At 33.8% G+C, this 229,551-nt stretch overlaps 21 protein-coding genes, 2 non-coding genes and 1 pseudogene across 35 annotated transcripts; 13 read left to right on the forward strand and 11 right to left on the reverse strand.

Moving 5' to 3' along the window:
• Nucleotides 1-6,800: 6,800 nt before the first annotated feature.
• On the reverse strand, nucleotides 6,801-7,389 carry LOC105176384 (protein SKIP34). Its single transcript, XM_011099169.3, has one exon. The coding sequence runs from the start codon at nucleotides 7,270-7,272 to the stop codon at nucleotides 6,973-6,975; it is 300 nt and encodes a 99-aa protein (XP_011097471.1). The 5' UTR covers nucleotides 7,273-7,389; the 3' UTR covers nucleotides 6,801-6,972.
• Nucleotides 7,390-7,968: 579 nt separating this feature from the next.
• Nucleotides 7,969-12,617, forward strand: LOC105176385 (suppressor-like protein). The gene is made up of 5 exons (XM_011099170.3): nucleotides 7,969-9,213; nucleotides 9,336-9,674; nucleotides 11,240-11,373; nucleotides 11,870-12,057; nucleotides 12,282-12,617. The coding sequence occupies exons 1-5, from the start codon at nucleotides 7,985-7,987 to the stop codon at nucleotides 12,459-12,461; spliced, it is 2,070 nt and encodes a 689-aa protein (XP_011097472.3). The 5' UTR covers nucleotides 7,969-7,984; the 3' UTR covers nucleotides 12,462-12,617.
• A 1,480-nt stretch (nucleotides 12,618-14,097) lies between these two features.
• Nucleotides 14,098-16,407, forward strand: NIC1 (nicotinamidase 1). The gene is made up of 5 exons (XM_011099171.3): nucleotides 14,098-14,478; nucleotides 14,846-15,029; nucleotides 15,110-15,243; nucleotides 15,370-15,555; nucleotides 16,099-16,407. The coding sequence occupies exons 1-5, from the start codon at nucleotides 14,344-14,346 to the stop codon at nucleotides 16,177-16,179; spliced, it is 720 nt and encodes a 239-aa protein (XP_011097473.1). The 5' UTR covers nucleotides 14,098-14,343; the 3' UTR covers nucleotides 16,180-16,407.
• An 890-nt stretch (nucleotides 16,408-17,297) lies between these two features.
• LOC105176388 (kinase-interacting protein 1) lies at nucleotides 17,298-21,677 on the reverse strand. Its single transcript, XM_011099172.3, has 2 exons — nucleotides 21,293-21,677; nucleotides 17,298-20,134 (listed from the first exon to the last, which is right to left on the reverse strand). Exons 1-2 carry the CDS (start codon nucleotides 21,384-21,386, stop codon nucleotides 17,298-17,300), a joined length of 2,931 nt encoding a protein of 976 aa, XP_011097474.1. The 5' UTR covers nucleotides 21,387-21,677.
• Nucleotides 21,678-26,054: 4,377 nt separating this feature from the next.
• Nucleotides 26,055-28,935, reverse strand: LOC105176389 (uncharacterized). Its single transcript, XM_011099173.3, has 2 exons — nucleotides 27,566-28,935; nucleotides 26,055-26,548 (listed from the first exon to the last, which is right to left on the reverse strand). The coding sequence occupies exons 1-2, from the start codon at nucleotides 28,068-28,070 to the stop codon at nucleotides 26,499-26,501; spliced, it is 555 nt and encodes a 184-aa protein (XP_011097475.1). The 5' UTR covers nucleotides 28,071-28,935; the 3' UTR covers nucleotides 26,055-26,498.
• An 11,283-nt stretch (nucleotides 28,936-40,218) lies between these two features.
• On the forward strand, nucleotides 40,219-44,327 carry LOC105176390 (basic helix loop helix (bHLH) DNA-binding superfamily protein). 2 transcript variants are annotated; one of them, XM_088876962.1, is made up of 2 exons: nucleotides 40,219-40,514; nucleotides 41,419-44,327. In XM_088876962.1, the coding sequence occupies exon 2, from the start codon at nucleotides 41,454-41,456 to the stop codon at nucleotides 44,115-44,117; it is 2,664 nt and encodes an 887-aa protein (XP_088733088.1). In that variant the 5' UTR covers nucleotides 40,219-40,514; nucleotides 41,419-41,453; the 3' UTR covers nucleotides 44,118-44,327. The 2 variants fall into 2 exon arrangements, with proteins under 2 accessions (XP_088733088.1, XP_011097476.1); XM_011099174.3 differs by having other exon boundaries at nucleotides 40,219-40,439.
• Nucleotides 44,328-47,333: 3,006 nt separating this feature from the next.
• LOC105176392 (mechanosensitive ion channel protein 2, chloroplastic) lies at nucleotides 47,334-55,496 on the forward strand. Of its 2 annotated transcripts, none has more exons than XM_011099175.3 (13): nucleotides 47,334-47,506; nucleotides 47,594-47,653; nucleotides 47,967-48,124; nucleotides 49,014-49,137; nucleotides 49,283-49,380; nucleotides 49,453-49,566; nucleotides 50,393-50,453; nucleotides 50,993-51,142; nucleotides 51,245-51,355; nucleotides 51,710-51,877; nucleotides 51,992-52,105; nucleotides 52,603-52,659; nucleotides 54,518-55,496. In XM_011099175.3, the coding sequence occupies exons 1-13, from the start codon at nucleotides 47,426-47,428 to the stop codon at nucleotides 55,304-55,306; spliced, it is 2,085 nt and encodes a 694-aa protein (XP_011097477.1). In that variant the 5' UTR covers nucleotides 47,334-47,425; the 3' UTR covers nucleotides 55,307-55,496. The 2 variants fall into 2 exon arrangements, with proteins under 2 accessions (XP_011097477.1, XP_088733203.1); XM_088877077.1 differs by having other exon boundaries at nucleotides 51,005-51,142.
• Nucleotides 55,497-56,417: 921 nt separating this feature from the next.
• LOC105176393 (O-fucosyltransferase 31) lies at nucleotides 56,418-62,020 on the reverse strand. 2 transcript variants are annotated; one of them, XM_088877342.1, is made up of 11 exons: nucleotides 61,566-62,020; nucleotides 61,272-61,448; nucleotides 60,103-60,165; nucleotides 59,915-59,996; nucleotides 59,709-59,779; nucleotides 59,529-59,617; nucleotides 59,203-59,406; nucleotides 58,512-58,782; nucleotides 57,802-58,029; nucleotides 57,502-57,699; nucleotides 56,418-56,914 (listed from the first exon to the last, which is right to left on the reverse strand). In XM_088877342.1, the coding sequence occupies exons 2-11, from the start codon at nucleotides 61,404-61,406 to the stop codon at nucleotides 56,705-56,707; spliced, it is 1,551 nt and encodes a 516-aa protein (XP_088733468.1). In that variant the 5' UTR covers nucleotides 61,407-61,448; nucleotides 61,566-62,020; the 3' UTR covers nucleotides 56,418-56,704. The 2 variants fall into 2 exon arrangements, with proteins under 2 accessions (XP_088733468.1, XP_011097478.1); XM_011099176.3 differs by having other exon boundaries at nucleotides 61,272-62,020.
• A 5,435-nt stretch (nucleotides 62,021-67,455) lies between these two features.
• Nucleotides 67,456-74,643, reverse strand: SVP (K-box region and MADS-box transcription factor family protein). The gene is made up of 8 exons (XM_011099177.3): nucleotides 73,909-74,643; nucleotides 70,561-70,639; nucleotides 70,391-70,455; nucleotides 69,944-70,043; nucleotides 69,527-69,568; nucleotides 68,592-68,633; nucleotides 68,107-68,261; nucleotides 67,456-67,775 (listed from the first exon to the last, which is right to left on the reverse strand). Exons 1-8 carry the CDS (start codon nucleotides 74,088-74,090, stop codon nucleotides 67,757-67,759), a joined length of 684 nt encoding a protein of 227 aa, XP_011097479.2. The 5' UTR covers nucleotides 74,091-74,643; the 3' UTR covers nucleotides 67,456-67,756.
• Nucleotides 74,644-79,443: 4,800 nt separating this feature from the next.
• On the reverse strand, nucleotides 79,444-82,989 carry LOC105176395 (GPI mannosyltransferase 1-like; annotated as a pseudogene). Its single transcript, XR_016063518.1, has 6 exons — nucleotides 82,852-82,989; nucleotides 82,592-82,749; nucleotides 81,886-82,333; nucleotides 80,979-81,159; nucleotides 79,949-80,480; nucleotides 79,444-79,854 (listed from the first exon to the last, which is right to left on the reverse strand). The product of XR_016063518.1 is annotated as a GPI mannosyltransferase 1-like (transcript).
• Nucleotides 82,990-85,645: 2,656 nt separating this feature from the next.
• On the forward strand, nucleotides 85,646-103,910 carry KAC2 (kinesin like protein for actin based chloroplast movement 2). The gene is made up of 23 exons (XM_011099178.3): nucleotides 85,646-86,174; nucleotides 88,685-88,808; nucleotides 89,229-89,315; nucleotides 89,449-89,619; nucleotides 89,696-89,802; nucleotides 90,091-90,222; nucleotides 90,337-90,515; nucleotides 92,416-92,577; nucleotides 93,060-93,151; nucleotides 94,320-94,471; nucleotides 94,815-94,988; nucleotides 96,054-96,200; nucleotides 97,239-97,427; nucleotides 97,672-97,743; nucleotides 97,887-97,939; nucleotides 98,053-98,275; nucleotides 99,031-99,222; nucleotides 99,355-99,570; nucleotides 100,716-101,063; nucleotides 101,320-101,418; nucleotides 102,337-102,477; nucleotides 102,577-102,735; nucleotides 103,156-103,910. The coding sequence occupies exons 1-23, from the start codon at nucleotides 85,965-85,967 to the stop codon at nucleotides 103,609-103,611; spliced, it is 3,885 nt and encodes a 1,294-aa protein (XP_011097480.1). The 5' UTR covers nucleotides 85,646-85,964; the 3' UTR covers nucleotides 103,612-103,910.
• A 2,068-nt stretch (nucleotides 103,911-105,978) lies between these two features.
• On the forward strand, nucleotides 105,979-117,414 carry LOC105176397 (Alkaline-phosphatase-like family protein). 9 transcript variants are annotated; one of them, XR_002288233.2, is made up of 18 exons: nucleotides 105,979-106,288; nucleotides 106,403-106,499; nucleotides 106,769-106,813; nucleotides 106,917-107,084; nucleotides 107,185-107,269; nucleotides 107,364-107,470; nucleotides 109,425-109,505; nucleotides 110,151-110,203; nucleotides 110,278-110,380; nucleotides 111,759-111,893; nucleotides 114,293-114,389; nucleotides 114,773-114,971; nucleotides 115,071-115,164; nucleotides 115,268-116,257; nucleotides 116,549-116,641; nucleotides 116,737-116,789; nucleotides 116,872-117,020; nucleotides 117,135-117,278. XR_002288233.2 is itself a non-coding variant. In XM_020698677.2 (17 exons), exons 1-17 carry the CDS (start codon nucleotides 106,143-106,145, stop codon nucleotides 116,877-116,879), a joined length of 2,532 nt encoding a protein of 843 aa, XP_020554336.1. In that variant the 5' UTR covers nucleotides 105,979-106,142; the 3' UTR covers nucleotides 116,880-117,006. The 9 variants fall into 9 exon arrangements, 8 of the variants coding, with proteins under 8 accessions (XP_020554336.1, XP_020554335.1, XP_088733407.1 ...); XM_020698677.2 differs by lacking the exon at nucleotides 117,135-117,278 and having other exon boundaries at nucleotides 116,737-116,767; nucleotides 116,872-117,006; XM_020698676.2 differs by having other exon boundaries at nucleotides 105,980-106,288; nucleotides 106,386-106,499; nucleotides 116,737-117,020; nucleotides 117,135-117,414.
• A 2,026-nt stretch (nucleotides 117,415-119,440) lies between these two features.
• Nucleotides 119,441-120,936, forward strand: LOC105176398 (uncharacterized). Its single transcript, XM_011099183.3, has one exon. The coding sequence runs from the start codon at nucleotides 119,526-119,528 to the stop codon at nucleotides 120,705-120,707; it is 1,182 nt and encodes a 393-aa protein (XP_011097485.1). The 5' UTR covers nucleotides 119,441-119,525; the 3' UTR covers nucleotides 120,708-120,936.
• A 6,551-nt stretch (nucleotides 120,937-127,487) lies between these two features.
• On the forward strand, nucleotides 127,488-129,196 carry LOC105176399 (transcription factor bHLH30-like). The gene is made up of 2 exons (XM_011099184.3): nucleotides 127,488-128,131; nucleotides 128,541-129,196. Exons 1-2 carry the CDS (start codon nucleotides 127,847-127,849, stop codon nucleotides 128,976-128,978), a joined length of 723 nt encoding a protein of 240 aa, XP_011097486.2. The 5' UTR covers nucleotides 127,488-127,846; the 3' UTR covers nucleotides 128,979-129,196.
• A 5,567-nt stretch (nucleotides 129,197-134,763) lies between these two features.
• On the reverse strand, nucleotides 134,764-137,823 carry LOC105176401 (ribosomal protein S5 domain protein). Its single transcript, XM_011099185.3, has 6 exons — nucleotides 137,403-137,823; nucleotides 137,194-137,235; nucleotides 136,697-136,812; nucleotides 136,431-136,536; nucleotides 136,276-136,329; nucleotides 134,764-135,244 (listed from the first exon to the last, which is right to left on the reverse strand). The coding sequence occupies exons 1-6, from the start codon at nucleotides 137,694-137,696 to the stop codon at nucleotides 135,086-135,088; spliced, it is 771 nt and encodes a 256-aa protein (XP_011097487.1). The 5' UTR covers nucleotides 137,697-137,823; the 3' UTR covers nucleotides 134,764-135,085.
• Nucleotides 137,824-138,763: 940 nt separating this feature from the next.
• Nucleotides 138,764-147,136, reverse strand: LOC105176402 (ubiquitin carboxyl-terminal hydrolase 17). The gene is made up of 12 exons (XM_011099186.3): nucleotides 146,572-147,136; nucleotides 143,434-144,445; nucleotides 143,253-143,341; nucleotides 142,261-142,346; nucleotides 142,003-142,165; nucleotides 141,812-141,926; nucleotides 141,533-141,690; nucleotides 140,655-140,739; nucleotides 140,360-140,572; nucleotides 139,757-139,818; nucleotides 139,273-139,677; nucleotides 138,764-139,182 (listed from the first exon to the last, which is right to left on the reverse strand). Exons 1-12 carry the CDS (start codon nucleotides 146,856-146,858, stop codon nucleotides 139,179-139,181), a joined length of 2,679 nt encoding a protein of 892 aa, XP_011097488.1. The 5' UTR covers nucleotides 146,859-147,136; the 3' UTR covers nucleotides 138,764-139,178.
• Nucleotides 147,137-157,296: 10,160 nt separating this feature from the next.
• TRNAS-GCU (transfer RNA serine (anticodon GCU)) lies at nucleotides 157,297-157,378 on the forward strand. The gene has a single exon. It is a non-coding gene; the product is annotated as a tRNA-Ser (tRNA).
• A 3,059-nt stretch (nucleotides 157,379-160,437) lies between these two features.
• On the forward strand, nucleotides 160,438-161,777 carry LOC105176403 (mitochondrial uncoupling protein 5). The gene has a single exon (XM_011099188.3). It carries the CDS (start codon nucleotides 160,678-160,680, stop codon nucleotides 161,632-161,634), a length of 957 nt encoding a protein of 318 aa, XP_011097490.1. The 5' UTR covers nucleotides 160,438-160,677; the 3' UTR covers nucleotides 161,635-161,777.
• Nucleotides 161,778-166,808: 5,031 nt separating this feature from the next.
• On the reverse strand, nucleotides 166,809-178,236 carry LOC105176404 (uncharacterized). Its single transcript, XM_088877119.1, has 22 exons — nucleotides 177,711-178,236; nucleotides 176,688-177,221; nucleotides 176,337-176,569; nucleotides 176,174-176,230; nucleotides 175,876-176,010; nucleotides 175,212-175,330; nucleotides 174,808-175,119; nucleotides 174,054-174,141; nucleotides 173,867-173,972; nucleotides 173,656-173,766; nucleotides 172,897-173,060; nucleotides 172,678-172,798; nucleotides 171,702-171,926; nucleotides 171,433-171,623; nucleotides 170,606-170,773; nucleotides 170,427-170,532; nucleotides 169,292-169,429; nucleotides 168,847-169,008; nucleotides 168,553-168,753; nucleotides 168,268-168,462; nucleotides 168,126-168,197; nucleotides 166,809-167,326 (listed from the first exon to the last, which is right to left on the reverse strand). Exons 2-22 carry the CDS (start codon nucleotides 177,198-177,200, stop codon nucleotides 167,174-167,176), a joined length of 3,570 nt encoding a protein of 1,189 aa, XP_088733245.1. The 5' UTR covers nucleotides 177,201-177,221; nucleotides 177,711-178,236; the 3' UTR covers nucleotides 166,809-167,173.
• A 2,260-nt stretch (nucleotides 178,237-180,496) lies between these two features.
• Nucleotides 180,497-183,133, reverse strand: LOC105176405 (CURVATURE THYLAKOID 1D-like protein). Its single transcript, XM_011099190.3, has 5 exons — nucleotides 182,894-183,133; nucleotides 182,202-182,434; nucleotides 181,010-181,114; nucleotides 180,846-180,917; nucleotides 180,497-180,772 (listed from the first exon to the last, which is right to left on the reverse strand). Exons 1-5 carry the CDS (start codon nucleotides 183,045-183,047, stop codon nucleotides 180,701-180,703), a joined length of 636 nt encoding a protein of 211 aa, XP_011097492.1. The 5' UTR covers nucleotides 183,048-183,133; the 3' UTR covers nucleotides 180,497-180,700.
• LOC148784580 (small nucleolar RNA snoR128) lies at nucleotides 181,471-181,563 on the reverse strand. Its single transcript, XR_016063881.1, has one exon. It is a non-coding gene; the product is annotated as a small nucleolar RNA snoR128 (small nucleolar RNA).
• Nucleotides 183,134-186,516: 3,383 nt separating the features above from the next.
• LOC105176406 (14-3-3 protein 1) lies at nucleotides 186,517-191,009 on the forward strand. Its single transcript, XM_011099191.3, has 4 exons — nucleotides 186,517-187,118; nucleotides 187,812-187,934; nucleotides 189,070-189,186; nucleotides 190,835-191,009. The coding sequence occupies exons 1-4, from the start codon at nucleotides 186,642-186,644 to the stop codon at nucleotides 190,853-190,855; spliced, it is 738 nt and encodes a 245-aa protein (XP_011097493.1). The 5' UTR covers nucleotides 186,517-186,641; the 3' UTR covers nucleotides 190,856-191,009.
• A 4,188-nt stretch (nucleotides 191,010-195,197) lies between these two features.
• LOC105176407 (sister chromatid cohesion 1 protein 3) lies at nucleotides 195,198-201,079 on the forward strand. The gene is made up of 15 exons (XM_011099192.3): nucleotides 195,198-195,415; nucleotides 195,546-196,152; nucleotides 197,279-197,537; nucleotides 197,614-197,660; nucleotides 197,776-197,825; nucleotides 197,907-197,974; nucleotides 198,056-198,399; nucleotides 198,477-198,588; nucleotides 198,673-198,815; nucleotides 198,900-199,330; nucleotides 199,592-199,631; nucleotides 199,759-199,840; nucleotides 200,123-200,267; nucleotides 200,363-200,496; nucleotides 200,767-201,079. Exons 2-14 carry the CDS (start codon nucleotides 196,029-196,031, stop codon nucleotides 200,465-200,467), a joined length of 1,950 nt encoding a protein of 649 aa, XP_011097494.1. The 5' UTR covers nucleotides 195,198-195,415; nucleotides 195,546-196,028; the 3' UTR covers nucleotides 200,468-200,496; nucleotides 200,767-201,079.
• A 13,700-nt stretch (nucleotides 201,080-214,779) lies between these two features.
• On the forward strand, nucleotides 214,780-217,510 carry LOC105176409 (cyclin-D4-1). The gene is made up of 6 exons (XM_011099198.3): nucleotides 214,780-215,362; nucleotides 215,849-215,935; nucleotides 216,046-216,144; nucleotides 216,230-216,431; nucleotides 216,527-216,648; nucleotides 216,816-217,510. Exons 1-6 carry the CDS (start codon nucleotides 215,036-215,038, stop codon nucleotides 217,068-217,070), a joined length of 1,092 nt encoding a protein of 363 aa, XP_011097500.1. The 5' UTR covers nucleotides 214,780-215,035; the 3' UTR covers nucleotides 217,071-217,510.
• Nucleotides 217,511-229,551: the final 12,041 nt, after the last annotated feature.

Here is a 229,551-nt window from a genome sequence, read left to right on the forward strand (position 1 = left end):
GGAGGAGATGTTGCATATGCGCTGTACAAAAATAAAATTAAATTATCTACACCCAAATAAATCGATAAAATTTCGTTTAAACTTGAATTATTTTATAAATTTTTATTTTTGATTTAAGATAATTAGTGCAAAATAATAAAATTTATTTAAAAATATTAAATTACTCAATTTAAATTCATATGTGATTCAATAAAACTCATTTGAACTCAATTAAATTGATAATTAAACTAAATTCAAATACAATTTTTAAATTTCAATAAATAATTAAACAATAATGTATTTTACTCGACTTGAATAATTGACAGCTCTACGCATCCTCTCCTCTACAAAAGTTTACTTAGGTTTGAAGCTGCTCTTGCAGTAATTTAGCATTATTATTATTGTTTGATCATTGCAAAGGTTGTAATGGACCACCACGACCGAGTTGACTCAGTTGTTGGCTGAGTGCTTTTCACTTTTGCATACCTGGAATTTTTATTAGGTGGTGATGGAATCAAATTTATCCTTCCAATTTAGTGTTAATGCTGCCAACTCCAATATTTTGTAAGGGTGCTCACGGCTAGGGGTGGGCATTCGGGTCGGGTAATTGATATTATTGATGGAAAAATTTAAAGAGATGGTTATTTTGTGTAAAATTAAATTTGTTCAATGGTATTTTAGTCAATATACAGTATACCAATCAAATGTGATTACCCAATCCCACTCGTACTTAAGTAGTACATAGAATAAATTGTATTAACACTTTTTGAAGTTAGATCTAATTGCATAAACACTTCATGTCTTTTACAAAATTACAAGAATAACCTCTATTCAATGGTAAATTTTACACAAAACAATCCTTAAGAAACATTATGTTGGAATAGGTGGCCAAAAAGCCAATTGGATGGTCGACTTTTTAAAACTATTCAAGTGATCTTTATTTAAGTAATATTTGTCCTGATGAATATAGTAATTATTCGTCTTTGGTAAATGTGTTTGTTGTGCATATCAATTACGTTACCTCTGCTTTAATGTCACAACAAATGCTCACAGATCATTTAGATAACTCATGTAGTTGGACTCGTATTGAATGGCGGCTATGAAACCAACTTCTGAGAGTTGGTCCGAAACATTCCAAGTCAAGGACCTCGAAACTGGGCATCGCAAGTCCTATAGAGACTTAACTGCGTATTGCATTTATTGAATGAGTATCATGTTTCATCGCAACAGACGTTGGACGTCTATGCAATTTCAGTGGATTAGTTGACAAGGTGGTTAGCTGCCTGAACTGACTCATGGGGATCGTTATATGGAAGCCTTGGGGGCTTGATCGATATGACTTGAGTCTCCGGCTATGATAGTACAGAAGCAGTCCTCAAACTTGAGGAATCATGACAGTTACGTACATACGATTACATAATACACAACACACAAAAAATCTCTCCCTTTCCCTCACTCCCACCCCCTCCCCCCATTTGGTGAGAGTTTGGTTTTGATCCCTTTACTATCCCTTCTAGTAAAGGGATCAAGCCTCGTCCATTTCGATGTGGTATGGATCATCTTTGGAGGATTCATGTATTGAAATCTTAGATGAACAATTCAACACTATTGGTCAGTTGGAAAGTTTGGATCTTTCAAGAGGTATTCTCGTTTTTAAATTTATACCTCTCATCTCGACTTTATAACCATACCCTCATATGAATATTTATATTCTCCTTTTCATACTATATCAAACACCTGAAAACACCAAGGATATACCCCTTGATTCGAATGATTTATATCTTTTTTTACACTATTTTATTATTTTCGTCCCTCGCTTTTGCTAGCACGTTTTCGGGCCAATCCGCTTGTCTTTTTATATTACACTAAAATATTTTCAGAAAGTTTACCTATTTGTGTAATTAAATATAATATTAAAGATGTCAATGTAGTTTTTTCTAAATATATATATATATATGTATATATATATATGAGGAAAGGTAAACTTTATCATCGATTACAGCAAAGAAACTTAGAAAAGCTTAATCAAATGGGTGCATCCACTTTACGACTTTTAAGGAATTATTATTGGAGTTGTAATTATAATAAGTAGACATCTTAATCCATAATTAATAAATGTCTTGAAACTTCAAAGAAAAGATAAGGTTCGGGACATTACAATGATGTTGTTATTCTACACTTATATCCTCTCTCAAAATGCTAAATTACATTTCCCCCCCAAAAAAATTTGTAATTACAATTACACTCTCTCCAAAAATACTTAATTTACAACTGACATCTCTTCCAATAGAATTTGGACGAAAAATACTGGCAAAAGGAAAGAAAACATAAATTTCATTTAATATATATATATATATATTTATATTAATAAAGGAATAAATTGTAATATGTATATATATAGAATGAGGTTAATATCATTATTTTTTTTTTCTTCGTAAGCACAAAATTATTACATAACAACATTAAATGAAGAGTAAATTAAAAATTTATGCAATTTTTTGCTGATGTCAACATTTTTTTGTCCAAATTCTAACAAAAAGAGGGTCAAGTGTAAATAGTAAATTTTCGATAGGAATGTAAATATAATTTAAAAAATTCTTTAGGAGAAATTGTAATTTTATATTTTCAGACAGGTATACGTATAATTAACCCTTATTATTATAATTTAAAAGCCAATTTTGTTTGTTTTCTCCATTGTAATTATTTATGGTTTAGTTTGGATAGCCATTTAAGTTAATTAAAGTGTGATTATATTAGAATAATAATTAAATAATATACTGATAGAAACTTGGGAGGACTTGAATTATAACTTCATTAATCAAAAGATTAATTAATGTAAACATTAATAAGTGATGTAAAGTTTCTAAAACCTTACTATGATGTGATTAATAATGGATGTCGGCAGAGCCAAAGTGCCTGTCCCAGAGCAAAAATTAGGGCACGAAATTTAAATTAAAATATTCGATATAAGTCTAAAATTGAGAATTTCAATTGAAAGTTGGAAGCAAAAATTTTGTATCGTTTCCGTTGAACGCGTACTTGAGAAATCGTGAAGGTAAATGTAATTTGATAGGATAGTATTTAGAAGGGTAAAATACGCTTTGCACCCTCTTAAATTGACAAATAATACTTGTCCTCTTAGTTACACAAAAGTATTCCTTATTTTTTGAACAATTATATTATTTTTAATATAATTTAATATTTTGCACATTAAATTATGATCAAATTTTTTTTTGATTATTTTTTTTAATAAGTGAAGAATTTAAAGTAAAAACAGAGTATAAATTAATATATATAGTAGATACACAATAAATATAATATAATGAACAACTCATATATTCTTTTTAAAAGAAATTGACAAATTAACAAAAAGTTATATATTTTTTTAAAAAATGAATAAATATATTTTATCATATTTTTTTAAAAAAAATATATTAAAAAAATCAATATGTAATTACTCATTTTTATCTAAAAAAACTAGTTAATAACTTTATAACCAAATTAATAAAAACTTTTCATGAACTTTTTTTTCTTTGTGTATTTATTGTACTCATTCATTGCTTAACTTTGATTCTGTAAAATATACTAAATTTAACTCACTAATTATATTTTACTTTATTATAATAAAAGATATTTTTTCCAATTACAAAAATTTTAATTATACTTAAAATGCAAAATTGTGAAAAAAAAAATTCTTTGAACTATATAAATATATATAATATACGGGCAGTATTGTCCAAAAATTTAATATTAGGTGGTAAATGTTACATTTGTTATTTTAAGGGGGTAAATGTAATATGAAGAATAGTTCAAGGAGGGTTAAGGGGGTAAATGTTACATTAAGAATAGTTCAAGGGGAAAAAAGTGTATTTTACCCTATTTAGAAAGATAATAAATTAATAATAAATTACAACGAGTTCCCCTAAAATTTGAAACAATTACGAATATCCTCTCATTGTTTAAAAAATTATGAATACCTTATAACATTTGATGAAATTATGTAATCTTTGAATGAATGTTTGAAATTGTCAACTTTGCACCCTGTTGTATTTTTTTTCTTTTATAAAATAAAACATGAAAAATTATAAAAACGAGGTGGATCGAAATTTTTTAAAAAAATTACAAAAAAAATTGTCCACTTAATTTATAAAAACTTTCAAAAACTACGTAAAATTATAATTTATAGTTCACAAGGAAATTTTAGTCAATTTACGACGATAAATAAATGAAAACTTGACCAAGACTAACAAATTGAACTAATTGTCAGACAACCATTAAAATCAAGAGGGAATTAATGATTTTCCAAACAACGAGTGGATATTTGTTATTATGCAAAATCTCATAGCAGCTCGGTGTTATTTACCCTAAGATTAAAACAAAGACAAGACATTATAGAAGATGGGAAGTTGGCAAGATGAGGATGTTTAGCTCTACCAATTAGCAGCTCACTATTCACTAGGCAGCAATAATAGCATCACTCCCCCGCTAATCTTAATCTTAATTGAGATGCGTTTGGTACAAACGTGAAATACATTCACCACACATGTATTTAGATTTAGATTTCGTTATTTCAGTTTCTCCTTGTAAGGTCAAGATAATCTATCAACTTGGAATGCTATGCCAGTATGGAAGCCAAGTCCCACTTGGACTGGCTTTGCACGCTCTTAGCCCCGAGTGAACAATGCAGTACCAGGGCACCATCCACTGGTATTGGATGCTAGTTCTACCTACCCTGGGCAAACACTGCAATATCGGTGTCACCACCTGCACCACACGAGTGCAACTGGAAGGAGCAATAGATGGCTCTCTGAAATCAATTGATATGGCCTTAGAAGCACCTACCTCAAAAGCTAGCCACTCAAGTGGGAGAGGCCAAGGCCATATAAACCCCACATTAGTATCCCATGATACTGATGTGGGATCCAAGTCCGGTACCTTACAACTAGGATAATAAGAACTACATTCAAATTCTCACTACCCCACCGGATTCATTTCAGGGAACTTCTCTCTGAAGGTAAATACTACCTGAAACAAGTTATTGCCGTGTCATGGCATCCAAGATACACTTAAGCAGCTTTCTTATCTCAGGGTTTAGGCAAAAGTGGCCACAACAACAATGCCACAACAGTGGTATGAGAAGAAATTCATATTCATTTCTTCTAACAGACAAATAGACTAACGGAAACAGATTGATGATGCAAGAAACCAAACGAATAAGCATATAACTATAAGCAATTCATTTTTGTTCGACCTGAAATACGAATCTACTAACCTACTGCTAATTGATATAGGTATTTTATCCTTTTTATATCATCTTTTTACCCAGAGAAATATGGTACTTTGTAAATTCACTAAATCAATGAGTCATGTTTGACAATACCAACAAACTGCTTGGGTTCAGGACTCTCTTGGCAACTTAACTCTCAGTCCTATCTAGAAGCCAAGGAAGCATAAACTGAAGGAAGAGGATATAGTAGCTTTAGATTGGAAAGTTTCCTACATAGTATATATATTATGTGCGGGAAAATACAATTTTAGTCCTGTAGCTATAGAGGTAACAATTTTGGTCCTGTAATTTACATAACTCCAGCCAATTTCGCCAGAATCCCTAATTTAGTTAGGTCATATGCAAGTTGCATGCAATTTTCCGAACAAATCCTCAAATCGTGAATTTCTAAAAGTTATAAAACTAAATTGCAAAAGTCAAGTAGTGTAGGACCAAAAATGTCACCCCCTACATTACAGGATAAAAACTGCATTTTTCCGTATTATGTACTTATTAGAAAGAAAGCCTACTTTAAGTCTTGAATAACCCTGCTTAGCTATTTCATTTGTATTCAGTATGTCTTGGTTATGGCATACTAAAACATATTCAGTTTCAATGTAGACCACAGACGTCTCTCTCACATGAATAAAGAATTAGTCTATAGGATTGTGAAAACAAGCTTGACTGGTAGAGTACTGATTTCTGAAGAAAAACTTATAAATGAGTCAGATGATGTTTTGCCTGAATCTGAGGACATAGTCAAGATCCATGCATTCAGCTAAACAGTGCAGCCTAATTGGAAAAGACCTCCTAAATCCCAATGTACTGGTGGCGTCACAGAAAGTGTGGAACAACAAAGTCCACATTGAAGGCAGCTGATAAAGGACTCCCAGCTCGTGCAGGATCTTATGCCTTCATTCAATCATGAATCAGAGACACCAGTCTGTCTAAAATGTAAAAGGCCTGGTTCCTCTGAGAAAATTTCATTTGTATCTCTACAAGTTTACAACCAGCACACAAGTTCTGAAGACATAGTCAAGATCTTGCTCCATGCACTCAGCTAAACAATGCCGCCTAATTGGAAGACCTCCTAAATCACAATGAGCTCAAAGTGTCAAGAAGTAAGTGGGAACACCAAAGTCACATTGAAGGCAGCTGATAAAGACTCTCAGTTCGTGCTGGAACCTATGCCTTCATACAATCATAAATCAGAGACATAAGTCTCATTCCAAAATGTAAAAAGCCTGGTTCCTATTAGAAAAATCGAATTTCTATCCCTTACAAGTCAACCAGCACACAAGTTTATAACAAAAGTCATCACCAAGATCACCTTCGCATTGTCAAATTCACCAACTCTGGCAGGTGGTTATAATCCAAAGCATACAGGAATTCCCCCTTTCCACCCAATCCCATCCAATCCGCGATCACAAAAGACTGCTTCTAAGATAGTATTTGTATTTGTCACTCGATCACAAAAGACTGCTTCTAAGATAGCACAAAACAAACATACAAATTCATCGATTTTCCATCTCGTAGGATTGTTAAAATGCATCAATTTTGAGGAAAATGGATTCACATAGCAAAAAAGCATCACCAGTATATGCTTAATAATTTATACAGACACTGGGGCTATTGCAACACTTTACTGCACAAATTCAGACAGTAATACCACAAGTAACCATGCCTTTTTCTCCCCTAGAAAGCCAAGAGAACAAACAAAATCAATGCTATTTGGATGGTACCGAAACCGAAGACGGAGAAGAGTAAAGCTGAACGAGGTGATCTTGCTGCTCCCTGTACCGGCGCCTGAGGTAGGTTTCCAGGATCTCCATCACGAGCACGAACTTCTTCATCTCCTCCAGACGGCGGCTCAGCTCGGCTTCCCTTGCCCTGGCTCGCTCCAGCCGCGCCTCAGTCTCGGCTAGCCTGTCTCTGAGATTCTCCACCACCACCGTGTTCTCGTTCTGCACTGGCCGGATTTCGACGATGTCGTCTTTGGACGGTAATCGCTCGCTGCCGTAGCACATGGCTCGATTGCTGGCTTGTTTGAGTTGAGCTTCCTGTTTCGGAAGTTATACCTTGTTTTGTCGCAGGGAGAAGAGAACTGGTGGTGGATTATATGAGTTGCGCTCAATTACACTTTACCCCTTCAACTATTCCTTAAATAAGATCTGTTGCCCCTTCCCTTATCAAATTTTCACTCAACTCATAATTATTTCTTAGATATACGGATGAAAAATTAATCATCGACAAAATTATACTTTTAGTCTCACATTAGTCTTATATTTTACAAATTCTAATAGTTTTAAAATTGAGAAAACTCGATACATTTAATCTCATAAATTCCATAAAGTAAAAGACTATAAAGTAGAGTATTAAATATATCAAGTTTTCTCAATTTTGAAATAATTTTTAAAAAACCTCATAAAATTTTTAGTTTACAACTGATATACATGATTGATGTAAAATTTAGAAAAATGGATCAATTACATAGCAAGTGTGATCTGTAATTGGTTTGATTCGATCAAAACTTTTCCAAGCTAGAATTTCTACTTGGGTAAGTGTAACACGTGATTGGATGACGGGCTCTCTATTTCATCTCTCACAAAATAATTTGTACATTTTAACTTACCATATAAATTTATAATACATGAAATGAAATATAAAATTAGGGATTTTGTTGTATTTCTTTTTCCCCATACAGTAACAGTGTATTATTAATTATGTTTAAGGCCATGAATGATGAACCTTCCAGTTCCAGTTCCACACTCCCCACATCAGCTGACCGCCAAGCCGCTGTTTGTAACAAACCCTCCTCAAATCTTCTCGAAACCCACACACACCATGGCTGCACCTGAGTCCTCTTCCTCTTCATCACTCTTCGCCCTCAAGAATTCCCGGCCCCCCGACGACACCGTTTTCTACTCCATCTTCCCTGATTCCTCCCTCACCTCCGCCGGTTCCGCCGCCTCCGCCCAACTCCAGTTCCTCCATCTCCGAATACTCCACCACGTTTCTCCAATTACTGCCCCGTATATTTGGCAACACCAGCCTTTCTCTCTTTCCATAACCCTCTCGCCCGTCCCCCACCTCTCCGGCCACCTCCGCTTCGGGTACAATCTTGAGGATGAGTGGTTCGTTGTTTACCTCCTCTTCGAAATCTCGAAAACCTTCCCTAATCTTTCCATCCGCGTTTGGGACTCTGACGGGGAGTTTTTGTTGATCGAGTCCGCTTTCCACCTCCCTAAATGGCTGAATCCGGAAACATCCGTCAATCGCGTCTTCATTCGCCGAGGCCTCCTTCACATCATTCCGCAGTCAAGCTTCCCGAAAATGCCAAAGTTGGAGGATTCTCTGCGATTCTTGGCGAGCAGAGATGATGATTCCTCGCTCGCACCGGGTGCTGTTCAGTTGCATTTGAGGAAAAAAATTGGTGAGTATCCAGAGCGTGCTTATAGGAATGTGCATAGAGTGAGGGTTAGAGTGCCAGTTTCGGTGGCATGGGTGTTGAAGCATGAGCCGTGTTTAATATCTTTGGCAGTTGAGGGGTTTTATGATAGGGATATCGATAGTATGAAGTATGCCGCTAGAATGGAGAGGTTTCTACCCAGGGGGAAGGGGGAGGAAATGGTGGAGGTGGTGATAAGTATGTCAAGGGCAATGTATGCACAGTTGGTGCAGCAGAAGTTTCAGGCTCCTGGTTGCTTTCCGATGCTGGAGAGGAGCAATGTGGGAAAATATATGGAGGCAGAACTCGGGATGAAAATCACTTGTGGGTTTGAGATGATGTACCAGTTGAGAAAGAAGCAGGGGGATGAAGGGAAGGGGAGCACGTGGGAAGCTTTTAGACAGAGCTTGGAGAGCAGCGGTTATTTTGAGGGATTGTTGCCAGGTTCAAAAGAATACAAGAGGTTGATGGAGAATGCTGAGGGATATTATCGAAATAGTTCGTTGCATGTTAGAGCCAGGTATGTAGTGTCGATATATTTTGTTAATTTTTTGAAGTGCTTGGTTAATATATATATTTTACTCCTTGGTCATATTAAAAGTACAAACTAGCACTGCTGTTGACATTTTGCTATTACTGCAGTGAAGTCTTGAGTGCACCTGTGAAACGCATAGATGAAATTCTTGCACTTCCGCATTCAGCGGGTGAATTCAAGAACCAGGAGCTTCCTCCATCTGATGATGATTCATGGTTATATGGTGGGGAAGATGAATTGAATGCTGCACTTCAGGAGAGGCAAAATGAAATGGAACTTTACAATTTGAAACATAAGAAGAAACAAAAGTCAAAAGAGCAGCAGGATGGCGGTTCAGCATCTGGCGAAGATCTTGATGACTATGATCTTGGGGGGATTGCTAAGTCTATGCAGGCATTTGTTGAGAAAATTTCAAGTTATGAAGGTGCTGAGGTTCCAGAGGACAGGTTCATCCTTCCCTTTCTCTTGCGTTTCAACTTAGTGAAATTTCATTTCATTTTCTCAAGTGAAAATTATAACCCACTTTCAGTTTATTCAGTGAGACATTGAGGCTTGTTGATTTATGAATGTTATATTCCTTTATAAATTGGTGCCATTGAGTGAGGTGCATGACTGAACTTTTTGTTTTTATTTAATTTGAGTTCAGAATTCAGATAGATGCATGGCTGACTTGTTGCTCTATGCCACAAAGTATTAGGTTTTCAGTACTTTTTTTATGATCTAACTTGAGCTTTTGCCTGCTTTTCCACCGTTCATATATGGTATGGAGCAGCAACTTGATGTGAGTAATGAGCGTGTCAGTGTTGCTTTCTCTTAATTTGTGTTTATAACAACTTATTCATGTATAAATAAACTATTTTGCTGCTGCATTTATAGATTATATACTGCAATTAGCTAACATAAATATGGAAATTATAAAAGGACATTGGATTTTTAGTTATCCATGATGAGTCATTATGTAGGGGTGTTTGAGTCACTGTTGATAATATAAATCAGCCTTTTTTTTAATTATATAGTGGTAATTTGTCTTGAGAGACAGAATATTAAATAAGTGGAATGAAACAAAAAACCATACTTATTTCCTTATTTTCGGCAAGTATTATTATTTGATGAATTGTTTAGTTTCTAATTAAGTCAACTGTTATTGATTTTTTATTCTTAGAATTACAAATTGGGGTTTCACTAAGGAATGTATTAAAATTATTTTATTTCAGGTGACTGTACTGAGTCATCTTCTACCTTTTGCAATTAGGTGCAGTTATCCAAATTAGGAAAGTTTTTGCCATGCAACATGCTCACATAGAAGGGGTTTGCCTTTATTCTCTAGGCACATTCAACCCCAATAACTGAAGCATGTTGGGTGGTGTTATGTTTTTCATGGTTTTATATGAGATGCATGTTTGAAGACGTATTCATGCACAAACCAACAGAGAGTGGTGCTGCTGCTGGTTGTGTTAATGGAGTTTTGGTGTTATTGACATACGTAATATCACTTTACTGCACAACTGTGATCAGGACAACCTGGTAACACTCATGCAACAAGATTTCGACTCTATCTAGTGGTTTTGTCTGTTGTGCTGAAAAGCAAATACACATCGTCTGTGTTCTTGTAATGGAGAGTGATAAAACAAACAGTTATGCTGCTAACGTGAGATTCCTGGCATGATCTAACTAATAGTATAGCTCAAGGAAAATAAATTGTGATAAGGAAATATATGAAGAGTTGATTAAGCATAAGCTGCCAGTTAACAGGATGAAAGTCTTGCTCATCCCTTTATTCAGTGAATTATTGTAAACTATCAGAATAGTACTCTTTTTACTTATAATTCATGTCACTTTCTGTTAGGCAATTTAATGTTAATCGAGCAGCTGAAAGAATATCTGCTATTACTGTCATATCATATGACTGAGTTTGAGTTTTCCATGTTCTTTAGCAGCTTGTGGGTTCTTCAATAACTATAGTTAAAATCTCACAGGATTATATATGTGGATTCTATTCTTCTATTTTCAGGGACTTTAAAGATGTAGATTTTGATGTCGATCAATTTATGAAAGACATGGAAACAGTAATGGGAAACCGTGGTTCTAAAGATAATGGCAGTGATTTTGATCTTGAAGAAGGATCGTCATCAGACCTTGATTTTGGTAATCTTGCAACTACTTCTAATGTATTGATTCTTAATGTTACTTCATAATCTCTGTTGATCTGGGAAATTGTCTGCTTTTGATTTCTTCCCCTTTGATTGAGGTGGGGGATTCTCCTGCTTTCCTCCACTGTTTGTTGCATTTGTGAGCTGTTTTATCCTGTAATTTTGTTAGGGATTGCTGCTGTTCCAGAGTAAAACTTTGGAACATGATTCTCAGAACTTGAGCATTGTTTTTATCGAAAAAGTAATACAAATATAAGTAAAGATCTAATGTTTGTGTAACTAAATATTGTACTTCCATACTAGGATTTTGAGTCAAGTAGATGTGTTGGAATAAAATTATAATTGAGGCTCTACTTCGATGCCTAACCTTTTATGTTGGGCAGCTCAGTATTGTGTGAGTCTGAAAAATTCCCCTAGCTGTCTAATTCTTAGATTGTGCTTCTGGGCATGCTGATAGATCACATGATCTAATATAGTACAAGAACTTGCAGATGACTATGAGGAGGATAGTGAGCATTCAGAGGACATTGAAGAGGGAGGGGATCAGTTCATGCGTTCCTATTCGGATGCTCTGAACAAGGAATTGAAGGCTACCACACTGAGTAAAACCTTTGTTCACGCACATGATCAAGCCTCTAGAAAGAACAATGAGGAAGAATCCTCTAGAAAGAACGACGAGGTATGAAAACTTTAAATCTATCAGGACTAAAGTGATGGTTAACAACAAAGTTTGCTTTACTTTGTTGAAGTCTTGCTAACTTAAACTGCGAGATTTGAATTTATTTTACCCCTCAGATCCACTTACCGCAATCATGACTAAGCATGTTTGAGAATGACAATGAACGTGCTAGCTTTCTTCATAATACATACTCAACTATATGGATCAAATATATATATATGCAGGGAACATCCAATGCTAATGACGAGATGGATGATGAGCTCACCCCTGTGGATGTGGATATCAACCTGGTAAAGAATTTCCTCGATTCGTATACTTCTCAAGAAGGTCTGTCGGGCCCTGCTTCCAATCTGCTAGGACTTATGGGTTTAAGGTTGCCAGATGATGCTGGCAAAGGCAAATGATTTTGAGCTGACTGCTATCAGTCGCCTCACTATTTATCTTATTTCTCACATACAGCATGCAGCATTTACTGCTTCAATGACCGACTTGCTTTTCAGCATTGTAGATATACACATGTTCTTTCTCGATCAATTGTAGACAGTAATTTACCCTTTCAACTTTGCCAAATTTCTGTGTGGTGTGCCATTCATGAATTTTCCTCATTAATCATGTTGGAATCCATAGGTGGGTTGCGTATATGATGATGTGTAATTCTACGGGTTTTTTCACATGAAAATTTTCAATTAATATTTGATTAGATATCAATATCCGTTCCACACACTCAATAAAGCTTAAAGTTATTGAACAAAAATTGTTATTTTTTCAGCTTACTTTATTTATCTTTTACTTTACTTGATAATTGGTGTCGAGTATTTTTGTTTAAATGGTATCTGCATGCTAACATAAAATAAAATTGAGATTAAAAAAAAAAGTATATCAAATAATACAAAATTATTACAGACCACTTCCAGAACAATAATAAGATGCCAAACGGCAACGGTATCGATACTAGACTACTAGTATAAAAAACTCAAAGAAGTTTGGTTTTGAAGCTATTAAAATACAACAGAAACTGTACCCTGTCTGACTTTCAACTTGTATTTTTCAAAATAAATAGTGTTAACACTCAATGAAAATGAAGTGGACTTGTAATATTAACGGTCAAGTCAGTACTACCCATTTGGACATCATGATATGAGTTTGAACTTTACTGAGATGTAGAACTGTCATTTATGTAGATGTATTATGAGATGGAGTTGGCCCTCTTATAATACTTAATTTAATGAGGTGTGTTGTTTTAGTTTCCAGGATTGATCCAAATTCGTTACAAACCAACCTAGAAAGGATCAATCTATTTCTATTCATCGTGGGTTGTGACTCGAACCAGGCCCTATTTTACGCCAATGTGGTGGGCCGGTGACCACCCTTTTCTGTGAGTTTTATAGTATTTGTGGTGGAAGTAAGATTCTGAGTAGCTTTCTAAAGTATCTCAAGCCAATCAAATCTCGGATTTTGGCTATTGCCAACAACTCATTGCTCAAATCCCACTTGCTCATTAATTTATTTATTACACAAGTGCCCCTTAATTTCCCGGATTTTACGTTGTAGGGACACATAAATATACGGTCTGAATATGAACAAATGTAATATATAATATGAATTTTAGTTTGTTAAGTTTAACAGACCCTTTTCTTTGTGTTTAGAAATATTATATAAAATATATTATTTTGTTAATTCGTAATAGATTAATATGATTCGATATATGTAAGACATTTTTTTAAAAATAAAATCGTAAAAATATATAAAATCGGAGAAGACAATACATTGTTTAATGAACTATCGATTGTGCCACTTGTGATATTATTATATTTTTAAAAAAGGTAAATTATAAAAAAATTATTTTTTTATTATTTAAAAAATTATAAAAATTTGTTTAAAATTAACAATTGTCTAACAAATACTTCTACAATACAATAAAAAAGTAATTTCTAATTGATCCTTAAAAAAATTAGATCACTATAAGAAAAACATTAGAATAACGGAGAGTTAGTAATAAACAACCTCCACAAGATTAATTAAATTTTGTTTTTGAGGCCCAAGAAAATGACATGAGATGAGTAGCCAGCGTTCTTGAAAGTTTGAGAGTATCTATCAGCGTATCCAAAGGGGTAGTTGGAATCCAGCCAGCCACAACAAAATTAGAGCAGAAAATGGTGTCATTTCATCAATTAAAGTGCCAACAAAAAGTGAACAAGTCTTCCATATTGCGTACTTGACCCGGCCAACCAGCCAAACTGCAATCGTAAATACCTGGAAGAAAATCAAGAATCTGGGAGCCCGCTCATGGTTTCTATGGAGGTGTTGAGGAATGAGCTTCCAGTTGAGCAGGAAATTCTTCATCTTTCCGGTGAAGTTAAGATCGGTTTGGTGCTTGTTGATATCGTTAATGGCTTCTGCACCGTTGGTTCTGGAAATCTCGTGAGCCCTTTTCGTTTCTTATGTTGTGCGCTATATGTACTTAGCATTTCAGTCATGCCAATGTAACCATTCCTTCTATTTTGCTATTCTTTTTGTGTAGTTTCTTTGCCTATGCTTATTTGTTGATGATGGGAATGTTGCTTTTTGGTTGGTGTGGGAGTTGTCTGATTTCTTTGTATTTGGAGTAGTAATGTTTGTGGGTCTATTGATCTCAGTTTGCTTTGATTGGTATGAAATTGTCTATGAGCTTTTGAATTCATGTTAGTTTTTATCATAGGTGAGCTTGTGTTGATCTAATTTGGTTACTGATATTATCATATAAGTTCTTGATGATATCAAATTCATGTTAATATCAATCTCCAAACAGGCCCCACAAGCACCTGATAAGCAAATTGCTGGAATGGTGGATGAATCTGTGAAACTTGCAAAAGAGTTCTGTAAAAGGAATTGGCCTATATATGCTTTGCTTGACTCTCATCATCCAGATGTTCCGGAGCCCCCTTATCCTCCTCACTGTATAGCCGGAACCGATGAGTCAAAGCTGGTTCCTGGTACTAATTCCTCAAGTACTTTCATGATGCATTTATGTTTTTGCCTTCTTTCATGTTTTTTCTTTTTTTTTTTAATGCAGCTTTGCAGTGGCTGGAAAATGAACCGAATGTTACACTTCGGTGCAAGGATTGCATCGATGGATTTCTTGGTTCACTGGAAAAGGATGGCTCCAACGTCTTCATCAATTGGGTCAAAGCCAACAAGATAAAATCTGTGAGTGCTTTTACAACATAAGACTGTGATGAGTTTTTCTTTGGTTCTACTAACTTGGGAGTAGGTATTTTTGTACATGTTCTGTGATTCCAAATGTTTTTCTGACCAGTACTTTCTTTTCTTAAGATATTGGTTGTAGGGATTTGCACAGACATATGTGTCCTGGATTTTATCTGTTCGGCACTGTCTGCTAGAAACCGTGGACTACTTTCTCCTTTGGAGGATGTCGTTGTGTATTCCCATGGTTGTGCTACTTTCGATCTTCCGCTACATGTTGCTAGAAATATCAAAGGTGCTCTAGCTCATCCTCAGGTTAGACATTCTCAATAAATCTATTTTCCATGTAATCATGTCAGCCCTGCTTGTTTTCTTGACACTGATTATTTTTCCATTCTACCGAACAAAAGTAGGATATGTTTGTTTTTCTGATGATCTAATATTTGATGTTTAATTAACCTCTCTATCCAAATACACGGGGTCATTGAATAAAGATTATAATGTCAGGATGGATATATGAAAATTTTACCTTTGAGCATCTTGATTTTCTCACATTCTCTTCAAAAGTGTAATTTGGACTAGCATGAAGGCAAGACTTGAAAGTTGAAGAGAGGTCAAGCTTAATCGTTTGTTCAAGCTTGAATACACTTTTCCTAAGACTATGATCCTCCATTACTTTGCATTGTAGACAAACCCTTGTTACATGAGTGGTCTGCAAGTACTTTGTTACGTGAGATATAATAGATACACTTGAGCAAATTGTCCAAATCTAAACTTAAACGGCCTGTTTTTTCCGAAATGCTGATGACGTTATTCCTACCTGCTTGTTTCTTATTGTTCTTGTGTTGCCTGGTACAGGACCTAATGCATCACATAGGACTTTACATGGCCAAAGGCAGAGGAGCAAAGGTGGTTTCAGAAGTTTCATTTGATATATAGCAATATCATCTGCTCGTTCTCTATTACTATGTATATAGAACCTTGCTGTTGCCAGTTTTCATTTTAGCCACTTCAGAAACAACTTTTTACCAATTCTTATCGATCTTGTGTTTCTGAACTGCCTTTGCAGCATAATCAACTATATTGTCCAGTTTTTGTCTATGCAAGACATAGTTAAGACAAACAAAGTGTTCATTCGCCACTTCTAATTAGCTCAACTGTTCTGAATCTGGTTTGCATCCTCTGTCATCAGCTTTTTACATTCATCAACGGATAGAAGGTATCGTATTGCAATATAGAGGCAGGTAATAAGGATTGGCATGAGTTGAATCACACTGTTATTTCATGGTAAAAAAATGGTTACAGAAGCTACAACTAAGTTTTGGCAAAGTTGTTTGAACAGAAATTGATGACGAGTTTCTTGAGGGCATTATACTACTATGGAACATGCAAACATAACCAAATACTTGGGTGACTAACAATCATATAGATCATTTTTTTCTCGTTTCGATGAGGAATAACGGAACAACAGAGGGTTTAACTGCCTTGGGAGAAACCTGAAATATCGATGGAGGGTTTGTGAAATCAACGAATGTGTTGCATTATCACAGTAATTTAGTTCAATCTCCACTTCTTTTGAACGTTTTTTACTTGCCAGTGCCCCCATTTGGTTTCCATTTTCAAGTAAACAGAGAAGGCTTAGAAGGTAGAAGACTGAATGAAGTATCCTGAGAATCATGCAAAAATAGGAGGATATTGAAGCTTATGCATCACCTAAAAGCATCTATTGTGCATAGAGAAACAAAATTGTGAAAACAAAAAAATTTCCACCAGCAACTTGCAACTGCAGAGTCTGCCATGCAAGAACTAAATATAAATAAACCACAAAGCATAAAAACTGACAAGAAAAGCAAAGTCTGCTGCCTACACACTATAGGAATCTGAGAGTTTTTACAACTCAAAGCAATCTTGCTTCAGAAACCAAAGGGACTAAAACAAAAAGAAAAAAACAAAAAGAGAAGAAGGAAAAGTTTTGTCATCTATCTCTACATATGAATGCCTAAATACAAGAAGGCGTTTTGAAATGAATAACTGAAGCAAAACAAGATCAAGAATTACTAAATAGTCAGGGCAAAACCGGTTCTCACCACTTGGAATTTCCTATTGGGATGCATAAAGGAGAAGATAGACTTCTGCTTCTTTGGTTTCCCTCCAAAGATGAATGCCCGTAAAGGGACTCGAGACTTGCTCATAGTGTGCTGCAACTGCGGTTGATCGCTAGTAATGCCAAACTCTTCATTCAACTGTTTTAGCGTCTTCTCGATTTCAAGTTGAAGTACACTTATATGATCTAGACCTGTCTGGAGTTCTTCTCTAACCTTATTGTTCTCTTGTTTCATGTTCAAAACCTCACCTTGTAATTTTGCAGCTTGGTGACTGTTGAATTGGATTTCTTCCTCCTCGACGCCTTCCTTCAGAGCTCTCGTGATGTCCTCCTGTATGCTGCACAATGATGCAGACCTGCACTTCAGTTCGTCTTTCAGGGTGGCACTTTGCTCCAACCACATGGTCAGTTCTGTCTGTATCTCTCTGAAGTGCTTGTAAATGGGCCTGGCCTCTGATTTTATCTGTGTTGAAGCATTTCCTTCCGATTTCTTTTTCTCTTTGAGTTTCGATGTTTCATCCTGTAGATCCTGAACTTCACTCTTGAATTTCTGGACCTGATGATATGTTGTGCTGAATCTTAACCAGAAATCCAAGTTCTCATCCAGTATTGCATCAATAGCCAACCGGAGCTTCTCTTCGACAGGTGAGATGGTGGGAGGTTTGTCAACAAAAACCAACTTGATTACATCTACTCTCTCTATTGAGGCAGGGGCACTAACATCTTCTACCACTTCCACATCCACACTTTCCGATTCAGGTTTAACACTTCTATCTTCAGGCGCATCAGGTGGTACGCCTTTCTCTTCTGCTGCATCCTTATTGCTTTGCAGCTGGTTTAACTTTTGACGAAGTTGTTGAATTTCTTGATCCCTCTTGAGAATAGCTTCTTTTAGTTCTCTCATTTGCACTGTCATATCAAATTGCATATCCCTCTCTCTCTTCTCCACATCAATCAACTTCTTTTTGATATCTTTGTAATTCCTGAGAACCGTTGTATATTCTTTAAGCAGGACTTTCTCTCGATCATCGGTCCCACTCAAGAGTAAGTTCAGCTCATCTCCCTTCAACAAGTCCTCTAGTGCTTCATCTTTGATGGAATTGTCCAAGAACGCAACTGATTTCTTACTTGGTATTTGAGCTTCTTCTTGTTTAGAAACAGATGGCTCAGAACTCTGAACATTTACATCTACTTCTTTCACATCCTCGTTCTCGTCTGTTTTGGAAGCACGGATGAGCTTGCCACTGATACCTGGATTCAAAACAGGAACCTTTTTAGCTTTGATCTCCTCCTGCAACTTGTTTTCAGTGGAGGAAGTCTTTCCCATCGAAACCTTTTGATCTTTGATCTCCTCCCGTGACTTGTGTCCTGAAGACGACGACTTCCCAGCAGAAACCTTTTGATCTTTGATCTTCTCCTGCAACTTGTTTTCAGAAGAAGACGGTTTGGCCTCTTTTTGTGATGAATCACTTTCGTCTCCATCCTCATCTGGCTTTACATTACTTAGCTTCTCCGACAGTTGACCAAGACTTGAACGAGCTTCAGCAAAGTTCGACTGGAGATTGCTGTTCTGTCTCTCCACGTTCTTGTTTAGAGCCTCAAGCCTGTTCAGTTTTTCCTCCATTTCTTTCACCCTGGTGCTCAGATTACGCTTATTACCAATCAGACTCTCCTTTTCATTCTCCAATTTCTTTATCTGTGCATGGAGATCATCCGCTTCCATCCTCAATGAGTTAATAAGAACTGTCTGAGATGAAACTGAAGTTTCCAAGCTGATCACCTTATTGACAAGCTCGTCTATCTTCTCTGCCAGTTCAGTCACTGTCATAGCCTCCATCGAGCTCAAATCCAAAGGCGTTATACTCTTCTCATCTACTGGATCAATTTCTGTCGACAGTTCCACCAAATCACTCACATCTTTAAGTGCGCACTCTGATTCACCTCCAGCTTTATCATCTTTACTCGTGTATTGCTCATCCGTCTCTTCTTTAAGACACTCGCGTCTGAGTGACTTGAGAAGCTCACGAGCAGACTCAATCTTCTTGAACTCCTCTTCGGCTTCTCTCGTTGACTGTTCTTGTTTCTCCTCCAACGCAGTCAGAGTTTCTTGGCACGATTTCAGGGCTGCCTCGGCCATCAATGTGCGAGCCTCATTATCCTCAATGACTATCTCTACATCAAACTCATCCTGCATCCTGCACACCTTGTTCTGCATCTCCACGATCTGGTTCTCAATTTCCCAGTACTTTGCCAGCCCGCTTTCGTACGAACTCTTCACAAACTCCTTAACTGTTTGCAGTGTTAGAGTTTCTTTGTGAAGCTTTTCAATCTCCACCAGAGCTTCCTCCCTGCTCATACCGGACTTGATGCCAGCTTTTTTCTTCTTCTTCTGGCCTTTCGATGATTTCTTGACTTGGAATGGCTTCGTAGCTGTGCTTAAGAGGCCTTTAAGGTTTTCCATTGGTGCCTTGGGGACTTTTGGCACATTGGCCATGTTCCCTAATGGGATCTGTGAACTTTTTGGCATCTTGGGGGTCGGACAGTATTCATCTTCGTCCATTGCAAACTGAACCTGTTCCGGGAATACAGTTGCAATTGTGTGATTAGCATTTTGCAGTTCTTTGGACAACATGTCGTATCGATCAGCCAAGGCTTTGAACGCGCGGTAAGATTCTTCAACAGAGTTTATGATCTCTGGCCTTCTCTTGTAGTACATTTCAGCCCTCTTGGCAAAGGAGTCTCCATCTTCTTCAATGAGCTTAAGCATATTCTGCACTTTCTCCTCCATGTCTACAGTGTAATAAATCTTACTATTAAGAGTTCATTTACGTATAAATACGGTGTGTATACGGATCTAAGACATTGTATAATATATGCTGAATCAAATCTATCTTGAGGTCTTACAATCTGGGATTCACAGAAGGAATTTCCCAGGAAAAAGACATGCAGAATATGCCTAAAAACATGGAGGAAAATAGTTTCAGACTCAATGTCAATGAACTTGAGTACAAGAATCCTCTGGGATCATCAATCTTTTGATCATGTCCATTTCTCAGTTCTCATCTTGAAAGAACACTATGGATCTTTGAAAATCTAAACTAAAAGCATAAATCAAATACAAACTACTGATAACAAACAAACAAGAACGTCTTCGTTTCCTCGTACTTGGTATGAGATCTAACTACAGAAACTCAGAAATCAAATCATCTGAAAACGAAACAAGAAAGATATGACATAGCCTATTGATGTTGCACAAGACAATTAAGAACTCCAATCATGTAAAGCAATCAAACAAAGAAACTGAAAGCCATGCATCAAGACAGGATCTATCAGCCTCATTCTTCTTTCCTTGAAAAATTAGGTTGTCTGGAAAAAAAAGAGATACAGACATTTGGACCTCAACCAAAGGATAGCCTGGAAGTCAAAATGACTGATCTACCCCTGAAAATCGGACAACGACCCCACAATCATAGAAATCAAATAGGGACTAAATTGCAATCTCTCATTCATCACCTTAAGCATGTGCAGCCATGTATGTAAATACTCGAAAGAAGAGTAATAGTAGAAGAGGACTACTCTTGCTTCAGACTGTTCAAGCTAAACCCCGTTAACAAGTATGTGTCCTATCAAGACTACATCTTTTGTTAAAACGAAATGCACGTAGATCGACGGACATTTCAACGATATTAATCCAACACGTAAACATCGAACATGTCAGATTCTTGAATCCAATGGATACAAAAACCATGTCACCATTTCCAGCATCAAGATCAATCTCAAAAACAACACATACGAAAGATCAGCCCAGGAATAAAGAAACACTATAATGCATCGAATCCCAACAAAACTTGTACATTGATCTTGCATGAAAACCAAAAACACATCGAACCCTTTTCTTCTGTCAATGCAGTAATAGAAAAGACAAAGGGGGGCGTGTGCACAACGTACCCATCATGCTCTGCTCGAGCCATTTCGACTGCTTTGTCCGGATGTGGCTAGCCCACCACCACGAACATGCATTGCTCGCAGCTCTCTGCAACATTTTGCTTCAACCAAAAAGCAAAAATCCGATCTTTATTGCTAAAACTGTTGATACTAATCAGAATCAGAAACTCTTTCTCTCCTCTCAGACAATTCCTTCACATGGCATTGATGAAGAACGAGGAAGAGAAAGAGTTTCAGCTTGAAAAGCGGAGGGGAAAAGGGGCGAATTATACAGCTCAGGATCAATGTTTTCGTTGGGACAAGAACAGGAGACGCAGCAACAAATCATTGTTTAAGACAACGTTGTGGGATCATTTGGTTTATGAGGTTTTTTAGCTCCAAAAGTGGCGTTCGGCCCTCCACAAAGTAGCCAACCATTCACTGCGAACGTGGAGTCCACTGCCATCAAACACCACGGCATATTCCCTCTAATGCAACACTAATAAATTAATTAATTAACAAAAACAATAATAGTAATTCAAGGAAAAAAAATAACGGGAGAAATTGCAGTTTTAGTCCCGTACGTATTGATTTCGATAATTTTGTCTTGTAGTTTTAAAATTCTCATAAATTGAGTACAAAAATGACACAAAATTTGCTAAATGTCAGAAAAGCACCAGTTAGGTGCACTTTTCTTAATCATTTGAACAAATTTTAGTTATTTTTATTGTAAATGTGTAAAAATTCTAAAATTACTGGATATGACTAAAATTGCCATCATATACTTACAGAACTAAAAATGTAATTTTTTTCAAAAAAGAAAGTGAAGGAGAAAAAGGTGCAACACTTTTTTCGTCCGTTTTTTAGCAATTCCAGGTCTATTTTTGTTGTTAATTTGTGAATTTTTTTTTAAAATTACAAGACTTAAATTGCTAAAATGAATTCATATAGGACTAAAATTATCACCCTCATAGTTATATATAACTTAAAGATGTTATCTGTAACTAATGAAGAATTTTCTATCATACTTTCATGTCATACATTAACATCATATCCACTCATATATTACATACATCCCACCATATGTGAATCAATGATTTTCTTTTTTAAAAAAATAAATCGATTACAACTATTCTTATTGAATATTAATATTTAATAAGAACCATTAAATTGAATAAATTGAATCCGACGAACACCTATTATTACAGTAGAAACAACACTTACTATGTATTAGAAACAACTTACTATGCATATTGCGTGATTTGGACCCAGAACCTCTAATTACGTCATGAAACTTCAATTTCACAAATTGAACCACGTCTTATGAATTGATAAATTAATAGTGCGACATCAATGTACACCTGAAAATGTAATAGAATATACCACCACCTTTAGCTACCTTTCAAGAACAATTTAATAATTTGAAAAATTGTAATAATTATTTAATTCAGATGAATTTTAATATAAGGCTTCTTTAATTATAGATACAACTCTAAAGTTTGAGCTAGTATTAAAAAAATATCTCTTTAAGTTTCAATTTAATAATTTTTTTAGTATTTTTTTTTAATTACAAATCGTGGTTGATATGAATATCGTCTATATAGCTGTAAAAAGATGAAGAATTATTTTATTTCCCCACTTTTTTATGAAATATGTGGTTTGACGCAAATTGTTCTTAGGGTTATTTGTAATGTTTTTATTAAATATTTGGTGTAATTACTACAAAATTTTATTAAAATTTTGAGTACTTTTTTTTATGTCGTACATATACACTTATATTATATAATATAGTGAATTTATTTTTTATTGGAATAACATACGTATCTATACCTTATATGGGGGGGGGGGAACTCTTTTTGGTATTTTCATGTCTATCATTTTTTAAAATTGCTTTTATTTAATCTTTATTTTCTCTCAATATTTTTTTAATAATTAACTTTTTATAATATATTTATTTATGGAAATTCATTGTTTTTTATATGGGCCTGATGAATAATCTGGATATCCCACCAAACATTCTGGCCCAGATCCGTAACCCAACAGCTGGCCTAATTAATCATTGGGGCTGCAGAGTATAATGGGCTAGGGAAAAATCAACATGAATATTGGACCTATCTATTTCATTCCGGGCTTACAACTGGGCCCGTAAAGTATAAAAATAATAGAAAAATATTAAATTATAAAATTAGATTTTTAAAATTATATTTTTGATCTTATAACTTTAGGTCACTACCACTTTTGGTCCTATAACGTATTTTATTTAGACATATAATCTTTTTTTTTTTTTTTGACAAATTTAGTTCTGAACACTTCACATTTGATCATTTTTTTCGCAAATTTAGTCCTATATTGACAAATTTGATCCTAATGACTCATAGTTACAAGATAAAAAATAGAAGCTATTCACTGTAAAGGGCACCAAAATTGTCAACACGGGACTAAATTTATAAAAAAAATGATAATATGAAATATTCAGGACTAAGTTCGTAAAAAAAAGAACTAAATGTATAAATAAAATAAATTACAAGATAAAAAATGCTAACGATTTAAAATTATAGGACTAAATATATAATTTTGCCAATTACATTAATACTCATGTTAGTGTAGAATTTATTGTACATATTGAGAATTGTTTAATAAAACTCCTTTGAAAAGAGGAAAGCCACATTTTACATAATAAACCAAGTTGTATTTATTAGTTGAACATGATTTGAAGTTCGGCTCAAACTCGATTAAAATATATATATATATATATATAATATAAACAAGAAAATCGAATTATTTGTGCTCGACTTTTGTTCAGCATAGTTAATGTTCATAGGAATTTGACTCGACTAAAAAGGTATTTTGGCTGAACTTATAAGCTCATTAAAGTATTTTATTAGATGTTTTAAAAATTTAGAAAAGATTACAGAGTGTTTGATAATTTTTTGGATAAATTATTTAATATTTCTTGAGGTTAAGTTTAATTACACGCATCCGCAACTCTTAGCAAAATTACAAGTACATTTTTAACATTGTAGATTTAATTATAAATATACCCCTTATTCAGTGTCAAAATTTTACCCACACCCCTTTACGGAATGTACCTGTAAAATTGCAAAAAAATATATTTGGGTAATTAGGCCTAACATTAAGGCTTGTCTATATAATTATCCTGAATTTTTGGGTAATAAAGCTTTTTTTTTTTTAATAAAAAAACTTATAAAATCCAGAAATAAAATGTTGAGAGCTTATAAATTACGGTAGAAAAGGTACGACAATCTTAACTTTTTTTTAAAAAAATATTAAAAACCTCTTTAATATTGTTTATATCAATCACAAACCTATTATGTTAACATCTTATAAATTTTATCATTTTATTTTATCCAAACACTTCTATATCTTATTTTTAGAATAAAATCAAATATCTTATGAACTTCAAAAATGTTTTACAAATATGTATGGAATTATAACATTTTTTTAATACAATTTTAACTAAACATCCTCTAAAGAACCAATCAAGTCCAAACACAAAATTAGGCTTGTTTGGTTTTGTTTTCTCAATTCCAATTTTTAATATTTTCAAGTGAGTTGCTGTTTTTTATATTGGTGGTTTTGTGTGAAAAAATACAATATGTTTGGATTAATATATTTTTTGATGAATTTTTTTATGAAAAAACGTGATAGAATAAAAATATGTTTGACTTAAAATGTTTATAATTTTTTGTTGACAAAAGACGTGATAAAATAAAAATGTATTTGAATTAGGATATTTTGTGATAATTTTTGTATGAAAAGACGTGGTAGAATAAAAATAAATTTAAATTATGATATTTTGTGATAATTTTTTATACGAAAATACGTGGTAGAACGAAAATATATTTTGGGATTATGATATTTTATAGGTCTTTTTTTATGAAAAACATGATATTCTGTTATTTTTTTTTATAAAAAAATGATGGAATGAATCTCAAAGAATTTATGGTCAAATCCCCCTCCCCCCCCCCCCCTCCCCACCAAAAAAAAAGAAATCATAATTTTGAAAAGCAAAATCCAAATTTCAGCCACAATTTGCTCCAAGCAGCAAGCCCCAATAATGAAACATTGAACAATCATCATAAATGAAAACAAAGGGAATGGGGCCAACCCTTTTCAGATTTGAAACCTATTTTTCTATGAACACAATAACTGCTAGGCCAATCACACAGTCATCATCATCATCACCACCACCACCAATCAGCACAGAGCATACAACAGCCACAAACAAATAACAGGAGGCAATGAGGGTCTTGGAGCTATTACCAATTGACCTGAAAAAACACAAGTGTCTTGTGTTGTGAAGCCCACTAGACAGCAACATAACCACACTTTTTCTCCACAAATAACAAATGGTCACATGCCCCTGCCAGTTTGGCATCATGTCAAGCCCACAAAAGACCTTCTTCAACATGGAATGGGAAGTTCTTCACCAGTATTGCATTTCTGCTCGATATTTGATTTGAAATGGATCGTTAAAAACTCATTTCACGTGTATTTGTAAAGTAACAAACAAAAACTTGAGCCCAACTCTTGGTTTCGACAAGAATTTGAAGCTCTGCTTGTGTACTACTCGATTAGTCGAATGATGCAAAGAAAATATAGGTAAAAGGGTCAGCTCAAGCTCGTTTTATGTTAAACTCAATAACGCTTGTTTCGACATAACGTTTGATGCTTGATAAAAAAGCAACCATGTTTGAATAGTAACAGACTGAATCCATTTATGGCCCTCCATAGTGTGATTTTTGATGGATGGTATACCGAAGGAGCAAAAGATTAATAACGAATAATAATCCCAAACACGAAGTAGTTTTGCATCTTGCATTATTCAAAAGATAGTCACTGAAAGAACAGCAGAACGTCTTCCAAAAGAGTGAAAATTCAGCAAGTGAAACCGATATGTACAGTGAGCATTAGCAGCTTAGATCCATCAGACGAGCGACAATTTATTTACATCCAGAGAGTTCAAAGTCTTAAACATTTCAAACATAGTCTCGATGGTGGTATTTACACTAACCAAAGCAGCAAAATATGTCGAGAGTTTCCTCCAGCCACGGTCGACATAAGCCTAACACTGATAACCTGAAGAACACCGTCTCCTCAGATTTCCAGCAACTTCTTCAACTTAGGACATATACTCTGTAGAAGTTGATGGTTCTAAAATGACAACAAAATGTAGTAGTAATCAGCACAGCCAAGCATTGCAGCAGCTTCAAAAATTGTGGAGTGAGGAAAGCCAACGCTCCATGTACTCCCTACCCCCTGCAAAAGCAAAATGAAATAATGCGACGAGTACTCAGTTTCTAGAAGCATGAATCCCCTTAGGATGATGCAGAATATTAGATTTCCTCAATAGGAGTGTAGGAACGTGAACACAACGAAGTTAATGCATGATGATGATGTGGAGCAGGCATATTGTCGGTCCTCAAGTGTGCATGATTGGGACCGCTTAACGACATTCAAGAAATAGAGCAACATAAAATTTAACTTCTGCATGTTGCTTGAGGTTGGAACAAATAAGGCACTGAGAGAGCATACCGTCGCCAGTAATAGGTAAAAGTTGGTTCAAGAAATTCTTCCTAAACCCCTTAAGGATCTTAGAGTGGAATCATCACAGACAGTAATTGTGTCCACATGCTCCAAATAACTTAAGTTCAATGAAAAGATAGAAAGTACTTTTTTTTCCTAACCCAATGCACACAAGATTCTGCACTATCTGCTATTTCCATGCATGAATTTTGTCCATTTTAAAGTTGTTATGCATGAACGAATACTATCCCTCCACAAAGCTACGTGTGGTTCAGTCAAGCAGCACAGTCGACGAAAAGCCATATCCTAACAATGAGGTAAAATAAAATTGCAACCGTGTAAACCAGTAAAACTATTCTCCTTATAATAGAGTACAGCCACGTATATAAGCTAGAACATGGTTTGAAAATGATTCAGCAGCCAACAAGGCTTCCCCCTCCCCCAAACACAAACTAGCCTGGGACCTATTAACTTCTGTAAAAATGACATCATGGAGATAAAACAAGCCGAATCTAAAAGATGTGGGCAGTTGGCAGTGGAAATAGTTTCTCATCCTATTCTTTGATGTCCAGCAGGCACAAGATAGAGCGTTTGACGAATCACACATAGAACAATATAGACCAAATCACCAATTCATATATGGATTATATCATGTTATCACGGTTAAATAACAAACGCAATCCATAAGATCGCGAACGAGCAAAAGCATCCAAACATGTTCGATGTTTCCATATACGGCCTAGGCCTTACCAGCAGAATAATCATTTGGAAGTTTCTTAACAGCACTCAAGAACTGAATACTAGGCTCCTCGCCCTTCTCCTCTACTTCTTGGAAGTTATGCCTATAGCAAGGCACCAACACAGCAAAACTATCATCAACCTCATCATCACCCAGGAAACCAGGGGCATGATTCTCCACCCACCCGATGGACCAGTCCGAGTCATCAGATTCTGATCCTGATAAACAAACACCGTCCGATGGCACCAATACAATATCATACTCTTTGTCAATCCTCCTGCTCCTCTCTTCCCTACTCTTCCATTTCCTCTTTGCTTTCCTACTCGAGCTCGACGAGGGCACCCTTCTATCACCCCCTTTCATTGAGTAAAACTTCAGATTTTCAGCCTCTCCTCTCAATCCTAAGCCCCATTCACCGAAAGGATTTATGGAGTTTATCAATGATCCATTTGAGACTTGCTCTTTATCTTTCCCACCCAACCACAACCATGAAAATCTAGTGAAGGAAAGCGCCATTTTTCCTCTTTTTCCTCTCCAGACAGCACAAGAACAGTGTTTATATATTTGGAGATAATAGAATCAAGAAATTGGAGTTGTCAAGAATCCGAGCTCAATTAATATCAATAAATTTCAAATCAATTCAATCCAAGGCTCCAAGCCCACGAAGGAATATCTATCAGCAAGTGTTTCCAACTCTAGGAACTCCAGATACAGAATGCTAAAATAGAAGCAAGTGATCGACCAATAGTCCCTTCAAAGAGTTATTGTACCAAAATTTGAAGAGTCAAAGAATTTTTATCAGTACAAAATTCTAAATTTAAGTTCAAGAAACATGCCACCATGTCGACAGCCGTACAACTCAGACTCAAAGACCAGTCTTGATTGAGGAAAATTATCAAACACCCACCTCCCAATAACCCACAAGAACACTTCAGTTTAAGAGTCGTAAACAAACAGAGAACCCAATTATGGGGGGGGAAAAAATCCTATTTAGTAAAATTCAAGAAAATGAATATTAAAGGGAAAAAAAAGACCCTTTTGCTCATCTCATCACCCATATAAAGATTGGACTTTGTGAAAGTGTCAGCATAAAATCAAACTGCAAAATCACCGTAAAATCCGAAACCGTATCTGGGACTGAAGAAACAAAAGGAGATATCACCGAAAAATGCGAGATTTCTCAAAAGAAAATGAGAAACCCAGAAACGATAACAAGAAGAGTTTGAAACCCAAAGGGAGTGGAAGACTTCTAATAACTATTTCTCAAAGAATTCCATTTCGTTAAACAATTTAAGGATGACCCTTATCTGACTTTCTCTCTCTTCTATGGCTTTTATCTCTCACACACCAACACAGTTTCTACAACAGAAAGTGTGGTGGGGTGCGGCCAACGTATATGTACATATTTATATAGGTGTAATGATTATTTTCTTGTCTCCACTTATTTTGAAAAAATATCAAATTGGCCCCCCATATTTTCTTATTTAGACAATTGGACCTTTAGTTTGGAAAAATTCTGCTTGGGTTATCTTTTCTCTTTCTTTACTTGCACACTACTCCTTCCATGTCAAGTCAAATTTTTTTAATTAGAGGTCCATGAAAGAACATAAATTCACATTTTCCCTCAAAATTTTAATGTTTTTTCTTTTTTACGTTTTTCATTCTTATTTAGTACATGTAAAAGGGAGTTAAATTCTCCCCAAAGTCCTTCTATTACACGATAATACAAAAATATGACAAGATTCGCATATTATCAGTACTCGAGATGTGAATAATTATTAATGATCGAACACGTGGCAATAGAGGGAGAAAATCATGCAATTCTTTTTCTAAAAAAACTCTAATCAAAATTGAGTGTTATTATATTTGAACAATCAGATTACAAGTGTATATTTTCTATATGATTGATCATTCTTCCTAAACTGTACACCAATACATGCAGACCTAATTTAAATAAGAGATTTTCTTGCCATATGTACTATTGAACCAATTAATAAAACACTATTTTTGAAAGTCAAATAGAACACACATTTTGACAATATCTTTATTTTTGTCTCAACCGTCTATACTAATTTGACAGTCAAACGATTTTTACAAAATCGGACCCCTGCGACCTTGACCCCTTTCTTTGGTTTTCAAGATAGTAGATTGGGACCATATGCTTGTTGATATAGAGACGGGAGGGATTTCGACTAATCTCCCATCAGACTTGATGTTTCTATTAAAATAAAAAAGTTACAATCTCAATCAAATTCAAATCTACAATATAAACAGAACGATCAGAATCATTATTAGTTATATCAAATTTTTGTTCTTGTAAATTTACATTTCCATCCCTCAAAAGACACCATCTGCAAACTTGTGGAAAAGGAGCATCATGCATTATATTTTCCATGGTTGTTGATTCCCCAGTTGTCAAAGTTGATATTTGGAAGTTGTCACACAAGACTCACATCTTCTTTGAAATTTATCTTGCTTTTGAAAGGTACATATGTATGGTAAGCATCTCAAATTGGGAATATTGATTAGAAATTGATTGAATGTGAAGGAGATAGAATTACAACATCATATAGTTTGGGATAAATTTCATTCACATTCTCTCAAATTAAATTAAATTATACAAATACACTCTGTATTTTATAAAATTACAGCGACATTCCCTAAGGGGTGTTAGTGTAATGTTTTTTAGAGAGTATTTTGTGTAAGTTTTGCATGTGAATAGGAGGTGTAACTATAATTTTATAAAAAGTAAAGGGTACTCGTGTATTTTGGGCTAATCTCAAAAAGATACCAATGTAATTAACCCTATAATATAATCATAATAAAGAAAATTTGTGAGCATAGCTCAAGATGGGAAATAAAAGAGAACAAGAAATCCGCAGTTCTCATTATACTGTTTACATCTCGAATTCATCGTAAATATATATTTTTTTAAAACAACGTGTATGATGTTGGATAATCTCCTGAAGGTGAGCTCATGCCCTAGCTCTATTTCAAATTACGGATGGATCAACAAAAAAATTATATAATTTTTTTTAAAATGGTGCCCCTCATTTAATATTTTTATGTATGTTTTTGTACTTATAAGAAAATAAATATAATATATACATATGGAGTGATATTAACATTATTATATTTTTTTTCTTATAAATATAAAATTATTACATGAGAATGTTAAATGAGGGGTAAAATTGAAGATTTATATAATTTCTCTGCGTTAGCATTTTCCGTCCGAACCATAACAAAATGGGGTCAGGTGTAAACGATGAATTCTCATAAAGGTGTAAGTGTATTTGTGGAATTTTTTTGGGGAAAAGTTTAATTTTGTATTTTTATATGAAGTTTAAATGTAATTAACCCTACTATTTTCTTTTTAAATTTACCTGTATGATGTAGGGTAATCTCCTAAAAGTCATATATAGACCTAATAATTTAGCTCAATTTTAAATTATAGAGTATGGACAGGCCAAGATCCTTGCCTTTTTTATTTAGATAGTTTCGAGTCGACTCTTGCTCGATCCAAATTCAAGTATATATGGGCTCATGCTCATCATTTCCAAACCTATAGTTCATTGTACAACAAGAAAAACTTATAAATATGAATCTCCATGCCTCAAATACAATTTTTTCTACCGTAATACTTCGTACCATTTTAAATATTTCTCCTCCATGATTTATCTAACTTGGACATCATAGAACTATAACTAAACATATCCGTGACCTATTAAATTATTTTATTAAACACTCTGACTTTAGCTTTTCTCCACTTTTTACTTTTATTTTCGAAACCCTCTACAGCTAAATTTACAACTTATATTTACCGCAAAAACAAAAATTATACAAACACCCATCGAAGCTTGTTCGACCCACTAAAATTTCAAAGAATCAATTATTTCGAAATAAAATTTCACACAAAACTATTACAATAAAAATATTTATATTGCAATTAATTTTCATATAATCAATTACTCAAAAATTGAGATCAACTAACCCTACATGTCTTTATCACTACAAAGAAAATTAAGTGGGGGGTATAGATTCTCAAATGTTGAATAGGCACATAGGTGCACTCATACTACCTTTGCTTTCTGCATAGAAATTACTTAGAATTTGCCACAGCTTCCACCCCAAACAACAAGAAAATGACTTTACTGGGGGGGTGTTCAAATTCCAAAAGGAATGTAAAAGAATAAGTATACTTCTCAAAATATCAAAAAGGAAGAAAGATGACACAAATGCATTTCCAAATTTGTGGATAAGATGGGATCTATGTGGGGTTGTGACCACAAGACCATGTACAAATATCCAAAACATTTGGCTCTATCTTCGCAACTGAGTAAATCGATTATAATTACGTTATGTAATTTATTCCTTATAATATGTAAAATGAGCAAATATCTCTTCATAAAAAATAAATTAGCAAATTATCTCCTCATGTTTTAAAAAATAAGCAAATTATCCCCCTATCAATTGATAGAGGGGGTAATTTGCTATTTTATCTTTCGCAGGCATTTTTTGCTCATTTCTCATATCACATGGGGGTGAATTGCATCTTTTCCTAATTTTAATCAACTGCATTTGTAATGATTAATAGGATAAATTACAACAAGCTTTCTAAAAATTTAACATAATTATGCATACTCTATTATTGTTTGAAAAATTACAAATACCCTTTGATATTTAATGAAATTATGCGATCCTTGGATAAAGGCCCGAAACTATCAACTTTACCTTTGTCGTTTTTAATTTCTTTGTTCAAATTTGAAAAATTGTAAAAAAAAAAAAAAAAATTGACGAGGTAAATTTTCTTCTTGCCCTTCTAGTCCATAAAAAAAATTGAGAAATTTGATCAGTTTACCTCAATAAAATGGATAAAACTTTAAAGAGACTAATAAAATAGGTTAGTTGTTGGACAAACATTAAAATTAGGAGGAGTATTGATAATTTTTCAAACAATAAAAAAGTATTTGTAATGATGTAAATCTCAATAGAGCCGTCGTAATTTACCTGAAAAACTATATATGAATTATTAATATCAAATATTTACAATTCATCAATAACTACAATTAAAATAAAATAATAACTCACATTAATAGAATTCATATAAATAACTGATGGGATCTAAATTTTGCTAATTGAACTAAACCCCGATAACAACTCTATCATCATCATTCAGGTTCTTCACACTTATGCATATACTAACATCAAATCACCGACTTCTGTCGAAATTTGACCTAATCGATAATTTATTAACTCTTTTTTTCTAGGAAAAAGAAAATTGTTAATAAGTAGGAAAGTTTTGGAGAAAATTAGAATTAGACGACGTTATGCTCACCCCTCACAGGATGGTTCTAATCTTCGATTAACTAGCCGTCGTCGCATATCATCTTTTTATCTATCCACCCCATCAATTTTTTTTATTTTTTTTTTAAAAAATATAATAAAATCAAAGTTGATAATACCAAACTTTCATCCAAGAATTATATAATTTTATCAGATATTAAGGGCTAATGATAATTTTAAATCAATAAGAGGCATTCGTAATATGCCAAATTTTAATTTGTTGTAATTTATCTTTTTAAGTAATTAAATAAAAACATGACCTTATAATTTTAATTAAAAAAATTGACACTATTGATTTGGAGAATAATTAAATTTAAAGTTTATAAACAATTATGGAAAGCATGATAATCCCTTGAGTATCAAGCTATCTCTCCCTTTTTCCTGACTTTCCAATTTGTGGTGGCCCTTGTTTGACAATTATAAATGGTACTGGTAATTTAATTTCATCCAAAGATCAATAGCAGTTAAAATCTAGGGTAAATTACATCTGCACCCCTTAAAATTTAGTATAATTATAAATATATCTTTATTAAATAGAAAATTATATTTACCCTTCTTGAGATTTGTAAAACACTACAATGCGTTCATTTATCTGGCAAAAAATAAATAAATTTTGAAAAAGACTAAAACCTCCTTAAACAAAATTTCATTAGGAAGGTAAATGTAATTTCCAATCTAACAAGGATGTATTTATAATTATATTAAATCTCAAGGGATGTGAATGTAATTCAATCTAATGTATAAGAATAGCACCGGAAGTTGTCGTTGGCCTCATCCTTCTAGCTTTATTCTTCTAGTACTACCTCCTGCGTGAGAGGCAAGAACGGGTGGTCCGGCGGCTCAAAGTATTTGTTTTTGTAATATTGTCTTAGATCAATGGTTAAGTTTGAGATCTTATAAATAAGTTTAAATCTCACTGGATATGTGAGTATTTCTCCCACTGTAAGTGAGTTTATTATAATTTATTTCATGATCGACCTGATAATTATCTGAAATTATTGAGATATTTATGTAATTATATAATCACCATTTAAAAAAATAAAAGCAATATTTATCGAGTCAAGTAACACTTTTTTAACTTAACTAATGATATCTTAGATCAATGGTTAAATTTGAGTCTTATCAAATATGTGTGGATATTTCTCTCACTTACTCTGAGATTATTATAATTTATTTCATAATTAACCATTAATTAATTATGTAATCACCTTTTTGTTTTAAGGAAAAAACGTAACACTTCTTTTCAGGCCAATAAACCGATACTAAAGTTGCTTTTGCAACTGCAAGAAAGGATCTCGGAAATGCCATAGAACCAAAACTCAATATTAAACTTAATTTATGTCAAGCACATGTTTGAAAAAATAAATTAAGCTTGTATTAATACAAGAGAATGAAATCTAGCTAACAACCTGCTAACTAACCAAATCTAAAAATAACACAAAATCCTAACAAACAGATTAATAATATAGAAAAGGACAAAAGTACAAAACTGTACAGAAAAGACAAAAAGGAGGTCACTAGCGACCTATATGACTGAGCTCGTAAGCGACTTGGAGGTCAGCGATGCGACCTCGAGGACAACCACGCTACCTCGCGGACTTGCACATTGTTCACATATATAATTTATAATGAATTTTTGTTAAACTTATTATTTTAAAAAAAATCTGAAAGATAATTTTTGCGCTTGTAAAATATTAGTAATGATAAATTTATAATTGAAGAGATTAAAATTAAATGGGGTTCGTTGAAATATGAAAAATTCAGTTAGAAATACCTTTATTTTCTCCAAGTTATTTTATAAACTTATTTTTCAGAAATTCTCTCAACATTTTGTAATATCTTACAAGCTCTTTAAAACTTTTAATCTTATGCAAACACTTTGTAATTAACATTATTAAATAAAAATAAATAAATTACAACGAGTTCATATAAGATTTGACATAATTATGAATACATCCTCATTTGAAAAATTATCAATACTCCGTGCATTTTAATGGCTATACAACAAGTTTCATGTGCTATACTGATTAAATGTTCTCGTGGATTATAAATTAAAATTTACTTATTTTAATAAAATATATGAATTTTTTTATGGATCAAGTGGATAATTTTTACGATCCACTCCATCTGATTTATTTATAAAATTTTATTGTAACAAAAAAAATAAAAAATATATAATTATCCGATGTAATAAATGTAATATTGATAGAACTATTGTAGACGTGTGCTTTATGTAATGTAATGGAATAATATCTTGTAAAAGAAAAAAGAAAAAAAAAAGATGGGGTAGAAAGCAAATATGGTTTGTACATCTTTTTGACTTTTACAAAAATTGACCACATCCTTATCTTTTTTACCTTTTGTTGCTACACTTTGAACATTTCCACGTGCATCACCCCCACCAAAACCTATTATAACGATTGGATTTATTTTTTGAGTGTTTTGTTTTATTTTATTTTTTGAAGATTGAAAGATAAATAAAGATAAATATGTATGTGTTGAAAAATATTATGTACATTTGAATTTATTTTTAGAGATGATTTAAAATAATTTAAAATAAGTGTTCTATGTTTGATGTTATGTTTCGGAAAATGAACGTTATTATTCATTGTCAAATTATTATCAAATCACGTTTCTTATATATATATATATATATATATAAATGTTGTATGTTTAATATTGTATTTTTTGAAGACAAAATCACGATTCATTGTCACATCATATTTTTTTTATATTATATTTATACATGTGTTATATATATATATATATATATATATATTATAAAAAGTTCAAAATAAAAAATTCACATAAATAAGGTGTAAAATAAAGCAGGCAAACATTGAATGTCTTTTTTGGCCCATCTCGAAAATCCCCAAAAATGAAACCAAACAATTTCCCAATTTCGTATTTTAATTCTCCAAAATAAAGTTTTTTATTTTTATTTTTTTTGGAAGACTTGATTTTTTATTTTCAAAAATGATTTTTAATATTTAAAATAGTAATTTGACACAATAATTTTTCAAATACTAATATTAAGCATAATTTGTGTTTTCATTTTCAGTTTTCGAATTTTGAAATAATAATTAAAGTGAAAAATATGTTTATTTATACGTAATCTTATTAAAAATATATTGATTTGACACGACAGTTCAATATAAAATATAATCTCATTAAGTTTACAGATTTACCCTTTGGCTCCGAAATCAAGAGATGTACAGATTTACCCTTCAATCAGTGAAAGATTATCTATCATGCAACACTAGGAAACAAATTATTATTGCCTACACTTTAATAGATATGGCCTAAATATTATGATAAATAATGATTAAATAAAATTAAAAATAAAAATTTAGCTTATTTACAATAATAAAACTTATTTTATATGATTGACAGTCAATAATCGTTGTGTGCCCGTAATTAATGACTATTTGTTTTTAACCCACTACAAGAAAATACGTCAATAACTACGAAAAAATTTGATGCTAAAGTTAGCGTCTAGCTAATTAGCAAGTAAAATTTTCGTTGCTAATCTACACTATTTAATATACATTGTAAATAATTTGTTGCTAAATTCGTTAGCAAATGCATTTTCATTACTAATATTAGCAAGTAAAGTCTTGTATTAAATAAGGTGATTTAGAATCACGAGAATTTTACTTGCTAATTACCTCGACGTTAATTTTTTTCTGTTGCTATCAAACTATTTTGTTTCTGTGACCTTAGTCATAATTAAATATTATATTTATTATGGTGGCCGTACCTAGAGTCAACCCCTCCTCACTAAATAAGCACATATATATTTGCTGACTATTTTTAGTAATTTATATATAAATTTATTTACTCGGACCAAATACTTAATAACTTAAATTTAAATTATGAAATTAAGAAATAATTTTATATTAAATATTTGTTATGCTCATTTATTACTTAGTAACTGGAACACTTTCTAGACCAATCTTCTCAAAACATCCAAGGACAAGGGTCTTCCTCTGTTTTGATTCACCTCCTAAATACCTGATTTGATCCGAAATAGGGCTCAGATGTCTTTATCTGGTGTGGAGCCATCATCACATCGGTCGATATAGAACTCCCTCCGTAAAAGCTAGGAGCTAGAGTATCCCATTGGCAGAAGGCCACGATTTTTAAGTCACACCTTCCATTTAGCAACCATAGCCGTCTTGTTCTTACAAAAATTTACGATAGTTTTTCTATTATTATTATTAAAAAGAATTGAACTAACCCACACAATATCTTCTAACGCTCTTTTACAAGATCTTCACGGTCACCTATGAGGAGTGATTACGAAAACAAAAATATCAAAAAAGAAGATGTTAATCATAATCATGAAGGGATGTACAAATCTCATCATAATCTCCATCAAGATTCCAAGTAGTGAAGCATATGATACCCAAATCTATTCTGATTTGGACAAGACACTTTTAACTATTGCAATGACCAACTGACACTTATAAATCAGGAATATCATTTAAATTTCATGTCTGACTGAGTGTATGTGGCCCAGATGTAATACAAGTGGTGGCCTAAGTGATTTACAACTTTTATTATTGGACTTGATTAATTAGTTGCTTGGGAGTACAGATGTGGCACAAGAAGAATGGACATTGTAAGCTATAGAGATGGCCTATGTTTTGATGTACAGTATCTCTCTTTTTGGTATAGATATATGGGTATTTATTTAATTTACATGAACTGATTAATTTTTTAATTTTTGTAATTTGATTATTGTTGAGAACGTAACGATATATTGATCAATTTATCTGAATATTAAGATAATATCTTTTCCACTATTATTAATTTCATGACAACAGACTTTTGATGTATCTTTGTCGCTTTTTTTATTTTCTTTTATTCGCTTAGATTTGTTTGGTTAGGATGAAAAGTGGACGTATAAAATAAGTGAAAATAAAAAGTGAAGTATAACAATAAATTTGATATTTAGGTAGAGAGAATAGATGGAGACGATCAGTTCAATCGGGAACGGCCATGTGTTTGATTCGGGTCAAGGCCATAAAACCGATGCCTATCAACCCAGTGTGGATCGGTCAAAAATTGGTCCGTCCGGTACCCAATCCAATCGATTTTAATAATTTTTTTTAAATTTAATAATAAAATAAAATATATATTTCACTAATAAATATACTGAAATATACAAAATCAGAAGCAAATAAATACCAAAGAAAATATATAGGCAAGTGATTCATGGAGAATTATTCAAATAAACTATCATATTTGTAATGTAATATAGCTATTTATAGTGTAAATATAGCTTAAGGTTGCTTCATGTTTTTCCAATGTGGAACAAATGAGAAAGTACACAATCTTTGTTTATACTTTTTCAATGTGGGACAATGAAAAAGTAACTAAATTTGGCTTAGAATTTTTCAAATGTAGGATAATGAGTACTATTAATAGTCAATAGAGTTTTTTCTTCTCTTCATAATCTATTTATTTCTCTTTTTTTGAATTTTTTTAAATAAATTATATAAAGGCAACGGTTGCTAAAATATTATTACAAATTGTATTTATTTAATCAATTCATATATAATGTATTTGGGGACTTGTCAGTTTTAAATTTTTGTTAGTTTGAATTTTAATTTAATTTGCTCCCTCCAAGAGGTTTGTGGCTTTTTACTGTTAAATTATTATAAATTGTACTATTTTATAAAATATTATCATAAATTATATTATGTAATCTATTGGTATATGACGTATTATATGCTACATATATATGCATATAATGATGTTTGTGCCAATCGATTTTTTTAATTTGATCCGATTAGTTAGGCCAGTGACCCAGTAACTTAATCGGTTCGATCCCCTGTCCAATTCTGAAAATACTGCAGTTGATGAAAAAGTCAATGTATAAAGCTAGAAAAGATAAAAATGTACATATTTTATTTTTATTTACTGTTACCAGTATACATAATTTACTCTAATCCTTTTTTCCATTTTTGCTGATAATACCAGGTACATAATTTGTTAAAATGATAACTACATGACCAACAAAAGTGTTGATGGCTAAATTTAATTTCTTTATTTGAGAGTATTCATACTAATTTTTATTTTATTTAAATTAAATAGTTTAGAATAAATGAATAATTTGATGAATTTTTTTATTAATAAAAAATATTTTTGTTCTTATTTGATGAATACAATAAAAGTTATTTTATTATAAGATTAACTTGTTTATTTTCTAATACAAAATAAAGAGAAAGGGCTAATCGATAAAATTACAAAAATTCATCTTTTCTTCCCAATCTATTTTTCTCGTATCAAACAAGGATAAATATTTGAGATTTACTCATCTTTTACTTATACCAAACAATTTTGAAAGAAAACTATTATTCTTTCATTCTCCCTCCCCTTTCACTTCTTATTTCCTGCCACTTGCACTAAACAAACCTTTGGTTGAATGGCTTTTGGGCGATTACGTACTTACCTCAAGTGGTCAAGTGTTAGGCAAAGGTTGTATCTTAACTTGACGATGTGCAGTGGGTTGGGTTGGTCCTGGACCAGTTCTAGGTATTGGCCCAATAGCCAAGGATCGCTTGGTTCTGGGCTTGGCTAGTGGATTGTTTCAATTGGGTCAACGTTTTCTATAATAATGTGTAACATAATTTTTATAAGATGCCTAGAATCGACCATGAATAGTAGTGGATCCCAACTCATTTACTGTGCATGTAGCATTTACGTAGCTCGTATTTTACCTACTATATCTTTTACTTTATATATTATTTATCTCTACCCATATGAAGTACTTTTTTAAACATCAAATGACATAATATATATATATATATAAAACCAATTAGTTTAGTCGAGTGGTAAGTGAGTCGAATTCCAAAATTAATTTTTGCCAATGATCAAGAATTCGAAACTTCAAAGTTATATTTGCTACGAGAGATTAACATTTTTGCTCCTACTTTGAACAGATTTTTTTCATTTTCAATATGAAATGAGAACATCTGCGACCAACGAAAAAAATCCACATAAGTTCCACAGAGTGTTTTCATAAAATAAAAAAATAGTTTGATGAATTATATAGTTAATAAATTAATTTTATCTAATGATAATAATCAATGTGCCCTTTATAATGCAATAATTCTTATTCCCCACAACCATAATTTTTCCCCCAAAAATTAGGGCCAAGTTTGAATTGAATTAGATTGTCACAATCTTCTCAAAGGCCCAACCCAACTTCAACTGTCACCATTAATAATAGGCCTCATCTGACTCTAACGGCTAGTATCCGTTAATTTATACGGAGATCAGAATCCGACGCCGCTAAAACAACAAACGACCAGTCTACCTCGGATAAATTCAAAACCCCAACGGCTATCTTTCTCAAAGAACCAACTGCATTTCACTTTTCTCCTTTGCTCCACTTTAACCCTTCAAACTCCTCCTTTACCACGCATGTTTTCACGAAAGAATCATTAAACCAAGAAGGAAAGACAGCCCACAAGAAAATCAGGTTTCAGACCTCTAATGCGAGCCCCAGTTCTTGAATTTGTGCAAGAACAGGTACCCATTTCTTTCCGTTGTGTTCTTCATTGAATTTCTCCAAGAGTTTGTTCGTTTGAGCAATCCCATTTTCAGGTAGCTTTAATGTTGTTGATTCAGTTTTTATGGTGGTGTGAAGTCTTGGGCTTGCTCTGTTTTCTCAGCTTGATATGTTGTTCTTCAGTTGAACAGACAATTTCAAGGCTTCTTTTTTCTTTTGTTTTTACCCTTGAAATTAGCATAAATATGGAGTTGGCGTGTGTTTCATGTTTATTACTTTGATCTTTATCTTGAAAATGTGCTCATTTCCTCGAATTTGCTAACTAGTTTTACGACATGGAGAAAGTCCCAGGCGAGCTATGACTCCTGGACATGGAGGCGAAATTGATGTTTTAACTTGACAAGTTATCGGATTTAGATTTTAGACATTTGTCATGTGTTCTTATTACACGAAAGTTTCAGATTTTTTGCCTGTCCATAGTTTTGGTTTAAATGTATTCCAGGATTTTACAACCAACTGGTAGGCTTAGAGATTTTATTGCAACTGTAGTTTTGCATATTTCAAATATCAGGCTGGTGTAAAACTTTTGAGGTAGATGGATATGTTATTTGAGTGAATATGCAACTTTTGCAATTTTATGCTCGTCTTCTTGGGAACATGGAGCCAGGTATTTGTCTGAATTTACTTGCACAAGATATAATGCCTGCAAAGTTGAATGAGGTGTTTGATTCTTCTGAGTTGCTTATGTCTTGCACTTTTCGAATTAGTGCATTGCAATTGGTGAGCTCATGCAGATATGATATTTAAGCATATTTTTGCAATTCTATGGGTAAATATTCTTTTGCCCAACTCTGGAACTTCATTGATTTCTTTTGGTGGTTCTATCTTGTCCTTATTTAACTTACTTTTTGGACAAAGGATGATGATCTTACCGCAATTTCTCTTGTAATAGTTAGTAAACTAGTAGAACTAATCTTTTATTTGACATTACAAAACCAGGTTTGTCTGCATATATTGTTGTGAAGTGAGGAAAAATGGATGGTGTGTATGAAGAGCTGGATGAGGCTAGAGCCGAGATTGAAAAGCTCCGGGAAGAATATCGAGCTAAAGCAGCATTAGCAGAAACTTTAAAGAGAGCCCACAATGAGCAACTGAGCAAGAGCAAGGAGGCAAGTTCCAAGTTAGAGAAGCTAGCTCAGGAACTTAGTGAGAAAGACTATGAAATCTCTACAGCGAGGGGAATGTGTGAGGAGCTGAAGTCTAGTTTGACAGAGCAAGAATCCATAATCAAGAATCTCTCGTCTGCACATGATAGACTTCGTGTTGACTGTAATGAGAAGCTTCGTAGGTGTGAAGAAGAGAACAAAGCACTGGGATCGGCTTTGGATGATGCCAATGCCAAAAATATGGATCAAGAACGGCTAATTTCTGCACTCAAACAAGAGGTTGAAGGAGTTAAGAGACTTTTAAGCTTTTCACAGAAGAAGTGTTTAGAAACTGAGAATAGAACTAATGTTTCCAAGGAGTTGGGACAGAGGGAAGAAGTGTTCGTCAAATTGGAGGAGGAGAATAGGAAGTTTGAAGATCAGCTGAAATGGAAGAAGGAACAGTTTGGGCATTTGGAAGAAGCCCATAAAAAGCTTCGAAATGAGGTTAGGATGAAGGAAAAGGAGTGGGAGAAGGAGAAAGCTGAACTTCTTGATGGGATCTCGTCTCTAGAGACGAAGTTGGAATCTCAAACTAGAATTTCACAAGATCTACAACAGCGGCTTGAGATGTGCAACCAGGCTTTGGCTCACTCTGAGAGCAAGAGAAAGCTTTTGGAAGTTCAACTTTTGGAATCAAGAACGAGCTTTGACAGCGTTTGTGCTGAATATGAGGATGCCAAGTTAAATTTTGAGAACTTGACTGCTCAGAGGGATCAAGAAATCGCATCTCTGAGGAGCTCGTTGGGAACAAAGGAGATACTTTACAGAGAAATGGAGTATCAGTTCAAGAAGCTGGAGCAAGAGAAGCAAGAGTTGCTGGTTTCCGTGAAAGAACTCCAAGAAGCTCAAATTCGTGTAGCTGGAACGTCCTCATCTTCTAAGCTTCAGAACAAGCTCAAATCTTTAGAACAGGTACACAAGGGCTGTTCAACAAATCTCAAAACGAGAGAATCTGAATGGCGATCCCAGATGGAGAAATTATCGGAAGAACTAAATTGCTGTAGGTCGGCATTAAAGAGCAGGGATACGTCTTTGAATGAGCTCAACCGAGAACTTGAAGCTTGTGATTCTCTGATACTAAAGTTGGAGTTACTGAATCAGGAGACTTCGCTTGTTTTGTTGGTTTTGAAATCTGAATTTCGAGAAGCCCAACTCAGGCTTGCCAATAATCATTCTTGCATGGATCTGAAGAGCATACAAATGCAGGAAAATGTAAATGAGCTACTGGAACAGTTGGAGAATAAGAAGGCTGCTCTGACCAGTGTTCAACAAGATCTCGAGGAGGAAAGAGAGAAAGTCGTTACTTTGTCGAAAAAGGTTCAAACTCTTGAAGAATTGCACTTTCCTCTGCAGAAAGAGCTGGAGAGGCTCAAAGAAATGCTCAAGGAATCAAAAACATGTCAACTACAATCAGAGGAGCAAGTGCTGCAAATACAAAGTGACTTGGAAAAGGTGCATGATGCTCTCGACAGAGCGAATGGCGAGCTGTATGAGAAATTCTGTGAAGCAAATCAAATTGAATTTGAATTGCAGATATGGAAATCTATCGCCGAACAGCTGGAAGAAAACCTCAAACAAAACCACCAGATGCGTAAGGAAGTAGAAGCTTCTCTTCTTGCACAGACGGAGGTCGAGCTGAATCTTAAGCAAGAGAAAGAAAATCTCAGCCATCAACTTGAAGAAAAAGAGAAACAAATCGACGATCTTCAGCAACAGCATCTCGAAATAAATGAGAGCATGAAGGTGGCCGAAAATGCCAGTGCAGAAACAGAAACATCATTTGCAAATGCAGAAGGGAGGAGACAGATAGAGAAGCACGAGGCAGAAAATCTTCACCAGCTTGTCGAAGAGAAAGACCAGAGAATATATGATCTGCAGCAGCTTGTTGCATCATTGGAGCAGGAGTTTGACAGCTCAACCGCCTCCTTTTCATCCCGACTGTCGCAGATGCAGACAGAGATGATCGGGCTCCACAAATCATGGGAACAGATCAAGGCAGCCGAGGTCTTCAAAGAGATGGAAATTCAAGAGAAAAACATGATGATCATAGAACTAGAAACCGATCTGGGCAGTTCTAAAACGAAAATACAAGAAATCGAAGTTCAACTAGAGAAGAAAGAGCTAGAACTACGCAGATTGGTACGTGAACTTGAAGCCAAAATTAGTACATCAGACGAAACAATCAAGAAGCTCACAGAGAACAACACGAATCTGTCATCAGAAAACAAGAAATTGGTGAATTCCATGGACTCACTATCTGAAAGAGTGGAACGGTTAACTGCTGAAGACATGCAGCTGATGGAGAGTTTGGGAAAGATCGTCCAGGCCATCGACGTTTCCAGGCCGTCTCAGCCTGGATTTAACAGTGATGACGAAGACGACGACCCTGTAAAGGAGAACATGAGCATTATTGTGTCATCTCCCTTGATGAAGAGAGTTGAAGCCATTCATGATAATGAAAGGTCACCATTGAGAGCTATCAACACTTAACAGCTAACTGTTGGGAAAAATTCAAATAACTTCAATCAGTTCTTTCACTTCTTGGCCAACTGTTATGTATATGATTCAAGTCTTATGCTTATTGGAGTATAATTTATTGCCAGTCTTGTTTTAAATAATTTAACATAACACTTCTCCATTTATTGCAAATTAACAATAGCCAAGGTTCAAGCTTTCTTCCATACCCCATGGTTTGAAAAATTACATTTAGCACCACTAAAATTTGCTACCGTCTAACAAATAAGTCCCTCCGTTAGTCAAAATTCACCGAATTTATTGATATTAACAAAAAAGTTGGAAAAAAAAATCTATATATGCCCCCAATTGACTTATTACTGATTTATTATAGGTTAAATAAATATTTTTATATCCAAATTACCCTCATACGTCTTCACACATTAATGCATATGAAGAGGAACGTTTTCACCGTTATAAGAGTAATTTAGTCGGAAAAAAATATTTAACCTACAATAAGTAAATAATAAGTCAATCGAGGGTAAATATAAATTTTCATTCAGTTTTTTTGTTAATATTAATAAATTCAATGAATTTTGACTAACGAATGGATCTATTTGTAAGACGGAAGCAAACCTTAGAGGTACTAAATGTAATTTTTTCAAACCACATAAATCTAAGTGTAATTACACCAAATCTCAGAGGATGAGAGTGTAATTATTCCTATTAAATATTGTGATGCACAACTATTTCTTTTTTTTACTAGATTTTTTTTATTTCAAGCCCTATTGCATTTTTTTTTTCCAGTTAATATATACATGGCACGTATACAAAAATTGCATCATTTATTTTATTTAATAAAAGATTTTGTTTCTTTTATAGATATATATATATTAAATAGAAGGGTTAACTACAGTTAGATCTCCTGTAAAAATATGAAATTATAATTTCTCCAAAAAAGTTTCAAAATACCCTTACACTCCCCTCCAAAAATTTATTATTACACCCGATTGTCTTTATTAGAGTTTGGATTAAAAATGTTGTTATTAGCAAAAAATTTATATAAATTTTTAACTATACTCCTTATTTGACATTCTCATGTAATAATTTTGTACTTATATAGAAAAAAATGTAATGATGTTAACATCACTTTATGTAACAAATAGATCCTTTTTCATTAGTTAAAATTCACCAAATTATTTATTCATATTAGCAAAAAAATTGAAAAAAATACAGATTTATCCACCGATTGACTTATTATAAGTTAAACAAAAAAAATTCTGATCAAACTACTCCTGTAAAAGTGAAGATACCTCCTCACATCTAGTAGAGTATGAAGACGTATAAGAATAAAGATACATCCTCACACGTATCAGCGTGTGATGATGTATAAGGGCGAAGATATCTCCTCCCATGTATTAGCTTCTGAAGATATATATAAGGGTAGTTTGGTCAAAAAAGTAAAGATTTGTTTGACCTTTAATAAGTCATTAATAAATCAATAAGGGGTAAACATGGATTTTCATTCAATGTTTTACTAATATCAGCAAATTCAGTCAGTGAATTTTGACTAATATATATTTTCTTGGGGTGGTTAACATTGATATGAAATTTTGATTAACCATTGTTTTAATTTAATAAAGATATTCATTTTTGAGAAAATATTTTTTTAATATTACTAGTATATCCAATAATATATTTGAGAATTAATGGTTCGGAAGAGCTCGATGAAAAATTTTGGTCCTCTCTTATAAAAATATTTAAAATTTTAATCTATTTAAATATATATTTTAATATTTAAGGATATTTTGGTAATTATTAGAATTATACATTAGAACTTTTTTGAATCGGACAAACAAGTTATTTGGCCAAACATACATACGTAAATTTCGTAATGTACGAAGAAGAAAGAAATGCACAATGCAGTGGTACCCACCGAAGTCATTGTTGTACCACGTGGGATACTCAGCCGACAGTACCTACGTCATTATGAGGTAATATTATAAGTTTTTTTTCTTTAATAAAAAATATTATAGTGTAATAATAATAATGTCTTGTTTGGTTTTACTTTTTGTTTTTCAAATTTAATTTTTACTTATAGTGTAATATAAATATTAAATACCAATTTAGGATAATCAAATATATGACACGTAGGGTTTTATTTTGTATATTTCTATATAATATAAAATAATAAATAATAAATATATATAAATAATTAAATATATAATATGAGGAAAAAAATTTCCCTAACATATTGATTAAATCGAAATATTTCGAGTTTTACCAAATTAAAGTGGAAAATTTGGTATTCAATAAGTCAACATGGACGGACCAAAATTTATGTAGGGTTGGATTGGATAAAATCGAATGCACCCCCATAATGATGATAGATTTTTGCCTTCAACCCCTTTAATTAGAGTGAAATGCACTTTTCACCCCCTAAGAGAAAAAAAATTAGCACTCTTCACTCCCAGAAAATAAGAAACCAATCTAAAATTCCAAGCAAAGGGAGAGTTGGAGTTTAAACAATATTAATTTATTTTGTCAAAATCTATTTATAAGGTTGGTCAGCAACTTACTCTGATAGAAAAGATTAGAGGTTCTTTGATTTTACGAGCATCGACATTTTGTTGCATTTATATATTGAGAACAAAGGTATATAAATTGATGGGATTCAGCTTGTGATTTGCGGAGGTGTTCTGAGTGTGTTGGGCTTATTTCTCGACATTTGTTCCCGTCCCATCATTTGTTTTGTAATGTCTATGGGAATGAAGTCATGTGCTCAACTCGAATCTCTTATTTGAGGATCCAAGCGTCTTATTTGAGGAACAAATTCTAGATGTGGAGTTTGAGCGGTTTATAAACTAAAAGTCTCATCTCCCTAGTGAAACATCATTACCATGATAAAATCATGAGACCCATAGAAAATCATAATAAATAATAACTTGTATAACAGAACACCATCGAGTCACAAACCACGTCAATACTCAAGAGTTCTTATTTGTCATTCCTTTTTTTTTTATATAAGAAAAAAAGCCAATGGAACGAGTTTGAATGGAAAAAAAAATTGTGGCAAACCTGACGCGCTGGAATATTTGTGTAGGGCGATATATGCCAACCTAAGGATTTCTGAGGGGCCAAATTGTTGGTTTTGATTTGTTAAGGGTGCAAATTGAAATTCTCACATATCTTCTTATCCTTTATTAATTTAAAATATAATATAAAAAGAGATATATATGTCTACATAGAGAGAGAGAGAGAGAGGAGGAGGAGAGGGGGAGAGAGAGAGAGAGAGAGAGAGAGCCACGTATACATATAATGGAGAAATACATGGTTTCTATCCAATGATGGCTATCTCTAGTTCTTTGCAACCATCTCTTGAGTTTGGAATTTGTAGTAACCATGGAAGCAAGAGAAGATTTCTGGTGCAAAATGATTCCTGTTTTTTATTTTTTGTTTAATCTCTTGAAGTTGGTTTGTTTCTGCTAACTTGTATCAATTTCAAGCTGCAGAGTTCGAAAATAAGAGGCAAATTATCTTCACTGGGAGCTAATCTCTCATCAGTTTCAACGGTAGTTTTTCGTGCTTTGTCGAATTTCAATGTTTTAGTCTTATTTATGTAAATGTAACTGCACAAACGGGAAAGAATTTTGATCCTTTTCTTCATTATGAACAAATGGAAGTGTAATTGGTTCTGATAGAATTACTGTCTTCTCGAAGATAGGGAAAGGTTCTTTTTCAATACTCTTGTTTATTTCACGCACTCCATGCAAAGGTTTATCGTGTTTTCTTTTCTTTTTCACTCATCTAATTCTGGATTTTTGCGGTCTTTGTAGCTTGTTCTAAGTGAAGCATGACATTTTTTTTCTTGATTTTCATTTCCAGCAACAATATTCTTGGAGTACAATTCTTTCGAAGAGGATACACAGACGAGTATGCACCATCCCTTGTAGAAATCATCAGTTTAAATGCTGTTGCTTTCTAAATGCAGGCCCCACTTTAGATGCTACGTCTGTAAAGAATTTCACTTTAGCTTTAGCAAGGTAATTAGTCCTTTAGACCAACTTGTTTTAGATTAATCAAGTGAGATCTTCCTCGATTTTGAACAGTTGTTTTGCATTTTATATGGTACAATAGTGCTCGGTTATATGCGTTAGAATTGATGAATGTAGTGATGAAACTATAGTCAAATAATCTAAAACAAAAAGGTTGACCAAGTATCGGGAAAAAGGATGTTAAATATACTATGTTTTTACTTGTCGAAGGTTGTGTTTTGCTGCTTCCATTTCCCCTGCTGTGAATTTTCACCACAACTGTTATAGTTGCATAGACCTTAGGTCTACTTCAAAATTCTGTTCAACGGTGACTTACATCTGTGTTATACAGCAGAAGTCTGATGAAAGAAGAATGAGATTAAACTTCAGTTGCTTAAATGGTTGCACACTGTAAGGGCTGTATCAAAAGCATGAATGATACATTTCCTTCAATTTACCACACAATGCACAAGTATAAGACATTACAGATGTGATGTCTGCTCGTTTGTTCGGTATATTGGAGAAGAAACAAAAATGAATTTAATGTACTTCTAGGAAGAGCAAATTCCTGGAAGTGGACACGCATTTGAAGGAGGATGTATTCTGGGTTATGAACTGTGTTGAAGCATAAGTAGTTTGGTAATAGGTTTTAGCCAATGAAGTCGATCTTTTTGTCTCTCGGCTATACAGCTGTTCCATTATTACGCCCTATTAAATTTTATATGATAAAAAATTAGGTTAAAACAAAGTTAGATATGCATGGATAATAAATCCAAAAATGTATAATAGTTGGCTACAGTAACATTTTGGCACTATATAGAGTTTAAGTGAGCATCTCTGGGTAGGGCTTTGGTTTCACTCCCTGTTTACCGTAACTGAAATTTTTCGGTTTTTGTAGATCATTTAATCGTCTACAAGGAAGTCCTATCATTATCAAATTGGCTTCAGCCATGGGTATAGTTGTTTTTGCAATATGGGGACTTGGACCACTTGTGCAACAAATCAGAAACATATTTCTGAAGGTATGCCTGTGCAAATTCAGTTCCATGCTTCTGGTCCTGAAATTCTTTCTTTATGCTTGTTAATATGGAAAGAGGCTTTGGGAAACTGAGTTGAGTTTTTTGTTCATCCACTAAGTTGAAGCACCCTACATTATATGTAATGCAGAAGGGTGATAGCAGTTGGCAGAGAAGTGGCACATATCATGTCACAAGCTCGTATATTCAACCATTACTGCTGTGGACAGGAGCAATCTTCTTCTGCAAGTTAGTTAACTTTGATTGAAAGAATAGAAAATCTAGTTAGATCACAAACTGAATAATGTGAATTTCTTACAGAGAATTGGATCTGATGATTCTTCCCTCAGAAGGTGGTCAAATTGTTAAACAGCGAGTGCTGAATTTTGTCAGATCATTGTCAACAGTGCTGGCCTTTGCACATTGTTTGTCGAGGTTAGTGTCATTATCTGTTGATCAAATTTAATGGCCCAGATCTTCCTCTGCATTCTGTAAGTGCTATCTTCCAGTTTGCTTCAAGTTTGAGATTAGTGTGAGATATTTCACATCATTGTTGTAGGGATGGCTCTTGGCACCTCCAGTCTAGCACAGATAGTTCATTTTATCAATTTATTGATGTTCTCTCTTCATATTTTTCTTGTATGGACCTTATAGTATCCACCATAACTTCATAATCACGTCCATGCATGTCTCTGTAAGTCCTCCTGATTGATTACTATTTCTACTAGCTGTAATGGTAGAGATATATGCATGTATGCATGAACACTTGCAAACAGTTAGCGCAGATATATACACGGCAAAGTGTCTATTATATAAATGCATTACAAACCAGAATCAGTACCTACACTGCTATACATAGTTTGTTTAACACATATAAGGGGAGAAGAGGTGCATAAAATTGATGTAGGATGTCGAGTGTTATATCAATTAATTAGTATTTGTTCCCTATTTGGGGAATGGTAACCTGACTATGTTACCTAAAAGACTTAACTGGGAGATGGATGAAGGTAAACCATGATCAGCTGTATATTTGTACAACTGTTCATAAATAAGGTTTGGTTCTTTTAATATTTTCTGTCTTAACATTACAAGAAATAACTTTTTCCTGTTATCTCTAGTATAAATCTAATCAACACGCAGCTTTTCTTCTTCTGAATCGTATGTATAGTCATACTTTCAGTCTCTAAAATAGTTTACATTTTATCTACATGATACAACTACTTCAGGAAGGACTAAGCCCACTTCGGATCACTTTATGCAGTGTAATTCAACAAGCACAGAAATTCTTCATGGAGACAAATGACCCTACCGACACTAGAAATGTATGTTCCATCTCTTTGTCTCATGCGGGTTTTAAATCTGAGATCTTGATGCACTTGAAGTATTTTTTACTATCAGCAAAATTGTCTTTACCTAATAATGCCTGCAATTACGCTGAGTAGAACCACCACTTTGTGTGATAATAACGTTGTTTGCCAATGAAAATAGGTTAAAAGTTCTAAAGGTAGGAAAGTGAGACTGCACAGATTATGTTAGAAGCATATCACTGCTTTACAAACTTCCTCGTGATTAGTTAGAGACCCGGATACAGACTGGTTCATAGATAAACCAAATCATAGTTATGCAACTCATATGATGCTCCTACCAAATTCCAAGATCAGAACCACACAGTAAGCTTACTTCACCTGAGCCGTAGATGGCGTACTATATTGAACATCTTGAACATGTAACTTAGGAGGCACAAATCTTGAAGCATGTGCTTTTAATCTCAGAAAAAGTGCTTTAATGTTTTCAAGCATATGGAACCATTTCCTTAGATTTAAGGTACTTCCAGTTACAAATACAAAGTGCTTCTTGGCAGATGGGCTTCCAGTTTGCTGGCAGAGCTGTGTACACAGCTGTATCGGTTGCAGCTGTATCATTGTTCATGGAGTTGTTAGGTTTCTCGACCCAAAAATGGATCACAGCAGGAGGGCTTGGGACGGTTTTGCTCACTCTTGCTGGACGTGAGGTGTGAATAAGCTTCAACTTCCCTGCTTGAATATTTCTGTGTATTTTTCTTATCTCTCCTGTTTTAAGTGCCTCTCAAAAGCATATTTTGTTGTAATCTCAGATTCTCACGAATTTCCTTTCAAGTGTAATGATTCATGCAACCCGGCCATTTATCCTGAATGAATGGATTCAAACCAAGATTTCAGGCTATGAAGTTTCTGGGACAGTTGAGGTTTGTATCAGGTCTCTTTTCAACATCTGGTAATAGACTTGGTAGATGAAAGTACTAGGTAACCAGGAGTTTTAACTTGCAGAGTTGAAGTCCATACTTGCCCAGTTTAGTGTCTGTGCATATCATTTCCAATCTGTCATTCATAGGTCAATTGTCATCAATTTTTCTGGTCACAACCACCAAGGTCACTATGTGGGTTGAGGTGTAGACTACTAAACTATAGCTCGAGTTTCAAATACAGCATATAGATAAACAAGTACTGCTCCCTTACGAAAAATAGAATCATCTAAAGCCATGAAAGTTCCACTTATCAAGTCTAATGAATCCATTACTTTTTGCATTTTCATTTTGCAGCATGTGGGATGGTGGTCACCAACAATTGTAAGAGGTGATGACCGTGAAGCTGTTCACATTCCCAACCACAAGTTTACTGTAAATATTGTGAGAAATCTCAGTCAAAAAACTCACTGGCGTATTAAAACCCACCTGGCCATCAGTCACTTGGATGTTGGCAAAGTTAATGTGAGAATCATTATTTTTTTCTTCTTTTATGTCTAATAATTTCTGGTGCAAAGATTGAGTCAGTTCTCTTGCGATTGATCCTTGACAAATTGCCCACCACGCCCTTCTCTGCAGAACATTGTAGCTGATATGCGCAAGGTTCTAGCAAAGAATCCTCAGGTTGAACAACAGAAATTGCATAGAAGGGTATTCTTGGATAATATTGATCCTGAAAATCAGGCCCTCTTGGTTAGTTTTGATTTTTGAACATACTCATACTGTCATTCTATAATTTATGTCAGTTTAATCTTCATTATTATAATAAACTACTGAAAAAATAATCATTAAAAGAAATTGGTGTAGGGACAGTTATCAATGGTTTAACCAACGAAAGAAAGAAACTCCAACTCCTTGTTCCTATCAGCTGTAGAAGTCTGTATAACCTGTTCTTGTGCTCCTTTATATTGGTTAAATTTCTTTATGGTTGCAGTTGTTCGCATTGACCATTTTGAATGATTTAATTTGTAACAGAAATCTTAAGCCTACTGGGCATTAAAATTTGCATTGTCTGCCTATTTATGAGGGGATCTTTTTTAATCCAGAAAATACCAAGTTTTTATATTATTGTTCTGTACTCTTTATATCTGCAGTATCTTAACAGAAAGAATATTACAAGTTCAGCTGAATATATTTTCTGATACTCAATACACCTCAAGTGCTGTGACCTCATTAATTTTACATTACAGATATTAGTTTCCTGCTTTGTGAAGACCTCACGTTTTGAAGAATATTTGTGTGTCAAGGTAAGGATACCGTTCTTTGCTGTTTTACTCCCTCTGCACTAAGACATGGTCTGCATGATCAATGTATTAATGCATTATGCAAGTCCAACTCCAGTCGTGCAAATCATATCTGTAGATTAAGTTAAGACATGTCTGCTTGATCAAGAGATTGATGTAGGGTGCAAATATCACAGTCAATGGGATAGATTAAGGTTATGCGATCCATAACTACACATTCTGCAGGCATAACTCCATTCAGGCAATTCATATCGCAATGAAACGACCGAACTAATGAATCTCATAATTCAGTACTAAAAACAGATTCGTGCTTTTCTACCTTTCTTCTAATTTTAGATTGTCTTCCCTTGTGGTTTTATTTTGGTCTCCATTTGGGGTTCAACGGGTGGGAGAGAAACGGAGTTCATGGGAAAACTGAGCTTGAATAAATATTCTTTAGAACCATGCAAACGGAAAAAGAGTCTCATTTCTTTGGCTTGTCACTTGCATATGGTTAGTAGAAGAAATTTTGTTAACAACCATAGCCACTTGTCATTATCTCATTGCTTTGTCACTTTGTGGCCTTATTTCGTCTCTGTACTTCTATATGTCTTTCCATGAATGTATTAGACTGTAATTGACATGGTTTAAGGTAGTCGAAACAGCAGTTCCTCGTGACGCTGAATGATAAACTTTACAGTTTGAATTTACCAAAGCATGCACTTGGAGTAGGAGTAGGAGCAGGAGTGACTGAGATAGATCTTTAAGACCCTAATTGAGAGAATATTATAGCATGACTGATGCAAAATATTGAAATATTTGATTTAGGAGCATCAATTTTAATTGAGTAATAGGTGGAGTATAGATGCTGACCATGCATGTATTAAGACCTATAAATCAATACACCAATTGCAATCAACAGTGAAATGAAGTTGTCAACAACTGTTGAAAAGGTTTTACCACAGGATAACAATTTCGGAGTGCTCCTAAATTATTCTAAACTGTACATAGTAGCATAGTTGTTAGTGGCACGCCATTCTGCGCCATTTGTCCTCATAGTGCGCCTCTCTTAAGCCCCAGCCCTTTTGTGCTGGGGCTCAAACACTGGGTGAAATAAAAAGCCCAGCCTTTGACTAAGTTATTTTTTAAAAAAACCAATAAAAAATTTTAAAAAGTAGGGGCTGAAAAATTTAAACATAAACTAAAGGAGAGAAGATTTGCTTTTGTTTTATATTTGATTTTGTTTTATAATGATTATGTAGGATTTGTTTAATCATGTTGCATGTTTTGAACTCTTTCTTTTTACCTAAGACTTGTTATTTTGCAAATTTCTTTTATGGTATGATGATTAAAATAATTTCTAATGTTTATATTTGATTGTTTTGCATATTGATGTGAATATATATATTGATGTATAAAATATATAATTTATTTCTATACATGTGTGCTGTGCTTTAAAGTGGCGCGCTCCGTGCCGTGTGCCATGGCTCAAGGTGACCCTTGCGCCATGGTGCGCCGTGTAACAACTATGCATAATAGTGAGAAAGGTATCCTCTAATGTGAGTTGATCTTGAGTGTTCCTCAGTCATCCTTATTTGTGATTTCTTAAAGAAGTGGGAAAAGATTGGGAAAATCTTGTGCGAGTACGTACGTATCCTCAAGTTTCTCTGCACTCGACAATAAGTCACTGACAAGCCAAAGTTTCGGCCTATGTCAGAACTGAGGATTCGAGATTTAAGTTTGTATTTCACCTCCATCTTGCTGTGTTCCCTGGACTTGTATTAAGTTTTGTAGTTTGATTTTGTCCACTCCCTACTATTCATTTCAATTCTTTATATTAGCTCCAGCTGATCTTCTTTGTCATTTTGGTGGAGAAAACCAGGAAGCTATTCTGCTTGACCTTCTCAGAGTCATTACGCACCATCGTGCTCGATTAGCCACTCCCATCCGTACAGTACAGAAAGTATTTACTGATGCAGACTTGGATGGTATCCCATTTTCAGATTCTGTATTTACTCGGGGAGCTCCATTAGACCGCCCGTTACTATTGATTGAGCCATCCTATAAAATCAGTGGAGATGATAAGATTAAAACTCAAGCTCGAGCAGCACGTGCAAATGGGGATGAAGAGAACAAGGCACCAGCAAAACCAATGCCTTATAGTAAAGTGGATGCTGAAGGTGAACCGACTTTGAGCATTGATACTAAATCTCAAGAATCAGAGCTTACCGACAATAATACAAAAGAGACAGCGACTCCAGATGCCAAACCTGGTGAGGAGTTTGGACAAAAACTCCATACTGGGACCAAGGACATAATATCGACATCTGATCCCAAGCTCAGTAATAGCACAGCAAAGTCCCGACCCCAAGAGGGTGGCTCTTCTTCTCCACAGCTAAAACAAGACGTAAGGCAACCAGTACCACAGGCTCCAGCAACCAAACCGTCTCTGGAAGAGAATATAGTTCTTGGTGTTGCTCTGGAGGGTTCTAAGAGGACGCTGCCCATAGAGGAAGATATGCCAGCCCCATCAAACCCAGAAGAGACAAAGGAATTGGCGGCATTGCTCAGCAGCAACGGTCCTGCAGTAGCTGAGAAGGAAAAAAGTGACGCTAAGCGAACGAACATGCCTAGTTCTCCACCCAGTGATCCCTCAGATCAGCAAGAGTAGCGGCATCTGGGTTGGCTCTGCATATGCACATTGGAATCACAACTGGTAAAGCCCGAATCTGCAGGGTGTACAGAACGCTGTAAATATTCGTTCACAGTCGTGTGGAAGATTGTTTCCAGACCTCTTGTTGTAAGGATGTTTTTCGTCAAATTGATCATACGTCAATGAAAAAGCTTCTGCCATGTTGAAATTAGCTGCGTTGATTTCATATTCATGGAATTCTGTGGGCTTCAAGGCGATGAACTGTACCTCAGTCGCATTTGTGCTTGTGGAATTACTTGCAAATGCATTTAGGCATCTATACAAGTGCAATATCATATTGTCCATGTTAACAACATTAAGAAACATACTAACTGACTCCTCTAAATAAACAGACAACTCTTAAAAACTAATACTACATTTATATATGAATGCCTGCTTTGTATTTCTTATATCGGTTCATAATTTCGATTCAAAATACTTTTTTTAGTTGTTAGATTTAATATTTAGTATCACTCTACTGAAGAATATTTTCTCAAAAAATCCACAACACATATTTTACTAATTTTTCAAAAGGGTTAATTACATTAGATCCCCTTCAAAAAATGCAAAATTACAGTTCTCAAAAAAAAATTTAAATTACTCTTGCATCCCCTATATAATTTATTGTTTACATTGATCCCTTTAGTTAGGATTCAAATGAAAAATATTGATATTAGTAAAAATATTATATAAATTTTTAATTTTACACCTCATTTAATATTTTTCATGCAGTAATTTGAAAAATGTAATGATGTTTACCTTTATTTTACATTTATCTCTTTATAAAACAAAACTAAAAATTGATATATATACGTTTGTTAATGTATATTCATGTGTTCCCTAATAAAAAAGAGTGTACGAAAGAATATCCAATGAGGATGTAACATAATTTCAATACTTTTTTGAAAAACAAATACAATTTCACATTTTTAAAAAGTATGCAAGTGTAATTAACCCTTTCTCGAAATGGTCAATTTTGATTTCTTAGTCCTAATCAAAGGGACAGAGGTTGCAGCTTTCAAGTCTGTGGATTAATCGTTAGAAATCTGTACTCTCCTTAATACTTTACAGATGACTTATAAACGAGACATAAAGAGCAAAGCAAGGTGGGATAAACAAAATAATCATAGGGATCCCAGTAACACATATTACACCAATAACCTAACTGCTGCTGTTCATCAATTTGTACTTCAAACCACAAGACCAACGATTCCGACCCGGATGAATGCCTCGTACGATCACGAGGGACTATACCTGAACATGAAAGGAGGGGTCATAACTTATTCTAAATAAATAGTACAAGCAAGAAACGGTAGCTGCTGCTGCTGCAATTTGTAGGAGATCGGCACCGTGAACTGTAGTAACAAAGAGACGATCTCAAGCATTGCACATGCAATCTGGAGCAGGATATGTGTATATGGACTGCTGTGGTTTACGCAGCCGGAGCTGCCCTTGCCTGTTCTTGTGCCCTTCCACCACGGCGTCTTGGAACTCTGGCCAAGTCAGGTTCTTGTTCAAGAACAGCTGCCCTAATAATGTCATGCTAGGTCTTATGGTCTTCTTGTTCTCGTACGTCCGATGGCCAACCTGTTGTTCAAAATGAACTTAGAAACTTGTCAGAACGAGATTTAGAAGGAAAAATCTGAGGTCTGGCTGTAAGAGTGAATTCAGCAACACATAAACCTCAAAACTGTAAATACTGACACCTCTTGCAAGCATGTTCTATATAAAAGAGTATCAGAATTTTGAAAATAATGTTCGCACACAACCTACGGTCTTTTTCCATGTTACAAGTTTCCTTCTGGCCATCGGCTCTTATGGTATCTGTAATGTAAAATATGACTATAGCGGCTAAAATGTAGTTTTTCAAAACTGAGAATAGTTGTTGTGTGCCTAAACCTCAGAGGTACCAGTGTAATTATCCCAAATGACCAAGACAATTTAGTACACCCATTGTTGGGACAAGATATAGAGCAAGTAGTAGTGACTGCACATAAGACCCTTCTCTAGTCCTATAGTTGTTTTAAGTGCATCACACAAAGCCTACAGTTGTCTGCCAGATACAAGAATTTAATATTTGCTTTGAAAATATATTTTAACTAACTAGCATTAGGCAAGTTAATCAGCATCTTCACATATAGGAATACGGAAATAACATGTATAGACGTGATTACCACAGCGTTGTGCATGTTTCCTGGTGAGGCAGAAATGAAGATATCACTGTGCATGCTGACGTAGTAATCAACTGCTGCTAACAAGGATGCCTTCCCTTTAATTTGAGCTCTTTCTTCTGAAGAGGCCAGGCTCTTTTTGTCTTCCATATGAGGAAACAAACTCCGCAAGGTCGAGATCCTAGCTTCCCCACCATATACCTGAAATAGAAACACCAGCAAACTTCAGCATTCAAAACCATGTATTCAGTTTTTCAAGGATGATTGTCAGATATTAAAACTAAGGAAACATTGCATGCAGACCTTGTGGGACGCAAGATACAAACGAGTACTGTTGTCGAATCCCAAAGCTGCCAGCAGCAATCCAATTTCCTCAGGAGTCAACGGGCACCGTCCTCGACTCCTCAACTCCTCGTCGGTAAATTGAGAATTCAACACCCTTCCCTGCCATATAACTTGTCGGTACTTCGCCAGAGCCAATTTTTCAGCCTTGCCTCCACCAAAGTCACAAGCTGAGTGGGCAGCCATATCCTGAGGAAACAACTAAACTTTTAAGCATCACACAGCCTCAAAATAAACAAACACGGCAGGCAAAAAAATCATGCTGAAAACCCTCATGTTTCAAAGAAGTTTTGCAGCATGTTTATTAAAGTTAATCTAAACGGCCACCTAGGGGCAGGTGCGATTACTTGTTAGACTCCTGCTTTTGATATTACCAAAACCTCCTATCCAAGTTTACATTGTTTACAATTGAACTTAAGAGGGGAGATTCTTTCAATTTTGGAAAAAGAAAGAGGTACAATCAATAGTTGAAATAACTGTTACGGGGACCTCATTTTAATTAACACCTATTTACTAGAATTGTGTACATTGTACAGTACATAGATTCTAGCATTTGAGCAAGTTAAAAGAAATTTAAATACATAAAATAGTGCAAGATCCGATGCTAAATTAACACCTCAAAGAAATATATTAAGTTACGGTATTGTCTAAACAAAACAAGTGGATCATACCTTGTCAAAACGAAGATGAAGGACAACAAACTTCCCAGTCCCTTGCTTGTCTTTAGAATCACTGACTTGCCTTAGGTAATTACTGCCGTCCACTTCACTTGTGCTCGGGGGATATCTAAGACGGGTAACGAGAGCATCCCCAAGAGCTCTTATGTGAGGAACAAAAACTAATGCTTGGAAGTTGACTTTACATCGTAGTCGTTGGATGTCCTCGGGCATATTGTCAAAAGCCAGACGGTGAGAAAATGGGGCAATTGCAGCAATCCCGTAACTATAATCCAAAGAGTATTACAATTATACCAACGATTAAAATTGAAGCACAAAACTAGAAAGAGTAACGTTGTTTTCAGGTGGCAAACATGCCAATAAGTTATACGGTTTTGAGCTTTCCTAATGTGAGACTTCGATGAAACTGCATCGATTTCTGCTTGCTATTTACCCAGGGATAAAATAAGCTTCCCTATTTGATTTGGGACAAGTGTGTTACAGCCTAGGTACATCTAAATTTCTAGAACCTTGAATCCATTATTTCATACACTGATGCGCAAAGACATGGCTAATGATGTACACAAGGAATTAGCAAAATAAACCAAAGTTGAATATTAGAACATTCCAAGATGATTAAACCAAAAATATGAGATCAAAAAAAAATAAAACCCGCTTTAAGAAAGATTAGCTCTTGTTCACCAACCTCTGCAGCACAGGCAATACATTCTCTATATACCAGTTTGCTGAAGCATGAACAGGTGCTGTTTTTATTCTGGTAGCTCGAATGGCTGTAGCATAATACTCCCTCGTGCTCCAAAAATATTCATCAGGCAACTCTTTGACTATAGATATGTCATCTTTCAATACATTAATGAAGTGATCCACATCAAATATATCCATGAATGTGCTGCAGAAGAACAAAAATGGGTGTCATCTCACTAAGTTACAGCTTCAAATAGAAAAGAAAGGTGAATGAATTCTCTGCCTAACAAAAATGTTGTGAAGGGTTTGAACTCATTAAAAAAGGACCTTGAATCTTGCCAAACAGGATTTACTTCAAGATGTGGGATTATGAGAGTTGCGTTCAAAATTTTAGCAACAGCAACTGCATCACAAATCTTTATAGACAAAGTATACATATCAGTGAGCGACATTAGTTAAGAAAATACATGCCCATGCATATATCATCTGAAAATGACTTTTACTTACACCCATCCTTTGCTGATTTAGTCCTCCATCAAGGAACACCTGAATATACCCTTGCGACTTCTCTGGTAATGCTGCTTGGCAGGAAAAGACAACCATTTAAGAAGGGAAAAAAACATCCATTTAGTTTACTCATTCAAGAAACCTCATTACTAATAGTTTATTCCTTGAAAGGAAAAAGAAAATGGCACAAAATTCTGATAACTTACAGGACACACTGTCAGATCGGGCACAACGTTTCCATTGTTGCTGGGCCAGAGGCCTCCACAGGTCAGCCAGTTGTTCATCAGGCTAACGAATAAGAAACAAATAAAGAAACTAAGTATCAGCTACTTGAAGAACCACTGAATTGGTTATTGTTAAACACATGCAAATCAAATAGTGAAATCTTACTCACAGTTTGTCGCTGAAGGGCACTCTTAAGTAAACGAGAATGTCTTGGCTTTGGAGCATTCCACTCCTGCAGAAACAAATGGAAGTAGCCTTGGTTGGCAAAGCAAAGCATAGACATGTACTAATCTGGAGGACATATAGTTTATCTGTAATTCATCTGTCATCAATTTAAAAACCGAAAATGAACTCCCTTCAGCCGCTATCTCTTAATTTGATTAGAAATATACATGCAGATCCCTTTCCTACCTGTTTCCAACATCTCATGCTACGAGTGAAGTGAACATTCAACACCCAGCATCCGCTCTCGCTTCCAGACAATTGACCAAACACCTCACAATCTTTTCCCTCTTCAATCATTATAGTGACTAGAATACAACTTCTAGAGTAGAATAGGCAATTACTTACCACATTAGTGTGATTTGTTCACTACTCTCATGGCAGTCGAACTCAAGCTCGTCCCTGAATCACCACAAGTTCCTGAACAACTACTGGAGTTTTAGGCATACAACTCTAACAGCTGCAACCTACCAACTCCTTGTTCAGAAATCAACATTCCAGAAGTGCGTAATGATGCTCATGTTATACTTATTGCAGTTTCTTATAGGATCTGGCTTTTACATGTGGCATATAATAAGCAAATCTCATAGCAGCAAACCACCTATATTTTAACAATTTTCGGATCAGTAAATTCAAATTCCATACTTGAGCAATTTTGGAACAATATCCGAACTCTATCCACTGTTCCTCTTTCGGCAACTCTAGCTAACCATCACTACAGCCTACTATACATAATTTTCTTCCTCCACGCGCCAACATTTGGGAAAGACATCAATGTCCTAAGTAAACAAAATGAACCACCATCTTCAAAGTTCCAACAGCCAAAACTAAGAACACCCAGATTACCAGAATCCTCCTCAAGGTCAAACTTTTCCCTCAAAAGTACTATTTCCAACTTTCACACGATACCATAAATAAAACATCAGAGATCAAAGTTCCTTTTTTACTTTCCTTCAACATTTTCCCCATTGTGCTACTATCCACCATCAAAGCAAACAAAACTCAGATACAAGAGATCAAGTAAAGAAATCAACCAAAATCCCCAAACAGGAAAGCACAGAATGCACAGAAAAGGAAAGAAAATCACAACAAATTACACAGAGATCAAGAACATACCGAGAAAACAGATGGTAAGGCATGGCTCAAAGGAGTGAAAAGGCTAGGAAACAGGAAGGGCAACAGCAGCACAAGGGCACCAGCCATGGCTTCTCTTCTATGGCTATTACTATGAGAAAGAGAGTTCTGCCTCATAATAATAACAATGACAAAAATGGGTCTTGATCTTTAATTCTACTGCAGCAGAATTGTTATTTTATTAATTAAAACAAATGGGCTTCAAGTCTCAATCTTGGAACACTCCACCAAAGTGACTTTGATGAAGGGGGGAGAGAGAGAGAGAGAGAATACAACATTTAAAGAGGGGCCATCTTCATTATCAGCCTCAGTAAAAGCATCTCACATGCCCACCTATCCCTCCCCTATGTACTTGAAAACAGTATACTTCCACCCCCCTCTATCAGAAAAACCACATTCTACAAACAGAAAATAAAAAAAAAATGAATCTTTTCTTGACAAATCACCCGGGAAAATTTATGGGGTTTTCTCTGAAAAAGCAATTAATACGCCCCAAATTGTTCAAGAACCCAAAAAAGTAAATCTTGTATCACCCTCACAGACACACACACGCACTTATCATAACAATAACACGGTGAGAAAGCAATGGCTTGAAACGACGCTGTTCCAAAACACACACACATACAAAAACATATACTCAGGAAAGTACAAGAAACAGCTTGACTGATATTGAGTGTATTCTTGGGAGCAATGAATTATAATATATTTATATACATATATATATTGATGTTGTCTTTTTCATAGGGACCCCAACACCCCCCCAACGGATAGATTTATTGGAGAGAGAGAGAGAGAGAGACGGGCACCGCTTTGAAGGGTTGTACGTGTCATAAAAGGAGTGAATCGTGCGCTTTGCTTTACTTTTCGTGAACCCTTTCACAGACTGTTGCTTGCTTGTGATGTAGCTGAGGTTTTCTGGAAGCAAATTTCTCTTCTCTTTCCAATAAATTTATGGGTCTCTCTTTGCTTTGACACCACCGACACCGCTCATTGCAATAAAAAATACTATTACACTCTTTATTAAGGGATAATTATACTTGTTTAATGTTCGATGTAATTATACCTTATATATGATTTTGAGAATATTAATAAATTCGATGAATTTGACTAATAAATAGATTTTTTGTTAGATGAAAACATCGTAAGGGTGTTAAATTTAATTTTTTAAATTATAGAAAATTTATGTGTAATTATATTAAATCTCAACGAAAGAGAGTGTATCATAAATATTAAATAATAAAAAATTAATTTATTTCTATAATAAAATTTAAGGGTATGCACTCCCTTCTCTTGTGTGGTGTAATTATACTTAAACCTCATGTGGGTTAAAAAATTACATTTAGTATTCTTGAGTTTTGTTACGGTCTAACAAATATATCTCTTAGTCAATCAAAATTCACTGAATTTGCTGATATTAACAAAAAAAAAATTGAATGAAAATTAATATTTACTCTCGATTGATTTGTTATTGAATTATTGTAGGTCAAATAATTTTTTTCAATTAAACTATTCATATAACAGTGAAAATATATCACATCACATGTATTAATATCTGAAAATATATAATAGTAATTTGGTCATAAATATACTTATTTGAACTAGAATAAATAAGTAATAAGTCAATTGATAGTAAATATAGATTTTTAAACTATTTTTTTATTAATATCAACAAATTAATTAATTTTGACCAATGAGGTGATTTATTTATTAGACGGAAGCATACTTTGGGGTATTAGATGTAAATTCTCAAATAAAAAATTTACGTGTAATTATACTAAATTTTAGGTGAAGGGAATCTAATCATCTGTAAAATTTATATTGTGCTGATGTGACTTGATCTACTTAATACGGATAATTACACTCCACTTTCTTGAGGTTTAGCATAAATACACGTAGACCCCTGTGGTTTGAAAATTATATTTGGTACCCTTAAAATTTACTTTCGTCTAACAAATATGTATTTTCATTAGTCAAAATTTACTGAATTACTGATATTAACAAAAAAAAATGAATGAAAATCGTTATTTACCCTCGATTAACTTATTACTGATTTATTGCAAGTCAGATAAATTTTTTGTGACTAAATTACCCTTGTAACGGTGAATATATACATTCGCACATGCATTAATGCATGAAAATTTGTATAAGGATAATTTGATCATAAAAATTTTATTTAACCTGTAATAAATTAATAATAAATCTATCGGACGGAAATATAAGTATTTGTCTAATTATTTGGTTAATATCGTCAAATTACGTGAATTTTGACTATCAGTGTGATTTATTTATTAAACGAAAGCAAACCTCAGGGGTACTAAAAGTAATGTTTCAAACTATAGAAAATCTATGTGTAATTATACAAACCTTAGGGGAGGGAATATAATTATCGCTGCTTAATATTTCATTCCAAAAGTTTGATAATAACGAACTTCGTGAAAATTAATATAATTACAAATACCTCTGATTCTTTGAAAAATTATCTATACATCCGATTTTAAGGATCGTCCAACAATTAGCTCAATTTGTTAGTCTTTGTTATACTTTTTATTTATTTTTTGTGGTGAATTATAAGCAATGGAAAATTTGACAATTTCAAACCTCCATCCAAACCTACATATTTTATTTGTATTATTTATATTTTTTCAAACAACAAAAAAAATTCATAATTATATCAAATCATAAGACAGCTCATTGTAATTTATCCTAATCATAATATGCGATGAGAAAATAATCCTTTTCTTTTTCAACTCTCATTTTTTTTTTATTAAGACAATATTTTTGTTCCTTATTATAACATATTTTTTCATGATTTTTATTTTTACTATTTTCCTTCGCATTTCTTTGGTCATAATCGAATAAAATATATGTGGAATCAATCCTTGTTTGGTTTTAAACCTATTCTTAAAAAGTGTTTGATGTAGTTTTCAATTTAAGTGAGGGATAACTACATCCGCCTTCCTGAAATTTTATGTAATTACATGTGAATCTAGTGTGGTTTAAAAAATTACGTTTGGTACTCTTGATGCTTGCTTTCGTCTAACAAATAAATCCTTATGTTAGTCAAAATGCATCGAATTTGTTAATATTAGCAAAAAATAGAATAAAAATTCATATTTCCCCCCAAGTGACTTACTGCAAGTCAGATAATTTTTTCAGATAAAATTATTTTTATACATTTTCACATACTAATTTATGTAAGGAAGTACATGCTCACTATTATAGAATGCTTATTTAATTTTCTAACTAATATCAGCAAATTCGATAAATTTTGGCTAATAATAAAATCTATTTATAAGATAAAAACAAACGTCAAAAGTATTAAATATAATTTTTTAAATTGAATTTACGTGTAATTACATTAAATCTGTGTAAGAATAATTATCCATTTAAATAATGATGTTGGACCTTGTACAACTGTACTTATGTTTTATGAGGAAAGCGGCATAGGCACATAATGTTTTTGTCATTTTCTCACCCAACTCAAATTAATGTGGATGATTTTGACTTATTTATTTTATGTTTTTTTCATTTATTGCACTCATTTAAAATAATACTTTGATTAAATGCAAGCTTTTATTCTACGTCAATGGCGGGAACCCATACTCCAAATCTTGACTTCTTTTATATTATTAAATTAATTTTTAAAGAATAAATAAATAAATTAAATTCTAGAACTAATTTGTCTGTATTTTATTTTGATTTTCGGTTTTGATTTTTTAAAGTTTTTTTATTGAGAATAAAATTATTTTTTGAATTAATTAATAAAATTGTATTTTTTTTATTATTAATAGTGTTAGGTTATATGATTAAAAACCCTTTAAAGATTGTTCTATCCCTACAAAGAGCAAAAACTGATAAAGAGGAACAATCAACATATTTTTTTCTTAGGTCGAATCCTACCCGACAATTCAGCATATTTTTTCTTGGGTCGAACTCTACTTGACAATACCGAATTACAACTATTGATTTGCGATACATTCAAGGACCGTTGTGATAACACATGGTTCCATACATATTCTAAAAAATGGGCATCTATTCATACCCCAAAGAGAAGTCATATAAGTGTACATTATGACTGTGAGTTTTAATCTTTTGTCTCCACATATTATCCACTTTGACTTTAGTATTGCAGAAGTTAGGGGCCGTTCCAACAAGTTTTACTATGCTTTAGGTCAATTTCTACTGGTCAAATTGAGGATAACAATTGGACTCTATCTCAAAATATTGACGTTTAGTGGACTTCATCTCCAACTCAGATCACAAGTAGGCCATATATACCAACCACGACTTTGATCCGATCCGTTGGACATCTAGTAGACCCATATCCAACTAGAATCACTAGTGGACCCCACTTACCACCGTATATGATCTCAGTTTGAATCAGGTATTAAATTGATATATTTTTTTAATTAAAAAGAAACATATTCTTGTATTTTTTACTAATTTATTAGAGTTAATTATATCACATTGATTCATCATTAAAAGTATATATTACTATTTTCATAAATTAAATGAGTGGAATATATGTTTCTATGTATATATAGAGAAAAAAATATAATGTTTGAACTAAAAAAATAATTAAAATATTTTTCAGAAAAATACAAAAAAGAAAGAAGGATTTTTTTTCGATTTTTGCATTTTCAAGCAGATGAATAAGACCTTAGCTGGTCATATTCATTAAAGTTTATTTATATTACTGCATACAATTGAAATTGGGCTAATCTCCATTTATCCTATGTGTTTTTCTTAAATAGCTAAAAATTCTCTTTTTGTTTTAGAAATAGGTTAACACCCCTATGAGGTTTGGTATAATTATATGTAGATCCCTTATAGTTTGAAAAAATACATCTAGTACTCCTAAAATTTGCTTCTGTCTAATAAATAGATTTATCTATTAGTCAAAGTTCATTGAATCTGTTGATATTAATAAAAATAAATAAAATTTGATATTTGCTTTCAATTAACTTATTACAGGTCAAAATATTTTTTCTTCTGACTAAACTATCCTTATAATCGTAAGAATATACTCCTCACATGCTAATACGTGTAAAGATGTATAAGAATAATTTGGTCATAAAAAAATTTGTCTAACTGTAAAAATCAGTAAGTAAATTCGGAGTAAATATAGATTTTTATCCAATTTTTTATTAATATCGACAAATTTGATAGATTTTGACTAATAAATTAACTTATTTGTTAGACGAAAGCAGACTTTAAGAGTAATTTTTTAAACTATAAAGGATTTACGCATAATTACACTAAATTCTACGGAAAGAAAGTTTAATTATCCCTATAAATTATGTAATTGTTGTACTATTAATTTGAGTCCAATTAATTCAGTTTGGCCTTGATTATAAATGGGCCAAGAAATTAATGTTTGTGGTGAGTATCTTAGCCCAATAGAAACGATCTGGCCCACCCTCTAAGCCCAAAATTATGAGATATATAAATCCATCCTACACAGAATTTTTCAGGGTAGTGCCAATTCTTGTATCACAATTACTTTTAATATTATGTTAAAAGTGTAGTTATTATTTAGAAATATTACATATACTAAGATGCACATGAAAAATTAAAAAAAAAAATATTAAAGAAAGTGCAAATTAATTCAACGCCCTCGATGTTAGTTTTAATTATGCAGATACCCTATTTTTTTTTACAAAATTACTTACAGACGCCTTAATGTTGTAATTGAAATTTTGATCGACACCTTTTAACCTCGCCCAAATGAGGGTGACGGCCTGTGGAGGTGGAGCAGCGGCCTTCCATCGGTGTCCATGTATATAGATATTTATATATATACATATTATGCTTTATATATGATATATATAAAATTTGGACCGTTCATTTTAATTATTAAATATTAATGGCTATTAAAAATTAATTAGATCCTACTGTTCTGATGCAATTATAAAAACGCCATTAAGTAAAATAATAGCAACGGGAGCATATGTAAAATTTAAAAGTTTACAGAGATTCTTTTGCCTATATTTTTAATATCGTCGGGAGCTTTTAACTGAATCTGTATAACACGGGAGTTTATGTAATTATTCGTATTTTATATTCTGATAATCATATGTTGATTGTATTTTCTAACATAATAGACTTTAAACAAAATCTATAATAATGAACATAATTTGAGTTTGGTTAAGATGAAAATACGATATTCGGAACTTAATAGAAGAACTCATATTAAAATCATACACAGTTAGTGGCTAAGGGATACATATTTGACCTCAACTGCAACGAAAAATCATTATACAATTAAGTTCCTAATAATTAATAGCAACATCTCTACCGTTAGATCACGGAGCCCAGCAGGGGTAGAAGTGTCATTTTAACAAGCTAAGCTAACCATGTCCAAATACAACATCACTAAAGTACTATGTAAAAAAGGGTCATCTTCCAATTTTACCCTCTCCCAAATTGGACACCCCTTCTTGTACAATGAGCTCCTCTTGGAATTATTAGCCAGAGTAAGGCAGCCTGCAACCAAAAATTTATTTTTATTACAACCAAAGTAAGGATGAAATATCACAATTTTCTTTTATAATTTATTACGACTTTCTCATATTGCATCCTGTAAATTAGAATTTTTCTTATTTTTAATTCTCATGTGACTGTTCCGTCCGTCCAATAACTAACGGATAAGTCATTAGTTGAAACACGGCCCTGTGACTTTTTTGTTAATTATTACATGGAAAACAGTCAAGGGAGGACTGAAATGAAGAAAAATTAAAATTTATGGGATACGATATGAGAAAACCACAATAGATGAAATTACATTAGAAATGAGAAAGGAATAGTCATTGCTCACCCCAGTTTAAGCGATGTATCAGAGCTCTCGTAGTCCTGCGGAGGACCGATCGAGTTGCAAGCATTCACAGACTCCGACGATTGGCCTTCGTCATAGACTATGTTCTCGGAATCAGCCGTTGCGTTGTTTCTTCGCCCGTTCGATATATCCACCACCTTATATTAAGTAACAGTTTACAGTATAAATTAAACTTTATATGTATAAATTGTATTTTCAGTCCTATATGTTGGTGCCTTTTTAAATTTAGTTATATTTGTCATGATTTTCTCATATTGAATTCCATAAATTGAAAATTTTTCTCAATTTTAGTCTTCACGTGCATTTTTCATTTAATGATTGAGCTGATAACGATATGAGGACTAAAATTGAAATAATTTTTAATATATAAATTATGCAATATGAGAAAATTATAATAAATTAAATTAAATTATAAAAGACCCTAACATATCACATCAAAGATACAATTTTTCAATAGGACGAAATACCCGTTGTCTGAGTCTGGCATTCTCTTCCATGAGTTGCTTTCCCTACATGTTTCAAATCAAACATCATAAATAAAAGGGATAATTAACTACATCTATTAATACCCCTCAACCATGGTTAAATATTTACAAAAGTCACATTTACTTTTGCATAATTACATGAGTTAATTGCACAACACCACCTGAGTTATGGTTAAATTGCAAAAGCCACCTCTACTGTTGAATAATTACACTAACTATCAACTAATGATACATGCTTGCGGAATTGTGTGTGTATATATATATATATATATATATATATGTATTTATTTATGGAATAATTACATCGACCCTTGAGGTATCGTGTAATTACACGTAAATCCTTATAGTTTGTTAAGAAAACTATATTTAGTACTTTTAATGTTTGTTTTCGTCTAATAAATAGATACGTCAGTTAGTCAAAATTAACTGAATTTGGTGATAATAGCAAAAGAAATGAATGAAAATTTATATTTACCCCTAATTGACTTATTACTAACTTATTGTAAGTTAAACAAATTTTTTCTGATCAAACTGACCTTATACTCCTTACATGCATTAGCGTGTATGCGAGTAGTATAAGGACAGTTTGGTCAGAAAAGATTTGTCTGACTTGCAATAAGTCAGTAGTAAGACAATCAAAGGTAAATATAGACTTTCATTCAATTTGTTTTTGCTAATATCAACAAATTCCACGAAATTAATTTGACTAATGAAATGATTTATTTGTTGGAAGAAAGAAAATTTTCAAACTACAAAAAATTTGATGTATGATTGCATCAAATATTATGGGAAGACGATCTTATTATCTCTATATTTGTCGTGGGTGTACGTATATTTTTTAGTCGATGTACAAATACAATACAAACTGTTTGGACAATTAGTTCCCCTAATACCACAATGAAGTCCAGGAAACTAACCTTTTCCTGAAGTTGGTTGATCTCTTTCATGATTTTTTCGCCCTGTCCACATACAAAAAAACGTATACTTAACAATCAGTTAAAATATAATACACAAACCGCTAACACAATCACCTCATCTAAATGTTTAAACTGTCAGAAAAAAGAATTTAATATTAATATCTTAACACGCCCCCTACAAGTGCAGATTTGCACGTGAGACCTTTCTTTTATAAATGAATCTTGACGAGATTCGAACCCAAAAATCCCTTATTTGCCTTAATTTTGAGTTATTAAAAAGGAGAATCGTCACAAGTTCAAGGGAAAATTACACTTATAGTCCTATAAAATAGAGGGTTCAATGCTTTTAGTTTTCTAATTTACAAAATTTTCAAAATGGTCCGAAAATTAAGAAAAATTAAAATTTCATACACTGACCTTTTTCTCTATAACACGGCTCAATCCAGATTCAAGAGAACTCTCCAACTGCTGCAACTCCTCAATGCTTAAACCTTGAAGCTCCTCTCCTCTCATGCGCCTATTATTAGAGAAATTATATTCATTACTAGAGCTAAAAATTAAATTAAATTTATTTTATATATTCGAGTACCAATCAATCATAAAAAGAAATTTTATCGTTATTAAGTCCGTTAAACATAACAAACCAAGTTTAAAATATTTATTCTTCTTCTTTTATCTAATAAAAATTAAAATTTAACTCAAATTCAATTCAATATACAGTAGAAAAAATATAATAAAAAAAAATTAATTAAAGTAACTCGACTAGAACTCATTTAAACTCGATTCGAATAACAATGGGACTAAACACAATTTATAGAGTTTGAGAAAAATTTGAACAATAATGTGTTGGGGTGAGGGGATCACCTGAGCTGATGGCTTCTCTCAGCCACTTCTTTACTTAGTCTGGAGCAGTTGCTATCCTCAACTAGCTGCATCACATTTCACCCAATTTTTTTTGTAATTTAAATTATATGACAAATACACTACATTTGTTGTGTAATTGGTGTACAATTTAAAATTAGTGATTACTTTACCTGCAGTTCGAGAGATGGTTGTTCCATCTTATCGAGGTTCTTTGCGTGCAACTTATGCCTTTCTAGAATTTCCTTCATGCTGTAAGAGAAATTAAGACAAGAAAAACAATTTAACTTGTCAATGAAATGAAGACATTATAAGCATATATCATTCACTTCTCACATTTGAATAACAATTAATCTTAAACTCTACTACCATTATATATATCATACATTGGATTAAATATTTTTTTTATCCAGTAACTTAGATTATTTAATGTTTTTGTCCTCTAATTTTCTACAGTAACAATTTGGTTCTATGTTTTTTTTTATTTTTGCAGTTTCAAACATTTTATTTGCCGGAGTTCATTTTTACCGATGAGAAATTTGGTTCTATGTTTTTTTTTTTGCAGTTGGGCGAGCAAAAAAGATATAACAACAAATATCAATAATTATTGAAAGCTCTAATAAGTACTGACGAAACGCTACTTGAAAAGAAAAGTCAAATTGTAACCAAACTTTAGCTTCTAGCTATTATTAATTAGCGTACAATATTGAACTCATAATTGGAATTATTACACATATACGATTAAGACCAGAAGTTGGGCAGCCGGTCTTTGGCATTCATGAATATGAAACATTTGTGTTAAGGATCAAAAAATGAGACATACAATTTCAACACGTTACGCATTTAATCAATCATGCATGCAAAATAATATATATATAGTTCTTGAAAAAGGACATTTATGTATGCATGTACATAATTGTTCCTTTTTTTTTTTCTTGAGTGAAAGCGATCCATTATAGTTTATTAAATAAATCGATTAAAATCATCAATATCAAATATTTATATTTAACAACTGACAACTATAATAATTATGTACTAATCGATTTCAGAAAATAATATTTAATCAATAACTACTATTAAAATAAAATATTATTCCACATGTTAGTGGGATTCCATTTAATGCATGACCTTAAAATTATAGGGTCTGAGCTCTGTTAATTGAGTCCCTAATTGTCTTCTTTCAAGAAACCAAATTTTAGCAAGAAGATGGCAATTTTAATATTGTACGAATCCATTTCAACAAATTTGTTCTGCAATTTAAAAAATTTAGCACATTGAGGACAAAAATAATTGAAGAAGTGCACGCGACCAGCTTAGTTCGGTGTTCTTTTTCATATATATTTGTCCTCAATATGCAAAACTATAAAATTATAGGACAAAGTTGCCAAATGAATTCGCACATGATAAAATTGTCATTTTCTATACTTACAGAGCTGAAATTATAATTTTTTCTATTGTGGTCATACAAAATAAAAGTTATGATGCACCGATACCAATATGGGACCATACAATATCGAATACTTTCCAAATATGAATTATATAGATCAACTATACACATGTAAGATATATATATGTATGAAATATAGCTAAAGAAGTATTTAAATAAATATGAATTCAATGTCATAATAGTACTAGTATAACCTACATTACATTAATATGGCATGATCCGTACTTTTCTGTAATTTTTTACACCTAACTCATATAAAAGTTTTTCACCTTGTTGTAAATGCAGCTTCCCATAATTGGTATCTCACTTCAAACATCTACATATATATTTGTTTGGAATTTTGACCAGAAATTATACAATTTATGTGAGAAAATAATATTTTTTATTAGGTGGTTTCATTCATTATGGGATTAATATTTTTAGTCCTATAATTTATAAAAATTAGTATTTTTTATTCTCATCTACTTTTGCGCACATAGCCATTAAGTATTGCTTACTGTAGGGAGAATCGGCACATTTTCTAGTTTGGGACGACTTTTGAGGGGAAATATAATTAGATTTGAGGAGAGAAAATTGAATCTGGCTCTTCTCATACTTCTGTAAGTTGAAGCCAGGTATAAGCAATACAAATAATTATGTCTTCCACAAGTAAATCTAGTAGGACAAGTGTGGCAAAAAGTTGCCAGTTCAGAATGCGAATTTATAACTAATCCAGTTGGCTATCAATTCTCCCTCTAGTTTTGAAAAATCCTCAATTTTTTCATTCTCATCATCGATTTTTCGATCTATGCAATATGCCGAAACATAAAAATACACCATCCCACAATATTGAAATACCAAAAAATAAATCAAAATAAATTTACAGGACCAAAAGTGGAAGCAAACCTAGGACTCAACTCAAATTAATCAATTCTTAGAAGTACTTCATTTATACTCAACTCAATAATGAAACATAACATATACGTTTTGTCATATCAATAAAATTTGAATTTTGAATTGTAGTTTGTTACATGTATCTTATTAAAACCTCAACTAAATCAACAATCAAATTAAATCAAACTCGAATAGAATTCTTCAAATTCGATAAAAATAGAAACAAACTTCAGCAATAACACATTCAAGGTTGACTCTACACATTCACACACTTCACATATAAGTCCATCCTGTACATCATTCTTTTTCACTATTTTAAGCATGTAACTTATAAACAGAAAATTTTAATCCGAACCCGATTCGATCAAATTTGAACCACCCATATGACAAGTGTAATATACTTATCGTCTGATTGTGTACAATTCAAGAAAAATAACCAATCACATAGCAAGTGCAATACACTTACTATGCAATTGGTTTGATTTGACCAAACTAATGGCCGCAAAAATTTTCCCTTATATACACACAAGTTGCAAACCCTTATCAAGAGCACCAGCAATAGCATAAAAAAAACCCATTACTTTTTCTTACAAATTGATCATTATGGATTAATAATGTAATGAATATTCGTGGAGAAGTAGTGGGACACAAGGGCAAGCAGAAAAGAACAGCAAAGAATGTCTGTGTGCAGGCAAAAGCAAGAAGATTATGTTAATATATATACACACACACTCCCAAGAAAGAACTCAGACAACAAACAAGTAGCACTGCAGCAGTTGATAAGATAGAAGAAATGTAATGCCATTACCCTCTGTCTGTTGTCTATGCTACCTGACATCAAAGCAGAAGATTTACACACACACACACACACATATATATATATATAAATTCTAAATAATTAATATTTCCTCTGTGTTCACCAACAATTATTTAAATGGCCACCCTTTCAAAATTCCAAGAGATTATTTAAATTTAAAAAAAGAAAAAAAGAAAAAGGTCCTCATGATCCACTACCACAATAATGAAAAAAAATTAAAAAGAAAAAGGGTTCTTGAAAATGTTTTTACAAGAATTATTTCACTCTTGGCCAACTACACACACTTGCACGTACACATGGAGAACAAGACACAGACACATATATATATATATGTATGTATGTATGTATATATATATATATAGAGAGAGAGAGAGAGGGAGGGACCTGGAGCTGGAGTACTCAAAGAGCTTGCCAGTGGAGGAGAAGATGATGAGAGCAACATCAGCATCGCAAAGAACTGAGAGCTCTTCAGCTTTCTTGAAAAGCCCTCTTCGCCTCTTGGAGAAAGTCACCTGCCGAGCTGTGGCGTTGTCGATTTTCTTGATCTGAATTTTCTCCCTCGCCATTTTAATTAATTTACAACTTAATTCCCACAATATATGTGTGTGTGTGTATATATATATATATATATAGAGAGAGAGAGAGAGATACTACTCTCCACCCCGCCCACCAATTATCCGAATCTAGAAAGCAGCTGAAAATGGCAATGAAAAGCCAGTTTCTTGGGCACAGTTGAGAATTAGAGAAAAAGGGTTTCTATATATAGCGTGTGAGTGTGTGTGTCAAGAGAGAGAGAGGCATGGGTTTGAAAAGCCTGCATTTTGCCATTTTTAGCGAGAACGAAAAAACCCTAAACCCAAGAAATCGAACATGAGATGAAAACAGAAGAACCAACACAAAGAGAAGGAGAGTTCATTTGGTGGTCATACTCTCGTCATTCAGATCCAGATGATTAGAGAGAGAGAAAGAGAGAAGAACAGTTGTCTGAGAGAGAAAATTATCCAAGTAGTGGGGAGAAGGAGAAGATATATAGATAGAATTTAATGGTGTTTCTTGACTAGTTTTGTTGGGGTAGTTGGATATATCCTGTGTGAATGATGGATCAATTTTCTGTGTCTGTTTCTCTGTGTTTGTTTTTGAGTTTTCAACTGTTCCCTGTTACCCTGGAAATCAGGATTGATTGATTATTTGGGAATATACATATCAAATGCTACAACTGTTTGGGTGGCGTTGGCCCAAAACTTCACCAATCAATAATGAGAAAAAATCAGATACAATTGTGTCCGCAATTGAGTTTGATTCAACTTAAATTAATTATACGACAATTATAAATTTTTTTTGTACGAATTAAATTTGGTGATTGTTCACTTCTTTTAAATTGTACACCAATCACATTTACAGTGTATTGTAGTTGCCATAGATTCAAATTTTGACGAGTCAGGTCCGAATTAGAATTTTTCGACAAGTACAATATACATAATTCAGAACAAGTAATTAAATATATAATAAGTGTATCGTATTTATTTTAGGTGTGGGTGTGTGGTTTATGATAATTGAAGAAATAATAGTGGAAAAAGAAGACTGTCTTTTTGTGGTGAAACAGGTTGGGCTCTCTTCATCATTATTCAATCCCTCCCTCCTCTCCTCAAGCATTAATTAACAGGGCAACACATGCTCAAAATCACACACACACACATATGTATATATATGTAATATAAGTGCGCGATGCTCTCACTCTTGAGATTAGTTCAAAATACATAAATACCTCTTACACAGCTTCACCTCCTGATGTTATAATTGTAATTACGGCTATACCCTTTATTTCAATGTAAAACTTACACAAACACTTCCTGAAAAATATTATACTAACACCCCTCAGAGGGTGTAGCCGTAATTTTGAAAAAACACAATTGGGTGTTTGTATAATTAGACCTAATCTTAGAGGGTATCAATATAATTTGCCTATATTAAAATAATAAAATTTATTATTGTGACAAAATAAACATTCTTGCCACTAAATGTTTATTTTCTTACAGTAATGAATTTTATTATTTTAATAAAAAGGTAAATTAATTAGTGACAATATTAAACTTATCACTTAAATCAAATTATTAGCAGCTTTTTACCGACTTCTGCTAATGATTATAAATATTAAAATATTTTCCCTCAGCACACGATTCAATTTCAACTTTCAACTTTCACTATAGTTAAACTTATAACTTATATTCCTATAAAAAATGTAGAAAGTATTGCAAACACTCGATATATCTCAAAAAATAAAATTTTCTCTTTACAAACATCAAGTCCATTTAAATTATTGAGTTGATACTATTATATAGCTTCCCAATTATTATTTTAATTTCATATAAATAAAGGTATTTTTTACATATTATATATATATATATATATTTGTAAGTTGTGTATGATGAGATGAGGATAAGATGAGGAACATGATTGGCAGGTTGTGCACACTATCTTTCTTGATTAGTTAAGAAAATTAAAATAATAAAATATTATATATATATATATATATAATATCATATATTTTTTATTTCTTTTTATATAAAATAATTCTGAGTATAGTATTGCTCTGCTGTTATTGGTTGCCACATGTACCATTACACTGGAAAGATATTTTGTCACAAATTCTTGTGCCACAATATATATATATATTTAAATTTAAATAATTTTGATTCAAATCCATTTTGGTAGGTTGATCAATCATGTAAGAAAATAAATTCAGTTAATTCAAAACGGGTCTATCATATTTGAATTAATTATAATATATTTGATACTTTATTGTTTGTACACAATTTAAAGAGAGCGACTAAATATTTTATATATAATTCGTTCAGTATGATTAAACATAATTTGAACATGAATTTTTCTGATGAGTAATAATAGCACGACATTGCTGATGAGGGTAAATTACATTTTTGATCTCATAAGTGGACTTGTTTCCAATTTTAGTCTCACACTCAGGCCAATTCGCACATTTAGTCCCATATGTCGATTTTTTTTTCAATTTCAAGACCAAATTGGGATTCTGTTAAAAAATTGGGGTTGACGTTAAGTTTTTTTAATAAATTATTAAATTGATTGTGCACACACATGTGAGTGTGCCATATATGCTCGTTATTAATTGAAATAACTCGATCACAATTATTCGTTGCAAATCTCGATACCTAACAAAGACAATTAGAATGTCAACCAGGCCAGCTCAGTTGGCGAAGTTAAAGCCCCATGATCTTAGAGGTTATAGGTTCGAACCCCGCTTTATGAGTAGAATGTTGACATCATATGTATATAACGGGATTTCAACATATATATATATATATACACTAAATATTTACCTATATATCCAAATTAATTAAATAGAAATTAAGGAGAAAGTTAGGACATCCTATTAATTATTAATATCTAGAAATAATAATTATTCATCAAGAACGGTAGACGTTGAAAAAGAGGATATAATTCAGAAAATCATTTATTATTTTTCATAATTAATATGTTTTCTCTCCAACATGGCCTACCCGAGCTGCGGGCTTTTACGTGGAGTGGTTTCTCTACAGTAGCTTAGCGTGCAGTAGGTTCAATAAGTGCATCTCTTGTTATTGTACTTGAACACGCGGCTTCAGTACATGTTTGCAGACTACACGCATGAAAGCGCTAAATCTAGTCCAGAAATTCAGAAATGTGTACTGTAGGGGCTATGACTATTAGACGCACGTGGCACGTTAGTATGCACTTGACATCAATTCTACTTTTTCAAAAAAAATAAAATAATAATAGGGAGTATAAAATTCACTTTAATTCCTTGTCATTAGGTAAATTTTACGATTAAATTTAAGTTTAAAAATATTTTTTAGGCAAAATAACTCAATTTTTTAAAATATTTCAATAAGTATTGTTGAGGGTTCAAATAAATTTATATCTTATGGTCTGTTTACACAAATCATTATGTAAAGATAAAGAACTGAAATCACTACGAAGACTGAAACCGCTAAACCTTAAAGATATAGAATCAAAATTGCAATTGAAAATTACAACTTGGTTGTTGCGTCATTAAATTCACCATAAGTCACAATTTAGGTACTGAAATGGTTGATGACGTGGAAATTTTCTACAAAATCAATCGAAAAATACTAAAATGCCATCATTTTTAAAATTACACAACGAGAATGCAAATTTTGATTTAAACTGGACAAATTTTACTACCCTCGGAACTTACAGTACTAAAATTGAATTTTTTCCAAATAAATGTTAATGGAGTCTAGGTTATTTTGACAAGAAAAAGAATGTGGTAATACCATGAATTTTCCACAATTAACAATAAATTATATTAATATCTTTTGAAGTTAAATATAATTACACAAGCATTTATGCTCTCTTCAAATATTTGACATCTCAAAAACAAAACCTTACATTGGTAATTTCTTAAGGGATATATTTATAATTTTATAAAGTGCTGGGGTATTTAATCTAATTTTAAATAATATCAACGTAATTTAACCTGATTTAAGTGGGCCGCCCTAAAGAGACACCTTTTCGACTAATTCTTCTAACCAACTTCAATACTCCTTATTTACGAAATTTTGTAAAATGAACAGAAGCTACATTTGGATTGAAAGATTTGAATTTTAATTTGATGATTTAGAAAAAAGAATTTCAAATGAGTATATAATTAAAAAATTTCAAAATCCATCAATTTTTACAAATATAGTTAGAAATAAAAGATGAATTCGAAACCATTTTGTATATGAAATTATCCAAATAAATTAAAAAAATAATATTATGTGGGAATTGAAATCCTTACGGTCAAATCCATTAATCAAACACACAATGTAAAAGTTTGGGAAAACTTTAACATTACATACCTTTTTGCCCTTTGTTGTGTTTTCTATAAGTTTTCACACTTTCTTTTTAGTTCGCAACAGAGTGTTAATTTTTGTTTTAAATAATTTTTTAATTTAAATTTGGTTGCAGTCTAAGTATTTGGAACAATATTAAATATTTTCATAATATAAAGATTATTAAGGAAAAATCAGATATTTCTTGAGATTTCCATTTCAGAAAAATTATTCAACAATAAACTTATTCTATCTTTTTACACGGAATAAAGTTGTTTCTACTCTTTTCCAAAAGAAGAAAAAATGATCCTCTAGAAAAAAAGTATTTGTCAAAGTAGAAAAACAATATTCCCTTTTATGAATATTATTTCATTCGTTCCAATTCCAATCGTTTGCAATAAACGAATTATTCCTTCAAATAATACAAAAATTATAGTCCTCCAAATTAAATAAAGCTATCTAAATAATATCATAATCCATTAATTAGCCGATTATTTCCTCTCATCAAACCTTATCAACTACGTTTGATTGAATTTATTCCTCCATAAGGGCAATCAAGATGTCTTATTTCATTTTATTTTAAAGAGTTTATAAGTTTTTAATATATGATTTTTAGATTTTACAAATAAAAGTTTTATTAAACACTTTTGAACAGTTGATAAGATATTTTGAAGAGTTCATTGACTCACCCAAACACGCTTCTACTTAGAGAAGTGTCAATTTTTATCCGGTCTTGGGTGTTTCAATTATTATTAGGGTGTGTTGTCGCTTTATTGTTGGCTTGTCATTTAGTTTTAGTTAGATATGTCTTGGTACAATAGCGTGTACAGGCATGTGTGTATTTACTTCTTAAGGACATGTATGCTCAATTACTCACTTCAATTATGACACTATGAATAATCGGACAGGTGTGTCCAATAATCCGCAAATGTGAACTTTCCTTTTTGATGCGTTAATTACATTAATATTTTCATAAAGTAAGTAATACGTTAGTTCATTCAATAAATAATAAAATAAATTCACATAAAATAAAATAAATATCCAACATATTGAATGAAACTCGAACCCATAACATCAAATTATTTTATGAAATTTCAACCTAAACAACCGTTTTAATACATCATGCGTCACGGATGTGAACTTTTATTCAGTCTAATAATGCATCGTAATGATTAAGAAGATGAGACTCGACGATAATGTAAACTTTAATAATAGATGTTGATTAGATGTAATTATATGATATGATTAGTACATTTTCTATTGTACGCCCACGCATTTATATATATAGCAGATGTAATACAAAAGTGGCAACTTTACTGTTAACCATGTATATGTCCGAAACCAAACCCGAATAAAGCCATAGGTAAATTGCAAGAAATATGTAGCCATGCATTTCCATTTAAGCTTCATGTTGCTCCATGGCAATATTTGAGGCAGTAGCTAGACAGTAGAATCACACAGAGTATTGTACCATTATGACCTGTAAACGATCGAGAAAGTATCGGTAAAAATTACTGACATAACTTAATTAGGGTGGTAGAAACAGAACTTCATTTGCTATAAACTTCACTAACCTTGTTGAATGCTATATACGTCAACGTCTGCAGAAATAAACACAATGGGGTAAGTCATTTGCAAATAGGGAGATCAGAACTAGCTGCACTATGAATTGAGGCAGAAGGGTCATGCGCGTTTCCAGCACCGAGAATTCATGTTCGTAATTGAGATATATGTGGTAGAAGTATATAGAAAAATTGTGCTGTGATTCTGTTCGGGTGAGATGGTATAACAATGCCACATGCAAGAAATCCCATTCATATCAATAGAAAAACAATGCAGTCAAGATGAGGAACGGAGATCCAGAAATTAACCCAAATATGATTCTCCTCAGAGTGATCATGCTTGTTAAAAAGACCCAAACACAATGCAAATCAATGGTTTTTGAGTTGCTAAAGTCCCAAGATGATTTTGATGCAGAAATCCAGTGCACAAGGGCAGGTTCTTACTAGATCGGAAGTAATGCGGATCAAGAAGTAAGATGCTTGGAAATGCATATTCTCAGGTGAATGTCAAGCCCATAGCAAAATGCAGTCTGCGACAGATGGTCTGTAATTCAAATGACAGTACACAATCACCAAGCTTTTTAGCTACAGTTCAGATCATAGTAAGATTATCGCACAATGGATAATGAGAAATCAGGAATTCAACTTTTGAAGAACGGAAAAGAGGAAAGCCGGCGAAAAATTTCAGTCCTCAGACAAACAAGTTATGTATCACTTTCTCATGTTGATGGATCCCCTTAATCAAACTACCGTGCTTTACAAACCAGCTAGTTGAATAATATTCCTAAGACATACTTATATCCAATTAGTACTTCCTTTCGTTCTACTAATTTAATGCAATCTGCCAGTCAATGATCAATATCACTTCTCAATATCTAAAAAATTATTCGCCCCTTCACATAAGCACTTGGTTTCGAAGTTTATACAGATTTCTATATAGAGTTAGATTTACTTGACATGCAGGCAAAAGAAATAGATATCTAGAGAAACAAGTTAATAGGGAAGGAAAAGCACTATATGAAGAAATAAATTAAAGCTGTACCATTCATCAAAGAGATTAAGATCCATAGAATCGTGGCAACAGAAAATGCGCTCACAGTTCCCATGGGTTCCAATGGTAAAAGTGAATGATTTGAAAAGCCAAACCATCACTGAATACGTAGAGAGCTTCTCAGGCACCGTCGTAACCTCAGAATTCTATGGATAAGCAGACACCAGTAGATCTGCCAAGTGAATTTAATATACCATACATCATTATGGAAATTTCATCGAACATGTAGTATATATCAAGGCATCTATAGCCAGTTCATAAGCTAATATATCTAAAATTGCTGAACTTCCCAGACTGGTTAGAGACGTTCTACAAGATTGCCCAAAGAAGAAAAAGTTTCAATCCTCCTAATATCCATGAGCTAGAACTATGGAAAGAACGGCTTAATTTCAGAGAGGAGTTAACTTTTCCTAGCTCTTTTTTCTTTTTCCTTGTCTTTTCCCCATTTTGCTTCACCTTAAAGGTGATGATATCTATGTCCATAACTTGGTCTGGCCACAAAATTTGCCTAGTTTCAATCCTGAAATCAAATTAAATGTTCAAAAACAATGCACAACCACACACACACAAACGAAAAGAAAAGAAAATTCACCTATTACCAGTCATTAGCAAAACCTCAAAATCTGAACCTAGTCATGAAAACTATACCGCTCCATGAACTGCTAGATATTAGCCATCACTATTCAACTAAGCTCCAATGAATTAAGATGATAGTATTCACTTCATATCAACTTGACCTTCACCAAATATTGATTTAATATAAGCACAAAACCACACAATAGATGATCAATACACATGTTTCATTGTTCTTATATCCCACCAGATTCAAAGTCAATCAAATATAAAGACAATCTTTTTCAATTGCCATTTTGAAAAGTAAAGTACTTTGCCATGATACCTGAGGCCGTGAAAAGAATTTTCCCCAAGAATGATGAAGAAACAAATTAGGCATTAGAAGAAAAGTTATCACTGGCCAATACCAATATGTTGATCTTTCATAAGGTGATCTTCCAGATGGCCCATTAACGTTGCAGCATCAGAAAACACAAAGGTAGTTACATCTGTGTATGTAACCTCCATATGAGCATCTTGCCACTCCCTGTCCAGAATTATAGATTTGGAATAGTGCTGAATAATGAAAACAAAGTTCTAAAACTTATTTCTGGCATTGCCACGATTTGGAACAACCTTGAGTCATCGTGATAAACAATAAACTCGAGGTCCAGTGGCACTGAACATCATGTGGCCCATCCATTATGCTCACAGGCTATATGAATTCCGACACAACTGCAAAAGTGTAGGCTGAAAACACCTTTGTTCCGCAAATTAGCATGAAGTTAAAGAATCTGCTGAAATTCATTGTACATCAATATGAAAATGCATCTTTCATGTGATTCAAAACATGAAATAAATCCAAACACAGTTACAAGCTTCTCTTCCCTGTCCCACACAGAACACAAATCGCAAAACAAGCAAGCAAAGCTTACATGAATGCATACGGAAGAAAGTCTAATACAAGCAAACAAAGCTTACAACTGGTGAGGGGACACACACTAGTTTCACTTTCAGTTCATATTAGCAGATAGAAACCCCGTCATGAATACCTCAAAAAATGCAGTCAACTCTAGTGACTTGATGATAACCAACAAATGCCTACATCCTGATGAATAAAATGCTTTAAGCTTTCAGGTCCATACAGATGACGAAATTGCACACCGGAATTCGTCGAAAGACTTTATACGATGATCCATTATACCAAAATCTGAAAATGTTGAATACAGGTAATAAATATGAATTGGGCTGACAAGTTCATACGAGAATCAGGTGGAGCTATTAAAAGGTTTCAGTCAGGTTTAGCGCTCACCGCTTCTCTCGCCGTTGACTCCACCGGCGTCGGCTAGCCTGAAGTTGTGGAAGACGATCGGGTTCGAAGTTGGCTGGTCAAAGAAATTAATTAGGTGGTGAGATTGGGCCCAACTCCTCTTACAAATCGCGGCCCAAACAAATGAATAATAATTGAGCCACTTGATAAAACTTTTTTGGGCCCTATATTAATTCTATTTTAAAAATAAAATTTTAAAAATATTTCACTCTTATATTTTAGGAATAATTACACTTTCATCCCCTTTTGATGTAATTACACACAAATTCCCTATAATTTAAAAAATTACATCTAGCACATTTGAGGTTTGTTTTGGTCTAACAAATAAGTCCATCAATTAGTCAAAATTCATTAACTTTGTTGAAATTAACAAAAATTGAATGAAAAATGATATTTTACTCGTGATTAACTTATTACTGACTTATAACAGGTCAAACACTTTTTAAATAACTAAACTACTCTTATTACGGTGAAAATATACCTTATCACATGCATTAATGCGTGAAGACGTATGAGGATAATTTAATCCTAAAAAGATTTATTTGACTTGTAATAAATCAGTAATAAGTCAATCGAGAGTAAATATAGATTTTTTATCTTTATAAACAAGTTCGATGAATTTTGACTAACTTTGAGATTTAGTAGACAAAAGCAAATATCATGAATACTAGATATAATTTTTTAAACCACATAAAGTTTACGTGTAATTACACTAAATCTCTTAGGAAAAGAGTGTAATTATCCCTGGAGTTTATAAAACTTTACCGTGCTTGGCATAATAAACTTTATATATTACTAATAATTTGTGGCACATCTTATGTGTGTTTAAAATTTTATAATGCTATCTAAAAGAAAATATTTACTATTTAATAAAGTATATAAAATAATAAATTAATATTAAAGTTATAATAAATTGGTGAGAAAAAAATACATGAAAATTTTAAAAAAGAAGAAATGATTATCAAAATATAATTAGGGAGTGGGAAGTTAGATGAATAAATAAAATAAATAAATTATAATTAACAAACATACCAAAAATAAAAAAGACACCACTCATGTGTTCTCCCTTAATATATAATATATAGATAATATAACATAAAAAGCCATCAAGCTATCATAAATTAAAGAAAAAATCTTATCCTCCTCACCTAAAATTTTGTGTAATTATATGTAGACCCCTATAATTTGAAAAATTACATTTAGTGCTCCCTAAAATTTGTTTATCTCTAACAAAAGACCCATTTGTTATTTAAAATTCACCGAATTTATTGATATTAGTTAAAAAAACTTGAATGAAATTCTATATTTACCTCTGGTTAATTTATTACTTACTTGTTGCGTGCCAAATAATTCTTTTATGACTGGATTACCTTTATAACAATGAAGATATATCTCCTCGTATGCATTAACATGTGAATATTTATAAAGTTAGTTTGGTCAGAAAATATTAATTTGACATGTAATAAGTTAATCAATGGATAAATATGAATTTTTCATCCATTTTGTTTTTGTTTTTTTTTTTTTTATCTAATATCTTCAAACTTGGTGAATTTTGAACTAACGGGTGGTTTATTTATTAAACACAAACAAATATTATGGTACTATGTGTACTTTTTCCAAAAATAAAGGGGTTCTATGTGTAATTCTATTAAATATCAGAGGAGGCCGGTACTACCTCTAATTTAAAAGAATAGAAGTATAAATATTGCTTCGAGGTAAAAAAAACATAAGTTATATGAACGGTAAAAGTGAAATACTAATAAACTTGTGAGAGTGATTTTATCTATTTGATGTAAGATTAAAGAACTTAAAAAGCTTACAAACTTAGTCAAACACCCTCTAAAACCCATAATACAATTATATTTCAAAAATCATTATGTGCCATATTGGGCATTTGTCAACAACAAAATTATTTTCGTTATTTGTCGAACATGTCATTTAATGTGTTCTTAAAAAACAAATAAAAAAATTCGAATGTCATGGACACGACATTTACATAGAAATGACATGCCATCGATACAATTCATAGCATGCATGTTACGTTTTTAATTATATGCTAATTTTTTATAAGTTATAACAAAAAATGATTGAAAAAATATATCTATTAATCTAATTTCATATCATTTTCATTTTAATTACTTTTCTTTATCAAAATTACTAATGAACTTATTATTGTGATGAAACATCATTGATCGGGACTGTAATATATAAAAAGTTGGCTAGATAAGCCTGCATTTTATCGAAACTTAAACTCTATAACTCAAACTGTTTATATTCCTAAATATAACAAACAGTACATTGACGAAACCTTGATTTGTGATACACTCACAAAGTTTGGGTATTTTGTTTGTAATGTACGAGTTCAGTTCGTTATTTCATTATATTCATTGCTGAATTATTGATTCGTATTTTGATATAACTCAAGAAAGATTTTAGATTACATAGAGAAATTAAAAGTCTAGCCAGACACAGGAAATACAAACATATGCAAAATACCACATAGTGTTTCTAGGAAAATTAAGTAGGAATTCTAGTAGATAATCTTAAAAAAACTCATCTTTATATTTTCAACATTTTCTAAAAACTATAAATTGTATATCAGAATTTTCTTAATACACTTTCATAGTTGGAAATAAATTAAAAAAGGGTCAATAGTATAATAAATATGTCACCAAAACCACGCTTTTAGGTGGCGGACCTGTTTTTTTATCTCCCTCCAAAGCCAATCAAAATTAAAATCGAAAACGTGGTCACTTATTACACAAGAACACAGTATTGAGAGCGAGCCCTCAATTCACCGCAATCCCAAGTATTTTATGTGAACCCCCAACGCCCAAATGTGTCCCACCCAAACACGCCGCTGTCAACACCTCCCCCACCACTAAAATTTTTGAACTGGATTACGGTGACACCCAAGGAAAGAATTAAGAGGCCATAATTCAGTGGCAGGGAGGAGAAAGAAGAGAGTTGTGTTGCATCAACTCTGTGTCTCTCTTCATCTCTGCGGAGCTGCATTTTCAAGCTGTTGTTGATTTTTTGTTTGTGTGGTTTTGGGTCTGAATTTTTGTGGGTAATCGGGCTGGTTTTTATTGGAAATGGGGGAGCAGAAGGGGAGCAATAACCGGTGGAACTGGGAGGTGGCTGGGTTCGAGCCAAGGAGATCGGTGGAGCAGCGGGATGATTACAGGAGGGCCTCGGTGGCGCCGTCGTTGGGGCGGCGCTACTCGATGTCCATTTCTTCGCATTCCGAGCTCTCCCAGCACGCCGTGAGCTCCAAGCTCATGCGATTGAAGGACAAAGTCAAGGTTTGTCTTCTTTAACTGTGGCGCTACTAAGGGATTGATTTAGGTTTATTTTTGGCTTTCCTGTGTGTCTCCTTGGCAATGCTTCTTTGATGTCTTCGGCTTTCAAGGTTTTACGCAAATGTTTGATGAGTTTGGTGTTTGAATGACTGAAATGTTGGTTTTTTGAGTTTAAGAAGAAGCGTTACTTTTGTCTACTAATAGGTATGCGTGGAATATGATCCGGATTTCTTGGAGGTTTTGTGACAATTGATTGTTGTTGGGTAGAAGTGAACTTTGAATTGATTGCTGTGGTGAAGCTCTTGATATAGGAACTTTATGGATTCTTGTGTTAGATTCTTGTTTAGTGACACAAGAAATGAGAAAGTAGTTATGTGACTGCTATGAACATCACTCTTTTGATAGGAATAATTGGGACCAACTTAAAATAGGATGTTTTATTCAATGCCTGGCATTTTGATTCGTTCTTGAGATTCTGGTAGGGCTTGGTTTAGCTACTGCAACATGCAATATGATTGCTTTTCAAATGGAAGATTGCTATAGATAGAGAGAACAGATCTGGAAGCCAGCACTACTTCTGTAGGCTCTGTTCTCATCTAACAAGAGTTCCTCCCTATCCCTTCAGTTGACCTGTTATAGACACTACGCTCTTCTTTTGGATTATATTCATGGATCAGCAGTTAATCAGATGATGCTCGTTTTACTTTTTATCCACATTCATGAGGGACGTGTCACCTATATGAGTTTATCAGCTTGAGAAATGCCTCAAATTTAAGCTTACTGAGATGGCCAAAGGGTTAGACCAATTACTGGAGTATATTTGGTGTTCCAAAGCTGGCTCTTTCAGCATTGATGTAGGATAGATTTGTTCCTGGAAGGGTTTGATGGAAGCTTTGATGGCAGTGTCTTTTCGTCAAAATCATTGTGTCACAAAATGAAGCATCCTTTCATGCTTCAGACCATTTTGTTTGTCATTTCCTTTTCTATCTTTTCTTTTTACAATTTACCTGACATGGGAACATGCATGGAAGAGGTTTACAGCCTTCCGAACAGGAAGCTGTCAGTCCGCAAGTTTACCAAGATATTATGAAGGGGAACCTGTGGCACAACTGTCTAAAGAAAAATAGCACACTGGCCGCAGCCTATGGAAACAAAACGGTCAACAACAGAGAGAACAAGGAGCTCCAGTTTGCAGAATAGTGGTAGAAGGTTTTAAAGGTCCAATAAATGGGAGGCCATAGATTACTTTTCCTTGCTTGGACAGTTGGACTAAGATTAAGATCCATACTACAGCTCATTTACTAATAATCTATTGAAGGATCTTGAGTTTTGAAGAAAAGGAACCTTTCCTCGAAATGTCTTCGGGTCAGCGAAGCCACATTATGAGTGCTTGATAACATTCCTCTCGAATTACATGCCACCTGTCTGAAAGCACTAGCTTATGCTGGTTAAATGGATAAAATATATCAAATTTGACGTCTATGTTAATAGAGAGATTTTGGTGAAATATTCCGACATCTATTATATGGGTGGAACACCTCAATCCCAATGGAGAAGAACTTCAGAAGCAACATTAGTTTCTCTTTCTGGAAAGGGATCATACTTCTACTGGAATTTGTTATTCATGGTGCATTCGACACCATCAGATAAAATCTCTATACATCTGTAAGTTACATGGTATTTATATAGAAACCATTTGTGATAGTTTAACTTAGAAACTTTAAAACTATGACTATGAATACTGTTTTCAGTGTATTCTTCGGTTTTCACGGTTACTTCACGAGTGGGCAAGTGCTGATAATATCACTTTCCTGGAAGTTTGTTCTCTCCATGTTTGTAACACAATAGAACTGTACTTTAATAGTTTTGTGGCCAAACATTGCAAAGTCTAATTTTAACGTGAAATTGTTCATCCTTTTTTATTATCTTATGTGGTTTAAATCTCATCACCTTCCCACTTTTTGGAATCCTGAGATTTCACATTGAGAACAGTCATTTTTGTGCATGCTAAATGTTGTGTCTCTTACACTTATATGCCACATGGAGTGTAGTCAGATGTAGTCTCTCAGAAATTTACATGATATATGTCATATGTGGATGTTCAGCGCAACACGGCAACATATATTAGTTGCTTCTAAAGGTTGAAATGTTAGCAAAAGGGTAATGAGGACTAGGAAGAGAAACAAGAAGGTTGCAGTTAGCTAGTACAATAACCTTGTGTTGGACCTCGTCAGACAATAACACATATTAAATACCTCTAATCACTATGCTTATGAGGCTTCACTTTTTTCTTATGAGTTCTGGCATTTTCCTTGGTTTTGATTGGTAAATACCACTAATAGCCAAACCTTGGACTTCGCTCTAGTGCATCATTGATTGCATTAGGGTTACATAGTTTTTGTTAAAATGGATTCAATGTGGTGATTTTGATTTTACCCTTTGGTTCAAGCATATCCCTATTTTTCCTAAACTTGTTATTCCTCTGAAATGTTCTTTTTGCTTTGTTTGCACAGGTTGTCAGAGAAGATTACTTGCAGTTGAGACAAGAAGCTACGGATCTTCAGGAATATTCCAGTGCAAAGCTTGATCGTGTCACACGTTATTTAGGTGTACTTGCTGACAAGACTCGTAAGCTAGGTAAAATGTGTCAGTTTGGATTAAGAAATTGTGTCAATTTTTGATACAAATTAGTTTTAGTTCAATGCATTTACAACTTTTATTGAACAGTTGCCCAAATATGTCTGATCAAATTATATTATGATATTTACAAGACTTTTATTCTGCAATTATTTATGTGTTTCTGCAAATGTTTCCTGTCATCTCATTGGTAGTTGTGTACAACTACGAAAGACTCTTAACTAATACCATCTAGCATAAAAATACTTCTTCTCTAGAATGCTACTTCAAGATCTTCTCCTACCAGACCTCCATGTTGCTGTTGCTCCCACTTTGTCAAATTAACCATAATACTAGTGGCTAAGGTTTAGAGATATCTGCTTTTCAAATATCTTTTCTGGTAGATTTCATTGACTGGAAACAAATCACCCCTACTTTCAGATCAAGCTGCCCTTGAAACTGAAGCTAGAATTTCTCCGCTGCTATCTGAGAAGAAAAAGTTATTTAATGACTTATTGACTGCAAAAGGTACTGACTTCTTTTCCAAGCATTCATGTATTTTCCCTCCTCTATTCTTACTAAACTTAGGACACACACAGGCACTTTTCCTGTGGCTGCCTTATGATCATCATGTGTGTCTGAACCTGGTTACTGATTGCAGGTAATGTAAAGGTGTTTTGTCGTGCAAGGCCACTTTTTGAGAATGAAGGTCCATATATTGTTGAATTTCCTGATGATTTTACCCTTCGCGTAAATACTGGGGATGATAGTCTCTCCAATCCAAAAAAGGATTTTGAGTTTGACAGGGTTTATGGACCTCATTTTGGACAAGGTGGTATCCTGTTGCTGATTCACTTCCTTTCTTTCGGCTGATCAAAGAAACTAACTTATTGGCTTCATTTTTGCAGCTGATCTTTTTGCTGATGTTCAGCCTTTTGTTCAGTCAGCATTTGATGGATATAATGTTTCAGTATTTGCATATGGGCAAACCAGCTCCGGAAAGACGCATACTATGGTCTTTCTTCTTTTTCCTCTCTTCCCCTCCTTCAATACTCATAAAATTGATATCATTACTACTTCTATGACAGTTAATGCATCTTTATATATTTTTGTGCTACATGCATCTATATGTGTCTTTGACACACACATGGGTGCAAAAGTCTATGTGAAACTTTTCCTGTTTCTTGCTAATGTATGTTTCCTTGGGATCATATTAGAAGATGTCAAATGAAGTTAGATGTAAATGTGTCACAAAACATTGATTGATAATCTCTCTATCTGATAACATTCCATCTTCCTGCAGGAAGGATCTAGCCATGATCGTGGTTTATATGTTCGATCATTTGAGGAGCTTTTTGATTTATCCAACTCAGATGCAACTTCAACTTCTCGATATAGTTTCTCGGTTTCCGTCTTTGAGCTTTATAATGAACAGGTTCCTTTTCCTAAACCACTGTTTGGTTCTCAATTTACGGTAAATCTCTTTTTGACATATATCATGCTGAACGTCATCAATATCTGATAATGGCCCTCATGAATGCTTTTGTAGATAAGGGATTTGCTTCTGGAATCTGGAAATATTCTACCAAAGGTCTGTATTGGGTCGTCAGACTATGTTGTGGAATTTGTCCAGGAAAAAGTTGAGAATCCTATAGAGTTCTCCAAAGTCCTCAAAGCAGCATTCCAGAATCGAGGGAGCGACACCTTGAAGTTTAAAGTTTCCCATCTGTATGGTTTATGCCAATGTTTCTGCATTACTGTCTTGTGTCTTGAGGCTTATTCTGCTTATGTTTTGTTTGTTCTGTGGTTTGCGTTAGTTTAGCACTTGTTTATGTGGAGTTGTGGACACTTATCTTTTTCCTTTTTGCAAAAGAATAATTGTGTGGTAGGCCGATATCCTCAATCACAAACTTATAAAACTCTGGAGAATGCACCTACTCTAATGATAGAAATGCCCACAATGTCAGGGTTTGGGGTAGCCCCCAAAAGGGAAGTTCGTGTATAGCGCACTTACCATCATTTACCCAATATCCCAATCTGGACAAAGCAATCAGCTGTGTGGTTGATGGTGATTGGAGATGGCTCCAGGAAACCAAGTGTTCTCAGAGGGTCATGTTCTTCCTTTGCCTTGCCCTCTAGGATAGGCTTATGGCCAACCCATCAGGTCTCCTAGGAATTGTTCTATTGGATAACCGCCAAAACTGCTGCTCTGACCAAGAAAACTCTACATATGCATTGATCTGCTGTCCTAAGTCCTAAGGCAGAAGAAATGTGGGTGGACATAGCCACAGACTTTTATTCCTTTTGAAGCGTTAAGTCCATCTGGACTAACAGAAGTTTGTCCGATTTTCAGGAAATATTATCCTTCCATCCTTTCCATGGTCCCTCATCTTTGTACTATTGGGACCTCAAGTAAGGCTAGGAGTGATAAGTTTCTGAGAACATGTCGATTCGCTTCTGGAAACAATCCTGTACAATTAAGCTGTTTACAGTTTGCTTTTGATCTTGCTGTTGCCTTCCCTACCAAGGTAGATTGATCGCGGAAGCTTGCTGAGTGCATAGGATGGAGTAAACTGGTTGGGCAAGCACAAACTAAGTATGAATTAGTAGCTACTCAAGTAGGAATGGTAAACTATGCTACGAGCCTGATAAGGGTTGCTAAATGGTTTTGGTTGAGAGCTTTCAGTTGTGAAGTTCATCGCTGCTCCATTATGGAAGAACTGTAAGCTTTAGTGACTAAGTCCTTCTTGCAACTAAGTTTGAATTGTTAGATGCTGGAATTGGTGGCTGGGTCTGAAGTGAAATTATCCAAATCACTGACGGATCTTCTCACTCCTTGTGGAGCATTTTGGCAGATTGCTGGAAGCTGTTCAAGCTCTAATGGGACTTCACTTAGTGACATATAAGAAGATGGGGCAATGCTGCAACTGATCCAATTGCTGGTTGAGGTCACATGCAGATGCAATGAAGGATGGTTAGGATGATCCACCTGAGGACATCTTAAAGGATTTTTGTAAGGGAGTCAGTTTAGTTATAATCCATTTTCCAGCCATAATGTGCTTATAGAGCTAGGAACACCAGCCAACTACTTTGATGTGTTATAGTTTTGGGGAACTTTCACAAAACCTCTGAAGATGAAACGTGGTAGGTTTTTATGGCAAGTGCTTGAAAATACAACTATTTGTGGTATTAAGCATTTTTTTGGAGGCTCCATCTGGTTTGCATAATAAACTTTAATGGAAAAGACATTCTACGTAGAATGGGATTTCATGACAAATGGTTCCAGAATTTTCCACTCTTTTGTCAGGCTGACAGTTGACTGAAAAACATTTCAACTACTGTCATACACAGTCCAAGATGCTAAGTGCTCTATATAAAACTCAAATTACAGAAAATTCTGTACGACATAGTTTCCACTAGGTTTGCAGCTTCTCCATAGAAACTGTCATGTTCTGGAATATGTTGAACTTTATGTAATAATGCATTTCATGTATCTTTGGTAAAAATTGTTGTTGTGTGTATTTGTGTATGTTCATCTTATTCCACTTTCTTTATTAAAATGAATTGATTCTTCCACCCTAGGTTTTTCTTATTATATATTTGTTTCTCTTTGGCTTGCTTTTTGTAGGGTTGTCATGGTTCATATATACTATAAGAATGTGATCACGGGTGAGAACATATATAGCAAGCTTACTCTAGTTGATTTGGCTGGAAGCGATAGTATAAATGTAGAGGAGGAAGCTGGTGAACATGCAACAGAGTTTTTGCATGTCCTAAAATCCCTCTCAGCGTAAGTGAACGTCCACATTTTGTTTTTTCAATGGTAATACGATAGATGATGTAATTCATTTCCTTTGTCTAGCAACAATCTAAAGGATTTCCACTTGTCATGAGTTGTAGTTGCAAATATTTCTCGCTGGTTTGTTTGTATGGCACAGCAGTTAGTAGAGTTTTGTACCCCAACAGGAACCTTAAGAGGTTTCTTTGTTTGTTCATTGTTATTCATGTTAATGTTTTTTCCCATGTTTGTGTCCTTGCATGGGGATATTGGAAGCCCGCAAAAAAGCTATCTTTATTTCAATATATGATAGGCCTGATAGATGCCCTATCTAGATTTTAGACGCTCTATTGGTTCTATTACCATCAATTCAAGTATAGGTTTTGGTATGTTATTAGCAGTGAGGTGTTTTGCTTTACTCTACTTATCATTCTTTGACTTCTTTGTTACTACTTTTGCTGTTATCTTTCATCACAGTCGATATTCATGTGCAGGTTGGGTGATGTTTTGGCTTCTTTAACCTCTAAGAAGGATAATATTCCATATGAGAACTCAGTGCTAACAAAAGTTCTTGCAGATTCATTAGGTATTCATGTTCTATATTTCCTTTCCCTGTTATTTATGTTTTGATTCTATAGCTATTCCTTAAATAAAGGTCTTACTAGGAGTTAAAGACTTAATATCTATTCTTGCGAGCAATTGTATCTTCATGAGTTTGAAAGGTTTATATTTCCAACTGTTGTATTTTGGTATAATTTGTACAAAGACTTGGACAAGTGTCTACATTTTTGTATGAATTCAGTTATAATAGGTTTGTTTTTGAATTAACTGTTACTAGAGAGAATACTATGCTATGTCAAAAGGCTACTGATTGGAAGCCTATATAATCTATAGATAACTGTAAAATCCTACTTCGAACAAAGGAGAAAAGGGAAGAAGGCATATTGGTCTACATCAAGGACATTTAAGTTGAAAGGAGCAAGTTATTTGCACATATATTTGGGTGTTTAATGCAGCTTAGAAAACTGACCATCCTTCTCTTATGATGTTATTAGCCCAGATTAGTCATACCGAACTGGACCATGTAATACATAGAAACTCTTCCTCTGATATAATCTGATTTTTAAATAAGACGAGTTTCAAAAGATAGTGGAGAAGATGAAGAATGGGAGGAAACGCCAAAATTACTTAGCTAAAATGGAGTTCACTTGCTGGATTATTAGAAAAATATAACCTGCTTGACTGCTTCCCTCCGCATGACAGTGGATAGCTGGGATGTAGAAGTCAAACGTCATAGGACCTCTCAAAATCTTTCCAACTTAGTTAAAAAGCCTTGTGTATGATATGCATGCTCTTGGTGATGCTGTAATTGAATTTCAAGAACATTCTCTTTCTTGCTGAAAGGAGTGACTAATTTGAGATTTTCTTACAATTGAACTGTATAGCGTCTCTTAATGCAAATAGTTTCATGTTACTATGAGATGCTGGAAAGGGGTACCTCTAATGCCTTACCAGAATGATACACAATGTCTGTGGTGTACACTTGTATGGGCTCTGGGAACCTAGAAATTCAGTACATGAGCAATTCACTTATAGATCAAGAGCTACACACGACTTTTTCTTTCTTCACTTCCACTAGCATCCAATATTGTCTTATATGTCTGAAGTTGTCCTGGACCCCCGTTTCCACTTTTGACCTTTTATGCTCCTTTCATCTTTCTAAGGTACATGTTGTATTTTCATTCTTCATGTAGGTGGAAGCTCCAAGACGTTGATGGTTGTTCATATCTGCCCTAATATGCAAAACATGTCTGAGACAATAGCATGCCTTAATTATTCGGCTAGAGCGCGAAATGCTATGTTGAGCCTTGGGAATCGAGATACAATCAAGAAATGGAAAGATATTGTGAGTGTGCTGAATTTCTTTGGTATTGGCATCAATAGATTAAGATCTTGGCATTGCATCCCATTACATGCAAGTTCTACAATTAGATAGGAAAAGATCATGTCGATATCAGCATCCTTTATAGTCTTTGCTTTCCTGTGAAATCATTTCCTTGCTTATCTTTCAAATCTATAGTTTCAGGCTATACATGTTCGCACAAATTCAAGAGAGAACTTTTATGACTTGGTCACTATCTACACTAGTGATAGTTTCATGATACATGCATGTCGGTAAATGGATCTTAAGATAAACGTATGTGGTGGTAATTTGTTCACTAAAATTTCAGCTGCAACTTTTCTTGTAGGCCAACGATGCACGTAAAGAATTGCTTGAAAAAGAAAAGGAAATAAGCGACCTGAAGTTAGAAAGTATGGGACTAAAGGAAGATTTAAAGCGTGCAAATGACCAATGTGTTTTACTCTACAATGAAGTTCAGAAAGCCTGGAAAGTTTCTTTCACATTGCAGTCAGATTTAAAGGTTTGTGACATCATGCTTTTATACTGTTATGTGTTTCACTTGTTTCTTCTTTCTCACTGTTTTGCTCCTATAATTCGTAAATGAAAAATTATGCCATCCTTTACACGTTGTCAGATGGCTACTTCGGGTAAATAGGCTGTCAACTGAGTTACTGCATCCAAATGGGCGTGTTCAGTAGTTGAGCCACACATCCAAATAAAGATGTGATAATCTGTGGAAAGGAAATTTGTCTATTCTGAACCATATTTTATGACTAGTACACTTATGGACAGGAGTCCAGTTTTGTTTTCTCCTTTCCTAGGTGGAAAGATCAGTCAGATTTCAGTTATACCATGTAATCGTTGTTTTGCACCTTTTGTGTGATCGAAGTAATCTAGATTATCATTGAATTTTAATACCACTTTATCCTTTAGCAAGCTAGACTCCTTATTGTAATACTTTCAGCCTTATGGGAGTGAAAACTCCTGCATTAATGAAAGTAAAGATCCATAAACCCATTTTTGTATTAAGGAAAGGTCTTGCCTCCAACCCAGGAACTTTGCTGATTTTGTGGGTGTTTCTTTTTCCATTGAACGGTATAAGTTTGTTACTTTTGATTTTCAACTATTAACATCTGTTAATCGTGCTTCTTTCCGTTGACATCTGCTAACAGTTTGTTTCTTTTGATTTTGTGGGTATTTAATTTTTATATTCAATAGAATAAGTTTGTTGGTATTGATTTTCATCGTTTTGTTGTTGGTTGATTAAAGAGATGGCGACTCTTATTTTCATGAAATTTTTTTTATGACCCTGGAGGTGTAACAGCATGTTACACTGATGACTGATTGTTCCGTTTGCAGTAATGTAAAAATAGAAATTTGCACTGGCTAATTGATGTGAAATGTAGCAATTTCTAAGAAAATACATGTTAGCCGTCTTTTTCTAGCTTAGTTATTGGAACACTGTATTTTTGTAGAGCCAATGATGTTTGAATTATGCTTCTTGAAACTTACAGCACCCTGGTCGATGGATTCCTTATGAGTTTCTTTCTTTGACGATCTAGAATTTGTTATGATGCTTTTGCAGGCAGAGAATATAATGCTTGCAGATAAGCATCAGATAGAGAAGGAACAGAATGTGCAACTCCGTAACCAAATTGCTCAGTTGTTGCAAGTAGAGCAAGACCAGAAATTGCAAATAGAAGAAAGGGATTCAACAATTCAAATGTTGCAGGTTGGCTCAAGAATCCTGTATTAGTTGGCTTTTGTCAATCATTATAGTAGATATGTGCGTGTATGGTTTTACCAAACTCTTTCAGATGCTATTCTAACTTTTTTTCTGCATCGCTTGTGCTCTAAGTTGCTGCATGCAATCTTTTTGAGAATATGAAGCACCATATGCAATTTTTGTTGTAAAAGAAGAACAGAGTCATATCTCAGTTCAATTTGTCTTATAAGGAATACTTCTTAACCTTTTTACTTTTTAGTTCTAGTCCCTAAATTTTATTGGCAAGTTATGGTGCCAGTATGATAAATAAATGCTGGATGAACTAAAGTTTGCTTTGAAGGTCTGTTGGTCTCTTCTTTCAATAAGTTAAAACTTGAAATAATAAAATTCTTAAGCCTTATCTGTCTTCATTTTCATTTTGTCAGTTTTCATTTCCATTTGCTTGTAAACACACACACACACACACACATATACACTCATATGGAGAGGAGAGAGAAGAGAAAAAAGAAGAAGGATCTTTAAGTTTAAAAATTGAGGTGTTCTTGTTACCCGAGTAAATTAATTTTTGACTACTTATTTCATGTGTGTGTGTTGTGGTGGTGGTGGTGGGGGTGACGACAAGGTCATCTTGTTTTTTCTGGTAATTTGTGAAGTCACAAATTACTAACAGGGCTTGGCAATGTAATTGTGCAATCTTGAGATGTAGTTTCTGTATTTTGACCCTTGTACAGTGCATCACTGTACTTATCCCTAATTTATATATAAGGAAACAGGATTTAACATGCTGTAATGAAATATGTGAAGTTGGCATCAGATAAAGAGGTCTAATAGTTGCATTATGTGCTGAATATACTGAAAAGCTTTGTGCTAAATAAATGCATAAGTTGCACTAGTTATGTTTCCAAGGTTTACTTTGGTGTTTGAAATTTAGCAGCCAGCAATAAAGATATTAGGAAAGGTAAAATTTCATACAGTTGCCTTGTGGAGAGAGAACTTTATGACTGGATAATTAATCCTCATCATTGTTTATACCTCTCTCTGTAGGCCAAACTGAGGAATGTTGAGTCACAATTAAATGAAGCTCTTCTTTCCAATGAGACTGGGTCAACAAATGGCTCTGGACCACAGACTGGAGAGCAAACTAGCAACAAAACTACAGCTGATGACATGGATTCTACTGCAGTTACCAAGAGGCTTGAGGATGAACTCAAGAAACGGGATGCACTTATTGAGGTACTTCATTGTGTTAACGTGTCAATGAGGGTATTTTTTTGTTAGATATTTTTCGTTGAACCTGCCTCAAAAGGAATGGAGTTGGGAATTATGCTTCCAGGAATACTGAAATTTTAATTATCTTCTTTTTCTTATCAGCAGCTCTGTTTGTTGAAACAACTCAGAGACACTATGATGCCTCTTTTCTGCATCATGTTGTCCTTATAATATAGAAGAATAATCCTGTCCCTTTTCTTTTTGTCAGAGATTACATGAAGAGAACGAGAAGTTGTTTGACAGATTGACTGAAAAAGCTTCCTTAGCTGGATCGCCTCAGGTTCTTTATCTTTTATAGAACTTGTGTTGCATGATTCGAGTGGTTAATTTTTCGTGTGGTTGGTGTTCCTCTGTCGTACTATGTTATGCTTAACCTACTTGTTGTTTATTCATGTAAGCATTACTTGGTTGGTTTTCTCTCAGGTGTCAAGCCCATCTCCCAGGGGGCCACTTACTCAGTCTCGCGACTTGGGAAGGTGTTTCTCCACTCTGGTTTAGAATGACTTGACTTTGATTCTTTTTCCAAATTCTCTCCATATATGATCCTTATCTGTCTGTGCCACCTCCCCCCCTGAATTTTCCTGGACAGGGATGATAATTCTATCGCCAAAGGACGCCTGGGTGATGCTGTTCCCTTACCTTTAGCCTCTGAAAAAATAGAGAGCTCAGTTGCATTGGTTAAATCTGGTTCTGATAAGGTGAAAACTACGCCAGCTGGTGAATATCTTACTGCTGCTCTGAATGATTTTGATCCCGAACAATATGATAGTCTTGCTGCGATCTCCGATGGTGCAAACAAGCTTTTGATGTTGGTACGCATAAATTAATATATTTCCATGCATTCAACTACCAAACTCTTAGTGTCAGAATTGGAAAGTTGTTGTTTCTGTTTGGTGTCCTTTTATAATTTTGGTGCCAAGTTGTTGTTTATCTGGGCAGCTGTCCATGACTCTTCCCTTGGATAGTGTAAATTGTTGCGGACATTCCTTTTGCTGCTTTCCCTTATCCAGATTGTTCTAAGCTTTCATTAAGGACTATAGGATCGATAAGAATATGTATGGCAATTGCTAATTTCATTCTGGTCTAGCTGACATGATTATACTTAACTGGCAAGTTCAATATTTGTTAGAATGATTGGTAGAGTGCGTCAAAGAAGATTGAAGGAAAGATGCTTGGTTCTGAAGCATACATTTGTAACAATGCTTTACATGCCCCCTTAAGCCAACTGCCAATAGAACTACTTTTTCTTCAGTGTAACTTTATTCGGCAACAGGACTCTTTTGATCCCTTGCTCAACATTGTATGCTTGTCCTGATCTTGAAGTATTTGTTTAAGATTTATCATATGCCAGGATTCATGATGCTATGGATAACGACAATAAGGTCTTATGATCTGGGTTAAGCTAGAAGATCTTGTAGTATATAATCATCTTTCTTTTGTTATCACTTATTGTTGTCATATATCTCAACTTTGAGAGGCGTGAACAGACAGTTATCATTGTATGCTTAAAATCTTATTATCACGAACATGATTTCTCCTTAAAACTACTTATCCTTGAATGTGGCAGGTTTTGGCTGCAGTCATTAAAGCAGGTGCTTCTAGAGAGCACGAAATACTTGCTGAAATAAGAGATGCTGTTTTTGCCTTCATCCGTAAAATGGAGCCCAAAAGGGTGATGGATACCATGCTTGTTTCCCGTGTTAGGATTCTGTACATTCGTTCCCTACTTGCTCGGTCACCAGAGCTACAATCAATTAAGGTACTAAAACTTTTCCTTTTATTGTGCCGAGCAACTGGTTGCATAAAGAAAATACTCCCTGAGGAAACAATTCCTGCCAATATAAATCCAATAAAAAGTATATTCATGTGAAATGATTTCTTCTGTTTTAAGGTTTCTCCTGTTGAGCGCTTTTTGGAGAAGCCTAATAGTGGACGTAGTAGAAGCTCTAGCCGTGGTAGCAGCCCCGGAAGGTCTCCAGTGCGCTATGATTCCAGCACAAGGAATATGCTGGTTGAGGACCAGATTCAAGGGTTCAAAGTAAATATAAAACCAGAAAAGAAGTCGAAGTTGTCATCAGTGGTCCTGAAGATACGCGGAATTGATCAGGTACTATTACTGTAGTTTACTATACTGGTCATTTCGTTCCATCTTGTATTTTTTCTTTTTGTTCCAAGTATAGGATTCCACTTTTAAAGAGCTTAATCTTTTAGATGAGGCACTAAACTAGAGTATTACCTGGGCTCCGAATTGATTTAGGTCGTACTACTACTCATACATATCCATGCAACCAAAGCCTTGATATACACACATGCATAAAGCAACCTCTTTTTCGTCACATATAGTAGGTGATTGAAATAAAGTAAAGTTATAAGATTAACACGAGTGTGGTTTCTCTTCTCTGACATTGCTGGAGATCAGGGCTGAAAAATGAATTAAGCTGCTTGATGCTTGATTCGAGATCGATCACTGAAAGTTAGTTTGAATTTGTTTTACTAAACAAGATAAAGTAAACTTGAACACATGAAGCACTCAGATCATGTTTGACTCGATTACAGCTTCTTCAAGCTAGGCGTGCTAGATAATCAAACTAAGCTCAAATACAAAACTTGATTAGAAATTGAAATCAATTTTTAATAATACCTTGTTCGGCTTGACCCGGTTGATATATTTACTTTCCAACTACAGCTGAGGGAAAATGGATCCAATTGTAGGACCTGAATGCATGCATACTCAATTGGAATGAAGATACTATTTGTGCAACAGCAAATTTGCCATGAATAAATCGAGTAAATGATTTAAAATGCGAAGCAGCATATTATCTTCATTAGTATAAGAGTTTTTGGGAGCTCTCCAATTCTTTCTTTGCATCTGCATAATATTGTCTGTATATGAACTTGTATAATAAATCCGAGATCAATTAATCACGGAGATTGACATGGTGCATTTGGCAGACTGTTGAAAATTGTAAGCATGCTTGCTAACTTCCATTTTTCTTCTCTGTAATTTGCTCAAAGAAAAAAGTATGGGAAGATGTAAGAACTTGGCGAACTTTCGCAAGGATCATTTTGAGCTGAAAATGCCCGTAGTCGCAAATTAATTTCTTGGTGCCCTGTTTATGCTTTGCTCTTATATATATATATATATGTATGTACATATAGTTTTTTGGTTCTTCTGCCAGCATTATTTTTTAGGGTAAATTTGTAATCCATGGACTTCAAGTAATTTTTGACAGTTCAGATTAAAATATACAGGACACGTGGAGACAGCATGTAACAGGTGGAAAACTCAGGGAAATAACTGAGGAAGCAAAAACTTTTGCAGTTGGGAACAAGGCACTTGCAGCTCTCTTTGTTCATACTCCAGCTGGTGAGCTCCAGCGACAAATCAGAAATTGGCTTGCGGAGAACTTTGACTTCCTTACTGTTGCTGATGATACAGTACCTGGAGCAACTGGTCAGCTTGAGCTTCTCTCTACTGCAATAATGGATGGTTGGATGGCTGGACTGGGTGCTGCCCATCCTCCAAATACTGATGCTCTTGGCCAACTTTTATCTGAATATGCAAGGCGTGTTTATACTTCTCAACTGCAACATTTAAAGGTATTTTCTGAACGGTCTTATGGTGCACTTTATTTCTGCATCTCTGTGCAGCAATGGGTGGTACATGCAATGCCACTGGGTTGGTAAATCTCTGTTACTGTATCGTGTTTTGCTCATCTTGTCTATCAACTAAACCTGATATTTATTTCTTGTTGACTTTTATTACAAAAGTCAATGTAATACACAGTGATCTCGCACAATGTACTTTTACTATTTTTTTTTGTACTAATATCTCATATTACGCTTTGTTCATCAGGATATTGCAGGTACTTTGGCAACTGAAGTGGCGGAAGACTCTGCACAAGTAGCTAAGCTGCGTTCAGCTCTTGAGTCTGTTGATCACAAGAGAAGAAAGGTTAAATATAGCATGACATTTTTTTCTTTGAAAATATAGCATAACTCTCCATTTTGAAAACTTTTTATCTATTTCATTTTTTAGTAGTGAGAGAACCCAGATAAGTGTTTTCTACTGCTAGAATCCAAGTATCCAAAGTTAAAGCTCATCTTTGATAATTGAATTCAATTATCATGGACTGAAACCATGTTTCTGTTAATTGTACATTTTTATTTAGATGTATTCCTACTACAATGCTATTTAACTAAAGTGAAAGAATGACTAGTTTGGAATCTTTTGCTAGAGATTTGGAAGTCACCAGTCATTGTTCTTACAACAAGGAAAAGATTTCTGACTTTGGAAATCTGGCTGCTTTCTCAAAACTCTAGTTTTCTTGAAACAACCTCAACAAAAATGTTGATTGCAGGCAAACAGCTACTTGACTGGGGCTCAGAAGGAAAAACATTTGTATAAAAATTGATTTAAGTTGCCCGTCCTATGTTATCAAATATTTTTGGCTGATTGAATTTGGTTCTATAGGTTAGAAATGTCCTGAATAGGGATGAGATTGTGTTGCCTGTTTTAACCAAGCTTATTCTTCAGGCTGAAAAGATGATTCAATTTCTCACTTTATTTATAATTGCAGAAGCCAATTACGTGTTCTTTCAGAGTTCTGACTGATGAAAGACTTGTTCTCTAACTTTACCAGAGTGCCTTCTGAATGTTGATGGCAGCAATTGTTTTCTTGCCTGTCCATTTTAGTTTTGTTTGTCATACTCAAGTTGCATCCTTTTCATTTAAAGCTCCTAGTGTCTGGAATAATTTAAGGGCTTCAATTTTGTTAGAGCATTGAGATTATATGAGTGTATTATCTACGAGCTTTTTTTTTTTATCATTATATTATCTATGACCTTACTCCTAAATATTTGTTTGAATCAGATTTTGCAACAAATGAAAAGTGATGCAGCAATGCTGAATTTGGAAGATGGTGCTACACCCATTCGAAATCCATCTACTGCTGCTGAGGATGCAAGACTTGCATCATTAATTTCCCTCGATGGCATATTGAAGCAAGTCAAGGTTTTTTGTCGTTCTCGTTTCTCCTCATACTCGTTGCCATTGCAGTGTTTTTTGGTGGAGCAGGAAAAATAGGGAATTTGACCGTCTTTGCTTTAACAGGATATAACGCGGCAAACCTCTGTTAGTGTTCTCAGTAAGAGTAAGAAGAGATCAATGCTTGCCTCTCTAGATGAACTTTCAGAACGGATGCCTTCTTTACTTGACGTTGACCATCCATGTGCTCAAAGACATATCGCAGAAGGTCGACATGCTGTTGAGGTATGCGGATATCATATGGGTACATGGAGTCTGGTTTTCAACTTATCCAACATGTTCGGCTTCTTTGTTCGGGTGGGGGACCATAAAATTCGGGAACTAAAATATCTTTGGAAGCAAGAACTTACAAAGCTAAAGAAAATTCTAGTGGATATGATCTTTTTGTTATGTAAATTATGGCTGCTTCTGTCATTCCATTTTAATTTGCATAATGGAGATATTATTTTTTCTGAATGCTGCAAAAGGGACATAAGAAAAAAGTCACGATTCCTCGAGATCTTGGTTTGCATGGTATAGGGGTCATTTTTAGGAAGTCTAGGAAATTGCAGTCCCACCGCATAGCCTACCTGTCTCAAACGGAACTTTGCTAAAATTTTATTTGATTGTCACTTTGTACATATTTGAAGTTCTAGTGCTATGCAGTTAACTCCGGAGGAGGACGACAAGGTTGTTGATGCAACACGTGCTACCAAACTTCTTGGAGACACGCCATATGGTGTTGAAACTGATGTAGCCCAGTGGAACGTTTTGCAGTTCAACACGGGCTCAACGACCCCATTCATCATTAAATGTGGTGCCAACTCGAATTCTGAACTGGTCATTAAGGCGGATGCACGAGTCCAGGAACCCAAAGGCGGGGAAATCGTCCGAGTCGTTCCAAGACCAACTGTTCTGGAAAATATGAGCCTTGATGAGATAAAAGAGGTCTTCACTGAGCTCCCCGAGGCTCTAAGTTTGCTTGCTCTTGCTAGGACAGCAGACGGAACCAGAGCTCGTTATTCTCGATTGTACAGAACTCTGGCCATGAAGGTTCCCGCACTGAGGGACCTAGTCGGTGAACTTGAGAAAGGGGGAGTACTAAAAGATATGAAATCGTGATTAAGTCAATTCTCAAGAGAGAGACCAAGTGTATATCTCATGCCCCGTGTTGTTGTTTTTACCTCAAGGCCTGTAGTATATTGTTTCAGAGCTTGTCGGAAAAATCTGGACATGTATTTTTGGTGTAATCTTGCCTTAGGACAAAGATTTCTTAGAAATGTTTGTGCTTCCTTTGCTAGTAGTATTTGGTGTTGATTGTAAAAGGCTATGATTGTTGCTATGTTACACCAATTTTGTGGAGTTCATCTGTAAATACTACTGTGTTGTAAATTATGTCTCTCCAATTTGCTCTTTTCTTATGTACAAGTAAAGCACATGCACATTCCGCGTGATGCATAGTTTTGAACTTTTTAACACTTAGTTTTCTGTTCATCAGGCATTCTCAAATACTGTTAATATAGTGTATGAATATATATATATATATATATATGTGTGTGTGTGTGTGTGTGTGTGTCTATGAAATTTAATCTTGTTTTGTAATAATAATTTTTAACTCAAAACAAAAGGAACACATCAGTAAAAGATTTTAGTAAGAAAAATTATTAAAATGAATTCCTAGTCATATTTGTACGTTCGGCTTTCTTAAGTGAATGATGAAGATTAATATTAATAGAGTTTTTCAACACTTTTTCAAAAATATCTTTGAATGTTATAAAGCTTCTAAATTTATGTATAGAGCTTTCTTAAAATTTCTTCCTAATTTCTATATTTTTTTAAAATCTTACATCCATAATAACTTATGTAAAATATTCTAAATTTTTTTAATATTTTTATATTCATACTTTATTCAGTGTTTTGTATACTGTACTTTTAATGTTATCTCTAACTTACGTAGATAATATAAAATAGGTCATTTTCTCAAGTCGTTCTTATATGTACATCTCGCTTGATTTTTTTTTTTAGAGAAATAAATAAAAAAGATAAGGGTAAGATACACTTTGTCCCCTGAACTATTCATTGTGTAACAATTACCCCCTAAATTAATAAATATAATACTTACCACCCACAATTAAATTGTTATACAATATTGCCCTTATGTTACATATATACATATATTTAGTTCAAAGAATTTCTTTTTTTTTAGTAATTTTGCATTGTAGTTTTAATTAATTTTTTTTAATTGGAGAAAATATCTTTTATTTATAATAAATTAATATATAATTAGTGAGTTAAATATTCAAATTTTATTTTTTTTACAGATTCAAAGTTAACTAATAAATGAGTACAATAAATACACAAAAAAAATAAAAATATTTTATTAATTTGGTGATAAAATTAAGGGTAAAATACACTTTGCCCCCTTGAACTCTTCCCCCTAAACTAACAAATTTATTATTAACCCTTTGACTGGACAAAAATGCCCCTTATGCCTTGAACAATTATATCATTTTCAATATATTTTAGTATTTTTCACATTAAATCATCACCAAATTATTTTTTAAAAGTGAAGAATTTACATTAAAATTGGAGTATAAATTTATATATATTATATAGTAGATCCACAATAAATATAATATAACCAACAACTTTTATATGCTTTTTTAAAAAAAAGACTTGTTTTTTTTTTTTTTTCACAAAACCACCCGAGGGTTGGGGGAGCTTTTCGGTGTTCCCTTCCCTTCTATATTAGATCAGTTGAAGCCCCAAATTTTACATGAGGAGTACTAACTCCTTAGATATGCTTAGAAAGCTATAAGTAAGGAATACTATTCCCTTACAATCAAGGACTGTCAAACAATAAGCAAGGAGTACTATTCTCCTATACAGTAGAGTAAGAAAACATAAACGAGGAGTAATACTCCCTTACAAAAATTTAAATTAAGCGAAAACAAAAATTAGTGACACAAGCTCGAACATAAAAGCTTCAAAATGCCAAAAGAAATTAATCATGCGACCAAGTGTGCATCAATTAGGAGTTCCTTGCAACAAGAATTAACCAAAGCAAGCCAAAAGGAGGGCACCTGCAACAGACAAGTTCCGATAACAACAAATCAAAAGTGGAACATAAATGACACCACGGTAAGCGGAAGGAAGGAGAGCAACCCCTTAGGACTATAAACAAAATTCCCAAAGAAGCATGGGCTAGTAAGAATCAATTATAAGAAAAGATTTGTTTGATATACAATAAGTCATGAATAAATCAATCGAGCTAAATATGTATTTTTATTCAATTATTTTGCTAATATCAGCAAATTAAGTGAATTTTGACTAATAGAAATACATATTTATTAGATAAAAATAAATATCAAGAACACGAGATGTAATTTCCTAAATCATAAAGAATTCATATATAATTATACTAAATATCAGGACAGGAAGTTATAATTATTCCAAATAATAATAAAAAGACTTTGGCCCAAAGAATAATTAGTACTTAGATTGGGCTTCGGGTGAAATTTGCCCGGCGCGTATGCGGCCTTCTCCAGCAAGACTGCAAGCAGCAGCAATCAGCAGATATTCGCTTGCATCTCAGCGAAGAAGAAACTGTTGTAGTACTCTTCTCTCTCTCTCACACACACAGAGCAAATCAGATGCGTAAGAGGGCGAACAATTATTACTCATTAACATGCAAAAAGCTAGCATTTTTCACAGTCTTGGCTGTGGTGATCCAAATTATTGGCCTCTCCCTTTTCATCCTGGGATTCTTCCCTGTGAAGCCTACTCTCTCTGGCATGAGGTATAATCTTTTCGTATTTCTTATGAAACAATGATGTCCTCGTCTTAGTACGAATCCTTTTATTGTTTTTCATTTTTTCCTTAACAAATACTTTAAGGTTCTTGTTTGTTTTAGTGGGTTGGAGAGTTTTTACCCGCTGGGCTTTGATTCGACTGATTTGGCTCAGAATACTTCAGCCTTGCCTCCTGAAAAGCTCAAATCCTTATACCAGGTCAGCCATCAATTATTATGTACTTAACCAGGACAGCATTTTTTTTGTATGTTCTTAGCAAATGGTGTTAGATTTCTGATAATGAATCAATGGGGTATTTTGTTAGTTGAGTGCTACTTGAACGGTTGGTCAAAATTGAAATGTGGGATGCTCTTTTTGTTTTTTTCTTCTGTTGTTTTTGTTATAGTGATGATAAGAAATCCATGTAGCCTTTGATATAGTTGAGAGTCTTGAGACAACCTTATGTGACTTAGTCGTGGTGAATGCAGGAACTCTCAGGTGTTCCTCCTTTATTTGATAGATTAATATTGATGGTATGTAAAATTTTCAATTGGTTGTTGGAAATTATTTTCTTGACACAACTACGTTCTGAGAAGTGGGTTGATCCGTAGCTATAGTTAATGGGGTGTGGTTCAGGTTATTGATGGTCTGCCAGCTGAATTTGTGATTGGAAAGGATGGGAAGCCTCCACCTGAGGTTTTAAAGAAAGCTATGCCTTATACACAGTCGATATTGGCTAAAGGACTGGCAGTTGGGTATCATGCTAAGGCTGCACCCCCGACTGTTACAATGCCTCGATTGAAGGTAACTAATCGTCATTTTCATATCCTTTAGGCATTTAGTACTTCAGGAGTGAAGCATAGCTGTGTTCTAACCAGGTGATAATGTTGATGTCTACAAATAGGCCATGGTTTCTGGAGCTCTTGGGGGATTCTTGGATGTTGCTACTAATTTCAACACACAAGCCTTTTTGGATGATAACCTGATTGGTGAGATTCTATATTCGACATCTGTTTGCTTTCGTCTAAATAAGCGGATTATTACACCTCATATGCTTTACATCTCTATGTTGTGCTGTTACAGCTCAGTTTCTCAGAATTGGTTGGAAAATGGTGATGCTTGGTGATGAAACATGGCTTAAGTTGTTTCCAGACATGTTTGCTAGGCATGACGGAGTTAACAGCTTTTTTGTAAGTCCTTACACAGAAAACTGAGAAGAATTTGTCAACATGGCTCGTTTCATAGTATTTTTCATTTTCAGTAAATGTTGGAGAGAGAACATTGATGTGAACAAACAAAACTATACAAACTTATTTGAGATACTTAGGGCATGTATGCTAAGGGGATGAGGATTCTAAAAAAAGCTGTTCCGACTATATAAGTATATTTTTTTATATATAGATACAATATATGTTTGTGTGTATTAGTTATACGTATATCAATGTTTATGGGATGCGTGCGAATGCCGGAGTGTGTACGCTCGCACATATTCAAGTAGTTTGAGTGTGAGTGAAAATATATGAGTGTGTAAACATGTAAAATGACTAGATAAGTATGAGTATAAATATGCACAAATACGTATGGGGTACTGTGCATAAGTTTTTTAATTTGAAAATCTGATAGACAGTATAATTACTAGTGCAAGTTAGGATATAATAATCATAACCAACAAAATTTATCCAAGCCAACTGTGTACGTAACGTGTCCAGACAAAGGAATAAAACTCTTCCATCTTGGCTCAATCCATTTATGTAGCCAAATAATTCTACTTGGATTCACCCTTTCTACAATAATCAATCCATTTACCAAACTTGTCTTTAATATCAGAATAATCTAGGTCAAATTCACCATGTGATTATTGTATTCAACTATTCATCTAATGTATTTAATACTGCTTAAAGAAATGGCATTTAACACATTTTTGAACTTGTTGGGTCATCAATTTTCCAAATAAGGACATACCTCTAATTTATAGTAGGCCGTGTGACTTAAAGATATCTGTCTTGCCTTTTTACACTATGCGTTGCTGGTTGCCTCTTTGCTGGATGCCTGTAACATCTTGATTCAGCAAACTAAAAGCAATGATTTTTATGGATACTATCATTTCACTGATTTGTATTCTATCCGCATACATCAAAGGCAATCCAAATGAATATTTTGAGAGTAAGAAAGCGCTGAATTGAATTGAAAGGGTACTTCGAAAAGAAACTGCTATTCCTTCTCATTTTTTGGATTGTTGCTTAATATTGTATTCAACACTCAGAGGTGCAACTCTCTAGAGTTTAATTGTCTTAAATTGACTTCATTGAGTGCTTCTTATGCAGCAGTAAAGACTGGTGGTGCTGCATTTTCCATAAAATGAAAAAGTGACCTTTCACCTTTTTTCCTCTTAAGCAAAGTTGTATAATTTTATTATACTGACCAGCTAGACTGATGCATAATACATGCCTCTCAATGCCGCTTCTGCCTTTTTGATAATAAAGATTTATCTTTAGAAACGATAGCAGCATATGCTATGTTTCATCAAAGAATATAAATGTAATATTTCTTCTGCACTCAGACCTTTCCAATTTGACATAATCTGATAAGTGCCACTGTATAACTAGTGGGAATTTGGTAGCGGCTCATCTATGTTGACAACTTCCAGATTTAGTTGCTGCATCTCTGCCAAAAAATAAAAAAATAGAAAAATAATGTGTTCCAGGTGTGAGCATGAACTTACTTTTGTGGCTCACAATGTGAAATGAATTATCTGAATTAGAGATATTTGGTAATGAAAAACTTATGCTTATAAACACATAATAGAGACAAAATTATCCTACTAGCTGCAGTATTCATTTAAAACAGTGACCCCGGCAGATTTTCTTCTGCATAAGAAGTTCAAGAAGTACACTAGTCTTACATTCTGATAGTGGGTCATGTAAACTGTATGGATTTGTAAAGAAATGCTACGCATTTCTCTGTTTTTTTTAACACTCATGCACCCAACACATGCACACACCCACGCCCACACATGCTACACATTTCTATTTATGGCTGGTGGAGTTAGAAAAGCTAAATAATTAGCATATTTATCTGTTTATTTTGATTTCATATCAGACTTCAGGGTCTGAATTACAATTTTCTGTCCACTGTTGGGATCAGGTTAAAGATACCATTCAAGTGGATTACAACGTTTCTCGACATTTAACAACTGAGCTTAGCAGTACTGACTGGGACCTTCTGGTAAATACCCTTTGCACTTTGATGCATCCATATGAAATTTTTGATGATAAGCATGAAATTAGATTATTTTGCATGTGCATACTATTAATACCTTCAGGACTCTGAAGACATTTGTAAATTAAGCAAGATGTTCTGCTGCCTGAATCATGCTTTGTCACTCAACACCTGAATTATGATACAATGATCAGGAAAATGGAAAGATTGATTGTTTATTTGCCAATTGCTCATTGCATTTTCAAATGGAAATTATTTCTGTACCTATAAAGTGCAGCACACTTGTTCCATTTGCTTATGCTTTTTTCTTTTAAGAAAGTTCCCCGCATATCTTTATTTTTTAATGTTATTCAGGGGAGCTGTTTATCTACAACTTGCTTACTTAAGTTGTGGACAGAAAAAGGTTCAAGAGGTACTTCAAGTTTTTCTCTAATTAGTTTATTCATTTGAACATTGAATCAGAAGAAAGATTCTCAAGAATAATAATAGTAGTGAACTAACTACAATGATAATGAGAATCATAATAAATGGACTAGCAATGGTCATTATTAACAAGACAATGAGAATCATAATCATGGGAGTCATGATAGTGAAATAATTTCTTCCGGCACACTCATTGCATTGAAAGTCACTGGAGTCTGACCATTGCAGATTCTTCATTATCTTGGACTGGACCATGTTGGACATATTGGAGGGCGCAGCAGGTACTGCCTTCTGCTTGATGTACACTCCTAAAATACACAATCTCATGTAACTCATCTGTCTTTTATTATGCCAGTAACTTGATGGGCCCCAAACTCATGGAGATGGATGAAGTGATTAAAAGAATTCATTCAAGTATTATGCAAACTCAAGAAACTAAACAAAAAAGGACACTTTTGGTTCGTGCTGCTTTATTCTCATCATCTGGATTCTGGTGCGCAACTAGTATTGTTCTGCATGTATAATTAGCTGTTACTAAGATTGCACAAGCTAGATAGATGATAATGGCTTGATACGATGATTACCATTACATAATGGATTCTGAAATTGTTTATTTTTGGCTAAGTGGTGGTTTGGTCGAATGTAACAGAATTGTCTTAGAAAAAACTACCTTGGTTTAATGATGCAGGATTTTTGTAGGGAAAAGGATTTTCTTGAAAAGTTTATTCTATCATAAGCAAGAATAGAAGTCACGTCCTTTGAGTTGCATGAGGTGTAGTGCAGTAGAGCATTTGACAAATTAGTGGAAAATATTATGTTGCATGAGTTGGGCTCATGTGAAGTGGGCACTTTGGATTTCTATCTTTATACCCTATCCATGGAGCGGCATGCCTAATGCAGGCCAATTTTTCCATTCTTTGAAACATATTAGATTGGCACAAACCAAAATACTAAACATGCTATAAACAAACCAAATGCCGTGCACCTGCATTCACCTTAAGTTCAAGCACAAAAGTCATAGCATCAAAAATTTGAAATTGCAGCATAGTTTTGGATAGTGATATTATATTTCAACAAGCAGTGGAACATCGGTATTCATTCTTACATTCACACTGGTTTTGTCTTTAAGTTAGAAGATTTTATCTCAATGTTTGTAATTTGAATTAATAGCTTTAATCAGTTCAATGAAGCCAACATACGTTCAAGATCATTCAACAATTATCGTTCTAATTAGTTTCTAAGACATAAATAACTCCTCTTGGGAGCCTCTTCATTCTGGTTTCCAAAAGCAAAGTGTGATGTACAGGGACACTGCTGTCCAATCCATGCTTGAGTCAAACTCACCAAATAGTAAGGTGTCAATTTACTATTCCTGAATGATCATCACGTGATGACCATGGTGGCATCTGTTCTCAAGTGAAGGTGACTTGTGTGTCTACACAATCTTAAGCCTAAAAAATGTGGGCTGACGTCCATATCTTGTTCAAGTGCAGCTTGTTAGACACACATTTCGTGAATTTGAAAGAGTGAAGAGTAACATTGCTTATGGTTTTTGCCTATACTGTATCATGTGCAGGGGGGAGGTCATATGTCTCCTTGAATGCACCTTTTTTCTGCTTTGTTGTTAGAACTATATTGTGTTGAACATTGTATACCAAAAAATCTGTTTATATGATATAGTTGAAAGTAACTTTTATCTTGAAGGTCTGTTTATATGATATAGTTTAAAGTAACTTTTATCTTGAAGGCTGTCTAGTACAAGGGTCGTTTATCAAGTCATGATACTTGCAGTTCATAACGTTAACATATCAAATCTTGTTGTGCCTTGAATTTCAGATGGTAGTAAGTGATCATGGCATGACTGAAGGTGGTAATCATGGGGGGTCGTCATATGAGGAAACAGATTCTTTGGCCCTTTTTGTTAGTGGACAAAAATTTAGTGATTCAGAAAGCAGAAAAGAAGTTTACCAGGTACTTGGACTTTACATTTAGTCCATTGCTGGGATATTTATACATCAAAATGTTTTCTGGTTAGCAGTTATAATATTTTCTTTCTTGTTCTGTTTGATTTGTAAACTAAGTTTCTCTGGTTTATTCCATTAAAAGTGAGTGTCATTCAGAATGCATTTGCCTTGGCTTGTTACAGTAATGGCAGTTTTCCTTCCATTTCTTGGTTTATGTAAGAAATGTAGCTAAAATGCGAAGTGACAAATATGGTCATCTATTGAACAATATGTTTGCCCTTAATGTGGGAATAGGTTGCCATTACTAGAGTTGCACTGAAGCAGATTATCTGATGCTGGCATCAGATTACCATTGGTATAGTGGAGCCAACGTGTATGAGCATGTACAGTTTTGTCCCTTGGCAAAGAGTTGGAGACCGAACTATCATGTGTGCATTTTCTGCAGCATCTCAATGATTTTGACATACAACATCGTGGACCTTGCATGGAAATGGGATTTGGTCAGTCATGAGAGTTGGGTCGGACTATTGCTGGGCATAAGCGCTTCTGCGCTTCCGCTCTCTTTTATCTTTTTTTTTTTTTTTTTTTTCTATAGCGTGTTTCATATCTTGTTAAATCTGAGTAGACCATATGTTGGGGAAAATTAATTAAATAATGCAAAAGAAATAAAAAAAATTACTAGAAATGTGTGAATTTGAAATTGTCAATAAAGTAGGCAGAATCTTTAGAAAACATAGCGGTCTTGCCAATTTATAATTTTTTTTTTGTTCAGCAGCCTGCTGACTTTGCTTTTTAGCAGAACTGCCATTTATTATGGCGGTTTTGTTATAAACGATAGTATTTGCAGGCTGCTGTTGCTGTTGCTGTTACTAGTCAGAGTTTGCTATTGGCTCCGGAGACAAAATTTTAAAAAAAAATTAAAGGCCGAATGCAGCTTTGCATGCATTCATGCATGCAAAGCTAAGTGTGTTGTTATTAGAGCTGCTGGCTCTAATTATCAAGCTCACTCTTAAAGGTGAACTGAAGCTTTGAGGAACACAACATGCTTGCTCAAATTCAAAATTTTTGTTTATTAGGACATTTAAAAGAAAAAATTTATTGTGAGTGAAATTGTGGCAAATTTTGGTCCAATTGATACAAAGTGTGTTGTACGGATAGACAAATCATCGATCCAAAGATGTATTCGGAGCTTCGGACACAACTTTATTTGTACGATGCGGTGATATATCTTTTTTTCGTGTCCTTCAACTGGTCCCACGTCATGTTCATGTTCTACAGGTGTTGACAACACTGTAAAATCCTACAAAACCCTGTTGTAACACCTGTAGAACACGAACGTGACTTGGGACCAGTTGAAGGGCATGAAAAAAAGATAAATCACTGCGTCAAACATATAAAATTGTGTCTGGAGTTCCGAACACATCTTCAACTCGATGATTTGTGTGTTCGTACAACACTTGTATCAATTGGACCAAAATTTGCCATAATTTCACTCACAATAATTTTTTTTTTCAAATGCCCTAATAAACAAAAATTTTGAATTTGAGTGTGTATGATTGTGGTCCTCAAAGTTTCAACTCACCCCTTAAATAAGGGGTGAGCTTGATAAAGCTCTAATAACAACACCCTTAAATGCATGCAAAGCTGCATGGATCAAATCGTCCTTTAATTTTTTTCTAAAGATTTGCTCTGACTCGTAACAGCAGCCTGCTTTTTGCAGGTTGCTCTCGTTTATTTTTTATTTTTCAGCAGCTTGTTTTTGCAGGATGCTAACACATTTTCTTTCTTTTTTTTTTTATAAACTGGCAGGACTGCTATTTTTTCTAGCGCTTCTGCCTACTTTATTAACAATTTCAAATTCACACCTTTCTAGTAATTTTTTATTTCTTTTGCATTATTTAATTAATTTTCCCTTGTTAGTATTGGTTGTTCAAAGGTAGATGTTTTACTAGGTTGGGATTAGTTCAGGACATGCCACAATAAAGATCCCTGAATTTGAGTTGGTTTCCAGCACCTTACCTGGCACTGATCAGTTATATATTCAGAAATTGCTTGCTTAAATAGCACATTAAGCATCGCTATACCTTGGTGGCTTTCAGATGGAGTGTTTGTGGCAGGTGGTCAGTGTCCTATGTCTCGTTATCTAATTCCTGACACCAACAATTGTACAGAGAATTAGGATTATTAATATATATGGTCCATTATGATTATCATGGATCTAAACCTTATGCAAACAGTTTAAAGGCATACTTCGTTTTTCTGTCTCCTTCTTTCCATTGTTTTTGTTCCTTGCATAAAGTCATTTTCCTAAATCTCTATTGTTTGAAATAAACAGAAGCAGGTCAATTTAAATGAGTTAGCAATGTACTAATACATTGGCATCTTTCATCTTATCCTGGTTTTTAGGTTGACATGGCTTCAACACTGGCTCTCCTTTTTGGTGTGCCGATTCCCAAAAACAATATTGGAACTGTGATCAGAGATGTTTTCACATCTCTCAAAGGTTTTATTCAGGACATTTTTTATTATAATGTTGCATCCATTCAAGTCTTTGGGCCTTCTACATGTCACAACTTTTGACAGTTGAGTTACCTTGGACCAATTAGGTCGTAAGTAAACAACAAATTTGAAGGGGACAAAAGTTGCAGTATTTATTAGAGGAGGGAACTGCACTAATTTAATAACTTTGTTAATAAACTTAAATGGCTTTCTGATTAAGGGCATATGGCTCATATAATCATATTAAGCACCTAAGCTTGTCATGAACCCAACTGTCACTTCTGTTCCAGTTTTGACTGTAAATAATGATTTTTGTAAAACAAAGATTCTGCTGTCAATTGCTCTTTTTAGTAGAAGTGCATAATTTTTTCTTTCCTCACAAAGCAGATGAACAACAGCTAAGGATACTTGAGCTGAATTCATGGCAATTGCTAAGGCTACTTCAGACCCACTTGAACGAATTGGGATGTGGAAGATTCTCATGCAAGTCTGAAAGAGGCCAAAATTATGGTCCAGAAAGGTTATGTTGCTCATATTTAGATGCCACTGCACTTCACGAATCCTGGAAGTCGAAAAGATTGTTGAGGTTATTAATCTTTATCACATCTTACAAAAATTTCAGAAAGAACTCAACTAACTAAGATATGGAATGATTAAATGCTCCCTTTATTGGTCTTCTGAGTAGATCTGTTCATGGAGATGACTACAGGAGTGCAGTCTTGGGATACCTTGAGTTCCTTGGAACTACAAGCAAGTGGTTATCAAGTAGATCAACTGATGTGCGTAAAATGTTCTTCAACATCTGAAAGTTTATTTATTCAAATGAAATAAAAATAGTAAAACTTTGTTCTAATCCAGCGCTCTCTACGTGTGGTGTTACAGAAACCTATTGGTTTGCTCGTGTCAGGAGTAGCAGCATTGCTTCTATCTTGTTTGGGACTGATGACCCTCACTTTCCTCTTTACCCGAGAGGTTAACTTCAAGGGAAGTCGAGACATTTCTCATACTGATAACAATATCTGGAAGTGGCATTTGGAGGAGAATTTTGTTCTTGCTGTAATATTTATCCTCATTTTAAGTATGGGTTCGAGTTCTATGATTGAAGAAGAACAATACATTTGGCATTATATGACCTCTTCATTGTATTTGATATTACTCAGGAAAACAATACAGTCCATGAAAAATGGCTGTACACTCACTCTAACTGCGGAACAAAGGAAGATAAGATTCCATCACATATATTATATTGTTGCAGTTCTCGTATCTGGTAGGATTCTCAGAGGCTGGCATCAAGGTGGTGTCAACTGGTCTTACCTACCTGACATTGCAAAACTGCTTGAGCAGGCTGGAACAGCTCATATAAAGTCCTTGCAGCTCTTATCCATGTTCCTGGTTATCACCATATGTCTAGCTGTTCTTCTGTCGTTGGGGCTGAGAACACGTGTATCCATGTTGTTGGTGCTGGTTTACTTATTCCCTGTGCTGTTAATTTTGAAACAGATTCTGAGACTCCAAGATAGCACATTTGGATCATTGAGTGTCAGGTCTACTACAATGATACAAATAATTTATGCATTTCTTGGAACTTCCTCTGCGGGGATCCTTCTTGGCACACCGTGGTTGATGCCTCTCCAAAATCCTAAAACATTATCCAGTGAGGTTTCACATGAAAGCCCAAGTAAACTTCCGTTCGACGGGTTCAAAGATTCTTTATGTGTAATTGGGTGGGGTTACATGTTTTCTTGGTGTCTTCTACAAATGCTGCTGCAACAGCCCATAAATTCAGTGCCCGTATCTCTACTCCTTTTGCAAGTTGTGGCTAGCATTCATTATTTTTCTGGTGGCAATCTACGTCATAAGCAATGGGTTGAGGTCAGTTAAATGTCAAAATATTCGAAAACCCCATTCCCTTGAATAGTTACCTTGTGATGCGAGTTTAACTCTGTGAAATTTTGTAGAAGTACAAAATAATTTGGAACCTTTGTGGTTAGTTAAATTTACACCCCTGATAGTTGTTTGTTGGTAAAGGAGAATAGAAAAAGGTAGTTTTGTGGGCAACATCTTCTTTCTACTAATATGTTCGGAGACAATTCAGTATAATCAAATATTGATATTTTGATCGACTTCTACTATTGTCCAAATAATTGTTTGATTTCTCTCTAGGTTGCTGCACTATACTATGTTGGAATGGCTGGCCACTTTGGTCTTGGTAATACCAACACACTTGCTACGGTCGATGTTGCTGGGGCCTTCATTGTACGTGTTTTCTTTAACTCCTATGAACATATTCTCATGCTCATCTCGCTATTGCATATCTGACTTCCAAGTCATGGTTCTTGATCGATTCCCAGGGCATTTCAAGCCACTCAACTATTATTTCCGGTATTTTGATGTTCATTATAACGTACGCTTCCCCAATGTTAGCTCTTCTTAGCACATTGATGAGCGTCTGTGCAAACGATGTAAGAACAGTTTCCAATTCCCAGGATGTTGATTTTGGATATCTTCTGAAGACGACCGTCGGCTATCCTTGTCTCGTTCCACTTGGACTGAATTCCATTCTTCTCCTTGCATACACAATCGTATTGCTGGGAATGAGGAACCATTTATTTATCTGGAGCGTCTTCTCTCCTAAGTAAGTCTCTCATTTGAAAAAGAATCTAGAATTCCTCAAGGATGCTTGTTTTTGTACATTCACAACTGAGGGACCCTTTTCCTAGTAACATAGCAAATTATGGTTCGTTTTCAGGTTTCTGTATGTTTGTGCTACAACCGTTTGCGTCTACGTTGGTGTATCCATCGTGGCTTTAACTGCAACATATACGTGCATCGTCTTTGCCACACGGAGCACATTGAAGGGCTCTTGCAGGGATCGTTTGACAGAACGATAGATGTACCATAAATCCTGCTTCTGATTTTGTTTACATATCTAGATCAGAATGTATAGGTCTCTGGCTATTATTGTGGGAGATGACTTAGAGCTTACATTCTCTACTTAAGCAGAAAATTCATGTTGAATTGATAAATCATTTGGGGTGCCTTCCTTTTAATTTTTATTTTTTTCTTCTCTGCAGTGAAAAAGAGTTGGCGCTATCGGCTACTTTAAATTTATTTGCTTTTAGGGTAAATTTTAGTTACCTTCTGTGAGGTTTGGTATAGCTACGAATACTCTTTTATTATTTGAATCATTATAAATACTCCCCTCAAAAGAAAAATAATTATTGAACTCCTCTATAGTGAGTTGGATATTATTGTTTTACCCTAGTTGACAATTTTTAAAAAATAAAAAAAAATGTCTGAAAAATATTCAAAAAAATAGGGTGGATAAAATAAATGATTCATAAAAAAGAAATTCATCCAAAAATTATAGAGCTTGAGTTGGAGCTCAAATGCGAGCTGTCTTGGCTCAACTTGCACCGCTAATTATTATTATTATTTTCTTTGGTCTAGATCAACATGTAAGATTGACATCTAATAAACACACATGTGCTTTGTGTATAATACACAAGAATGATGTAATGCAAATTGGAAAATTATAATTTAGATCTCATAACTTATTATTTTTGTGATTTTGATCCTATTGATATTTAACAAATTTAGGCCCATAAATCATACATAATGAAATTTTAGTCCCAATCATAAATTTTTTTTGAATATTTAATGAAGGGAGTATGTGATTACACATGCTTGGTAAAATAATTGGCTATTAATTTAACATAGGGGCACACAATTTACATGTGTTCTATTAAATATTTAAGGGTGCATTTGGATTGATGGATTTGAATTTGGAGAAACAATTCAAATGATTTTATTTCAAAAGAATTTAAAATACATTCATATTAATCAAAATATAGTTCAAAATTATAATGAAAGGATCTGAAATCCTTTAAATTTACAATTATCCAAACAAAATTAAAAGATCCTTTGATCCAAATGCAATCTTAGGTTGCATTTGGATTGAATCATTAAAATTATGGATTTCAAATTTTTTAAAATAAATTTTTTGGATATGTTTGGATAATTTAAATGTAAAGGATTTCAAATCTTTCCAATTTAGTTTTGAGCTAAATTTAGAGAATATGAATGGAATTCATAGTAATTTTCAAGGGAATTTGCGATCGTGGCTAAAACTATAAATTTTCATGACTTATGCAACTAAATCTAGCCAGTATTAAAATAATAAGACCAAAATCACAGAGAGTGTAAAAGTTATGGAACGTAAATTGCATTTTCGTTGATGCAAACATATATTAATATAATTTTATTTCATTTATATATTCGATATAAAACATATTTGAAATATATATCTATATTATATAAAAAAAATCCCTCATTTTTACTCACAAAGAGCGGTTACTTATACCGCGACACTAATTTTATAAAATTACCAAAATATTCTTTATTTTATTTTTCAACCACCTCAACTTAAATTCTTATCTTTATATATTTATACTATCTATCCGTACTAATTCATATATATTATATAATAAGATCTTTCTTCACTCACAAACGACGATTTGTGATATTACGCTACGAAATTTTTTATGCCGACAATATCCCTAAGTTATTTTTTTAAAAAAAAATGTGATATATCGAATTATATCTTTTATTCTTATGTATGATATATTGTAAAACGTAAAAATATCATTTATTATATACATACAGGAACAACGTGTCATGATAACTAGTATATATATATAATAACTTGTACTTCTACATATAATATACAATAAAATAGTAACGTAATTTTTATTTCTTTTTAGATATCTTTTTACCTGATGAAATCTCTTATCCAGAATGTAAATGCATTAATTAGTAACTAACATATCGAAGCATATCTGATACCATATCTCAATTAAATTAATATTATTTAATTAAATTAAATTGAAGATAATTAAAATAAAATAAGTAATTGATCAGAACTAATAAAATAAACTTAAGTATATATAAATAAAAAAATATTTATGAAGAAATAAATATAATTAAAAATATTTTAATTAATTCATATTTCGTAAAGATAATTATTTTAAAAATTTAAAATGTTAATAACTAATATAAATTATGAATTACAGCCCAATAAAAAGTCAAATATTTAGTATCCAAAACCCTATTGACTGCTGTTAGTGTTTTCCCCAGAAAAATGGTTACTCAGATCCGGCAACCGGGTCAAGACCATACCCGACCTGATACCCGACGGTTCCTTACCGCCGCCGAGTACTTCCTTCGCAACCGTAGCTTCTCCGACTGCCGCAAGTACGCACTCCTGGCCAGGGATTCTGACCCTACCCATCCTGGTCCTATCCGAATCCTCTCCATAGCCTCCGTCCTCTCCGCCCCGGGCATCTCCTCGACCGAACATGATCATTATGGCGTCCTTAATGTTGCACGTTTCGAATGCGATGCTGTGCGAATTGAGTCCAGCTTCAGAAGCCTGACTGCTATTTTGAACCCGAATGCGAACCCGTACCCGCATGCGTCCGAGGCGTTTGGTGTAGTGATGAAAGCGCGGAATGTGTTGTCGAACCCTATTGATAAGGCGAGGTTTGATGATGAGTTGCGGAGGTATGTGGGGAGTTGTGCGCCTGGTAGTGATGGTGGTACTTTTTGGACGATGTGCCCTTATTGCTATTATGTATACGAGTATGACAAGGTTTTTGAGGACTGCTGTTTGAGGTGTGTGAATGAGGGATGCAGAAGAGTGTTGCACGCGGTGGCGATTGGAGTCCCGCCGCCGCCGGAGGTGGTGGAGAAAGGGCATTACCGGTGTGCAGGGTTTATGCCATTTGTGATTTCTGATCGCAAGCGACAGGAAATTGGAGATAATTTGTGGGTCCCATTTGCGGCCCCACTACAGTCCGCAAGTAAAGGGTGTGATCACAATTTTGATTGCAATAGTGAAGTACTTGTGATTGATATTTCTGATGATGAAATGGCGACCACTGAAGATGCTAAAACAGTTGAAGAAATGGGATATCAGGGTCACAGTAAGGGTAAAACGAAGAAAATTGAAAGCAAAATTTGTAATACTGAAACGAGCAATGCCAGTAGTGCGAAGGACGTGATGATGAGGAGGGAAAAATGCGTGCGGTTGGATTCGAAGAAGATGATGGGGAAAGGGATCAGGATCAATAGCAACAAGGCTTATTCGACATGCAGTATTGGCCGACCAACGCGTTCAAATTCGGATGACAATCCTTTGGAGCCTGGATTTGGTGGCGAAATGAGTAATGATGTTGAGAGTGGAGTGGAGTGCTTTGAGGGGGATGATGATGTATTGGTTGGTTTACTGTTTAATTTTGATTCGGTGAATGAAGTCTTGTGAACTTGTTGAGTTTTAGTTTTTAGAACATTGTAAAGTTTTCATCTTTGGTTCATATTTTTTCATTGGATGACTGTAGATGGATGGTGCATTGAATGCTTGATTATTGTTCATTGGTATAGGGAAAGTAGGTAATTTTTCGATTCTCTTTTACTGGGGTAACTTTGAGTTCATCTGGTCTTGTAAATATCTAGCATTTTGGGATGGCAATGATAGAAGAATTTTGGTTCTAGCTCTGACTGATTTTATTTTTAATTATACTTGCAGATAAAGAGTTTCTGAATTGGTGAAAGTCATTAAGGCTATTGCTCTTTCTTTGCTTTCATGTTTTGAGAAATTTTTATGTTTATCGGGATTTCTGAACTCATATTACTGCTCTAATCTTGTGCCTTATTCTAGCTATTAAAGACATAATCACCGTGTTTCTCTGCATGTTAGTTTCTATTGCGGGATGAATTAGTCGAATGTGTTTTGTATTAGCACGAACTATTCATTTATCAAGTCAAGAGTTGCTATTCTCAAGGTTGATATCCTATAGCTGAGATTATATGTTTTGGCATTTTTAGTTTGTTTGTTCACAAACTGGGAATCCAGAAATCAGAAGAGAACATAGTTATCTAGTTCCTTCTTGAAGATGATGGTGCTGTTTTGTTCTGCATCTTCGTCATCTATCCCGATCTAGGGCTTCCGTTTATTAAGTTTGGTGGTATTGTGTTAACAATCTCGATTGCTAATTTATTGTTACTTCATTTCCGCCTTGCTAAATTTACATATTTTGATGTTCTAACTTATAGGATTTAGTTTCTGGTCTTGATATTAGGAGAAATTATTCATGCCTTTTGTTTGCTTCAGCTGCAAACTCCATTGTCAGCTTACCATCTGCTGCTTATCTTATTTAAACAACCAAACTTGGGAATTCTTCACCCCCTTTGCTGGCAGGAAAACTCTGAACCAAGCAGAGATTCGCTATACCCCGAGTGAAACAAAAGAAGGTATGGCTGCTCTTCTGTATTCCATCTCTTCTCAATCCTTAAAAGACTTTCACGCTTCAGCTTTAAACTATTTTATAATTGAAGTTGCTGCTTCTTATAATCGTTAGTCAACGCACACTTTTTATTTGATAAATTTTGAAAAAGCCTCATTCTTTCGGTCATAGAGTGCAGCTGTCTTCTCTAGTATAGGAAAACTGATTCATGGATAACTTGCTTATTAATCGTTCGCTATGGTCATTTTTCCTGCTCTGATTATGTTACTCTTTGACATTAGTGCAAAATTTGTGGAGTTACCAATTAATTCTTTATAATTCCCTCATTTTGTTTTTTCACAAACTGGCGAGCAGCTCTTGACGTACTCCCAAATTTTTTCGCAAGAAATGGATAGTCTTTTTCATGCAAAGAATTTAGGTCTTCTTTCTGAGAAATAATCGAGACGTTTGATTTTTTTTTAACTGTAAAAAGATTTCCCTTTCCCCTTTTTCGTTTGACAGATGGATTTTACAGATCATTATGCTGAAATGAAGATGAATAGGGGGTTTTGTTATCTTTTAATCTTGACAATGATTGGTCAATTAGTTTGAAATGATGATCAAAACCTACATCCATTGCATTATCACACAAAGTAGATAGGACAAGAAGGCAAAGAAATATCCCACTTAAGACACATTTCCAGTCTCTGAATGTTCAGTATCTCATGTTTATATCAAAGAGCATTTCTTGGTCAAAAAACTGAGACCAGACACATTTTGGAACAGACAATTATCTGTGTGCCTTTTGTCGACCCCCAAACATTTCAAGTACAACCACAATTTATTATTATTTATTATAGGACATTTTAATTAATTTAATTAGGTAGAATATTTACATAGTAAATTATCAGTGTCAATTCCAAATAAATAATTAATCACATCACGGGTATATATTAGTGACGGAAGCAACACAAAATATTCTAGTCTTGTCTAAGATCTAATTTTATGCCAATTTAAACAAGTATATATTTTTTTCATTTCTCATCTAAAATTCAATAATTTTACGTGGAATGATACCTTTTATTTCGGGGCGTGAGAGTTTTATCTCTTTCAAAAATGAATTTTGAATTTTCCCTGTTTTTTTTATGGTTAATTATACTTAGACCTACACTAAAAATGCAAAAATTTTTTTCCTCAAAAAAATTTTAAAATTACACTTACATCCTCTCTAAAAAATTGTTAGCTTACACCTAATCTCTCATCATTAATGTTCGGACCAAAATGTCGCCTTCAACAAAAAAACTATTCAGATTTTCTATTTTGTCTCTGATTTGGCATATGTATTTTTGTACTTATAAGGGGATAAATAAATATATATATATATATATATATATGAAGTATAAAGTTATTACACGAGATGTTAAATAAGGGTAAAATTAAAAATCTATTTAATTTATTTTGCTAAAATTAGTATTTTTCGTCTAAATCATAACTAGAGCGGATTAAGTGCAAACGAGGAATGTTTAAAGGAAGTGAGTGTAATTTAATTTTTTTTTGAAAAAAAGTGAATTTTGTATTTTGTTTTTGTTTTTTGAATGATAAAAGAAATGAGAATGTAATTGAGGAGCAATAGTAGTCGGCAAGGAAATGGCCACGGTTCATTACATTATGAAAGGGATGGGTCGACACGACAGGCAAAGGCACAGGCGCAGCAAACAGTTGAGTGGACGGACAAAATTGTCGTGTAAAAAGGAAGTGTAAGAGCAACTGCTTTAGACTTTGCCCACATTTCATCATCTCCCTTTCACAAATTCAACAGCATTTTTTCTTTTCTTTCACTTCTGATCCGGGTTTGAGGTTCGGGTACTCCAATTGCGTTTGCTCTGGATTGAAATTGGAGTCTATTGGTAATTCACGTTGGAGACGGGATCCATTAAAAATTTTCAATTCAAATAGTAAAAGTTGACCTGAAACACCTCGTCAGACTTGTTGCAATAACTTTCAATTAAAATTTTTTGATAAAAATGTCACTTGAGATAGAGTCAAAAAGCTAAAACTCACAGTCTTAAATGTCCACCTGAAAAATGACCTCTTTAAATATTTATCATGTGCAATGTGTCAAAGAGTGTCTAGGGCTATGTGTCGTTGTGGTAACCCTCGAATGTCCCAGAACTTTAACGGCTCTGATTATTTTCATCTTCTCTGCCTCTGCCTCTGCTATGTTTCTGCACAACTCTAACATGAAACTTCAATAGCCTTATCTTTTAATTCGGGAGAAGTTACAGTCTATGATCTTATCATGAAGGGTCATCATTCGTCGTAAAATACCATTGTTAAACATATTATACTTTTGACTTCCGTGATCCAAATATTTTTAAATGCATCCGCCTCTTGTTTTGGATGCATAATAAGAATTGGGTACTTTACTTTAAAATAGATATACGATTCGATGGGATGAACTTTTTGAACGTAAAAACATCCTAAATAAGAATTTAAAGTATTTTTGTGACAAATTTCTTTTGGAACCTTTTTATCTAAAATAGAATGAAAAGAGTAAAAGGTTAAAAGGGAGTAGCAAAATGTAACCCTTTTTCTTTTTTATATAATATTTTTAGGGTGGGTGTAAATAGCATTGTGTTTGAAGTATGAATGAATGGTCCCTATAGTGTTGAACCAAATGAGAGGAGACACAGTGAGTGAAACAAAGTTGCACAGTTCTTGCAACCTAAGCATTGGACAAACAGTTCCTTGCCCGTTTCTTTTTTTTTTTTCTCCTGAATTTTATCATAATGTTTGGATTCGTTTTTTTGAGTGTTTTGTGGAGATAGAGAGAGCAAAACAAAGATAAATAAGTGTGTGTTAGAGATAGTATGTATGTTTGGATTTATTTTTGGAGATAATTTAAGATAAGTATTGTATGTTTAATGTTATGTTTTGGGAGACAAAAATTACTATTCATTGTCAAATCATGTTTTTTTTATATATATTTATATATATGTATGTATTTATACTAAAACAGTTTAAAACACCTAAAGAATGTGTTTTTGAATGATGATAAACATTGAATATATCTTGACTTGTTTCGAAAATATATTGAAAATGAAAACAAACAAAGCGTATATATATGTTTTTAATTGTTGGGACCCAAAACACGAAAAATTCTGTTGTCATATCCAAACTGCGCCGGAAAATCATTGCTCTTTTGAACTTCTCCACCAAAAATTCCTCACTGCCAAACCCTACCTCTCTCCTTTCTTTTCCTACAACAATTATTCTACCCAACGATTCCTTCTCTCTCTCTCTCTCCCCTACAAGAATACTAGCATGTATGGACATGGATACCAACACGATAATCACACAATTATGAATAATATATATAGTTTATTATATATATTTTTTATTTTTCATAAAATTAAATTATGTAATATAGAAAATATTAAAATAAAATATAAAATAAGCATCTTTATATTTAAATTTTTAATTAATATAATTTAAAAAATATACATAATCAATTTATTTTAAAAATTACGTAATAAAAAGTTTTTAATAATTAAAATTAGTTAAATCATCCCAAATTTTTAACCTAAGATGAGTTGATTCTTTTTCTTTATTATTAAGTCCCAAAACTTTTTTTTTTTTAAAGACAACTTAATTTTTTTTGAAATTATAGAAAATATATTGAACGTGTTGGCTTGCCCGACATTTTGTGTTCTTTTTTTTTTTTTTTTAATATTTTCGGACACACGAATGCCGTATTCAAGACGTGTCTGTATCTAATACTGCACCGAGTAATATTTTAAAGTGTTTGTGCATTGTAAATTCTACCCAACCATTCCCCCCCCCCTCCCCCCTTCTTGCTTTTGCTTTAGTTTGTTTATACATGTCTGATTCATTGCTGATAATTGAATTATACGACGAACTGAGTATTAATGTATCGGGTCGAACCTAGAATAGTTTATTTTTGGAAATTTTGGGTAACGTGACACTAACAAATTTAATAGAACTAATCTAATTTGGTTCGATTTGTGAATTAGGGTTTGAGAAAGAGGAAAAAAGAATTTTAGGGCACAATTTAGAACACTAGCCAAAATCCAACCCCTTTCCTGCAAATGCTACAACACGTTGCATTAGTTTCTGACGGGTAATTAACGGATGGTGTTGAAGGTATTCAGAACTGAAAAGTTGAAGGTTCAAATGTATAATTTGTGTAATATTAGGGAACCAAATCCAGTTTAGTGATAATTTTGAGGGACCAAAAATATATTTCCTCCCCCCCCTCCCCCCCCCCCCCCCCCCCAACTTGATCAATGATGAATGTATTAGAAACATTTAACAAAAAGGTTACACTGGTCAAAATTAAATACAACTGAAGTCTTTTTTAAGGTGAGATTCCACTTTGTTTCCCTAAAAAATATGAATTTACACTTTGCCCCCCTCAAACTGTAAAAATATACATTTGTCCCACAAAATAATTAAAAAAACACAATTTATTTTCATTTTCATCTCTCATTGCTAGATAAATACTAAAACCTTAAAATTATTGTTTAAATTCAATGTCCTTCATCGATATTTGGCTTTAAGCCCTCAGACATTTTTGTCGAAGATTTTCTTTGGTATTAACAAGTTGTTGTTGAAATTATTAGGACTTGTTCGTAAAAAAGTCGACACGGTAAATTTAATTTAAGATCATTAATATTGTTTGATACTTCACACACACAGACACATATGTATGTGTGTGTGCATGTAGCATGAGGAGTGAAACAAAATTTCAAAGTTAAAAACCTTTAATGTTTGGGTCCTCATGACAAAAGCAAGCAATGTAGCATGGTGGGGTTGATGTGATATTCCTTAATTTTAGTACATAGACCAAAAGTGATGGTTGATGTGAAATGCCATAAATTTGTATGCAATAATTTTTTCTTTTCAGGTAATATTCTTACAACTTCATTTTATTACACCAACAACTTAAAATGAAATTATATATGTGGTTGAAAGTCATAGAAACTTTATATAATTAATTAGGTATACTAAATATAATATATATATATATATATTTGTGTGTAATGACATACAATGTCAATGCATTAAGTGTGTGTATATATATATATATAGAGTTAATTATATTTAGACTTCCTTTGAAAATATGGAATTATAATTTTCCTCAAAAAAGTTTTCCTCAAGTAATATTCGGACTATTTCAAAAAACAATGAATTTCGGCCCAAAAATAGCTTCATATTCTACCAATAATCTGATAAAATATGAGGTCTAAACAATGATTAGAAAAAAAAAATATAAAAATTGGCTAATCAATTGAAAAATAGAAAATTTAAAGAAGAGCCCGACAGTGATCCAAATAATGGAATTTCTCTATGTTAGTCAGGTTTTCCACGAGAAGATGATCGAAACAATAGATAGATTGTCCGATAACTCCTCCCGAATAGAAAGTTATGGCGGTTATATAACCAACCATTTAAAACACTATACTTTCAACTTCCATTGATCCAAGCGTTTCGAAAATGCATCTGCCTCTTGTTCTGTGTAATAAAGGAAATTAATAACATAATTTTCGACTAAAACATAAAAATATAATGCTTAATCTTAATATATCCAAATAAACCCTATATAAGAAAAGACAGCTTAAAAGTGCATGATTATGAGATGGTTAAAATCAAGACTACTTTTCCATCTTGTCCGAAGGAAATTAACAATATATAATTAATACAAGTTATTAAAAAAGAAGAAATTAAAATGGCATCAAAGTCCCACAAATATACACTTTCTATAAAAGGAGATGCAGCCCAAGATCTCATCTGCTCACCTGCTCAACAATTTCTCAACTTTAAGACATATATCAAGATTTGCAATTTTCTTGAAAACAAGTGAAAATGATTCCTTGTCTCTGAACTGATTTTGCTGATCACACACAAATATCCCTCACACCAAAACTCCATCTCAAACTGCAGCCTTATAAATTAATTTCCATTCAGACACATACATGTTTCTATAAATAAATGATTCCTTAATGTTATCATCATCATCATCTATATATATACACACACACACTCACACACACACACACACTCTCTCTTTCTTTATGGGGTTTTCTTGATAGTGTGTGTGTTCATCACTCGGATGTTTTATTTAGTGTAAGATCTTTCATAATTCTGTCTTAAACAGATGATGTTTTCTATTCCAAATAGTTTGTGTGAAGTGGGACGACGAGGGTCGTGTTCAGATTCTTACAACATTATTAATCATGGTGAAGAAGTAGTGGTGGTGAATATGAGTTCATCAGCTACAGAAAATGTTGAAAATGGAAAGCTGCATAGCACAAGATCCATCGCTGATGAGGCAAAAGCAGCTGCGGCAAGCAACAGTCACAAGGAAGCCGAACGCCGCAGAAGAAAGCGAATCAATGCCCACATCGCCACCCTCAAATCCGTTCTCCCAAACGTAATCAAGGTAATGCAGACACACACATATATATATATATAGATATATATTCAATAAAGCTGTCCAAATTCATACATAATTATTAGGGTACTATTTTAGTGAATTTATACGTTGTCTAAAACATCTTATAATATGTCTGAAAACGTATCTGTAAATTTTTAAAAAATCAAGCTTATAAAATCTTTTAAAAAAAATAAATAAATAAATTATTTGTAACTTTTAAAATTTGGACAAATTAGTTTAGATGTTGTCATTAAATTTTATAATCTTATTTTATCGAATATTAATAAAGTCCAATATCTGAATAAGGTGTAAGAACGTGTTAGAATTAAAGCGGACGAATTTATAAGATGTTTTAAATGAGTTTAGCTCAACGTTGTCTGCATTGATGCTTGTTTTTGTTGAGGTGTGAGTGCAGACGGACAAGGCTTCTCTACTAGGAGAGGCGGTGCGGAGGGTGAGAGAGCTGAAGAAAGCAGCGGCGGTGGCGGCGACGGAGGAAACAGGTGGCTGCGATTTGACGTGGAAAGTCATGTTCCCTAGTGAAACAGACGAGGTGAAAGTGTGGCAGTGCGATAATTCGGGCCTGATTAAGGCGACAGTGTGCTGCGAGGACAGGCCCGAAATGGTGGTGGAGTTGATACGGGCCCTGAAAGCAGTGGAGGCGAAGGTGGTGAGGGCAGAAATGTCCACAGTTGGGGGGAGGACAAGGAGTGTTCTGTGGGTTAGATTGGGTGTCGGGGGCGAAAGCGATGTGGGTTTGGGTTTGGGGAAGCTGAGGAGAGCACTGAAGATGGTGGTGGATAAGCCCGTCCAGATGGGCCCGAAACATTGTTCTGCTGTTTCGGGCTCTTGAAGGAGCTGTAATTTTCACGGGTCAGAGGATGTGGGGACGAGACAAGAACATGGGTGGGGTGTGTGGATCATGGTTTTATGTTTTCCACTTCAGGTAGTTTGATTAACTGTTAACGGGTAATGTCTGGCGGATCCGGGCCGGTTCCTCTGACTTGTAGATAAACATACCAGACCTCTACTCTTATGGAAGATATATTCAGTTCATTTAGTTATTTTTCACTTTTTTTTATTAAATTCTTTTGGTACAAGAAATGGGAAAATATGAGCACTGGTATACAAAACTGTCGGCAGATTGCGTCCCCACATGGTCGGAACTTTTATAACCAATTTACTGTCATAAAAATTTAAAATTTAAATTACGTGTTAATCAACACAACGTCAATACATACTTTAATTTTATTAAATGTTTAACTTTAATCAACGAACCATAATAATTGATTGAGATGTTTAATTTAATCATTGTTAGTCTGTAATAACAATAATATGTTTTGATATTCGTTCGTTTTTTTGCAGTAAAATTTGAATTCACGACTTTTTTATTTAAAAATTATCATGAGAATTAGTTAGACTTAAAATTTTAAAAAATCAAGCTTAATTCATATAATATTAGACTCGAGCCAGAAACGAAGGTTAGGCTTTAATTTAAATTACGAAAATGCAAACACCCGTAAATGTATGGGTTATTTGCACTTTGTCTCCCAACTTCTTTTTTTTTTCACTTTTCCATCCAATTTTTTTTTATTTTGTTGCCTTTGTATTTTTTAGGGGAATAATGACAGAATATTCTGTCCAGTATGTACACATACCTAAGGGCAATTTTTTGGTTCGATAAAATTATAAGGGTTAAATGCAGGCAACCCCTACGTATGAGATCATTTGCACTTTGTCCCCCGCCCCAACCTTTTAATAAAAATAAAATAAATAAAAAATAGGAAAAATGAAAAAAGAATCCAAGAAATGGAGAAAAATTCAATATATAATTTGCACATAAACAACTTAACATTACAAGACAAGATCAAACAAAAAAGTCATGAACTTTATGCAATATCAAGTGTGTTAAACTCCTAAATCAAATAAAAAAAACTTTAAACTTCAATTCATAAATAAAAAACTTCAACACGACCACAAAATCAGCAGAACATTACAAAGATTGGAAAAAAATTCAAATGAAAAAATATGAAAAACTCATTGACCCAAATAAAAAGAACATCAACAAATCAGATGAAAAAATCACGAAAGAGTGCAACTTCACAACAATACCAAATACACTAAAAGAAAGGGAAAAAAATCATGTGTATTTCTATGACGTTACCATCAAACATATGTTTGTATTTCAGTCCGTGCCAACATTACATTTAGCTTGTACATGAAATAGTTTATCTGTAGATAAAGTATTAATTTTTTTAATTTTTTCCCCTTTTCTCCATTTTTTAGAACTTTTCTCTTTTTTTTTAATTTTTTAATTTATTTTATAAAAAAAATAGGGGGGGGGGGTGCAAATAATCCCATACATTAGTGGTTGTCTGCACTTAGCCCTTATAATTTTATGAATCCAAAATTGCTCTTAGGTGCTTGTACACAAACGGATGGAATATTTCATCATTATTTTTCGAAAAATGCAAAATACAACAAAATTAAAAGGTTAGACAGAAAAATATTTTAAAAAAAAAAGTTGGAAAGCAAAGTGCAAAAGACCCCATAGATTAAAGGGTGTATGCATTTTACTCATTTAAATTCAGGTGAGCGTGAGGAAAGATAGATTTGGTATAAAATGAACTTGGCTTGTACCATATATACAAATACATATCAATTATGGAAACTTCATATAAAAAATAAAAATTAATTATATTTAGAGTGTGATAGGGAGTGTGGAGTAGGGAAGGCTTGTGGGAGGGCATTGGTAGTATGCTGTTGTAAGTGTGAGAATCACCCAAAGATACTGAGGCCTCGGCTAGAAGACTGTTCGTTCTGTTGGGCGTGATGCCGGATATTATGCAATTAAAGGCTTGAATTTTTCAATTTTTGTAAATTGTGGCCTGTTTGGTTTACAATAATGTTGTTTAAGAGGTCGAACACAATCTTTTCAATGAGGCAATATAATGAAAAAAGCATTCGAATTCTTTCATCAAAATGTAGACTATTTGTACTAGGGATGGCAAAGGGGCGGGATAGGTCGAGTTCAAACTGGATTGGGTTCAAAAAATGGGTAAGGATTGCAAATGGGTTGGATCGAAATATTAATTTTTATCAAAATAATTTGTATTTTGAATGTTTATCTTGAATGAACACCAAACCGTGCAACCAAGTTTTCTATATTTGTTGAGAGACAATTTTCATGTATGTGAGAGAGAAAGAGGGTTGTGTGCGATAGAGATATGTGAGACGGGAGAGTGTGTGCATATGAAGAAAGAGGAGTTGTAAGTGTTCTTTTTTTTTTTGGTGTGCGTGTGTGTGGAGAAAGAGGGTTGTGTGCGATAGAGATATGTGAGACGGGGAGAGTGTGTGTATATGAAGAAAAAGGAGTTGTGAGTGTTTTTTGTGTGTGTGTGAGTGAAATGTGAGAGTGTGTATATGAAATAAGAGGAATTGTGAGCGTATTTGTGTGTGAGTGAGAGATGTGAGAGAGTGTGTCTATATGAGGAAAGAGGAAATGGTGAGTTATTTTATTTTATTTTTTATTTCAATTTATGGGATGAATCCATTAAAACCCATATTAAAACCATTATCAACTCATATTCAACCCATGCAATATATAATTTTATTTAACTCCAACACATATCAACTCATTTTAAAATGTAACCAATCCAACCCAAAACTAGTTGGGTTGGGTTGAACTCATGGGTCTTAACTCATTTTGTCACCCCTAATTTGTACATGGCTTGAAAAACCCTATACAAAGAGCCCTAAATCATAGGATAAGCAACAAAAACTACATATTCAAGTATATAAACTATCTTGAATTTACGGATGGAACCATTCTAGACGCCACGTGTTAGTCACGTTCAATTAGGTAGGCAAAACCCTAATTCCCAATTTATCCAACTAATTTCAGTCATTTTTTATAGTCCCGGGACCAATTTTATAATTTTTGCCTAAATATTAAATAAAAAAAATCCCTACTATATTAATTGAGTGAACGAGAAGTGGAAATATTCTAACAAAGATGTTTTTAGTAATATCATCATGACTTTAGTCATGTGTGATAGTAATGCCACACCACATAAAATGGGTAGGGGAATCCTATGATAACCCTACTGCCATAATACTTTTGGAATCCCTCTAACCATTATTCTGATGTAAAATTTCTTGCTAAGAAGAATGTCTATGTTATTCCAATTCCATCCAGACAATGTAGGATGATTACCTTAATAACTTCATTTTATAATGTTCTAATGCTCATACAAGTTAACCATGTATCAACAACTTAAAGATGTATTGATGGAATAAAGAAACTGAAGATTCTTGTGTCAATGGTTCGAATCCACTTCTAAGCGGGCGAAGGGAACAAGCAAAGGATGAGCGCGCTAGCACAAAAGCCGTTGCGCTAACGGATCGATGTAATTGAGCTCGACTGATAAGGAGAGGTATGAAGTCTCCGGGATGCTTGATTTTCAATTTTGTTTATGTAAAATTAATTATGTTGTCGAAGGGGCGCACGTTTGTAATATTTTTCTTGATAGGAGAAATGTTGTTAAGGTGAATACTTGTCTTGCAATTAGTGTACAATTTTTAAAAAACAATACTTATCACATAATAAGTAACAGTAGAAAAATAAAATATTAAATTTAAATAAAATATGAACCCCTTGTTAGACGGGCCTTAAAATTAAAATGACATTTATAATTTTTCAAACAATGATAAAGTATAAAAAGAAATGGCCGAAATTAGACCGATATTTTATATATTAATTATTAGTTCTGACATAATTATTACGTTCTTCATTTCACCAGACTCTCGAACCAGTAACCTTTGACCCAATTAATTTTTTTATTAATAAACGTTCCAAGTCTTAAAACATTGTCCTAACAAACTTGTGTAATAAAGACACACTATTTTAAACACTATCAATCAAGAAGCAATACAAGAATTCTATAGGAATTTGCAATTGCTACAAAAACCTCCACCTGAAGTTTCTTGTTACACCTAAATACTAAATTATCTGAGAGTTCTCAAAAGACAGTTGAGCTTCATTTGACTAGTTTTGATCAGAACTTTACTAAGATTTAATTTTCTAATGAAGTCTTCTTGATCAAAGGAAGGTGACCTAATCAATAGTTTTTCATACTTAACAGAACTACATCCGATCAAACTCACAAGATTCTTGATCAATTTCACCCTTATAAATATTTGGCACAATTCCATTCAGAATCCAACACCAGAATACATCAAGTAAATACACCTGTTTTCAGCTTTCAACAGATCAGCAGTCAGCCCTTGAAGCTATCTCTATCAATGGCAGCCTCTAGCATTCGCCTTACTCTCGCTTTGATCATGGTGATCTCACTCTCAAGCCTCCAGCCAAGCTGGGCTGCCCGCAGCCTACTGCAAACTTCTCAACCAGCACAGCCAGCTTTCCCGACAATTCCACCACTGCCTAAGGCCACATTGCCACCACTGCCTGCCATGCCAAACTTGCCTACCGCCACGCTGCCACCACTGCCAACTAATCCATCCCTTCCAAAACCCGCACTGCCACCATTGCCATCCACCATGCCTGCCATTCCAAAGGTGGTGCTGCCTCCATTGTCGGCCACTCCACTGCCCACCATGCCCTCTATTCCAACTACAGTACCTTCTTTCCCTTTCCTCTCACCTCCGCCCTCAAACTAGGATATGCTACCATTTTCATTTACAGGGATTGGATGTTCATGATTTTTTCTTTTTGTGTGTTGGTATCATGTTCCTGTACTACTACTAGCTTTCCTAGTTGTTTGCTTTAGTCTGATTTGTTCCAGGGTTGAGAGGTTCTTGTCTGGACAGATTGTATGTAGTCTGCATTGTGGTGTATGCCATGTTCAAGTTATGTTAATGCAACTTCCTATTTATTTTTTTTCTTGTCACCGGCATCAAGAAAAGCTTTCTACATATACACTAGCCAAGTTCATCTTCCTTTTATGGACATGTATGTATATTCAAGTTCTCCAATTGAACATTTAATTAGAGATATCAACATCAGATTGACACAAGGAAAATGATCAGATAAATGAATTAATGAGCCAAAAAAATAAAAAGAAACTTGACTAGTACAATCTGCCAAAAATCAAGTATAAAGTAATTGAAGTTATTCCAAGATTTGCAAAGAACTAGATAGTAGAAATTAGCAGGCCCTAATGGACAGATCATCAACCCTATGCATTGAAGTACAATAAATAATACCTGAGATTCATCTGGCAAAGAGGGCAATCCATTTATTAGTTTCTTGATGTTTCAACACAATCCCATTTTATTATGTGCAGACTTCTGAAATTAAGTGCAGGTGGATGGAGGAGGTATAAACTAGATGGGTTTTGGTTATTGGAGAGTAGATTATATCTTATATGAAGAAACTGAAATTCAATGACTGTAATTATGTTTCAAAATACAAATATAACTTACCAGGAATGCTTGTGTTTTCCCAAATAGACTTCAAAATTACTGCTTGAGTTCTTTCCTGTTCATCGCCGGTCTTATTATTCTTTTTCCCTTCCCATCTTTCTTTTGGTTTCCTCATCTCAAGCAAACAATTTATTCTAGAATTAAAATAGTTGAATTTGCAGTGAACATAAAGGAAGAGAGCAGTTTGCTGATGAAACTGCAACAAATTCATCTTCATTAAAATTAGTGTCATACATAGAAAAATCATGAGGTAGACTGGAACTATATTGGAATACCTTGCAACCATTTGCCTAACCCAGCGGCCTCAGTTACTGAACAACTAACTACAAGAAAGAACCCATAATACTGGGCATGTATATTAACAAAAAAGTAGAAGTAAAGGCCTCATTACTAGCCTCACCAAAATTCAGTGCTTATCCCGAAAATGTATTTTCTAGCATAAGCATGCCTTTAAAAGATACGCATGTATTGTAGGAGGGAAACCAAAATCCAAAGGGCAAACATCAAAAATATTCAGCGCTTGTAAAACACAATCTCACGGCTACAGTTCGCCTTTAGGGCTTCTTCCAAACTTTGTGCTCGGTCGAAGTCAACTTTAAAGGTGACCATTGTAACATTATCTTTTCCAGTATCATAATCCTGCCTGATGTCCTCAACTTGGAAAGATTGAAGCTGCAATTCAGCAGTTCAGTTACCTTTAAAAGAACACTTTTCTAAGAGAAACAGTAAGTAAAGGGCTAAAATACACTTGCAAAAGTTTCTATTCGTACATTTTTTTATTACTCTGGATCACATATATAATAAAAAGGGATAACTACACTTGCCCTCGCCTGAAAATGTAGTTACACGTAGACTCCTTGGGATTTAAAAAATTATATCTAGTACCTAATATTTTGCTTCCGTCTAACAAATAAGTCCCTCCGTTACTCAATATTCACTGAATTTGCTGATATTAATAAAAAAAAAAAAAAGATGCAGATCTATATTTTTTGTTCATAACAAATTCAGTAAATTTTAACGAATGGACTTATTTGACGGAATCTAACCTCAGGAGTACTACATGTAATTTTCCAAACCACAAGGGTTTACGTGTAATTTACACTAAACCTTAGGAGAGAGAGTGTAACTATCCCTAATAAAAATGCAAGCAGATGGGCATGACAGAAGTAGTCCGCCCCAAGAATATCCAAAACTTTCTTGATCTCATTCTTTTATGTAACAATCATGCTAGAAAACCCCAGACCACTGCCCTTGTTTTTCTATTTCTGCAGACTTAAACAAAGAGACAATGTGCACCAGGGATGCTCCCATGAAAACAAGGAACAGAAAATTATGAACTCAAAGTAACATCAGAAAAAGGATAATTATGACCCAAAAGAAAAAGATGACATCCGCATCCCCTTCCACCACATGGCATAAGAGTGCAAAGTTAGGGAATATCAGTCATTTGACACAAGGAAATTGCAGTTTTGTTGAAGAAACAAGGTTGCTTTCATTAATTTGAGAAATACATGAACAGGATTCTCTTTTCAGAATTTGCTTGTTAAGATTTGAATGCAGTACCCCCCACTGTAAAGTGAATTAAGTGCTTCCAGTTTTTCTTTTAACTGTAGTGCCAAGGAATCTCATCTATGTTTTAAACACACATAGGCACACCCAAAAAAACAGAAAAAGATAAAGTAGCTTTGTTTTATCTGATTTACTTGATGATATAGAACTCCCAAGAGATCATACGGGACCTCCAATCCCATTGGAACCTACAGTGCAAAAAAAAAGCTTGGTTATGCATCCATTTGTATGCTCGAACTTCAAAGACATTACAGGAAATTCATATGTGAAAGTTCAAGAAATTCATTACTTTGGATTTTACAACACAAGTTGGAGCATTTCTCAAACATTCTGCAGCTACCCCTCCATAAGCTCTAACCAATCCTCCAGTGCCAAGTTTGATTCCTCCAAAATACCTATATGAAAAGAGAAATAATCAAATGAGCCACAGTAAAAATTATTGATGATACCATAATACTAGCAGCAAGACATGCAAGTGTAGTTTCAGACATCTTTTAAATATACACTCGAATGGGGGAAAATATTAGCTTAGGAAATCCGAGTATAATTTGCTACCTGATAACAACCACCATGACTCTATCTATCCCTGAAGAGTCAATTGCAGATTGTATTGGCTTGCCAGCGGTACCAGATGGTTCACCGTCATCATTACTCCGAAATTGATCTCCAACCTATATAAAGAACCAGAAATCAAAGGAAGAACTGATGCCGATTGACATAAGCTCATAGGCCAGCTAAACTTTCTACCAATAGTATAATGATTCAGTTAGTCTCTGGTTTTTATATCCAACTTTTTTATTTTCTCCAATTCAATCCCATACCATAACATATTTGTCCATTATTCCCAGTTACAGTTGGCAAGAATTCAAAACTCCAAGTGAAGCTGAAAATAGTTCCAATGCTCAATTAAAAATTAAAAGCTCCTGGATTGTTAAAACGGAATTCAGCCATTCAAGACATTTAATTAGTCAAAAATACCACTGGCACACTGATTATCGTAGAAATCAAAGCATTATACAGATATACCAATACAAGCACAGAGGTAAATATACCTTGTATGCCCAACAATTATGAGTAGCACGGGGATCACGAACCTACATAACAGCAGCCCACCAAGAAAAAGAACGGGAAAAAGGTAAAAATCATGTTCCACTCCACCAATATATATATATATATATAGCTCATTCGTCCGTTAGAGGAGGAAATCTGAAAAACCCAGAAAATAAAACTAAAAACACAAAAAGGGCTGGTTGTAAATCACCTCAGAAAGGAAGGACATAGCGGAGCGTTCATCAGAGAGGGGGCCAGCAATAGCAATGAATTTGCTTTTCTTAATTTCCTTCTCGAAAGTGACTCTTTGGGTGAGAGTGGTGAAAGCGCCAGCAGTAGAATTGTTGCTGGGAGTGGGAGTAGAGGAGGAAGAAGAAGAAGTAGTGACCATTGCTACTCTGTTGTTGAAAGTATTGGGAGCAAAAAATGTGAAAATGGAGGAAGAAATAAGGCGGTAATGATGAAAAGGGAGAGAATTGGGAGTGGGGAACCACTGCATCTGCATGGAGGGTAGGTTTTCAATTTTCTGGTTTAATTGGATTTATACGTTTTGTTTCCGGGGGAAGGAGAAGAGAGAATTGCTCAATTCTCAGATGATGATGATGCAGTAAAGGACTTTTCTTTTTCTTTTTCTTTTCTTCTTCATTTTTCATTTTGGGAAAATTACATAACCCTTTGTGTTTTAGAAATTCAACTAAAATCCCATGTTAAAAATATATGCAAAAAAAATTTTATATTATTTGAAATTTTGCACACGTATTTCTTCTGTCAATTGTCTTTAACAACGTCAATTCTTTTAATAATTTGTCCATTATATCATACTTTTTTCAATAAAATATAAAAAATATAAAGAATTAACTAAAAAACAATAACGATATGGACAATTTTGTCTATTTCAAGAGGATAAATATTGAAAATGCATCAAAAAATTATCCTATTCCAGCACCCGTAGACAACTCTCCATTTTTTTTGTTTACGGAGAGGATTTTTTTTGCATAATTTATAATTACACGGAGTCCTTTTTTTACTATTTAATTAACACAAATAAATATTTAACAATTTTTCTATAAAACAGGAGGTAATATGCAATTTTTCCTTTCATTTTATTTAGTGTGTGTATGCGTTTTTAAGGGAAATTACACTTCACCCCTTGAGGTTTGTCCTTGCTATGTGTAATCCCTCATTAGACCAAAATTTGCACGGGCACCCTTAACCGCAAAATGCTAGCAAACATTCTAATCTAAGATGCTTAATCCCTCATTAGACCGAAATTTGCACGGGCACCCTTAAGCGCAACATGCTAGCAAACATTCTAATCAGAAAGCATCTTGCATTCAAAGACTCGATAATTCGTCCGATGGTACAATTCATATCCAACATCACATCATTCCGATTTGTACCATTCGTCATGATTGGAAGAAAAACTCAACAAATATTTGCTGTTGACCTATTTGAGCATCTCATATGGAGGAAAACACTTGCTTTTATAGAATATTTACCTGACAAACTAAAAGAAGTGAACAAATAAAAGATCCACCTGCCACTGGTAGCACATAATACCACTATGTAACATTTTTCATAATGATTCAAAAAGGGCTCCAGAGGGGCTCCAGAGGGCTTCTATAGATATATGGCAATTTTAACCAGTTTTGTAAAATACAAATAGCTCAAAGGATTTACAGCCTCTAGCTTATCACAACTCAAACGCCAAGAAAAATGTTTGAGTTGCTCTCTTCTATAATACTTCCCCCTTTAGGGGGAACATAAGGGCATCGAAAGGGTTGTGCCGATGTTTTATCTACTAATACAACTGTTAAAACTGGGTGATTATCTAATTCTTAAGCAGTCTTAGTATACATGGGGAAGTCCCTTCCCTCTCTCTCTTCTCTCTCATGATGTTCCCATGAAGCTTCATCGCGCCAATGAACATCTGTATGCAATACCAGCATCCCCCAGAACTCGATTAATTCTCTGATGGCCTCAGGTCCTAGCTGCAAAGGATACAAGACGACGACCAGCATGGATTTCTCTTGGTCCGAGTATCAAATTCGATAAGGGCAAACAATATGCAATTCAATTACCGGTGGTACAAGCTGGACCCAAATATATAGCCAGAAATGTCCTCTGCGCTTGAATCCTTCGTGCTATCTGTGCTATAGGAGCCGGCATCTGATGCACTGAAAATGGACGAACAATCACTTGATGAATCCACCATAGAATTTCTATGGTTAGAGTGAAAATGCCAATTGTCAGGACCCAGTATATTGTTGCCAGTGTAATCATTAGGAGGCAGCTGATAGGAGTGTCTCTCAGAGCGTTGATGCACCATTTTTGAGTCTCTATACCAATCAGAATCGCTTGATCTGGACTTGGAGTTTTTCTTCTTAGCACTTATACTCGTAGAAATGGCTTCCATGGTCCTCGTGGTTTTCCCATCAGAATACACATTGCTGTTTGTGACCAGAGATGGAAGTCGTAGTGTACGCCTAATAGGATAGCATGCTTAAATTTGGAGATATTATAGAAAAACATATGTTTTGAAAATGAATTAACCAATATAGTTACCTTGCATAGAAGAGAATATATGCTTCTGCGGATAACACAGTCTCCAGGTCCACATGGGTCACCTACAGGAGAAAAGACTAGCAATCAGTCTCATCTTGTCATTCATGGAACATAAGAACAACAGAAACCCCCAACTAAAAGTGGCTTGAATATGTATCTGAATGATGATAGAGAATCAGTTACTGTCAACCGAGCAGACTGGGATATACTTGGACCTGTTTTGACGGTATACGCATTTTTTACTTTTTCTCTAAAAACATAATTCGAGTTTATCGTAAATAAGATTTCATTTTGATATGGATATCAATGTTTTTAAGATACATATGATAATTCATTTCTAATGGCGCAAAGTCAAGAACAAGACGTATATAATTCCCATTGTTATTAAGAGATAAGACGTGGGTGGTTCTCAACAGGCATGTGAGAGCTGCTAGCAATCATCTCCCAGAGTTATCATACACCACAAGTGCTGCTATCTCCAAGTAAAGGATGCAAATTGAGAACAAGAAACTCGCAACTCTAAGTTCACATAAAAAGATTAAAAGCTCAAATGGATAAGAGGTAAGAACAACTTGTATTAGAAGTTTGCAGTAGAAAACATACTCTGCTGTCATCAATTCTAAACCATTCTCTGCGGAAATCTTTGACATAACATATGTAGTGACCAGTGTAGGCAGCATTCATCGCATTCAAGTGAACCACAACTGCATAGAGATCATATATAGGGTATTTGTCACTCATTCCACTCATATAAGGAGCAAGATTCAGAATCTCTGGGAACTGAACTAGCTTATTCAGCTTTTCTAAGTTGCCTGACTGCAAACAAAAATTGCAAAGCAGGAGTTAACATCACCAGTAGCAGGATACTTAACTATGCTCCCTAGTGAAAATGCATTACCCGAAATCGCTTCAGAACAATTGTAAGTATGTTAGGAGCGTCAAGTATTGTCAATTTCTTCTTAGCTTTCTGATAAGACTTGCATCTGCAATGAAAACCGATCAGGATCATTTAACTATATTAATAGTCACAAGCAAACTAACAGATTAATCAGCTTTGAAGCATTCAAATTTTGAGTCCCTCAATTGCTAATATGTTGCACCTTGGATTTCAGCTAAGGAAACAGTGAGGAAAGCCTTTACAGTCTTCAGGTCTCAAAGAAAACATTCGTACTGTGAATTATACATATATTTAATTCCTCTCTTCACACAAATTTCTCAAAACTTGAAGCTTACTGAATCCAAAATAAAAATGTGATGTGTAAGTATTGGTGTGACTTTACAATTATCAATGCGAAATCCTAAACCAAAGGAAGCACGCATCTACAGGAAACACACTTTTCATACACAGGGCCAAGGAAGCAGCAGTGAGCTTCCCTTTCTTTATTTACCAAGACAGAAAACTAAGCAATAACAATCGTTTTAAGTTCTAAAAGATGGCATTTCGGCTGACCTAAAAGTTCGGTTTCGGTATGGCATTTCGGCAAACCGAACGTTGGGTTAACCAAAACAAGATCGGTGAACCGAACTTTCTGGTTTACCGAACTGAACACCCCTAATATTCTGTATACCAGCTGGCATCAAAACACAAGCAATGCTGATTGAGATATGAAAAATAAATAAATAAATCAAAGGGAACTAGAAGATCATGAACTTGGTTATTTTATGAGGGCAGAGAAATAATACAGAGTATTATTTCATAACAATAACCAAAAGTTGCAACTTGCAAGGATGCAATGGAAACCTATATCTTTTAGCACAATGGGCAACTGGACTAACCTGCTGCACTTATACTTATCATCTCCACCTAGTGTTTCAGAAACAGTGAACTGTGTAAGAGCCTCTTCAAGCGTATTGATATCCCCATTTATCTCCACAGTAAGATCCATCATCCGGTCACATTGCTCAGATCTAACTGAACACTTCATGCACTTAATCTGGAACACCCAACAGTAACTAGTAAAAACCATAATATCATAGACATGTTAAGTTTTAAGCTCAAATGTGCCAACAGCTGATGGTGACAGATGCTTTAGATATATCAACATGAAGGCAGACCTTCGATCGAAGATAACCCCCAAAAGTAAGACCCAGAAGAGTCGAATCTTCAACCCATTGGCCAGAAACACCAGCTTCTTCAAGCCATATAGATTGCATTCTATCTACCACATTTCTGAAATCACATGAACACATTTAGAATATTCAGTCATACTCCTAGAACCAAAGTCAAATGACTAACAGATACTTACCTCAAAAAGTCATGTGCATCTTCTTCTCTTCCATGACTTAGATGACTTCCAATCTTTTGTATCTGAGACAATATTCCAACTGGAGAGAAAGGCGAGTTCATTTCTTGCCCCTTCTGGATCAGACGTTCAAACTCACATATAAGGCACCAATCCCTCTTGCGACCTAAATCATTGTTAAAAAGACCAGGCATGAAAACAGTATTATTGAAGATCTAAACAGTATGAACATTCATCGATGAATCATAAAGAGGTACTTGCATGTTTTAGAATGCAATCGCTGAAGCAAATAAGAAGTTAATGGCCGAGTAAAGATCAGACACTGCAGCACTGCATTCGCATAACAGCTGCAAGAAGAAGAAAAAAATTACATATATATATGCAAGATCAAAAGCACACTCATGCGGGCAAGAACCAAAAGCTATCTGCATTTAGAAACATGGACTAAAACCAAAAGCAGCAGAACTTAATCAGCACAAAAAAGCAGGGTTAAAGGCACTAAATCTCGTGATTCCTATCCCGTTCATCACTAATATTATTGTCATATAAATTGTCCATAGCACGACAACTATAATTTTTTCTTAGCATGTATTCACGTACTAATCAAGTACTATAAAGGAAACTTAAGATCTTTAAAGTGTTGCATGACCTCTTACATAATCTTCATAACAAAAACAAGCCAGCAGAACAATTATGTCTATCTGATCAGTGTAAGTCAACCTTATATTGGAAGCGTTTTCTATGTCTGGACTCCAAAATTCATATCATTAAATGGATTTTATACCGGCATAAAACAAAATCGTCCAATCAAAAAACTGAATGCCATAATTAGTCAAACAAGCAACCAATTACTAGATCATAGAATCCACGATGTATAGTCCATGTTATTGCATTGAATAGCACAACAACAACATCATAAACAAGCACATAAAGGAAACTCCAATCATAAATAACCAAAATATTGAATTAACCTGATAGCACGTTGATGCACTTAGAGATTAGGAATTACAATTTCAAAAACAGAACAGTTACAGCATGGAGAACATAAAACAAATAATAAGATTGCGCGATCTAAACCACATGTCATGAAATGGGACTGATCCACCCCTTCTACAATGAACCAGAAAAATAAAGAAAGAGCTCCTGCTAGCAAAAACAGTGTCTCATGAAGCAGACTTACTGCCAGACACAGTTATGCAAGTTTATGCATGGACATGATCACAAAGCCACGCAGTTCAGGAAAGAGAACTCACCTATTTCCACAATTCACAAGGCCAAAAGGGTGAAGTTTCATACCATCACATGAATACAACTGCATGAAAAGCTTGGGTGGAAATACGATCTGTTAAGAGGAGAACATGATCCATGAATGCATGATGAACAAAACCTCAGCACACTAAAACTTAAAGTTCAAAAAATTAATGGAAAAACAACCTTGTGGTTGTAGGTTCCAGCAGAGTCCTTCCCCATGTCAAATGTGAAGGACTTTGGCTGCTTTGGTACTCTAAAATGCTGTACAAATTTCCGAACTGATGTTTTCAAACCTTTGCTGGTAGGTTGTGCCAGCATTCGGACATCTTTGATTTCTGAATGCAGGCTCCCAGCTTCAGTATACATATTTTGATCGTTCAGTGAACTTCTAAAAGACATTGATCTTGTTTCTTTAGCTGTACACAATTGTGCTTCATTTTTCCAATATTCATTTGAAGAAGATGTGCTCAAAGATTTCGAGCACTGCGAATTCCTTAGCTCAACACTAGACACTTGATTAGGATTACCTGATCCCCTAGAATATATGGATTTCATCACTTTACCACTAGATTGATGTTCTTGATTTTCGCCATTTTCCACTGAAGAAACTGCCTGTAAAGAACTAGATGACTGAGGACTCCTCAACTCAGTTGCATCCAGGACAAACTCTTGTAACACAGCCGCTCCATTGCGACTTACTTTATCTTTGAAGCTTGTTGACTGGAAGTTTTCATCAGTTTTAGTAGCCAGTTTCTTGTTTATCTTGTTAGCCTTCAGTGTCTTGTTTACTGTATAAACAGTAGAATTCAGGGGGTATAGGCTTGGGGCATCTGTCTTGTCAGGATCAGAGATAGTTTGCAACATGTGAGACTTGATACCTTCAGAAGCCACTTTATCTGGGCTGCTAACAGTTTCTGACTCAAGATCCTCACTGACTGATGCGTCAAATGATGTTTCGCTTCGTTCAGTGGAAGTAGAAATGCAAGGCAATGAGCTACTTGAAGATCCAGAATCATCAACTTCTGGTGCGCGATCAGAACGAATTTCAACTTCATTGTTGAAAGGGATCCCAACATGATTATCCAAATGTATTTCCAGAACACGTTTACTTTCCTTGGTAGCATGCAACGAAGTTGCTGGCCGGCAGTCATCCTTGTGACCTTGTCTCCAGTGAATTATTTGACACTTACCAGAACTACAATATAATGAAACAGAAATGTAATCTAATGAAAATGAGAGCAATTAAGTTAGTTAAAATGAGATCCACACATGAATCATTGTACAACTTAGAGTAACCCACAGCATCCACCAATTGCCCTAACATCTCATAGTTGCCTCAAATTGGGTGTTTGCAATTGATAAAAGTACAGTGTGGACTTCCCATTAAAAAACAAACGAAATTCATAGAAATAAAGTGTTTGTAAGCTCACATCCAGAGTGTACTCAATCTCACTATGACATTCTAGAGTTTATGTAATGCAGTTAGCGATAAGTCTCCTTAAATCATCCCTTATATGATGAGGCATGCCTCAGATGAGTTTTTCACTATGAGGCTCGTCATGAATCAGGATATAGTGTATCATGAATGAAAGAAATACTAAAAGCAGCATGATATCAAGCTTCTTTTCTCTTCATTTGGTAAGACCAATTGGGTTTTCATTTTCTGAGATTTTACAGAAGAAATTATTTGAGTACATATTTTAGCAACTATACATCATGGTTGTAACACAATCTAGCCTTGTCTATAATTGGCTAGGTTGTCTATTAGGTTATTAAAGTTCGGATCAATTGAAGGTTTGGATTTTTACGGGTACAAATTGTGTTAATCTGGAAGATTATATCTGCTCAAAGTCTTTCTTAATATCACCATAATAAGAGAGCTACACCAACAAAGAAAATAACCAATGACCTTTGTACCTCCATTTACCAATTTGGGACTACTTTTTTCTTCTTCTGCTCCTAACTCCTCCATCACAACTCACTTCAACAAAAGTTGCAAAATGTTAAAAACACTGATTTATCAGGAGATATAGAAAATGCACCAGTAGTTCCACAGAATTTCCACTCATGCACTCCGCATACACTAGGATGAATCAGTACGTCTTGCATTGCTAATGTGACAGGAAAAAACTAGCAGAACAAATAATTTTTATTGTTGTCAGGATAGAACTCTGGTGGCCCCAACCTTTCTAAAATAATTTACTGGGAAGAAATCGGTGACCGCAGCCTATACATAAATTGAATCAAACATGTGATACTTTTTCACGATTAAATTCAAATCTTCAATTTTACATCATCTTATGACGTTAAAGTACACAAAACTCAAATTTCTACATGAAAAAGGTTTTGGTTATTAGCATCAAAAAGTATCTTCTCAAAGAGTTAAATACCACTAACGTCAACATTAAACTTATTTAATGGGGCCCACATCCACATCCAGAAATCTATTGCCATCATCTATTAACCATGAACTGGAAGCCCGCACCGATGCCAGATGGCCATTTTGACAATCATCCCAAGATTGTTCCAGAATTAAAATGCAAAACCTCATGTCCAATGGGAACTCTCTTATTATTTCTTGCTTTCTATATATACTGTTTACCATATTCCATCTTGCTTTGCTTTCCCTCCTGCACGCCTGTTTCTTATTGTTGTGTTTTTGTATTAAATGAAACCAAAATACTTCAAATAGTCCTTCTGATCTACAAAGTACCCACTAGATGTGTAACTGAATCAAAATGAACCCAAAACATTAATTATTGTTCAATTTTGTTTAAACTTTTTTTTGAGCTTTAAAAATTATGTGAGTTTGATTTGATTATTAAAGAAATCAAGTTCCAACAAGCTTTGATCGAGTTGGACACAAGACAAACTCAAGTAGCTTGAATTTCCATAACATACTTTTAGATTTTTTCTTTAATCGAGAAGCCGAGCTCAAGTTGAGCTTCAATGCTGATCGGGACAAAAACTTGTGTTCATACCTAGTTCATTATGTTTAACAGCTAAACTTGGATGAGGTTTTACTAATAGATCTCAAAGGTGAGTATCAACTATCAAGTAGTTTAATTTGTTTTTCAACTCTACCACACGCAGTCCGGACATCCATGCAGACCTTACATAAATTTTAAGCGTATCCTCAACCTTTATCCAATTCAATGTTCTAATTCTTGCAGACCTAAATATAAGCACCTGCCTATTCATAGCCCTAAGTTTTTCAATCAGACTGTTAACGACTTCTACTGAAAATTTCGTCCTCAAAAACACAGAAAAGGCATAGTATTCCAGCAACACATTCAATAAAAATCAAATCCTAACACTCACCAGTATCTGACAGCTTTACACTGAGAACACCTAGTGGTAGTGGGGCGGTAACAAACAGCACAATAACACCGCTTTTCAAGCGGCGGTGGCGGTGGTGACGGCGGAGGAGGAGGAGGAGGCGGAGTATAACTATAGCCATCCACTGCTTGTAGCTTCGCAATTTCCGCCTCCTCTTCGGAGGCCATAGCCACAAGCCTCAAAATCTCTTCCTTCTTGGCTGCCGCATTCCTCCACTTGTGGCGGACTACAACACCGAAAATTAATAAAATCGCGACAATTACTATCATTGATTCACGCTTCTCAAGCTAAATTAACCGGCGCCGAGGATTAACACAGAGCTGAAGAGAAACCCTAAGAACCGGATTTTCTTGCAATACATAGAGGTCACTGCTGCACGTTGGAAGTAGCGACACCGATGGTGGCGGTGGTGGTGGTGGTTGCCGGTGGTGGAGACCGAGAAGGGGGCAAAACGGGAAAGGGGGGAAATCAAGTTGACGTATTTGACGAGTGACGACTGAGGGGGAGAGAATATTGGTGAGAGTATTATCAAAGACTCAAAAAGAAAGAAAAAGAAGAATGTAAGAAAGTAACGCATAAGAACCTGTTTGGTTTGGTGGGAATTTCAGCCAATCACTGCTGACCAATTCTTTTTTCTAATTTTAATTCTCATTTATTCATTATTATGTATTGTTTATTTCACTTATATTACCTTACTTGATAAATAAGTAAATACATATATAATATTTTTTAGAATAATTATACCGACCTCTCTTGAAATTATATAATTATATCATTTTTGTCAATCAAAATTCACCGAAAAATATAGATATTAGCGAAAAATTTGCAAAAAAAATCATATTCAGCCCTAATTGATACTCATTTATCACGGGCTAAATAAATCTTTTTTGACCAAACTATACTTACAAAGATGAAGATATAACTCTTCATTTGCATTAGCGCATTAATATTTATAAGAATATTTTCGTCAGAAAAAATTTATTTAACCTACAATAAGTCAATAATAGATCAATTAGAGGTAAATAGAGATTTTCATTCAAATTTTTTGTTAATATCAACAAATTCAGTTAATTTTAATTTATGGTGTGGTCTATTTATTGGATGTAAACAAATATAAAGGGTACTAAATATAGTTTTTCAAACAACGAAGAATTTATGTATGATTATACCAAATCTTAATAGATGACAATGTAATTATGTCTATTTCTTTTATCAATTTTTTAATTATGTGCCTAAAAGGAGAGAAAATTATCATCTTTGTCCATTAACATTAAGAAAGTTTTAAAAAGAGTCGACGATTCATGATATCTTTATGTAGGTCGGGACATGTCTAATTTGATCAAAAAAAACCCAATCTAAGTCATTGATTGCTTGACACGTGACATCATCCAAAAGCTTCAAAATGGCGATCATACATTGGAGGATTTTTATAAATAGTCCCATATCAAAATATTCAAATATATTGAATAGTGTTTGCTATATTGACTTATCTATCTTGTTTAGAGACCAAAGATTGCACATAACTTGATCGTTGAAAGATTTTGATGCCAGCAACCCCAACACCCCTGAACCCTGTTGCGGATTTCGGGTTTATTTCTGTCAACCCAAGAATGCTGAGACAAATGAATGAAGTCCCTCACCCCATGAAATTAATTCACAAATAAAATATAGAAGTCGTGATTTTTTTCTTTTTTTCAAATTTAGATCTAACATACAATTTTTATAGCAATCAAGTATGCATAGCTTAAACGTTATTCTTTTCTTTATATCAAAGATATCCTGTATTTGGATTTGTATCTTAGTACTACCTATGACCACGTGATTTGGAAACTTAAGATGCCAATTGTAATTGGCAGGAGCCTCTCTAAAATTTATGGGTAAATTTAATTCAGACCACTTCACATTAGATCAAATTATATAAATATTGTCCGTATTTTTTAAAATTATAATTATGCTTTTTGAAGAGTGTTGGTGTAAGATTTTTTAAGGGATGTTTGTATAAGTTTTACATTTAAATAGAAAGTATATTTATAATTACCACTATAGCCTCAAGAAATTTCAATCTAAGTTACCCAAATTTATTGATATTCAGATAGATTGCATAAAACCCCTCATGTGCAAAAAAAAAAAAAATAGGCAAAAAAATCTCTGTGTTAGGACTCAAGAATGGTTGTGTTGAAGCGTTGAACATAAGCCCTTAGAGTCTCACCATCTTCCTGCTTGACCCCAGAAAGACTGATCACCGACTTTTGGTACTGCTTGCTGATAGCAAAATAGTGTTGGAAGAGAGAGCTAAATTCTGAGAAAGATATAACCAGTCCAACTAGTAGCTAGTCGAACCATTGCTTGGCAGAATTCATTAGTGTAGTAAGGAAAACACGACATTTAATGCCATCAGTACACCTGTGCTGCAAGGCTGCATTTCAAACTTACGAATATGTTCAATTGGGTCAGTGGTACCATCCTAAGCAAGTAGGTGCGATGATGCTCAGAAATAAGCAGGGAGGTCTTCCGCCATGATGTGCTCGCTAAAGAGAATGCCACGTTCAATGGACTTGCTCTCCTATGTCACCTGCTGAAGCTCCACCACCTCATTCCTTGCTCGTGAAGTCAGCAGGAGTGGATAGATCCTGCTGAAGCCCAGCAGGAAATTGCTCGCCAACGCCTTGGCTTCCTGGTGTTCCACCTCTTTCCAATGGGGAAGAGGGTTCTGCTCCGCTGACTTGAGAACCACAAAGGGTTGAGTTAACAGTTCCATGATAAATTGACGAAGGTGCTCACAAAAGAGTGGGTTCATAACAACAAGTCCAACTGTTGAGTCAAGAGTTGGAGCTGGAGTTGGAGTATCGGCTCATACGGTCAGATCTAGAGCTCCTGTTGTGGGATCTGCAGATGGAAAAGTAGGACTAGCTACAGCAGGGAGGGAAGAGTTTCCTACATGGGATCCGTTGTCATGTCCATCGTTAGAATTCGCCACTTCTCGCGCCAAAGCTCAAGTGTTCCCAGCAGACGACGCCAATGATGCATACCAAAAATTTGACCACACCACAACGATCAAATGATTTTCAAGAAAATTCTAAGATTATCAAAGGATTAGTCTGCAAAATAGAGATTGCACTCAAATGCTTAAATCAATAACGAATTAAAGAACAAATAAAAGGGAAAAACTTCAATTAAAGTGAAAATACCTGTATAAAATGGTGTATGTATCCATGTGGTGTAAAATATAAGCTTGAAATAGCATAAAAACCGAGAGAGAATAATGCAAGAAAGTGAGTTTGATAATAGGAATGATATTACCAAAAGCCTGCACAAGACCTCTATTTATAAGCTTGTATAGAGTTGGATATGATGTCGATTACTGGGTTTCATACGTCATTCGATAGTTCTTTGAGTTGGTTGTCATCCGCAATAACGTTGGTGATTTGGATAAATATTGACTAAGATCCATGAGCTGGACGACACTTATCATATTTGCTTGAAAATTCGGGAATTGGTTACTTGTAGATTTTCCAGCTCATTTTCCATCAGTTTACTCGAAACCACCTGGAGATATTTTTGGATGATGTGACAAATATCTTGGCAAGCTATATGAAGTGTCCTCCCAACTGTATGATGACATGTCCTGCTGAAATAGACTTATTTTTTGGGTCTGTCAATTCAATAAAATAGCATGTAAGCTTGTGGCCATTTCTTCCCTGCTGATGGACTTTATTCATCTTATTAGTAGGTCCTTATCGATCCACCTAATGAGCCAGCTAGGCTCTTAGCCGGCTGGGCTAGTATACTTAGCTTGTGGACGTGGCCCAATAATTTTATGGGGCATCAAATAATATAACTTAAAATAATTGATATTAATATTTTGGAATTTTGATCTTTGATGATACCCCCTAAATATTTTATGAACTAAAACCACTAGCAAGGCAGATCAGTCCAACTAGATATGAACCCAACTAGCCCATTAGGAGGGAGACAAGACTCACAGGCTTACCTGCTACTTTACTGAATTGGTAAGCCCAACAAACAAGGCCATTCCAGCACAATACATCATCTTATAGCTAGATGGATACATCATATAGCTTGTCAACACATCAAGACACGTCATTCTAAAAAATATCTAGGTGGTTCCGAGTAAACCGATGGCAAATGAGCTGGGAATCAGCAAGTAACCAATTCCCCGATTTTAAGGCAGACATAGCAAAACTCAGTCCACCTAACGTATTTCAATCAAATCTAGTATAAATCCAAATGGTTTATTCTGAATGATAGCCAACTCGAAGGGTTTTCCAACGTCGTACGACACTCTGCAACAACCCCCGTATCTTGTTGTGTACATGCATATAAATAAAGGTCTTATGCAGTCATTTTGTAACATCATTTTTCATACTCAAACTCTTATATATTCTCACTGTTATATCTTGATTTTCAAGTTATTCTAAGCTTACATTTTGCACTCCACTCGAATATTCATCACTATCACATCATATTTTACCATTATTCTCACTTCGATTGAAGTTTTCTTTTGATTTTTTCTATAAACCATTACTGACTTAAGCATCAGAGTGCTAACCTCTATTTTGCAAGGTTACTCCTATTAATCCTAGGATTTCTCTGAAAATCCTTCGACCTTATGGTGTGGCCAAAAATCTAGTACGCATCATTGGCGCCGTCTGAGTGAATACTTGAGCTTCGACGTGACAAATGGCTAATTCGGACAAAGGAGGTGACTATGAATCCTATGAGGGAAACTCTTCCCTCCCTGCTGTAGCTGGGTCTACCATTCGACCTCCAAAACCTACAGCAAGAGCTTCTAGTCTACCCTGCTCTAAATCTAACCTTGGGAGCCATCAATTCTCCAGCTCTCAACAACAATTGGACCTGCTGCTATGAACCCGCTCTTCTATGAGCAACTTCTTTAGTTCATTGACCCTCCACGGTTCTCAAGCTAGTGGAGCAGAACCCTCTTCCCAACAGGTAAGAAGCAGAACACTTGGAAGCAAAGACATCGATAAGCAGATTCCTATTAGGCTCCAGCAGGATCGATTCACACCTACTGACTTTGCAGGCAAAGAAACAACCACACTTCAGCCCCCTGAAATATGGGAATCACTAGGAAAAGAGATGGATGAGCTTCGCCAGCAGATCATAAAAGAGACCATGCTTGCTGAGCGTGGCATTCGCTTCAGCGAGCACATCATGCCAGAAGAACTCCCTACACATTTTCAAGCATCTCGACACTTACCTGCTTACGATGGTAACACTGATCCAACTGAGTATATGTGTAAGTTTGAAAACACAGCCCTACTGTACAGGTATACTAATCGTAGGAGGTTTTCTCGACCATGGAACACTTATAGTCTAAGAAAGTTTTATTCCTAAAATCTGTACTCTCTATTTACAGCTTGTTATTCTTGTAATCAAGCATTATCTCACATGAATAAAGGTAATTCTTGTTTCCCATCTTGTGTTACTTGCAGGCTCAATAGCTCTTAGTTAACTCCAAATAAGTTGTCGCTACCAAATAATGCATGTTTTTACATAAGTCATCTCTAGCTGGCATACACGCTTACTTAAGCTGCCACCAGCCAGCGCATGCTCCTAATAAGTTGCCACCAAATGGCGCACCATCATAATAAGTCGCATTAGTTTGCGCACGCTTTCAATAAGTCGTCCTAGCTGGTGCACGCACTTATGTAAGCTACCACCAGCTGGTGCATACAGTGACATGAGGTGCCACTAGTTGGAACATGCATCGAACTCAACCATCTTCAACTGGCACATACACCTTACAAGCAGCTACCAGCTAACACACTCACTTCAATTTCAAACTGCCTTCTATTGGCACATCTATTTCAATATAATGCTAATAAAACCTGCTTAGGCTAATTTACTACTTGATTTCTATCATTACTCATTCACTGTGAGATGTTTTGTCTCCTACCAACAAAATCACACCTTCCTCGCTAATAATAGGAGCAGCTGGAATAAGTACGCATGCATCAGCTGGCAAAATATTTCAATATTTCTTGCCCTATAACAGGTTGCTTAAACCTATAGGTTTGTCGCAGCAAAGGCCTATCTTCATAATTATCTTACCTACTTGCCTAATTTTCTTGCTAAACTTGTGTGATAAAAGCATCCCTTTTATTACTTTGATAACTTATACCAGCAGGAAAAACCTCCCCCTTTTGTTTACTTAGTGTTGCTCTAACACCTGCAGGGAACATTGTTGCGTAGCAAATAAATTGGGTATTTTTCAACCAAGTACTAACCTACAGGATTAACAAAAAGCATAGCAACAAATTCAAGCAACCAAGCCAATTAAAAAATTCCCTAGATCGACGCACTCTAGTTCATACTAGTAGTAGGACTCTCCAACTGGAGTCCGTCAGTTGATCAACATTACTTAAGAATCCTAATGGAATTCGTCCTGCTAATGAGCATGAAAGGTCTCTTTCTTATTTGCAGGATATCCTACCTACTCCAGCAGTCTAGCTCTACGATTTGCACTCCTGGAGTGGGGGGGAGTAATGATGCCCCCCCTAAACCTTTCATGGACTAAGCCACTAGTAAGCCAGATCAGTCCACCAGCAAGGCAAATCAGCCCAGTTGCCAAGGCCCACAAATTTACCTACTACTTTACTGAACTGACAAACCCAACAAACACACTCATTCCAGTCGGGCACGTCATCACTCCTGGATGGGCACATCATATAGCTTGCCAACACATCAAAACATGTCGTCCTAAAAAATCTCATGATGGTTCCAAGTACATCGATAGTAAATGAATTGGGAATCAACAAGTAACCAGTTTTCAGATTTTCAGGCAGATATTGCAAGACTCAATTTACCTGACGTATCTTAGTCAAATCTTATCCAAATTTCAAACGATTTGTTCTGTATAATAGGCAACTCGAAGGACTTTCCAGTTATGTATGGCACTCTGCAATAACCACCATATTTTGCTCTGTACATGCCTATAAATAAAGGTCTTGTGCAGTCATTTGGCAACATCATTCTTCACTCTCAAACTCTCACTTATTCTCATTGTTCACTCGAATTTTGAGTTGTTTTAAGCTTATATTTTGCACCCCACATGGGTACATACATCGTATCACCATTTTATACCATTATTCTCACTTTAATTCAAGTTTTTCCTTTCATTTTTTCATAAATCATTACTGACTTAAGTATATGTTTTGACATTAAGTGGGGGGATATCTCAATTATTGTAAAGGACGTTTATGAGCTAACATGTCACATGACAATCTTGTTCTATGCCTTAATAGACAAAGAAAGAGAGAAAAGAAAAAAAAATGCCTTACAAAAAAAAAGAGAAAAAGAAAAAAAAAAAGAAGGCAAGAAAAAAAAAGGGAAGAAAAAAAAAATATATTTTCTCTCTTTGAAAGAAAGGCATAGCTCAAGTCGAGGAAAGTGGGACATGAAAGAGTATGAGATAAATCAATTTTGAAAAGCTTGGATTCCTACATCTATTACTTGGTGCTCTAATTTAGTTCCTTGGATTTTCACCTCATTTTTCATTATTTTTCCTACCCCCAAACCAACGCCCCATTACAACCAAAATATAAGACCTCTTGATTCAAGTGTGTGCATATTTATAAGTGGTGGAGATTTTGGTGTATAATCAAGCCTATGGTGAAGCATTTTCATAGCAAGCATTTGAGTGAAACACTCAACCAAAAACACTTGAGAGATTGGGAGATATGAGAGCATAGTCCACTTGTTTCCACGCTTAGTTTTCATGAAGATCATCTTGTGAAAACTTGTTTGAAACTTATTCAGTTGTCTTTTATCATATGATGTGTCATTCTTTGAACACTCAACTAGATTCTTGCTTGTTACTTTCGTCTGCGATCCATAAAGTTTGAACTTCTTCAACCATTTTATCTTTATTTCTTTGCATCGAGGACGAGCAAAGGGTTAAGTGGGGGGATACTTGATAGGATCGCATTTTGTGCTTATTTTATATAATATTTTAGCCTATTTTGTGACCAAATGCTCCTAATTAAATATTATTTTGCAGCATTAGGACAAAAGAATTGGAAAATGAAGAAAAGCACCAAAATGGAAATTCAAACAAGACTCAAACTCAAATTCTGGCAAGAGTTTGGAACTGCTTGGACTACCTCTGATGAAAGAAGAGTTTAACTAGGATTAAGATTTTATCTCTATAAGTCTTTTAGTTCAATTAGGAATCTACTTCTAATCCTAGTAGAACTAGGTATCTAGCTATTATAAATAGGTGATGTAATTCACTTTAAGAGACAACTTTTGAACTCTTCTATTTCTCTACGTTTTTATATTATTTTGCTTTTCATGCGTTCTTCCATGAGCATGTCTAGCTAAATCTCTCATTCCGGTTGAAGACTTGGTGAATGCTTAAATCCAACGGGTTGTGAGATCTAATTTATGCTTTCTACTTTTATTCATATTGGTATTTGTGTTGTTCTCTGTGCTTTTATTACAAATAATCTGATTTATTGTCAAGAATATTTGCCTAGCCAATTGAACTTTCAAATCCGTAATTGTTTGTTTAGTTCGATAACTAGTGGTAACACAACATAATTGATTATGTAGAAGTTTTCGATTATGTTGTGGGGAATGCACAATCTAACTTAAATAAATCCTCGTAGGAATTTATTGGTTAGAATTGGGCCTTTCTAGTTCTTAATGCTGTCGGTAAATTAAATCTTGAGGACGTTCCCAAGGTTGTTTACTGATTAGGGATTTAGTCGGCTATCCACAAGGTAAGGAAAGGTGAGGTTGTTAGGTCGTACCAATGGCCATAACCAATTTATCTATCATGAATAATTGTTATCCTTGCATCTATGATCAACCGTGGAATTAAGCGTGATCCTGTCTTTAACTGGAATACTCTCCTCTTATATTTATCTCTTCTAATTTTATTAGCTTTTTAGTTTTATTCTTCTTCACAATCAAAACTCCCCCTAATTATTTTCGTTTTTGAAGGAATTAATTTAAAACCAATCTCTGTGGATTCGACCCTACTCACACATCTACAAAAGTGTTCGTAGGAATTATTTTTGGTGAATTCGACACCCATCAACACTCTATGTTAGTTTATAATAAAGATGAGGTTTTTTCTGTATTTTATACAACATAGGGGTTGCTATGCAATTTACATTTGACTTTTTTATACTTTTACTTCATATGATAATTTCAAGAAACATAAAAATAATTCGAGTCTACCTCCTATATTTTCAACAAACACCTATTTATGAATGGGAAATAATTCAACATTTTTAATTAATAAGGGCTAAGTACATTTACATCCTATATTTTATGAAATTTACTTAAATCATCTTCACTTTTTTGTACATATACTCATTATATACGTCAACACTATTTATATATACCACCCCCATTTTTTAAAAATATTATACTTACACCTTAAAAAATATCAACATCAGTACACAAACTACTCCTATTTATTATATGTCATGAATGGTTCATGTAATTACATAAAATATAAAAATAATTTGCATAAATACACCATACATTAGTAGACGTAAATGTAATTATAATATTTAATAACCCTGTGCGCTGCATCACATTTATAGAGTCATTATACATCAAAGTTAATTATTAGCCCACGGCTTGTTTGATATTAACCATTGAAGCATATTCAGTGTGTGTGCGCGATCTAAATTTTGGTTATGTGTTTTTAATTAAACAAAATAAAATAAACAATTAATAACAGTGATAATAAATTTAATTTTAGATTTTTATAGATAAAAATAAATAAATTATCAGTGTCAATTGATTAAAAAGACAATGATTTGTGAGGACAAGAAAAATGTTAAAGGGTATTTTCATCTACTAATGTTATAATAATTAAGATAGTGATTATAAGGGTAATTTAAAATTAAATAATTCAAATTTTGTCTCTAATTTCGACATATTGGGCCATTTTTCTCTAGTTGCACTGGTATTTTGGGCCTTTGGAACACGGTTTAATTTATACTAGCTGTATGTGGCATATTTAATATATGCGTATAAAAAAAAATTAAAATAATTATATATTATTCACTAATTTTCTTAGTGTAGAAAAAATAATAATATAAAAATAATTATGATAAAATAAATAATTTTAAAAGAGAATATTTAGAGTAGGAGAAAGAGAAAAAAAATATTAACCTAAAAATAAAGAACTATTTAAAAAATAAGTCTTACTATAATGGGAAAAATATAAAAGTTAGTGGGTGAGAAAAAAAAAAAGGAGAGGGGAAGAAAATTAGCATATCAAAAATAAGAGAGACACCAAACGGGTACTCTCATTTAATATATAATATAGATATCCAGAATATATCTTGTTTGAACTCATGAATGATCATACGGACTTAACTAAAAATCCAATCACTTAGATCATTTTAATAGGTTAATTTCAATAACCCAAATATGAGCTCATGATGAACATTTAAATTCAATCAATAAAAATAGCAAAAGGATTCCCAAGTCTTAAGAAAATACCAAAACAGTATTAGGGTCACACACGTTTTTACTTAAATTGACTTGATTTAAATCCAAATAAAAAATCTCAAGTTGGATCAATTAAGATTGTGTTTACGTTGATTTAAATATTGAAGGGTTGTATTTGGAGTCTATCTATGTATTAATTATGAGTTTTTGGATAATTTATTTAGCATAAAGGGAGGAAAGCAAAGAGTCGCTTTGGCCGAGTGGTTAAGGCGTGTGCCTGCTAAGTACATGGGGTTTCCCCGCGAGAGTTCGAATCTCTCAGGCGACGAAAATAATACAATTTTGCCCTTTCCCTTTTATTTATTTTATTTATTACATTTATAATATTCTAGAAATATCAAAGGTTGATATTGGTCAGTCAAATAGTGAATGCTGTCCCAGATAAAACCTGGTAGACCAGGACGCGGCAACTCGTTCCGGTCTTGCCTGTTGTCCCACTCATCCTCCGACACGTGGCAAGTTGCCCAACAAGCTCCCTCCACACAATTTGGAACCGCAAGTTGTCCAAAAAGTCAAATTCTTGGAGATAGTTTTGTTTGTTTGTCCCCATATACACCTCAAAGGGGAAGGTCCCTTCTTGTTTTTGGCTCTTTTTATTCAACCCTTTTGTTTTCACATTATAATATTCATAATCTTGGCCTTTAATTTCAACAAATTAATCCTCAAAGGGTCAAGTCAACATCTCTTCCCTATTAATTGCCTTTCTAGCCAATTCAAACAAGTGTTTATTGACTTTCTTGAAATTCAAATTTCTTTTAGACTTTTCTAAAATATCGGGGTTTTTTTATTACTATGAAGTCATATATGAACAAGTTGATAATCTTGAGATGATGTAGAGATAGTGTGTTTTCATAAATTAAAAGGGTAATTGAATTTTGTTATTTTTTTGAAAACTATGTTTGCAGTGTTTTTTAATTCTGAATTTTGAGTTTGGGAGGATGTCATAGAGTTTGGAAGTTGTTTGGTTAAACTTATCAGCTTATATATCTTATTATATATCAGATTTCAGTTTGAAAATAAATTATTGAAATGTCAGGACAAAATAAAATGATAGAGTTATAAGATCATGTCAATACATACAAGTGTACAATTAATTCGAATGAGTTTGTTAAAATTATACAAATAAGTTATATACTCTTTACTGTTTTCCTAATAGAGACCTTGTAATACGTCAAATCTTATTGTTTTAAATTAAAATTTTGAAGTATTTGGACAAAATAAAATGATGTGATTACAAAATGTCAGTAGTGATGTCACGCCACAAAAGTAGGACCCCTTCTTTAAGCCCTATTCTTGGGATGTGGCCTAACCAAGATCATAGCATCAAGTGATAATTTTATAATTAGCATAAATTACAACATTCTCCCATGAAATTTGGCATAATTACAAATACCTCTTTGTTGTTTGAGAAATTACAAATACCCCCTGATTTTATCGTCCATCTAATAAGTAGCCCATTTCATAAGATTTCTATTCAATTTTTATAGTAAACTTACCAAAATGCTCTTTTTTTATTATAAATTATAGTCATATATATTATAATTTTCTAAAAATATTTTTATAGGATGATATTCTCTATCTCTATCCACCCTCAAATTTTTTTTTTATATTTTTAAATATATATATATATATATTATAAAAAAAATTCAGCAATAACAAAATAGTAATGTCCACTTCATGATTTAGAGATACATAATTATTTTTCATTTGAACAGTATTTATATTTTACCCTTATAATTAATTCTACGAAATTTGTTAAAATGATAGAAATAAGTTATGAGATCTTTGCCTTTTCTAGTAGAGATTATAAATTCATAATATTTTATTTTTTACGTTGTATACGCTCTCCCCCACCCCGCCAAAAAAAATAAATAAATAAATAATTTACAACATCTTATAATTAATATTTCAATAAGTTGAGTATAAAATATTATACTTTTTAGAATATATTGGTACATATTCATAGAATCGTTTCTCAAGAACAACAACAATAATAATAATAAGTTACATAAATTCTTTTGTACTAATATGTTAATATAGATCCAATACGTTGCTTATTCATATTCATTGCTTCAATAATTTTTCAAGTTAAGTTATTCCAAGAGAAGAATAACTTCACATGCAAGTTGGCAATATGGTAGGTGAGGTTGGATGCCAAAGTGCTCAAATTCTTGGTGATTATAAGTTAATAAGTTCGAATTTCATCAATACATGGACTGTTATTTTACTTTAATAATTATTATTTTTATTTTATTAGTAATTATTAATTAATTATAGATTTTTTTATATTAATAATTAATAGAAATAATTATGCTCCTTCTCCTAAAATTTGGTGTAATTACACATAGACCCCTATGATTTGATAAATTACATCTAGCCCCCTGAAGTTTGTTTCATCTAAGAAAATCTAGATCACACATAATAGTTGCATTTGGATATTTGAATATTTGAAGTTAGAGAACTTGGTAATAAAATTTCAAATATAAACTTAGAGAACATCTAGAAATTTCAAATATGGTAATAAAATTTTACTTCAAAGCCAAATCCCCTCCCCCACCCCCACCCCCACCCCCAGGAGTTCATGAGTTGGCCGAATTAATACTGCTTGGAAAAATCAGCCCCCCGACCCCACACCACCACCCAAAATCCGCGTAAACATTGGCAATTGGCATCTGGACTATACTCTGAGTCTGAGATTACGTTTCCATATTCAAACATACCAAAATAAAGATAAGAATTAATTACACTTCCACCCCCATTAAAACGTCAAATTATAATTTTGTTCAAAAAAAGTTTTAAAAAATTCATTGTTGACATATAATTCCTTTTGGTTATGGTTTGAAGAAAAAAAATTGACTTTAACAAAAAAAAGAAAATATATAAATTTTTAATTTTAAAGCACATTTAATATTTTCATATAATAATTTTGTACTTATAATAAAAAAATATAATAGTATTAGCCTCACTTTATATATATATATTATATTTATCTCTTTATAAATATAAAAATATATATGAAAATATTAAATAAGCGACCAAATTAAAAATTTATATAATTTGTATTTATTAACTTCAGAATTTTTTGTATAAACACTAATAAAAGAAGGTCAGCTGTAAAACGGGGAACTTTTAAAAGCTAAATGTAATTTTACAGTTTTTTTTTTTTTAGAGAAAATATAATTTTATATTTTTGAGGAGAATTTAAAAGTAATTAACCCTAAAAAAAAAATAATAAATTGAACTCCCTTATGCGCCGCGTGAAAACCTAGTCCTCTTTTCCTTCTTCTTTCCTCTCCTCAGAGTCCCCTATAAATCCCCTCCGCCCCACCCTCTTCAGACCCACCCACCATTTCCTCTCCTCTTCTACAGCATATGTCTCAAAGGGCCAACGTTCCACACTTTTCCTCCATAGCCTTCGGCCTCCACTCCCATCTCCTGGTTTCCAGTGAGATGAGCTCTAATTCCAACTGGTCTTTTTCCTCTTGATCCTAATTTTAGAGAGGGATTTTGATTTTGATTTTACCTGTTTATTTTGATCTTCTCTTTTCGATTTGAGTTTCTGAGAAAATGGGTTTGAAGGGATTTGTTGAAGGAGGCATTGCTTCCATTGTTGCCGGCTGCAGTACTCACCCCCTGGATTTGATTAAGGTCAGGATGCAGCTTCAAGGGGAGGGGCCGTCGGCCGTTCAGCCTCTCCGCCCTGCTATGGCATTCCCTACCTCCGCCGCCCACAACATCCACCTTCCGCCTCCTCCTCCCCCGCCGCCCCGCGTCGGTCCTCTTTCTGTTGGGATCCGGATCATCCAGCAGGATGGCGCTGCAGCTCTCTTCTCCGGCGTTTCTGCTACTGTCCTCCGCCAGACCCTCTACTCCACCACCAGGATGGGGCTCTACGACATCCTGAAGAAGAAATGGACCGATCCGAAAACCAACAACATGCCTCTCACGAGGAAGATTGTCGCCGGACTCATCGCCGGCGGCATCGGAGCCGCCGTAGGGAACCCCGCCGATGTTGCTATGGTCCGGATGCAGGCCGACGGCCGCCTCCCGGTGGCCCAGCGGCGCAACTACAAGAGCGTGGTGGACGCCATTTCGCAAATGACCAAGAACGAGGGCGTGACTAGCCTGTGGCGCGGCTCATCCCTTACGGTGAACCGCGCCATGCTCGTCACCGCTTCTCAGCTCGCATCGTATGATCAGGTCAAGGAAATGATACTTGAGAAAGGCTTGATGAAGGACGGGCTGGGGACTCACGTGACGGCGAGCTTCGCCGCCGGATTCGTGGCGGCGGTGGCGTCGAACCCGGTGGACGTGATCAAGACCCGCGTGATGAACATGAAGGTGGAGGCGGGGAAGGCGCCGCCGTACAGCGGGGCCCTCGACTGCGCGATGAAGACGATCAATGCTGAGGGGCCAATGGCGCTTTACAAAGGGTTTATTCCGACGATCTCGAGGCAAGGACCATTCACTGTCGTGCTCTTTGTCACACTGGAACAGGTCCGGAAGCTGCTCAAGGATTTCTGAAACTAGCTGATGATGACGAAGAATTGGGGTGGAAACTAAGAACACATAAATCTTTTCGACTATTTTAGCAAATATTAATTTCCCATAAAAAGATTATGATTATGTCACAAGGTTTAAATGTAATAATAATCTTTAGTGTTACACATGTTGTCTTTTTATTTTTAAAATATCAATGAATTGTTCTAAATATTAATATTAATTCAAGAAAATTATAGAATTATGTAACTTTGAGCCCTGACCACCTTCCGATAATGGCTAAAAATTATATTTACCTTCGATTAATTTATTATTGATTTGATGCGTAATGCCCAAGGAACTCTAGTGCAAGGAAGAGCAAAAGAGCCCAGGGCCCCCCATAGACGATAAAAGAAGTGACCACTCAAGATATTCAAGGACCTAACTCATAGACGTGGTCCAACCAGTGATGGCCGACCGAAAATTCGTGTTTAAATGCCCCTACGGGTCACACGTGGCATACTTGGACCACCAAGTATACCCCCTAGCCAGTATGAAAGACACATGTTGAAGGAGATTCCCCCAAGAACTCAGAATCCTAAATAAGGACTACCTACAGATTAGAGAGTCGTAATCGATGAAGGATCCCTTCAACGTAAAAGTTTACTCACACTAATAAGATCAACAGAGAATAAGAAATGGCCTATCCCAACAACTTCTATCAATTTTACCACAAAATAAGATACACGTGCAAACTTTTATCGAAGAAGGACATCTCCTTATACATACAAGTTTGATCCTAGACGGGGGATATCTTCCAAACTATAACCCTTATTGTCAATTCTCATTTTGCACTCTTTTTTAATTTTGTGTATATAATATATATATATATATATATATATAATTATTAAATCATGAATATGGGGAAAATGTTATATGGCAGGTCATAAGTACTTGAGAGCAACGCAACCATTTGATTGATTTGGTATGAAAAATATGTGAGAAATTATGATTTTTTAGGAATAAAAAGTTGCGTGAACGTTGTGAATTTTGGTTGCTTTTGTGTCTGGAAATTACTCTTTTCACACAAAGAACGTGTCTTTGTGTTTTCCACGCTTGATTCCCTTTCATCGTCATGTCTTAGCGGAAAATGCAATTTAGCCCATATAATATTGATTTATCCCTTTATATTTTTTAAAATACAACAATTTATCTTTTTAGAAGGGATAAATTGATTTATTTTAAAAAATACAAAAAGATAATTTTCATAGGAAGGTAATTTGCTCATTTATAATATCACATGGGCGTAAATAAAATTAAACCCTCGTGTCTCAATTTGAAACCAATTTCATTCATATATTACTTGAAATTTATATTTATATAATTAAATCATTTTAATATTAGTAAAAAAAATTAAAGACTAATGCGACTACTACAGTAACTTTTAGAAGAATAGCACAATTGTGTTCCGCATGAGGGAGTCGTACTGCCTTCTTTTAAAAGTTTAGAGAGTCGTGTTCCTTTCTTTTTATTCTAAAGACACGCACATGCCCACACATTCAAATTTTAAATACAAAAAACTGTATAGTTCAAACCGTAGGATTGTCTATAAATGTATGAATTTGGTGCGTTGTGGGTATTTGAAGTTTGAAGCTTTCTAGATGCGAAAAATAATGCTCCACTTTGAACGGCCATCATTCCTACCTTTCCATTTTCAAATCTCTCTCACTTTCCACAATTTTAAAATAAAAAAATTATTTAATTATTATTATTATTTATCTATTTTTAATACAGACAGAACATAAAAAATGCATACATAAATATATAAATAAAAGCAATTTTCTTTTTTCCCCCTAAAAAAGAGGGTGTTTGGCTAAGTATTTTTTTTTAAAAAAAAAATATTTTAGAAGTTGATATATTTGGTAATGCTTTTAAAAGATATTACGATAATTATGCTAAATTTTGTTTTTCTGTAATACATATGTATAAATAGTTTAAAATTGTATACATGTATTATGTATATACTAAGCGAAATACCAAATATAATATCATTTTGTTATACTACTACTACTACTACTACTACTAATAATAATAATAATAATAATAATTGATGTGTTCAAAAAATGTATGGGTACAATAGATCTGGACTATACTCAAAGTTTGGGCTGAATCAAATTCAAATCCTAAAGAGGGCACCTGCAAAAAATTATATTTCATCTCGAATCCAATACTAACTTGGACGTAGGAGCGCTAATGCTTTTTTTGTAAGCCCCCCTTTACGATTTGCATTCGCTTTGGCTCAAGTTTTGAACAATAGTCCATATCCATTAGACTCGTGCTTTTTTTCCACGCATCACATACAAAAAGCATCAACTTCATTTACATAATCACCCCTAGTTTTTAAAATATTCAAATAATTCCTTCAAAATTGTCAACAACATTACACAACTTACCCCTATTTTTTGGCTACCAAGGTTGATTTCTGTAATTACGCATAAAAAAAAAAAACAAGAGCGATTTGTGAAAATAGACCATAAACCAAAGGTGTAAATATAATTATCTAAAACAAATATAACTAAATAAAATTATAATTCATAAAAGGATAAATTACATTCACACCCCTCTGAGGTTAAGTCAAAATACACAAGAACTCATTGCCTTTTGCAAAATTATAAGGCACCAGCTGATGTTATAATTATAACTACAACTACACCCTTATTATTTCAAATGCAAAGCTGCACAAACGCCCCACAACAAAACATTACACTAACAACCCTCGGAGAGTATAGCTGTAATTTTACAAAAAATCAAGAATGTTTCTGGATATTTTGACCTAATCTCAACGAATACCAATATTATTAACCCTTTATTAAATAAAAAACAAACTCAATTATATAATGCAAAAATATGATAGTAGATCCCTCCCTTTGTAGTGACCAAATCCCAAGATTAGGGGAGAAACACATGGCATGTACGTGGAATCCCTTAACATGCAATAAAATGAGGTTTTATTTGACCTAATTTAAGTTTAGTAGTTCAACAACAGTTTGATCATTAATGCTCAACCGGACAGGCTTTACCTATCATTACATAATATATAATATGCAGACATCACACTTTCAAACAAATTGTCCTAAACATGCATTATTAACATTCACATTCTCAAATGCACTCATTCTATTCCACATATTCTCCCATATATTATTCCTTCTTCTACATTAATATTCTTTTTCTTTTTGTTAATGAATTACAAATTTAAATCGAAATATTACCGAATTTGATCACCTCAATCCACTAGTACAGTGGAAATTAAGCACAAGTCTCACTGAGGTTATATTGAGATCGAAAAATTTGGGTCTGAAGTAAGGATTTTAAATGATTTTATGTTAAAAAAATGAAATTCATTAATGTTTAATAAATCATAATTCAAATAAAAATTAAAGAATTTGAATTTAAAATTATCCAAACAGATCAAAGAATTTATTATTATCTATTCCTAATCCAAATATAATCTGAAGAATAGCATTTTTTATCCTACACGAATTTATAAAGTTTTGACAATTTTAGTCCTTCTTTAATCAAATTGGTTGAAAATTGAATATAACTTGCGCATAACTCAATTAGATTGAGGATTTTGGCAGAAAAAGGACTATGATTGCTAAAATTTTAATTTACAAGACTAAATTACGAAAATCAATTCATGCAAGACAGAAAATGCTACTCACTAAGTTGTATGACTAAAAAATTACTTATAACCTCTAATATATATATATACATACATTAAATTATAATTTCATGAAATCCCATATGCATAATTTTATGTCAATATATACAAAATATTACAAAGTTTAAATATTATTATTACTATTTAATTTATAATACAATAATCCACCGACGTCTCATGAACCCAAAAAACAAAAAGCATATTGTGATTTGTGTGTATAAAGAAAAATCAAAAAGAAAAATAAAGTAGCATAAGAATTTAAAATTAGGTAGAAAGGGGACATGTCCGAGTATTTGTGGTGTAGGTTAAGGTCATTAGCGCGTGGGTCCCAAATTTCGGCAATCAGCATAGATTCTTTTCTTAGCATAAATTCATTTCAATAAAATAATAGTAATTCATTATTCCAGCATATGTTCCTTAAAACCCGGTTCATGCATCAAACAACATTAAAAAGATGTTTCCAGTATCTTTTCTTTTTGGGTTATTAATCGTTACGACATCGTTTTTACGTATATATAATAAAATATATTATAAATAAAAATAAAATATATCAATCAATATATTATATTGATGAAAAAAATAATTTATTAATTAATATAAATTTTAAAAGGTTGAATAAATTAATTATTTTATTATAAAGGGTATTTTTTTAACTTCACAAAAAATTGGTGTATCGGTGTCATTAGCCGTCATTTGTGAGTGTGAAATGATTTTTCTTTTTATATTAGTATAGATTAACTCCTTTAAAAGTACAAAATCACACTTTTTTACAAAAAAAGAAATTGAAATTATCTACACTTCATCAGAAAATTTTCTATTTACACTTGACCCCTTTCTGTTGGGGTTTGGATGAAGAAAGTTGGTTTTAGCAATTTGCCCCTTATTTAGCATTCTCATATTTATTTTTGTACTTATAAAGGTATATATATATATATATATATATATATAAAGTGAGGTTAACATCATTATATTTTTTTCTCTTATAAGTACAAAATTATTACATGGGAATGTTGAATAAAGGTAAGATTTAAAATTGGATAAAATACAATTTGCCCCGTTGAACTATTTTTCATGTAACACTTTTGATTTTTGAATTATAAATTTTTGCGTGAAAATGATATTGGAGGGGGTGTAATTATTTTCTTGATGCAAATTAATTAAGTCGGGATTGGAATAACAAGTTTGCATAAATTTAAGTTTTTTTTTTAAAAAAAAATATATTATAAGATATGAAAATTATAAAATGGTAATAAAATATGTAGAAAAGAAATAATAAAAACTTTTAGAAAATTACTAAAATAAAACTTTATTTATTCTTAACATTAACTTACAGAATTACTTTTTGACAATTTATCATCATTACATTTATGCAGACACTTTGCAATACTTAATTTTCAAAACAATTTCAAGAAATATCTTATATAAATTTACAATTGTTTTTTAAATAAATTTAACCAAACAGCCCCTTCAAATAATATTTTAAAAACCACAAAAATCAAAAGAATATTAAGATATTATATTTCTTTAACTTGAAAAAAATGAATTTTTAACAAATTATCATACAAAAAAAGAATATTAAATTACCGAATTTCCCCAAATGAAGACTATTGACTTCCTATAATTACATTTCCTCCTCAGTAGAAAAAACCTGTGCATAGAGCCTTAGAGAACATTAGAAAACATGAAGCCATGAGTGTTGGCTTTCTCTCTTCATCATCAAACTCCCTCTCCCTCACCCTCTCAAAACTTAAATTTAAATTCCCAGCCGTCGAACCATCTTGAGTCGTGCTATCGAGCTCCAAGATTCCATCCCGTCATTTACAGCAGTTCAGCTTCTGTTTCATGAGCCGTCTAAATCTCCTAATAGTAGTAGTTGTTTTCCTTGTGGTTCATGCCGTCTTTGCAGAGCATCGACCGGACCTCCAAGATGCATCGTGGGGGTTCCACGTCTTTCTCCTGTAGTGCGTTGCCGAGCAGCTGTTGCATTTGCGAAGCAAATGTGTCGTCCAAAACCTGAAAAATAGCGACAATTGCAATCACACCCCTCAATTGTCACTAAATTATAAATATACACCTACTATTTGAATAATTGCAGAAATAACCCATATTAGTGTTGTTTCCATCATTGCTCACATCCCACGCCGTGATGAAAAATATCATAGAGATAGGCCAGGTGAATTGCATTTTATCCCAAAAATTGTATAGTGACCAACAAGATCATAACCTAAATAATTACATTTATACCCCTAACCTATGGTCTATTTACACAAACCACCGCTGTCTTTTGTATAATTACAAAAACTACCCCTGACAGTCAAAAAATAGGGGTAGTTTGTGTACTGATGCTAACATTTTTAGGGGGGTTGTAATTTTTCAAAAGAGCAAGGGATGGTTTGTGTAAGTGATGATGATATTTTGGTGGGTGTATGTGTAATTATCCAAAAGATAGGGGTGATTTGTATAAATAAGCCATAGATCAAGAGGTGTAAATGTAATTATTCCTAAATAATTTTATGAGAGAAATAGCAATCATTGAAGCAGGACTAGTGATAGTTACATTTACATCCCTCAACTATAGTCAAATTATAGAACTACACAAACACCCTCCCCCTATCGGTGATGCATCCGTGGACACAGAACAATATACAATTTTCCCAAGAATTACCACTTTACATTAAAGAACAGGCGCATAAAATAACTAATTTACTGATGGAAAATATATTGATGCAAGGACTTGAGATCACTACAAAAGAATATATATATATGGTGTATATATATAATCATCTGCGTAAATTGTTCAGCTTTTACTTACTGTTACTGCAACCCGTGAAGCTTTATACCAAGATCTGTTCTCTTTCCTGTCTTCCAGAAACTTTAGCATGTCCTGCACGGACAAACAATAATCAGAACGAGTAACTAATATAATCATTAAATCTGCTCTAACGGCTTTCTACCTGACCCATGCGGTCCCAGAAACCTCGGCAAACAATTACAAAAACTTGGGTTTCAAGAACTGCATGCAGTTGATCAATAGTGCCAGCAAGCAACTCCTTCAATGGTTGCATCCTCCGTCGTAAATCAGACTCTACCACATTTTCCTTAGCATCTTGAATTATCTTTTTGAGCTTTGTGGCATTGTGCAATTTTGTCTGCATGTGAAGAACTTAAGGATATTATATGCAAATGGCATCTTATTAGTGACAAAGATTGTTCTACTTTAGAGAGGAAGCGCTACTTACATTCTCAACAAGTTTATCTATAACTGCTTGCACATAAGCTCTGAATTTGGACCGAATCATCACAGTCACTTCGCTGAGACACTCTCCGGGAACCATGTTCCCACTTTCAGGTATGCAAGAACCCCACAGTTTAAGTTGTGCTTCTATTTGGGGCCTCAGAGTATCAAGCATTCTTTTCATGGAATTCAACAGGACTCCCAACTGAAAAACCGTGGAAGGTAAACATTGGCTAGGACAGGAAGACGGAAAAGAAGGTGCAAATATAAAAAGCAGAAAGAGACAAAATCTTGGTACCTCGGTGGAAACACTGTAAGGGCAAACATTCCCCTTAGCAAACTTCTGGACATATTTAAGACCGAATTTCATAGGCATTGTGTTCTCTTTCAGCGGAGATAAAATTTCTGCATATTGCCTCTCCAAGCTTTCCACAACGGCCTTCTCAACATCTGCTATGGCCTTTGCAAAATACAAAACAAATCAATACGAGTAAAGAACAAAATTGCGGGAAAAAAAAAAAAAGTAGACTTAATATGATCTCAAACTTGGATTAGTTAAGCTTCAAGAACTATAGGATAATTGGGAAGGGAAGATCACAAAAATCTATTCATATCTTATTAATCTCAAGTCATGGAGGAACAACTAAAGATTTACCATCAGTATGGAAAGCTCCATGGTTTTCCTGAAATAAAATTGCCGTAGAAGAGGAAAATATGAAGAGTAAGAAAAGAATGGTGCATACATTTTCCAACGTAAAAGTGTATTCTGGCCAGCGACCTATTATGACGTCGTACTCAGAAAGTGTCTCCTTTAAGCGGTCATAAATGTCATCAATGAAAGAAGTTGTGGCGTGCTGCGTCGGGAAGCTGGAAGACTTTACCTGGCATTACATTAGTAGCTCTAGTAAGAATGAAGTAACGAATAGATTAAGATTTAGAAGTGGAATCAGTTCCTAATCTATAAGATTCAATGCCTCAGCAACTTATCCATCATTTTCAGGAAAACAGAAACGTATGAATCTATAAATAGAGCTTGAATATCTAAGTTCCTAATATTTTGTAAATGAAATTAATACATGTTGCCTACTTTTTTGAGGGTAAGTCAATATACGGATTTCCCATTGGAAATGTATTAAACGCACAACTTCCCAAAGTGTATGGCATTGGCATCCAGTGGGAAGTCTAGGCAGTAGCATGTCAAATACAATCTGGATCAAAACTTTCAAGTTGAATTATTACCTCAAATTTGTTAAACTACATATATCACAAGCATTTCGAGATTTCTTATAGAAGACATGGAACAATAAACAATTCGGCGGCGTTATTATATTTCTTAATCACTATCACTCTTACTGTTAATACCACTAATACTACTAAATTTCCATTTGGCATCATTGTTGCCCAGTTGTTAAAGGAACCATTGGTTCCACTCAAGGCCTTTAATCAAGCATAGAATCAGATTGTTTTACCCCAAAGACTAAGGAAATAAGATGAAAAGATGAAAAAAAAATAATATTCCTAGCCCAATTACCCAGCTAGTTTGACGGTTCTGTTTAGAGAAGTAGGAAGAGGCTTGCTTTCCTTTTCCCCCCAAGTCTAAGCATTCACTAAGTGTACATGGTATACGGTCCACTTTTGTGAGTGAAGCAATCCCAATGGATCATACATATATATAAATATATATATATACGTATATATACACATGTGTGTGTACAGACACGTGCACTTATGGCTGGATCCTTCAAACTTACACATGCTAGATACAGCTAATCAGAATGATCGAGGTATGCTGCAATTAGCCCATCAACATTTGTCATAAAATAGGGGAATTCTATTATTGAACAGAATTATGTAGGCAAATGAAAAAAGTAATCATACCTTGTCTAGCTTGCAAAAGTCAAGTAATGCAAGACGCTTATCTTGGATCCAGAGGGTTATATACACATGAAACAACTCTTTTGCATCAACTCCGCCTTTGATGGGGCTGCAAGAAAGGACTTAGATAATAAACATAAAACGACTGCCAGATCATGAAAGGACTAGTATTTATCCAGTACCTAATATTCCACAAAGCAAGATCCCTTTGAAAATCAGCAGTAGCCATTACAAGTTCTACGACATGAGGTGTTGGTCCAGAAGGCGGGCATGATACAAGGAATGCCCTTAATCTACTGAAGAGCTCTGTGCTGTATATTGAGGAGGAAAGGTTTGGAAGGTCTATAAAGCTGCATAAAAATCACAAGAACTAATAAGTATAATAATTCATAACTATAGACTTCTATGATTTGAAGAACATATGAAAATGGAGTAGAGGACCAGCTATCAATTGCATGCGATAAGTGCAAAATGAAATGGTTTATTTAGAGCCAAACTGTGAAAGAATTGACCAGATCAACTCAATCTAAAGAATTCAAGATATAGAGAAAAAAGTTCACTAAGCCTCATGTGTACTCATCTAACCCTGTCCAGCAGTTGTATTTCTCAAAAGAAAACGAATTTTTATTTCCACAAAATCAACCATAAACAGAGCTGAAAAATTGCATTCTCTCTGTTTGCGAGTCTCAGCATCTGGCACTGGAAACTTGCTGCTCCTAAAATAATACCTATTTCTAACAGTATTATTGTGGAGGTTGAGCATACCCTAGTTATGTGAGAACTAGGTTATTTGAACTCCCTAACAAGTGAGATTTTTAGTTATGGGACATGAATAACATAAAATTGCACTAGCTAAATACAGGGATAAAAACAAAATTTCATATTAAAAAATATAAATGATCTCTGGTGATCAAGTACTGAAACTTCGAGCGACAAATCCAGGAAATGCATAGAATAGCAGCTGTATATTATGTACCACATACATCATCACTATAATGGAGGAAAATACCTAGGAAGAAGATCCTGCTTATGGATTTCAATATCAGTCAATATCTCATTTCGAACATTCAAACAAAGTGATTTCATTTTCTTATAAGCTGTAGAAAGAGCCACTGGATCCATCAATATGTTCTCATTGTTGTTGGAAACAAACTCATCCGTTTCCGATAAGTGCCTTCTAGATCTCTTTTTCGTAGCATTCTGCACAAAGAATTTCCCAATTAATAGATGAAATGAGCTCACTGGAAAAAACATGTTCAGATTGAGAACCTACTCCACCTGAAAGTATCTGCATAATTTCGACTGCACCTCAGGTGAAAGTATATCATGCAAAAGTTTGTAAAGTTTCAAAGCAGGAGCTAGAGCTGGAGCTGGCACTCCTGTAGCAGGTCCAAACACATCTACTATTCCTGAGGGTACCGATTCATCGAGCGACTTGTAATTCTCGAAAACCAAAGTAAGTATCTGTTCAATCTCATCAGACACTTCCCCCAAGATTCGGACCTAATAATCCACGAGTAAACTTGTCAAGAGTTGTGACTACAAGAATAAAGCTCGACTTGTTATCAGCCAATTATTGGAATTATACCTGTATGATATGGATATGCAGTCAACTCAAAAAATAAAAGAGAAAAAAAAAAAGATTCATACAGATTTCAGAAAAATGATGCAGCAAGAGTACTTGTACATATGGACATCATCTTTGTTGGTAATGCTGTAGCTAGTTATTTTCAAAAATCAACAAAGGCTTTAAGGTTCCAACACTGACAACCTGACTAGAAAATCTGACTAAACCACCATATTCAAAGGGTGGCGCAGAGCAACACTATTCAATTTCAGAAGAGAGAGATTGAAACTCAAATAGCTCACAAGTCGCAACAGTTCATTGTGACATGGTAGCTCGTGTGATGCTTCAAATTCAAGATTAAAATTTTCACACAACCCGCGAAATCCTCTCTTTCATTGATTTGCCCGAGGGATTCAACAATTTAAAATGTTCATTATTGGCAACCCAACTCCAAGGAGGATGCTTAGTATTTGGGAGGGCAGTCCAGGTAAAACCTCTAAATCCAGTCAAAGGCACAACATACAGCGGAAACAAGATGAATTTGCCTGAGTAATAGCTGAATCAAATCAATATGGAGCTCCTTTGAAGAAAAAAGAGCTCCACACTTCTGCAGTGTATCAGTGTATGTTCCAACAGATGCAAGAAACCTTCAGCCAAAAATGAAACCTAATCTTGAATTTCACCTACCTCTTGGTGACTCAGTGTGTGCCTAGTTTTGCCTTTGATTACCACAGGCAGCAGTAAATCATGCACCAAATCTAGACAGTCTGCAGTTGGTGTGGCGACATCCATAACATATGAAAGATATCTGAGAGGACATCAAATTACAATAAGTAAATACTTGAAACATTAAGTGATAGTAACAATTCTTAGCCCAACAAACCAGTAGAAAACAAAAGATGCTACCTAAGCTTTGTATATGCATCTGAAACTCCAAAGTAAGATGCAAATTCAGTCACCAACCACCTCCATGGACCATGCAGCAACAAGTTTCTTTGCTGGAACTGTTGGACTTTCATCGCAGTCTCCAAAACACAGTCATATGCAATAGTTTCCGCAACAGATGCACACTTGACAAATAAACACAAAGTAAACAAAGCTACTATCATATGAAAAGAAATCTTCTTTAAGAGATAGAACATAAAGATGCAATGCTAAAGCACCTCACTGGTCACAAAATGACGATTAGTTATCAATCTAGATGCTTTGACTAAAATGAATTTGCTATTTTATTCTCGTCAGGGCTCATATTTAATGCTACAACATTCCTTTTCAGAATGTCCACAAACATGTCCTTTTTCCTCCAATGAAAACTCAAACCTACCACCGGTTCTGAAGGTAAATGTGTAAAGATACTAAATTATCAAATACTGAGTCCCTGAGGCTAATTCAAAGAGAGCATTAGTTATGATTAACCAATTTATTTAATAATTGCATAACATAATCATAAATCTCTTCCAATCGAGCTAATATATTGATGCCTTAACATCTGAAACCTTAATGTCTCTCACATTTTACGGTTGGACAAATATTCCGAGACATCAAAAACAACACTAATAAAGTATACCTTGTGACTATAGGATGGCGCAATAGGATGGTTAATCTGAACCCAACCAAAATACAATTTTAGGCAGAACAATTTTGTTATATGTAAGTCATGCATACCTTGTGACTATTTTCATCTGGTGTAGTTGAATAATTAATATATAACTGTACTTTCCCAACTTGCTCATGTTCTGGTTCATGATATAAAAAACATGAGCGCAGCTTCTCCCCCTGCATTAAGATCATGAAGGAAACAGACCAGTTCACTCACATGAACACAAACCAGCCTATTCAATCATAAAAATCAAACTTCAGATCCAGATATCAATACCATTTCGTCAGTAATATCAGCCACCTGAAGTACAGCATTGCCACAGTACTTCCCTTTTGAATCATGGACTTCAATTACCAGATCATCCCCAAGTCCATCTGGCAAGCTATACACCAGTAGCATGACAAATTACTTACGTCTCCCAGACTAAATAAGTAAAGAGAATAAAAGTAAAAGTTACACATACAATACACGAGTTTCACCAGATCCTGGCTGCATTCTCACTGCATCCTCTTCAGGAGAACTTTTCAGTCTCAACAAACAGGAATATGATTCTGTAAACAAAAGTAATTTTCCACTCATAACAAAATTGACAAAAATGCATATTTCTAGATTTAGCAATACAAGAAAAGGACACGAGTCTTAAGTGACAAAACCCACACTTTTTACAAGGCCAACTTATAAATTCCAATTGACCAAGTTTACTGACTTATTTTTGGCATGCCTCAGAGTATATCTAACTAGAAGGATATTGTTAAATAACAAGTATAGTAGTCAATTTTCTACAAAGTGAAATTTTCCATATATCGATATATTAGTCGAATAGATACATTTGTAGCTTCAGAAAGGTTGAACTCCCATAACATGACCAATAAGTCTTCTGAACTGACTTCTCAATGTTGTTTATGGATAAATCCAGACTAGCATAATTGCCAGGGATTCATTTAAGTTTCAAAATCTTGGACAATCTCTACAAATAGTCAAAATATGACAAGGTAAAAGATAAGAGAGGAATGAGACATATCACTCTAGTCTTAATATCCTGTAACTAATAGATGTTTTGTTCTAACTTGATGAACAGGATATATTACCTGTAAATCAGTTCCATGACAACTAGTAACAATGTAGTTTGTGGGAAAACATTTAAATAAAAATATGAATTATGAGAAATGAAGAAAGCAGTATCCAATTACTTGAAGAATTTTGCCAGCAATACATACCTTGTACGACTTCATAAGATGATGAACTGCTCCGCCAAGCATTAAAACCAATTTTAATGAGCTCAGGCACTTCTTTTAAGTACCTACGAGTTCCAACAATAATGTATGCCATTCTTTGATGGAATAAAGAACCATTCACAGTCATGACTGGAGTTACTCGTTCTCTTCGTAATGCTTTCCTCTCCGAACAGACTATTGATTTTACATTGGATAGCCGAAGCTGAAGCGACTCCAACTTCACCATGGATGATGACTTTATAGATGCAAATGCACACCCAGTTGGTGGCTCCAAACCCATTTTCACTTTACGCACTGCAAAATAACCAGTCCTACGAATGTGTTATGAACCATAGACAAACTTAAAGCTCAAATACACTTTCTACAAGAACAATGCATATGGGAACCTTGAATTTTAATCTTGCCAATGGTTTTCTTAGTCTTCACAGCAGCTCCTTCGCTGACAAGTTCTGAAGACTCTTTTCTCAATAGTTCTTCCTCTGACTGTAACAATATGTGTCTCAACCTACAAAATTAGAAAGAGTATTTTACAGATCATCGATATCCAAGAAATTCATCATATTTCTGCGTGGAAGAATGAAGAACCCAAGAAATGACACTCTTGAAACAGGATAAACTAGTTTTACATCGTGAAAAATGCTTCAGTTTGCCAAAAACTTTTGTCCGACTAGAGGATACAGAATCACTAGGAAATATGTGGCTGAGCAAAAAAGTACAACTGGATTTCTCTTTGTTAATCTAACTTATCCAGAGTTAGTTGTCTTCTATTTGGTAAACTATTCTGAATACCCTTCCATCCAATGCAGTAACATATGCAACATAAAAGGTATACATAGTTTGCCAATTATGGAAATTCAGGATCTAAAGCAAGAACATAATAGTCTGATATGTTGCTTATGCTTAATTTCTGGGTGATATTAATTCTGAAAGATATGCAGCAACATATGTAAAGGAGATATAAGAAGCAACAGTGAGCAAAAAATTTAGCACAAGATATAGTCAAAACAGCAATAGCATAGAAAGAGTATGCAGGCAAAGAACAGTAATTACCCAAACGCGTCCCGCAGAAGTGCACATTCATTTTCCAAAAAGGTTGGAGCTTCCATGCAGCCCCTGGCCCAGGAGTGAAGACATAGCCGCACACAAGCATCATAGGAGAGAACACCATACCAATAACCTAGCCCACTGTATCCAATTCAAATCATCAAAAATATTTTACAGTATTAATAGTTACGGCACTTTGAAATAGATCCAGAAGAGGAACCTATTCAAAACTGATTTTACTTAAACCACAATTATATTCGGAACTATTCAACTCATACAGGAGCAGGAATACTAGCTAGATTACCTTGCATGAAATGTAGGATATCGAGCAGGTACAGAATTAGAAGATAGAGCAGCAGTCCTGTAAATACCATTAGCCAGCTTTAATTCGAGAGAGTAATGTAGAAGCTGCAACACTATATGCTGGGGGTGAAAGAGGAATGGTTTATGAATATCCAAATGTGTACCTCACGGGAGCTTCAGGATTATTAACTTCTGTTGCACCTGATTTGTTGCTCTTATACACGATAGGTTCAACCTCGGTTGCAGAACCACCGGACGTTGCTAACGAAGGGCTACCATCAGCTCTAGAAGTTGGAAGCTTTTGAGAAACTTGACTGCTGTGCTGGAAAGAGCCCAAGGGTGGTGCACTGGGAATATCATCATCGAACTTATTCTGCAGTGGGGCATTGCGACAATCCTGGAACCACCAGTAACATGAGAAAATCTTGTATAAACAATTAACCACTCAAGGATGGTTTAGCAATAGCTAAGATGATAATTTGATCTACATGAAACTAGAGGTAGAAACTCCAAACCTGTTTCAATGTCTCAGTACTTGACTGCACATTGATGGCAGAGAAATTAGGCCCCAGCTTAATTTTTTTCTGAAGTACATTCACATTGTTGCTCCTGGGTGGTGTAGAACTCACTTCCGAGCTTGAGACCGAGTCCGATGATTCATCATTGACAAAACCACGGTGTGCAGCAGCATATCCACCACCTCGCCCTCCCTGTCTGTCCAAATAGTTTCCAAAACCACTAGCATTACCATTGCGTGCACTCAAGAGAGTACTGTGTTTTGCATTACCATTGGGGATTTTATCATCTTGTGGCGATGCTTCAAGTGAATAACGAGCACCATAACACTCTCCTTCCGAGTCCGAACACGTATCCATGTCCGACTCAGATAAGTTGTCAGTAACTCTGCCAACAGTCATCCCTATGGGCATATGCCCACTCCGAAATCTGGAAACAGAGGGCAATGCAGAACTGCCGCCCCGGTATCTTAAGCCCACCATTGGATCTGATTGTAATTTCTGATTCGACATTGGAAATCAACTTTCTCCCCCCTATATACAACATTCAAACCAAGATTAATAATTATTCAAAATTACAAGTAGAATCCAAACCCAGAAATCTCTGAGTAGCATTGACACACAAAAAACCCCAATGCGCACACAAAAACTCAAACCAAGAAAAATTTCAGAATCTCATATTGTAAGAGAAAAGCAGATACACATTTTATACCCATAGCAAAGTTAAGAGCCCGATAAGAAGTAGAGAATTTTGGGATTGTCATCAGTGATAAACAATCAAATATAACACAAAGCTTCACAGAATACTATTAGCACACAGTAACACCATCCCCCCAACCCACCCACCACCCAACACACACAAACACGCCAAACTACCATAGAAGATCTGAACTACCAACAGAAACAAAAAATTAGGCAAACATACCAAAATCTGGAGTGAAAAGCAAAAAGGAAAACTTGATTTCAAAGTAAGATTTACGAATCCCAGGTCCTCTTTTTCTCCTTTACGCCCCTTTTACTCACCTGGAGTGTTCTCAGCAGCCAAACATAGTACTAAACCCTCTCTCAAGCATTAACTCTCGCACTAAACCCAGTGCCGAACAAAACCCAATTTCCAATCTTTCCAAGAAAAAACCAAAAACCCAGAAAACATTCACCAATTTTGAGACAATGTACCACAAAAATCACCGTAGACACCCACAAAATCAAGATCCCATTTAGCAAGAACCACAATAGGGTCGTACAAGAAACGCAACACTACTGTAAACACTTTTCAAATTCCCCTTCACTTACAGTGTGAAAACTCACGCAAAGAGAAAGACAAGGAGGCCCAACTTTTCCTGTAGAATGAAACGAATTAAATAACTTTCCCTTGGCTTTTATTTTCAAGAATCCAGTCCTTTTCTGTCTGTTTCTGCTGTGTATTTCTAAAAATTCTCCAAAAACTCATCCCCAATTTCAAATTTTTTTCCCGATACAAACTTTTGAAAAGAAATTAATCCAAATTATTAACATTAAAATAATAATCAAGATTAAATCTTTTTCCCTTTTTAATCTTTCTAACAAGAAAAAGGAAACGTTAAATATCGAAAAGTGAAAAGGGTAGTGGGGTGGTAACGTGAGTGTGAGGTGGAGTTTGAATCTTTTGACTTGAGAGTAACGGTCGTTTAGTGGCGCCGCTTTGTGGGGTTTCTCGTTTGGATTACGGCAAAATTAAAGCCCAACTTTTATATGATTAATTATCAAAATATTAATTTATTTCATTTGACTTTAAAATAATAATTCTGATACAAAATATTATTTTTAAAATAATTAATTTTATAATTATTTCAATAAATATTATATATTTTGTGTTAAACCATGCTAAGATATGATTTTCGTTTTTTATATTACGAGTTATGAATTAAATTTTATATTTCAATGATTATGTAATATTACATGTCATGAATATTAGTTCAACAGTGAAAATTTACAATATGCAAATTATATGCACTTAAATTAAAATAGTACAATTTTATTTTATTTACAGTAAATACATTTTATGCTTATTTAAACTTAAATTTACAAATATTCTAATCGTGGGATCGCGTATGGTAACTACTAGTATAATTAAAAAAAAAGTTTTGTTAAATTGTCATATTATTATTATTATTTGTTTTTACCATCACTTATTTATAAATATAATATTGATTTATTAATTTATATATTTATTAACTAATAAATATTTCATTAGATAGTAAGAATTACTTACATAGGGATAGTGTGCCACAAAATTATATTTTTATGATTGAATTTGCAGTGTAATTTAAAAGAATAAGAATTAACTAAACTCTCACTGCAAAATTCAATTAGGTGATTAATTAAGATTTGGAGCATAATTATGACTATACTTTTTAGTTTAATTCAAAATAAAGATTAGGTTTAAATAATTTGGGACATAATTAGTGTGAATGGGGAGACAATGCATTATGAGTGTTGGACCTAGTGGGGAATTGCGAGCCTGCCGTGTGCCTCACTGTAATCCAGTGTCCCCCATTTACGTTTCCCTATTTATTTAAATTGAATTTGATGGTGTGCACTGCCTTAGTGACTAAGAAAAGTACACTGGGTCATGTGCACTTGGGCACACTGCAGGCCACAGCACCGGATAATTAACCCCCAATAAAGTCTTGTATTACATAAATTTGGGTAATTAATATGAGATTTTAGGTTCTAAAAATAGATTGAGGAAATATTTGCCAAAACTTCAGACTTTTAGAGAAATCATTTTGGAAGACAAAAGAAGGTAAAAATATAGACAAAAAGTTAAATTAAATAGATTTGAGAAAAAAAATCACTTTTAGATTACATTTAATTAATTAAAGACCATTTCATCCACATATATTAAAAAAGAAAAACTTTTTTTGCTTAGATTTATTTATATTTGTTATGTTATTAATAATTATTATATTTTTACAAAAATTAATATATTTTATTTTAATTAGTATATTTATATTTTATTAATAGAAAGATGAATGTTCAACTCAATTGCAGTATATTTCAATTATTATGTTCCAATTTAATGTCTAATAATATATCCATCGGGTTATTGTATCCAATTATTTGTTGGTCTCAGGAATATAGATTTAAGGTGCAAACATAAAGCTGAATATATGTAAATGAAATAAGAGAATTGGAGTTATACATTTTAAAAATCAAATGAAAGAGTTAGAGCTTTATTATATAATATACACTGCACCATTTTTTCAAAAATACATAATGAAGAATACATGAAAATCATCAGACACTTGGTGTACAAAATGCCAAATGCAAGCGTAGATTAAATCCCAACATTAGTCGGCGTTTTTTCGGAAATAATAAATGTTAATAACTGATTATTTACGAAAAGGATACGTCTTAGCTCGTAATGGTCTAAGATCAGACAGTCACATGAACAAACCATCCAAAATCAAATAAGTCAAGAAAACCATGTGCTCAGAATACTCCTAGATTGTCTGTATCATGTCCTGTTAATATCAGTTCATATCAAATGTCTCTGAACCCCCACCCATGTCAAACAATTCAAATTGTTAGCCAACTGCAACAGTGTCCATGGGAAATGGCTTACATGCCATTCTCTTGGACAACTCTCAAATTTTTTTCATCCTTCACTACGATATCTGACATAACTACATCATCCTAGTTCTATCTCGGAGGTTCCAAGTGGTTTTGTGGACTGGGTGCATGTACGGGAGTATCCCGATGGCTCGTAAGCGCACCTTTGTACATTACCGCATAGCATTTCTGGCCAATATAAAGGAGAGGAAACAAAAACAAAGGCTTCAACAAAACTAGGGCTGAAACCTGCCGTTCATTCACAAAGTTTGAATCCACCCCCAGGCATACATTTCGAACCCACAAGCTCATTTACATGTACAACTTGCCGTGCCAATGCAACATGTTTCAGTAAACAGAGTAAAATGAGTGATCGACGAACGGGTAGAAAATTACAGTTGGTATGTCCAAGTTCAGCTCTACTCATCCTTTGAACCCAGGACCTGCTGCTTAATCTGTTCAATTTTAGCAACCAACTCATCCCTATTTTTCTGCAAATAAAAGATGATTGGTTTATTTTGTTATCAGGCAGATGAACAATATGAAGTATGATAGAAGGCCAACCTTGAAAACTAGATAGCGAGAGCTGAACCAGAGAGTGTAGCCAAGACCTACGAGTTCCAATACTTTAGGAAACTGTTAAATTGCAAACGATCTTCAGGTTAGTGAAAGCATTGTCAACATGTACCATAGAGAGGTAGATTGGCGGAGGGACAGAGAGTTCTCACCACTGGAATCGAATCAATGGCACTAACAACAGCAGCTAATAACCAAAGTGCAACTGCACCACCACCACCAAAGACGAGAATTGAATACGTGTCCTCATAATCAAACTGAAAGTGGAGAGCATATATCAGACTTTACATGGATAACAAATTAACAATCTGAATTTTAAGGTGTTTACATGTAAACATATCCATTTTAAGAATTTTCTTCTGGAACAGCATTGAGGATTAGAATCAACATCCTGATGCATTATGACATCAATGCTGAAGAAATAGATAATCTATATTTGCATTAAATGTCAATCATTTGTTGGGAACTGCCAAAAGGCATTGGTATCTAGAGAGAAGCATAAACTTTGAGGAGAAATGTGTAGAAAACTTCCTTTTTCAGAATAACTAAAACATACAGAGGGGCAAAAAAGCACACGGGTGACCGATCACCACAAGTAGAGAAAATCAGAAGGTTGCTCAGGTAACCGCTCAGGATCGACATGATAGTCGATGCTTCATTAAGCATTCACATGCTTTCAAGACGTTGAATATACTCATCACAGCAACCAAATCCATAACTTCATATTATCAGCTTGCTGCTTTCCATTAACTTCATGTTCAAATACATATTCAGCTCGTAGGAGCTTGAAGATAAATATTAGTGTGAAGAGGAAAGCTCCAAACTGAGAAAATGAAGCTACATGTGCCCCCATGCATGCACACCAAAAAAAGTTTTCCCACTATAAATTCACTCCACCCAATACTCTGACCAGCTGCAAGTCGCTCCCTAGCCCTCTCCTTCTCTTACAATCAAGGAACTCAATCTGGTAGAGAAGATAAGCAGTTTCTTTCACCCCTAACCAGTGGATACCATTAACTACAACTATAAATGTTTATGGGTTGAAGTACACACCACGTTCAAGTATGATAAAAGATTGGAAGAAAGGACATAAGGAGACTATTTATATAAGGGCCCTATTCTCCATTTACATAAAAGGACAACTAGATCCCAACTTTTAGACATCACCCAGCTTGGAAGAGAATCATACATCCTTACAGATATGATGGCTGTATAAAATACTCCTGGCAGTACAACTAGAACTAGAAGAAAAAGATGATCGTTATATCAATACTAAAGTAATAGAAGCATGAAAAATATGAAATTCTTTCATGAGGCAATCAGAATAGAGGATCACGAAAAAACCTTTATATCAAGGTCCTCCAAGAACTTAAACAGTTCCAGATTCTCTAGCAATGAACCTTCCTGTGGTGCTTCATTTTGTTGGGAATCATAATCTTCTTCGTTCCGAAGAGGCTGACTATCTCCCTCAGTTATTACACTGTCAGGTTTAGGCTCGTCTTTGACATACGGCGTTGTGCCAGCCGATGTTTCCTCAGATGTCGACCTCAAAGATAAATTCCGGCAATAATGCGACCCTGTTTACAGAAACGCAAAGAACTACCATTAAATTTATCGTGCTAAGGTCAAAACTCATTGGAAAAAACTACTATCAGCAAAAGAAAAAGAAAAAAGGTTAGATGCTTGGGCGTAAACTCCAAACAATATAAATAAAATCAAATATTAACATGACAAATGAAATTTCTAGAAACTTCTTCCTAAGTAAGTAATTGAAATTCTCACTAAGTTCTCTTATCAGACGCTAAGCCATCTGACGAAACAATGGGTGGAAAAGGGGGAAAAAAGATATAGCAGCAATCCTAAAGAAGCTGTAGCATCGCAATCAATAAGAACCCTGAAGCATCATCATTTTCCATTAGCATCAAGTTAAAATCCCAGAAACGCACATGAACTAATCTCAAAATCTGAGATCAATAAGGAGGAAAATAAACATCAAATAGAAATATCGAAACGAAAATTGGCAAACAACAATTTACCAGAGAATACGCGGGTGTGGTTCTGGAGGAAAGGAAAATGGGTTTTGCAACGGAGGACGGGTTGAAATTGAACGTGGCTCGTAGCGAAGTGCTTGGGGTTTTGCGACGGAGGAAGGATCGGGGTCGGGGTGCCTCGAGCTGTGCACAGCTCCATTTTGCGATCACCACGTCGCAGTAGCAGCACAGGGTTAGGGTTCTAGGAAATATATAGCAACAGTAAAAGGGCAAATGCTAGGGTTTATTGTTGTTGGGCTAATAAATTGTGTGTGGAATCTGGATGTGACAAAATTGGGCTTATTTATTTAAATAATTTCAAAGAAAAGATTCCAACGATGATAATGTAATTTTAAGGGGTATAACACATTTAATGCAAATTCCTACTCTCAATGACGACTTGTGAATTTTTTTTCTTTTTCCAAATTATTTATATAAAAATATAATCAATACAAATATTACGATAATTACAAATGTTAAAAATGATCATCCGATCCATAATTACGCCAATGAAACACGTAGAGACCTTCTTGTTTTCTTACTCACATTAAAATTATATTTTTAATCTTATATGTTATATTTTTTTTCAATTTAGTGACATTTGTTACGATTTACTCACGTTGCAACCCATAAATTGAAAATTTTTTCAATTTATCCTCGCACGCATTTTCTATTCAATAATTAACGAATATGCTAGTAACCTCACGTATATTTTTTTATATATTATTTTATTAATTATTAAATAAAAAATACACGTGATAACTAAAATTAAAAAAATTCAATTTATGTAATGCAATGTGAGAAATTCACGGACTAAATTAAGAAAAATCCCTAACATATCAGATAAAAAAAAATACAATTTTTTTAAATTTAGACATCAGAGGCTTGTAGACCTACTTCAATTATAGCAATCAATTTATTAATAATTAATGCTAAATATTTATTACTGCTACAATAGACAGATACCCAACATTAAATAGCACAACAACCCAACAATATTGATGGGTTTTGAACGAATGATTTTATAGTTATAGGCCGCGACTTTGCTAAATTGAAATAAATTTGATTGGCAAGGATGTGAACAAGATGCGGATACATTTTGGGAGGATTTGGATAGGCAAGAATTGAAAATATATATAATGTTTGGATTCGTTTTCTGAGTGTTTTGTTGTGTTTTGTGAAAATAGAGAGAAAAAAACAAAGATAAATAAGTGTGTGTTAGAGATAGTATGTATGTTTGGATTTGTTTTTTAAGATAATTTAAAATAAGTATTATATATTTAATATTGTATTTTGGGAGACAAAAATTATTATTCATTATCAAATCATGTCTTTGGAGATAATTTAAAATAAGTATTATATGTTTAATGTTGTATTTTGAGAGACAAAAATTACTATTTATTGTCAAATCATGCTTTTTTATATATATATTTATGTATATATGTGTGTATATATGTATGTTTTTATGCTAAAACAGTTAAAAATACCTAAATAAGGTGTTTTGGAATGATGACAAACATTGGGTATATTTTGATTGGTCTCGAAAATAAGTTGGAAATGAAAACGAACATAGTGATAGTGTTTTAGTCGCGTGGATGATAATAAAATTTCAGTAATTTTTTTTTTTTTTGAATAGTTACAAGATAATCTACCATAATTTTGATAGTCTTCTCAAGAAAAATCCAACTTCTCACACTATCTTGGTAAGGGCTTTCGTTGCAAATTTTTATCGTGTCAACCAATGCTTGGGCATTTTTTTTTATTTCTTTATTTTTCAGTCGAGTTTAGTTAATTTTCATGTTTTTATAGGATTTCTTTTTTGTTTGGTCAAATTTTATGTGTTTGCGAGGTAGTCTAAAATTTAGTCCGTTTCGAGCCTGTTTTACTTTCGTTGTGACTCTTTCTGTTTAATACCTACGAAAACTCCGTTATAAAATTCATTCAGTAGTGAAATATTTTACTTCAAATTCGAGCCCTCTAAATATTAGAAATGTTTTTTTTTTTTATTACTTTCGCTCCATCACAGCCTCTAAAAACAAAGAAAAAAGAGTTCAAAAGTAGAGTGAAATAACCACCCATATTTTTTCAAAAAAAAAAAAAACTACGTGATAAATCATTTTCAAATAGTTTTTGTTGGTATAAAATGTAACCATCAAATGCAGATTTTTTTTTTTTAAAAAAAAAATAGTGGACAAATACTCGAGTGAGCTGAAGAAAAGCGTGATTCTTGGCCATCACGATTCATTCTCAAAGTGTCCAAATAAGAATTTTACGATTTTGCACCTTAGATGCTACTAAAAGTTAGATTTTAAATTGTACGAGTTTACAAAAGCGATGAAATTAAGTATTGTACTTTATAATATTAATAATTTAAATTTTAAATACTTTATATATTGACTTAAATTATTATTTAAATGGATAGTACAAATATTTCATATTATATGATTTTCATACAATAAAAGATAAATTTACTGCTTATTATTAACCGACGATATTAAAATTATTTGCAATAATATGAACTGAATGATAATATCTTATTTATCACAATAATAATTTGTACCACTACAAAAGGCTTGAGTTTTCGTTATGGCCATGGCCTAAAGATTATACTAAATCAATACTATTAATCACGGTTAAATAAAATCAAAGCAACATTTTACCACGATTAATCAATATTCTCCATAATTTTTAACCATAGTCAAAATATTTGTCTTGGTTTTAACCGTGACTAATATTTTGACCATACTTGCAGAAACAACAATTAATGGCCGTTGCGAAGCCGTGATTGATTTTATTTATTATTATTTTTTTTCTTTTAACTCTAATAATTAATTATAAAAATTATATTTTTTGTCGCGTACGAAAACAATTGCAACATTATTTGTGGTGCAAATTGTCATTATTGATAATTAGCAGAACATGTAATGGTAATTAAGTGATTAAATAAATATTATAGACAACATGTGCATGTGTAATTTAATCATCAGAGACACAATTTATATGAAACTATGGACACTAATTTTCAATAAAATATTTAAATATGTATCAAATTTATAAAAAATATTTATTTATATACAATAAAATTTAAAAAAAAAAGAAAATTATTTAAGTAAACATCATGTATGTACATATAGGTAACATCATTGATGGAAGTCAGCATGACAACTGTTGTTTGTTTTATGTGTTCCTCATTAACTTGACATCCACATGATGCATGCAACATCCATCAACCCCTTTTGTCCAGTTGCACTTATGAATATTGGATGGAAATATTGTTGGAGAATAATAAAATTAAAAATTTATGTAATTTTTTTTTACTGATTCGATATATTTTATCTATATTCTAACAAAAAGGGGAGTAGGTAATGTGGATAATTTTTTTTGGAGGAATGAAAGTATTATTTTAAATTTTTTAAGAAAAAATATAAATTTTATTTTTAAAAAAGTTTAAATATAATTAAATAGAAAAATTAAAAATATAATTTCATATTTTTATGAGCAGTATAGTAAGTGTGGGGAAATTTAGCTAGCGACACGCGCCGTGAATCACTGTATATTAAGACAACATTAATAAATTAAAAAAAAATAAAAAATCAGAACCCTAACCCCACCTCAAACTTTCAGACAACTCAAGTCCTCATTCAATCAATTCATACCTCGTCGCAGCAGTTTCAATTTCTCCTCTTTTTCCCCCAAATTTCACAAAAATCCCAAACACCCATTTCCTCTCTCTCTCTCTCTCTCTCGTTTTTCGATGGCTTTGACCAGAGAACAGTACCTCTACATGGCTAAGCTAGCCGAGCAAGCCGAGCGCTATGAGGAGATGGTCCAGTTCATGGACAGCCTCGTGGTGGGCTCGGCCGGAGCCGAGCTCACCGTTGAGGAGCGCAACCTACTCTCTGTCGCTTACAAGAACGTCATCGGCTCGCTGCGTGCTGCTTGGCGCATAGTCAGCTCCATCGAGCAGAAGGAGGAGGGCCGGAAGAACGACGACCACGTTGCCCTCGTCAAGGACTACAGATCTAAGGTCGAGAATGAGCTCTCCCAAGTCTGTGCCGGGATTTTGAAGCTCCTCGCGGATTATTTGATCCCCTCGGCGGCTTCCGGTGAGTCCAAGGTTTTCTATTTGAAGATGAAGGGTGATTATCACAGGTATTTGGCGGAGTTTAAGGCTGGGAATGAGCGGAAGGAAGCTGCTGAGGATACTATGCTCGCTTACAAAGCCGCTCAGGTACTTGCAAATGGTTGTTGTTTCTATTACAGTGATGATTGAATGGTCATTTTTGTGGGCGATGCGAATTGCTGAAGGACATTGGAATAAATATATGTTGAATGAATGATTTGTGCTAGATTTATGTTCTTCTTGATGTTATACTATATTGCCCGAATCTTTTCTACTTTGTGTTATGTAGCAACCCTCCTTTTTTTCTTTTTCTTTTTTGATTCAAGTTGTTTGGGAGGGTGGGGAAGTAACAATCTTGGCAAGATTAGAGAATCCGTTGTCAAAATCTATAGAAAGTTAACGAAGGTGATGATAGGTTTTTATATAGGAGAGTGAAAAAGTGAAGATGTGTAAAGGTGAAAGGTGGGCATAATGGAAATGCACTTTCAATTGAAAGAGATGGTTGATTATGTGAATTATATGGTTTTCGTATGGTGATGTAAAGTTGCAAGAATAGGTCTTCGGTGGAAGTTACGGGCCAATGACTCTTATTTTTCGTTGAGAGATTGAAGACAACTTTATTAAATTAATTTCATGAGATCATTTTTAAATCTTTTCAGCAACTATGGTTATCGTTTTCTTCTTTGGCATAGACTTTTCTTTATAACCAGAAGAAAATTGAATTAAGATGCACTTGTTCATATCTATTGTATTTGTTAATCTTCTGGTTGATCATTTCTTTACGTGATTGATTGTAATCAGGATATTGCACTTGCTGATCTTGCTCCCACACATCCTATACGTTTGGGCTTGGCACTCAACTTCTCAGTTTTCTACTATGAAATTCTAAATGCATCAGAAAAAGCTTGCAGCATGGCCAAACAGGTCAGTTACTTTCACCGTAGTTCAACAGTTCTTTACTTCTTATGTTGAGGGTGATCATTTATATTTCCTTCCATAATTGGCCGTTTTCGCCTGTTTGCTTTTTCTAAGTTATAAAGTCTGCCTCAATAACAATTGTAAAGGTGAAAGAGCTCAATGTTCACTGGGAATAATATCCCTTGATAAATATATAGACTTTAAGTTCTAATCTGTTGATTAATTAAGTACCCAATCTCTTTTCACCTTGATTTCCCTGAAAATTAGAAGTTTTATGATTCATGTGATTATGGCTAATCTGGTTGTTGTGCGAGCTCTCTGTTCTCCTGCAACCTATTTAAAGGGAAAAAATTATGATAGTTATAAATAGTTGCAATCGTGCAATGACAAAATAAGCCAGTTACACTGGTTTCCCAGTGAATCTTAAGCAATATGCAAGCAAACTAAACAACCTTAATTTTCCGTGTATTAGGCACATGATCGATAGCAACCTTACCAGAATTAGTCTTTGGCTGAAACAATGCAAAAACCTTGTCTATTCAGTCTATTAGCCACGTGGTGCATAGCAACTTTTTTACTGCTTTTAGCCACGTCATTAACACTAGTTCCCATGTTTTCTGAATTTAAACATTAATCAAATAATGAAGGAAAAATTTATGCCCTTTGTTTGGTTTCATTTTCTGACAGTTTATAAAATGACAAAAGCTGATTCCAAACATAGTATATTAGGGGTTCCGGTTAGTTGAAAATTAATTTAGAACGCTTTCTATGAAGGTTACCAAAGATCAACAAGGAATATACCCTACCCCATCATTCTATATTATGTATGTATAGAATTGCGGAAAGCCCACCATCAAGACATGATTTTACTCTATGGTAATTTTGTCTCCTCTAAAGATAATGTGAAATATATTATCATCCATTTTCAACAATTTTCTAACATCTCCTAAAATAATACCAAACATTTGTTGTATTTCCCATCACACACTTCTAAACTCTCCGAAATCAAAATTCATTTTCCCAGATCTTTCAAAAACAACTATAAACAAAATGTTTGCGTCTTTGCATGCCATGCAACGCCTTTTGTCTTGTTGGAAATTCCTTAACTAGAAAATTGAAGTTCTTCTTGTTGTGCGCACAGGCTTTCGAGGAAGCTATTGCTGAGTTGGACACTTTGGGTGAAGAGTCGTACAAGGATAGCACTCTCATCATGCAACTTCTAAGGGACAACCTCACTCTTTGGACCTCAGATATGCAGGTAGACAACAATTATGATTAGTAGCCATTTAATATCTATAGTCGCATGCACGATATATGAGCCTAAGAGGTCAAATGTAGAGTAGATTTTCCATATCTTGGTGGAGTCAATGTTCTCTGGGGGGAGCCCAAGCCTTGATTGAGTAATGGTCATTCCTTTTTTGGTATTTGAATTGTTTAATTTTATGGTAATTAATTTAATCTCTATAGTAAAATGAAAAAAAAAATCCTTGCGTGCTTTTTGTTTTGTCGCCACTTGAATTGAAGTTGGAAAATGATCATAGAAGGGTGGATGAAGCCCATCAACTAACGAGCTTTTTTGCCATATGATGTCATGTGGTGACATTTTAAATGAAAGCTAAATTTTATGCATAGATCAAAGAATGTTATTGAAGGTTATTTCATCAGCCCCATATGCAGCCACTTGACACGTGACCAATGCGAGATGGCTTTTTATTTTTCATAAATGGAAGGAAACGAAATTATACTTGTCACAGTATCATACTAGTGATTTCTAGAACTCATTGTTGAATTTTTGTTTTATTCCTTTCAGCTGCTTTATAAGCTTTAGCCTTGAGGAGTACTTTTTGATTGAACGAGTAACTTCTTATGACATAAAGTTTACTTCCATAACGGTAAATGAAATAGCATAAAATAATGCTTCAATTATTGAGATGAATTAGTTTATTGGCTGCACACCCATTGAACCAAGGCCATTTTATTTTTATACCTTCCTGATTCCATATACTTTTAGTTGTGCATTTAAAATGGGAAGTAAAGCTAAAGTTCTTTGATTATACTTAAAAAACATTGGATTGCAGGATTTTCGTCCTTTTCTTTTGCAAAATACTCTAACAAAATGAATATTTTTTGGCTTGGAATGTGGAGCATGCCCAACATTATGTCTAGGTCCCACGACCTTTTAAAAATTCCTATGGAACCATCTTAATAGAAACCAATTTTGAGCAACCGTGGAAGGAGAATTGTCCAAACAATGGAAATTATGTAGTAATCACTTCCTTTTCATACTTTTTGTACGCATTCAGAATTTGATTAAAACGATTTTACAGTTTGCTCTCTATCAACGAGAAATTTTGCCAAAGTGTCGTCCATTAATTAATATATAGATTAAAAGCTCGTTGCCTTTTCTGCCTCCATGAAGAATGATGTACAATCTGGCAGGAGGGATTGCTTGTGATCTTATCTCATCTTAGTGTGAAAATACAAAATTAAATGATCTTGGTTGGAATTTTTTTTTAATATGTGATTGAATGTGATATAAAAGTGTAATATTGATATTTGATGTAATGTCTAAAAGGTGTTATGTAAGAAAGAAAATATGATGATTATAGTTGATGTGATGTGTTCCCTGTTTATAGTGATACGTGTTGCAAATATATTGTGAAAAATTCCTCACAAAAACAAACATACATCTGGGCGGAAACAAATTCAAGAGATGAGAAAAATCTCACAAGGAATCTCTCCCTGCATTTCTCAAATTAGTGAAAAATTAAAAATTCTTGAAAGTTGTCATACAGTTGCAGACAATTGCATGCATTTGGTGAACCTAGTAATTCATTTGACAAAGATTTATGTTTATGTCTTAACCCAACACCAACCTAAAGAAAACTCTACCTCTTTTCTTGCAGGACCAGATAGATGAGGCTTGAGCTAATAGCTTTATCTGCTCCTGAAGGAGGTGGGCTTGAATGTCATAATCTGTCTGTAATTTGCATATATAGGACTGGAGACAACATTTTATTTTGTATGGTGTTATGCGACACTTACTTTATTTAAACTTTTGCAAGAACATCGATTGATCAATTTTGCCTTTCTACTGCTGCTTGGAATCATAGGAAGAAAGAAAATATAAAGAAATTAATCAGGTTGCAAAAATTGCCTCTTAGGTAGGTGGATTCACTATCATTCCTCACCATTGCTGGATGGCTGGGAATAGTTGATCCTTGTTTCATTGTCTGGCTATTACATTAACTGTACTATGTAATTTGTGCATTGGTTCCGCATCTCTTGTTAGAAGGTGGATGTTCATGATGTCTCTTATCTAGGTTGGGTCCGCACGGACTTCATTTATGCAGCTTCTTACCTCTAACTGATGGTCATGGTAATGGAAAATGGTTTCAAAAGCAAATTGAATTTTTTTTTGAATGAAAATTGTTGCTGTAAATAGTCTGTTTACTTGGGCTGTGCTGTACGCTATGGTTTTACTACTAGTGGGATTCAGGCATAGGAAATGTGTCCTATTAGGCATTGTTAAAGTCTTTCTTGGTTTTGTTGTGTTTTATGTTGTCAAAATGGAGTTGATTCAGTGCTTCATAGTTGGTTTAACCTGGTACCTTCCGCTTTGTAGAATCTTGGGGTAAAATTCTTTGTAGTAATTTTGGTTCGACTTGAATATTTCACAACAGTAAGAAACTCAACTCATGTAGTTTGTTTCTCTTGGGGGATTGTTACGTTGATTGTTAATATTTTATATTTTTTAGGGTAAGTTACAACGACCTTCATGAAGTTTGGTATAATTATGAATATTTTTTCGTCATTTGACTATAAATACCCATATAATGTTTGATTAAATTATATAATTCTTTGTGAAATTTTAAAATTGTTAACTTTGGTTTTTAAATCAATCAAAAATTGTGGAAAAAACAAAGTGAATGAGAAGCTTTGGAAAAAAATAAAAACTATTGACTTAGTTTATAAAAAAATTAAAAATTAAAAATATAATTTATAGTCTATAAATGTATTTTAGTCCATTCATTATATAAAAAATGAAAATATAATAGAGACTAACGAATTGAGTCAATTGCTAGATAATTATTAAAATTAAAGAAATATTCATAATTTTTTAAATAATGAGGAGAAATTTATAATTATTTATAATTTACTCTAATTTTTATTGCCCAACTGAAAAAAGGAGTTGGTCCTTATTGGGCTTGATGGCTTTTGGTATATCTGGTTCTATACCTTTGTTGGGTAAAAGGCAAAAAAGAAAAGAAAACCTCTCTTCGGTTCCATTTTCAGCCATATCCCAAGTTTCATTATTTCAGTATCCAATTAAGCAATCATGCGACAATGTGTATATGTGTGTCTTTTTGTTGGTGTCTTTGTCTTGTTTTGCCTTTCTACTACCCACTTTATAATCTCTCTCCCTTTTTTGGACGGAGTACACATTCTTTAAAGCATCCCTGTCTCACTAACCTTTATATATCCTCCGTATTATGATCCCTATCTATGTGGAACTTACAATATTTACTAGAATATTTCTTTGTCAGCATAAATTTAGTGTGCTCTGGCCATTGTAAAAATTAGACTTCTCCATCATTATCAATGCCCTAGCTCTCGTGGTTGCTAGCGGTGTGTATTTATGAAACTTGGGTCGGTATGGCAGTTCACGATCATCTTTTGTCATACGTGTCTATCCATTTCTTCTTCCATGCGATCTCAACCTCTCGAGTGTTGCCATTCTCTATTTTTTATTGCGTTCATCTCCTCTTCATCAATGTACTTTTGGTCCATCTTCATTAACTGCTCCACATCCTCAAGCGAGTCCCTTGCTAGGAATGATGCGAACAGTCCTTTCTTCAAACCATGAATAAGGATGCCAACATTATATCTATCAAAATGTCTTGAACCTCCAATGTTTCATTTTAAAATCTACCTATAAAACTTTTGAGAGACTCATCATCCTTTTGCCTTATCATGAATAAGTACGTCGCAGAGCGTTTCTATTTTCTTTTGCTTGCAAAATGGAATGTAAACTTTTGCACCAGCTATTTGAATGTTTCTATACTTTCACTTGACAGGTTAGTAAACCATTCATGTGCTTTCTCTGTAAGAGTAGTAAGAAACAATTTAGCATTAGCAGGACCGAACTAATCATACAAATTCATTACCAACTTGAATGTAGCCACGTGTTCCTGAGGGTCTTTCGTTCCACTGTACTTAGGTAGGTCACGCATTTTGAAACTCTAGTCTACCACCTCTGTCAGTATTTTGTTCGAAAATGGAGAATTTCTATTTTGGGCTACTATTTCTCCTCTCCTTTTTAGCTCATCAATTTGCCTACCCAATCGCTTGATCTGCCTTCCTATACGGTCCACTTCTGCTTTTGAGACTCCTGGTTCTCTTCTCTTTCCCTTACCTTTTTCACTGGATCCCATTTTAGAAAACATAGCTTTATTTCAGGTTCCTATCTACTTGCCGTCTCCTGTGGATCCCTCTTTATCTCCTTTTTCCTTGAACAACTACCTTTTAGTTGATTCTCGTGCAATAAATATAGCAATCATCCTTTCATATTTTGCTGGTGCATTTTTGTTTGCCTCTTCCATTAATCTTTGTAACTCGCTTCTAGTCAAATGCATAATTCGATCTCGTCTAGGTGTATCCTCCTATGCCCTCCTGAACATGTCTCCTCTTGAAGTTCTTTCCATGTCAATTCGATGGGTGTTTCTTAGGATTTTCCACAGACGATGGTAGATGATCCTGGTAAGAATATGCGATCTCCTCAATGTAGGTCCCAAGGTCGCAACACTTCTCTCAAATATCAAAATATGCCTTGAGAAGAAACAAGAACGTGAAGCTAGTTGAGAGTATCCCCTACTAAGACCCTTCGACTTTCAAGTCAGCTCGAGTTTGAGATGTAAGGAATGCGATCTTAAGCACTAAACGAGTCATGCCATAAATGCTTTGAAATGGGAGTATGTATAGGCCCAAATATAGTATACTAAGTGAGCGACGTGGTGTTATCCTAAAGGCTCTATTGTCAAAGATCGTACGGTGGTGTGATGGAGGTGTCAGTTGGTGTCCGGTGCCTGGTTGCTGAAGTGGGTTGGGTATTGCGACCCGATCCGAGTATACGTGCATGGATCCATGGTTCTTTTGATATTTTTGCCCTAAATAAGTACATTTTTGTCCTTTTTCTTCATATATGAGTAGTACCAATTAGGGGTGGCAGATGAGTCTAGTCGGCTCGAGCTCCTATCGAGCTTGAGCTCGAGCTCATTGGAGGCTGTTCATGAGCTGGTGATTTTTTTTTTGAATTTTTTATATATTTAATTTTATATCTAATATTTGATCAGTTTTATAATCTAAATTGACCATTTATTATAATTATTAATCAATATCATACATTTTATTTTGGATAATAATAATTATGGTACTTTTATTTATACATTTAATTTTTATACAAAAATAAATTTAATCAACAACTTAGTAAATTATAATATTTTTTATAATTAAAATTGTTATTTAATATGATATATAGAACTTTATATTATATTTAAATATATATTTTTGTATTACGTTAACATTTTTTAAATTGACAAGTAATTCACTATGATTTTTTATTATTTATAAATTTATGTCAAAATTTAGTAATTTTTATGAATTAATCTAAAAATTGTAATAATAATAATAATAGCAACAATAATAACAATAATGATGACGATGATGATGGTTGAACTTCTAATTATTATTTTATTATATATATAATGAGATTAAAAAATTTAATCAATAATTACGATATCTTAAATCGGGCACCTGATTCATACGAAATTTAAATATATACAAGATTATGTCCATTAGATCATATTAGATCATATCAGACGATATGATTTAAAATCACATGGTCTGATTCAATGATACACCGTCTTGAATGATTATTCTTATGTTTCGAGTACGATATCTCGACATACGGATATTCAATAAGTCTAAAACTTTACCAAATGTATTTTGTTGTAAGTTTTATCATATATAACGGTTTGATCTGAATTTCGATGACCTGATTAACCCATATTGTTTAACAATGTAAGATGATAGTCACATTAATATTATAGTAACATTTATAAAGATATAAATTTTACAGATTGTGAATATATATTAATTTCAATTATATCTATATAAAAAAATTTTAAGATTCAATCTCATAATTTAAAATAATAATAATAATAATACCAAAATTGAAAAACCCCTCTTTCTCTTTCTTTTCATCGTTTCTTCTTTCTTTCTTTCTCTCTCTTTCTCTTCTACCTCCATTCTTTCCCCTCTCTTATTTCTTCCCCATCGTTTCTTCTTCCTTTTCCTTTCTTTCTCTCTCTCTTTCTCTTTCTACCTCCATTCTTTCCCGCTCTTATTTCTTCCCCAAACCCATCTCTTAGAACCCTAAGCCCCAAATTCACGGCAACAAGAAAGGCAAGTCGGCTCCTTCTTTTCAGGTACCCAAACAAATTTATGATTTTGCAGTTATTGTATTCAAGAAATAAAGCAGACAGATGAGTTCTACTGTAATACCTACAATTTTCCTTAGTTTTTGAGTAAAGATCTGAGAAGCAAATGTTTTATCAGTACTTGGTCTTCGTGCTGCAACAGAGTGAAGGTTTGATGCAGTCCTTGGAGTTGAGCTCATCGGCTCGAGTATTAATAGGCCTGGCAACGAGTATTAATTTTTTTAATTTTAAGAATCCGTCAATTGATCAAAATTAATTGATATATATATTAATAAATATATATTATTATAAATTTTCCACGTGTCATTTCACGCCCACGCCCAACAGCGAGCAACGTACGTGGGAAGAATTAGGAAACTCGGTGGCAGTCTCGTAAATTTCGGAAAAAACTGGCCTAATTCATAAACACAATTCTCAATATTTCTGTTTTCGCGCTTCTTTGCCTTTCCCGCGCCTCCCAACATATACATTTATACAGAATGGTAGAGGGGCACCCTATTCACACCCCACTCCCACCCACCTCGCCCGTATATAGACACAGCAGAGTTATTACTGCTTGTTACAGCCAAATCGAAGAGTGTAGAAGGACTAGGAAGAGGAAATGTTCTATTCGCATACGTTCTTGGCAAGGAAAGGTCCTTTGGGGACTGTTTGGTGTGCAGCACATTTGCAACACAAGCTCAAGAAGTCTCATTACGTTTCAACCAATGTGCCCTCCACCGTCGGTACGTACTCGATAAACGCTTAACTTTACCACGTTTCACGTTGTCTGTGTTTTGATTTGGTTTTATTTCGTTTGTTGTCGAGAAATGAGTAAAATCAAGAAAATCCGGTGGTGATTATGTGTTTTTCTTAGTAATTTTGCGTCAAGAAAGAATTTTTATTTGTTGGGTTTGGTTAAAATTTATCGGCGATGATAAGAAGCTGGTTCTTGATTTGTGAGTTTATGTTTCATCCTTGGGCGTGTAACGGGTTTGTGTTGTTTAATTCATTTGTAAAAATTGCCTGAACTTTTCATTTGTTTTCGTGTCATTTTATGAGACCATTAGTTTTTTTATTGGATACAAAGATTAGTTTTTTATAATCTGATGAGTGATTTTGTGTTTGATACTTAGCAAACGATTTAGTTTGCTTCTGCTTTCTCTTTTTTCTTCCTAATTTGAATATGTGAAGATCCTAGCATTGATGTTTTTTGTCTGATTACTTTCACTCCTTTTTGGCATGACTTAAAAGACTACATTTTTGCATTGGTAAAATTGGTAATGATATCAGTTATCAATCAACATTGCGTGTTTTCTGATCATTTATCTATATTGATGCACAGTAGGCAACTTTTTTGATTGAAATTGAGCATGTCCTGAGGCATCCTTCTGTATCAGGATCCGTTTTGTGTTGTATGATTTCTGTGTGGTTCATATGTTTTCTAATTTTGAATTATCTATTTATTACTATTATTACTTTTCTTTTATCCTGGGGGTTGGGTGGCTGTCACTAGATTTTATTAGCATTGATGTATTTTTCTCTGTTCTTTTATTGATTAAACAAGAAGCATTTGTTACCTGCACATCTTTGAATCTGCTTCTTTGTTCCTGTAGTGTTGTATGCTCATCATAAGATTCGAACATGTGATGCTTCCTTTTCATATTTTTCTTAATTATAATTGATGTGTGATACAAAGAAGTTTTTTAACAGTATCATACTGTTATCTAGTTGCAATTACTACTTCTTGGTGAGATGGTGCTATCATTTGGTATTGTTCTTAATTTCCATGAGCATCTTTTGAACATTATGTTATAGTCTTTTTGGATGCTTTCTTGAAACTTGATTATTATTGTGGAACTTGATTTACAGAACGAATTATGTACCCTGAAGTGCCTATTGCGCTGAGAATGTCGGGACACCTTCTGCTTGGAGTTGTGCGGATATACTCAAAACAAGTTGACTATCTCTACGAAGACTGCAATGGTGTACGGAATACAATAAACCGTGTCTTTACTTCTGTGAATGTCAATCTTCCTGATGATGCAAAACATGCGCCATTTCATGCCATCACTTTACCAGAAAAGTTTGAGCTTGATTCCTTGGAATTGGATGATTACGATAAGGACTTGTATGTTTTTGCTGAAGATCTTTAATTCTTTCTTTACTAGCTGTGGGCAGATAAATTTAAGGGTTTGCATTTTCAGGTGTGAGGATTCTTATCTCAAGAGCAAGGATGAGATTACTTTGTCAGGTATTGATATTGCATAAGAAAATTTAAGTTTTGATCGTGCTGCTTCCTATTTCCTAATCTTTTCCCTTGATCCCCATTAACATTTACTATGGGCCTTCGAAATTCTATTCCACAGAGCAAATTCCAACTGGACAAGATCAATATGTTGTCATCCGAGTTGATGAGGTGTGCCCTATTTTTCATCCTTCTGTGAGAGAATTGATGCATTTAAAGGTTATGCTATTATTGATTTTTTCTCCACTGCAGTATGATTTTAGGGCTTCGTCGTTCATGGAAGATAATTCAAGATCTGGGCCAGTGCCAATGGAGGAAGAGTAAGGCTGTTTCTGGCCTACCAAAACTTAACTATACATCATCCCTCTTGATTTATGAATTTGATTTGTTTAATCTTGCAGTATTCCTCTTCCTGTTGAAGTGGATTCAACTGCTGGTTCTGAGAATCCTTCGCCTCCTAATCAGTTAGCAGCTGATGATGGAAATATCGGAAATAGCAGTCCGCAAGATTTACCTAGTATTGAAATCATGCGTGATGCTAGACATGGTTTTGATTTCAACAATTCACCAATATTGCCTGATCGTGTTGACCCCGACAAATTCCTGGAAGAGCAAATCATTAAAGATAAGGTGAACTGCACTCCAGTTACAGAAGAAGTATTGTTGCCTGATGACCGCTTTTCTTCACCCCAGAATCATGAAGAACAACATTCTCTAAGGCACTTGGATTCTCCAATGCTTTTTGGTGAGTGTAAGTCTTTGGTTATGAGGTTTGTATAAAATTGCACACATCAATCACTTGTATTTTTTCTTGTTTTGCAGTTCACCAGTCACCTGAAATGGAAATCCAACCAACCCCACCTGTTGCACAACGAATTGTTAGAAAAAGGAAGAGAAAGCAGTATTTTGACAAGTCTCCTGTATTGAGCAACAAGTATAGCTTTTCATATGATTCATGCTATGTTATTTCAAAATTTATATCTATTTCCCCTCATAATATTTTGGTATGATGATTTAGACATGTGAAAAAAGCACTAGATGACACCAACGACACCCGCCGGAATAGGAGGAACTGTCCTTTATCTTCTCTTGCGATCTTCAAACAAAACATGAGGTTGCAATTAAAAAAGAATGGTCTCCCTCGTCAGCCCTATGTAACTGGTTGGTAGTATTTGTCGTTTATCCATTGCTTCTACTTCAGTTTGCAATTGCTTTTCATCTGAATCAGGTTCTATTATTCTGCAGGATGTTGTCCTGCACTGTTGAGTTTATACGAGGAAGGCAACATCTCTGTTCATCATATGGTTACTACAGAAAAAACACCCCAAGAGATGAGTGCTGATCAGGCCCTTTCACCTAGTCATGATCGTGATAGAGAGATTGAAGTTCTTCGCAATAATGAGGGCGCTTCACCAGATAGATTTATGCCTTCTTTCTCCATGGCCGTGCCTTCTCCACATGGGAGGAGCTATCTCACTCCTGAAAACTCCAGTTTTGGTTTGCAATCAGAATGTCTTGAAACAACTGAAGGGGATCGTGTATTACCTACTTCAGATGTGGGAACATCTCCTCGGGATATAGACTCAGAAATGAGAACCCCAGATACATTCTATGGGAAGGGGTTGCCTGAGCGCACAGCCCTTTCTGACATTCCTGAGCTGGCGTCTTCTGCAGAAGTATGTTCAGTAGGCTTTCTTACAGCATATTTGATAGTTTGAATCTTTATTTTCTTCCTATCATATGTTTTTATTTCTATTTCTTCTTTATGGTCAAAGCTTTTTATTGACAATAAAATGCTTCAGAACTTGTGTATTTAAGTCACATCTCCGAGAACAGCTAACTTTTAAAGTTGAAATGAGAGGGGAGTGACTATTGGTAAATGACTTGCACTTTCTGACTTCTATATTTAACATATTGCGTCTCTCTTTCTCTGACAGGAGCTTGGGTTTCTAGAACAAGATGACAATTCTCCTGCTGGTAATTTTGCAAATTCATGATGTTACATTTCAATTTATTGTTTTAACCAAGTTTATCATCAACACTTGTGTTTTACTTGGGATGAGTCTAAGACACGATGCATGATCTCTTTTCTGTGTTTTAATAGGATCTCAAGGAACACCAGAATTTGGCATCTTCTCATATAACCAAGGGACCCCGGAATTGCAAGCATTATCTTCAAGAACAAGGTAAATCTTTTGCCCCTATGTCTCTGAACTATTTCATGCCAGTCATGTGGGTAGTAACCACTTGGGTTGTGAACTGTTAGACTTGGATATAATGATTTCATAAAGTAAACTGCTGATGTTATCATGTGTTATTCAATGGGCTACACTTTTTTTTTTCTAGAATCCAATGGGCTACACTCGAGTTAGGTTGTGCCCACATGGGTAGCATCAAACTCCCCCTATGCCCAAAGACGACTTCAACTGAGTCACCGACCTCTCCAACTTCGTTTGATTTGTTTGCAGGGCTGTGGCTCAGTACTTGAAAAAGCAGTCCTCTATAACCCCTACCTCAGGGAACTCACAAGAATCGTCGGAAGATCTCAGCTTGAACAAGATTCTTGAAGGCAAACCCAAAAAAATATGCGCTCGGATGTTTTATGAGACCCTGGTAAGTGCTAAGTTTTATGCGGCTCCCTTATGCACCTGCCTTCTAAATCGATAAGAGTGAAAAGATTATTAACTGCAATGTTCTTCGTTCTGCAGGTTCTGAAGAATTATGGGCTTGTAGATGTACATCAAGAGAATCCATATGATGATGTCAGTCTGAAGGTTACTCCTAAGCTCTCCAAGGGACAATACTCCGGTTGAAAACATGTGATAGTTATTCATGTAAATAGGTAAGAGATGTTTACTTTTATCGGTTATATCTTCCTTATTTCTGTTCATACTGATCTGAAGTTTCCCAGAAGTGACATAGAAATAGGCCGATAATGGTATAATATTTTTGTTTTTCATATTCAGAAATGTAGTACTACCAAATTCATGTCTACTTTGAACATAATGACATTTTTTATTTTGCATATGTATACTGCAAATGAGCTAGTCGTGCTACTAAAGAAATGTTTTGCGGTCATCTTCTGCTTCATAATTGTTCTTAAGTTGTGCAGTGCAGGTGGATTTAAACACAACAGGGTTGCAATAATCTCATGTCAGATGGATATCTGAAGAATTTCTCCTAAATTTTCGTTCTTGTGGTTGCAGGTGATTCTTGAATCTTGCAAGCCTGTTGCATAGTAGGTTTTTCCTCTATAGTGAGGACAGAAGAGGCTGTTGAGTTATAGGATACTGTTCATAGGAATTGTTTATTTATTTATTTTTTAAACCACAGGTTGAGATGAGTATAACATGTCTCAGCCATTCTCATGGACTTCTCTTTTGGTACTGTACAAATTTTTATATTATGGATTTTTTTATTAGAAATTATGTTTCTTGGTAGACTATGTTATCAGACAACAGCCAGTTATTAGCGAGCTATTTCTATTAAGGAAGATATAACTGATATGATAGGATCACATTAAATGTTGTAGCACATGTACAACATGCAATGTATAGCCGTATAACAATTATGTTTACTTTCATATACAACGTTTAATGTGATCAGACAACAGGCAGTTATTAGTGAGCTACACTACTACATTTAGTTGATGATTGAAGAATCTGGTTATCTGATTACATTAAATGTGGTAGTGTAGCTTGCTAACAGCTGGCTTCAAAATATAAGCAAAGTTGGTGACAACAGTAATATGAAGGTGAGGAATGTGTCTTACTGCTGTACAACTATTTACAACAAAATGGAGTAGCATAGAAGGTAGGCGTGCATGCATCGCCTTTAACATATTAGCATTGTCATGCTTAAAATGTAAAGATCTGATGTTTTTAACTCAAGAAGCATGATCTTAGTGAAGAATGGCAAAGCGCTCTTGCTGATGCTAAACACGACACGTGAAGGATTTACTGTTTTTCATTATTTCTGATTTTTATGTGATTTAGGATTGATCTTGGTAGCTAATTCAGTTGGATTTCCAATTCATCACATGTTGACAATGGCACTCATTATTTCATGCCTTCTCCAAGTGAATAGCCGTAAAATGATTCCCCTTAGGGGGATCCTTTTGGTGATGGATGCTACTATTACATTTAAGGTCTGTGTAGGATGAAAACCAACTATACAGCATCTACATTGAGAAATCAACTATTCACTGTCATTAGTCTGACCTTTTGGGAGCTACTTAGAGCGGCCAACTTGCATATAGGATGTGATTATCATAAAGAGATCAGGTGTTCCTGAATTGTTCATTTGAAGAAGTTGCAGGTTTGCCTTTGAATAACCAAGGATGGCATTTCTCTTCTACTTGTCTTCTTTTTATACTTTAAGCCAATTGATGTAGGAGTTGGCAATCTATCCTTGTGCTCTTTAGTTTTCTGATCTGTGTACCACTGATTGCCTCATTATGACTACCTGCTCAAATTGGTTGATTTTGTAATATTTTCTTCTTCATTAAGATAAAACAATTAAAAGCACTTAGATTGAGCAAAGTTTTTCCGCTCCATCATTTTCTGACTGCTTCGACAGCAATTTTAGATCTGATCTTCCAAATGCAGACATCCACACATATATGATGAATAATAAATGTGCATACTCTAATATCCAAACATTACCATACACAAGATGACTGATATTTCCTTCTCAGTTCACCTGATGTTCATCTTTATCTGTTTCTGCGAAAACAAAGGAGGAGAGAAGCTCGAGCTACAGGTAAGCTAAGTTAATTATTGAAGTTGAAATTGAGCATCTCATTTAATTTATATGTGCTTTCCCCTGTTTGCAGCAGCTGCGAAATCTGCTGTTTTCTTTTGTATCTTGCCTATCAATAATCTGATGTTGAAGTCCATGATTATTATTTGCTGTTTAGTTTTCCCTGATGCTTTCTTTCTCTGACTTGGATCTTTTTTTGTGAATGCCTGTTTCTCATGGATTTAAAGTACTTAGCAGTTTTTTCTGAATGCCTCCTTCTCATGGACTTTAAGAAAATTTGCGGGAATGAAGCTTTACATGCAGAGATAGAAACGATCTAAGTTATTTTACTATCAATTATTTACATGGTTCTATGCCTCAGCTGTCGCATGGAAATCATTGGAACAAGATATTTGTGTGAGAATGCTCCAAAAGAGTCCTTAACTCATAGAAAGTTTTGATATGCATACCTCTAGCATTGTCATATGCCTATAGCAGTATTCTTCAGCGTTCTTAATTGTTTCCAGAGGAATTTAGGGTTATTGTTTTTCTGAAACTACTCAGGGTCACATTAACTGTATCTTTTTAACATCATGAATATAAGTCTGACTAAAATATGTAAATTTGTGTTGGTTCCACTTCTTCAATCTGTTTGAAGGTGGATGTTCATGATGTCGGCAGCTTCTTACCAACGAGTGATGGTCATGGTAATGGAAAGTGGTTTTGAAAGGAATGATGGAAAATGGAATTTCTGTTTGAACGAAAATTGTTGCTGTAATAGTTTGGTTGTGCTGCACGCTAAGGTTTTACTACTTAGTGGGATTCAGGCATAGCAAATGTGTCCGAAGCGACTGTGTTAAAGCGTTTCTTGGTTTCGTTGTGTTTTATGTTGTCAAAATGGAGTTGATTCAGTGCTTCTTAGGTGTTGACATAAAGCGCATCAATGGGGGAATTGTTATTTCTCAGAGCAAATACATTAAAAATCTGCTTCACCCAACTCGTATGGCTGATTCTACTAATACCTTACATTCAGTTGTCCACACAAGTTTGTCAATTTTTCAGCACTACTAGAGAACCTCGTCTCAAAGCCGTCAAACAATACTCCACGCTATGGGACACAAGACCTCTCTTCTACTGTTAAAATAACTTGGTCGACATTGATATCGCCTTAAACTCATCCTCCTCAAATTTGTATGCCTAAAACCATGATCAAGACATTAATCTTCTCTTGTATTAGTATTATTTTTCTTGTATACATACATGACTTTGTATATGTATTTCTCAACTAGGACAACATGAGAACTTTCCAGAAATAACCATGTTGCCTGGATTTAAAAGGGGGGACAGAGTCCTTGTAGTGGAATCTAGTAATAAAAGTTCGATATATAGTCCCAAAGTCCCAACTCATAGGATGCTTCACTAAAACCTTCAAAGCCACTCGGACATATTCAACCCACATCAAAGTGATCATCGAAATCTGTAAGAAAATCATTCATCACCTCGTAATTCCATCAAAATCTTGGTAAACACGACTTCATCATTTTCCTACAAAATTATCTTAACTAATCTCGTAATCAAGTCCTAACCCACAACCTAATCAATGACATCAAGTACGCTTTCCATTATTTTCGCAATCATCCTTCTTCTCTGAGCCAAACTTTTGTTTTTAAAAGAACAGTCAATTCTGTTCTGGATTTCATGTCCGGGTTTGGAATTTTTGTTTCAAGATTGTGAAGCATAGGATGATTGTGGCAGCCAAAATATGTTTGGTCCAAATACCAAGAAAGGCTGTCAAGTCTTTCTGCTAAAACCCACAAGAATTACCGACACCGGAAGAAATGTATATCACTTTCTTATAATGAATTATTATAATTAAAAATTAAAGACTATAATAAATATTAATTAATTATTATTGACTGTTATTTCTGTAAACAAAATCAAATTATTAGCTGTAATTAAAAATTACTATAAATATTTTGATTATAGGCAAAAATATTACTCATGATCAAAATAGTGACAATTTTATGCACATTGTTATCACTAATAATTATATTACGATCAAAATTGTTTATCACTTGGTATAAATTTTTGTAGTGACATTTTTAGAATTGCCAATCAATATATTATTACTGATTCTTCAAAAAAGGTTTTGAAATTACACTTGCACTCCCTAAAACAAATTCTCCTGTTAGAATTTGGATGAAAATACTGACGTTATAAAAAAAAATTATATAAATTTTTTTAATTTTGCCCGCGTTTAACATTCCTAAATATATTTTGATACTTATAAAAAATACATGTAATGTATACATATAAATAGAGTGATGTCAACATCATTATATTTTTATGCCACTAAGTACAATATTATTATAAGAGAATTTTAAGTGAAGAGTAAAATAAAAAATTTATGTAATTTTTTTTTTACTAATATTAGTATTTTTCATCCAAACTCTAACAAAAAAGGATAAAGTGTAAATCGTGAATTTTCAAAAAGAATATAAATATAATTTTAATTTTTTTAAATAAAAATATAATTTTATGTTTTTTTTTGAGAATTTAAGCATAATTAACTCTATATTTTATTACGGACTACCATTTAATACATATGATATATCATGTGAGAAATTATATATATATACACACACATATTTCCTTTCTTCAAGAAAAAAAAGGGAAAAAGGAAAAATGAAAAATGAAAAGCTAAGAAAGAAAGAAAGAAAGTGATGATAAATGAAAATCAATTTTCAGTCATATCCCAACTTCAATATTTCAGTTTCCAATTAAGCAATCATGCTTTGACTCAACAAAACTATCACACTAGTTTTCTTTTTGATAAATTACATCGATACCCTCTAAAATTAAATTTAATTATATAAATAAATACTCTTTACATGTTGTGAAATTGTCGATTCATTCATTAAAAAAGTGTTAATGTAATATCCCCTACACTTTGTGAAATCCTCCTGGGGGCGAGAATGGATCCAAAAGTGAAAGCTAAATGGAGCCGAAAAATTCTTAAAATAATTTTAAATAATATTTTTATTTATAAAAACTCAATTAATTATAATTCAATAAATAAAAAATAAGTAATTAATTCATCGAAGTTGTACGCGACATTTACTGAGATAAAATTCATATATTTTCTTTTTATATTGAGACTTCAAATAAACTTTTAACTGATTTTTTTTTTTTTTTATAATTTTGCCTATTAATTGATTCTCTACTAAGCCATCCTCCATCCACTTCTTTTGTTACTTGTCTTATTATTATTATTATGGAAATTAAATAAATGTAAAAAAATAAAAAAAAATAAACTTTCGAATAGAATTTTGACTGAGAGCAGTAAAAAGTGGTTTTGACTTGATTCTCAACGGGGCATCTTTTACCGTTGGTATGTGTAGGAACACAATGATGAGTCTTTGGCCATAAAGATAAGACTGAAAGGGTAGTAAAAAGGTTAAATTGGATTTATTGCAACACTTTGTCTTCATTTCCATCTATTTTAGATGCAAGAATTTGTGATTTTTTTGTCTTGTTTTTGCCTTTCTGTTTGATTTGTATTTATATTGGAAATTAATTATATATATGAGGACTAGGTTGATATATTTAGAGAAATATGATGTTTTATTACGGTTATTCATCGTGATTGAAAGCAAAAAAAATTATTGCGAATATTAATTAATTATATATGTAGAATAACTGTTGTTCGTTGTTTCTGTAGATGAGACCAGAATATTAGTCATGGATAAAATTACGGTATGTGTTCTGGTCATAGCTAAAACTATGAGAAATTTGGTTCTATCATGGTCCAAATTATGACGTTTTTACATTGATTTTTGTTTGTTCGTGGTAAAAATAGTATTTATGTACTATGATTTTTAAGACGTAGTAGTTTCCAGTGTAGTGAATAATTCATTTTCTATAATGATACTATAAGAAAAATTGTGTATAAAGTTATTACTGTATTCAATTAATGGCACATCATTGCCCCTCATCTCAAAGCTGTTCATTATTTTTGTCCTCACATTTCGAGGGTATTATGGGAATCCAACATATTTGATTTTTAAGGGGGTTGGGATGGGAAAACTTGAGTTTGGACCTAAGATAAGAAAAATAATATTTTTTGTCTCGTAATTTATGATCTTTTTATTTTGAATCCATTGGTTGTGGAATATATTACTTTTAGTCCCTTAACTTTAAAAAAGTAGCATTTTATTCCATAATACATTTTCTTTAGATAGTTAACAAAAATGCCACATACACATTTTAAAAGCTATGTGATAAAAAATGAGAATTGCGAAATGAATGGGAGCGAAGTATAAAGCCCTTAACATCACGTGCTAAAAACATGGCATTTTTCATTAAGATATCTAATGAAAACGAATCATGGAATCAAAACTATTATTTTTTAAAAATTACAGGATTGAAAAGAAAAAAATGATATTATTAATGGGATAAAAATTCTAAATTACTCTCCCAATATCTCTCCTGCACATTTGATTTTCTTGATTCACAAATTTAATCTCAACCGTCAATCAAATGAGGAGCAAAGGATGGATGATGGTGATGAATAATAAACTGCAACACTCTCTTTTCAAATGCTGTCTTGGATTGATTCTTGAACGAATTCCGACACCACTATAACATTATTAGTGTACTCAACATGTTTCTTAATTACATTCTCTTTCATATGTACATTTTGATTAAAATTTTGGCCTCTTCAAAACTTGTACATTGACATTTTATTCGTGTTCAAGTGTCCATATTGCCCCCACAAAACTTTTCTGTAATGCTGCTTTTAAACTGTATCCGAATGGATGGATTTCACAACCTGATTTAATGACAGATCCTTTTAATGATTATAGATTTCAAATTTTTCAATCTGTAAAAGAGAAATAGCATTTTTAAAACGATGGATATGCCCTTGTTCCGTAATTTTTTTAAAAATCCCATGAGTACATTGACATGTTAATATTCAAGTTCCGTAATATCTTCTTTATCATTTAATATTAATTTATATAAAAATAAATTGTCCAAAAAAGAAGAAAGAAATGGGAGGCCTAAGGTATTCCCGAGAGACCCAGGACATCCCACGCCCATAATGCTCCCAAGAGGCGAAGGATGATCCGACCCACATTCTAACTAGGCAGGCCCAAGAAGCCCAAGAAGAAAGGAGGAGGTCCAGGACATCCCCTGACTCTGACCATGATTAAAGTATAATATGCCGAAGAAACCTGCACGTGGCCTCTCATCAACCTAGGTGTCAGCACTATCTTGAACCACATCAGCCGAGGACCTCTCTAACGGCTGAGACTTATTGTAAACGAGAGGTATCCCAAGACAATAGGGACTCCTACTAAAGCACTCCTAGCTACGGATAAGGATGATTTATCCCTTATCCCAATCAATTTTCATAAGATTCTCGAGAGTAGGATACATCCTCAGTAGACAGGAAACCTTTCCAATAAATACAGGTTTAGTCCTCCATACGGAGTATGTCCCTCAGTCTTAAAACACCTCACTTACTCTCTAAACCATCTCTTAAGCTCCCTCTAAGCATATATTCACGTGTTTTTGCACTTTTTACCGATTTTATTCATCATATCTCAATTTTTTAATTAAACGCACTTACTTTTTTGCTATATTTCATCTTGAATCCAATACTAACTTAGGCGTCGGAGTGCTAACGCCTCTTTTGCAGGCCCTCTCTTCTAAATTTGCATTCGTTTAGCCCAAGTTTTGAACAAAATAATTCATATCCATTGGAGTCGTGCTTTTTTTGCATGCATCGAATATAATATAATATAAAAAAGTAGAAAAATACATGAACAAAATTTTATCTCCCCTTAAATAAAATAGAAGAGGTAATTTTTATACGAGTGATATCACATATATATTAAAGAAAAACTTATAATTTTAGTCCTGTAACTTAAGGAGGGTGACATTTTTTGTCTTGCATAAATTGATTTTTACAAATTTAGTTCTATAATTTTAAGATTTTGATAATTTTTTTTTCGGACCGTTTTGACTGAAAAATTACATGTGGCTTGAGCATGACCCAATTAAATTATAATTCTAATACTATAAATTAATTTACATAGGATAAAAAATACTGGCCCCCTAAGTTACATGACTAAAATTGCAGTTTAATTGAGTCATGTGCAAGCGAGATGTAATTTTCCAACCAAATTAACTTGAAGGCTGAAACGATGAAAGTTGCCAAAATTTTAAAGTTATAGGACGAAATTACAAAAATCAATTCGTGCAAGATCAAAAATACTACCTCTTGAGTTACATGATTAAAATTACAACTTAATTGGGTCATGTACAAGTTACATACAATTTTTCAACCAAATTAACCGAACAAAATTGTTAAAATTTTAAAATTACAAAAAATCAAATTGTGAAAATCAATTCATATAAAACAAAAATTACCACCAATTAAGTTACAAAAGTAAAATTACAAATTTCCCATATTAATGAAATAAAAAATCTAATATGATCTGAACTAAATAATCCAAATCCCTAAAATTATGTCAATATATCAGCCCAAATGATCAGATCAATCTTGGCAAAGAACCCCCACATGATTTTCACACACAAACAGTAGGTGTGTGAGTGCGTGTTGGGGAGTGGGTGGGGGAAAGGAGTATAGTACTGTTGGAAAGCTCGAATCTCAAACATAAAATTAGTAAGATTAATACAAAAGACTGGTGGAGGTGGAGGACCACCTTAGTATATATGTCCATGCATGCATGAAGGATCTACAGTATTAATATATATATATATATATACATACATATACATGTGTGTTTGTGTGTGTAAGAACACCCCATAACCAAGAAATTCTCAGTATACATTAGCACAAAGTAGAGGAAAGAAGGCTGCTATTGAACTTTGTCACAAACACGTGACATTGGGATATGCTAACTCAGTTGTATGTAAAAGTCATTTTCACACATATTTGGTCTAAGCAGAATATTTTGGGGCTAACCCCCTTCTCTTTAAAGATGGTGTGTGAAAAAAGTGTTAGAATATTTTTGGGGTTACAAAGTCTAAGAAAGGGGAACAAAGCATGCATGTTCCTTAGCATCTCAGTTATTACAAGCTTTCTCTAAAACCATGCAGCTGCAAGATTCAAAAATCAGTATCCTAAGCGCTTTCATCAACTTTTTATATAACCACAATCTTATTTTATTTCTCATGTGTTTGTAATTAGATAAGCGCATAACATTTGGAGACATATATGTACATATGGTTCATTACATTACTTAGTACATTTTGAAGTATCAAAGAGTACATATGATCGAGGCCGAATGGTTTGACTGAATGACGGGAGTAATCTAAAACCAACACAAGATCAGAAGTGTTTCAATCTCCCTTAGTTGAAGCACTTTGATGATCAAGTTAGTAGAGTGGTCTAGAGGTTATAAGTATAAGGCTAGGAAATAATAGTTTGGTTCACAACATACTTGTAAAAGAGAAATTAAAATTATCTCTAAATTTTGGGCCAATCGAATGGAACCATAAAACATACTCAGATTGCGCCACAAAAAGAAACCAATAAGAAATATTATGAAATGATATTTGTTTATGAGATCTGAACCTACAACTTCTTGATTATTAAATACGAAGTCTAGTTCCAGTGATAAAATTAAACTATTAAAACCTAAAACTTGAGCTTCGAGTAACATAAAATGCATGACTACTACATTGGCTCGAGTTATAATTTTAGTTTTTGGGTGTAGGGTTTTCAATGCATTGTATTTGCACGAATTTTTCCTTAAAACTTTGACAAAATGGTTTCTCAATAAATATTAGAGAAAATGTAGGAAAATTCTAGAGCGAGCCCAATTTGGCCATATATAAATTATACAGTTACCATGTGATTATTGCATAGTTTAAGGAGGTGATTGAACATGTAACAAGTGTGATGCCTCCACAAATATTTTTCTTCAAGAGCCCAAAGATAAGGAGTGCACACCCACCGAGCAGCCCAACAAGCTGGGTTTTGTTGGCCCATAAACAAGGTATTAAGCCTATAGTATATTTCATCCTTACTAACTTGGTAGGCCCAAAAAATTAGCATAATCCAGTAAACTGAGTTAACATACAATATAGATGACATGTCACATAGATTGTTGACTTCCTATGACACAATATACTGAAAGATCTCCAACAAACTCCAAGTCATTAAGTTGAAAACAACTTCTCAAGCAGCTGGGTAACAAATCCCTGGATATCCGGACAGACTGAGAAAGACTACGAGTAAAGGTCATATCTTCATTTAGATTGATTCAAATCCTAAATTTCTATTTTCTATTATTTAGCTAACACATGCAATTATCCGTCGGTGCATGATTCCTCCTAACCATTCTCCAGATCTTGCTCTACGACGTCTATAAAAGGGACATGGTGCAATCGTTTTGGTAACATCCACTATCATACTTCAACTCTCATTCTCTCTCGATTTTCAAGCTATTTTTTAGCTCTGTTTGTACTCCACAATAAATATATCACTGTAGCATCATTTCAACCATTATTCTCATATTCATTCAAGTTTTTTCTTTTATTTCCTGAGTAAACTCTTACTGACTCAAGTATCGGAGTCCTAATCTCTATCTTACAGAGTAGTGTCTCGTTAATCTTAGATTTTCATAAAAGTCCTTCAATTCTTATGGTGTGCTTGGATCTCGGTGCTTGGCGCCATCTATAGGAACACTTGAGCTATAGAAGTAAGAAATGACAAGTTCGGATAAATAGGTAACAATGTATCTTTCAAGGAAAATACTCTTCCCTATCTTATGCAGTAGATTCGACTATTCCACCTTGCCATAGGCACTAGGGGGTCTTGATGCCCCTGCCATTGATCCGGCGGCTTTGCCTGCTGCCGCTAACCCGCTTTTTTATAAGTAGCCCCGCCAACTTATTATGGAGATCATCAACTCAACTCTCCAAGGTTCACAAGCTAGTGCAACAGAACAATTCTCCCAGCATGAGAAGGTCGGAACTTAGGGAGATCAAGTAACCAACAAGAAGAATCTCGCTGAGCTAGCAGGACGAACCTATACATGTTGATATGGCCAATAAGGAGACAACGAATCTTGAACCACCCTGGATTTGGTGGTCTCTTAAAAAGGACATGGTGGAACTCCGCCAAAAGGTAAAACAATATTACATGAAACTAAATCTAACAAAGTGCACATTTGGAGTTTGAAGTAGACATTTCCTCAGCTACATGGTGACTGAGAAAGGCATCAAGGTCAATCCAGACAAAATACGAGGTATAAAGCGTTGCTAGTTGTATAGTTGCTCTTAATAGGTTCATATCCTGCTCTACAGAGTGTAGCCAACTCTTTTTCAGAGTGTGGAGGAAGATTAAAGATTTTCACCTAAAACGAGACATATACATAAGCCTTCTAGGATCTGAATGCCTACATCCTGAGTTTTCCTTGCTTACTAAGCCCTCACCAGGTGAGCTATTATATATAACCTTTCTGTGGGGCAGCACGGGGTAAGCTCCTTACTCATCAAGGAGGAAAATAGAACCCAAAATCCCATCATCTATGTCAGCATAGCATGGCACTAAACAATGCTACCAGTATTCGACCTGATAATAATTGCAAGAAAATTACGTCCTTATTTTGTATCACATTCTATTATTGTATGCACTAACATCCCCCAGCGACATACGCTGGGGAAGGCTGAGACTTCAAGTAGAATGATCAAACGAGTTGTAGAATTCAATGGTATGGTTTCTATTACTAGCCTAAAACCGCTTTAAGGCCCAAGCGTTAGTTGAATTCATGCCTAAAAAAACGCTGACTGAAAAAGATGGAGGAAAATTGGCTACTCCACATGGATGGCTCCACCACCTATGCTAGCAGTGGAGCCATAGTTGTGCTCACTAGCTAAAAAGTAGACAAGCTAGAGTTTGCCCTAAGATTTGATTTCAAGGCCTCAATTGATGAGACCGAGTACGAAATCCACATAACAGGTATCAAAATGGATCTCGATGTAGGAGCAAGGAATGTCATATCTTTGTCTTGATAAATCCAAACCCTTAACTACTTTTTTTTGTTTTAGCTAATACATGCAGCTATCCAACGGTACATGATTTGCCTTAACTACCTTTTGGATCTTTTTATAGGAATGTCTACAAAATGAGACATGGTGTAGTCATTTTGGTAAAATCCACTATCATACTTCAACTCTCATTTTCTCTCGGTTTTCTAGTTATCTTTAGCTCACGTTTTCAAGTCTATAAGGAGTATATCACTTTAGCACTATTTTCAATCATTATTCTCACATCGATTCCAATTTTTCCTTAATTTTCTCAGTAAACTCTTACTGACTTAAATATCGGAGTGCTAATCTCTATTTTGCAGGTTAATTCCCCGTTAATCTAAATTTTTATGAAAGTCCTTTGATTCTTGTGATATGACTGGATCCCAGTATGCATCAAAGTGTAAAAATGTTTGCTCTTGAATAATTAAATTCAATTAAATTTAATTTAAATAAATTTTTTTTATTTATGAAGTGCTTGTTTGATGGTTAGAAGCCCTTTTATCTATGGCGATTTAACTTTTCTAATGGTAATTATAGCAAGTCTAATTCAATTTAAAATGAAAATATTGTGAAAATTTGTGGCCAATATGTTAATGCATCTGAACAAATTAAAGAGAATATTTGAAATATTTATGTGCATTAATGTTGAAATTAATACTATACCCAAGCTTCAATACTATTCTTCTACTAAAAGTTTGTATTGCATTTCGTATTACACTTTATAGGATAAATTAGACCGAAATTAGCTTATATTAAACTTAATTATATAACTACTTTTGATTTTTATAAAATTACAAATACAAGAATCTACTTGTAAATTTTTATTATTGAGGGGGTATTGATGGAAATTACAATTAAAACCTCAAAAGTTCACTTATAATTACAAATACTTATGTAACTAAACCTAACATCAGGTGATATCAATGTAATTTATCCTACTTTATATTGTATTTAGTATGTAGATACCATCTACATAAAATTTATGCTATCTTTATATTTAATAAAAAAATTTATACACATATATTTGTGAAGTATAGTATGAGATGCCATACTAATTTGCAGTATAAATTGAAATCTGATTACAATAACTCCTATCGGATATCAATTCTTACAACAATCATACTCTGATTAATAATATTTAATAAACGAAATCTAATCAATATCTATTATTCAGTAGATACAACATCCCATACATAAGGCGAGGTTCGAACTCACGACCTCTAAGATCGTGGGATTGAGGCCTCAATTTCGCTAACTGAGCCAGGCCTTATTGGCCAATTCTAAGATGTTTTATTAATAATTATCCAGTCAATTAACTTTTACCTAAATAGTTGCTTGGCTGTCATTATTTTTCTTTCACAATTACAATATTATTATATTTATCCTGTAAAATAATATAAGTTACTCATTTTAAATGTGATATTATCTCTTTCACCATCAATTTTGCTGGAAATAGATGAAGAAAAGTATTAAGGCAGCAAAACTTTTAATAATAAAATTATTAAGAGGTTAGTTTTCTAAATAACAAAAATAATGGGGTACATAGATGAAAATAAAATTAACTTTTTAGTACTCTGTGGCATTGAAAACGATTTATAATCTATTTTCCAAAAAAGAAAAAGAAGAGTAGTATATAATCTTATTTTTTTCATTTTTCTCACTTAAAAATATATTTGTATATTAGAAATAATAAGGGTAAATTATATTAACACCTTATGAGGTTAAATTAAAATACACAAATACCTCATGTTTTTTGCAAAATTACAAATATACTCCTTAAAATTATAGTTTTAATTACAACTATACCCCTATTAAGAGACAAAACTTACACAAATACCACTTGAAAGATATTACACTAACACCCTTTAGGGGATGGTGCTATAATTTTGTAAAATATAGGGACTTTGGTGTATTTTGGCCTAACATCAAGAATATTAATGTAATTTACTCAAATAATTAATTGTTGAATTATCACTGTGTCTCACTCACTTACTCACCAGTCAATTGTTTCCATCTAATCACCAATCACCATTGACTAAACAAAACCAACCTCACTTACTTTCCCAAATTCAGGGGCAATTTTGTCATTTCACAAATATACTTTTTTTTTTTATCTTTCTGTTGTTATCAAAATTACATTTCCTTGAATTTTATTTCTGTAATTATATCAATAATAATTAATTTCTTTTTCAAGAAAAATGACACTTTTTTTTAATTTTATTTTTTTTCCATTCTTCCCAAGAAAAAGAAAAAAAAAAGAAAAAGAAAAATCAGTCTTCTCTTCCTCAACCTCACCTTTACCCTAAAGACAAATGTCCATTTCCTTCCTACATAAAGCTCCTCTCCACACCCACAGTCTATACAACAATCTCTCTCTAGACTCACTTTCAGACCCCCTCCCCCATCTCTCTCTCTCTCTCTCTCTCTCTCTCTGGGCCTCACAGAAATGGCAGAAACATAATGCCAATCTTTAACATGCAAAAGAAATTCCATAAAAATCCAATCTTTATGAGATTTTGATAACTTCCATTCACAGCAAAGCACATTCATTGAGGGTTTTTTCCTTTCTTTCCATGGCTGAAAACAGCAGCTTTGACTGTGGAGCAGCAGACCTTCTCTGTGATGAGGAAACCAAAGGCTTGTGCTTTGATGATGGTGATCTTGTTGAACCTTTCAGTGACCAAAGCCATCAAACCAATGGTGAAAAAGGCATGAGCTTTGGCAATGGCAGATCAGATTCTGAGCCGTTGATTCTTTTGCCATGCCTGAGTGAGGAATGCATTGGTTGGATGGTTGAGAGAGAAAGGGAGCACTTGCCTGCAGATGATTATCTAAAGAGACTTAGGAGTGGAGAGTTGGATATGAGTTTGAGAAAAGAGGCTCTTGATTGGATGTTTAAGGTCAAATTTAATTGCCATTTAATTTCTTCCTTTATTAATCTAATAATTGGGTTCACTTTTTCTTCCTCCCATTGGATCAAATTGAGTTTTTCCAAATTTTGTTTAATTGATCATTTGTTTCTGCACGGTGGGTTTTTGCATTCCATCTTTTGACCAGCATTATATGGAATTAATTTTTTTTTATCATCATTGTATATGCCCTTTTAGTAATTCTTGATTTGCTCATCTTGTTCCTCTGGATTTTCCTAAAAATGGGATTTTTCCCCCATCAATGAGTTTTAGTCTACCAAAAGTGGTGAGGGTTTACAGTTATTGCAATTTTCTGTATTTATGTTCACTCATTAATAGTTTTCTTTAACACTTCAATTGAAATGCATGTTGGTCTTTCAGCACTCTACTCAACGTTTCTTGGATTGAAATGCACAAGAAATCAATTTTATCTTGCTAATTGCTAGATTTATTACTTATGTTATCTCTTCTTTGCAGGCTTGCGCTCACCACAATTTTGGAGAATTGTGTTTGTATTTGGCTATGAATTATATGGATCGATTTCTATCGGTGTATAACCTGCCGGTATGTTCGTTGCAACGAGTAACAGATCTGCAGACTCTGTTCTTTTGATTGCAATTCCTCTTTCTTGTGTGTTTGTGTTGTTGATTGTTTCGCTTCCTTGGCATCGATAGGGAGGTAAAACATGGGCCGTTCAATTGGTAGCTGTGGCCTGCTTATCTCTGGCAGCCAAAATCGATGAGGTTGATGTGCCTTCTACTGTCGATTTGCAGGTGAAATTTACTTGGATTCTTGCTTTGTATTGGCTTCTGTGACAAAATTTGAGTTTGTTTTGATCAATGTGGACTAATGCAACAGGCAGGGGAACCGAAGTTCTTGTTTGAAGGGAAAACGATACAGAGAATGGAGATGTTGGTGCTGAACTACTTGAAGTGGAACATGAAATCTTATACTCCATTCAACTTCATAGAGTATTTCCTCAGAAAAACGAACCACGTTCGGCTCCCACCAGGGCCATTGATTGCTCGATCAATTCAAATCATCTTAAGCACAATCAAAGGTCTTGTATTTACTACACAGCATCGGCTGTCTGAAATTGAGAATTTAATATGAAGTGTTTGATTCAGAGCTTTGGTTGGGGAAAATTGAATGCAGGTATTGACTTCTTGGAATTCAGGCCTTCTGAGATTGCTGCAGCTGTGGCTGTGTATGTTTCAGGAGAAATACAAGCAATGGACATTGATAAGGCGCTGTCCAGTTCCATGGAAGTAGAGAAGGTAGTAAATTTGCATTGGTCCCCACTGATAGAAAAATCTTAGACAAGACAATTTCTTTCCCCTCGCCTTCGTATCATTACTATCGTCTCTATAATTTTTGGCAATCTTGGCGTATTCATTCAAGAAAACGAGCACTTTAAGTAAAAAACGTTGTGGGGTTGTTGCAGGGCCGAGTCATGAAGTGCCTAGAACTGATCCAAGATCTGATATCAATGAGTGATACTACTTCAACTACTACTACTGCTACGACTGCCACTGCAAATACGGCCACCGCCCACGTTTCATCATCATCGGTGCCCGTTAGTCCAAACGGGGTGTTGGAAGCAGCATGCTTGAGCTACAAAAGTGATGAAAGAACAAGTTCTTCACACAACAAAAGGAGGAAATTGGAACCAAAAACAGCTTTTGATGGTGGTTCTTGATTCAAGAAAATGTGAATTTTTTTTTTTTCACTTTTCACCACCCCTAAAATCAGTCCAAACTAAGTCTTTGGTGAATGGGATCTTTGGTGTGGCTTTGAGAAGAAGAAAAACAAAGCATGACATGTTCGGAGAGAGAGGGAAGGAGCGAGGAAGAGAGAGAAATGGGAGAGGTCCCATGTCTTTTAGCATGAAAAAACAAATACCATAGAGATAGAATGCATGGGAGAAGACAAGCACAAGAATTTTGAAAAATGGCCATTTTGTTGTGGTTGAAGAAAAGAGAGGCATAAGGTGAAAAATTAGAGGAGAGGAGAGGGAAACATTTTTATGTTTAATTATAATTTTTCTTTTTTGTATTTGTTTATTTAATTTATCCCCGGCAATAGCATGTAATTTCTGTTCCAATTAAAAATAAAATAAAATAAAATAATTCTCGAGTTTCTCTATGTATGCATATTTTTCACATATCATACTTAAAATTGCAAAATTAAATGCAGTTTTCATCCTATATTTTGGTATTTTAATTTTTTATCTTTTTAGAGTAGCAAATAAGTCTTGCAAATATTATCCAAAAAAAATATGTGCTCCACACGTGATTTTTTAATTTTGAATTTTTGTTTCTATTAATTAATTTAATGGACCAAAATCGAGAAAAATTAAAAATGGCAAGACCCATTAAAACCCAAAATGGAAAAAATATCGCATTTAACTCTAAAGTTGGCTAATGCCAGCCTGCTGGAAGGAATTAAGTATTACATATCTCACACTTGGAACGTAATTAATTGTTTTTATTGTAAAAAATTATATACATTAATTAAATGATATAACTATATTACTATAAAAAAAAGTTTGTCCTACCAAATTTACCCTTAATTTTATTTCTTTCCTTAAACAAAAAAATTTGATTAGAATAGTAATTTTAACGTTATTTAATGATACGACAATTATATTTTTTTTTTTTCCGCACAATCCACGATTTCACATTTTTTCAATCATTATACAATTAGTTTTGTTTAATTTAATTGAGTTTGAATAAATAATTGGGCAAATTACAATGAATTCTCGTGAAGTTTGTCATAATTATAAGGATTAGTTTTATTTTTTTACACTTTGCACTTAATTTTTTTTTGGTGTCAACTTACCATCTCAACTTTATAAAATTTTGCATTTTGTTATTTATAACTATTTTTTAGTCAAAAAAACATAACATGCAGTGTATATTGATACTAAGGGTCATGTAATGTGATATTTTTCATATATGCACAACATGTGATGCTTTTCCAACAGAAAAATCAATATAAAGAGGGTCATATGTGACAAAGTGCAAATTTTACAATATTGAGATGGTAAATTAACACAAAAAATATTTTGATGATAAAGTGTAAAAACGATCATAGTTCAGATGCCAAAATGTAATTTATCCTAATTATAAATATCCCTTGTTGTTTCAAAATTACAAATATCTTCTTAAAATTAATAATTGTGTAACAAATACCTCTTGTAATAACCCATTGTAGGGGGTATTTGTTAAATAATCATTAATTTTAAAAATATTTATAATTTTTTAAATAAAAATGAGATATTATAATTATATTGAATCTCAAGAGAATCTAGTGTAATTTATCCTTAATAATTTTACCAAATTCACTTAAATTATTTAAAGAAAATACCTTAGATGATTTTCAGACGAACGGCGTCGTTTGTTATGGGGTTTCGGGTAATGATTACATGTCATGCCCTTTTCGGGATCTGAAATGGGCAAAGTGGGCCAGGGCCCAGGCCCACATCTCTTTTTGTTTTGACTGTTCTGTGTGTAACTGTGTGTTATGACCAGTCAACATCTGATTTTTACTCTTTTTCCTCCCCTTTCATTCTGAAACAATTATTCAAGAATTTTCTGTAAAAGCATAAGAAACCTATGGAATATATGTAATGTGGGGAAAACTACAATTTTCATTATTATTTTTCATAAATAGTATTTAATTTTGGGGGTTGGATATTGGGCCTGCCATGTAATTAACATTTTACACCCTAAGGATTTTAGTCTTTGCACTTTGCACCTCAAACTTTGGGAAATTGCACTTTTACGCGTAGAAAATAGCAACTTTATCGACGACTTGCTTATCATACGGTATTTGGATCTCTGTTGGCAATTTTTTTTTTCACATTATAATTTATATTCAACATACAGACACCGAACGAATAATTTTCTGATAAATATATTTTATGCAGTGTCGCATCTACCATGTCAACCCTATATGAACTTCAATGTACTAAAGGCAAAGGTTGGGTGCCAATTGCTAAATAATGATACTTTGGGGAGATCCCTGCAATTTTTAGAGTGAGGGTGCTACATTCATGCCCAATGAAATTGTGTGCAAATAAATAACACTTTACCCCGAGAAAAGGTCACATGCCGCGCATATATAAGAATTTTTCTTATTTTTGAAAAATCACTCATATGTTTGTTAAATTTTGTTGAATTTCATTTTTTATTGTAAGAACATGGTGTTGTCCTAAAAATTGAACCAAATTTGAGATTTTATGGTAGAAAATTACACATGTACGCTGCATGTGACCATTTTGTTGGAAATTCCTCCAAGAAGAGGTTTAAGATGGTAACTTGCAAAAATCGTAAACTAAGTATGACAAATTAAAATAAAATAAAAATTATATAACAAAATCTAAGAACAATCATAATTCAGTCGGCAAAATATTCTTTTACCCAATAAAGAAAAGAAGGTACATGTATTTGATGCTAGACAACCTATTTTATGTAACTGGCATCCAAATATAAAATTCTTGCAGTTACATAAGTTGTCTACCATAACTTATAAAAGTGACGCCTCAAGGACCATTAATTTGATAAATTGTACTAAGTTTCTCACTTGTGTAAATGTATGCAGGTAATATTCTTGTTACTGTCGTCCATTTACATATGTACTATGTACGAAACGGTCACACGATTTCTCAAAACCCTAATTTACAATTACAAAATCTAGTATGATCTATGATGTTTTAGTGTATTGGTTAATTAAAATTGAGATCCCATGAATTGTTCGGAATCTTGGGTTTGAGTAGAAATTCTTTTGTCACTTTATTGTAATGTGAGTTTATTGATGAAATTTATGTATTAGTCAATTGTAATTAGGGTAAATTACAACGACCTCCTTTAAGGTTTGGCATAATTACAGATACCCTTCGTTATTTGAAAAATTATAAATAACCCCTTGATGTTGATGAAATTACGTAATCCTTGGATGGAAGTATTGTCAACTTTTCCCTTACTGTAATCTATAAAAATATCGGACGACGACGTGGTGGATGGAAAAATATAAAAAATATAATAAAAATTATCCACTTAGTTCATAAAAAAATTAAAAAATAAATAAAATTATAGTTCTTAGTTCACAAGGGTATTTTGATCAGTTCACCATAAAAGTTGGATAGATTAACGGACAGAACTAATTTTCATATGCCCGTTAAAATCAAGAGGGTATTGGTAATTATCTAAACAACAAAAAGGTTATCGTAATCTAACTCGAAGATCAACTCTCCAAATCAATATTTAATTTTAATATGGTTTAATTACTTAAATATTCAAAATTTTAATTTAAATAACTCAAACAGAATATAAAAATTTACGACACGTTGCAGAAAGTATATCTGCACAGGATTAACGATAATGTTCTTAATGTAAGACCATAACCATAACCATGCCTTATTCCAAAGCGTCACAGTAAATAGTTAAAAAAAAAGAAGCAAAAATTAAATATTCTTTTTACCTTGATTGAATAGAATAAATTTAAAGTAACAGGTAAGAATATGGTCAAAGTGAAATTAATTATTGTGGGTAAAACTTTGGCCATTGTAGCCAACTGGTGTTTGCTGCTGAAGGGATCCCAATAATAAAAATAGGTAAAATTATATTTTTAGTCCTGTAACTTTAGGTCGTTAATATTTATGGTTATGTAATTTATTTTATTTATATATTTAGTTCCTTTTTTGATAAATTTAGTCTTGAATATATCTCATTTGATCAGCTTTTAACAAATTTAGTCCTATATTGACAATTTTGGTCCTGACGACCTATAGTTACAGGACAAAAATTAGAGATCTATTACTGTGTGAAAGAGATTAAAATCGTCAACACATGACTAAATTTGCCAAAAACGGACCAAATGGGAGATGTTCATAACTAAACTCGTCAAAAAAAGGTCTACATGTATAAATAGAATACATTACAGGATTCAAAATACTAACGAGTTAAATTTACAGGACCAAAAATATTAAACATATATGGCCACCAAAAGGCATACACTTTGCTCGAGTTATTTATTTTTTATTAATAATAAAAAAATTATATTAATATATTAATTTAAATATCACGACACCAACCTTTTTTTATTTTTTATTTTTAATTTTGTTTAATTAATTTTTGTTATAAGTTAATTATATAAAATTAATTTTTTAACAACCTATTAAAATTCAAAAAATTATAATATTAAAATTGTATTAATTTTAAAAATTACAATTAAGTAGACAAATATAATAGTGTATATTTTTTTGTACAATTGAAAAAAATACAATGAAGTATACAATTTCAAATGTCAAAAATGTCCGTCTGTTCCACAATTGTGTCTGTTGCGTTGATGCCGAGATCTTCTTATTTCCTCGCCCACATTTTGCACTGGCTCATTTTGCGCCTTATTTTCATCACCACCGAATCGACTAGATGTTGCAGAACTAGATTTGACAATATTTTTTTATAATTTTGTAAATTAATTTTTGTTATAAGTTAATTATATAAAATTATTTTTTTTACAACCTATTAAAATCCAAAAAGTCATAATATCAAAATTAGATTAATTATAAAAATTACAATTAAGTAGACAAATATAATCGTGTATATTTTTTTGTACAATTGAAATAAATACAAATATAATAATGTATATTTTTTGTACAATTGAAATAAATACAATTGAAATGAATTGTATTAATTCTAAAAATTACAAAAACCAAGTCGTGATATTGAATCACGACTTTGTGTCGTGATTCAGTATCACGACACCAAGCATTTTTGCTGAAAAAAAATAATTTTTAATGTCGAGTCGTGATTTAAATCACCACTCGACATATTAATATTAGTATATTTAAATTAATTATATGAATATAATATTTTTTATTATTAATAAAAAAATAAATAACTCCACTATGCTCCATATGTGAAGACAGAAACAAGGAGGTTTTTTCTTGGTCAGTGTAATAAAATAGGCATTTTGATGAAGTCGCTTTACATACTAAAATTTTCCTCTTGTCCCTATGCACTTATCTGCCTTTGATCAGCTTTGGTTGATGATATGTAAATAATTATGAATGTTGTGCAATTGGTCTCATCACTTCTTCCATTTCTTAATGTGTGTATTATATTGTAAGATTGGGATGGGTTCTATGTAAGATAGTAGGGGAGTCATGAGTTGTGGTAATTGAGACAACGATGTGATGATGTGTATTTGTTCATCGTAAATATGAAAGATTTTTGTACGAGGATTTTCTTTCTTTTTCTTTTTTTTTTTTTTTTTTTGGGTCGGAGTGCAATGAGTTGCACAGATGAGGGATTTAAGGAGGATATCCATACTGATTATAGTAGAGGTTCTAATTTTGGATTAATTACATTTAAATTCTATCTGAAAATGATTTTTTTTTAAAAAAAAGTTTTGAAATTACACCTACACACCCTTTGAAAATTCTCTATTTACATGTGATCCTATTTCACTAGGATTTGGACGAAAATACTGACGTTAGCAAAAAATTGCATAAAATTTTTAATTTTGCTCCTTATTCAACATTTCCAAGTAAAGTTTTTTTTTTTTAATTAAACCACCCAGCTTTTCGGAGTCTCCGACCCTTCTTTATTAAGATTAGAAAAAGAGTTTCGTAGCTATAAAGCAATAAATGTAATATATATATATATATATATATATATGGAGTGAGCTTAACATCATTATATTTTTTTTCTTACAAGCACATTTTTTTTTCTTATATAAATAGTGAATTTTCGGAGGGAGTGTAAATATAATTTCGAAACTTCTTTAGGAAAAATTATAATTTTGCATTTTTAGATGTTGACTAAGTGCAAACCTTTTAATTTATAAAAATCACCTGTATAGACGAGGGGCTTGAAAAGGGCAATCATGGTGGCTTTGTCCGAAGTTCTTATACAAAGTATGGTTATCTTTTATCACGGTGCAATCAATTGTCAGATGACTACTTGTTTTTCATAGGCGACATTAAATGAAATAATATGCATTCATTCATACCGAACGCACGCCGAAGATCTTTGTCATGATATATTATTTATTTTGGTCCTATCGTATAATTTTATCCTAAAAAAATATCTCAATACGCAGAGCAAGACATTGAGGCTTATGCTTTTCAAATTCTTGATTTACATACAGTATGAGATAACGTGTGATTTACTGAGCATTAGTCTATCTATATACATAATAATGCCAAAATATGGAGTTTAACTCAACAATAAGAACCCTAACTTGGTGTTGACTTGGCAGGAGTTGCAGGAGATTCGGCCTGTTTTTTTTTTTAACACCAAAATGGAGATGTAATTGGATCTAATTCATTACCATGCACAACTCTTGACTTGTAAACTTTCTTGGGTGAGAGAAATATTTAGCCATCCTTTTGTGAAGAGTGACAAAATTTGAAATGACTTTGATCATGTCCAGAAAAAGACAAAAGAAAAAGAAAACAACGCCCATTCTCGTATCATATCATTAAAATTAAAGATGTTTCAAATTCTTGCAAATAGTCAAATACCATTATATATTGTATCTTACAACTCAATCTTTTTTTCCCGGATTTCATCAGCCAAACATCATTCATTAGGGTTGATTTCATCTGCCAAACATCATTAATCAGGGTTTCGCGTTTTAAAATAAGTATAATACACTCTCATCTCCTGAGTTTTGGTGCAATTACATGTAAATTCTCTATAGTTTGAAAAATTATACCTAACATCCCTAAGATTTGCTTCCGTCTAACAAATAGGTTTCTCCGTTAGTCAAAATTCATCGAATTTGCTGATATTAATAAGAAAAATCAGATAAAACTCTATATTTACCCTCGATTGACTTATTATTGATTTATTGAGGTCAAATAATTTTTTTTTTATGATGAAATTACCCTTATACATCTTCACACGCTAATGCATGAGAGGGGGTATATTTTCATTGTCATAAGGGCAGTTTAGTTAAAAAAAATATATTTGACCTGTAATAAGTCAATTAACGGTAAATATCAATTTTCATTCAGTTTTTATTTTATTTTATATAATTCAATGAATTTTCACTTATGAAGGGACCTATTTGTTAGACGGAATGAACCTCAAGATTAGATGTAATTATATCAAACTTTAGGAGAGGGAAGTGTAATTATCCTTTTATTGGTTTGGTGATTTAAGTTTTTTTGGTGTTGTTTGCAACTATCTATATTCTTTGTTGTTATTACATTGTTTAATTGGTCTGAAAAATTGCAAGTCTGAACAGGGAGGCAGCTAAAGTAAACTGAAAAATGAGCAGAGAGAAGAGGTAATTTAGATGAAGAGTCGATTTCTGTTTGGGCAACGAAATCTAAAATCGAAATCTGAATGGGTTTCAATTGTCTCTCTCAGACACTTATCTACTGTGTCAAGATCCCTACAGGACTTACTGTCCCTGCCAATTGTTTGGTTTGGTTGGTGAGTTTTTACTCTCACAACTAACACACACACACACACACACACATATATATATATATATATGACAAAACCAGAATTTAATTCCCCTCTCTCTCTCTCTCTTCTATTATTTTTATAAAATAAAAGGTAAAATTACATATTTGGTCCTATAACTTTAGGTAGTTAGTATTTTTAGTCCTGTAACTTACTCTATTTATACATTTAATCCTTTTTTTTGACGAATTTAGTCCTAAACATCTTCTGTTTGGTCCTTATTTGGCAAATTTACTCGTGCATTGACAATTTTGATACTGACGACCTGTAGTTATAGATAGGGGTATTCCGTTTGGTTCGTTACCAAAACCGAACTGAATAGGATTGGTTCGGTTCGGTTATAACCGAACCTTTTTCGATTTTAAATTGAAAAAATAATTTTTTTAAAAAAAATTATGTATAGTTTAGTATTTTCATTTTTATCCAAAAACACCTGTACAAAAATATCAAAATCTAAAAAATAAAATATACAATGAATGAAATTATTTACGAATACAATATATATTATATATAATCATATATTATATATTTTTAAAATATAATTAATTAAAAACAAAGAAATTAGGTTATTTGGTTCGAGACAATTAACCATACCAACCGAAATAATTGATTTTTTTTTTAAAAAAAAAAACCCGAACCCATCGGTACAAATCGAAAAAATTCTATTCGGCTGATTTTCGGTCAGAAAATTGAATTTTGTACACCTTGTTATAGGTCAAAAAATAAAATCTATTGAAGATGACCAAAATTGTCAAAAAATAATTAAATGTGAGATGTTTATGACTAAATTCCTCAAATAAAAAGTTCAATCTATAAATAAAATTATTTATAAAATTAAAATATTAATAATCTAAAATTATAGGACCAAAAACATAATTTTGGCAAAATAAAATGATGATATCATATGATCATCAACATGTACATTTTCAATGATTTACACACTCTTGTCTTGCTAATTTTTGAAAAGTTTCTACTATTTTCATAGCATAAAACAACAATACAATCTCGTCAGTATTTTTCCACGACTTATAGCCCCTTGCATACTACCCAAAAACAAAGGCATATAAGCTTTAGTATGAATGATCTCATCGTAATTATTTGATTATTTTGGTATTTGTGATTTACATATAATCGTATAATTATGTAAATTCTACAAATAAATTGCATTTCATGTTACAAGTACAACTTTTATTACCTTAATATTCTTACAACCTTCATTATCCTCACTACAAAAAAATATAATATTGGCGACAAGATATGAAGTAATGATTTTAAAATTGTCACAAAAAATATATATTGAGTGAACAATTTTAATTCTTGTAATTATATAATTATTAGTGACAAGAATCCTGTTTAAAGTTGTCACTAAAAAAAAAATTAGTGACGCATGCAGGTGACAACTTAGTGACAATACAAATAGGTTGTTATTATATACATGCGTCAATTGTTTCTAGTAAATTTAATGCACAATATTTTGTCAGTAATTCTTGCTAATTACAATTTAGAAAAATAATTATCACGGTTAAAACTTATAAATTTATTATTATGACAAAATAAAAAATTCTTGTCACTATATATATATATATATATATATATATATATAATTAGTAACAATGTCGAATACGCTGCAATTTTTTTTTTCTTTCAATCGCTAATTTTCTATTTTTTTATAGTGCTTCTTTTACGACCTACTAACTTAAAGATCGACGGATTATAAATGAGTCTTCCTTGTGTAGTTCTAACTGTTCGCAGGATCATTTTAAAATACTCGAGGCGTATTTCGTTTATTTGGAGTAACAACGACCCTTTAAAAATACCTTATATATCCCAATTTTTAGAGCAACTATTATTATTATTATTTGACAATGATGGATGTTTAGTTGTTTACGTAAGGAGAATGATGAATGATTTGTACTAATAGATAAAGCCGGCGACATAATTATTTTTTGAAATTAAGAGTAGTTTTCTTCATAGAATTTTCACTTTTAATTTATTCTCTTCTCTCTTTGAATAATTTCTACAAAGAAAAAACGACACATTTAAGAAAAGTATTCTTTTCCATTGTTTGTTTCAAAGAGGAAATATTTGTCCATATGCAATTAGTCACGGGGAAAACAAAACCTACTTATTTATTAATATTTATTCATAATTTTGAAGTGCAAACTTTACATACAATTGTTACTTTTTTTTGGGTTCATAATTTAACTTGTAAAAATAATTAAAGACGGTCAAATTTTGTTTTTCGAGGTATAAGAAGTGGTGCGGATATTGTGTGATTTGTGTTTATATTATATATTTTTTTTAATAATCTCACATATAAAATATATTATCATAATTGATAAAGTGATAAAATAAATAAAATAAAACTTGAAATTAGAAAGGTGTACCGATGGAGAGTCACGACACTTGTCGCTATCCTATATAGGGTTATTATAGCCTGTCTTGATCATAACTCCAAGATAAAATCTCATTAACTCTCAGTAGTATCTTATTCCATGTGCACGATCACGAAAAAATTAGGGACCGATTCTTCATCACGTTGCCGAAATACTAACATATTCGTGGGAGTATAAAATATTTCTCAACTTCTTCCATCACAAATCACCTCAAATGACCTTTTTGTATAAATAGAAAAATATGACCACCATGTGAAATAATATTCCTATTAAAATATATTATAAATTGAAAATAAATATGATTAAAATAAATCATAAATCACTAAAAGTGGTGTCATAAATCATAAATATTGTTAAATTAGAATCTTACCCGTTATTTCTTTGGGATTGATTGGAACCACATCTGTCAAAAATTGTATTTAGGGTATTTATTATTTGACATTTTTTAATCCTCTTTCCTCTTTCCTCTTTCCCATACCCACAACTTAGTTTATGCCCATCAATTTAAAAAAAAAAAGAATATTTTTTTTTTGAAAAAAATATCACTTTTATCATGGGCTTTCTCTATTAAACTGAGCAACTCTCATACCCCTATTAAAAATTACAGTTATCATGCGATTCATCACTCTTTTTAAACTATTTAAGAATTATTATTCTTATTAGGGATATATAATACACTTTTTTCTCTAAGATTTAGTGTAATTTAGTAATTACAGGTAATCCTAAGTGGTTTGAAAAATTACATTTAATATTCCTCAGACTTGTTTCGTCTAACAAATAGGTCTTTTCGTTACAGATAATCCTAAGTGATTTGAAAAATTACATTTAATATTCCTGAGGCTTGCTTTGATCTAATAAATAGGTCTTTCAGTTAGTCAAATCATTGAATTTGTCGATGTTAACAAAAAAAAAAAAAAATTGAATGAACATTGATATTCCACTTATATGACTTATTGCACGTCAGATAAATCTTCCCTAATTAAACTATTCTTAAAAAATTGAAATTATACCTCCTTACATGCATTAACGTGTGAAGATGTATAAGGATAATTTGGTCATGAAAATGACCTCTAATAAATTAGTAATAAGTCAATCGAAAATAATTAAATAATGATTTTTATCTAATTTATTTTTATTAACATCATCAAATTCGATGAATTTGATTGATGAAAAACTTTATTTGTTAGACAGAAACAAATATAAAAAAAAAATAATAATAATCTCTTTTTATTATATAACGTAATTCAAATTTAATCAAACCTGATTCGAGGAGATAGACTATACTCTCACGTGGCTCACAAACCTACATATGAATGAATGAAGTATGAACAGGGGGACCAGATAAAATTAATAATAATAGATAGTGAAGATGGGGATGGGCAAAAGAGACATGGTTGGAAAATTGATTAGTATTAATCAAAACAAATTAAGGCTGATTAATGTTGTCTGTTCCTGTGGATGTGTGCTGGGGAATAGCAAAAGGACAAATGTACAACAATGTGACAGTGTTTTTGGACATGATGGGAATTTAATTGTAATTGGGTTCCCACTCTTGAACTGATGAACAGTTATTTAAAGCTCTATCTAAAGAGACTGCAAAAGAATGAACCAAAATTATTACAAGTGTCAGGTGATGCCATTTGACTGGTCACAATTTGAAGTTTTTCTAAAGGAACCTATCTCAGATTTCAATGCGTTAGGATAAAATTTGCAAGGGCTCCAGTGGCTGCTTTAGGTGGTTGAAATTGGGATGTGCAAGGAATTGGGAAGCCCACAAGCCCAACATCCATCCACATGAACCCTAATTGGAAATATATGAGGTAAGGTTTTCTATGATCTCAAATATATATATATATATATATATATATATGTAAGTAAAGTTTCATGCAGCTAGCTCAAAATGAGTTGAGTTGGAGGGGGTGTCTTTTTCTTTCTTTCTTTCTTTCAGTGTTTTCAATAAATCGATTATAATTACATCAGAGTTTCAGTTATTGATAATTATAACAATCAATATACTATTAATTAATATAAAAAAATATTAAAGTCGAATAGCAATTCAATTTAGAGATTTGATATGATCATCGAAGCTTGTGAATCAGCTCGAGTGTTCCTTTATCTAGAAAGAGTTTGTTAAGTCATTCATGTGTTATAAATCAAACTATCAAAGTATACCAACGGTAACTAAACATACAAATATGCGGGCTTTAAAAACTCACAATTTTTCGATCATGAGTTCATTATTTGAACACAGCCTGAGCATGGGAACTCTTAATAAACTTTGACAAAGGTTGAGTTGAAC

Source organism: Sesamum indicum, linkage group LG13, assembly GCF_026168435.1.
Source record: "Sesamum indicum cultivar Baizhima isolate 11 linkage group LG13, ASM2616843v1, whole genome shotgun sequence".
Taxonomy (NCBI): Eukaryota; Viridiplantae; Streptophyta; class Magnoliopsida; order Lamiales; family Pedaliaceae; genus Sesamum; species Sesamum indicum.

What these genes read in the sequence shown, in the direction of transcription:
- LOC105176404 (XM_088877119.1), bottom strand. Translation starts at nt 177,200, where the DNA reads ATGTCGAATCAGAAATTACAATCAGATCCAATGGTGGGCTTAAGATAC. An exon ending in CAGATGAAAATAGTCACAAG is followed by an intron (nt 173,061 to 173,655) that starts GTATGCATGACT and finishes TTATTTGTCAAG; the next exon opens with TGTGCATCTGTTGCGGAAAC. An exon ending in CTTACAGTGTTTCCACCGAG is followed by an intron (nt 168,754 to 168,846) that starts GTACCAAGATTT and finishes ACGGTTTTTCAG; the next exon opens with TTGGGAGTCCTGTTGAATTC.
- LOC105176399 (XM_011099184.3), top strand. Translation starts at nt 127,847, where the DNA reads ATGATGTTTTCTATTCCAAATAGTTTGTGTGAAGTGGGACGACGAGGG. An exon ending in TTCTCCCAAACGTAATCAAG is followed by an intron (nt 128,132 to 128,540) that starts GTAATGCAGACA and finishes GTGTGAGTGCAG; the next exon opens with ACGGACAAGGCTTCTCTACT.
- LOC105176384 (XM_011099169.3), bottom strand. Translation starts at nt 7,272, where the DNA reads ATGTGCTACGGCAGCGAGCGATTACCGTCCAAAGACGACATCGTCGAA.
- LOC105176398 (XM_011099183.3), top strand. Translation starts at nt 119,526, where the DNA reads ATGGTTACTCAGATCCGGCAACCGGGTCAAGACCATACCCGACCTGAT.
- LOC105176393 (XM_088877342.1), bottom strand. Translation starts at nt 61,406, where the DNA reads ATGAGGCAGAACTCTCTTTCTCATAGTAATAGCCATAGAAGAGAAGCC. An exon ending in GTGCCCTTCAGCGACAAACT is followed by an intron (nt 59,997 to 60,102) that starts GTGAGTAAGATT and finishes CTTATTCGTTAG; the next exon opens with CCTGATGAACAACTGGCTGA. An exon ending in TTCATCTTCGTTTTGACAAG is followed by an intron (nt 58,030 to 58,511) that starts GTATGATCCACT and finishes TTGTTTCCTCAG; the next exon opens with GATATGGCTGCCCACTCAGC.
- LOC105176406 (XM_011099191.3), top strand. Translation starts at nt 186,642, where the DNA reads ATGGCTTTGACCAGAGAACAGTACCTCTACATGGCTAAGCTAGCCGAG. An exon ending in CTTGCAGCATGGCCAAACAG is followed by an intron (nt 187,935 to 189,069) that starts GTCAGTTACTTT and finishes TTGTGCGCACAG; the next exon opens with GCTTTCGAGGAAGCTATTGC. An exon ending in TTTGGACCTCAGATATGCAG is followed by an intron (nt 189,187 to 190,834) that starts GTAGACAACAAT and finishes CTTTTCTTGCAG; the next exon opens with GACCAGATAGATGAGGCTTG.
- LOC105176397 (XM_011099182.3), top strand. Translation starts at nt 106,143, where the DNA reads ATGCGTAAGAGGGCGAACAATTATTACTCATTAACATGCAAAAAGCTA. An exon ending in CCTACTCTCTCTGGCATGAG is followed by an intron (nt 106,289 to 106,402) that starts GTATAATCTTTT and finishes TGTTTGTTTTAG; the next exon opens with TGGGTTGGAGAGTTTTTACC. An exon ending in GCAGAAAAGAAGTTTACCAG is followed by an intron (nt 111,894 to 114,292) that starts GTACTTGGACTT and finishes CCTGGTTTTTAG; the next exon opens with GTTGACATGGCTTCAACACT.
- LOC105176401 (XM_011099185.3), bottom strand. Translation starts at nt 137,696, where the DNA reads ATGCAGATGCAGTGGTTCCCCACTCCCAATTCTCTCCCTTTTCATCAT. An exon ending in CTATGTCCTTCCTTTCTGAG is followed by an intron (nt 137,236 to 137,402) that starts GTGATTTACAAC and finishes GCTGTTATGTAG; the next exon opens with GTTCGTGATCCCCGTGCTAC. An exon ending in TGGGAGTTCTATATCATCAA is followed by an intron (nt 135,245 to 136,275) that starts GTAAATCAGATA and finishes GCTGAATTGCAG; the next exon opens with CTTCAATCTTTCCAAGTTGA.
- LOC105176405 (XM_011099190.3), bottom strand. Translation starts at nt 183,047, where the DNA reads ATGGAGCTGTGCACAGCTCGAGGCACCCCGACCCCGATCCTTCCTCCG. An exon ending in CCACACCCGCGTATTCTCTG is followed by an intron (nt 182,435 to 182,893) that starts GTAAATTGTTGT and finishes TTCTGTAAACAG; the next exon opens with GGTCGCATTATTGCCGGAAT. An exon ending in CTCGCTATCTAGTTTTCAAG is followed by an intron (nt 180,773 to 180,845) that starts GTTGGCCTTCTA and finishes TTTTATTTGCAG; the next exon opens with AAAAATAGGGATGAGTTGGT.
- SVP (XM_011099177.3), bottom strand. Translation starts at nt 74,090, where the DNA reads ATGGCGAGGGAGAAAATTCAGATCAAGAAAATCGACAACGCCACAGCT. An exon ending in TTTGAGTACTCCAGCTCCAG is followed by an intron (nt 70,640 to 73,908) that starts GTCCCTCCCTCT and finishes TTTCTCTTACAG; the next exon opens with CATGAAGGAAATTCTAGAAA. An exon ending in GAGAGAAGCCATCAGCTCAG is followed by an intron (nt 70,044 to 70,390) that starts GTGATCCCCTCA and finishes CTCTAATAATAG; the next exon opens with GCGCATGAGAGGAGAGGAGC.
- LOC105176389 (XM_011099173.3), bottom strand. Translation starts at nt 28,070, where the DNA reads ATGGCGCTTTCCTTCACTAGATTTTCATGGTTGTGGTTGGGTGGGAAA. An exon ending in TCCAAATGATTATTCTGCTG is followed by an intron (nt 26,549 to 27,565) that starts GTAAGGCCTAGG and finishes TTGCTTTTGCAG; the next exon opens with GGGGTAGGGAGTACATGGAG.
- LOC105176388 (XM_011099172.3), bottom strand. Translation starts at nt 21,386, where the DNA reads ATGTTGCAGAGAGCTGCGAGCAATGCATGTTCGTGGTGGTGGGCTAGC. An exon ending in GCTCGAGCAGAGCATGATGG is followed by an intron (nt 20,135 to 21,292) that starts GTACGTTGTGCA and finishes ATTACACTGTAG; the next exon opens with ACATGGAGGAGAAAGTGCAG.
- LOC105176392 (XM_011099175.3), top strand. Translation starts at nt 47,426, where the DNA reads ATGATGGCTATCTCTAGTTCTTTGCAACCATCTCTTGAGTTTGGAATT. An exon ending in GGAGCAATCTTCTTCTGCAA is followed by an intron (nt 49,381 to 49,452) that starts GTTAGTTAACTT and finishes AATTTCTTACAG; the next exon opens with AGAATTGGATCTGATGATTC. An exon ending in ACCCTACCGACACTAGAAAT is followed by an intron (nt 50,454 to 50,992) that starts GTATGTTCCATC and finishes GCTTCTTGGCAG; the next exon opens with ATGGGCTTCCAGTTTGCTGG.
- LOC105176409 (XM_011099198.3), top strand. Translation starts at nt 215,036, where the DNA reads ATGGCTGAAAACAGCAGCTTTGACTGTGGAGCAGCAGACCTTCTCTGT. An exon ending in CTCTTGATTGGATGTTTAAG is followed by an intron (nt 215,363 to 215,848) that starts GTCAAATTTAAT and finishes TCTTCTTTGCAG; the next exon opens with GCTTGCGCTCACCACAATTT. An exon ending in CTTCTACTGTCGATTTGCAG is followed by an intron (nt 216,145 to 216,229) that starts GTGAAATTTACT and finishes CTAATGCAACAG; the next exon opens with GCAGGGGAACCGAAGTTCTT.
- LOC105176402 (XM_011099186.3), bottom strand. Translation starts at nt 146,858, where the DNA reads ATGATAGTAATTGTCGCGATTTTATTAATTTTCGGTGTTGTAGTCCGC. An exon ending in CTGGAACCTACAACCACAAG is followed by an intron (nt 143,342 to 143,433) that starts GTTGTTTTTCCA and finishes TCCTCTTAACAG; the next exon opens with ATCGTATTTCCACCCAAGCT. An exon ending in TTGTTCTGAAGCGATTTCGG is followed by an intron (nt 140,573 to 140,654) that starts GTAATGCATTTT and finishes TTTTGTTTGCAG; the next exon opens with TCAGGCAACTTAGAAAAGCT.
- LOC105176407 (XM_011099192.3), top strand. Translation starts at nt 196,029, where the DNA reads ATGTTCTATTCGCATACGTTCTTGGCAAGGAAAGGTCCTTTGGGGACT. An exon ending in CCAGTGCCAATGGAGGAAGA is followed by an intron (nt 197,975 to 198,055) that starts GTAAGGCTGTTT and finishes TTAATCTTGCAG; the next exon opens with TATTCCTCTTCCTGTTGAAG. An exon ending in GGATTCTCCAATGCTTTTTG is followed by an intron (nt 198,400 to 198,476) that starts GTGAGTGTAAGT and finishes CTTGTTTTGCAG; the next exon opens with TTCACCAGTCACCTGAAATG.
- LOC105176385 (XM_011099170.3), top strand. Translation starts at nt 7,985, where the DNA reads ATGATGAACCTTCCAGTTCCAGTTCCACACTCCCCACATCAGCTGACC. An exon ending in TCGTTGCATGTTAGAGCCAG is followed by an intron (nt 9,214 to 9,335) that starts GTATGTAGTGTC and finishes CTATTACTGCAG; the next exon opens with TGAAGTCTTGAGTGCACCTG. An exon ending in GCTGAGGTTCCAGAGGACAG is followed by an intron (nt 9,675 to 11,239) that starts GTTCATCCTTCC and finishes TTCTATTTTCAG; the next exon opens with GGACTTTAAAGATGTAGATT.
- LOC105176390 (XM_088876962.1), top strand. Translation starts at nt 41,454, where the DNA reads ATGGATGGTGTGTATGAAGAGCTGGATGAGGCTAGAGCCGAGATTGAA.
- NIC1 (XM_011099171.3), top strand. Translation starts at nt 14,344, where the DNA reads ATGGTTTCTATGGAGGTGTTGAGGAATGAGCTTCCAGTTGAGCAGGAA. An exon ending in TGAGTCAAAGCTGGTTCCTG is followed by an intron (nt 15,030 to 15,109) that starts GTACTAATTCCT and finishes TTTTTAATGCAG; the next exon opens with CTTTGCAGTGGCTGGAAAAT. An exon ending in AAGCCAACAAGATAAAATCT is followed by an intron (nt 15,244 to 15,369) that starts GTGAGTGCTTTT and finishes TCTTTTCTTAAG; the next exon opens with ATATTGGTTGTAGGGATTTG.
- LOC105176403 (XM_011099188.3), top strand. Translation starts at nt 160,678, where the DNA reads ATGGGTTTGAAGGGATTTGTTGAAGGAGGCATTGCTTCCATTGTTGCC.
- KAC2 (XM_011099178.3), top strand. Translation starts at nt 85,965, where the DNA reads ATGGGGGAGCAGAAGGGGAGCAATAACCGGTGGAACTGGGAGGTGGCT. An exon ending in GATTGAAGGACAAAGTCAAG is followed by an intron (nt 86,175 to 88,684) that starts GTTTGTCTTCTT and finishes TTGTTTGCACAG; the next exon opens with GTTGTCAGAGAAGATTACTT. An exon ending in TGACTTATTGACTGCAAAAG is followed by an intron (nt 89,316 to 89,448) that starts GTACTGACTTCT and finishes TACTGATTGCAG; the next exon opens with GTAATGTAAAGGTGTTTTGT.